The 288,358-nt window shown below is 42.5% G+C and overlaps 5 protein-coding genes and 1 long non-coding RNA gene across 28 annotated transcripts; 2 read left to right on the top strand and 4 right to left on the bottom strand.

The window, feature by feature from the left end:
- Positions 1-24,149: 24,149 nt before the first annotated feature.
- On the bottom strand, positions 24,150-72,241 carry TMEM65 (transmembrane protein 65). 2 transcript variants are annotated; one of them, XM_080381752.1, is made up of 8 exons: positions 61,284-72,241; positions 58,006-58,245; positions 39,188-39,232; positions 36,925-36,992; positions 35,565-35,619; positions 34,304-34,346; positions 33,192-33,297; positions 24,150-31,611 (listed from the first exon to the last, which is right to left on the bottom strand). In XM_080381752.1, exons 1-8 carry the CDS (start codon positions 61,609-61,611, stop codon positions 31,516-31,518), a joined length of 981 nt encoding a protein of 326 aa, XP_080237878.1. In that variant the 5' UTR covers positions 61,612-72,241; the 3' UTR covers positions 24,150-31,515. The 2 variants fall into 2 exon arrangements, with proteins under 2 accessions (XP_080237878.1, XP_080237879.1); XM_080381753.1 differs by lacking the exon at positions 58,006-58,245 and adding an exon at positions 53,375-53,455 and having other exon boundaries at positions 61,284-70,417.
- A 22,700-nt stretch (positions 72,242-94,941) lies between these two features.
- Positions 94,942-102,882, bottom strand: LOC308060109. The gene is made up of 2 exons (XR_013926610.1): positions 102,670-102,882; positions 94,942-96,883 (listed from the first exon to the last, which is right to left on the bottom strand). It is a non-coding gene; the product is annotated as an uncharacterized lncRNA (long non-coding RNA).
- A 201-nt stretch (positions 102,883-103,083) lies between these two features.
- Positions 103,084-110,498, top strand: RNF139 (ring finger protein 139). The gene is made up of 2 exons (XM_080378380.1): positions 103,084-103,435; positions 108,445-110,498. Exons 1-2 carry the CDS (start codon positions 103,255-103,257, stop codon positions 110,253-110,255), a joined length of 1,992 nt encoding a protein of 663 aa, XP_080234506.1. The 5' UTR covers positions 103,084-103,254; the 3' UTR covers positions 110,256-110,498.
- A 518-nt stretch (positions 110,499-111,016) lies between these two features.
- TATDN1 (TatD DNase domain containing 1) lies at positions 111,017-128,770 on the bottom strand. 6 transcript variants are annotated; one of them, XM_080378385.1, is made up of 12 exons: positions 128,707-128,770; positions 127,369-127,512; positions 126,816-126,865; positions 124,801-124,864; positions 123,461-123,604; positions 123,316-123,358; positions 117,793-117,878; positions 117,632-117,672; positions 116,175-116,251; positions 115,408-115,478; positions 114,364-114,490; positions 111,017-111,275 (listed from the first exon to the last, which is right to left on the bottom strand). In XM_080378385.1, exons 5-12 carry the CDS (start codon positions 123,600-123,602, stop codon positions 111,173-111,175), a joined length of 690 nt encoding a protein of 229 aa, XP_080234511.1. In that variant the 5' UTR covers positions 123,603-123,604; positions 124,801-124,864; positions 126,816-126,865; positions 127,369-127,512; positions 128,707-128,770; the 3' UTR covers positions 111,017-111,172. The 6 variants fall into 6 exon arrangements, with proteins under 6 accessions (XP_080234511.1, XP_080234514.1, XP_080234510.1 ...); XM_080378388.1 differs by having other exon boundaries at positions 127,447-127,512; positions 128,707-128,760; XM_080378384.1 differs by lacking the exon at positions 128,707-128,770 and adding an exon at positions 128,516-128,696 and having other exon boundaries at positions 111,017-112,420; positions 127,447-127,512.
- NDUFB9 (NADH:ubiquinone oxidoreductase subunit B9) lies at positions 128,760-132,775 on the top strand. The gene is made up of 4 exons (XM_080378392.1): positions 128,760-128,916; positions 129,313-129,505; positions 131,418-131,531; positions 132,518-132,775. Exons 1-4 carry the CDS (start codon positions 128,831-128,833, stop codon positions 132,647-132,649), a joined length of 525 nt encoding a protein of 174 aa, XP_080234518.1. The 5' UTR covers positions 128,760-128,830; the 3' UTR covers positions 132,650-132,775.
- Positions 132,776-135,090: 2,315 nt separating this feature from the next.
- On the bottom strand, positions 135,091-262,115 carry MTSS1 (MTSS I-BAR domain containing 1). Of its 17 annotated transcripts, none has more exons than XM_080378372.1 (16): positions 261,347-262,115; positions 245,174-245,235; positions 242,337-242,410; positions 237,866-237,931; positions 170,294-170,378; positions 168,931-169,022; positions 167,109-167,183; positions 155,958-156,115; positions 154,601-154,708; positions 153,562-153,659; positions 151,336-151,546; positions 143,532-143,651; positions 142,331-142,525; positions 139,838-140,002; positions 139,318-139,477; positions 135,091-138,051 (listed from the first exon to the last, which is right to left on the bottom strand). In XM_080378372.1, exons 1-16 carry the CDS (start codon positions 261,416-261,418, stop codon positions 137,357-137,359), a joined length of 2,436 nt encoding a protein of 811 aa, XP_080234498.1. In that variant the 5' UTR covers positions 261,419-262,115; the 3' UTR covers positions 135,091-137,356. The 17 variants fall into 17 exon arrangements, with proteins under 17 accessions (XP_080234498.1, XP_080234499.1, XP_080234502.1 ...); XM_080378373.1 differs by having other exon boundaries at positions 139,318-139,480; positions 151,336-151,543; positions 261,347-262,114; XM_080378376.1 differs by having other exon boundaries at positions 139,318-139,480; positions 151,336-151,462; positions 261,347-262,114.
- Between the last annotated feature and the right edge of the window lie 26,243 nt (positions 262,116-288,358).

Below are 288,358 nucleotides of genomic sequence, written 5' to 3'. Positions count from 1 at the left end.
ACACTGAAGATGGTGGGTTTGTAAAGAAAATTTTCTTTGTACTCCTTCCTCACACACTAAACACACTAAAGACAACACAGTAGAACAACCTATTATTTTCTACTCATTTTTTTCAGCAATATCTTGGCTGCTGCACAAACAACAATTATTTTTATTACTTCTAGGTAAGCTAATAATTTTTCTGTTCTGTTGTTTGCTGCTGGAGACTATGTGCTGTTCTACTATTCACCGCTTTTATTTGTATTTCCAGTCAATCCTGAACATTGTTCCATTTATGGAGGTAACAATTTTTGTGTGGAACTGAGCATTTAATCTGTGGGATTTGCTGTTTCGGTCTAAATTCTTCATGGTGCTTTTGCAATGTAACACGTTTAGAAGCTGAAGTCAATACAGGAAGGCTGAAAACCTGATATGTATGGGGAAAGCAGAGGGGGATTTCAGTGAAAGCATCTATAAACTTAAGTTTTTCAGGCAGGCTGTTCCTTACAGACAGCACCAATGTGCCTGAGCTTATGTTGTCTCTCATACAAACCCAAAGGAGAAGTTGCATATTGTTCAAGTGCTCTTAAACTGCAACTGCAGATTTATTTCTAATAACAGGTTCTAGGCTTCCCAGCATTGCACACGTGTTGCACACACCCTCATCCAGCAACAGCCTCCCCAGATCCCCACGGGACTCTGTGAGCTGAAGAGTTTCACCCCTTAATCTCTGCCTGTAACTTCTCAGCTGCAGCATGTCCCGTGGAAAAGCTTTCGGTCCTGACTGGCAGATTTCTAGTGATGTGGAAATTATTTTTTAAAATAAAAAATTCACAAAGCAAAAATAAAGGTGGATCAGGGGTGTCAGCTGCTATACTCATAATCCACTGCTTCACTTTGCTACTGTAATCAAGATTTGTTTACTGTAATTTTCTGCAGCTCTTTACTCATGAGTAACCACAGTGGGGGGCGGGGGACGGGACAACACCACTACTTTTGGATGGAATAATGTGGGGCAATTAAAAAAGGATAAAAAGAGGACTTCCCCTGCTGTTGGAGCAAGCCAGAGGCAGTAAGTCGAGAGGCAGGACCCACAGGAGACACTGGTCTGGGGTGCTTAGGGGTAGAAGCCGAGCACTTCCATGGTACTGTCTTCCTGTATGACTTTAAGCAAAACAATTTTATCCCTCTTCACCTCTCATCTGTAGCCTGTTGATATCAGCAGTTTCCCATCCTTCCTCCTATCCCATTTATTCGTACTATGAACTCTTCAGAGCCACACCTTGATTCTGGTATGTATTTATATAGTGCCAACACCAGCTTGGCCACACGCACAGAGCTGCATCAGTACCAAATCCCTGATGCAAACCAGGGAGGAAAAATCATTCCTGAGAGCTGCCAGCAAGCCTTCTCGCCCCACACCTGTGTCTCCCTGCCTCTGCAACGCAGGCAGCATGTAATAAAATGCTCTTGGACTTGAGTATGCATCCCTGAGCAAGTGTGAGCTATCTCCTCCTGCAAAAACTGCAGGGGACTGGAGGTTTTCCCAGGCATTTAATTCACTTCGGATTTTAACTGAACATCTCAAAATAAAGGCGAGAAGGAAAAAGTACTTATAATTAGATATGCCCAAAATAACCTCACCTTTTTTCTGCTTAAATTAGTATTCACCGGGCATAAACCAATGTGAATAAGCTAATGAAATGATTCATTTGTTCATTTGCCTATGCGTGCTGATAACTATAAGCCAAGAATCCAAAGAGTTGTTAACAGCATCATTTATTTTAAAGAAGATGCTCTCATTCATAAAGCATTGGCCACCTGCCACGCGTCCCTTCACCCTTCCCTGCTGCCTTCATAAATCTCTGATTAACCTCTCGAGCATCTTAGGCGTTTTTGTGAGGAAAACAGCAGCATCTGCTTAGAGGCAACTGCTGCTCATCTGCTCACCTTGCAAAGGTTTCTTGGCCCCTGCCCCTTCCCCTGTCTGTTGCATCCTGCTGATGCAGCTCATCACTTCCAGCCTGCACAGACATTTCTCATAGTCATCTGGCACTTTGCCGTTGCTCCGTATAGGAGGAGAGGAAGCCATAGCTCTCCTCCTCTCTTAACCAAGCAGCTAAGGTTAGTCATAAACCAGATCATTTGCTCTCAGCATGATTTTGAATGAAGCTGTTAAAAGTTACCATTATTCTCCATTATGCACAAGGCGCACACAAGAGCTCCTCTGCTCCTGAATTTGTCGGGGAGGCCACCAGAAACCAGTGACTGGCAGCTTTCCCATCCACAAGAACTGTCGGTGCTTATCCAGCCTCTCCGGATATTTCTGAGCATCCACGTGAGACAAGTGAGTCGGTGCCATGATCTCATTTTATAAATGGGCACTTGAGGCATGGAGCTGAAATAACAATTCAAGGTCACACATAAAGCCTGACCAAGAAATGGAACACGTGTTTTCCCCTCCCCTAGATTAGATCACATCCCTCCATTTTGGGGGGAAAGTGAGTATCCTGGCCCACCCTGCCCCTGAAGTTGCAGGAGGGTTCAGCAGGATCAACAGAGATGGGTCTGTCTTGGGAAAACCTCCCCTGCTTCCAAAGCAAGTACCTCGAGTTTTCTTTGTGCAGAACAGTGCTGGGGTCACTAGGTCATGCTATTTTGGGTTCAAAGGAGGTAACCACACAGCCCCAGTACATGCAGAGAAGCAGCACTTCTACACCAGCTGAGTAGGCAAGTCCTCTTTTTTCCCTATCATATAGGTCCTCTCACAGCCAACCTGCAACAGGACGGTGTTGATGAAAACAGTAGGCTCCATTTCTGCCACCACTGAGTGACACTGTCACCATCTGCCAAACAGTGTCACACAGTTACTCATCTTATTTTGCACTGCAGTAGTTTTCCAACTATGGCCCACGTATCCTTGAGGTCTGGTTAGCAGCCTGTAGCTGGCAGATTTTACGTATTAAACCCTCACACTGACAAACTCATCAATTAGAAGTTGGATGCTATGGCCACCTGGCAGCCCACCAAAGCCTGCAAAGGTAATAAATGGGTCAGCTCCCAAGTGGTTTGGGATTGTCTGGATCCTTATTACTAACAGGAAAAATATCTGCATCCCAGTTCGTGTTCCAGGTCCATATGGCATGTTTTACGGAAATATTAATAAAGTACAAGAAAGACACTGGACTACCAAGAGGAGTTGAATGCATTACAAGGAATAGGAAATATAGAGCAAGGGTAGAAAGGAACCATAATGGTGGAAACCCACGAGACACTTGTGGGGTGCAGCTTTGACATCAGGTGAAGTGTTGGTTAAATCCTATATTAGTATTTATAGGAAGGAAGATTATCCTGGGCCTGGGTGTCCTCAGAAACATCCCTTGGTCTGGATGACTTCAGGAAGTCACTCTATTCTTCAGGTCTCCAGAGTGAGCTCCAGGGCTTCTGGCCTTTTCCTTGCAGTGCCTTGGTGCTGCAGACAATCCATGCTTACGGTGGCTGCTGTGAGCCCCAGCATGGGAGGGCTTAGCAATGAGAAGCACCCTTCATAACCAAATTCATAACCAAATTGCAACACCCTGGGACCAGTTATAGCTTTTCCTGCTGTTTTCCAGTTTCCTACCTAAATTGAAGCAACACGTGTTCGATTACACCAGTGCATTAAATGGGTGATGACTCCAGTCTCACTAGTTTGCAAACGCAAGACTGATAGATAGCACTGAGATGATCTTTACCCTGCACACCTCTCCTTCACATGGTGCTATCCCCCATGTGGGATGCATCACCAGGACATGTTTGGAATGAGAATCAGCAACTCGCACAATGCTTTCGCTGTTTGTATACCCAGGATGGGGTATACAGACATTTGTTTCTTCTTCTGCCACCTTCCAACTAACCGATGTATGAGGCTTCAGAGGGAAAAATTGCTTCTGATTTAATTAATTATGTGTTAACCTGGTCTGTGAAGCAACAAAAGGAAAATTGAGTTGTCTGGCCCTTAGCATGTAACACGACGGAAGCAGATAATATTTGTGCTGCTTGGTCTTCTATCAAATAATACTGAAATCACTCCTGCACAGGAGCAGCAGCAATGTATTTAGTCCTTGATTCCCCTTACACTGCTCAAGCAGAGTTGCTCTGGCACATCCTCATATGGGCAATCAAAGGCTGTGGGCAGAATTTCTCTTATTGGCATCTTACAGCAGCAACTGTGTCCTAAGTGTAGTGCCAATTCTGCAGAAAAGTCTTATCAACATAATATGTAGATGGATCCCAAGAACAAATTCTGCGCTTTCACATATCCACATCCAGGCCCATGTCACCTAAGGCTGTCACTTACAGAGTCACAGACTAGCTCAGGGTGGAAGGGATCTCGAGAGGCAATCCTTTGTGGAAAGCAGGGCCCAGGTAAGATCATCTACCACCCTGTCCAATCCCCTCTTGAAAACCTGCAGTGATAGGGACTGCCACATCCCTGAGGAGGTTGTTCCAGTGATTCATTGTTCTCACTGTAAAAAATTTGTTTCTTATATAAAGACAAAACATTGCACCATGACACTTGGTGACTGCCCCATCAGAAACCCACCACTCTATTTATTTTTCCAGGGTGCTGTTCCTTCCGACTGACTTCCACCTCAGCACCTCAGAATCCTTGGCAGGCATTTGGGATGCTGAAAGATGCTGGTACCTGCTACTCCTGCAGCAAAGCACTGGCTTCCTTCTCCCACTGCTCCTACAGCAGCCAGTTTCAGGACGTGTGATGAAAACAACTTGCCAGTGCCATACCCTAGCATGAAATCTCTACAGTGACTTTAGCACAGCTTTTTGTTATTTAATTTTCAGATATAAATGCTTTTGTTGATGGAAGGACTTGGACTGTCACTAACTGCACTTCATCTGCTCAGGGACAAAAACTCACCTGTACTCACCACACCTCGCCTCAGCTGCTTTCTAAACCTCTTCCCACTGTGATGCTTCACCTCCTGCATCAGTGTTAATGCTTTGCACAAGGAGTGAAGGGGAAAGCTCTTCTGGCAAGGGCAACAGCAGAGGTGCCAGATGCTTGTTCACATCAGTCTTGTGCCTCAGGCCACCTCATTGTGTCTTGTCCCCTCCATACAGACAATGACTCCTGCCTTCTGCTATTCCTCTTTGAAACAGGGCAGCTGTGGCTCTTCAGACATCCCTCCTCCGCCCCAGCACTGACCAGAGACTGACAAGGACCACACATTTAGGTTACAGGTATGAGTTGTAGCCATCAAGTTAATACGGCTAAATGATCTTTCATCGTGAGCGATCAGGTGAGCCATACATTAATTACATCAGTCTCCTCCACCTGTCCCACTTGTACTCGTGGTTGATTCCTGATGCTGAACGGACAAGTAACTCACTGCGCTCTGGCAGAAAGGCTGTACCTTCCACCCAGGGTAAGCATTTCTGATTTATGCAGAGGGATATAGGTTTTACATCCGTGCCTAGTAAATCCCAAGATGCCAGATGCTAAAGCAGATCATTAGAAAGTTAAGTATCAGTTTCGATATTTTTAGAGCTTCTGGAAGGATTCACTTCTAGGTGATAGATATTTCTAAGATATTTCCCAATTTCAGCAGCAGCAGCTGGACTTATGTTCTAAGCAAACTAACTTACACAGCAAAAAGAAAAGAAAGTACTGGCAAGGAGTTTCAAAGTCAATCCACTTCACTGTGGAAGTTTGACAGAAATAAAATGAAGATGTTCCTTTAGGGGGATCCATATAATTCAAGTCAAAATGTTTATACCAGCTACGTATCTGAAAGACAGAAAATAAACTTCTGCAGTTTTCTTAAATTTAATAAAATTCCAACGATAACCAAATTCATTTGAAGTGGGTATCAGTAAACTGCTTTTATATGTGATTCTAAGTGGAATCTTCTTTCACTTTGATAGCTAGATTTGCCTACAGGCAGGATTTACCTCACTGAAATCTGGCTGTTCCAAAAGACAAGCACAAGCCTGTCAGTTGTCTGGGCTCCCCTCATCAGAAGAGGAAAACGGGCTCCTCCAAAACCAGGTGCTGCCCATCTCAACACAGGGACTCATCCCTGAAGCTGTCTACCTTCCTCCACTAAATATGGGGGGCTGATGTGTCTAGACATCACAAGCCTAATTCTACCCTTAATTTAAAAAAAAAATAATGACAGAGAGCTGGGGGTGGTGGTGGGGAAGCAAACATTTTTTAGTAACAACAAAATGAGCTTGAGAAATCTTAACAAAGCATCTTCCATGAGAAAGCACAAACGAACCATTGACCAAAGGTGCACCGGCTTTTTTATTGCTTCGCCTGCCTCTGTCTGTCCTGTAGCTTTTTGTCTGACAAATTTAAAAAGTCAGTGTGGTTTCCAGTGTAAAATAGTGGAAATGGGAACTGAAGGGTGTTCTCAGGTTTTAAATTACAGGGAGTATTACTTCGCCATCTTTATTACTGATTTAATGATGATTCATAACCAAAAGAGATTCTAACTCACTACAGTTAGCTTCAACCAACCAGATGACTTTGATTTAACAGCCTACAGAATTAAAAAGTGAGCTTTAAGGAAGTAATTTATAACAGATGTAGATTGAGTGTAAAAGCAGTTGATTAGATCGCCAGTAAGAAGGATAATTTCTACTTACAGAAATTATGCAGACTGAACTACCAAGAGCACAAGGCTAAACCAAAACAAATGTGACCTCTCAGGGTGACCCTTTCCTTCCTAAAAATTCTATTTTTTAGGAATTCTATATTCCTATTATAATCCTATATAGGAATTCTATATTCCTAAAGATAACTGCCACTCTTGTGGAGTTAATAGTGAAGGAGATGCTCCATGACACTGTCACCTGGCCTGTTCAGAAGCTGCCAGCAGCAGAATAAACTATTTCAGACAGTAAAAGCCAATATTACAGATTTTTACGCATATTACATCAAGAGCTTCATTTCCACACGATGACACCAAAGTCTACTGAGTTTCTACACTGGCCATCCTACTTCAAACCCCAGGTGAAAAAGGCCAGAACAGCCAAGCTCTGACAGACAGCAGAAGAAAATAACAAAGTCCTCAAAGGATGTTAACCCCGTAACTGCCTTTAAACAGCAAGGAACGCTCTCACCGTTCACTTTATCTCACAGTCTCTCTCCCCTCAGCTCACTGCTGTTGATGAGAGCAGCCAGAGTGTCCTGTGGCCTTTGTGGGGTCCGTGGAGGAGAGCGCTGCGGTGGGGCTGGGAGGTGGGTTACGGTTAGCCTGTGGTGGATGTCCCATAGAAGAAAGCCGAATGAAAAGTGATGTGCACTGGGGAAATCACAGTACATGAAAATGAACTGCATAGACACATGGTTTGCGCGTTTAAATTGTTTATCCAGACAAAAATAAAAATATTATCAATCTCGACAAGCAAAATGCTAGAGATCCAGACTCAGACATACACATTCAAGCCGAAGCTAAGAAGTTCAAGAGGGTTTGGGGTGGGTTTTTTTCTCCAAATTTCTGCTTCCTGCCTAATAAAAATGTGTCATGACAATATGTTGTGTTAAGATAGATGAAGAACTTAGTATTTTGAGAAGCTGTCCTGGGAATCCATCAATCAAACTTTGCCTTTGAAATATTGAAGTGATTAAATCTAATATTTGATGTTTGCTCATAATTTTTAATGGCATAATAAAAAAACATGATAGAAAAAAAATTATTTAATCTGAAAGGAGTTGGAAAGAGAGATAAATCAGACTAATAAGAACTCCTATCTGTACGGGTAATCACAGGAAAGCCAGCTCAGAATGGATTAGCTATATGCATGTTTAACTTGAAAATGTCATTTCTGAGATGTGTTTAACCTGTGTTCAACCTACAGGCATAAAACCATTTTTTGCTCTGTGTTTTAACAACCAGTTTAGGGCCCACATGACAGAGCTAACCAGGGAAACTTAAAAATTAAATACAGAAAAAGATTTTGGCTGTTTGGAATAGGTTTAGGGTGTAATGCACTTACCTAAGCTCACAGTAGAAGATTTGAATCAATGCATAGAAGGGCGTTTAAGGTCACCTTCACTGGGGAGAAAATAAAATAACTGCTGTTTTTGAAAAGGTCTTCCTAAAATGGCCAAGCTCCTGCTGGCCAAGAGGCTACTGAAAAGCTGAGCAATGAGATTTTTGCTTTAGGTGGGTGCCTCAGAGCTGCCAAGTGGATCTGAGCAATATACTGAGGAGTCTTGAGTGATGGCTGTTGGCAGAGTCATTGGAAATTCAGTTAAAAAGTATAGATTTAGCATTGTGTAAACCATTCCAGAGATAACTGCAGCACCTTATCATTGTGAGGAAGGCCAATTACTGGTGCTGGCCTCAGCCATGCCGTACGCGCTACAGAAATCTCCAGGGGCTTCTGCAAGTGCAGGAATTTTCCTGTGCGACACTCACCACTGATTAGGAATATGACAGTCGGGTCTGGAAAGGTCATGAATGAAATCCCCAGTCAACTGAATTTAATCAGATTTCTGCTGTGGCTTGTTTCAGTGAGCCTCAGATGCCACCTGTTAACAACAGGGAGGGCTCTGCCCTGGGAATCACAACCAGTAGATTTAGAGGTCTGTAGTGGTATCACTGTATCACAAGGAAAGGAAAAATGGATAAGCAACAGGGCTTTTTTTTTTTTTTTTTTTTTTCTTTCTTCTGTTCAAATAAATTATTAACATGCAATGTTTTGTCTCATTCGAGAAATTGTATTTTCTCATCCAGCGGTGGTTTTCCTAGATAACATTTACCTCTGACCACCACACCAGTGCTCTTCCCACTAGCTCCATTTCCAAGTTCGATGGATTGCACACCAATGCCACTAAACACTGGGGAAGCAGTTACCTTTTACATCAACCACCAGTCCAAACAGCCAATAGCCGAACCCAAAGTTGCATATTTATGCAGTTAGAAAACATGCCAAAGCTTCTGAGAAAGCAGATAGACATTTCAACCTGCTTTCATTATTTATGTTGTCTTTTAGTCAATGCTGTGTACGTAATCAGCCAGTTATCTTCTGTCTTTACAAGGAAATTCTTACAGCTGCATAGGGAGAAACAAGAAAACCCTTTCACAATAGATTTTAGGGAATTACACAGGGAGTCGGATGTTCATCTGGCAAAGGGCCAGCATATGCTTCACATTAATTGCACAGTATTTATGCCAAATTAAGATGTGGCCCACTCTCCAAGGGAAGCTTCAAAAATTCAGTAACCCTGAAAATAACATGTAAAATCTTTCTTTTTTTCTCCCAAGGCATGGAGTTTCTCTTTAAAACTGTAAATCTCATTTGCAGGATAAGTAATTTTCAGTCTTTAACAACATATCTTACAATCTTAGGAAATGAGAGCTTCTTTACTGCCAGATAAATTAAACCTCCAGCAAGACTCATGCCACCGTCAGGACTTCCCGGTCTCCTGAGGATGGTTAGTGGCGATGCACAAACCACACGCACTATCCCCTTCTCACTGCCTGTCTGTTCACACAGACCTGAACCACGGTCCCCGCGAGCAGACACTGCTCTTCAAGTCCCCTGCTGCCAGCGATGCTCTGCAGCAACACCCACATCTGCTGGCAGCACCCACCAGGCTCACTCTTTGCCCAGGATGCAAAGAATGAGGAGAGCACCCAGTGAGGGAGCAGGGAGATGGCAGGAGCATCCAGTTTGTGAGCAGGGAGATGGCCTTGGTGTCTTAATCTTTTCAGGCAGAGAGGATTAAGAGATTTCCCCCTCCATAAACACACAGAACAGCCAGAGCAGGGTGGCCCTGCCACCCTCTCAGCTGCCAGTACCTGCCACTCAACTTCCAGGCACCCTCCCCTGAGCTGCTGGGAATGGGGAAACTCGCTGCAATACACTATCTTGCAGTCATTTATCAAGAAAAGCCATTGATGTCTCATTCTACTCCTATTTTTATGCATCAAATATTTGTTTTCCCCTACCAAGCGTGTAGAGACAGAGCTGCAACAGCTAAAGGGCCCTGGTTTTGCAGGCTGTGGCATAATGAAAAAATAAGGTAGTGTGGTGATTTGGTGGAATCAAGTTTTCCACACTTGTTCAGGAACTCCTGAATAATTCAGCGGTAGCTTTGCTTCCTGTGAGTAATGTACTCAGTCTTGAACTCGTGCCAGTAAAAACTTACATTCCGTCATTGTGAATCTTCTGCCATACAGAACACTCGCGGTGATGCTTACAGATAAACATTTAATGGGGTTTGGGTATGAATTTGCTCTGTGTGTGCTCCAGTAGAGACCCAGCCTCATGAATAACAACTGCTTACTGTTACTTAAATGCTCATGTAACACATTCAACTACAGTTTTCCATATCCCAAGTTGGTTGTTAGCTTGATTGCCTGAGATGGCTCAGGAGTCCCAGCATTTGCTGCCCCATCCTCTTCCTACTAATTCCCGGGCACCCCAATTTGCCTTTTTGACCACTGTTGAGCAACCAAGCCAATATCTTCATCACACAAGCTATCATAACCCAGGTATACTACTCCTGCATGGTAACGGATAGTTTGGAGACAAACATTTTTGTACATGAAGTTAGGATTGGTTTTTACCATGTATATCTCTGAACATTTACACGTACTGAACCTCATGTTTTTCTGCTCAGTCACCATGCCTCAAAAGTTCCTTCTGGAATCCCTCACATTTGGTCTGATTTGTTTTACTGCCCCAAAAGTTCAGTGCTATTATCATTCGTTCCCTTTTCAGTCTGTTATGAATAATAACGAAGCATTCGTTCATAAATAATGAAGCATTCAGCTGCCTTAGCCATGAAATCATTCCCTCCTTCCACAGGTTATTCGTCCCTTCCCCTCCATGCAAGTTGAAAGAACTGAATTCTGGAGATGGTCAAAAGACAGAAATTGCAAAGTCAAGGTGTAGAAAAAATATGAGCAGAAAGAAAACTACATGAAAATACATACAGGTGGGAAAGGAGACAGCTTTCCTCCCAGCCTTACATTTATCTACCTGGGTCACAAATGGGGCTGGATCAGTCCCACACGCACCCCTTCCTGTGCCATGGTGGGACAGCACAGGGCCACCTCCCTGCGACCTGGCTCTACACACACATTCATGTGTGTCTGCAAAGGGGACAGCAGCATTTCAGCGTCCCCCTAAAGAAGGGGCTCCGTTTGCCTTAGTGGCACCACAGTCAGTGCCTGCTGCAGTGCCCAGAAAGGGGATTCTCTTGCTTGCCAGCAAGTGAGTTATTTTGAATAAATAAATCGACATCTTAAACCCATCCAGAGCCTGGCTTCTTTACAAAACAACAACATTTCTTCAAAAATAATTGCTTGAGGCTGATTGCTGAACATTGCCCCTTTGGCACGTTAGGTCCCAAGCATGTAGGCCACAATTGCTTCTCAGCAGACCAGAGAAACACTGAGAGCAGCCACCAGCAATGGCGCTTCTGCACCACAGCTCCACGGCAGGGGGCCTGGGGCCCTCCTGTCATCCCCTCCACTCCATGGAAAGGAAGGTGGAGGTAGATGATGCTTTGCGACGTGTCCGAGACTCCTCCTCCGTGCCTTAGGAAAGCACCACCCTGCAGACACATCACCCTTCAAACCTCCCGCAATCATTCATATGTCCCCTCCTCCACGCCCCAGGGTTTATCTGCCATTTGTCTACCTCAATCTGTTCAAGCTCCGACACCCAAGCAATGCATCAAGTGTCAGTTTAAGGGAATAAAATACAGGGTTTAGAAGTGAATAATAAAATGAAATTCCAGGAGTCCATGAGATCAGACTATGTGATCTCACAGCTGCTCCAAATCCTTAATAATAAGGTCCCCAAATACAAATCTTAAGCTCAAATATCATCACAGCCAAAGTATTTTGTGTTCATAATAAATTCCCCTAAAAAATGTATTATTAATCAGCGCATGTATTTCTGCTAGCGTATCTGACAACAAACTTACACATTTAAACTTTTAAATGTACGATTCTTATGGAACAAACCCTGTCTCTGCTCCTTCTGGCACTTCTCATTAGCAGCTTCTCCACTCACTGCAGTTAGAACACCGTATTACACTGAAGGGATTACAACGATCTCTTTGCAGACCTAAGTCTAAATGAAACACTTTGCCACTTAAACAGAAGAAAAGAGGTCTTCCAGTTAGAGAACCTTAAAAACCAGCAGGTATCAGGTAAACATTTACATTTTGATGAAACTACACTCTTCACTGGGAAATTATTCCACCTGCAGATTAGATTTATCTTAGTTAATAGTTAGAAATATCTTTGAATTGCTCCAAAATACAGAATCGTAAAAAATGCCCAGGCGCAAGTGATGGCTGCCATTTGGTTCTGGCCGTTCACCTGTATGGGACGGCCAGCTTGCAGCACAAATGTAGGGAACACCTGGATCATACCAGTGCAACCAGTCCATCATTCCCAAAAATGTGGAAGAGGCTCTCCACACCCGATTTGCAGGAGCGTGGTGCTGCCTGTTGGATCTGCCCCAAGGGCTCGGTTGCTAAGCAGCCCTGGTGTAAATACCGTTTTACTCCAGGAGAACCTGCAAGTGAGACCCAGGAGAACGCTCTCTCTTCCAAAGATACAACTAATGGTTTACGTATTTTCATTTTACCCTCCTGTTTGCTATTTGTTTATTCAGGTTTATACCAAAAACCTCAAAAACAATGCCCGAGATTTTACAGCAGCCCTTCCAGAGGTTACAAAAAATAGGAATAAAATTTAATTGCTCACCAAGCTGCAAACTCCTGTCTGCCTCCAAATCATATTTGTCCTCAAACCCACCTTATCTAAAAGGCAACAAACACCACAGGCATCTCTGCCAGGTTAAACTCAGCAACACGTCTGTTTTTAGTGCACAGTGCACCAAGGACATCCTCTCTGCCAAAGAAGTGATGCTCTGAAAGTCTCTCTTCACCTGGCTCCTTTGCCTTCTCTAGGCTTTCAAGACCAGGCTGTAACCAAGCTACTGGCAGATGGGTGACAGCATACTTCTCTGCCACAGCTGCATGGCTCGCTAGACACCCGTCTTCTCTCTCAAACAGCAACTGAGTCTCAGCATTCTCTTTTCTAATTATCACAGCCATCTAAATACTTTTTCTTTCTTATCAGGGTCCTTACTAGAGTGAGAGGGTCTGAAGAGGTGGTTCCTGCTCATGGTTTCCCTGTGCTTAACGCTTCCAGTCTCAAGGGCTTTCGTTTCTGGTGATGGGTTTAAGCAACCCCATCCTCACCATGATTTCCTTCTGTACCAGTCACCGACCTCTGCTCATCTCTGGTCTTTGCATTTTCTCAGTCTTGACCAGCACCTGGGACAGGTACAATGACAACCTGAAAAGCCTCTGTGCAAAGGCACAGCAGATGATACCCCAAATGGGAAAGCCTTCATGAAATGGCAGGCACCAACAGCCTGAAGAACAGACTGCAACACAGTGTTGATTCTCTCTAAGCCTAATATTTACGTTTACTTTTAAAAACACAAGACATGTACCTGACCCCCTATGATCTCCTGTTTGTTTACAAATTGTCACAAACACTTGTTAAATGCTGGAAAATTGTTGCTGACAAGACCAGCCTCATTTCATGCTGAATTTTAAGTGTTCAGAGTCCAAGGCATCCTCAGAAGGCAGTAAAGGGAAGAGGCTCGCTCCAGCAGTTCAGCTCACATAAGACAGGACTGAACTTGCAAAAAGCAAATCCCAGCTCTTGCCACGGCTGCTGAAGGAGTCTCACACTGAAGCAGCTGTGTCATCGAAATAGAGATGGCCCCTGGGAGACTTTAAGGACACACACAAAAGCATTTGTTAGAAACAAAGAAAGTCTTTGTACAACTTACAACTGAGACACTTCTTGGGCAAGTCCTTGATTTCTCTGGTTCAGATACTGCCTGTATCTGTAAGTTTGCACATGAAGCACCCTTTCTCTGATAAGGTCAAATTTGCAAGCATCAATGTTCTGGAGGTAATTTGCCTGTTAGGTATAGTTCCTCCAAGTTTCAAAATTCCCAGAAATCTTCAATTTTCCTCTAAATTTCAGTTTTAAGTCATTCCAGACATCCAGACATATTCAGGATCCAACCCTGACCCACCCTAAGCGAGTCTCCTACCAGGCCAACTATTATTCGTAGCAGTCATCGACTGCCACACCATCCTCTGTTCTTCTCCTGTGTTTTTTGGACCCCGACTGTTCCCTTTTGCTATTCCCAGTCCTAGCGCTTGGTGAAAGCCTCCAGCATCCAGCCTGAGCCCAGAGACAACGGCTCTCACCAGCTCTCTGTCAGCCTGAATGTTATTTGGGTACTGAGATGGTGCCATGCGTTTGAGCATCAGTGCAGTCTGAGGAAACACAGGGAAATGAGCCCATCCAGAATAATTTTTGGCTCTGTTGGAAATGACTCTTCATCACCCATCCCTGGAGCTGCTGAGCAGGGAAATGCCAAGGGCCTGCCTTTGCCATGAGCGCTGTGAAAGTCAGGGAGGAAAAGGTAAAGGAAAAAAAAATCTACCTCTTTGTCTACACGAGGCAGCAGGATTTCTTTCTTGATGGAGTAATGCAACCCTGCATTGCCATGGGTAGGGATCAGCAAGAAGTTCCTACTGCTCGCCCGGAAAATCCTACAGAACAAGCATTTGCAATACTCCCAACATACAGGTTTACTGCAGGATCTCTGCTCGGACTCAGGTTCTAGTATAGAGAATTCACACTACTCTGAAAGGGGCCCAAAAGACTTGACTGCAAAAGAAACCCGAGATCCAGGGACCTAATGCAGACAGCTGGGAAAAAAATTTTAAATGTTTTCATCGTGTCAGTCTCATGCATTGCCCAAGGTCACTCTGGGTATGACAGTTTAACCAGAACTTGTCAGTGCAGCTGTCTGATGGCCTCCCCCGCAACGCACAGACAGTGTAAAGCAGCAAGGAATGAAAAGCAGGCCTATTCAGGAAAATCAGGGTTGATTTGCAATTAAATAACAGCCTTTATGTTTTCCAATAGTTCTATTCCAGCAGCTTTAAAATCTCATTGTGTGCAAGATGTGTCTCTTACCTAATATTTGCATAAAGCTGATGATGTGCAACAGCTTTTATTAAAAGCATCTCCCCTCCCGTTTTTTTATTTACAATGATAAATATATTTAGAAGGAAAATCTTTTCTCCAGCTGCAGTCCCACAGCCCACTCACACATTAATTACACCAGCAATGCCTGGAACCCAACACCACTATTTAGCAGATGGTATTTCAGAAGCTCCTGTTGCTAACATCTTTTTCACCTGCATTACAGCGGGTCTTTTCCTTATGCCCACCACCCATCAACTGCAGATTATATCCCATCACCAGCCACTCTTTAAACTATAAATACTGAGGATGGTTTAGAATAAAATTCTTCAGTTTTCATCCCTCCCCTACAGACAGAAAGAAATGCCCGCTCCCACTGCTGTCACCTCCAGCCCAGAGCAAGCCCTCAAAATCTGCCAAGTTATTCTCTCCCAGTGACTCTCCAGGGTCGATGAGAAAATAACAGCTTTCCAAAGGAGAACAGATCAGAGGGTAGGGCTTATATTAAGCAGTTGCAATGAGATAAACTTGGCCTGTAGGAGAAAAATTATTTCATGCCAAGCTCTGCAAGCTGCAGAAGGATTAGGCTGCATTTCTCACATGCGTTCCAAATAACTCATTCCAGAGAGATCGTGTCCTGCAGCTGTTGTACCCCCAGCCTGCTCCAAGCCAACTGACCTGGAAAGCCAACACCTTTGGGGATAACACACACACAAAGAGGAGAGAGACAGAAATATGCAACAAATCAGAGATGCATTTTAAAAAAGCAATAGAAATCCTGGTCCTGCTCTACTGCTGGTAGGGAGGCACAGAAGCGGACAAGCTCTTCTAGGATCACCACCCTCCTCCAGCTGTGGTATGTCAGACACAAAGGTAGCACCATGTATGTGGTATGCTTTTTTTTTTTTTTTGCAGGAGCTTCTCCCTACTAGGGAATTCAAAGGCCCTTCTTCCAAACCAGGTTTCAACCACCAAATCCATCCCAGCATAATTCAAAACATGCACCCTTCCTTCTCTGACAGGAACTGAGAAGCCTGTAAAAGATAAAATGTGGGCTTGACCACAGCGAAGTTTCCAAGTTCTACCTACCAATGAACTTTTACCTGTACCGTGCTTGTTTTCTCATATTTTTCACCAAAACCCTCTGCACAATTGCAGTTTCATTCCAGTGAAGATTTTTTTTTCCCACAGGATAATAAAAATATATCCTTCGTACAGAATTGCATCGTGGCTGAGGTGGGAAGGGACTCTAGAGATGGCCTAGTCCAACCCCTTGCTCGAAGTAGGCTCACCTACAGCATGTTGCTCAAGGCTGTGTCCAGTCAGGTTTTCAGTATCTCCAAGAATAGAAACTCTGCAACCTCTCTGGGCAATCTGCCCCAGTGTTTCAGCACCCTCACAATAAAATGTTGGGGTGTTTTTACAGTTAAATGGAATTTCCTGTCTTGACACTGGGAACCACTGAGAACCACCTGGCTCTGTCTTCTTCACACACCCCCAGTCAAGTATTCACACATGTGTAAGGTCCCCCTGAGCCTTCCCTTCTCCAGAATAAATAATCTCAGCTCCCTCAAGGCTTTTCTCATACAACAGACGCTCCAATTCCACCTTTGTTGTCTTACTGGAATTGCTTCAGCATCTCCATGTCTCTCCTGTACCGAGGAGCCCAAGTCGGGACACAGCACCTACAGGTGTCTCACCAGGGCTGAGCAGTGGAAGGATCACCTCCCTTCACCTGCTGGCAACGCTCTGCCTACTATAGCCCAGGGAGGCTGGTGGTTCACCATTGCCACAGGGGCACGTTGCTGGCTCACGGCCATCTTGGTGTCCACCAGGACCCCCAAGGGCCTTTTCTGGGGTCAGTTCCAGCCTGTAGCTGTGCACCGGAGCTACTCCTGCCCAGGGGCAGCATAGCATATCCCTATGCTGGACTCCACGAGGCTCCTGTCAGCACATTCCTCAGGCCTGCCCAGATCCCTCTGGACAGCAGCACACTTCTCTGGTGTATTAGCCACTCCTCCCAGCTTCTTATCATCTGCAAACATGCTGACAGAGCACTCTGCCCAATCATCCAGGTTCATTAATGATGTCCCAGTATCGACCCCTGGGTCACCACCAGTGACTGGGCTCCAGCTGGACACGGCTCTGGGCCCAGCCATTCAAGCAGTTTTCAATCCACCTCATTGTCCACTTGGTAAAGGCAGGATAAACAACATCCATCTCCCTCCACTTGCCCACCGAGCCTATCTGACCTGTAGAATGCTATCCACACTCTCAGTAGCGGATTCGCTACTGAGAAATGGCATACGTGTAGCACACGATAAACTAAATATTTTAAAGTTCAAATAAAGATGATCCTTGAATTGTGATCCACTTTACGTGCTCATCCAAAACAACACACGCTTGTGCTCTGCTTGTGAACATCAGTGTGAGGTCTGTATTATGAACAGTCAGGTGAGTAGCTATTCCTGCCCATATCTGCCCTCGGAAAGTACATTTGCTGGAGCTCCAACAGAGAGATCAAGATAAATGTGCTCTTTGGTGAAAGGAATACGCCACAGCCATTCATATGCTGACTTAACCTCATAGCCTCTTAAGTTAAATCCATCATCTATGTTAAGATTAATGAAGATTAAGTATGTGTTCCACAATACTCATGTTAATGAAGGTGGCTTTGTTTGAAGCCAGCTGAAAGGGAAATTTTGTGACTTCTCTCTGCTGTTGAGCTATACAGATTATGTCGTCCCCCCCACCCCCACCCCAGTTTATTCTATTTCCATTTTAAAATGCAAAAAACCTCTATCTCTCTGCTAATTCAGTCATACAACATTTGCAAATCCCCTGCCCCAAAATCGTAAGTAAAAAACATGCAGAATTCAAACGTTTCAAGCAGGTTAATCAAAGCAACAAAATACAGTCTCTCAAGCTCATCAACAAAAGCATCTCTGATTTTCACAGCAACACCCACCACCAGAGCTCAAAGAGTACTGGCTAGGTGCATCCCTGCGGTCCTGCTGCCCGCCTTCATATCCATAAAGGACCACACACCCCCACAGGCTTTTAATATAGTGGGTTCATTTGATAAGATTTTGAAGCATCTTTACTTATTTCTTGCTTTCAGTTTCTTAGAATTCTCAGTTTTTTCATTTCCCTACCCTCTATCCTGCTGACTCATCATCCCCCCTCCCCACCACCAGCCCAGTTTTTAACACCCAAATATTTTCTCTCACACTTCCCTGCTTAAAACCCCTCATCCTTTGCACTCTAAAGCTCCACAGCAGCAGGCATCTCTCACATATACGCAACATCCCTGTTCAAAAAGGCTTTTTACATCCCATTTCAACAACCATGACATTCATTGCAACCTTCCATCCCACCTCTCCTTCCCAATTAGGCTCCATTCCCTTCCCCTTTTTGCCACATGTGGCCTTCTGGCCACTTTCCAGGCCCCTCTCCCATGGCACTAAGGTTCACTATGAGTAGCTGAACTTAGTGCTGTGCTGCTATAACAGGGATTTTTGCATCCAGTGCCAAATTGATTTTTAAAAGCATCACAGGCTCCTACCGCGGATGTGAACCCAACTCTCTGCTGGTGCCAGACCTGGCGGGTATTTTGTGCCATCACTGGTGCTGTCCACCAGCCGCTCCCTCAGTCCATGAGCCTCTCCAGCAGACTCCTTCCCCTGCCTGACTGGAGGCCAAACATGAGGCCAGCCAGCGGGTCTGCAGCCCCGAGAGGATACGTGAGCGTATCAGACAGGCTGAGGACACAGCTAGACAACAGGGGTGAAAACTTTCCACAGTGTCAATATCATGCCAGAATCTGTTACATTTGTGAGAGAAAAAACAGCTGTTCGAGGTCATAAGGAGAAACCTGCATTATCATTTGATCGAAATGATTCTGCACACACAAAAGGTTCTCATCTTAGAGTCACACAATCATAGAACCACGTAGGCTGGAAAAGACCTTTGAGATCATCAAGGCCAACCATTAACCTAGCATCACCAGTTCCACCGCTAAATCACGTCCCTAAGTGCCACATCTAAACATCTTCTAAATACCTCCAGGGATGGTGACTCAGCCATTCTCTGGGAGAACAGACCGACCCCCCCTGCCTACAGCCCCCTGTCAGGGAGCTGCAGAGAGCGACAAGGTCCCCCCTCAGCCTCCTCCTCTCCAGGCTGAACACCCCCAGCTCCCTCAGCCGCTCCCCATCAGACTTGTGCCCCAGCCCCTTCCCCAGCCCCGTTGCCCGTCTCTGGACACGCTCCAGCCCCTCCGTGTCCCCCCTGCAGTGAGGGGCCCAACACTGAACACAGGGTTCCAGGTGCCGCCTCACCAGTGCCCAGTGCAGGGGGACGGTCACTGCCCTGGTCCTGCTGGTCACACACAAGCCAGGATGCTGTTGTCCTTCTGAGCCACCTGGGCACACAGCTGGCTCATGTTCAGCCGGCTGCCACCAGCACCCCCAGGTCCTTTTCCCCAGCCGCTCTGCCCCAGCCTGCAGCACTGCGTGGAGCTGTTGTGACCCAAGGGCAGGACCCGGCACTGAGCCTTGTCAAAGCTCACACAATTGGTTTCGGCCCATCGATCCAGCCTGTCCATATCCCTCTGCGGAGCCTTCCTGCACTCAAGCAGATCAACACTCCCACCCAAACTGGTGTCATCTGCTAACTTGCCCAGGGTGCACTCAGTCCCCTTGCCCAGATCATCAATACAGATACTAAACAGGACTGGCCCCAGTTCTCAGCCCCAGAGAACATCGCTTGTAACCAACCAGCTGCCAGCTGAATGTAACTCCATTCACCACCACTCTTTGTACTTCGGCATAAAGCACACCCATCGGAGCCAGGAGCAGCCAGTTTCTCCAGGAGAATGTTGTGGGAGATGGTGTCAAAGGCGTTACTAAGGTCCAAGCAGGCACCATCCACAGCCTTTCCCTCACCCACTGGGAGGGTCATCTTGTCACAGGAGGAGATCAGGTTCGTCCAGCAGGACCTGCCTTTCATAACCCCATGGTGGCTGGGCCTGATCACCTGGTTCCTCTAGGTTAAAGGAACATTCACACCTAACTCAGTGTTGGTGCTGTACCTTGCATACTATGAACTCTCTATCCAGAACATTTTCTGCAAGGAGACACTGAACAGTACTTACATATGTACTTGGATGTTAAAAGCTCAAAGTGAATTGATAAATGGTAAACGTACGGCATTGCAGAGGGCAGGAATCCACCGTTATCTATGGTGAGATGCTCTTTGTCTATGCAGAGATCTGATAGGCCCTATCAACTTTTAGTTAAAGAAATAAATTGGTGTGGCCTCAGCACAGCACAAGTTTACCCCAGGTAGACATGTCTTGTGCATGTGATGGATACTCATCCTGTGGCAGCTGCATCTTAAGTCTGAAGTTTAACCAGGGCTTATGCTCCAGGAAAAGGGGCCTTCCCAGACATCCATCCCGTACCCTATATAAATACTGACCACTTCTAATAAAACCTATGCATCTCATACGGTGGAGAACCAGTAATGGCCGAAGTCCCGTTGTCTGTTCAATGAATTTCACGTAAGTCTTTGCACACTTTCCGTTTACTAGTGTAATCTAGATACAGCCCTGCCGAATCTGCATCAAACTGCCCCAAAAGACCTGATACACCATTACCAGCACCTGTCCTGGCCCAGTTTCTCACACTGTACAGAGAACTAGAGACTATAAGAACAGCTTAGCAAAGAATCTGAGCTGCTTTTCCAAAAGTCACTTGATTTAAAACATTGAGGCAAATCTCCAGTACAGACAAGGCACTATATTTCTCTCAGGCCAAGAATATTAACAGCCTCCCTCTTTTCACAGTGAAGGACAACAGCTTTTTTGTTGCTTGCCAACAGAAATGTCAGTCTGCCAATTCCACACCACCACCAGAAATAACGCTCTTATTTTCAATTTAGCAGTGTCTAGTCCTGAAGGTGAAAGACTTTATTATAGCTTTGAGTTTGCTCCAAGTTTGGAGCCTGGTCACATTCAAATAAATTGTCTCATACACCTCTATTATTCTTCTCTTCACTTACACCAATTGCAAAAGTCACTCATCTTTCAGACCCTATTAGCCATGTATCAAAATCAGCCAAGAGTTACAAGAGTCAGGGAAATGAACGTGGGACAGCCCTAGGAGTTACTAGATCTGCAAATGCCTGTTTCACCGGGCTGGGTCCCTGCGGTGACTCAGACGTAGAGTGGTCTTTGCTGGCTTGTCTTCTCCCAGGATGCAGAGGACTAAGCAACAAACCTCCAAGCCCAGCCCCACAGCCCACCGCACGATGCACCATGAGCGCAGGATCCAGCCCTGAGGAGCCAGAAAGCTGCATGCCCTTCAAAAGCCATAAGGTGCCAACACTGCATTCACCTCACCTCCACCCCCCAAGTTTAAAGTCTAGGGCATAATTTACAGTTGGTCAGCTAAGCTTCCTCTTTGGAAGAAGAGAGACACAAGCATCCTCTGGAGATCTCTGTCTGACCCTCTGAGTGGCTCAGAGGTACGTGTAACTTCTAGAAAGCCACGCTTAAGTGAGACAAATCCTACCCCTCCAAACAGAACAACAAGCTGATGTGCCATAGGTTTCTCCCGCAACATTACTGACAGAACTACCAGTTTCTATAAATTGATTCACTGTTTCTAAGATCAGAAAGAACAGTTTCCTCTTGCGGGTTGAGCATTTAATAGTTCTTGAAAATAATGAAAAAAAAAAGTAGAAAAAAGACACGCACAAAGATTGTAAAACAGCAAAAAATATTAATGGTGTTCTTTGCACAGGCAGTCAGCAATGCCAAGAATAAGGAGTGTTTGACATAATCAGCATTTAGAAGACAGAAAGCAAAAATATTGCTGTTAATAAATAAATATATACACTTTTCCCTCAACTACTGCTCACACTTCAGCTAGCGACAGGATACTGTAAGAAGGATTCAAAAACGTTAAGAGGAAATCCAAACATTTTTAATACAAACTACAATCTAATTGCCCATGTAGAAAAAAACTGGGAACAACTATTTAGTGTTAGCAGGGCTGGAAATTCGGAGATGAAAGAAAACGAAGAACATCTCCTTTGTGCAGTAATGAAAGCTGAGACAGTTTTTTTGCAGACAGTAATATCAGGAGGAAGAAAAAGTTAACAGCCATAAAATTTTCCTATTTGTTATAGCTATCTCGTGGCAATCCCTGAAATACACCACCCTGTTTATAAGCACAGGAAAATGCAGTTTATTTACTTGCAGAGAGAATGGTGCCACATGAGATTAATAGGATATACAGAAAAGAGCACTATATCTCAACAGTGACTAAGAGTGGTTAGAAGAAGAGATATCTTTTCAACATATGAATATTTTTCAGTGTGCATATACACCAACCATGGGGAGGAATTACTTATATGACACACTGCGGAGTACTAGTTCAAAGCAGCAAACTAGATAACAGTTAAAAATGAAGGTTAGGGGAAAAAAAAAAAAGAACAAACAAAAAAAACCCCACTACTGAAATCAAAATATACCAAAGCTGTAGACCACAGTTTGCAAAAGAACTACGGTATTACCATGCCTGCAACATCACAGACACGATACTGGCAAGCATAGCCAGAACAGTCAGTCATTCATGGACAGCAGCATCAACAGCTAAGGGTGTTTTTTTGTTTTGGTTTGGTGGTTTGGTTTTTTTTCTTAATGTTTACACATCTCCATAGCATCCATGCAGAGAAAAAAGCATGTTGAAAAAATGCAGAAACTCGTCTGCCTTTCATTCTAGCCCTCTATGCCACCACCACTTCTTCCACATTTTCTTACGGTCTGGAAGAAACAAGAACAATTGCTCTGTCACCAACATATCCAAAGGAAGCTACCAGCAAACTTTACCCAGAATTAGATGAGGATGCGAGATAAAATATGCAAAACCCACAGTGCATAGAAGTCAGGGACTGTTCCAGATGTAGGCAAGATCAGAGGACACGTCATCAGAAGACACCAACATGTCACTTGTCCTGCAGCAGACCATTTCCTTCTTAAACGGGTGCCTCCTGGCAGCAGGAGCTTTCCAAGCTCCAAGACTCTGCCCTTGCCCTCTGGTCTCTGCTTTTACAGGCACAAAGCATGGGCACTGTCCCACGAGGGACCCCGCTCCCCACTGGAATTACTGTCAATGACTGAGCTGGCTGGAGCCGTCAGTGTGGCAAGGCTCAGGGCACGTGGTGGCACTGGTGCAGTGTGGTCACCATGTCTCCTGCGCTGCCGTGGCCAGGCTTACGGACTGCATGTGGGCATCAGAGTCCCAACCCATCTGCTCACAGAGCTGGATTGGACTATTTCCTAAATTCTTCCTAAAAAAAACCCTACAGGAACCGAGATTCATTTGACTAGATCAGATCACACGTGCGCGTGAATCAGAGCATATCTTGGAGACATATTTAAAGGGCTTTCATCAGAACATTTTTAACTCTACTTGCATGAATCAATGAGACAAACCAGATTATTTTGATGGTGGATTACACTGAAAAAGTCTCTTCCACAACATCCAGGGCCACCTGATCAGGATATATAAACAAGATCAATGCCATTAACAGAAAGCAACAGAAGGCTGCACGTTTAGTTCAGAGAGCAAGCAGCAAACAAAATTTTTGAAACTCATATGGTAACCACACAGTGAGCAAGTAGCTACCATTGTAGCTTCCACTGTGGCTGGAAAGGTCTTTTAAAGGAAAACAGCCAAATCATAAATAAAGTGTACTAATAATTGCCATCAGCTAATCAAAGCGAAACACAGACTACCATTAAGGGGGAAAAGAACGTGCACCCTAATAACTTTTTCCATTTTAGATTCAGAGTGAGAAAACAGACTACTTGTTTACATGTGATGTATTTATCCAGCCAGGAACTATAACAGTTTTAAAATATGCTGAGTATTATATAGGGAAAACACGCCACGCACAATTGTCCTCAATAGTAATTTATAATAACAATCACAAAACAAACAGCAACTCTTGCTCTTTCACGGCCTGACTGCACATATGGGGAGCACCCTAATATAATAAACTAGAAAATTAAAAGATTAAGAAATAGACCACGCAAAATCCATAATTTCTGTTTATTATGACTCAGTTTAAATCAGAGTCAAGTCAATACAGAACCTGAGCCAAAGTGGTTTTTTGTCAGCTGGAACTCAGAAATCTTCTAGCTTCTTTGTAACCACCTGTGGGACTGCCAGAACGAAAGATACCAGTTTAGACCAAAACAGTGCTATTGCTTTTTTTTCCAGATATTTTAATGAAATGAATAATTTGTTTGTATTTCGTTGAAGGGAAGGTTTATTTCCTTTCTGTGTCCTCTTCTTTTGCAATTATATTCTTCGGTGTTTCATTATGTGTCCCCCACGCTGGCACCAGAACCACAAGTGACTCAAGGAGACACAAGCAACCCCAGCATCGAGAGGAAGCAGCTGCACAATATGCATGAAAATCAGCATTTTTTCATAAGCCACAATTCTCTTAAAAGATTCATCAGTAACACTTTTTGCTGTATCACACCACTGGCCTACTTGTGTTATACCAACTTTCAGCAACGGCAAGCTGACAGCATTTAGCAGCACATTAGTTACAAGCATGCTATTAAATTCCTTTTTGTTGGCCAATCTGTTTATTTTAATAGATTACAGTTTTCAAGCAAAGTAATTTACAACCGAGCGCCCCACTGCTGTGCAACTTGTGACATTTGCATTGTTTGTCACAGCAGCTGAAATGCAAGCAAAAAAGCTGTAATTCGCTACCCACATGGAGCGTCCCACAGAACAGCCATCCAGAACAGAGCAGCTCTTCCCTGCTGGAAAGTTTTTAAAGAAGTAATTTGTTTCCCTGTTACCCCTCTTTGCTACCAAGCTGCTCCACTTGCAATTGAAGTAGGTTTGCTTTACAACAATAAAGTTTCCATCCAATGAACTAGTTATTTCATGTTGAAATAAACTCTTCCATTTCAAGTACAAGCTAACTAGCACATGATTTCACTGATCAAAAACAACACTGCATGGGCCAGGTCAACCAAAACCTGGGCAAACTTTGGGCAAAGAACAGGACTGAAACTCTTAATACACCCCAAATACATGGCTTATCAGCCGCCTTTTGGTTTTGGTGCAGAGGTTCCTGCCTGCAGAGCATGACCCATCCCATCCTGAACTGGACACCTACAACACATCAGACAAAATATATTCTCCGGTGGTGGTTTCGAACATACACAAGGGGGTCACGGTGTATGTAACCCAGGTGAAGTTGCCCAGCTGCAACATGGAAAGTCTACATTTAGGCAGAGAAATCCCATTTCAGGAATCCTCCAAACTTGTATGAAAACTGAGGCTTGAAGCCTGCAGGATAGCTGCAAGTGACCAAGCTCACCAGTACCCAAACCATTCCCACATCATGTGGGGGACACATAGAAACATGACATACAAACATATTTTGGCTTTCCCAGGACTTTGTGATCTGAAAAAATGTACAGCCGCAGGCCATTTATCTACTGCACAGAGAAGATGTTAAGGTTTCCAATGCAGGCTGGGAAGAGTTTCTTTATTTGGTTTGGTTTTTTTTTAATGTCTGCATGACGGATTGCCCTGCTCCCCAACATGTCAATATAACCACCCTTGGCGTAAACTAACACAATCCAACAAAATAATTTATTTTCCCATAGGAACCATCCTCCCACTGTCTGTCTGCCTTTACAAGGGAAACAAGATCCTACAAATGAAGATGAGCCTGCTCCTCACACCTAGGATGTTTTCCTACAAGCAATGGCTCTGGTCACAGCCTTTCTCCCAGTCCTGCCATCCCTTAGCGGTTTTGATGCCCTCACAAAAGCAAGCGGGTAGAAGGAAAACAATGCCCTTCAGCATTCCTACACAAAACGGAGCAAGTAACTAATCAGTGAAAACCACACAGAGAAAAAGTTACTTGCAGATTCTGCATGAAAGCCTACCTGAAACTTCACCAAAAGGGGCTTTTTTCCTTTTAAGATCCAACTGGTTTTTGATGTGATCTTTCATAACTAGGCAGTTGTACTGCAAAGCTAAATCAAGTGTAATCATTCTCCTCTTCCTATTCAAGGGCTCCTGTGTTCAAAAGGGGGTATTTCTGGGGTATTTTTTTCCTTTGACAATTACTTCTATGCATGGATTATTGGCAGCTCAATAGCCGAGGTGTGCAGAAAAGCCACCTTGGGGGAGGTAAGCCTCATCAGCTCTTTCTTCCCATCTCCCAGCATGTTAAAAGCAATCTGAGGCACAGAGGACAGCAGGAAAGTAGCATGAATGCAAATCATAGGGGTTTTTTTCTCTCTTAATGGATACTCTTATGCATCCCCATGTAGGGAAAATGACCTGGCAGAATCCCATTCTCCTCCCTTTCCTCCTCATTCCTACCTGGAAGCAACAGATAAACATTTTCAACAAAACTGCACAGCATCACCATGGTGCAAACAGATCACCCTGCCAAATCCAAGCAGCAGTGCTGCACAAAGACAAGGCAGCGCTCTGTGTTATCACACTACCATCCTGCTCAGTGGCAACCCTCTTCCCAATGGGAACGGCAGCTGTAGGTCCAACACAGCAAATCTTACCTTGTTTTCTAAGCAGTCAATGGTGCCATTCAGTATACTTCATAACCCATTGCAATATAATCTCTTTATGGATAGATAATACTGATATTTACAGGTTTGGAAAGGCTTAAACCCTCTAAGCAAAAGCATACGGCCTTTTTCACAATCAAAGACCTATAGATAAGACACTTTGATAAGCACAGCATCAAGAACAGAACACAAAATGCATTGGGTTTAAAGTCTCAAATAATTTTGGTATTTCACAGCAAGTCAAGTCTTTGCCCACACAGACAGAACAAGCAACCCATGAAACTAGAGCAGCATTCATAGCTGCACCAGTATTTAAACCAACTGCTTAGATACCTATGCACTAAGGTGAAGACTGTTAAACCAGAACCCTCTCCTGCCAGTCCTCTTCACACTGCTGCAAGAGGCTCATCTTGGCATCATCTACTTATAGAAGAGACACATTAGCACTCCACACGCCCTGTTGCTGCCCAAGGTCACGACTCTGAATTACATACCTGAGGCTCACAGACTGTCCTGCTCAAATCCTAGTGACTTGGGGGAGCAGGGCCAGCAGAGCTCACAGGTCTCTCTAGGTGGTGGTGTTTGTTTTGGTTGGGGAAGATAGTTTTCCAAAACAAACACAAAAAATAATATCCTTCTGCGTTCTACCACGGCTGGCTTTTAAATTCCAAGTTTGCCCAAATCCCTCCACTCCCAATACTATTTTGAAGCAACACTCTGGATGCCAAGGGTCCTGAACACAGAGACAAGCATTCTTAACAGAGCTTTAACAAATATCAAATACTTTTAAAAAGGAGCTTGAATTCGTGTTGAGACCATTAACTGCAACCTGGAGTAGCTCTTGCTATTTTCTTAATACTTTAGGTTAAAAAATTCCAGAGGCTTAAGAATTTCAGAGCAGGATGGTAACTCCTCAATACTTTATTAAGGTCTTCAGTTTATATACTACTGTTCTGTCAGCTTGTCACTAGACCATGTAAAACATCAGAGAAGAAGGAAACAAGTTGGTTAGAAGTGCGACAGGCTCTTGGAACAATATTAAGAGTTCTACTACACAGTGCAATTAGAATAGAGTAAAATAACAGCCAACCTATACACGTTGTCAAAATGAGATGAGACCATCCTTCCAGTACAGGTGTTTTACTCACAGCACTTCTTTATGCAGACATTCACAGAAGGGACTGAACAAGGAGTGGAAAAAATAAAACAAATTGAAGTTCAGGAAAGTTCAAAAAGGCTTAGTTTGCATACAAAACCTCAGTTAATTCCATAAATCCAAGTGCAAGTGGACTTCCGACTAACATGAATCACAAATACCACCAATTTACCATGCAAATATTTTAATTGTTTAAATCACGCTCTTCCAAGCACGAAGAGACAGAAGTACCCCATGGTGGTATCTCCAATGACAATGACAAAGGACCACCTGCTTATAACTTAAATAATAAATTCCTGTTTTGTATAACTGAGGCTGAATACCCACAGGATATTATTAAGAATACCCCTCCAGCATCTAGTCTAATAAAGAAACACAGAACAGCTTTGCTGTAGTACAAAAGTTTACAGAAAGTTCAACGACTTAAAGACAATACAAAGTACGTTGTCTGATTTCAAATAATTTATGTAAAAGTACATGCATGAGAAAATACTGGCAAGAAGATTTGCATAACCATATAATCAGATGCATGTTCTTTGTCCCTAGAGATAACATACAGTCAAAAATACATTTATATTTTAAGTTACAATAAAAGACAGCATTTTAAAATAAACACAATTTCAGGTCTACCAGCCCTTTAATGTGAAAGTTCCCTGTTAACCCAGGACAAACTGATAGAATAAAAAAAAATGGAGCCATACTGAAGTCTCTGAACCAGCCTGTAGTGTTTGGTTTTCCTTTTATCAAGGAAAGAGGAAACAACAGAAAACAGAGGAGCATTTTGTTAGTGCTCTCTTCTCAGTTAAGTGTTTTAAAAAGCATGATCAGAGCATAAGGGATTACTGTCATCCGTATACTCCAGGAAAACCCACCCTCCTCATGAGGAGACAGGGTACAGATCAGGCACAGATCTTCCCTTCCACATGAAGTAGCACCACCATCCACACAAGAGTGGATCCTGCAGGCAAAGCAAGCTACCCTTACTGTATTCAGGGTGGCAGCTTGGCCCCAACAAGCACTTTCTCTCAGCCTCTAGCAAAGCCACTATTCCTCTCAAATCACAAGTTATTTCTTCACGTTTGTCAAATATTGAAACTCCAGAAGTCACCTTCTTGATTACAGTATCAGACAACAGCCTGAAACACCCAAGATATCTTACCATGTGTCACTTGCCCTCCACGTTTTTGTGGTCAGCTAAATAGTTTAACAAGACGACACATGATTAATTTCTTCAAAGATATTTTAGTTCATTAATTTGACAAAAGCATTGGTTGCAGTACAATAGTTTGACATACAGTAACAGAACGTACTCAATTTACATGCACAAGCTATTTAACAAGAATACATGGTCTCTCCTATTGCCATTATAAAATTAACACTACTGTGACAGCTGACAGCCTTCTGATTGTTCTCATGAGCTCTTAAAAAAGTGATGAAAACAGCGTTCCAGTTGGTACGATGGCAAAGAACAGAGATTTGGCCACTGCTGGAAGATTCCAACGAAGATGCCAGTACCATAATGGGAAAGTGTTGGCATTACTGTAAAAACAGCTACAAAAAAGCTATGCAAAACTGTTCTGATACGTACTTCAAAGAACATATGGGAAATAGTTACAGCTTTGTATAGAAACATAACAGAAACAAAAAGTACATGTAGGGGAAGAAAAGTTACGAGTTTAAGGCAAAACAAATGTGTGGATGACTAAAAAAGCCTGATCACTGAGGTACTGTAAACCAGCAGCAATCTGTTGGGGAAGGAGCACATAATTCTCTAGCGGAACTGGGTTTTGTGCATATCTTTTGTGGTTGGAGGGTTTTTTTGTTTCTTTGGTTTGGGTTTTTTTTTGTGGGTTTTTTTGGTTTTGGTTGGGTTTTTTTGTTTTTTGTTTTTTTTAATAAAGCCTCCAACTTTGAAAACGTAAACCGAAACTCCTCTGCATTTGTGTTCTATGCCTGGCTGAGACTTCTTTCAGGTTTACAGTTCAGTCGAGATTCTCATGGTTTAACATACAAAGTACAGTATGTGCTACTAAGGACTGTATTTTCCAAGTCTGCTTTTCAAATAACAGATACAACACTGTCACCCTCATTAAATGTGGAGGTTAAAAGATTCAGTACTGCTGTTAAAGGGCTTCTAGAAATGAGAACAGAGAAGTCAGATTTATGACCAAGAAATAAGCAAGGAGCACTGTAAAACATACACGTTACAATAAGACTTTTCCTATAGCAAATAAAAGTCACCAGGGGACTTAACTTTTTATTATTTTTTTTTAACATTTCTTTATAGCTTTCAAAAGTGCTAACAATTCCAGCAATAAAACTTTTCAGGTGCCCTGGCTGTACCTCTTTTTTTAGTATCTTTTCCAAATAGTATTTAAACCGGTACAAAATCCTCCCCTCTAATCAACAGTTATCAATTTAAAATTATGCTGCTGCAAGTCTGATCCTGAAATATGATGAATACGCGACAGTTGTAATGAATTTATTCATGATTGTATAAAAAAAGCACAGTTACATGTGACTGCACCGTAAGACCTATAATACACCAAATAAGACTGCAAAAACAAAAGGCAAAAAAAGGAAAAAGGCCTCAGGTCTCCTTTTTTCTGTTGTTTGGGTTTTTTTACTAATTCTCACGGCAAAAAAAAATAAAGTAGCAAAGGCTTAATCTTAAATACAAAGTTATAATCTGCAAATCAGGTCCTCTAATCCAGACTGATGTTACATTTCTTTTCAACTGAACGACCCATGACAAACCTGCAATGCCTCCACTTACTTACACTCCAAAATGTTCCCCAGCCTCATCCACCCAATGAACTACCCACACTTTATTTTAAGCAGAACAATAAAAGTCGTTTGCTGTTCTGAAACAGTTGGTCTGAATTCTTTAATACCACACTCTAAACTCAGGAAGACAAATTTAAGAATCTCTCAACTCAATTCTCAAAATATCACTCACAAAGGGGAAGGAAAAAAAGAAAAAAAGAGACACAAATATGGACGTACAGGTGTTAAAACACCACTAAAAAAAAAATCAGACTTGATTAAGAGCCTATACTGGAAACACTTACCTTGTCAAAGCATTAAAATGATCACCTCGGAAGATAATTCAGAGACATTTCAGAACTGTGAAAAAAGGCAAACTAAACTGTCATAGATCACTGAAATATCTAACCTAAATGCAGTGTAAATTGATGACTGGTGAAGGGACAACCAGTCATCTTGCAAAACGAGGGACTTCAAATTACTCATCACCAACCTCCTGTAATAATCTGCATTGAAGGACCTGATGAACAGCAGTGAAATCTTTGTCATGCAATTACAACTGTTGAGCAACCAATATGCAACTCAAAGAGTGATACTGTCATCCATGATGGATTATTGAAGTAATAATCCATTAAAGAATAAGGTCAAAGGGAAAGTGGTAAACATCTTGCCATAAGTGAAAACACTTCAAAAATTTACAATTAAATAAAAAGTTAGATGATATCTTATAAAAAGAAGTACTGAACACAACAAAGCCACAATAAATTAGTGTTTCCATAAAACGACATGCTGAAGGTTTTGTTCCCAAGTCTATACATTTTTTTACTGTCTGTTAATTCCTAAATATTGACAGCATAATTGATAATTGAGGTACAGTAGTTTACATTTGTATACGTCTTGTAAAAAGGTTAATTTTTTTCTTCCAGTTTTTCTTCCTCATCTCCAAAGAACAACAAAGGAAACATTCCTAAAATGCAGCCAATGGTCACTCCAATAGCTTTACCCTAGAGAAAGGGGGGAAAAAGTTTCTCACTGATCAGTAGTTACTCATTCGCTGTGTTGCACTGGCACAACCAGGAAAACAGACCCTTTGTTCTAGTTTTCGGTTGGGAGCCATGTTTTTCTTAGCATGCAGACCAGAAACACAATCTATGAGAGACACACAGGTATGACAACGTTGGATATAGCATGTGCTGTGATAAAAGACAATTCTGAATAAAGGGGAGGGGAATGACCAATGAAGAGCTGCACAGGTGATAACAGAGGAGACTGATTCAAAGGATTAGTAGGATGGCCAGGAAAGTGGAAGGGGGGAGCAACACTACACCAAACCCCCCCCCCCCCCCCAAAATGCTACACACATTTTCGGTGCAGTTAAAAAAAACAAGCTTGTATCTGGTAATGTAAATTATCAGAGTCAGGAATGAGGAATTCCTTGCAAACATGATGGCTTGCAAAGGCACAAGGTGAAGACAAAAAAAAAAAAGTAATTGGAAAATATTTTGCAATTGGCCTAGAAGTAAAAGTCAAAAGGAAAGGAAAGACAATGGGCAACATCCGAACCACATCACCAGCAGAAGGTGGACAGTACTGAAAAATTTGAGACAGCGAGTGAAAGAAAACACTACTGTACAGGCAAAGGTGCTCAGATGTCTTTTCACAGAAAAATGCTGTGAATGAACTGCGGTGCAATGACAGGCTTTTGCCACACAAGACTCCGCTTCCACAGAGAAGACTTAATGTCGAACAGACTAAAGGGCAGCCCACAACATGCCAGTTTTTCCCTGCTCAATGCTTTGATCTAAAAAGTGCACTAAAAGCAGACTTTCCCCCCCCTCCCCCCAACTTATCCTCAGAAAGTGCTAATCCTCTCCCCTTAAATCTGCAAAGGTATTTTTCCCCAAGAAGGTTCATTCTGGCAAAGTGAAAGAAGCACCTGTTCCTTTATTCAGCTTCTTATAATCTGTTTCTTTATTCAAAATAAACTATCACTCTCATTGCTGAAGTGGGACTACTTCAAATGTTTAAAATGTTAATTAAGTAATCACCCTGCAAATGAATTTGCAAGATTAGCGTCCCGCAATTTTAAACCCAGGCAGTGAATATTACTCAAATGCTAAAAGTTTACCCAGGGGAAACTAATTTCATATCCAAGCTAATTATAGAATATTAGAAATTAATATATACTAGAACAGGTATAGGAATAGCAAGCACCTGACAAAGAATGTATAGGAGTAAACTTCTATGGGGTCATAACTTTCAAATAAACTATCCTATCACAGTAGGCAGAGCTCAGCCCAGGCACCTGCACAGCATACATGAAGTCATTGCAGAGACTTATCCATGTTACTAGACACGCATGGCTTGTTGCATGCAAAAAACACACCCAAGCTCAGAACAATCCAGTCTCATGATGCTCCCTGACACAGGCTCACAACTAAACCTTCCAGGAGATGTGCAAAATGGTGGTGGTCAGTAAGGATTTAATGGCAGAAGTGACAAAAAGGATTTATCACATACGATTCAACAGAAGTTCAAACAAAAAAAGCTCCACACAAACAGTGCCTACCTAGAGCATACTCACCAAGTGTGCACTGAGACGCGTTTGCCACATATCAGCTTGTTTGGGTGTCAGATCGGGGATAGACAGACCCAGTCGTGAAGCTAAAGCTTCTACATAACCTGCAAGACTAGAAGAACAAGAAAACAAGAACAAACAGTTTTGGATCTGACTGTATCTTCTAGTGAGGATTTTGAAATATCTGAAGCACTGAACTCAAAATGAATAGAGCTTTTCCTTCAGCATACTGATAAAGCCATTGAGAGGTAAATATGGGGAAGTGTTCAGACTTCTGATGGTCACATTTTGCAGTTAGTTAACTATCCCACCGATTTAATATGCAGTATTTCCAGAAAAAAACTTGATGCAGTAAGACATAACTGGCATGAATATTACTGTGTTTTTGCAGAGCTGGAGGAAAGGTTACACAATCACTAGTTAGTAAAAAGCCTTGTTATTCACAGAAAAAAGAAATATCAGAGGGACAGCAGGGGAAAAGAGATGCAACAGCCAGCTTTACTTTCACTAATTACACAGAAGCTTCCTTTAAAACATTAAAAAAAAAACAAACGTCAGCTGCATCTGTTGACATCAAGAAATAGGTATGCCTCGATCTGAAGATCCATAATTGTTTTATCCAGGGAGAAGCAAATGTCTTCGGATCTAGACATAACAATCTGAGGAGGTATAGTAGGTCCATTCTATCACACCAGGGTATTATATAACAGAAAAAAATTATTTTTCCACTTCGTATTTTAATGGCACACTTTTTAGAAGTTCTAATACTTCTTTAAAAGCAAGCATTACCTACAGACTACACTGAATCAGGTTAAACAACATCCCAATTCCACCACTTAAAATATATAATACCATAATAGCGAGACTGTTATTCTGTTTCAGAACTATCACATGGCAGTTTTAAACTTGACAAGAACCACCTAATATTCCAACTTTTTCTCAGCAAGGACAGAATACATTTCTACAGACATATAGTTTACAGAAGCAAAATTCAAGAGCTAGGAAAAAAACACCAAACAAATCAATTTCAACAGTTTATATGTTCTAGCTCAGCAGCACCAATAGTGTATGGAAGAGAGGGAAAAAAAAAAATATTCTTAATACAAGTTCAGACATACCCCAGTCCAGCTAAATCTGAAACAAGGTTTCCCAAAGCTGCAGCTGGAGGGAGGAAGAGGGAAGAGAAGGGGAGAAGAAAGCAAAGTAGTATTTTAATAACAAATAAAACCAACCAGCTCCCGTCCCTCACCCCCTGCAGCGACCCTTACTTTACTCAGTATATATAGCACAAAAGACTAGCAGTAAGTTTCTTTTATTTTAGAGGTTTTTTCTGACCTTATTACAGTTTGCAATAACAGCAGCGGAATAACAATAACAGGAAGTCCAACTATTTTTCTGAACTTACCTGAAGAAAACTTGACAAATACAAATAAAAACTTGACAGTGACACCTGAAAAAATTCAATGTAGTGACTTTTCAGCTCAGAATTAAAAGCAGCCATGTATGACTGCCAGCTTCACACAGCTAACGCTGGACAGCCAGCAAGGCTTTCCAGTGCCTGCAGGGGCACTGGAAATAGAAGGAGCCGTTATTCACATATGTAGCATTGATAAACACCTCAGTATACCCATGAGCTGTGTCAGTTTAGGCATAAATACTGTACTTATGACGGAATAAAGTCACACACTTAAAACACAGGATTTTACGGCAGATCTGGTTGAGATAAGACAGTCACAAGCAACAGAGGGCTGCAAATCTCCGAATTATTAACTCGTTCTGCTACATACATTTTCATTTAAGCTATCTGCATGCTTTTGAGCAATGCTGCACCTGCAGCTGGTGGACCCGTGAGCAGGGTTTTTTCCCTGGCATTGCAGAGGCACCAAAGCTGTCGAGCAGAGCTTATCAGTTTTGGCCCAGTGCAGGAGCAGGGGGGCTGCCTGGCCCTCCCGCGGTATCACACGGAGGCAGAGGAGCCACCAAGAACACCAGCCAATGCAGCAAAAGGACACCAGCACCGATCTTCACGTAACACTGCAAGCAAACAGCAACTTACAAATGCGTATACACACATACATAAATAGCAGATCCTAAGGAATTTAGAGCAGTTCTATTACAGAAATGCAAATATGCTTTAAGTGACCCAGGATTTGAACTTTTAGATTAAAACTGGCAACGAGCATTTCAAAAGCTATTTGAACTGAAATTCCATTTCTGCAAATGGAGTATGTCCCTGCTTCAACTATATGTTGTTTCTTTATTAGGAAAGGCAGCTGCAAAACCAAGGAAGCGACGTTTACAGCCCTGTGGCCTGCTTTCAGCCTAAAATATAGGCATGTGCCATGTTAAGTCTACACATACTGCATTTTTATTACTTGCCTGCCATAGTTGAAATTCCTAGGACAACTCCAATTGACAATTCTATTTGGGTTCCCTGAAAAATAAAGAGTTTTCTTATTATTTGAGGGATTTGGAATTAGAATAGATTATATTGATTCAACTGGCAAAAGTATTGCTTACTGCTTGTTTATGTTAAAATTAAAAGGATAAATAGACATTACTTCTACTAGATCTGCACCGCTCCTACCCTCCTGGAGTATATATTTCCTGCTAAGACAAGAGCCTACTTCTGATATTCTTTTAATATTTTATAGTTTCATAATGCCCGCCTAACGGAGAAAACCATAATGCCTATCTCTGCATACTATTTTCCCCACTAATTCTCAGCTGAATGTACAGCTCTGAATGCAAACTTCTACAAAGACTGAGCAAACAAATAAAACACAGTATTGTAGCTCCTTACTTTTTCAGTTGAAGAAACAAAATCACAGTGAACTGCAGGATGAAACAGCAGTGTGTAGTCCAAAGATGACAGACAACGTGCGTGAATTAAAACAAGACATGTTCCAGTTGGATATAAGAAAACGTTTTCCACTGTGAGGACAGCCAAGCATTGGAACAGGTTGCCCAGATAGGCTGTGCAGTCTCTGCCCTTGGATCTTCTCAAGTCCCATAGGATAAAATGATCAACAACTTGGTCAGGCCTTACAGCTGATCCTGCTTTGAGCTGGTAAGACCAGTGACCCTGAGGTGGTCTTGAGCAGCAGCAAGACTAGAGACCTAGTAGGTCCTGCAGTCCTTTCCCACCTGAATTATCCCATAATTAAGATCACACTATCAACAATGATTCTACAGGAAGAAGAGTTATGTTTGACCTTTTATAGACCTTCCTGTTCCACTAGCCCATTTAATCTTCCAAATAAACAGGAAAATATCTCAAGAGCATTACTCAGGAATGCCAGACTACATCAGTACAAATCAACATCAGCACTAACAGTGCCTGCATCACTCAGAACAAAAGGGACACATCAGTAAAACCCCTGAAGGCCTATTAATCACACATACTTATCACATTATAATCAGTCAGTACAAAAATATATCACCTTCATGATTATAAATGTGCCTTACAGCATAAATTAGGAGAGGGAAAAAAAACTCCCAAGCCTCTTAATTCAGTAAAATTTATTACAATACCGGCTTTCAGAAGGAACACTCCTTTGCAGAATGCAAAGGCTGAACAGAGCATGGACATTTTCTTTAAAAAAGAAAAATTAAAAGAGAATTTAGCAGGTTGATGCAGACTGAACAGAATCTTCCTGAAACTCTCATAGTCTAGTCTATTCTGGTTGAACAACATAAATCTTACTGAGTTGATCAAGGAATTAAATAATGAACTTACCGCAGCAATCATAATTGCGTTATCCAAAAATCCAAACCCTACAAAAGGTAATGCATTGTGGAAGAACACTAAAAGAAATAAGTAACAAAGAAAATAAACATTTAGAAGAGTTCACTAGTTCACACTAACAACTGAAAAGTCAGTCTAATACTGCCTTCAAGAGGAACAAAGACAACATACACAAAATCCCTTTCCTACTACTTCTACCGGTGACCTTTTTTATTTCTGGCAGGTTTGGTAAAACCCTTTGCCACATGTAAGTGTTACTAATAGCTTGCGAAGAACCAGTTAAAAGAACTTACTTTGCAAATACTCTCACAATTTTGGATAGAAGCCACTTATACCTACTAGCAGATAAGAGAAATACTTAAAACTATGCAAGTTTGGTATTATTTACAGTCCTTCCAACCAATGCTGCAGTATTACTGAAGATTGCCAAACTGTGTTACCAGACTCCCTGCATTCTTCTCTTGCTTGAAATAAAGCCTTTTTCTCTGCAAGTCCCTCTTTATTCCTGTGCAAGAGGAGCTCCATCTTCACATATTCTTAAAACTTTGTATTTTAAAAGTATTGCCTTGAGCTAGGCAATTCTTATCAAAACTCCCCCAGCTAAATCTGCAAACGCTAAGGTGGTTTTGGCCAGCGTGTCATACAGCATTAATTACCTCACTATTATAACCCAAACTTCTGTATCTTGATTTTTTTGGGGGGGCACTATGCTGGGAGCAAGTTAGACTTGAAGCTGCTCCTCAATACACTGTTCAATCAATACAACCAATCAATACAATCAAGTTTCGCTTTTTATTTCATGCGTTTTTTCTTTTGATTCCTGAAATTCCAAGTAAACTCTATTTGAAAATATTTTCTATTGCAGGAACTTGGAGCATGCTGGTCTGCATAATTTCTGACAAGAAGCACAGTAATACTGTATCATTCCCTTTCTGTCCTGCTCCATTTTCTCTCTCAAGTTTTAGCTTGTAAGCTTCTGATGGAGATGGGATTGAATTTGCACATCATTGCCTCCAGCTGAGTTTCAAGGGGCTAGCTCCATAAAACTAAATACAGTACTGAGAGCAGACTACATGACTAAAAATACAGCTTAGAAAGTTAGAACTTTTCTATTTTTTTTTTAATATTTATCATGCATCAGCTGTTTAGGGTTTCCCCCACACACACTTCACATGGGACCAATAATTCCTATATTTCATAAATTTATAGAGAGGCAAACACAGGAAGAGGGAAGAAAGAAGCATGCATGAACCTTACAGTCACATGACAAGAAACTGGTATGAGTCCCTTTTGGATTGACCTCTTGTAGACAGCACGAATCCATGACCATATAAAAAACAAAGCCACACGCAAGAGATCTTCCATGTTTAGATACTACAACATGTTTGGATTTCTGTAACTACTTTGTAAGAATACACATACCTTCTAAAATGCACAGGTAAAAGACTAAAGCACAGAATGTATGAAATTTTCCAATTATTTTTTTTTTAACCATCGCAGGACAACTCCCCCCCCCCAAAAAAAAAAAAAAACCAAAAAAACCCCACACTATAAGTAACAAAAAAGCACATAGATATGTCCAGTATTTTCAAAATGTGTGTACCAAACTCTGGAGCTACAAAGGGAGCTCAAATTCCTATCAAAACTGACAGAATTTTGGAATCCATGGAGTAAACAGAACCCCAGGGACCAAGCAACGAAAAACAAAGAAAAATAAGTGTAGATACTTAGAACATGAAGATATTCAACTAAATACATTTGCTCACTGAAGGAGTACAAAAATTACAAGAATACACTGATTTGGAAACTAAATCAGAATTTGAATGACCATGGTATTATAAAGAATACCAAATCTATTTCCAATTTCTCCTCAATTTTATCCCACTTCTCAGTCCATTTAAAATATAGGCAACTAGAAGCAAGTCAATAGTTTTAAGCTTAAATACAAAAAAACCCCACAAGGTACTGCAGCACCAACTCCACTTGGCTTAGGAAAACAATGTTTGCTGCTGCCTTTGAACAGCACGCCCTCATTTGGGTTTTCTGTCCTACTTTTCACTGAATGCTGCACATTCTCCAGCTGAGGTGTTACAAAATAAAGAAGGCAGGGTGACTGCTGGTGCTTGCTTTGGTTTTCTGTTACTCCATACAGCAGGGATGAGGACAGACCAGCACTTGTAGGAGAAAGATGAAGCAATTCAAAAGACAGACTGCACGAGTACTGAACCACATTCAACAAACATTCTTCTTTTACCATGTTTCAGTTGTCCTGGAGATGGTGGTGCAACCTCCAACTTCTCTAGAGAAGTCAAAATGAAACGAGAAAGTTAGCTAGTTCATCGCAAATTCAGTTTATTATAAAGTGTCTACCAAATTACTAGCAGGCAAAAGAGCAGTTAACATTATTTAACAGCTTTCAAATTTGAAGAAAAATGCTTCACATCTACATTTTTTAAAAAAGATATACTAAAAGCCAAAAATTCTTACAATATTACAAGATTAAAGTAGTATAAGTGATTATGCAAAGTAACAGCACACATTAGAAGCAGCCCAACAGCCATCTTTATTACTGAAAATTAGAAAAATACAGTAAAATTAGAAAAAACAGGACATCTAAGGAGAATTGTATTTTATTAGGTTTTAGAGGTCCTCTAAGCATGCAGCAGACAACCTTCTTTCCTCCAGAGACAGTCTGCAAAACACCCCCTACCATTTCAGTTCTGATAAAAATCTTTTAACAGCTAGTAGAAGAATAAAAGAAAAATACTACGATGACATTAGAGACCACTGATTTCAGCAACAGCAGATCAAGTTTAGTCATTTGGTCATGATTCAGGTATCCTGGCTTCAAACCAGTAAGACCTTGGAAGGACCAGGCCATCATTCCTGAGCCTGACAGAGTACTCTATAGGAGACTAATGCAGTCTGTTAGAGGTGACACACAGAATGCAGCAGCAGCAGCAACCCACTTCATAAGGCCAAGGGAAAGAAAACAAGCTACTTTTTTAGGCTTGTTGTGGTTTTTTTTTAGATGTGGGTATTGAGCACAAGAACTCTTTCCAAAGCAGATAAAAATGTTGCCCCAATACTTTCCAGTATTCCGAACCCCTAGCTTTTGACAAGTTGCTTCCATACTTATGATTAGGTAACTTCTACAGGCAAAGGTAAAAAATGGTAAAACATGAGAGGAGCCTACAACACTACCTCAGGTTTTCAAATTTGACTTGGGGCAGCCAAGAACATAAAAAGACAATGCTGCAAACACGGGCTGTAAATCATTTCAGCATGTCTGAACAGTGCAGACCAGAGTGATTATTCCTGCATCCAAACCACTCCATATTCAAAGCTACTGTAAAGGAGAAACTAAAATATTCACTTCAATTAAGTTTGGGGAAAAAAAAATAGTGAGACCTTAACACCAGTATTCAGCCAATCAGGACACCTACTTCCAAAATAATTTCATTAATGTAAGGTCTTAAACTGCAACAGCTTTCAAGCTTTAGCAATTATTGAAGAGATGCTTCTTCCCTCTGCCCAACAGATACTAACTACCTAAGGTCTACAAACACCAGTTGTACTCATCACGCAAGCAGTAGAACTACAGCCCAAGTATTACAGAAATAAACATCATGCTAGAGGAAGAACAAAAGACCATCCCACGGTAAACAGAGGGGAGACCTGCACGGGCTAGTCTTCCAAAGCCACGGGCGTCACTGGTGCCCGACAGCCAGGAAACATCAGACCAGAATTTTCAGCTTGTGTTCAGGAAGGACGAGACCAGGGATGGGATGCATGTTCCCCAACACAAACTTCTGCACTTGTCTGCATATGGTCTCCTTCCTCACTCACAGTTTAAGTGAAGCTTTTACTGAAGAACGGGGTAAAAAAAAAAGAGCTGTCTATATATACCAGCACTGTCCTTTCAGCAGCTTTTCTGAGACAGCAAATTCATATAACAATGGGGAAAATCAGAGACACTTTGAACCGAAGAGATTAACAAAGGCCACCACTGCCAGAAGCTCAAGATGCCTTGGGGGTGACCAGGCAACTTAAGCCAGCACCCTCACATTCCTGATGAAGCCTTCCTAGCCTCCTCTTGCTCCACCCTGCTGGATGCCAGGGAGAGAATGAAAACCCAAAATCATGAACTCAAGCTCAAGAGGTCACTGAGAAGGTGCTGCCCTCCACAGCTTTCTGCTCCAACGGGGAGCTATCACACTGACCAGCCTGGTTCCTTAGCTTCATGTGACACTGCCACTGAAACCATCCCTGCTGAAGTACCACCTGTTCTTCAGATCTAGTTCTCCATATACAAGGGTTTCATGATAAAAAGCTGTAACAGCATAAACAAACTTCCAGAAAACACTCTGTTCCCCTCTGAGGAAGACAGCTTTTCATAGTTTGCCTTGATCATGATAACCAGTTAAGGTAACTCCCAAGTGAAGTGTTTAGGGTACCAACACAGAAGACTATTCACTTTGTCACAAAATACTACAAAGCTCAAGAAAATCAGCCTTGAGGATTTAGCCACAACTGATTTCCGAGTTTGACAGCACATGACAGTCTACATAATTACACTCTATTCAGTGTAGCTAGAAAGCTATTTAAATTAAAAAAGAAAAAAAGGTAAAAACCAGGGCATAATTGATTTTAGAAAGTTATTATCCAAAGGAGGAATTGAGGGCGAACGTTTGGTAGGAGGAAAAAAGCACTTAAGTCTTTCACATCTATGAATAATGGGAGTTTAAATCACATTAACTACACAGGACATTAATCTCTTCCTTCAAACATAAGTCAAGGACTATCTTGGGATGGTTTTAAAAGGAGGGAGGGCTGGGGGGCACTACTTTGGGGTTAGAGGAAAGATGAGTTGGTGCAAGGTAGAGGGAAACAGCAAGGGATCAAACATAAGCAAAAATTACATTGACTAAACCTGTTTCAGTACCATAACATTCCTGGTAAATAGCCATTTTATGAAGCAGGACACCCAAGGTGCTTCAGCACCACTAGGGTGGTAACTAAGGACAGAGTGGTGCCACCATGCTCTGGAGGCCAGACAGCTCTTGTCCAGCCATAGGAAACTCCTGTGTAGGTAACAGCATCTTCCTGACGCAGCCATAAGAACTTTCTTTTATAAAAGAGTCTTGCTAAATTCATCTGGAAGCGTGCCTGACATAGCGCGTCCCTCATCACTGAAATAAAAACTAACCCAGGAAAAGAATCTGGGATCACATGTATTAATGAGACAGATGGAAGTCTGACAAAACTTCAGATAACTAGGTGCAGGTCAACCCTTCTCACACTCCAGAGAAGGAAGCTCCAACCCTGACACCCTCTCTGCCGAAGCCAAGACACATCTTTAGCCTGGGGAGGTTATCTAGTCCCACCCCTGCACAAAGAAGGGCCAAATCAGACCAGGTTCTCTTCAGGACCTCGTCACATGGTACCTGCAGGACCAGGCTCAAGGGAAAAGGTGTCACTCATGGAGCACCAAAACCAGCCTTTAAAAACAAAGATGACTTCGCTAACGGCTGCAGCACACTCCAAGACAGAGGTACAGAGCACTGCCCACTATGGAGAAGGGGGCTGGGCCAGTTCAGCTCCACTTGCAGAGGCCAACGCTTAGTTTAAAGCTGGGACACTGGGAGAGGCGGGAGGGAGGGGGAGTAAATAAGTGAAAAAAGAAAGCAGGAAAACTGAAATAAACAATTAAATAACCACTGTGTCATGAAAGGCAAGAACCTTTTTACAGCACCACTCCCAATATCACCTCTTTAAAGCATAATATACTTTAAAAGTCTGCAAGATACAAAGGCACCTGGGGAACATATCTCAGAGACAAGAAGAGTCTTTAAAGCAAATTTTAAAACTCCAAGTGTTTCAGGACAGTGTATTTACTCATAAGAAACTGTCCCAACTAATCAAATTTTCAGGGCTTAGCAAAAAAAAAAAAACCACACACAAAAAAAATCCCACAAAAAAATGTTCAGAGAGTACAGCAAAGGAAACATGTCCCTTGCTTGTTTTACTGGAGGGAAAACAAAAATTCAAACTGCAAACCCCCCTTTCAGTAACAGAATTCAGTCAGAATCCAACAGTTCAGAGTGTAAATGTCCAGGGAAAAAACTAAAGTACTCCAGTATTGCATTTCACAACAGCTATTCACCAGCTCGTCCTGTGCCACAGTGCTGAATAAGACTAGCATTCAATCTTATCGTAGAAGGAATAAAATGAAATGGCAGAGTAAGGAATACTGCTGTTTTCTAACAGATGTTCATTACCATAAATGAAGTTATAAACCAAAGTTCAAGTGCAATACAGGTCATGAGCCCTGAATTAGCAAAGCCTAGGAAGCAGAAAAAAAAAACAACCAAACTGCCTCTTAAATCTGTTCTTGATCTTTTTTGAATTTACAGTATCACTTTTTTGCTAACTAAACATTTACCCTTTAAAAAAAATAGAGAGAACCTGGGGAAAATCTAAAATTGTCAACATAAACATAACCATTACCCACAACTTGGCCCAAATCCAGAAAGTTAACTCTGCCAACTGCAGCCAATTTAAACCAAGACAGTATTTGCAATTTAGTTTTAATATTACTATTCTTAGCTGACAACTGTACTGACAGGTAACAGGGGTGCATTTATTCAGATAGAAAACAAACAAAAAACCCAACAAAAACCAAAACAACCAAAACCCAGAAAGCTATCATTACCAGGTTTTGAGTTAACAATTACTTTTAAGGACTGGCCTACAAGCAATCTTGCAAGCGTGAAGGCAGGTATTATTACCTTTTGTTCAAGTTGCAGCTAACACTGCCATAAAATTTTATAGCTAAATCTGTTACTGTCACCCAGGGGCAGAAAACACGTAGCAGTGGTAACAAGTACTGTGGCTAGGACTATGCTAGGAAGATACGTGGCTACAGCTGAGTACTGTTAAACCCAAGACAAAAGTATGAGCACTGTTTTATAAATAGTGACCAAATTGTTAAGATTAATGACTTAACAATTAATATCAAGAAGGTAAGGAAGAGGAATATGAAGATTATTAATAATTTAGATCCGTTCTAACCTCACTGTAGGCTGTAAGGTTAGTATCTCATCTGGAAGTTAGGGAGGGGTTTCTCTCAAATTCATGAATCTGTTTCCTTCAAAAAGCCTGTCCAGGTCATTGCAGCAAATCATTCAGATACACATAAAGACAGCAAAAGTTCTTGCACAGAACAAGAAATCAAAGCAATTGTTGTGTCTACTAAGAAGAGGTAGTCCTTTACATGGTGAGCTCATAAGAGGATCTTCAAGCCCAAAATTCTGGATTGGAGCCTAGAAATGAGGTGTGTATTATTGCTTTGTTCCATATCTAGAGGTGGATCCTTAATAGTAAATTCTGACTATGATGTACAAGTTCATTCAAGGAATAAGCTCATCAGGCTCATCCCCAACATCCTTTATTCCTATGTTTTTCTCGACATTTTAACAAAAACTGCAATAGTTTCAGTACGTACAGCAAAACACTAACTTGAAAAATCATGTCCACTGATCTTCAATTGGATTCCCTAAATATTCCAGATGGGGAAAAAACAGTCCATGAGTTGACAGCAAAAAAATATTCTGCATCATTTGTTATAACTCACAACTGGTTTCCTGTTACTACAGCAATTAAAGCATGAAAGGATGCTGACTTGTGCAGTGCTAAAAATAAACTTGGCTGTTAGCCCGTTCAGTCATATGCACACAAGAGAAAGCTGAGCAAAGCCTTGTAAGACATGAATAGACAGAGGACATGAGAGAATAATTTCTCCACCACCTCTGAGAAGGTAACTATGTTCAAACAAACATTCTAGATGCATATAAATAGGACACTGAAGGGTTTGGGGTTTTTTATACTCTGTAATACTGTAGAAAGTTACACAGTGATTATGTTCCATCTCCCTCCTTGAAACACCTTGCAGTAGCAGAACAGATGAATTATTGTCTTTATTTGAAACTACTGATATACGTACTGGAACAAGGGCTGAACAAGCTTTGCAGGAGTGCCGTTGTTCCCCTGCCATCAACCAACCAACCCCCTCAGAACAAAACCTAGGAGTGATTTCAGGCATAGTTCATTCCTGGGGTACGCTCCAAGCAGGTGAGCAGCCCGGACATACGGGCCCCAGGACAAACCCAGGGCTAAGTGCCACATACAATGGATGCAGTCAGCCTGCTCCAAAAGAAAAAACAAAACAACCTATGATTTGGAATATAACTACTCTGCACTACCTCACCTAATGGTCGTTAGTTACTCCCTAGAATGGATGCATTTAGCAACAGAAATGTACATTTCCCGTCAGATGCAGGATAGTCTAGATTTCAGTATCATAGAACTTACTTTGAACTTTATCTGCAGCGCTGGATATTCACCACCAAATATTTTTAGTATAACATACACTTATCCTATTATCCCTCCCAAAACCATGATACATCATTCGTATCCTTTTAAAGATGTTTAATGAATCACAGAGTCCTAAGGTGGAAACCCAGACTGGAGATCTAGGAGAAAGCATAAAATGCAAACAGGTATCCAGAGACTCAAATCACTGTCTTCATCGTTAAGAGGGTCTTTTTCCTGATCTAATCAAATTCTCTGTCAGTGCCTTACAAACTTAGAAGGTCAGCCTTTCATTTCCACCCAGACAGGTTCACACCAAACTAGGGTTTGCAATGGTTTGCTTAACAAGGTCTCAAACTGGAGCTGAAAAAAATTAGAAATAAGATACCTGCCTAAAGAATCAAGGGGGTTAATCTGCTAAAATAATGACAATGCAGAAAGGATTTGCAGTTTTTAAGAGATGCATGGCAAGGGTAGAAATACGGAGTTTAAGCTGTCTCCTTCAGAGAGAAATGGAAAATGTCATTAAAACAGCTGAAGTTTATATAAAAATGCCAGAAACACAGTAACATTGACAGGAGAGTGAACAGGAACAATAATGTGGTGTTCTGATCTGTGCATTCCAGAAGTGAATCATTATATATAAAGAAAAAAAAACCAAAAACACCAAACCTAGGTACTTGAGAGTTGCCAACAAATAAACTAACTGTAGCAATTCCCTAACCAGTGAGCCACTCCCGGAGTCAAAATTCCGTACCTCAAAAAAATCAAAAACTCATCAGCCCAAATGCAGGCTGGCTTTTCTTCCCCTCCTCCATTTTCAGTGCTCGGGGACTGCAAGGAGTTCTCAGGAGCTGGAGGAGGGACACCTCCCATAGCAAATTCTTCGCACTCTTCTCCCTTTGGATGAACTAACCTTCCCCTGGGATTATCAACACCCTCTCCACTAGCTATGGAAAAAGACCAGATAAGTACATCAAAGTAACATCAGACCGGAATTAATCTCATTCAAATATACTCCTCTGTTTAAGTAAGGTGAGGTGTTGGCAATTCTGTGTCAGCACTGATTTTTCTTGGGCCTCTCTGGTTCGAGGTAAGCATCTATCAACTATTTCACTGCTTCGCAGTTGAGCAGAGCAGCAGCTCAGCCACAGCGCCGAATTGGAAACAAGACCACAGTACCTATGTATCATCATGGTGCGAGATTAGGGTTTTGGCTGTCCTCCGTAGCAGGTTCACGTAAGAGGACAAGCAAAGCAATTCTGTGGGACACCACAAAAGATTTGTTAACAAGAATTATCAGAGCTCTGCACACAGCCATAGAGATCTGATCTAGCAGAAGGCTTTCATCGCCTTTAAATACAGCAGTGCTAGGCATCACTGATGCCTACATATGAGTGTTCATGAAATATCTGGGGAGTTACAGATACAATTATAATATTCTTTATTTAATCATTTTCCCTCCAGACCACGTTTGAAAAGAAATCTGAGAAGGTGGTGACAGATGAGTTTATTCCCACCCCTCCTCGCACCTGCCCAAAACCACACTTGTTTCTCCAGGAAAGAAGGGAGATAGGGGAAAGGTAATTTATGAATAACAGGGAGCAGAGTTGGCTTTCAAGCCAGGGCACATGATCTTATGCTTGCAGCCAGCAGTAGATCCCCTCGGAGGGCAAAGCTTACTTAAGACAGTCTGTGCAGCACCCAGGGGGAACCAGGACACTCCCTCCTCTGCTGCCCTAGCACAAAACTGAGTGTATGAATATGGGGAGCTTATGCCACAGAGTGGATGCAGTGGACCAGGTCCATGCTATACTCACTGGCTTTTTTCAACACGCTTGCTGTTTATATTGTCATTCCCAGGCACAGAATGTGAGATTTTGCCTTCTGCAGTACTCAAAGGTCTTAAAATGAGAAAAAAGTGGCTTGGTTACTATCAAGACAGACGCTCATTGTAAGAGCAAATCCAAGGCTGGCAACAGCAGTGCTTCCCACAGTCCCTGGTACCAGCAGCACCAGCACCTGGACTCAGTCAGACAGCAACAACCCTTCCAACAGCCACCACCACTTGCAGGCTGTTACAGCAGTGCAGTAACACACTAGGAGTGCAACTGATAAATTTGATGCGTCTGGTGAGATTTTTTTTTTTCGTTTAAGAGAACTCTGCTATGATCTTTACAGAAAGATGAAGAAAAACTGCTATTAAAGCACATACCACTAAGCACCAGCTTTTCCTTAAGCAGAAAGTTTTGTTCCCTGCCTGAAGACAACCTTGGAAGCAAGTTAAGACTGCAGAAATAAGCTTCCCTCTGAAATAATTTTAGATGCATGTAGGATTTATTGCTTTTCATCTGTCTCAGAATTAAGACAGCTACCCAGAATGAGACGGAGATGACCGATAAACTGAATGATGTTCAAACATTTTGTTACAGACTCACATTAACTGTAATTAAGCTCCTCTTCATTTTTCACTGCATTAGGGCAATAAAGACAAAACTATGAGCTTCCCTGAATTCCTTAAGAAACTATTCATACCTGTCACCAAAAAAAATACCATAAGAAATCACTGACAATTTAAGTTCCAGACATAAATTACACTGAGATAATTGGTACCTCTCTATGTAAGTGCCTAATGAGTACAGAATGCAGCAGCAAGGAAGCTATTCGTAGCTCTTAAACCTAGCGCTAGAGGCAGCACAGTGGGTTCATCACCTGGGTACCTTTCTTCTTCCCTTCCGCACATAATTTAGCAAAGCCTCTGGCTACATTTGTGGGACCAGTCAGACTTTAACTGCATAGCCAAAGCCAAGGCGCAACGTCAGCTGTCTTTAGCAAACAGCTGATGGAAAGAATGCGCTATAATGTAAAGACAGATAAAATACACTTTACATGGAACTTTAACTCAAAATGTTCTCTTTTGTCTTTTATGTTGTGAGAATATAGGATATCTGCTGGGTTATTCTGCAGCTGCATTATTTATTAATCTATTCTGCATGTGAATTTTAAGTTCTAAAAAAAAATTACTCTGTTCATGAAAATAGTCTGAAGTTACTAAGATTGTTGATTTCGTAAATAAAGTCATATAAATAAGGAAAAGCAGAAGCCAGACTACTGTGTTCTACCCTTCCTACAAGTGAACAGTTCTAAGTTCACTTTTAACTCTTTCTAGCAATTGCCCTTATTCTGCAAAACAAGAAAAGGAAAATAATTCTCCCAGTCAATGTTTCTGCCCTCTCTCAGGCGGATTAACTAGCTCAGTTTCAAGTGCATCTCCGCAGCTTCCAACCGCAGAGCTAACACAAGCTTAAGCCCACGTCACACCACTGCAAATCACAGCTGTGCACACACTCCCTCTAAAGCCACTTCAGGACCTCTGCTCTATGAAGTACTACACGCCTGGTCCGTTTATTTAATCCCAATGCTCCTTTAATCTTCTCAGGAAACTACCCAACACCAGGTTATGAAAGGCAGGGTTCTGCCACTTAGCACAGTCTTTGTTTTTCAGCTTGGCACATTTTCCCTTTTCCAGTGCTAGGGTTTTGCGTTTTTTTCTTCCCTGTTCTTCGGTCACAATTTCACTGTGAGCATGCAGCAGACTCCCATGAGTGCTAAAACTATATCCTCCAACTCCAGTTCTGATAATCAGCTTCAGAACTAGTAAATTACAAACACAAAACCACAGCTGAATCCAAGCTTTCCTGCACACATCAGCCTGTGCTGTTTTCTACACGGGAGGAAACATGGCACCTGATCTATTGAACACTTTTCCCCTTAGCAGTGAAAAATATGCTGTGGCACTAGTGTACTGCCTGCATCAATGACATACCTGTAATGCCAGTATTTTCTGGAGTCCTTAACGAAATTTGTGCTCTCCTGCAATATTTTTCATGCTCTGTGATGGGGGCTGATCTCAGCATGCCTCTGGCGTCCTTCCCTCCTGCATTCTCATCTGCTTCTCCAAAATCTGGGCAATGTTTACACCACCTCTTCTCCAGCAGCGAGAAAGGCGATGGATTCAGGCTGATGATGCCTTTTGCAGCGCTTAAAGCAAAGTGATACAGGGGAGCAGCCACTGATCCCAGGAGGAATAATCCTGGGTACAGCACCAAAAGAAGGGAGAAGAGAGACAGCTCCCGACCTAGGCAACAAGGCAAATTCAAGGTCAAAAATGCTCCCAAATATAACTGCAAGTACTTGACAATACTAAAAAAGTAACCTGGGAGATTGAAATAGTATTGCTCACTACTGATTCAATGCTTTTCCTCCCATTCCTAAACTCCCTCCTGATCATTTATTTGGGACTTTTCCTTTACTCTAGCACTTGAGCTCAGCCTGATGTACAATCAGACCCAGAGAAGAACACTAGCATGGAAAGCAGAAACGGGACTTTCACACCCAGAGGTTTTCAAGACATGGGGGAAGAACAGGACACTTCCTTTGCAACAACATGGGTAAGCCAACAGTAAATCCACACCATAAAGACAGGTCACATCCACTACACGTTAGCTTGTCCACAGCTCATCTGTGCATGCTCTTATCCCACGGCGGGGAAGCCAGGTGAATGTTTTTCCTCTGGGGTTGGGAAAGAATAATTAAAGTGAGCTTGCTTTTTTTTTTTTTTTTAACCTGAGGTTTTAACACAAGGTCAGACACAAATCACCATAGAACTCTGCCATATTAGCATCCAGCTGCAAAAACTCATCTAAGCATGGGAACAAGGCTGATACAATAGGTTCCTAACATCCAAACCAGAGAAGTAAACCAACAGTGAAAACACTACAAATCCAAAGACCTTTTTTCTTTCTGATAAACCATAACCAATAAATGAGTAAACAAGACACATGTATTTCTCACTGGAGCCATTAATCTTCAACACAGGCCATTTGTGCTGTATCAGAACCACAGACACACCTTTGTTATGTTCCTTCCGTGCAGGGAGAGGGACACTGAATCTCAAGAAGCCTGTCCGATGTTTTCAAGAGGAAAAGGCCACTGGGCTAATTATTTAATAAAAACACTGCCACTTTCGCAGCTGTTTACTCCATAAAATAAAAAGGCAAAGGGTGGGGGGTGGGCGGGGAGCTGGATTTCAGGCTACTCTCCCATCTCTTCTCTTTGGCAAAAATCTTCTATTAGGCAAGATGGCTGTGGATCTAGCCAGCAATTCTTACATCTCTTCCCCTTGAACAAAATGGTTGATTTTACATTTGTAACAACACAGCTATACTTGTGCTTTGTTAAAATCAGCCTGTTGCCAGGACTTAATGAAGCAAAGAAACAGCTGGATTGAAAGCCTACTTACAATCTGAAAATACAAGCTGATGGCACTTAAAAGAGCAGTGGGCTAAAGAAATTGGTTTATCACATGCACATTTCTCCCCAGTCTTCCATGAAACCAAATAAACCACAATTTCTACCCGTTCAGATTGCTATGAAAGATGGGGTAATATCTTAATGGAGATCAGCGATTCATACTCCTAGCGTAAGATGAGTTACAGCAAACTGGCCAGCAGTAAAGGATTGATCACTGCATGGAGTCAAAAGCTATCAAGAGCAAAAAAACTGAAAGCCACAAACAAAAAAGTTATCTTAACAGTACAATAACCAGAAACGGATGATATCTAAAAGAAAAATGCAGCAGGTCAAAATGCAACAATTGTTGGCTCACAGTAAGCATTTGGACCTGAAGAAAATACTAGAGTTTTGTGGCAATACAGCTGTATACACAACAACGCACCCCAAAGCGGACAGACCTCTGTCCATGGCATGAACAAGAATCACAGACCCCATCCTGTGTCTCCTGACTCTGCCTGAAGCTTTCACAGAAACTTTTGAAAGAACTGCTGGTGTCCAGCTGACAGGTCTCAGACTAGCCTGGGCCACTGCCAAGACTCATGTCTCTGGTTCCTCTCAGTTCAAGCTGACTTCACTGTAGAAGCCTTTTTCTCTCAAACTTCTCCATCCTTTTTGACATGAGAAAGATTTTTCAAGGCTTCATCCTTCCCCCAGGGTCATGCAGGAGCCTTTCATGAGGATCACTGCCAAACAGTAAGGCAAGTTTTAATTCTGGAAATGTCTGTGCTCCTATCTGAGACCCTAAAAGCTACGAAGTATTTAGCAAGCGTGTTGAGGAAAGGTTTTATCCTTGGGTACAAGCAGTAGGAGAGAATGAAACAAGCCACTTGCTCCTTACATCTGCTTTAAGGTGATAGGAGAGTTGATACAGAACATGCTGTGTCTCCAAACACATAATACTGCAGTCTTATGTATGTTCCTATTTGCTTTTTATTATCTAGAGAGAAACATGCAGGTTAAAAAAAAAAAAAAAAAAAAAGTCCTGTCGGGATTTGCCAAAAGCTGAAGGATCTCAGTTTGTCAAAATTAAATTTCAAAAAAACCCCTCAAGGAATACCCAAAAAGCAACGAACATGATAAGCCCATCATACATGAACAGAAACTGGCAAATGACACAGCCAAAGTATACAGAGTATCAGTATGTATTACAGCTGCTAGAGTGGATATTTTATTAATAATTAACATCTAAGAAATATCTAAGAATCCAAAGTAAATGAACACTGGAAAATAGCTATGAATTCATATCCCATAGTTCTGGATGGAATATACACTCCGCTGTGTTAAAAATGGAATTTTGTGGCCTTTGCCTTAAAATGCTCCCAGTGTTTCAGGGGAAGCAAGGGTTTTGTTTCAGGCATGGGTTAGTCACATCCCAAAAATTCCACGGGGCTCGTTCAATGTTAAAGGAAGTTCTCACACACAGCAACAAAACAGAAACAAGAACATATGCTTTCAGGTTTTTGAAATAACACAGTGCTAATTTAAGGAGAAAGAAAGAAGGAGGGGGGCACAAGACAGCCCATACACACAAGTTCAGCCCTCCCCAATATGAGCCACTTCTTGTAAAAAAACCCACCAACCACCACCAGAGAGATCAAAGAGAGCTTCCTTAAGTACTCTGTTTGCATGGTACACTTATCTCATTTTTCCATTTCCTACTAGTTTTTAGAAAAGATTTTCTCCCGGACACACCAGCTGCCTCAGTAGTTCCTTATTTGGATTGATTAAATAATAAATAAGGCTGACTAAAGCTACAAGTTTTCAGTTGAATGAGTAAGCTTTAAATAATTTCTTAGAGAAACTGGTAGACTTCATTTTAATTTTGATTACATGCTGAAACAGTACCCCTGTGTCCACAGAACATGATCCATTTCATTCATGCCTATTACAGAAGATCCAAGTGTTTCAAATTATCACACTGAAAGGTTTAAGTTGTATTGTAAGTAAAAGTTGCATTTCTAATGATCTTTCCTAAAGACCTAAATCAAAAGCACCGCTCATACCAGACAAGATAGCTAAAAGCATTATCTGTCTCCTAATAACTATAAAATGTATTATTTTACACAAGACACATACAGTTGAAGAACAATGGCTCAAGGTTTAGATATTTTTTTAATTCACGATTTAGAAGCTGTTCATGCATGACCCCTATTTTGTACATATCACATGCTTAAACACATGCAAATGATGGAAAACATTTTAACTGGAGCAATCTTCTCTCTTATGTCTAAAACATTAACTGCAGAGAAGAGCCAAGGCAGCTAACTAAATAATGATACTTTTAAACAGTAATATTACTTCTGCATTATGTTTGGACCATGTAACTTAATGCACAACACCTTTCTAGGAAAAGGCGTAAGGTAGATGACACTGAGCTTCAGTAAATGAAGCTGTTTCACAGTTTGAAGTCTCTGGTTGAGTATTATCTAGATACTATGGTATAGCTCAGGAGTTCCCACAAGACTTGAAACACTTCTTTGGTCACATTAAGAGTAAGTCCCTGGAGTGCTATGGGGATCACTTAAATTCTTCAGACAAAAGCCTTTGTATTAATAAAGAAAAACTGTACTTTTATTCCTGGTAGCAATACATGCTAACTGCATCAAAACAAGCAAGCAGAAAGTCTGTCAAACCAGCAGCCTGCTGGCCTTATGCAATGCCACATCTTAGCAAACACACTTTTTTGTAGTTTGTTTGGGTTTTTTTACTGTACCAAAAGTACTGGTCGTCTCTGGTGATACTACCTCCTTCGCTGGCTTCTCAAGTGGCACCAGTGGTTTAGGGTATCTGGACGCTACAACAAGTTTTCAAAAGCAAGACAGCAGTAAGTCATTATTTTAAAATCTTCCAATCAATACTGGAGTATCAGCCAGCAAGGAAAGAGCCTTTACAAATACTAAGACTGGATTTCTCTAAGTCTTACACCGATTCCACTTGAATACTTGCAGGCTCTCCTCCGCAAAAAACACACAGCAAAGATTCTGCATTTAAGCAGAGAACTCAGACTAGAACCTGCTTTAAGTGATACGAGCACATAAAATTTCAGAATATGAAAGAAAACCAACCACAACAACAAAACCAACATGTTTTTCAGAAAACAGTACCTTGCCGAATGTGGTTCAAAGGTTGGCAGTTACAGTAACATTTGACATTTGCAGAGAACAATTTCAGGTTAGTTTTACCACAAGCGACCAAGCACCAATTTCTTGTTTATGATATTAAACCTCAGCCCCTTCTAATACTTAAGTAATATACACATGGCCCTGTCCCAAAATACTATTTGTACTAGCACAAATAGAATAAGCCTCACAAACAGGATTTAAAGCAGAAAAAGAGAATTACCAAATTTATTCAAAGTTAAACTTTTATGAAAATTTCTATATATAGCTAACATTTCCATAAGATACCATGTGTGCAATGAGATGACATGATGAAGAATCCAACTTTTGTAAGCTACCTAAATTTGCAGTTTTACTGTTACTCAAAAAAGGAAGTCCAAAAAGATCATGCGCATCCACTTGAAATAAAGCTTACACGTGAAGGAGCACTGCAATAAAAACATGCGATGTCTGACTGACTAATGCAACACATTAAAGTGCTACAATGAACACCAGAAACAGGTTTTTCTACTACCCAAGAACACACTTAGGAGGTGAGGTTTTGTTCATGCACTATTTTTTGCTTTGAAGTTTTGAGATTCAGTTGAGGTTTCTGTTAATTGTTTTGTTGGGTTTTTTTAAAACTATACTTTCACTTCTGAAAGGTTTCTTGGGGAATGGGGCATACCTCTTAAAAGGACTTCAGGAGTATTAAATCTTTTAAATAAGGCACCCCCATGCAGCATCTAGACCTTCCCATGCACTTCATCTTTTCTGATAACGGACATCAATATTCTTGAAAAGAGGCGTAAGAAGAGAGAATCTAGAACAAATTTAACTGAATTTCATAAGTGAGAACCCAATCTATGGATAAAAAGGAGGTGGAACTCCTGCCTCTACCTGTTACCCGCCAGAGTAGCTGCAGGGTTCACTTGATCAACCAGCCTTATCCTGGGTCACAGCATCTACATAATCGCTGTCAGCAGAGCAGGAACCCAGCTTCCCCCAGCCAAGCTCCATCCCAGCTCCCCGAAGAAGGCAGAGCCCTGCTTTTCAGCATCGAGGCCCGGGAAAACCAGATCAGTTTTATGCATCAAGTATTCCAGATATAGAAGCACATGACAGCTACAGGGCTGAATACAGCTTCTGACTTCTCCCTCTCTTCACCAAGGTTTAGGAAAAATAGTGTCAGAACAACTAGAAAAAGATACAACTCATTCCTCGCTCCTCCCCCTCCAGCAAAATGGCATCAATTCAAATAAATGGCTAAGATTCAATATTAGCATTAACTGACATTTAGGGTGAGAAGTCTTTTATAAGTATATTTTATCCCATTTAATAAAATATTTTGCATTACACAGGTAACCACCATTTGAAAACAGAACAGTTCCAAATCGAGGCATTAATGAAAATGATCAGTAGAATCTGCGTAGCACTCTTCCCTCATGAGGGCTGCATGACTGGAGGGAGGTGGGGGTGTGTGCAAAAAAAAAAAGTTTCAGAAGCAAAAAGAGAAATAGCATGTGTTTCCATCTGAAAGACTATATTCCTCTCACTACTGAGCATTTTTCGCTCAGCGGTCAGATTAGCAATAGCCCTGGCGTATGCTGTGATGATCTAAGACAACAAAGGGACTGCACACAGACAGGCTAGCAAGTTTGCCATTTTAGCAGCTTGACGGGGCACTTCAAACTTGCAAATGAGATGCTTGCCAGCGGTCTGCCAGGCAGCCTTTTCCTAGAACAGCAAACACTGGAGTTTAAAAAAGTTTCTGGACCTAGGTCAACAGCAAGGGAGAGGTAGATGATCCTTCTCCATACACAGCTCAGAGTTCACGTGCGTATGTTGAGTCTGTAGAGGAGAGAGGAAGAGAACACCATCCCCACCAGGTGCCATCATAGCTGCCACAGCATGCTGCCAAGACTGCTCCCTCTACCCCCAGCTCAGCAGGCTGGGTGGTCCTTGCAAGAAGCCTCACACTTGCACTGTGAAATCGCTCTTCAAACAGGACAAGTAGTTCCATAAGGATCAAATTATGCTTTGTTGTGTTAACACAGATCAAGTTCTATTAAAAAGGGGTACTAAAATCTGAGTGGTTCTAAACCACCATGGCAGATGAACCGGTTTGTTCGTATTAGCAAGAAGCGTCTGACTCATGCAACAAAGGGAATCTTATTCATAGGCGATGGTGCTTGGAATGCCTAAAATCCACAGTGAGATCTGTGATGACATCTGCAGTCTTCTGGATTAACTTTTCTTTTTAAAGTTGTGGAAGTAGAGGCACCTAGGCTCAAACACTTCCTAAGCTATCCCTTCACAAGTTTGAACACCCAATCATAAACCATGGGTGTTTCTTCTGACACCAAAGTAAAAGCTTGCAGATTCCCACAGAGATCTTGCCCCAGCTGTCAGCCCTACTGAACACATGGAGGTGGTGACCTTTACCTGCACACTAACTTTTTAAGCAGGGATAAGATGCAGTAACTTGAAATTATGAACATTTTCTATCAGAATGCACGCTTTTGGTCAGATTATTTATAAAACCATGTATGGTTTATGACATACGTGCCTTCAGAGAGAATCTAGCTAGAGACTGAATTCTCCACGACCTGCAAATTAAACCAACAAAACTAGCTGTCAAGACTGCACTGCTACTGGGTTTCTGCATGTTTTCCAGTTAATATACAACCTCAACAGGCAGAGAAACAAGCAATTACACTTCAGAAGGCCTTTTATTAAGTGATCACATCACAAGCGCCTTCCATTTAAACTATAAAATGCAATGTGGTGCTTTCAAGGAATTGTGTTCAATGTATATACATTACATGTTAACATACATACATTTTATATATATTATATACAAAGGTATATATTTTTTAATATATTCTATGTATATGTACAAAAAGACAGGAAAACAGGATTTGTTTTCCTGTCTTTGCAACAAAAGACGGGAAAATAACAGATCCTCTCACTATTAAGACCTGAGATTTCTTATAGGCCCTAGACAGTCATCGTGTCAGTATTATTAATGGAAAGTGGTTACATCTGGGCTCAAGAATATTTTAACAGCATAGATAAGAACAGTACCCTTAGAAGAAATGAAGACGCAGCAGACATGCTAAGTTTAGTATTTCTTACCTAAGCAAGTCAAACCCTTCAGCATTTTTCCTCGTTACTGGGCTTGCTGCACTGCTTAGAACTGCTTTCATGAATCACTTCATATCATGCACTGAAAACTAAAGGCAGGAAACCTGAATATAAGCTCCTTAAGAAAGAAGTTACCTCATCTTTCTAATACCACTCTTTCACAATGGAAAATTGCTATAGAAGGTCAGAGGCATTAAATCATTCTTCACATTGCCAGTAAGACTTCTACATTTTCGTCTCCCCCATGCAAGAAAGGAGCATCTGACAGGAAGGAAGATCTGACTGACTGTTGCCAACAAAACTAAGCTTTGATTATGAAGCATCACTTTCATGAACAGGAAAGCAGAACTATCATATTTAACAGAATTGGCCTACTTGCTACTTCAGTGTTCCTGTATTTATGAGAAAGAACAATACAAAATGTTTGTATTCAAGTCCACATGCATCATCTTCACCTGGTGTGGCCAACATGCTTACAAGAAACACAAGCTGAAATTTAAAAACTTTGTTTCAAACCTTTTCCTGGGAAAATGTGAGACCTTATTCACAAGACTGGAAAAAAACCCAAAACCAAACCAAAAAACTTGAAAAAGGAAAACTAAATCCAGGTGAGAAGGTCTTGCAGCTGTCTTCAAAAAGAGCAATTTAGTGGTATTTTGACTAAACTTTAAGATAGTAAGATACAGCTTATAGTCTAAATCAGGACAGTTCTCAAAGTATCTTCCATCAAGACTCAGTTTCATAGCCATCCCCCCAGCTTCTCCTATGCAAACCCCATCTATTACTTTCAGCTCAGGCTCCCATCCTTTATCACTAGCTCACAGATAGAGCTCTGTCTTCCAACTGATGCACAGAAGAATCTCTGTGTTTATTAATAAGCTAAACTGCTCAAACTGACTGCTAGTGCTCGGCATCTGGGAGCATTAAGAGCCCAGACATAAACATCCTGGTAGGACAGGTGACAATGTGATGGCAGGAATATATTCACGGACCCGTCCTCACCTACAACTTTTGCGACTACAGTGCAAGCAGATGTGTTAAGTTTCAAAAACGCTTCAGACTCACCTAACTTACAGGTCAACAGCTACGACTCACCTACCTGAGGACCGTCCTTCAGCGTAGCAGCCGCAGCAAAAGATGGGTTTCCCTGTAGCCTCTGCCATTAGCGGAGGCCACAGATAGTGTGGCCTGTCATATTTCGCGCTAGGGCAATTAGTTGATGGAACTGCATCCTTCTGGTGGTAGGCCTGGGAATGGGCTGAGGAACAGGCCCCAGTTGGTTCTTGCTGTGCCCAGGTCTCCCCATATTGCTGCCAGCTTCCCCTAGCTGATATGGGGTCTGTTAGGGCACAGAAGAGGCAGTGAAGGAAGAAGGTCAAAACTTAACCCAGTAAGGATTGTGTTAAGAAGGGTACGGACTAAGACCTCCCTTTCCATATGGAAGTATGAAAAGATCACAGGCACAAAACAAGCTTAAGCACAGTGGCAAAACTGCATAGGCATTTTCTGATTAAGGAGAGACTGATTCTCCAGGCTCAAACAGGACACAGGAATTTGCTCAGTGAATTTGAAGGCTGCATTTGGATCACTTTCATTGGAAATGAAACACGAAAGTAGAACGAGCAACCTTATATAAGGAATAAGTTACTAGGAGCTGCAGCATGTTGCCATCAAACGAGAAGATCGAGAATAAACCCAGCATCTCTAAAACCATCTCATCTTGATTGAAAAAAATCAAAAAGCGACACTAGTAGACTGAAGGAAGTACTTGGAAAGCAGGGCACAAATACCTCTAACTACCCATCTGCTACTCACAATCACAACCTGTCTACCTGTTGGACCATTCCTACACAGTCAGCATTTCAACAGCAGGAAAGAGCAAACGTACAAATTATTATCTAATGACAATAAAGCACATTAAGTACAGAATATCAACATCTAGGCCAGAAATCATAATTTTCTTTCAAGTGCAGCCCTTCTATCCACTTTGCCTTCTGGTACTCCGTGGTGTTGAAAGTGATGATACACATCCAACACTCCCCAAGAGCCTGGCTCTACATTCACTGCCTTTCTTCACATAAAATCTGAATTCTGTAATTATCAACCCTCTAAAAAAAAAAAAAAAAACCAAAAAAACAACCCACCACAAACAGCTACGGGCAATCCATCCCACCCAGGGATTTCTGGCATTATCATTCCCTTCCTCAGCTCAGAGCAGCTTGCACACATGCACACCAAAGAGGATTCAGTGCTATGGTGGGTGCACCTCATGAAAGCAGAGCACTTACTTCACCAGCACTGAATGATTTTCTGGGCCACGTTTCCCTCTTATTCATGTGGTTTTAGTTCACTATAGTATCTAGGAATGTACAAAGGTCCATGCTATAGTTTTCAGATTTTTATTTCCTCTGATTTTTTATTCAACAGACTTACCAGAAGCCCTCCTTGGTTATGATTTTTCATTTTCCACAACACAGGAAAAAAATCTCATTTCTTAGAATTAAAAGAGCTGACAGCTATTACCATGCTGCAGTCTGGTAAAAAAAATATGAATGGAGCCAGCTAAAGGAAAAGGTTACTTTCAAAAAAAGTCTTATCAAGCTATAGGATGGGCTGCTCAAGAATCTGACTCCAAGGACAGAGGTCTGATGGCATCGCAACACTGCACGCAGCCCTCACCTGTAAGACTACAATGCTCACAGCTGAGATTTTGTTCAGTCAATCTCTCCAGTGGGATTAGTGCTCGGTTTCAGCACAAGTGAACTGCAATTTCCAGTAGCAGAATAAATTTGCAGTTTACTAAGAAGATCCCATGCAGTAAAGTCTCTAAACTCAAACTAATGCTTTTGTTACTCCTTCTAAATCCTGAAGCATCAGAAAGTCACAGTATTTTACAGAAACAGACTTTCATATTATAGCTAACAGTAACCGAGAAACAAAATTAAATAGGACCATCTGTTGAACTATCTCCATGTAAACTTTGAGACATTATACTGAAATGCATTTTAAAAGTCTCACTTTGATATCCACCGCACCATCCTCCAGGGCCACAGAAGCAGTGCCAGCAGTCCAGTTTCACCTGAGAAGTAACTGCCAAGATAGAAACCCACACAAAAACCTCACGGCAAGAACCCTTCAGAAGCAGAGAAGGCTTCATTTAGGAAGAGTATTAGTTGTTAGTATTCAAAAGTTAGTGTCAACTTACAGCTCAAAGCATACCTCCCACTACACTGGAAAACACACACAACTGATCCACGCTCTGCGAATCAGAAGTGCTGCTCCTAAAATGAACTGCTTAAGCGAACTACTCTCGATCTCGCTAGGAACAGTAGAGTTCATGTGGTTATTGGCAAACCCAGAGGTACCTGCAAAGGTTTTGTCTCTTCACAAAAGTAGCTCTCCTATGGCTGACCCCCTGGACCTGTTCTCTGCCCACCGTAAGATTTCTTCCAGACACGTACAGAAGAGCCACAGGGCACAGAAATGCCCTTCCCAAGGGCACAGCACTACCAAAGACACAAAGAGGCCCAGATCAAATGCACACTGATCTCCTGAGTACCCGCCACCATCTTCGTCGCAACAGGGGCTGTAAATTACGGCTGAGCGTCAGAACCAGGAGTACTGAGGTCGCAACTAAAGAGGATTTGGCTTTGTCAGGTTTGATTCGTTTAAGGAAAAGCGTCAAGTTGGCAAGAACAGTTGGATCAGTCGGAAGAAAAAAAGAAATCACCATGAATTATTTTAATTAGCGTGGCACAGCACTACCTTCAGAGACACATCTACAAGCCTCCCCAGCACAAGGCACACCTTCCCGCAGAAGAACCAACACTTGCAAGAGGTGATGCCGGCAGCTCCCTGTGCAGGGAACTGTAATTCATGAATGAGCTCTCAGAGAAGCAGCAGCAAGCAGCCGCCCCGCGCCTCCTAAGAGGTCTGAAACCAGTTTACTGCTGCGCTGGGCGTCAGGGGGATTTCAGGAGACAGGCTTTTCCACTGCCATGCCCAAGAACGGACCCCCGGCGCCGTCCCCCAATCCCTCGGGAGATGCCAATAGGACCAGGAGCGGGCACGGTGGGTCGTCTGAAGTTCTGAGGGTGCTGCAGATGCTTCTGGAAACTAAATTTCAGGTGGTGTGCCTCGTCTACAGCCGGGTACGATGCAACACGCGCTGCCCCGTCCTGCCGGAGCTGCCCCCTCGCCCCACGGAGCCGCCCGGGCCGAGCCGGGAACACCCGGCCCGGCCGAACTTGGGGGCTCAGCCCCGGCCCGGCCACCCCCGCCCCGCCCCGCCCGCCCTCGGCGCGGCCCCGGGGCGCGGGGGAGGGGGGGCGGCGGGTGCCGGCCCCGGGGCCGGGGTCTGCGGGAGCCGGCGCTCACCTTGGGCGATGGCGATGGACTCGAAGCGGTGCAGCTCCCGCAGCAGGCAGCTCCGCTCGGTGGAGTGCAGGCTGTAGATGAAGTCGCGGGCCCCCTGCGCCGTGTTCAGCGCCTCCATCGGCTCCTTCTTGGGGTGGGTGCCCAGCGCCCGCGACCCCCGCGGGAGGAGCAGCCCCTCGGCGCCCCCCCGCAGGCTACCCAGGCGGCGGCGGCAGCAGCAGCGCGGCGGGCCACGCAGCGAGCCCAGGCAGGAGGAGGGGGCGGCGGCAGCGGCGGGGCCCCCCGGCCGCCCCAGCAGCAGCGCCGCCCGGCCGAGCCACGCCGACATGGGGCAGGGGAAGGGCGCGGCGCTCGGGCCGCCAGAAACACCCGCCGCCGAGTCCCCGGAGCCGCGCTCCCGCAGCTTCCTTCCACCGGGCCGGGGAGTCCGCGCCCAGTCACCGCCCCGCGGCCGCTCCCGCCAGCAGCGGCGGCGGCGCCGCGCCCCGCCCCGCGCTCCCCCGCTCCGCTCCGCTCCCCGCCGCGCCGCACCGCTCCGGGCCGCCTCAGCCGCTGGCGCCCATGGCCCCGCGCCGGCCGCAGGGCGGGGCGGAGGGCGGCCAGCAGGGGGCGGCGCCGCGCAGGCGCGGGGCGTGGCGGGCGCCGCGCGGCCTGTGTTGCCCTCTCAGGGCGGCGCGCGCGGCGGTTCCCCCTGCGCTGAGGGGAGCGCGGCCGGCCGGGGGGCGCGGGGCAGCGCGGGTTAAGCACCGGCCCCGGCCTTTGGCAGGGCTCCCCCCCCAGACTCTCGAGTGCTGCATCTATTGTTAAGGTACCCGTAAGCGCACAGGACGCCTTACAGCGACGAAAGGTGTGGCCCCGGCCCGCGACACTCCGGCATCGTACCGGAGTAACAAGGTTTTCCTGGTCCTTGCCGTTTCCCAGGCCCTTTGCTTTGGAGGACTGCGGTGTTGCAATACCCGCTGTCTGGTTCAGTCCGCTTTAGCTGCGTGTAACGTTTGTATTCTTTAATTGGTTGGCAGGCATTCTGTTTGAGCCACCCAAAACGGTTGCATTTTTTTACATACACCTTTAGGATGCAGATTATATCTTTCAGGAACAGAGTATGTTCAAAAACCAGATTTAAAGTGTTCTGCCACTTGGTCTGAACACCTCCCCACTACCTACACCATCCTAGGGAATAATCCAGGTCCTGTTTTTTCAAAGTACTATTCAAGAAGTATTAGATTTTGTAATGAGACTACACAGAACCTAAATAACCACAACCACAATCAGCTCATATACCTAGCTCATTTAATACTAAGATAAGTGATTTCTGGAGGCACTCAACATTTATTGCTATGTGTCTTGCTCTTTTTAATACCACAGGTAGCAGACTTCTGGAGTGGGGATGTTTGTCCAGGGAGTTTCTTTGGCAGGGGAGTCTGCTGCTGCCTTGGAGGGAGGCAAGCAGAAAGTTTTAACTTCTCCTTGCTGCCTTCTCTGCAGGGAGAAACTAAGACTTTACGTGCAAAAGCAGTGTTTTCGCTCCAGTTCCACTGCTGCAGAGTTACTGCATGGTATAAAAAGACAAAGATCTTATGATAAGCAGAGGTTTCTTACCTAGAGTGTGAATTCAATACGCATATTTTTATATGGTATTGGTACTGTAGAGAGGGAGAAGAAAGTGAGCACAGAAATACAGAAAATATGTCATAAAGGCCTCATATACAATGTTTCAATTTTTACCTTGTTAGAGAAATAGTGGAGATAGATGGATGTTGGCTATTTCCTGTTAAATGTGTTTTTGCCACGCCTCTAATAGATCCTGCCGCTGAGACGACATTTTTTACAGTTCTGTAACTCTTCCAGTGCTTACTTCTGATCCTGAGCCACTAAGCCTTTGATGATGCTCAGAACTGTACTTATCTTCCCAGGCATTTTATTGAAAAATGGTATCTTCTGCTCTTCAGGGGCAATGTGGCAGTCACTAATAGTTTTCACTTCCAGAGAACTGTAGCGACAGAGTTCATAAAAGTGTTCAAAGATGCCGTTAACATTTTCTTAATCAGCTAGCTTTTAAAATAACAACAGATGCTTCTACGCAGAAATGCAGGACATGTAATGGGATTTCCAAACACCTGAAAAAACACCACCTGAAAAATAAGGAAAAAGCAGGCTTTCCTGATGCCAAAATTCTAATACTTCAGTTTGATGTATTTCTGATTACCTATGTTCTATTTTATTTTCTATTCACACAGCTTGATTACACTAGACTACAAAGACAGGTCAGAGAAGGAACACTGATACCTGGCAAGAAAAGAGACTTCCTGCCTTTCCCACCAACGCTGCCCATGCCATTCACGCTGTACATCTATTGGAAATGATGATTGCATTTGCATTATTCTTGGGGTGTTTTGACAGTACTTGAAACATCACAGGTGTTTCCAGACACTAAAGGGGAGAGCTCCTTTGTCTGGAGGGGCTGGCAGTCTTATCATGCCAGTCTTTAAAGGATTTCCTTACAGGCAGGACCCTGTGCCAGTGTGGATCTCTGATGAAATTAATATGAAATTAATGACAGCAAATGGGGAGATTGTAACATAGCCTTTAGGTATTTGTTGTATAAGAATATCAACCATATGGAGAGGTGCAAGGGCATTATTCAAGTAGACATGCTGCAATACTACTACAAAAATAAACGTATTACTTATATGCCAAGACAGAGATCAGGGTTTAGCAGACTAAATTCTTCTGTGGGCAGCAAGTGTGGCTTATGCCTTTCCAAGCCTTTAAAACGCCATTGAACAAACTGGAATAAAAATGTCTTTGGTGGGTCTGTTCTGCAATGATGGGAAATTAACTAGGCAACCTAAGAATTTTTTTCCATAATTCTTTGTTGGAACCTTTATTTTGTGAAAAAATGAAATTGAAGCCATTGGCTAAACTGACACTTTAATTAATCAGACTGACTAACTCAATTCAGCAGGTGGTGTAGAGTGACTTGCGTTAGTCCCTGACACTCCAGCAGAGCTTGTGAAGCTGCTGAAGTGCCTATTCCTCACAGCGTTCTGAAAAATGCAGTTCCCCTTTATTTTCTTGTTTTCTTGCTGATAGGTTAATTTTCTTCTAACATGATTTCATGAGTGACCAAACTAATAAGAAGCAGGAGGACATCGTTTAAAATGCTACACAGAAAATTCAGCGATATTTAGCCCTAAAAGCTTGAAAAATACTTATGTAGAAATCAGCTGAAAAGTGCCAGCCACCTCAAACAGAATTTCTGCAAGGGCTTCTAAGGACTGCAGAGCTGAGAAACAAGTCTGTTCATGGAGATTGGCAGGAAATACTAGGCAGCCCTCATCCTATATAAATTTTGGGTGCACATTTGATAATTACATTTTTATGTGGTGAAGTAAGAGAATATTATTCATGAAGGAACTTTCTATTAAGGACATAACATGATTCCTCTGCCCAGTGTAAAGGTAAGTATTAGCTAAAGCAAGACCAAGGTTTAAAGGTTGGTAAATGTTTGATACCATGAATTGCAACTATGTACAGTTTGTGTTTTACCAGTTAAATACTATATTTAGTCAGGTAAAATTTTCCAGAAAACTTGCAGATAAATAGCTCCAGAGAGGCATGGACAAGCTACTTTTCTTTTGCCTTGCGTATCTGGAAAAGATGTGGCTTTTCTGGTCCTGCTAGCCCAGCTAGGGTCTGGTCCTACAGCTGTTTGTGTGCTGGCAGCTGGAGGAATCCACAGAGAACGCCACATAATGCTCACTTAAAAAAGGAGCCCTGAAGCATATTGACCACTTGCTAAGATTCAGATTCTTATCTACAGTCTAAAATATGAATGTAGGGCAAGACTAGGAGCTTAAAATATCATTACTTATTTAAATAGTGCAAAAAAATCAGTAAGAACTTGTCATTTTGCAATAAAAGAAGTTACGGTAATCTTGAGAAGTTGTAGGAGATCAAGTGCAATCAGAGGATCTTTCTGACCATCACAGTTTCTGTCCTTGTACAGCTTTGTACAGTCATATCCAGTATTATATTGATAAACATGAATTATTTCAAGGCAATCTTTGCCGTAGGATCCTGTACTGGCTTTGGCTGGGATAGAGTTAAGATTCTTTGTAGTAGCTGGTGTGGGACTGTGTTTTGGGTTTGTGCTGGAAACAGTGCTGATGATAACACTGATGTTTTAGTTATTGCTGAGCAGTGCTTACACAGTGTCAAGGCTTTTTCTGGTCCTCATCTTGTTCATGTAAATTATTCCATGTTTTTAGCATTCAGGAAGCAGACAGGCACATTTTAGAAAAATGTAGTTTAAACAAAGCTGAGAATCATGGCAGATGATCACTGAAGTATGCTCGCTCTGGAACACTATGCCTGAAAGGGATAGTATGTTTTTTGGATATATAGACATGGAGTTATTGAATACAAGATGAGAAGGTACACTTTTTCTGTCTTTCAGGGTAAATGCTTTTCAAATATTATATTCAGCTACAGTTTCCTCAGTCTAAATTGCACATAGCTGAAAAATCTGTTAGGAGAATTATTAAAGGTTTGGGAAAACGCTTCTTAGGAAGAGACTGCAAAGATCAATTTGTTCACTTTATTAACTGGAAGTCTGTGGGTTTAACGTAAACATAGTCTTTAACTTGCTTTATAAAAAACCATCTTCAGTACCTAAGAAAATTATACGTAACAGGCACACTCATCAGTGTATATTGATGCACGCAAGTCTTGAAGCTGAAACTAGGCAGAATCAGACTACTGCACAGAATTTTAGCAGAAAAATAAATAACAACTGGAAAAACTTTCTAAAGGTTAACTTTCTAAAAGGTGGGATCTGTTTCATACAATAAACAAGCCCTTAGCTCTTCTTTTAACTTAGAAGAGCTAAAAGCAGGTGTTTACTATCATTCCTCCCACATTTATAACATACGGATACACAGCATTTCATCAAATGAGTCCTGAATTTTTCCACAATAAATATGATGGAAAACTTTTCTCTTTGTCCCCCAGTATTTGTGTTCCACTTCAAAAAAAGTTTCTGACCTCACATCCTTTGAGATCAGAAAAAAGATTTTGTTAATAAATCAGGTAAGATGAGAGGGCTGAACTATTCCAGTTAGTGAACTGCATTAAAATGTATCAAGGGAAAGGTATGAAAAAAGTTATATATTCCAAAAGAGAATAGGGAATGTCAAAGAAAAGCAGGATATAGAGCTTACATTTATTGGGCCCACTTAGCCATTTTCTGTTGTATGTTTCTCAGGAAAAGGACTAGGTGGTCCAAAATTATCTTTAGGCATTTCCACTGTACAGAGGGTATCCCGCATCAGTGTAAAGTGTCATCAGGGGGTACCTGAACACACTTTCAGGTCTGTAACATTCATTTTTGGGTATATAAAAATGGTAAGCATGAACTAGAGTGGCTGGCCTGTTGTGAGAGCCGACAGCTCCTGTACAGCTCTGAAGTCAGGTGAATGCACAGGTGCTGCAAAGCACCTTTGCCCGGAACCTTCATCCCTTCATTCGACCCCAAAGTGCCAGGGTAGTGAAACACGCAAAGCATATTGAACCATTATCTTTCCTTTGAAGCACGGAAAAAAAAGATAAAGTTCTCAAAGCATTACAGAGCAGCTGGACTAGGACCTTGGAGACATTCACCATTTTGCAGTGTAAAACGGGCAAGGTGACCTGTAGCGACACCATCCTGATAATGTTTTGATGTGCCTGAAGGAGCCGTTCCCTTATGCTATACAAAAAATTTCCATCAGCATTAACTGTTGCCCCTTGATCCTGTTTACCTCTACTGAACAAAGCTAATTAGTGATGGAAGATAAGAGTTAAATACCACTGAAAGGGCAACCCAAGCGGTTGTTAGGTCTATTTACAGAAAGAAAAGATGAACAAGAGTTTTGTTATCTCTCAGCAGAGGTTTTCGGTCAGTTTTACATCACAGATTTCTCAGCCTTCCTGGTTTTTCCTGTTCATTAAGTTACTTGATTTCTCTTACTTTCTCACTTTCTACCCTATGAGCCTTCCACCCATGTTGTCCTGTTAATACTAATACTCAGCCTGGCTGTTCCCCATCTGTAGAAGAATGAAGGCAGTGGGTTGATCAGCATTGATAACATGCAGATGTGGCCTGGCCTCAAGGCGGTGGGTTGATCGACATGGATGATGTGCAGCTGTAGCTCGTTCCTGCTAAGTAGTTAAATAGCCTTGAGGATTATGAGAGAGGGGGTTGGATAGAGGAGGAGTAGTGTGGTCTGGCCTCTGGAGGAAGGTGAAACAGCATGGACAGTAGGCTCTGGCTGACAGTAAAAACATTGTTGCAGCCTACTAGTTTGTTTGTACTGCAACAATTGGTGCCCTGTGTGAGGCTGAGTTGGGCTCTCACTAGAACAACTGGTGCCCAATGTAGCTGAGACAAGCAGGAGAACCTGTGACCCATAACAGATGCTGAGAGGCGAGCCATTGACAACTAATTGATATGGGTGTACTGCAATCTTTGTTGTCCATCTTAACTCAAATTGCAACTTTTGGTACCCAACATAGATGGGGACTAATTGGTATGGGTACAGAAGATGAAATTCTACATTAACAATGCTTATAGATATATTTGAAAAAAGAAGCATAAAGTATAATAAGGCAATAAGAAGTTTGCTAGGATGGTGCAAAGTACATGATGTGCTAGTTAGGCTGAAAAATGTCTCCAGTGTTCAGACATGGCAAAATGCTAGAAAATTACTTTCTGAGGCTGTGTTGAGGGGGGATGAAGTTGCATCAATATTGTTAACAACATGGAGCTTAATCTTAAACTTACTAGAACAATTAAATATGGACAGGGAGACAAATTCTCTATTTGCAATGCTTATGGATATATTTGAAAGAAGAAGTGTAAAGTATAAGATGACAATAAGAATTCTTCTGCAGTGGTGTAAAAAGAATGATTTGCCAGTTACAGTGAAAAATTCTCCAGCATTCAGATATGGCAAAGTGCTGGAATGTTACTTTTTGGAACTGCCATGAGAGGGGACAAAATTGCTACGGTGTCATTGACAACATAGAGATTGATCTTAAATTTGCTAGAACAATCAGAAGCTGACAGGGAGACGGGCTGCAGCTGAAATAGCCACATCCCTGTTTGCAGAGATGATGCCCAATAAGGTACCTTTGGCACCATCAGATTTTCTGCTATCGGCTGATTCATGCAGTCGGGGTCAGGTAGAGGAGGAGTGTGGCCTGACCTCTGGAGGAAGGAAACAGCATGGACAGTAGAATTTGACCGACAGTGAAAGCCTTGTTGCAGCCTACTAGTTTTTGTGCTGCAACACCCATCTATTACTTTAAATGGGCCTGCAGCCTATTTAATTTGGAGGCTTTCACCAGTCCATTGTTGCTCCCTGCTGGTCCCCTCTTTTCCCAGTGTAAGTCATTCATGCCAACCCTGCTGAAGTCCTCCAGCTCCAAGATTCAGCCCTTTCTCCTCTCCAAGAACTACACTTATCCTTAAGCAACCTGTTTTCCAATCTAACATGCAAATCATTTTCTCAGTCCTACCTTCCTTCTCTTCAACCTATGTATGTTTTAGGTTTAGGCCTCTGGGAAGTCTACATGTAGGTCTGAAGCTCATACCTTGTATACGAGTCCACAACCAGGCAGTATCCAAATGGCTTCCCCAGGATTTCAGCAGTGGTCGGTCCCTCTTTAGATAATGCTTCTTTTCAGGCTAATAGTACTAATACTTCTTCTCGACAGGAATGAAGACAGACAAGTTCCTTTAAGCCATGCCACAAAGTCCCATATTGTGGTGTGTTTTCCTTAGAGGAACAGTGGCTTTTCTGTACTTTGTGGAATTGCTATTTGGGTGTGATAGCAGCAATTGCAGAAAATGCAGAGCAAAAGAAAGACTAAAATAAAATGTTGTCCAGGTCTCAAGCAGAAGTTCTTCTACCCAATGCCTAGCATAGATTCTTGTAGAAGCTGGTACACCTCCTTGGCTCCTTGAAGTGCAACAGTGTAACACAACAGCTTTCTCTACAGTAAATATTTAGGAAAAAAATTGCCAGTCCATTTTCCTGTAATTTCTGTTTACCACTTTTCACCGTTGAAATAATAGTAGATACAATCATTTTCTGAGTGTGATGGGTATGTATTTGAAAATCCTTCTCGCCCGTTCCTTGTGGTTTGTCAGGAAAGTACGCTGTGGCTTCGTCTTCCCATAGTTTCCTTCAGTTACCATGGTGGGTTAAATACCTTGTTCCCCAGTACAAGATTTTCAATCTCTGTTTACTTATTGATAAGTAGGGTGCTATTTGAAGCTTCCTTGTTGTACAAAAGCAGATGCAATTACATTCCATGATAATGTGGTGAGCCCTCTCTATAATTGTAAAATTTCATAGCTTCAGCTAAATTTTAAAATTCCATTTTTAAAATCACATGATATATTAAGTTCTCTAAATAGAGATTAGGATGCCAATCAATACTGGTTCTATCACACAGATAGTTTTCAAGTAGGAAAAAAGGTGTGAACTGCCAAAAAAAATCAGTATCTTAGTGTAAAATTATCTGTATCCTTCTTGTCTGAAAGCTTGAAGTTCTTCTAAACCAGTGAACAAACTTTTTTCTTAGAAGGGTAACACGCATGTGTCCACTTAAATTTAAAAAAAAAACCAAATCAATGATCAGAATAGATTATAATGCACATTTAGAACTTTTCCGATGAGTAGCTGTTGTGCAGATTTAATGCTGAATTAATTCATTAGGAGAGTGGCAATGAATTTTTAATTGCTATCTATTTACATTTCAGAATACTTGCACTGTTCAGGTGAGGTCTCCAAAAGTTCTATTGCATACAAGATGCTAGGTTTATTTAGTTGTTTATAGAGGATCTCTATTTTAAATAAAGACAGGTACAATAAGAAAGGTGAAAAGGAAAGAGCAGTAGAAACAGATGGTGTGTAAGATTCTGATGGTAGCTTACACTAATATTTCATTTGTTGACGGAAACAAAAAGCTGCAGGTGGTTCATAGTAACTGCAGACATACAGCCGTCTCCCAAGCATGCAAGTGACTGTCAAATGCCAAGCACACCATCACACCGAACTGCTTTTAACACTTGTCTTTATGGTGGTTTTGTTTCTAATTAACCACTTAATTTCTATACAGATGAATAAATATAAAAAAATTTAGTCTTGTTTCCTCTTTCCCTTAGCAATAAGAGAATGAACTAACTTCCTAAGAATAAGGGTTACAAGGTAGAGAACTTTTTGTAGTAAATTGGCCACTTGCAGAAAAGAATTTGAATATGCATGTTATGCCTGCATGACTGTCTCCTATGCAGATAAAATAATGATGAGTAACTCCAGACGACTGTTTTTAGTACTGCATTCAACCTAATACTGAACTGGACTGTGAGAGGAGGCAACTAGAGATTGTTGATAAAGAGAAACTCCTTCACTTCTAGAAAAGCAGGTGCACATGCAAAATATATCGGTAATGACCAAAAGTCGCTGCTTTGCAATGGCTGGACCAAGTATTACAGCCTGAACTCATTCCTGGATGACATAATTTTATAAAAAAAGAAATGGTCTTAATTGTCAGATGTCTGGATACAGAGACTGATGTGCAACCTCACTGTTAATGAGGGTTTGCTGCTGGCGATCCCTGCGGGTGTGCCTGCTGCACCAGTGTGCACAGAAAGCAGTATTAGCAGCGGCAAGGTGTGAAGTCTGGACTTGGCACTAAATTCAAAATGAGCCGGTGAAGCTGGCATCTGGCTGTTACAGCAAAGTTACGACTATTGAACTTCCTTTATAATACTGGCATGTGTTCTGCCAAAGTTAATATCTGTTATGTTTTAGTACTTTAGGTGATAATTGTAATAATTATTAATATATTCTCTAAATAAACAAAAGAAAACCTGGTTTCCTTCCCAAATTTGGATACACCAGCCTTATACAGGAGACCTGGTTGAGTAGCCAAGAGGTGGAATTTGCTTCCTCATCTCACAGGCAGGGCCAGAAAACTGGCTGTATTCATTGTAGCAAAGTATGAGGGTTTGGGTAGTATATCTTGCTCCGTTCCCTGTGTTCTCTCAAGGTCCATCCTCACCCTTTTTTTATTTTTTTAATTTTTTTTTCCCCCTGTGCTGTTGCTGAGAGTGCTGCTATAACAGAAGATACAGGGTATGAAATCTGTCTTCTGCAAGCTCTTTAAGAAAATGCTCTGAGCTAAAGAAGAGTCAGAAACAAGGCAAGATGCTTAGCAGAACAGTTATCAAAAATAAATGTGAAAAAGTTGGAAAGGAAAATGAACACTGAGTCAGGACTGAAGCCAAACTTTAGTCACAAGTGGCTTTATACAGAGAGCAGGTTATTCCATACCCACCTCTTGTGGGGTTTCAAAGGTCAGATTCCAATCACTGTCAAAGATGAGATTTGTGAACTAGAGGGGCAATAGGCTACACAATGTCAAAACCAATGTTTCTGTCCCTCTCGCATCCTAGGCTATTTGTTTGGAAGATGTTACAGAGGATACACAAGCAAATAGTCCTCTGTAATAAAGGAAAATGCTCACTGCCAGTCATCTCTTTCTCACTTCACAGCCAATTGAACACGAGCCAGCAGTGTGCCCAGGTGGCCCAGAAGGCCAGCAGCATCCTGGCTTGTATCAGATACGGCATGGCCAGCAGGACAAGGGCAGTGACTGTCCCCCTGTACTGGGCACTGGTGAGGCGGCACCTGGAACCCTGTGTTCAGTGTTGGGCCCCTCACTGCAGGGGGGACACGGAGGGGCTGGAGCGTGTCCAGAGACGGGCAACGGGGCTGGGGAAGGGGCTGGGGCACAAGTCTGATGGGGAGCGGCTGAGGGAGCTGGGGGTGTTCAGCCTGGAGAAAAGGAGGCTGAGGGGGGACCTTCTCGCTCTCTGCAACTCCCTGACAGGGGGCTGTAAGCAGAGGCAGGGGGGGTGGGGCGATCTCTTTTTTCCCAGGGAACAAGTGACAGGACAAGAGGAAACAGCCCCAGGTTGTGCCAGGGGAAGTTTAGACTGGGTATTGGGATGAATTTCTTCCCTGCAAGGGTTGTCAAGCATTGAAACGGCTGCCAGGGGAGGTGGTGATATCACCATCCCTGGAACTGTTCAGAACACACGTAGATGTGCTGTGTAGAAGCATGGTTGAGTGGTGGACTTGGCAGTCCTGGGTAAACAGTTGGACTTGATGATCTTAAAGATCTTTTCCAACATGAATGATTCTATGATTCACTTGTGAAATCTGAGGATTTACCTTGCTTTTGAATGGTTTATATTTCTTTTGAAATTTTCAGCACTTTGATAACATGTGGAAGAATGTGGTGCTGAATAAAGTGACCTATGACAGATCATTGCCCCTGTTGAGGGTGGCTGAATTGTTCATTGCTTGAATTTTTTAAAGAAAAAAGACAGCTCAGCCTTGAGTCTATTTGTTACCAATGAAGTAGCCCATTACTGTACATTTTCTCTTTTGCTCTCAGTGTACAGCAATGACTCTTTGAATTCATTTCTTTTCAAATATGGGTTGAATAAATGTACAGAATATGCATGTGGGCATAAAACCTGCTACAGCATCTGCAAATGTTTATTGATTTATTGACCTGTTTTTCTCAGGTACTTCAATGCCATACAGGAACTCTTTTCAAGAAGTTTTCTCTGTTAAATAACAGATGGGGAGGGAGTGAATTGCTGTTATGGGGATTTATGTGTTACATAGATAGTTGTGTCTGGTAAACAAACAGGGTTTGAGCCAAACTTTTAGGTGCCTGAAGATAAATGGGCTCAGTGGAGCTATGACACTTCTGTCACCCAATGTAATACCCTATAACAATTTGGTTTACAGTGTTGCTTTAACAGGAAAATGAACTGCGAGTTTACATTTCTATTTTTGTTTTTGTTTTATTCCAATGTCTTTTTATATGCTTGCACAACTAAAAGAGGTAAAGAACTTGTGTTAAAAAAAACCAAACCCTTGTCCCAACAATGCTTCTCAGCATTTAAGACTGCTTGTCCATAGCAAAGACAGCCAGAGTCTGTCCTGTCTGATTTCTTTATGACTATGTAATCCAAGAAGCTATCCATTTTGTTTTATTACTCTGCTTCAGTATTGCCCAGACCTCAATGATCTCTGCCCAGCATGTTTCTTGCTTTTCAGCTTTGTGCTGAAGTTTACCTCTTACTCCCTGAAGCCTACATGATCTGGATCAGCAACATAACACTTTTACAGTTTTGACTCTGGTACATTTTCTATCAGTCTCCTTAGTCTGGCTGATCTGTGGTTTCCCTTCTGGGCTTTACTGCCTGAACTTCAGATTTCCATGGACTATGAAGAGAGACTAGAGCAATCAGTTCAGATCTAGACATCTAGCTTTTTAGATGGATATGGTGGCATCTACAGAGTAGGTGTCTGTGTGTAGGTGTCTGGGCTCCCAATATAGACAGGAAGGGATGCAGGCATCTCCAGAAGACAATTCACTTATCTTAGAGGTACCCTCTGATGATGAGCTTAACCACACTCTACTCATGCCTGGCTATCAGCATGGACTGTAAAGGGAACTGGGAGTGACTATGACTTAAAAGCTTAACTTGCAGATGTATAAGCTTTAGCAGATGAGTCTTACTCAAAATGACCTTTAAAGCACAGATACACTACCTTGTCTTCAGATGCTACTTTACTTTTATTTATGCTGCTTTTTCTACTGCAATCCCTGGGTAGGATTTAAAACACAGTCACAGTGTGCTTGCTCTCCAGCATGAAATGAACCCACAGGACAACAGGATGTGGGCTCAGTACATATGGAATTTCAGCTGGTCTATCAAGTTGTGTGGAATAAGGGTTCCTGCGTCTTGTATCAGGCATGTGGCAGAAGGTAAATCCCACAGACTAGACTAGTTTCATCCATATTTATCCTGTTCTTTTATACTCTTTACTCTCAAATTAATCAAGAATATAAACTTGTCAGTACAAATTATTTTCTGAAGTACAACTGATATTTTTCTCAAACTCTAATACCTTTTTCCTGGCCAAAATAATGGGCCTTTGTGCATGCAGCTGAGGGAGAAAAAAAACCCTGCTTTTCTAGAAGTTACTAGTCAAGATGCACCATAGGAACTATTTGTCAATACCAAGCATCGTTATTTTCTGCTCTATTGCCACTAATAAACACGATTAAGTGGTTTACAAAATTATCCCTGTGGAGGGTTTGAAAACACGTTGTGCTTGACAAGAACAGGTGATAATTTGGACACAATGTTAAGGACCCAAGGCGAATGTTCATCTGTAGACTTGGTAGGGACAGGGTGTTCTCCAGAGAAGTAGCTTCCAAACAGGAGACTGCAATGCCACTTAGAAATACAAGTGGAATCATGAGCGGTTTTGCTCTTGGTGTTGCTACAAGCAAAATAAATGATCAGTAACATAGCAACTGGTCTTACCACTGCTGCAACACAATTTTTCCAGATTTGTCTCCCATATGCAAACTAATTCTGTGATTATATAAGGAGAAAGAATGAACTCTTCAATATCTGTGTCAAAAAAAGGCACTGATGTTCACTTGTGTTCACTGCATATATCGCCTCTTCCTTTTTGCAATTATATTAGCTTACTATGCTCTGTTTAAAAAAAAATACTTCACAAGGCACAGATACAAATGAACTTGAAATTTAAGACTTTGTTATTTAACATGGCACATAACCCATAAAACTAGGATATGAGATTTTTTTAAATATGCAATCTGAAGTCTAGTAATGAACAAGGACTTTTTTTAGTAAATTGGCAGTGTAAATCAGGCATTGCAAAATGTATGTGAAGAGTTCCAGAACAGGAGAATATTGGATTCCCAACAGTAGAAATTGCCTTTGGTTTTCCACAGCACAGAAGGCTGCAGTTGTTGCTTCCATGGCTGGGTAATTTCATTACCAAAGTCTGGCTGGCCAAAGATCGATAAACACACATACAGGATTTTGCAAGTAGATTACAAGAAGAACAATTTGTCAACTCATCTATAGCCTGGGAATAGTTTTAGAGAATTAGCATCAAAATACTTCTATGGCTTTTTTTTTTTATTCTGATCCAGTCTGTCAGTGATTTCCCACTTACCTACAGCTCTTGCTATATGGAAGACTCTGGACACTTAAATGAGCCTACAGCCTGCACCTACATCCGAGATTTACTTGGTTGTACTGCTTCTCCTTTACAAAGCACCTTCTAGGCTATGTTCCTTTTTTTATTATTCTTTGGGAGTTTGGGGCTTGTAAAGTACATTCTATTAATATTTTCAAGGTTTTTATCATAATCACAATGACTAGAAACTTCCATAAAAAGACACAGTCTGTTGTGTAAACTTCAGACGTGAGCTCTCAAAACCCCCACTCGATTGTATCATGAGAATCATTAAAGCTGTTAGTAACACTCCAGTCTGGGCAATCGCTATATGGTAGGGAGACCTTGAAACTGCTAGCACACAACTTTTAGGTTTGCTTAGTGTTACGGTCCTCATCAAATGACATTGAGGGGGATCCTCAGCACATCTGGAGATCCGGTGGCAACTGAGACACCAGAAATTTAGGTGTATATATACTCTAATTTGAAGGTCAGAAGTACTTAGAGTAACCTGGTAGTCATGTGCCAATTTTGACTTTACAATGCTATTTGTAAATATTGTTTATAATCAAATCAATAAATTAAGGTTTCCAGAAGTGTTTTGAACAAAGTATACCAAATTTCCAAACTGTCTAGATAATTAAACTTTCCATCTTAACACATTTCTGAATGCATTTGATCTTAAATACAGATCCAAGATTTAAACACTGAAATTAACCTTTTACCACACACACTGCTAGTGTTTGGGAAAAACGAGGTCAAAGGCTTAATTTTTTATTGTGATAAGGCCCCTTTAAACCACCTTGACAATGTAAAACATGTACAATTTGGGGAAATGAGGTCTATACCCTTCAAAATCCCTATTACTCTGCTATTGTGCAATAAAAGCATCTTATTGTGAAAGAAAACTTAAGGGCCAAGAATCTAATTGAGAAAAAAATAAAATCTTGATGAGCTCTTAAGAGATCTCTCTGTAACTGTAACACAATCAGCCAGGAACATTTAGAAATGTGCATTTCTCGTATAGAATATGAAATTATGTATAAAATGTTGCAGAACTTGCTTTGAATCCTTCTTACATATGCACTTTACCTCTGGGCGTGTTCTCTCTTGTTTCGGAATATCTGACAAACTTTTTTTTTTCCATCACATTCTCAGCAAAACATCAGGAAGTGAAATGCTCAATAGCAGATTTAAAAGTCAAAAATAACAGGCTGTGTAGCTTTCCTTTGTAATCATAAAACGAAAGAAAAAAACTTTGCTCTGTATATAGAAAGATATTCTATAAGGATATACCAAACAGGTGAAATTCTGTGGGTAGAAATATGGGAGAACATATGTATTCATGAGAATGTAATACATAATAATCTGTAAGGATTAAATTACAAGCACTATTTTATAACTTGTTTTACTGGGTCAAAACATCCGCAGCAGTATGATTGCTGCAGATGTTGAGGCAATAAGGCCCTGACTCAAAGAGCTTTGTGCTAGAGAAGTCTGGCATTGACTATCCCATCAATAACCTCGATACTGAAACCATTATGAAATGCTAGTGATAAGAATGCACAGCAAACAAGAATTCACAGGTAAATTTTTCTCTTGCTGTTCTGATAACACATTTATATAGCACTTTATACTTCTAAAGAAGTAGAAAACATCAGCGAATTAATTCTCACTAGAAGGAGATGCTTCCACTTTTACAAGCAGCGAAAACATTTTCATAGTGAATCACTGATTTAAGACCTGCCCAGTCTCATGCACTGCATGTGTGACTTACTCATTTGATTCCTTTTTCATCATCCTCTCCTGTGGCACTTCTAGTTCAGGTGCTTGCTGTACAGCTCCATCGACTCCTGCTTTCTGATCCCACACACTGGGTGCTGCAGTCTGTTTTCCAGCTGCATCTTAGATCTCTACCAGCTGCAGCTTGTGCATAGGGGCAGGTGAGGTGCTCTGCTCTGCAGCTGTGGCTGATGCCAGGGAGCCCTTCCAGACACCAAAGCCCTCAGCTGTAGATTTGCATCGTGATTAATCATACAGGCTTACCTTCTCGTGGGATCTGGCACACAGGTTTACAGCCCAGACTCAGACCCACTGGACAGATGGATAGCCCTGCCACGGGCATGCAGTCCCATGTTGTATTAAATGAGCAAACACAGGGGACTTCCATACAGGATTGCAAGAAATGCTAGACCTTACTTGGAAAATCTAGCGCAATATGAAAAATTCAAGGCAGGTTTGAAAGTATTTCAGCTAATCCTGCCTTTAAAGTTGAAGTCCCACTCACTGTAGGTCATGTCCCAAGCAGCCTGAACTGGCTTTAAAGCCTTCTAAAAATGGCTTTTCAAAACTCAGGAAAAAAAAAAAGGCCAAGGCACCTGAAGTTTTGTCTGCACTATAGTTCCAGCCGAGTTTAAAACTGAGAAAGCATCTCCCCAGTGCGCAGTAAGTTTTTAAAAACTGAGAGCAGCAATTACCCTACCCTGAGGTCTCAGCTTTGTCAGTCATACAGAGCCCGCTAGAGGGCACCACCTCTCCGTAGGAACAGAGAGGTGTCGCGAACAAACATACAGCATCGTGTGTTAGGTAGATTTCAAAATATTCCCGTTTATTTAAGTATGCTTGAAATTCTGTATCAAAACTATTTAGGTTAGTAATGAAGTAATGAAAATGGATACACTATGCACATCATCTTTTATCTTTTTGTATGTTTACCAATTAAAAAAACTTCCCAAGACAATGATCAAGTAACAAAGTCTCCTTCCCCATCCTTAGAGAGATTTGTTCCAGCCATGCAGAAGTTCTCTGTGTCTGCAAAATATGGTTTCGTTAGCAATGTGAACTCTACCTCTTTGCTGAAATAGTCCCTCTCAGCTGGTTACTCTGAATCCTGTAGCAAATTTAGATCTAAAGCCCATCTCCAGGCAGCTATCCAGCTGAACTCGGTAGGGCTTTCTTAAAACTGTGGCAAGGTTGAAGCACAGCTCCTTCCGGAGGCGGTTAAGGGTAGCTCTCCCTAGCAGAGCCTAGCAAGAAAAAGCAGAGCCTTGGGAGAAAGGGTGACAAAGGAATGCATTTCAATAATTTAATTCATTTTTAGGCTTGTTATGGTTCCATTGTGGGGTATACAAAATCAATGCCATATGAGCTTGGGACAGATACAGGCAAAAGAGGAGCAGCTTCCATTAGTGTTCTTCAATACAGAAAAATCACGATCTTAAAAACTGTCAGCCACCTCCAAAGAAAATACTTATTTACAAACACAAATTAAAAGGGTACAGCATGCCATACAGTAACACTCAGAGCCAGGCCTTTTGCTGAAAGTTTGGAAATTCCTCTCTTTTTTTTTCCTGATTTACTTTAAAAATCTCTTCCTTATCTGATGTTTGCTATGCCTATAATAAAATGAGGGAGATTTTGGAGAGAAAGCACATGTGCTCTTAACTGTTAATAGAGATTTTCCACTGGGTTATTTTTGTACAGTCATGTGATGATGATTTGTAGACCATAAAGCTCGATCATTTCCTCCACAGATGTTAGAGAAATCTACATTATTTTACAGGGAGCACATGCTTCTGCATATTGATAGTGGCATTTCAGTACAGCTACAGAATCGCAAGCTCAGATACAATGAACTGTCTGTAAAATTTCATTTCCAAACTGGCTGCTCTCTGTGTTCCTGTTTAATTTCAAATTAAAGTTACATTTGACCACTGGACACCTAGCTCTTCATGCAATCATTCAAAATAGCAAACTTGAAAGTTTGCATTACTTGATAAACTTGCAAAAATAAATCATTTAAATGAAAAATCAGTTACATTAATTTAAAAACTTGTTTCTAGATCCCCAGAGAATTTTCATACTAAATTAGGCTATACCAGTTAGATACTTGATTATCTTGTCCAGTGTCTGATTGTCATCTGTGAGAAAGATATTAGGCAAACACATGAAAAAGATAAATGTCGTCTTAACCATGTACCATTGATGGTTTCCTCATCTCCTGAAACATAAAGCTTCATATCAGTTTTCCATATTCATATCCATGTCCAAATCCTCATTCACATAAATAACTCTTTTCAGCTGAGCTGTTTCATTCAGTGTCATCTAGCAGCAAAAATATATTAAGATAATGCAATATGAGATGATAATTATATAATTATAATGGGAGGAAATTTAACAAGTCCAAAGGCCAGATTCTGCACCTACGGTGGAGTAATGCCAGGCACAAGTACAGATTGTGAGAGGAGCGGCCCAGCAGGAAGGGACCAGGGGGTGCCGGGTGACAGCAGGCTCAGCGTGACCCAGCAGTGTGCCTGGGTGGCCAGGAGGGCCACCCGCATCCTTGGGGACATCAAACACGGCATAGCCGCCGTCAAAAGGGGTGGCTATCCCGCTGTATTCAGTGTTGGTGCGGCCTCACCTCGAGTGCCGTGGGCAGTTCTGGGCCCCACCGTTTAAGAAGTGTGTGAGGGTCCTTGAACATGTTCAGAGAAGGGCAACAAAGCTGATGAAAGTGCTGGAAGGAATGTCCCATGAGCAGCAGCTAAGGACTCTGGGCTTGTGTAGTTTGAGGAAAAGGAGGCTGAGGGGCGACCTTATCGCTCTCCAGTTTCCTGAGGAGGGGACGTGAAGAGGGAGGTGCTGATCTCTTCTCCCAGGGATCCAGTGATAGGACACATAGGAATGGTTCAAAGCAGCACCAAGGGAGGTTCAGACTGGACATTAGGAAGCGTTTCTGTACCGAGAGGGTGGCCAAACGCTGGAACAGGCTTCCTAGAGAGGTGGGGTCAGTGTTTAAGAGGCATTTGGACAATGCCCTTAACATTGTGCTTTAAGTAAGCCCTGAATTGGTCAGACAGTTCAACTAGATGATCATTGTAGATCCCTTCCAACTGAAACAGCTTATTCTATTCTACTCTATTCTATAATATATAACATAACGCAATATTTACTGAGACTTGCTTTTCTTTGACCTTATCACAAATTCATCTGTTCCTGCTGTATATAACTCTATTGTGCATGTATAAAAACTAGGGAAAGTTCTTTTCAAAGCCCCTGAAGTCCATAAATGCAGACAATTTTCTTTCCTTGACATATAAATGAGATTCTTGCAGTGACTGCCTTTATGCAACTGCTTAGACGCAATGCAGTAGTGATTGAACTCAGCATCTTTCTTAACATACCTGTCCCCTCACTTCTTTTAGATGTGACTAATGGTGTCACTGTTCTTCCTGCCACCCACAATTTCTAAACCGGGTGTCATTTGTTTATTCCTTTTTTGGAGCACTTCCTTTTCACCATCATCTTCATTAATACAAAATTTCTCATCCTCAGCTTCACAGCCCTGCAGGATGCCCCATTAAGCTTCCTTTCCCCCTTCTTCCTACATTAAGCATCCCAATTCTTTTGTGTCTTTTCATTCTCACAGTCCAAGACTCAGTATTGAATCTTAAAGAAGAAACTCTGCCATCACACCAGGGCCTTTCTCTGATGACCCGCTTCTGGCCCGCAGCATTAAAGGAACAGCTAAATTTAGAAATATCTTTTGGCTTGCATGCATCATCAGCCAGACACATGTGCGGGCAATAATATGTAAATTGATGTTTTATGTGGCTACAAATATTTTAAGAACAGCAGTTCACCCTTGAATTATTTTGATGTTGTGCTTGACGTGTCGTTATTTGTGCTAGTTCTGGAGGAGGGAAGATGGTGAGGGGGAGTGAAACCTACTGTCAATATTTTTCCTGTGAATGTTTGTGGCATCTTTACCATTAACTGTCTTAAAACACTTTTAATTTTGAGTAATCACTTTACTGTGCATAGTGGGCTGCAAGGAATAGTATACCTTCATGCAGATTTGATTAATTATTATGAAACTCAGAAGCTTATTTTTGTAGTGTAGTGGATTCAAACTCACTGTTCTATGAATTTCCTTGCCCTGGCCTATATTCTAACATTGGACTTTCACTGCCAGGTTTTTTTGTGGACTCTTATCAAAATCAGAAAGATCCCATTAATGTGCCATTGTTCAGACTTAAGTTTTTGATGTCATGGAAGGATTCATTAGCACCTCAAATGAATTCAAACGCAGAAGAGGAATGTTGTTTATGTGTGAAAATGAGGCTGTTAAACAAACAGGAACTAAGGTAAAACTTTTAGGACACCTCTGTGGGGAAAGAAAGCAATTTTCTCAGCCTTTGCTGTGGAAGTTCAGTTTTACAGATTCTAAATTTGTGGAACATGCTCCTACTTGTTTACTGTCAGAAATACCCCATAAATTAGTTCACTTGAAATCTCTTCTTCCATTAACTGCCATGAATCTCCAGTGTCCAAGTCAGTGATACCGTATTAGCAGCTGAAATGGCTTAAAAGCAATCTGAAAATGTGGTATTTTATACAAATTTAGTCTTTCTACTTCAAGTGGTTTTCTACCTATTTCTGGGAAAGCAAAAGAGGAACTTGAATATTTTACATTACAGTATCTGTGGCACAGGTGAAGCTGCCAGGTGATACTCCGCAATAATTTTATGCACAGTAAGTTAAGGTTAGCCTCATGTTACAATGGAGAAAGACCAGCCTTCTCCATTCAGTCACCTCAGGCTGAGGCTGTTCCATACAATTCTGTTCAGGTCCTGGGTGAGTGGTGGAGATACAGGAGCAAGGAGGATTACAGCCTGAGGTCTTTCAGACCCCAGTACAAGCCTGCAGCAGACGAGACACAGAAGAGGCTGGACAAGGACTTAAAAAGATGCAGAAGCTTGTGTGGGGCATATCTAAAGGTGTCCAGTGCAGACAGGTTACTCCACTCTTACGAAACCAGGTAACAAGCCAGTGTGGACACAGCTACCACCACACCCCTCAGATGTGTTTCTATCCCCAGCCTGCAAAGCCCAAACAGTCCGTGCCACTGCAGAGCGCTGCGCCGGTACCTGCATCCATCAGCCATCCACCAGTGGCTGGAGACACCATCTTGAGGCCTCGGAGCCCGGCCGCTTGGGAGCCACCGTGCATGTTCCTCTGCCTTTGTTTTATTTTAAAAGCAAGTACAGCCTTAGTACAAGTTTAGTTTTCTCTCATGTCAACAATCCACAGACGTCACAGTTTCTGCAACACCTGGTAAGTTAACAAAGAAAATGGGTGAGAGGCACTATTCAGATCTCTGTGCAGCCATTGCGCCGGCCTGGAGACATCTGTCTCTATCAAGGGCATCTGTCAAGGAACCACACCACACCAGGAGGTATCAAAGCTGCAGCTGCAACCCTCACATCCTTCCCCCAGGAAAACCGCCTTGCCAGGAAACACATGCCAGCCTGGAACTGGCTCCAGCAGACAAAGCAAGTGCTAGGAATGGAAGAAGACATTAACACAAAATCCTGCCCTGGTGAATTCAGTTGCAAAATTCTCATTACTTGAGGGGACCAAGGTGTTACACCTTGCACGCAGCTATGGGAGTGTTCTTCTTAAAATGACAAGGAGAGGAAAGAAATCACTTTCCATAGCCCATTATGAGATAAATTAATCCTAAAAATCTTCTGGCTCCTACCTCTTGATGTAACTGCTTGCTTAAGCTAATCTTCCTGCTTCACGTAAGTGAAGATTAAAGAGGATGGTAAAAAGCAGCTAATAGCTAAGGAAGGAGGTTTTCTTTCTCCTCCTGGTTTCAGTTCAGCTTATTTCATTACTTTTTTATGATCTTTAATGATGTCTGAACACACATGGAAGTGGGGGTCACTTAGGAAACAGCGAGTTGTTACTTGCCGTGACCAACCACCTCTCTGCATACGCAGCAGCAGAGGTGATAATGTGTCCCAGAATGGGAACTATATGGACTTACCTGGTGGAATATTACTTTTCAGGGACAGAGAATTGAGAACATGAGGTTTCACAGGGCTAACTGCCTAAATAATGTGAAAACTAGATGAGTGTGAAAACAGCCTGAATGAGAAATTGTGCAGAGGCAAGGAGAATAACTGGCTGCTTCTCTAACATTAACAGTGAAAAGCTGCCAGGTATTTGGTGCTAGAAAGCAACAGTTAGGGTATTAAACTTCGTAGCAGTAGTTGGTTAGAGGCAAAACCAGCTCTGTGAAACACAGCATTTACTGTTGTATTCTGAATGTTTGGCGGAATGGAGAACAATTTCATACTTATCATGTGCAGCTACTTAGTGTACAGTTACCATGTAAAGCAGACATCTTTCTGGGAAATGAAGGGTGAAATCTCTCTCCACGTAAATCACTGGGAATTTTTCTTTCAACTTCAATGAAGCAATCCAAAGACATCAAGAGATGAAAAAAAATTAGCATAATCAGCTCATGTTGTTTAATCCCCCTAGTCCGGCCCAGGAACATTCTCTGTGTGTTATTGGTTAACACTTTTATCCCAGACAGGTTTATATTGACCTTTAATTTCCCTATTCCACCGACTGTTGTAACTGTCAGACAGCTGACAATGTGTATCTTGGATTTTATAGAAAGGTGCACTGCACACAATATATTTTAGAAGTATAGTTATATTAAGTATAATAGAGAAAGGAGAGCACAGAGAAATATGGGCGCTACAAAAGAAAATGCTTTTAAATCTGCTTATTTTATACAGGTATAATACACACATATTTTTTTATTCCTTCCTTTACAAAAAAAGCTGCTAAGATCTGATAGTGACTGAAGCGATGGCCAGGATGGAGATCAGTGATGGATGACAGACCGAAGAACACAACAGGAGAAGGAGGGCTTGTAGTAGGAGATCTATCAGAAAACTAAGGAATCTGTCAAAAGCTGTGATGTTTCCAACAGACAGCATGAGCACTGAAGCTCAGGACTACCGCAGGTAAGAAAATCACCTTCTCTTCAGCAAGTATTTATGTCTCGCTTAAGTAATGCTTGGCATCGTCACTATAGTGTTTATGTCTGAGACGTAAAGTCCTCTCGGACTTGATTTCAAATAAAAGAGCTGCAAATTCTATCCCGCAGTTCACTGTTTCCACTGAGTAAGGTGAAATCACCCACAGAGAGCTTCCATCTGAAATGAACTGTATATGTAGTTTGCAGGCTCTGCAGTGCGTGCCACAGCATTACTAGAACAGAAATTTGGTACAGATTACTGATATTAATTAAATGTTTGCCGTTACAGTAGAAGAAAGCAAGTTAAATGGCAGTTACTCCTATAATTTTTTCTTTAGAGCTGAAAAAAAACCATTTGGATTTAGATACCTCTGCTTGATTTTGTGTCATCGAACAGAAATAATGCCAATTCTGTAGAAACTTTCCCTGTTTGTCATGGACTCAGCTGGTTTCCTTAATTCCACTGTGCTCAACAATATGACAGCAGCTGATAATTTGGCCTTATGACCAAATGTTATTGCATTATATAAAATCTGGATGTTACTCCAATACACAAAATCTGAAAGAGGAAAAGGTAAAACAGTGTATTATGCCAATTGCTGAGACAAAAATCCTAACAGAAATGGAATATTGATTAAATTGGGCAACATAACTTGGTGGAAACAGGAACGGGTGGCTCAAAATGGCTCTAGGAAGGCTAAACAAAGATGAAACAACACCAACACTATAGGTGGTCCCTGTATAACAGACTCTGGGCAATGGCTACAATTATCTTGTATTTGCTAGAGATTATTTTGGCTTTGGAATATGCAAAGTTCTCACACACATGCACATACCTAGAAATCATTTTTCACTGGCACATTTATAATTCTTACAGATGTTCTCTTCCAACACAGAAAGAAAAACATTCCAGTTATTACATTTTCTATTTTTGAACTGGCTTCTGGAGGAAAAACAACAAAAAAAAGCAAACAAAGTGCTGCAAAAATCTGCAGCAGAGAGACAGAATGATAATGGGCTGGGCCACTCAGCCCTTGATAGTCAGATGCGTTACTCTGAGGTCTAATATATCCAAGCTCTTTCCATGGTTTTCTTCCCCTTCTCCCACAATCACCAACAGCATGCATGGTTAAGAGTATGAGCCAGCCAGATCGTATGACACTTTTTTTTTTTTCCCTGGGAAGAGCGTCATCAAAAGGATTACAGGGGTTTTTCAGGGTCGAAGTTTTTTTATTCCTCTATTTTGCTTTTGTTGAAAAGTCCAATTCTGACTCCAAGAAGCATTCCTTCCAGGTGAAAAAGATAATGCGAAAGTTACTGAGGCTCTTAGCTTCTATAGTTACAATCTTTACTCTGTGAACTGCAAGTTTGGGGACATATATAGTGAAAAGCTGTGTAATCAAGTTTTCAAAGGATGTTCAGCACTGTTCAGTAAGGGGCATCTGGCTTTACCCTTGCTTCTTGTTGCATGATCCCATCCTCTTCCTTAGGCCAGCAGTTGCAATTGTGTGTCCAAGTTACAATCTAAATCAGGGAACTAATCTAGGGGATAAAAAACAAAAAAGGGGTGCTTAGTCCATAGCGTGGTTCATTGTATAGCCACATGAACTCCATGCTGGGATAAAGGGAGGCCACTGAGCTGTGCTGCCAGGAGATCAAACAAGGGGCCACCCATTTCACCAGCAGCACAACAGTCAATCAGTTCAAACAGATCAAGAAAGTTTACCCAGATGGCCTGATCCAAATCCTGCTAAAGCCAGTACAAACTCCACATCATCTCCTACTTGGAAGGATTTCAGACATAGTTGACCAGAGAGAGCATGACTCATACAGCAGCACTAGACACCCTGGCCAAAACACCTGGGAGGAGTAGGAGGGAGCATCCAGGAGGCAGAGCTGCTCCTGGAATCATCCATTGCAACTCTGAAAAGGTTTCTCACAGATCTGAGCAGTAGGGAGTGAATCCAGTTTAATAAGATTCCGGGTAGGGACCAAGAATTTGGCTCTCAGAAAGGAAAATATGGCATATTTTTTGCTAAAAATGCAAATAAAGATCCTTTTGTAAGAATTGTCATGCCAGACAAATATATATTTTTGTAGCAGATATCTGAAGACTTTCTTATACGGGGAAAACTGAGGGTGCAATTCCAGGAACATTTCTTCAAAAGCAGTACTGGCACATGGCTTGTGTGGAAACACTGAGCTGGACTGAGGAGCTGCCCATCCAGTAGAAGGGAAACATTTTTTGCCTTCCACATCTTTTTTCCAGCAGGATGCCTTTTCCAATTCAGTGCATCATGAAATGATGCTGGGTAGCAAAACAGAAGGGAAGGGACGGGACAGGACCACATCATGGTAGCATAATACAAATGTTAGAAACACTCCATTTTCTATGTAGATATTATTTATGAATGCTTGGTTAATACACTGATGCAAGTTATTAAAATTAGTAATTTGAGTCAGTTTACCATCTGCTATTATCAGAAACATCAATATGCGAAGTTATTTGAAATTTATAACAACTATCCTTACTCTTGCTATACTAAGGTAAAAAGCATCAAAAGCGTTTCTTTTAGCTATTTCTCTACCCTGCTCTTACAAAAACCATCAGCGGTAGAATTCCCACAACTCACTAGGAAGCTCGTCTCTGTACTGAGCTGCCTTTGTAGATGGAAAGCTTTCTGTAATACCTAATCAAATAATCCTTTATTGCATATTATGTCATCCCTTTTTTTTTTTTTCCTGCCCTCGAAGGTAATACAGGAAACGTGATCACCACTGGCCATTTTTTCCTCCGAAAAATCAACTTTTATATGGGTATTTTTTGGTTTGAAGGCTGCAGCGCTTTTAACAAAAAGAAATCTTATCTTACATGAAGTAATGGGGATGAGGGGGTTATGCCTTCCTCCTCAGCCTCATGTATAACACAATCCTTTGCAGGAATATTTGAAACTTCTTGCAAGACTGCAATATCTTCAAATAAGCAGAAGAAATCTATCATCCCTGTACCCTCTCATATACTTCTGAGTACTGACACGTCTAAAGCTTCTGTTTCATTATCACTGTTCATGACATTCCCAGTTGCTCAGAATATGCATGTGGAAATCAGGTTAACAAAGTTTTAGCCATAACCAAAATGCATGGGGAAAACCCCTTTCCCCTCTTTGTGGTATCTTATATTCCGTTTGTGTCAGCCTCCCTTCCTAAAAATCCTTTTCCACTCTTAAGCTCCACTGCAAGCAAAGTGATTGCATAGATCCGAGTTTTTAGACAGCATTAGTGTTTCAGCCCACCCTGAGCAATGACAGAAAGCTGAACTTGCTACAGCAGATCCATTCTCTCCCTGGTCTGTAAGTGAACGCAGCCCCTGGGTGACCTGGTCCGATGATTCCAGTTCAAGCGTTAGCAGTACTCAAACAGCACACTGCTGCGCTGTCACGTACAGTCACGGTGGTGGCTTAGCGTGTGTGGGTCACAACGGACATGTAGACCGAAGCCCACGTACTGTCCACAAACAAGGTCGCGGCAACGGAAAACATTTTGAGCCTTTGAAGCGCCTGTTAAAAATGCACATCCACAATTAATTGGATTCTTAAAACTCTTAGATTCCTCACTAGTAGCAATTTCTCACGTAGCTACATCAGCATTACTGTCACCACATCCACTGTCACAGAAGGCTCATTCTGTCCTGGAGAACAATGACTTGGTTTCAGTTATTCAAAATCTATAACATGTCAGCCAAATTACAGTGCTATAACACGTCTGGTCCTAAAACTTTTGACAAGTGTCTGTGTAATATTACTCCATCTCTTCACAATCCTGTCCTTTGCTCCCTATGCCAGCTTCCATTACAAAGTGTAATTACATTGAAGACCTCTGTCCTGACCTTTTGGGGAGCCAGTGACCTGTCCCCGGGATATCTGAAAGATCAGCTAAAGCCTACAGATGAAAACCACTGCCAGCAGCTCAGCTCTCTATTGGAGCGGAGTAACTTACAGTTACAAAGCTCCCTGGTCTAGAAAGTCACACTTGTGGTCCTGGTCCAAAACTATGAAAATGATCTCCCGTAAATTCAGAGATGTGAGCATCATGACATTTTGCTCTAAGTGGTAGGTGTATTTCTTCAGCTTGGTCTTCTCTGTGAACACAAGAATATTTCCACACCAGGGAATGCCGGGTCAGTGGACAGGAGCTTTGTAGAACCTGAACATTCAGCACCTACTGGGAAGCAAGTACTTTGCTTTCCTAAATTTGCACTTCTAGACAGCTCAAAAATGAGTTGATAAACTGAAAGAGCTTTACCCAGTTCCCGAGGGCAGGAACATGAGGCAGAATTTTTCTACTTCTAAGAAAGTGAAAGGACTGCTTGCACTTCTGGAAAGGATTCAGAAATTGCCAGTCTTCGATAGCTGAGAGGGAAAAGTGTCAGACTGTAAAGCAGTATCTAAGTTCATTGCATGCTAATCCTCACCCCTCCCCGTGCCAAAGTTATGGAAGGAAAGAAGGAACCAGCAGCAGAGCAATGCAAAGAATTAAAAGCAAATTATCATTCACTGTCATTTCATAAGGCAAGAAAAGACATCTCCTGCCAGCTGCGAGAGTGGATGCTGGATCAGAAAGCCCAGAGCGGGGAGGATAGTTGTAACCTAATTACGTGGAATTCTTCCATGGGTTTTCCAGAGCCGTGCGATTACAGAGCCAGACATACGGGCAGGGCAGCCCAGGTGCAGAACTAGCACCGTGTTCCATCTCGCAGGAGCAGGACCCGCAGCAGCAATGCCAGCGGGGCCGGAGGGCCTTGCCTCCCCTGGACCTATGGAGCTGCAGATTATTGCAGGTTGTGTTTTGTTATCTTACAGTTCAACCATGACAAGGACAATGAAAATAATGTTAACGTTTCTAGTCTTGACTGTGAATTACTTGATTCTTACAACCAGAACAGCTGTTTGGCAATGTTCCTTCCTTCCACAAAACACGCCTGCCATCTCCTGGCCAGGCCACCAAGCATCGGGGCCGGCTGGAAACGCACCTTCAGGTGTCGGTACTGAATGGGCTTCTCCAGTTGTTAACACAACCAAACAAGCGGGTCGAAAATAAATTTTGCTTTGGGATGTGATGTTCCCCTATCCCAGAAGAATTTAGTTTTCAAGCTGTGCAAAAACTTATTTCTCTTGATTCATAAGGATATGCATGAGTTTTTCCTTTTAACTTCTTACCTGCAAATATCCTGAGAGTTTAATTTGTTCCAAGTCTAAAGGAGACATTCAGCCAAAAAAGTCATTATTACACTGCTTTTACATTTAAATCACAATTTTTGGTGGCTTTTACAGGAAACCAGCATCGCTTAAAACTGGAATTATGGTTTTCATGAATATTTATTAAACACCAACATTGCAGTGGAACACGAGGCTGAGCAAAGTTCATGTGGTGTCGGGTTCCAATGCAAATATTTGATGTGGCTCTAATCAAAGCCAATGCTAGAGTTTCCTATCACCTTAGGAAGCTTCAAGGAATTTGCTAACTGGGAGTAAAACTTTGTTTAGAAGCCAAGCATTAAGTTGTGAAAACAATTCTTTGGTCCTTGCGATATTCAAAACAAAGCTGAATCTCTTTCTGAAGAATCTGAGTTATTTTAGGTGTAACAACTACTGGATGATATTTCACAACCTGTTATGCAGCACTTCAGATTGCATGCTCATAAGTACACCCTTTAAAGTCTATGACTAACCCACAAGAGCAGAATCCTGAGGGGTTTTTTTTCCAGGTTAAAGCCATTCTGTAAGGAAAAGAAATCCTATCAAAATCAAAACACTTCATGAACTGCATTGCATTAATGAACTTGAGAGAAAAGGGGAAAAAGGTTATGACAATGTTTTCAAAACAGGACACTGATCTGTGGTTTCTTTTAAAGATCAAATGTAGGACAAAGCATATCTTTATAATATATGCATACAACCTACATCTTACATGTATATTATACACATACATGCTATACTTATCAATGCAAATGTTATTGAGTCTTAAAACTAAATACTTTAATTGCTCAGAATTTTTATATTTTCAGTGCCTCAATATTAAAATATAAAACTGGATCATAAACCAGAAATTCTGTGCTCCACATCACTGGCAGTTAGGAGGGATAGGTTGGGAGCTGGAGCCACCTATACGAGCATGTAAAACTTCCATCAGGCTAGTTTCAGCGCCTTCCCCAAATTTACAAGATTTCTTGTGTCATTGATGGAGATTACGCTGTTCAGCCCTTAGTGGTATACATCCCCCACCCAGCTGAAGGGAAATGAAGGGCTGGGAACCACCCGGCTTCCCTGTACAGGCAACGAGAAGATGTCATCTCTGGAGAAGGATTCCACCTCTCCAAGGACAAGTGTCTAAAACAGTGGATGTGTGGTGGGTTGACCCTGGCTGGACATCAAGTGCCACCCAGCTGCTCCATCACTCCTCTCCTCAGCAGGACAGGCTGGGGAGAAAATATGATGGAAAAGAACTTGTGGCTCAAGATAAAGGCAGTTTAATAAAGCAAAAGCGAAGGCTGTGTGCAGAAGCAAAGGAAAACAAAAGATTTATTCCCTACATCCCATCAACAGGCAACGTCCAGCCACTTCCCAGAAAGCAGGGCTTCAGTACATATAGCAGTTGCTCTGGAAGACAAATGTAACAAAAAAATGCCCACCCCTCCCTTTAGCCTTTATTGCTGAGCACACACCATAGGGTATGGACTATCCCTTTGGTCACTCTGGGTCAGCTCTCCTGGCTGTGTCCCCTCCCAAGCTCTTGTCCACCCCCAGCCTGCTGGTGAGGGGGGTGAGGTGGGAGAGACAGCCCTGATGCTGCAGGAGCAGGGCTCAGCAGCAGGCAAACACTGCTGTGTTCTCACCGTCTTCCTAGCTGCAAAGCACAGCACCATAAGGGCTGCTGGGGGAGAGTTACCTCCGTCCCAGCCAGACCACGTACAGGGTGTCTGTCCCACTTCATTTACTTCTCAGGAAGCCTGGAGTGTTAGAGCAAGCTTTTAGACAGCAGTCACCTGGCAGGAATCCTACCCACGGAGTCTCGAGATGGTGATAAAACCAAAGAGATGAAATGTCTTTGAATGAACCCATTTGTCTCCATTCACAGAGGAAGTGAGGCTGACTCCATGCCCAGCTCCAATTCAACATCAGGCAAAACTCTGCTAGACGTTAGTCCATCAACGCTGTCACAGCACTCTCCAAACCATCAAGCTGCAACAAGGTCTTTTACCATCACATACCAGCACACTCTTCATGCCAGTCCCTCTGCTGCCTTCTCCTAGTCTCACCTCATCCAGGGCATGTGTTTTCTCTCTGCTTCTTCCTCCTCTCTCCTCCTTGGCTGCTCTCACTTCACTGGCTGCCCAACATGTTAACTTAACCAGCCACAGCTGCACCTTGTCTACATCAGCCACACACACGGCCCCTGAAGCCAGCCCATGGTTGTATATTATCAATGATAATTAACCCAGCTTCATTCCTCTACAATCCCCCCCCCCCCTTTTTTTTTTTCTTTTTTCTTTTCCTTTTTAACATTTCATACCTTAGGTATTTAACAATCATCGTAACCTTTTAACAAATAAACTTTTCATACAGTCTGGACAACTTGTCCCTGAACTCTTTTTTTTCTTCTTAACATTTCATACCTCATGTTTTTACCAACCATCACAAACTTCTTACAAATAAGCTTTTCATACAGTCCAGACAGCTTGTCCCTGAATTTCTTCTTCACTTTTATCTTGGGCTTTTCAGCTTCTACAGGTTGATCTCCTTTATTCTTATCTGCTTTCTTAGCATCTGGGATTTTGTTTTCTTCAGAGGGATGTTCTGATGTACTTATAGTGCCTTGTCCTTTCACCTCTTTGGTTACGCTGGACAGTAACCTGAGTAAGCTTTCAGCAGCAGCAGATCTAGAATATAGCGCTAACACATCATTCTGTGTCCTGAAAAACTTCTTAACATCCTTGTTGTTACCCATTTCTTCTGCAAGTGGAGACACCTTCAAGAAGCACATAAGCGCTAGCAAGAATACCACCAGGCCGAGGAGCAGCAGCAACGGCAGGAGCCACCCGCAGCACTGTGCTGCTCCCGCACCTTCCCTCGGCACAGCTATCACCGCTGTCTAGCTGTACCCCTTCTGGACCAGCCACCGCTGCAGGCTGCTGCCATGCCTGGCCATATACTCTGCCACTATTGCCCGTTACCCTCAGTCTCTTAACTCCACGGCAGTCAGGCTTCCTTCTCTTTGATCCCAACAGCTCACCTTTACCGGTGTCTGATCCGGATCCTCAGGCTCTCCCGCCTATCCCAACATGATCTGGATCACAGGCTATCCCTGCCTGTTTCTGCTACATTGGGCACCACCGTCACTGTTCAAAACTTCAAACATCCCCCAGCACAGCCATCGCTACTATCACCGCTCATTAAACTCAGCCTCATAATCTGAAGGGCCTCACATGGGGCACCAATTGTCACAGCACTCTCAAAACCATCAAGCTGCAACAAGGCCTTTCACCACCTCATACCAGCATACTCTTCATGCCAGTCCCTCTGCCACCTTCTCCTAGTCTCACCTCATCCCAGGCACGCGTTCTTTCTTTTCTCTCTGCTTCTTCCTCCTCTCTCTTCCTTGGCTGCTCTCCCTCCATTGGCTGCCCAACCCCTTAACAGAACAGCCACAGCTGCACCTTGTCTACATCAGCAACCCCACCCCCTGAAGCCAGCCCACAGCTGTATGTTATCAATGATAATTAACCCAGCTTCATTCCTCTACACGACACCATGAAGTTTATCAGCATCTGGGTTGCCCTAGGACAAAAAAGGCAAGACTGGGCATCATCCTGAACCCTACAAATCACTTACGCTCAACTTCACATGAAACAAAGCTGTGCTTCCCTCTTCTTCCCACCCCCCCCACAATGGCAGCTAGGTGCAGTCTGAATTACACCAGCCCCCCTAGCCCAGCCTCGTGCATGGTTAATACTCCGACCTGTCTTTTTGCTGACTACATTCAATGATGTACATACATGTTGCTGAAGGCTTTTCATGGGAGCAATGTTGGGGTCCTCCTCTCCCAGGGAGGATCTTCTAAGAAGACCATGTTTTCTGCTGTGGCAGGTCTGATTTCCAGTATCATTTCACATTCTCTCTACTTTTGTCTCTCACATGTTGCCTGTGAACAAATATCTCCCAGATCAGCTCTTCTGAAGACTGAAATCATCATGAGATTTGTCAAGACACATCAAGAGATGTGTCAAAACTAAAAAAATATTCTTTCCAGTATGCTTCATTAATAATAATAAAACAAAAGCTGCACCACAGAGCAGCTGACAATTGTTCTTAACTAGTTTAGCTAACTGGTGTCTCACTGGTGACCAGAGTACACTTCAGGCCTGCGAGCCCTTTTCAGTTATCAGGAACTAGGTAAATTTAGTAGCCCACAGACTAGCAAACAGCTCCTGTTTGGGACTGTGTATGCAAAGGGCAGCGGAACTAGGGGCAGGGTTGTTCTGCGTGTGACTTCAGAAAACTGCGCTTTTCCACCAAGATTTTTTTCTGCTGAGGCTTTGTACTGGTAGTGGAGCTCAGTGAGACTGGCAATTGCAGTGTGAACCTCCAGATCGGTGACGCTGAACACAGCCCTGCTGAGAAGCGGAGGAAAGCGCTGGCAGACAAGGCTCAGCCCAGTCACAACAGGGAGATTAATGTGTCCACTGCTGGCATTTCCTCTGCAAGGCAGGATTTTTCAGGAAGAACACGTTTTCTGCTGTGCTGTGTCTAGTTTCCAGTGTAATTCTGATTCTCTCCACTTTTGTCTTTCACAAAACAAGTTGCACAAATGGTAAAATGAATGTTGAGCCCCAGGTTGAGGGAACCTGCCTTGCTCTTATTTCACTTGGTAACTCGGGGGTTTCCACATCTCTATTCCATATGTTGATAAATATCTGAGAGAAAGTCTACAAGGCCTTTGTTTTACATATGTTTCATTAGAATAGCCAGAGCTTGCCTTTCAGCTGTACAGCTCCCCGCATGCAGCCATGCATCACCTCGTAAGGGGAAAAATAGTTGACTGTAACATGTAATTACTTTTGTTAGCTGAAAAAAACAACATACAGAGCAAAGTTCTGTATGTACAGCTGCTATTAAATTTGTGGTTTCAAAGGGAAAATTTCATTAATGAGGTTAAAAACTAACACTGGATCGGCATTTTATTTGCTCCATTTACAGCTGTATAACACAAAGCATAGCTGAGGTCAGAGAAACTGCTGTGATGGTACCGTTTGCTCTTCCATATGCTCCACAGAAAACATCACCATAATTTTTATTTCTCCCTCTCAAGCAGGCACACCATTTCCGAACCATTGTCTGCCATTTGAAAAAAAATGACCTGCACTGGCTGTTAGGATTTTCCAGCATCCCACCTTTAGCAAAGACACATTTTTCTTTGAACAAACAGATACTGAGCTCACAAGAAGCAATAGCCAAGAACAGCTATAGTACAGAAACTAGTATTAAAATCCAGGTAAATGGTGTTTGTTACAAGATTTAAGGAAAGTAAACTATGTAATGGAGGGAATGGGAGCCCTGCAATCAGGCATGCCTTCCCTGATGATGATCCCATGAAACTGGGACATTTTTGTAATTGATTTAAAAGATTGTTTTTTTCAGTATTCCTTTACGTGAAGCTGATAAATGTAAATTTGCTTTTTCAATACCTAGCAGAAACAATATGACTCCTTGTAAGCGATACCAATGGACAGTGTTGCCGCAGGGTATGAAAAACAGTCCTACTATATGTCGATGGTATGTAGCAAAGGCATTGTCACCTGTACAGGAACAATTTCCACAAATGTATTGTTATCATTATATGGATGATATTCTCGTATCAACTGCAAATAAGGCTGAACTTCAGCAAGTGTATCCAGTTTCGCAGCAGTCATTGGCCACCTTTGGGCTATGTATAGCACCAGAAAAGATTCAACAAGCCCTGTGGAAATACTTGGGAGTTAAAGCGCCAGATCAAATGCTTGAGCTACAGTCTATCCAGCTCCGAGTAAATGTCAGAACCCTAACTGATTTGCAAAAATTATTAGGGACCACAAATTGGGTAAGGCCATACTTGGGCCTTACAACAGAACAATTGAAACCACTCTTTGATGTATTGAAGGGTGACACTGATTTAACGTCTCCCCGATCACTAAGGAAGCCAGCTTAGCCCTAGAGAGGGTGGCCAATGGTCTGCAACAAAAAAGGGTACACCATGTAGACTTAGAAACTCTGATAAGTTTATATATTGTCATTACTAACTATCATCCCATGGGATTGTTGGGCCAATGGAATGAGTGCTGGCAAGATCCGATACATATCTTAGAGTGGTTATTTTTATCTGTACAACCACGGAAGACAGTAAGCACTCAGATTGAACTAGTATCAAAAATCATCAACGAAGGATGTACACGGTGCGTTCAGCCCATGGGCCAAGATCCCAATTACTTGATAATTCCCATTGAACGTGATTATGTAAGCTGGTGTTTGGCAAACAGTTTACCATTTCAGTTGGCTCTGGAAAGATTCAAGGGACAAATATCCTATCATCTTCCCAGTCCTAAATTATTACAAACTTATTCGGACATACAAATACTTCAAAAGCCGCTGGCAGCAGACAGCCCAGTGCAAGGCCCTACGGTCTTTACAGATGGTTCTGGGAAATCGGGAAAGGCAGTGGTCACTTGATATGATGGGAAGCAATGGCAAGAATTGATACACTTGACACAGGGATCACCTCAATTGGTTGAACTTAGTGCTGTCGTTGTTGCCTTTAAATCATTTTCTCATGTGCTGTAAACATTGTTACAGACTCTGCTTATGTTGCAGATGTTGCGCGACTCATTGACTGTGCATTGCTTAAGGAAGTAAATTCAGAATGACTATTTTTATTTAAAACATTATGGGTAGTAGTGAGTCAATGCACACATAGATATTACATCCTGCATGTCCGCAGTCACACTGGATTGCCAGGATTCATCTGTGAAGGAAATGCCCGTGCTGATGCTCTTGCAGCTCCTGCTTGGACTCCTCCAGTGCTGGATCTGATATGACAGGCCCTCATGTCTCATGATTTTTTTCACCAGGGGGCTCGGGCATTGGTTCATCAATTTAAAATATCTTTTGCAGATGCAAAATCCATCATTGCCGCTTGTCCAGAGTGTCAGCGATTGGGTCCTGGACTAACGTTTCCACGAGGGGTCAATTCACATGGCTATCAGTCCTTGGATCTGTAGCAAATGGATATCACACATGTCTTTTTTTTGGTCGTTCACAGTATGTTCATGTCTCCATTGATACCTTCTCAAAAGTTCTATGGGCATTGGCCCATACTGGGGAGAAGGCTCTGGATGCCATTTCACATCTTCGACAGGCTTGGGCTGCTCTGGGGGTTCCTAAGCGTCTCAAGACAGACAGTGCACCAGCATATATTCATCTGCACGCATGGCCAAGTTCTTGCCTCTTGAGGGGTAGAACATGTTACTGGCATCCCGCATTCCCTGACTGGCCAAGCCATTGTGGAACATGTTCATCATACTTTAAAACTACTTCCTGAAAAACAAAAAAGGGGAAGGGGTTCTGAGACTCCGCATGCTCGTCTATGGAAAGCTGTGTATACATTGAATTATTTGACTGTGCCGGCTGGAAAAGAATGTCCTGTGATTATCTCACATTTCTTGTCTTTGCAGGAAGATCCTACTATCTGAGCAAAGGTTTTAATGAGAGATCTACAAACGGAAAAATGGACAGGCCTGTGGGATTTAATTACCTGGGGATGAGGGTATGCTTGTGTCTCCACAGATGCAGGGCCGCGGTGGCTTCCCGCTAGGAGTGTTAAGCCTGGTTTAGATCCTAGAATTGACAAGAGGACATCAGATACCGGCTGTTCCACAGAACTCTTGAGAGGGGAGTCAGAATATCTGGGTGACCCTGATGCAGAGGCTGAATCAGACGTAGCTTTGTGCCTTCTTAACTCAACCTAAACAGCCTTTCCACATATCCTGCCAAGGGCCCTATAATAGATGATAGACACAGCCTTTCCGGTTAAAAAAAAAAAGGGGGGGGGGGGGGGGCGGGGAATTGTAGAGGAATGAAAGCAGTGGGTTGATTGGCATTGGTGGTATGCAGCTGTGGCCTTGCCTCAGAGGCAGTGGGTTGATGGACATGGAAGACATGCATGTACTGTACTGCTAAGTGGTTAAATAGCCCTGAGGATTGTGGGAGAGGGGGTTGGGTGGAGGAAGGAGGTACAGCACAGACAGTAGAATCTGACCGATGGTAAAGCCTTGTTGCAGCCTAGTAGTTTGTTTGTACTGCAACAGTGACTTGTGAAAGACAGACATTTCTCAGTGTGGTGCTTGGAAAATGAAACAACAACAACAAAACCAGTGTAGGTGAAGGATCAGGGAGCAGCAATCTGAAGTGGTGCATTTCCCAAAGGCCCCAGTGTGGAGGAAAAGCAGAGCCAAGAGAGCCAGAAGTGAGTGCTGCCCTGAGCATGGCGCCTCAGGCAGGAGCTTCACAGCAGAGCTGTGGCTGGCAACCCAATGGTGGTGCCCATGTCTGTCATCCTCACAGATGGTCCATCTGTCCTGTAGCCAGAGAGACACCAGGAAGGGCGCTGCAGCCCTCAGACACACTGCACGATCCCTTTTCTTGTCTCCTTGCTAAGTATGCTAGTCATAGTTAGCATAGGAGAGAAACATGCCTGTGAGCAACTGTTAGTATAATTCCCTCTCTTACCACCCTTTTTTCACAGAAGGCAAACCCCGAAGGCTCTTTCTCTGCTGTTCTATAGAAAATTGTAAAGCCATAAGCAGCAAGGCCTAACGCATTTCTTTGCAATCATCTTTTTACTTTAAAGAGAATGAGAAAGTTTGTCATTAAAGGAATATGGGGGAAATTATAGAACTAAGAGATTTGCCTCATGCAGATGATGCACTTGTATGTAAGTCTTGTCTCCTGTCAGAGATGACCCAAGACTCATCGCTGTGTTTTGCCTCTCTGATGTGTGCCTTGCTTTGTCAAGACAGAAAACCCTTTTTGAACTTCCCCAGTGAGCATTCTCTTCAAATAACAAGCATAAAACCAGTATCCTCTGTCGAGGGAAACAGAATGAGTGCTCATGTTATGGACACTGTCGCTTCACACAGATGTGAAATCAGAATCAGTCTTCCACACAACAGATTATCATCATTCATTTTGTCAAATGTTTACTATGAGTAAATTTCTTTCTGCTTTCTTAGCTTCTTTTAAGAAATGCTATCTAAGCCCATGGCATGTAGCTGTAGAGAAGGAATAAAACCCAAATGTAATACAATAACTAATCTTAAACACATTAATTTTTACAGGGAAAATCTTAATATATTGAAAAGGTCCCTATGTCAGTAACAATATTTACAGGTTTTACCTTAGCTTTTCAAATGTTATCTTAATTTGCTCTTTTTCTCTTCAGAAGAAGAAACAGATATAAATATTCTTGGATGAAGACTACCGGTGTCTTTAATGATAACGTTAATAATCGTCACATGAATGTAAATAGTTTCCATTGAACTTTAAGCAGTAATACGTGAGTCTTTAAATATTTTGTAAATACCACACTGGCAGTGCCACAGATGAAAGTCTGTCTATATTGAGCTGCAGAACAAAAGCTAGCCATAGGAAAGCCTGTGCACCTATCTGCATTAGCTAGCAATTTGTTCTCATTAGCAGCATGCAGACTGCCAAAGCCCCGGCCCCTGCGTGCAGGCAGGCAGGACTGATGACACAAGCTGTCCTCCGCACGACAGAATGAGCAGCTTCACCCAGGCACAGCTGGGTGCCACCCACATGCCAAAGCCACCAAAGCCTCCGTTAATGAAACATTGATATCTGGCTTTTCAAAAAATGCAGATCGGTCTCTTTTATGCTAGAATATCGTCTTAGGAGAAGAAAAGCCACTTTAGGGCCCTTTCATGTCTCTTGGTTTTTGTTTCAGTCCACAATATAGATGTCCTTACTGATCGCAATGAAAAAGCTGTTATAACAAAATGAAAGATGTACTGTACAGAGCTTTACCCTTATGTAAGGAATGCAAAATGGTATTGGGTAATTCACAGCAGAAGTTATCTGGGGAGGAGAAATGAAATTTGGAAATAGTTAATGGATTGCTACATTCATTGCAAACTGAAATGAATTTTTGACGTGCACAGTGTGTACTGTTTTTCTTAGCAAGCCAACTGTTTTCATTCTTACAAAATTTATGTTATATTTCAAGGTAAATGTATTGTGTGTATTTAAAGCTTTTCAGGATCTTGTCATGAGAAAAAAAACTGTACTCGAAAACCCTCCCTACATTTTAATTTTTTTTACTTATAAAAATGTGATTTTTGCAAGATCATGTGATTTTATGGTATCTGTAACAAGCACTGGCATTAATCCAATAAAGCCTTTGGCTTGAAGGGCTCATGACAGCACTTATGCAAAAGGAGTAGTTTTACAAACTCAGGGGTTGTTTTGCCAAAGAGTAGTTTTAGACGTGGCCATCATGTATGGGCACGGACCCTAAACATGGCCTTGGCAGACTGGTATAGAAAATACGTGGTTCTACCATTCTGTGTGTGTTCTACCATTGTGTTATGTCCAGTTATTTCAGTGCATGCTACTTAGTTGTAGTTGAAAGAAACCATCAGAAGCTGCACTTGATAATTTGTATTAAAGTAGTTCCTCTTGTTCTAAAAAATCTCAAGTTGAAAAATATTAATAGCTTTTGAAAAAATATATGAAATTTGACCACTCTGAGCTGTCAAAAAAACAAATCATTTTTACATGACTGAAACTAAAACCCCAACCTTCTGCTGCATGGCTCTGTAAGACATCAAAGAATTCCAGTGACCTATAGTTGTTATCAAAGTAAACTGATCTGTGACTTCCTGACTCATAGCGTGATAGAGGAGGTGTATTCCATTATTTGGAAAGCATTTTCAAGTGTTAAGTTCTTATTTATTATGAAACAGCTCCCCCAGCTTTGTGCTGCCTTGCTGTGGGGTGTAGGCTTGACATTTGACACATTTTATCAAGTCAGGTACACACAGCCACAATAATGCATGGAACCACCTTCACCTTGGAGTTCAGGACTATTTGTCCTTAACAATTAATCTAGATGGACAGATAAAGGCTCTTTATGCTTAATTTGTATGTCAGTTTATACACAAGAAATTGCAAAAGTCCCCAACTAAGAAAACTTTTTTTTTTTTATAGGAGTAATAACATGAATATACTTGGAACAGGATTTGACCCCCACATTTACAAAGACGTTGAGACTGCATTTAACCCTACAATTAATATATACCAATTTCCTGAATTGGTATATATAACAAGTGAATTCAGTAGCAATATACTCATGGAACAAAGTCGAATTCGGTTTATTATTCCATATTTTAAACTATGCAGTGCAAATTGCAAAATTAAAAATATCCAGTAGGTGTCATCTTCCTACATATTGTATGGATGATAATAAAGTTTAAATATTTTTTTTTTAATTGAACTTAAAAGTAGGAGTCTCAAACACTGCAACAGGTTTTCTGAACATGCGTAAAAAATGCATTAATTTGATCTGATAAGCTTTACTAACACTAGGATTTCTGGAATGTTTGACACCCGGGACTGTTTATGCACAAAGTAATTTGCAGATATCCATGACTGTACTTACATGCCTGAATAACAGCTGTAAAATATGCCTGTAAATGCCCACATTTAAACCTGAAAATCTATTTAATGGATTCCAGTTAATCCACATCCTTAAAGCAATATAAATATGTACTACAGCATTGCCTCTGATCCTGAAGCCTGCACGGCAAAAATAGGTTTATGATCCTCTTTACTGATGAGGATATTAAATGAAGTTTGAAGGGCTTGGAGAGGGCAGGGAATTCCATTTCCATAAGTGGTGTTTTAAGTTATTTCTTGAAACTACACCTCATATAAATAAATATTTTCATGTGGATTATTGAGAATTAGCAAGTACCTGGATCTGCTTGATTTACATTGCCATTCATTTTAAATCAAATACTTTTATTTATATTCAGCAGCTTTATACATAGTTGAGAAGTAAAATTACCCAGGCAAATTTGAATCACTGTGATTCAGCCATCTTCCAACGTAAGTAAAATAAACACTTTTCACATTTTAAACCCTAACCTCTATTATTTGGTGTGGAGATACTTACTAGGTCAGAGTTATGCCTTTCAGCATGTGATTAAAACATGCACTTTGTCCATGTCCATGGATTTTGTAACACAATCCTTTAGCAATCTGGCAACATTTCTGGCTTTGTTAGTGCAGGGTATTGCTTAGGAAAGTTCCTACACAATACTGGTTTTGTCTGATCCAACATCCTTTGAAAATAATAGAAAGCCTTCCAAGGGCTTAAGTCATGAACTAGTCAGGCTCATGAAAAGGCTGAGCGACGGCAGGTGAAGCTGGAGGGCTGACACCGGCAGGAAATCGCAGTGTGGCAGATGCCAACGCGCACACAAGCAGATTTCAGCCGTGGCCTGAAACCTGCTTTTAATTTGCATTGGGTGGGAAATGCCCCTAGTTCAGACGGACTAACAACGATTACACAGTCGTATTTAAATTTTATTTTATTTTTTAATTAAGTCACCTTGACGTTTCCAATAGTCCCAGTACGTGTAGTTTCTGTGAAGATGCACGAGGAAGTAAACAGGATTTCAAAGGAAAACGCCTTTTTTCCATACGATCCCGGTCTACGGTTATGCATCGAGTAAGGTGCTTTTGCATCACACACGAAGGAACAGGAAATTCTGCATAACCCTCCCCTAATTAAAAGCTCGTTAGTTCTTTATGGTGAAGTACTCAACCGCCAGGAAACGATTACCTTAGCGCTCCCGCCACCCGCACGCAGCCAGGCGGTGACAGCGCCGGCGTGGGGGGCAGGTTCCGACTGGGAGAGCAGGAGGCGGCTGGCGGCGCGGGGGGGGCTCGTCCTCCGCCGCGCCCAGCTCGGCCGGACCGGCACGGCACCGCGCCGGCGGGCGGGTGGGGAAGGGGGGCCCACAAAGCGCGTACGCTTTCCTGTAATTAGAAAAGGGTTGTTTGTGGTGGTGTTTGTAGGGATACGAGGAACGAATCCACGCTTATCTTTGGTGTAGTAGCAGATGGAGCTTTTTTTTTTTTTTTTTTTCTTCTTTTTTTCCGCTTCGCTACCGCAGGCTTGCCAGAGGGGAACGACGAAGCCTCGCAGGAGCAAAGCGGGGCAGGGTGAGCTCCCGTGCCGGCTCGGGACCACCACCCGAGCCGCCTGCCGCTCCCACAGCCCGCTCCTACGCGCCGCGTACCTTCCTCCGGGGCGGGGCAGGGCCGCGCCGGGCCGCGCCGCCCGCAGGGAAACCGGCCCCGCCGCCGCCGCCGCCGCCCTCGCCTCATCTGTCGCCTCCGAAGCTCGGCTCGCTCACAGGGCGCAGTAGATGCTCAGGGGCACTGGCAGCGGCCGGGCTCCCCGGGGCCGGGCCCGGCGCGCAGCGAGCCCCCGCCGCCTGAGGGAGCGCGCGCGGCGCTCGTTCCCGCCTCCCAGCCCGCGGCCGTTGGGCGCGAGGCGTTGAGGGGAGGGGGGCGCGGTCGCTCGCGCCTGCCTGCCCGCCCGCCCCCTCCCGCGTGGGAGCCGGCGGGCGGGGCCGCGCATGCGACGCCCGCGCGGCCCGGCCCCGCCCCCGCGGCCCGGCTGCGGCCGGCGCTGCCGAGGGAGCGCAGAGCAACATGGAGGCGGCGGCGGCGCGGCGGGGAGCGCGGCTCGGACGGGCGGCGGGTGCGGGGCGGTAGCGAGCTTGCCGGCCGCCTTCCCCTCTTCCCCCTCACACCCGCTCCCCCTCCCCTCCGCTCTTTAAGAGGCGAGAGAGGCGGGCTGCCTGCCCCCCTCGCAGGGGATGGCGGCCCCGGGCCCTCCGCAGCTCCCGTGGCTGCGGCTGGGCCCGCGGCTGCGGGCCGGGCTGGAGGTCGCGCTGCGGGTACCCAGCCTGTTCCTCATCGACGCCATCTTCAACTCGTCCCCCCTGCCGGGGGGCTCCCTGTGCGCCGCGCTCCTGGGCGTGCTGCTGCGGCTGCTGGGTGAGAGCTTCCCCCCGCCGCGGGACGGGGCCCCGCCGCGCAGCCCCGGCCTCCCTCGCCGGCCGGGCGCTGCGGGGGGCCGGCACCCCCACCGGGCCGGGGCCGGGGCCCGGGCCGCTCCTCGCTGCCGCCTGCCCTCGCTGACCTTGCTCCTAGGCGGGGCGGGGTGGCCGCTCCTCTCCCCCGGCCCCTCAGCCCCCCGCCGCCCTGCTGCCGCGGCCTGTTTCCCCCGGCCCCTTCCCGCCGCCTCCCCGAGTCCCTGCGCGGCCGCTGGGGGTACATGACCGTCCCGTGTCCCCCCCGCCTGCCCCGCTCGGTGCCCGCTTCCTCGCTCCGCCTTCATGCCCCCAGCCCCCGGCGGGGCCCCCCGCGGCGGTGAGGCCCTGGGGGGGGGCGCGGGGCCCGGGCGTGGCGGCGGACGGGCCGGTGCTGCGCGCCATGTGCGCGGGGGCCGGGGCTGCGGGCCCCGCCGCGGCGGGAAGCGTGTGGCGCCCTGCCTGCAGCTGCTTGCTTTATTCTTACTTAAAGCCCTTTGCATAGAATGATTCTTCCTGCAACACGCCGTTAAATCCTTATTTTAGGGACAGCAGTTCAGAAATGCCGGGAATTCGGTTCCCGAAAATAAGCCTCTTGAAACTTGCCGGTGGTTGGGTTTAAGCGTTTTTAATTTATTTTTTTCTTGCTTGGGATGAAGGTTGAAAATCGCTGGTGTGACTAGGGGATGGGATTTCCAGTGTTGTCTTGTGTTCCTAACATAGCCTAGGCCAGGTTGGAGCCCCGCTCTGCAAAGCGCTGTACTGGCGATGCTGCGTCGTGTATCGCATCTTGGCGCTGGGAATCCTGAGGCAGGAAGGAAAGGAGAATCCAAAGTACAGCAAGAGTTGTTTTGCAGGCCTGCAACATGTTGATTTTGTGTTTTGTTTGATGTTCATAGTGGAAAAAAAAAGGGGGGAGGGAAGGAAATAAGTGGTAGGGTTGTTGGGGTGAGAAGCTGAGACGAGAGGTTAGAAGGGAAGGTACACAGAAGCGTAGTGGTGACGCACCGCGGAAATTGAGGAGCGGAGGGTAAAAACAAAGGATAAACTATAGCAAGGCAGTAGCTGAGAGGAGAGCGAAGGGAGAAAGTAAACAAAACAAAGTAGGTGTTTTATTATTTGTGCTGTGCCTCCTTTCTTAAAGGGTGCCTGGGGGAGTCGCCACTCCTGTGACAAGGTCCTGCCTGCCTCCTCTGCCTGGCCCTGCAGCTGGTACCGACAGCTCGGGGATGGGGATGGGGAGGATGGGGTCTTCCTTCCTACTTCCCGTTTTCTTGACCCTTTGTTCCATGCTTCTGGAATTGCTAAGGGCACTTCTCACTGGTAATTCCAGTAAAAAAAAACAAAACAAACACATTGCAGTGCCTCACCAACTTAATTTTAGGAGTCCTTCCTCGTCTGATACAGACGCTGTAGGAAGTGCCATGAAATTAATCCCACGTAATGTGAAAATGGTGCATGTGTTAATCAATGATAACTTTTAAGTGTGTGATATTGGGATTAACAGATTAAGGCACTTTGCAGGATTGCATTTATATGATCGCTTTTCTGGAAGAGTTTGGGGAACCAGAGGGTAATCCCTGCCTCCCGCAAAAGAGCGTTGGGAACAGTTTATGCCAAGAGATTTATCTTGTACTTTGAGGCAAGTGGTCTGTGGTTTTTGGCTTTCCAAAATTACAAGAAAAATAAAAATGTAACTACTTAATGTCAGAGACCTTCCATGTGGTTCAGACAACAGAGTGCTTTTGCATCTATTTTTTCCTTGTATGAATTCAAGGATTACAGGGCTGGATTTCTGCTGCTGTTAGGATAAAGCAAAATACTTACTTTGGATCGTACTGTATTTAAATAGTGGGGAAGTTGCCTTTTTAGTTACCGTTTTCAGGCTTTGACAGACTGATCCAAATTTTTCCTGTAGCACAATACTATTTAGCATAGGATAAACACAGAACTTGTATTCTGGATACAAGGATTGTAGCTTTGGGGAGATGGATAGCTTTTGGGGGTGATGTAGAACAGTTCTGAAATCTATTGGAAGTACAGTTCTTCAAGAATATTAATAGAGTTCTGTATGATTTTTTTAAGAAGTTTTACTGCAGTACTACTTGGTCTGATTCTTCCATCGCTTATTTTCTACACAAGTACATAGCTGTACGCGGCACAGAACCAAATTCTGCAACTGGAGTGCAATTTGTCTTTAATCTTTTTGATTAGCCTTGCATCGTCTCCAACAGTGTTTGCTGTTCATAGCTGCGTGTTTTTTTCAAGTGTGTCGATGCCAGCAGAACCACCACCCCCAGGAGTGTGAAACTTCAGACAGCAGTCCCTCCTGAGCCAGGACACTGGTTTTTGAGAGGGTTACTATAAATACTGTAGTCTGTAGAAAGATGTGGAAGCAAGTAGAATGGCTGGGGCTAGGGAAAAAGTAATTTGCCAGTTCCGTATGATTAAAATACTTGACTGAAGATAGCCGAACCCTGCAACTGACTGCAAGTCAGATCCTAGGTAGTGTGCGATTATAAAGAAACTGACAAATTGCAGGAGGTAAAAGAAGAAATGAGAGGGAGGGATTCATTGTAATGCAGGAAATTAACTTTTAAAAGTAAATGCTGTGCTTGGAGGCTGTATCGGAGACAGCTGGTGATAGGATGGCCTAAGTAGGAACAGTAAAGATGAGCAGCAGTATCTACAGAAACATGAGAGACAAATCAAAGGACAAACTGCAGCATTTCCTATCAACAGGAAAAATGGGAAAAGATTTACTGTTTGGTGAACACCTTGCAGGGCAGAGCTAAGTCTGCTGTGGCAAGATGGACTGAGTGACAAAAATACAAATGGGGAGAGGAGTGCTCAGCTCACCTCCCCTTCCGAGATCTGAGTTACCTCCTGTGGCCTTTGGAGGTTCCTGTGAGGGGTCCTGACTTTTCCACACAAGTGTTGACAAAGAAATACTTCACCTTTTGTTAGTCCTTCTTTAGAGGAACCAGTAAGTCTAGCTTCTCTATTGACTCTCTGTAGTGCTGTTTTTAGGGATGTGTCCTGCGTGTGAAATGCCAGTGTTTTAAGATGACCTATAGTATCTAAATACAGTCCTGTTACTGCAGCTGCAAGGCAGAAAAATAGCTTTTGTTAGCAGGCGTGTTTCAGGGCAGCCTGCTTAGTGCAAAATGCATCTCGTCTGGCTCCAGTGAGCAGAATTATGTAAATAATGAGCTTGTCACACGCATGCGAGCCTTTTCTGTGACTTCTGAGAAAAGACAAAGGGTACAAACTTGTCGGCAGCATTAGCTTTCCCAGAGGTGTTTATGGTGGTACGCATGAAAAGGCAATGAAACTGTCAAGCTGATTTTTACAAATAAGTGCTGTACATAACAAATACTCAGCTTTTCATGGAAGAACTGAGCTATGGTACAAGGCACTTCCTGAAAACTGGTTGAGGCTTTTCCTCAGTCCGCTTGACAAGGTTACTAGGTTAATGATTAGTTAAAGATAATGTTTTTATATCAGCCAATGCTGCTTGCAAAAAGTACTGTTAAGATGCATTTATAAACTTTTTTTTTTGTAGTCTGCCTTGTGCTGTTGATTCATGTTGACCCTCCCCCTTCCTTTTCAGTCCTCCAGGCTGGGTGGGGGGGTTGGTTTGGGTTTTTTTGTAATACAAGCAGCTGGCAACAATACTGGTGGAATCAAATGCTGGTTTTTAGCAAAGTTTTTTTTTTTTTTTATTCCCATGATCAGGATACCACAGCTGAAAATATTTTTTTAAACACTTGATTATGGAGGATTTAGAACAATCTGAAATACAGTCGTCAGAAAAGACTGATGCTGTCCTCCAGTAGAAAGAGGATTACTTGTGATGTCATTAATTGTAGTACTGAGATTGAAAGCAACTTTCAATCAAATGTAAGTTGTAGAGATCGAAGTATCTCTACACTGGTTTGGATGAGAAAGCAGTTAGGTAGACTGGAAGCTGATTGAGAAGCCCCAAAACAAAGGCAGTGTGTTTCCTGAAAAAAAAAATGTATAAGGAAGTGAATCTAGTGGGAAGTGCTATTTAATTTAACACCTGTTAGGGCACAGCCCTTACCTATGTAGTACATAGTTATGAAATTTGTAAGCATCACTACAGAAGGAGGTTACTGCAAGGACATAAATGTATACCAAAGTACTATTGATGCTGTGATAGCATTTCTTACAGGAAGGTGCAGACTTTTCCAGTCGTGGTCAGTATGAGGGAAAGGTTAGAGAATAGGATTGTCAAGATTAAATCTGACTTCTAACAAGGTGCAAGTTTGCACTGGCATTGGAGAGGCAATTGGTGCAGGTTTGGATTTGTGTACAAAAGCTTTATATTGCAGAAGGTCTTCTCCAAAGAGGCTTGTTTCAGGATGCCTTATCAGAAATGAAAGCAAACTGGAGGGAATTGGAAGAAGAGTGCCACCCTCCCTGTTTTTAGTAGTCAACTACAGTAATTTTTCACTATTTTCCCATTAAAGGGTTTAGCTAAACTGTTTTGATGACTGTTATCTGTAGTACTCCAGCTTGGACATCCTTGCTCAAGTGAATTAGAGGACTTAATAAATTTTGCTCATTTAGACCTTACTAACTTTGCCTGTAAAGGTTTATTTGGTAATTCTTTTTTGCTTTTACAACTTGTCAGCCCTTAAGATTTCCAGACTAAGGCTGGAAGGCTTAGAGTTGTCACTGTTGTAGTCTGAAACTGCAGGTGAACTTAATAGAAATTGTGACTTAATGCTTGCATTGGCTTTGCATCTCGGCTACAGTGCACAGATGTATTCGATGCAGAGATTAAGTCGTCCTTACCTGTTCTCTGAAAAGTGCACCATTGGTAATGCAAAGTTAAGAGTGACTAATTGGAAAGCGAGACATTAAATAAATGTAGCTCCAAAGCTAAGGGTTAAAATCTGTTGTTGAGTTTCTGCTGAGAACTAAACCATTTCCATCTGTTTTCAGGTGTCTTTGTGTCCAGTGTTGTTCTGGTCTTACAACAGCGAGCACTTTTCAAGTTTTATATGATCGCCTCAGCATTTCTGCTGGCTGCAACTTCAGTGTTGGTGAATTACTATGCTTCTTTGCACATAAACTTCTACAGTGCCTACTACACAGCTGCGTTTGGAATTCAGATCTTCCCTCATAAAGGACCTTCGCTATGGATGGCCCTTTCCATCCTTCAGCTTACCTTCGGAATTGGATATGTTACACTGCTGAATGTGCAGTCCATATACTCTCAACTCATCATCCTGGATATACTGATTCCTGTAATTGGCTTGGTTGTTGAATTACCTTTAAACGTCCGGCAGATACTAGTTTTTATTTCAGGCCTAGTTCTGACACTAAATACCACAGCCATTTTAGTTACGAAAATTAAATGGTTCTATTATTCGGTGCGGTATGTTTATCTGCTGGTGAGGCACATGTATCGCATTTATGGATTACAGCTATTGATGGAAGATACATGGAAAAGGATTCGATTTCCAGCTGTACTGCGCGTCTTCTGGCTATCGAGACTTACAGCACAAGCTGTGGTATTAACGTATGTTGTCAAGATGGCTGAAACTAATACAGAAGAAAAATTCTTCTTGATATCGTGGGATAACTGTTGGGAACTGATTTGCAGTCTGATCATAAGTGGGTGTGACTCTACTTTAACTGTCTTAGGCATGAGTGCCGTCATTTCCTCAATAGCGCATTATTTGGGACTTGGTATCTTGGCCTTCATCGGATCAACCGATGAGGACGACAAAAGGCTTGGCTTTGTAGCACCCGTCTTGTTTTTCATCTTGGCCCTGCAGACTGGTTTAAGTGGACTGAAACCAGAAGAACGATTAGTTCGCCTGAGTCGAAACATGTGCCTTTTGTTGACCGCAGTCCTGCATTTTATCCATGGAATGACAGACCCTGTGCTGATGTCTCTCAGTGCCTCCCACGTGTCGTCGTTTCGCAGACACTTCCCTGTACTGTTTGTTTCTGCTTGCCTTTTCATCCTTCCGGTTCTGCTCAGTTACATCCTCTGGCACCACTATGCACTAAATACTTGGCTTTTTGCAGTTACAGCATTCTGTGTAGAGCTCTGCCTAAAAGTAATAGTTTCTATCACTGTTTATATATTGTTTATGATTGATGGCTACTATAATGTGCTATGGGAAAAACTTGATGATTATGTCTATTATGTTCGTTCAACTGGCAATATTATTGAGTTTATATTTGGAGTAATCATGTTTGGAAATGGAGCTTACACAATGGTCTTTGAATCGGGAAGCAAGATTCGTGCGTGCATGATGTGTCTGCACGCGTACTTCAACATCTATTTGCAAGCAAAGAATGGCTGGAAAACTTTTATAAATCGCCGGACTGCTGTTAAGAAAATAAACTCGCTTCCAGAAGTAAAAGGAAGTCGGTTACGTGAAATAGATGACGTCTGTGCAATCTGCTACCATGAGTTCACCACCTCTGCTCGCATTACTCCATGCAACCATTACTTTCATGCACTTTGTCTTCGGAAGTGGCTGTACATTCAGGACACTTGCCCGATGTGCCATCAGAAAGTGTATATTGAGGACAAAGAAAACACCAGTATCTCTAACAACAATGGCTTTGTGGCACCAAATGAAAATCCTGTACAAGCTGCAGAAGAAGCTGCTGATGCTGAAAATGAATTAAATGAAGATAATGACAGTTCTGACAGCGATGAGGAAGACAGTGACTGTGTGGCACAGCACTTGAACGAGACTCTTAATGTTGACTCCAACTCTCTTGGTGATTAAGATGTCCTTTAAGCCGTGAGTTATTTGTTCGAGATTGACTTCAACAGAATAAAAGTATCACTTTGTAGTTATTGTACTTAAGCACAACAGCAGTATCTCAATGTTGAGTCTGTGAATGGTGGTTGTTTACTGTGGTGTGTGCTACTGTAAATATACCTCTAATTTTTGCTGGTCTCTTTAATGGCCACCTTAAAATTATGTACATTATTGTACATGGAATAAAATGTTTTCACATGTTTTTAAGATGGTTGGAAAAACACTCTTTAATTGATGTAGTGATAATGCTGTGCCAAAGACTGTAGACCAGTAATTCCCGATCAATGAGTTCTGGATGCAAATGAAAAATACTGGTGAAAACAGACTGTTCAGCAGGTCAAATCAGAAATGAAAAGCCTGAGCCAAAGCAGCTTTACTTACAAATTCAGTATTAGCAAAGCTTTATCGCTGAAAACTAGTGAGTTGTGTTTTTAAAAAATAAATAAATACTTAGGTTGGTAGACTTAATGTTATAGCATTTGCGTATGTGGAACAAAAGATGAAACTGCTAAGCTTTCTGGTAAAGTAGTAAAGCATGCCATTGATGTGTTAAACATTCTGAATTGCCAGTAGTAGCTTCAAGTGCTCTACATGTGAACTCGGCAGCCTGGTGTTAGCCTTGTAACGCATACAGGTATTAACAAGAATGGCTAGCTTGGGCTATCCTGGAAATCGATCCTGAATCTTTATGAAAGGGAAACTGAAAAACTGCACAAATGCAGAACACCTTTTTCAAAAGCAGCTTTAATCTTTTACCATTTAAAAAAAAAAAAATCACTACATATTGGCTTCCATTGATAAGAACTTGCAGATATGTTAATTTTTAAGTTTTTGCAATATATTTACTAAAGTTATGCTGAATAAATGTAAGAAAACCAACTTTATATATTTGGAAAGAAGACTTTAATAGTGTTGTTATATAGAGTATTGGCCAACTCAAGCGGGTCATCTTCTCTTACTGCTGCCATTATTTCCAGTATTTGACTAAAAAAGAAAGATCAATATTAGAAAACTCTGAAACTCAGTACTGAATATACTTCAGACTGCTGCATGTGTATGTACAAGTCACTTAAGATTAACCATAAAAACCTACGCTGAGAGCAACAGGGCAGGGTGCTCAGATATGCAAGTAGCTTCACTTTTAAGTCACTAACTGCCATTCCCTTTACACTGAACACTGGTTGCTCACTGGTACAGATTCATCTTTGGTCTTTTGACTCTTGTTTGGAGGTAATTAAACAGCTTTCTGTTTCAAAGAAAGTGTCATTTTGTGGGTGTCTTTATCAATGGTCTTCATTTTTCAGACTGAAATTTGTTAGCCTTTCAAGGCTAAAGCTGCAGGATGAATACAGTGAAAAAAATCTGGTCTATGGCAAACTCTAAATTCCAGATACAGCCTTACCTGACAGTATAGCTGCCATAGTAACTTACTCCTACTTCCCCCTTCTCTAGCTTAATTGTGATTAATGCATTCAGATCTTTGCAGTAAATGTTAAATGAGAAATCCTGGAATGCCCATAGCCTTGATACAAACCAGGAAAAAGAGGCAAAAGAAATAGGATGAACAGCATTAACACTAAGGAACAGAAAAACAAGCCGCTATCTTTCGTCTAGTTACTTTCTTGATGTTATATCTGTCTTTCTGGAAAAAAAACCCCACCAGTATTCCACATAGTTCCTAAGATGCATCACGCTTTCATATTTTTTTTTCCTAGTAGTAGAAAAAAAAAATTTCTCGTTGAAGAGCAAGCACCTCAAGCTTGGTGGTAGGATTTAGTGGTTTTGGTTTTTGGATCTTGCCTCTTAACTTACGCAATGGCAAAACTGTCTTTAAGGAAGACAGAGTAGAAAAAGTTGCTCTTAACGGTTACTGGAATGCAAGTATTTTCGTAGATTCAGACTTAGCCCATTTCATAACCACTGTTGTGCTTTGCAGCTTTGTAGCCAAACAGCTTCTTGATTTAAGGGGATGTTCCAGATGAGATGGCCTGAGATCTCATCTTACAGAAACAAGTAACAAATACCAAAGAATTTCACCCTTGAAGAGTCTTGGTAGGTCTTACATATCCATCCCCACTTGGATGCAGTTGCATGCTCCATGTTACTCTAACACTCTGTATATGAAATTGCTGAAGGAGGAAAGAAAAAAAAAAAAGCCTCTTGTAGCTAAATTTTTTTTTTAAAATAGCTTCTAAGGTAAGCAGTGGAGTTCTAAAAATATATATAAAGCAGAAACATACCCATCAAAATTGAAAGGTGTTCAGTACCATCAAAAAGATAGGTGGAAAATTCTTCCTGCCAACTGAGCTACATTAAACAGTATAAATACCCTAAACATGGCACACGCTTTGTGGCCTGAGTCTTTTAACTTTCCCCTCACACAGATCTTGCTACTTGAAAAGTCACAAAATGTCAATTCTCAGTTACCATACTTAGATTTTTCTGAAGTTTAAGAGGTTCTCAAGTTAGTAATCTACAATTAGTATGGGGTAATGTTAAAGGGACAGTAATTTTGAAATAAGGCTGAACTAAACCAAGATTTTGTTTTATAAAAGGAAGCAGAAGCTGAAGTATAGCATTTGTGTACTGCTCTAGGACAGACTCTGTGCATTTACAGTTCAGGGGTTTCTGAAACGCTTCTGTAAGCTACAACTAGGGCAGCAGACAAAGACACGGGTGGTTTTAACACCTGCACGCTTGCTGAAATAGCCTTGTTCAGTGACATACAGGTCCTCCACTTGTGATCAGGGAACTGTTCTCAGTTAATCTCTTCCCCTACTCCAAAATCATGGACTGACCTTAGAAAGTCTTAAAATACTGATCGAGCCCTTCCACGCTGATGTCTGCACTTCATGTTTAAAATGCAAATAAAAGCAATTTCAAAGGAGTACTACAGTTGACATACTGCATGAAATATACCTGAATGCTAGGAGGTGTCACCATGTCAGCTTAAACTATGCTTCTAGTGTGATCAGTGGTCTTCCAGTTTTTTTCAGGTCTCCCAAAAAAGCAGCAGAATTCCCTTCAGTTCTCAAACTTTTGTTAACGATACCTTGCTGAATACATAGATTCTTTAGTACTATCTCGAGCACTATTTCATAAGCTAGTTCCAAACAGGTAGTTTACACAGATTTTCACAGAAATAGATATTTCAATGAAAAAAAAAAAGAAAAATCCCACTTCCGATCAAGTAAACAGGCTGTGCACCTGGATAGGTACAGCTGTGAGCTTTATTTGCTGAAAATTCATTCATGTACTACACAGCAAGAAGAAACCTGCCCAAATTGCTTTTTCTTTTCAGAGGGCTGATGACGAGAAGATGACCGAGAAGACTGGCATAACTTACTAACCAGACTTCAATAACCGTTGTGAAAATTCAGGCATTTCATCTATCAGTGCTATTTAATGGAGAGAACATTTTCACTAGAACAATGATAACTATTCCTGCTTATCATACCTCTGTGAGGAAGTGTGTAAAAAGGTGGCAGAAAAGCTGCTTCTGTACTTTCTAACTGCCCATAAGCCCCTGGAGCTTGCTTTTGCTGTTCTGTATGTTGAATGCTGTTCCTCGTATCTAAACATCACCAGATCTGGTGTTTTTAAGCCCATTAGTAGAATGAAGAAATGACCCCAGCCAGACTGACGTGGCAGTTCATGTCACAGGCAGTGTGATAAGAGGCACAGGGACTACTCGGTGTCTCAGTACTGCTGCTTCTGCAGAGGGCTGTACAGCTCCAGTGCTGTATCAGTTGTAAAAATAACTAAGCAACAACTGAGTGAAAGTTACTCAAGTCAGGTTACTTTACAGGGTTTAACCCCTTCTCCCAGGTATCAAGTGAAAAGACAAAACCAGTACTGGTTTCATTTTCAGGGAGCTTTTTATATCCAGAATTGCAAGTGGGAAAATTAGCCTTTTTAAATTTTTCCACAGCCTATAAAGCAAAACCTTCCACAAGTGTCAATATATTTAGAATTCATTTCTATTTACTACATTTCCAGTGAACTGATTTTTTCCATTTTTTCCCCTGTGAGTTTTTAAGTGTTTTAAATAATAGTACAGTAGTACACTTACATTATGTGGCAGGGTTCATTTCTGTCCTTCAAGCAGTGCCCTATTTCCCATTTCTTTTTTGTAGGAAATGTAGTTTTAACGTATTTTGATCCAGCGTGAGTATTTTTCACTCCACACCAAGGTGCATCTAGTTTCATTTGGAAAACACAAAAAAGAATTAGAAGTATGCGATCATTTGAGAATAGGATGAGATAGTTTAACCAACCACTTCCACAGACCAAAGTTCTTGCAATCTCTTTCTAACGGTGACTTCCAATTCAAAATGGAATCCACGAGATCTGGGCAATTTAATATCTTATAATCTTTGGATTTCCACACCATTACCTTCAGGATTTTACATTTTTAAAATATCAGCAACAATAGTACATAACACTAATTTCCTCTGATAAAGACAGCTAGATAGACTGCACGTGTTCCACAGAAAATTCCTGTATAACAGGCCTATACTTCGTGTGCAAATAAATTCAAGGATTTAGGCACTTGGTGGTTTTCCCAGACTTGTAAGTACAGTCCTTACTGCTAGTTATTGAAAACTGAAATGAACATGCCAAAAAAAAAAAAAAAAAAGAATGCATACCTAGTCCATTAAAATCACTGCTTATTAGGCCAAGAGGGGAATTCAAGCCGCCTTCTTCCTTACTCCACTTAAAGAGCAGTTGTTTCCAAATGCCACTACTGCTACCAGTGGTAAGCTCATAGTCACTGCCCTGTGTCTGGCACATCTCCAGCAAGCTAGATTTTAAAAGATATTCAAGCAGGATTCTGGCACCTAGGTACATTTAAAAATGTGGCTTTGTCAATTTGTCCTTTTCATCTTCCCCTGCAATGTCAGGAACTGACACAGCAGCTTAGTTCTTCCAGCAGAAAGCTAGAAAGGAGTATTTCTGGAACCTGTACACTGCTTTCCCAAGTGGAGAAACAGCCAGTCCTTTTTCTACTCTGAACTCCTTAGATCTTGATTCTGCCTTATCATTGTTACACAAGCGTATCTCGTTGCCCAACAGTGTTTTAAGTCACAAACTGACCACGATAAAAAAATCTTACCAGTCTCTATCATTAATCGTTCGCTAGGAATTGATTTCAGTGTTTCCAAGTTGGCTTCTGTTTTCAACGAGCTAGAAAAATCAGTTTGGTTAAAAAAAAATTAAAAAGCATCCAAAAATAATTACTTTGCCTGTTAGAAATGTTTTGCAGCAAAGGCAGCTTTCTAAATAATTTCGTTTGTGAATAAAATTTGCTTCCCTTTTCAGAAGTACTGCCTGTACATTCAAACTTTGCAGAAAACAGCAGATTTGGATAATTAAGTCAATGAAGCCATCCTACCCCAGTAAGCATGCAGAACCCCTGCCTGCACTGCCCATGCTCGCCTGGCCTCGGCAATCCATGCAGCTTATAAAGCAGTGCTGGCTGGCTTTTGGCCAGGTAGCTGCTGAAAATTCAGACTGCATAACCAGCAGATGAGAGGCTGCTCAGGTTACATTTGCATTACTCCTGAATTTCACATGGCAGCTTAAAATTACACCATTTTTTAAACAGTTCTCAGGACTGGTTCTACGTTCAACAACCTTATTTATTTACAAGCAAGGATTGACCTGAGGGTAGTAGAATGGACCTAAGACTAGATTAACTTGCTGAGCTGTAATTTAAGAACTTTTTATGGCTTACAGACTAATGAGTGCAACTCTAAATCTGTCAGATGATTAAGAGTCGTGAGCTTTGCAAACTTGACCTCATTGTTTAAAATAAAGCAATGAGGTCACTACACTACAGCTGACATTTTACAATAGTTTTATTTCTTGTAAGGAACTTACCAGCCATTTATTCCAATATAAAGATCCAAATCTATCATAGCTGCTGCTTCTTCCTTTGTGCCATCAAAAGAATGTACCTAGAACATATATAAATACAGATGCACACATACATACAAATATATGTACTTCATTTAAAACTCCGATCATTTAAAGGTACGTATTAGGCTTTATTTGTGACACAAATACCTTTGATAGCATGCATTACACATCAATATGAACATATATATGGACATGGCTCAGTTGATTCTGAATTTGGGCACAGTTCAGGCTGAAGCCCCTTGAATACTGCAAAAGAAGTAGTTATCGTGTCTTTATTAGTGATAAATGTGTAGAAAAAGCCTATCCAGTGGTACCGCTTTTGCCCCAGGAACTTCCTGTAGCTGATAGCTGTGATACCACACACAAGAAATAATCTTGTGCACACTGAATTTTGACATTCTTTCCTCAGAATTCCCTGCAGAGCACTCTCAGGGCCATAGTAACAGCAGCGTTACATTCTCCAGAGATTTTAGTCCGCTGAGCTAGAGAGACAGTCTATTTGGTCATGTCAGGGACTAAAGAGGCAAGTGGCAGGTCTACAAAGAGCGTAATGCATCTGGGAACCACAGCTTCTCAGCCTGAGTGGTGTAAAGAGACTGCCTGCTTCCCCATGCTGTGAGGGGGACAGTCAGCTGCAGAGGGTGCTTGTCAGTTCTCCACTAGTCACCAGTTTTGCAGAAAAAAGAAAGGAAGGAAGGAGAGACTATAAGGTATTATGTAAGAGCACAACATGCAAAGTACTGAGCTAGAAGGTTTTTGTGGTAACGAAGGGGAAACCTGGGGACTGAGGTATTATTGTAGGAAGTATGATCTGATGTGAGTATGACAGAATAACCCAAGCATTTATTACTTTTGGAAACCCCCCGCCCCACCATAACGGAAACCTGAAAGAGCATTGCTGGATTTTCCTAACCATTTCATCCAAATTTTTCCAGTTACGCTTTCAAATTAAAATACATGGTCTGAATATCTAAAGACATAAAGTAATCAAAAGTTACACCTGGATCTAATTTGAAAATTATGTCCAATATCAGAAGCAAATGCTTGAGGTTACAGCTTCCACTGGGAACACACATCTTAAGTTATCTGTGGTCTGAAAGGACTGCAGTTACAGACACTGAAGAACTGGGAAGAGGCCAATGTCAATTATAAGGTGCTTAAACTGCCCTTCTGGCAGGCCAAGAAAAACTGCTCATGTCAGCTGCAGAGATTTTTCTCAGCCTATCTTCTTACCTTGCAAAAAAACTGCTGAATAAGCAACAAAAATAAAAATACTAGAAGGCTCTGGAAAACATTAATTAATAACTTAAACAGGAAGAATACCCAGATTCTTGACAAACAAGAAGTTGCGTATTAAGCAACAATATTCACACATGTGCAAATGTAAAAATGAATGCTACACTGAAGCCCATACTTACCACACCTCCTACAAATCTATCTCTGTTTCTTCTCACTACGTCTATGAAACAAAACAAATAAAAATGTTAAACAGCTTTATAAAAAAGGTGAAAGATTCAGGCTTCCAGATTTTTCATACTCAGAATTTGCTCTGAATATGAAATTCTCAAACAAAACCCACCTAAAAATTCAGCATGTGAGTTTCTACAGTGGAGAAACATGGGCAGCTGCGTCTGCTCTGACAGGTCAAATTGTTTTTCAAAATACCTGTAAAATAAAAATCACCTTTAAACAGCAACTCAGTGTAAGAGCAAATAGACAGCAGAAGAGTTTTTTCCAGCTTTTGTCCTCCAGAACTAAAGACTGAATTAATGGATTTGCCACGCAAAAGCTGTTATTTGTGCAAGGATTTAAAAGGAACTCTTTCCCATGGTATATTCGCATAGTAGTGATCTATGCTGGAAGACAGGTAAGTGGCCAAGAGCATCACTACTGAAGAATGCACACATATATATGCTAAGCATGTACTCTTGTGTAGTGTGGGCGGTGGAGTTCATTTTTATCTATTTATTTTTAATGAAAGAGGAACGGACTGTTCTTCCCACAAAGTTTTGAAACGTCAGGAATTGGAGTGCAGATCACACAGAGACCACTATTTCAAGAAGCACTAGTAAACGGGGGGAGGGGGCAAGTGAGGGAGCACTATGCATGCTTCTATAGCCTCAAAGGGCCAAACTGCATCACAGCTGGCTGACCTCTACAGTAAGAATCCAGAGGTTTTGTTTGCCTTTCCATGAAGGTCAGTCTTTCCTCTCCTGGGGTGGAACAAATACCAATATTAGGTATCTTACTTCTGCCCCATTCTGCCTCCTGTCTTCACGCTTTCAAAGTCTTCCACTGTTCCCTCTCCTCTCCTTAGTGTGCCTGCAACCTCTCCTTTTTACTCCTTTTTCTCTCTCTCCTACTTCCTACTCCTAGTATTCCCTTTGAAAGGGCAGCTAACAGCGAGGCTGCTATCCTATGAAGAGACATTAAATGTGGGCAGAGGGAAGGTTAACTGGATAGCCAGTCTCCCCAGTGCAGTTTCCAATGGAAACTAATCAGCACTGAACTAACCCATCACTTGCCATTTGTGGCTAGTTCTGCTCCAAAAGCATTATCATTTACCATTTCTGTCTGCCACGCTACACCCAAGCATGTAAATTACCAATGCTCTGGAAACACAGTAGAGGAATGTATGCATGGCAGAAGGCCAAAAGTGCATAGGTGACTCAGTATCCATATACGATTTGAAATATGACATTATTTGGACAAGGCAGGAAAACAGCATTGCCTGTCCCAACAGGCTGGGGCTATATGCACGTATCTGATTTCTTTATGTGTTGCTGTTAAAAACAGTCCAGGGCACTGGGGCATTTCCATCATCAAATATCAGTCACATTTCAAAGGCAAATCAAGCGCCCACATACTGCTGCGTATGATTCACATAACAATCAGGAAAAAGGAACATCAAGCCTTTAGTTTGATGCACATTCCCCACCCCACCCCCCAAAATAAAAAGCCAATACAACTGGTCATTTCATTTTGTGTAATTTTCACTATCTTCTGTACATTACAGTTTGATACCTCTCAATAAATTTGCTGTTTATCAGTGCAGATCTTTGAGATAAAACAGGTGGAACAGAAATCAACCAACATTAAAAACTGACACAAAAATTCAGGAGAATGAATTACACATACTTTGAATCTTCTTTGTCTAGATACTGTGCTTAGTTTAGCTTGTTTGACTAAATATGAATTTACTTGCAACTCATGATTGCTCTTGTAGCTAAACAGCTAGAGGTGCTTGATTATTGGTGTGGGCTGTTTAAACAGAAGACTTGTTTCATACGGGAATGAGGTTTTAGAGACCGAGCTGCAAATAATTTCCTAAGTAACCTACTGGCCAATTTCAATCTGATTTGGAGAAGGGCTGTGGTCTTGAAAGTACAAAGTTGAGTGCGCCTACAGACGGAAAAGCAACTCAAGCTTCTTCTAATCCTAGCAACAATAAAGCCTAAGACATGCTGCTACTACCCCATTCACCTCCCCTCTTTGACAAGGCAAGTTCCTGAAGGGTGGGGTGCAGAGAAAGAGCATAAGAAACCCTGGAAAAGCATGAAGAAACCAGACATACAGTGATCAGAATGGTAACAAAGTAAGTCATTAGGAAACTAAACCTTACTAGTTCCAGTGCTTAAGGAACAAGCTTTCTCTTTGGGCAACTAGACTGTCGTTCAATATATGCTGGTTCTGTGTTGGTTCTTGATAAGGAAGTTTGGAAATACTTCTGCATGGTTGTTTGCAGGTTTAGTTTTGATCATCAAGGTCAAACGCTGTGGGATTTTTCAGATTTGGGATCAAGACACTAAAGGAGCTGAAGCAAACCCTTGCTGAGGTAGATCTCCAGACAAACAATTATGGAATGACGTAAGAGTTACAGTGCATGTGATGTTGTTCGCCCCCTCCAATTTGTTTAAGAAAACACCTGTTACTGTGTCACTACGCCCCACAAATCCCTCCCAGTAGTACAGCAGAAGTGAAGCTTCCATATTAGTCCATTTATAGCGTGACCTTCATCATAATATAAAGGCGGTACCTTCACCTAACCACCATTCAAATCACCATTTTCTGTTGGAAAAGTTATGTGAATGAAGAAAAATTCCGAGGGAAAAAGAAGTCCTCAGGTATGCTACAACAAAGGAATTTCATCTTTATCAGCTTTTAAATCCCAGAAAAAAGGATAAAAAACCATGTTCATTTTTACAGGTGAAAATTATCTGGAAGAAAACACGGCATAACTAACTAGAAAATAATGATTAAACATTAAACAAAACAAAGGTCACGCTCAGATACCCACTGGGAAACTGCCATACTGCTCTTCCACCGGGTAACTGTGCAGCTGCTTGCTAGCTATCCCAGTGACTGCTGCAGCACCTCAACTACAGATCAGCTGAAACCCAAGGAACTGCCTCCATACATTTCACACTATGCCCTCCTTTTTTTAGTTCATTTATCAAGCATACATGGAATATTGATTTAAAAACTCACTACCTAGTCTGCTAAAGGTCAGGAAAGCCAGACTGACTCCAACTCTGTAGGTTTCAATTAGTAGAAATAAAAACAACCCCAAACCTTGACCATGTTTCACAAACATGGAGGACGAAAAGCAGAGAATGCTGTCCTTTTACAAAACACGGAATTTACAAACACAGTGTTTGGAGGCATCTGTCCTGGAGGCTTTCAGTATTTCTTCACTCCCGCATATTTCTTGCTTTCTGTTTTTTTCAATCAGTCCTGCCAACTGCAATTTCCGGCAAGGGCTCTCAACAGATCTCTTAGACATTAGATTTATGTATTTCATATAATTTACTGAAATAGCTCATATAATGATAGAAAGCCTTTATCAGCCTTAATTAGAAAGGACTCACCTACCACTTTAAAACTGACTTCTCTTCTACCCTGTCACCTCTTTCCTTACAACCCAATTTCAGTGCACCCAATTAGAAGTTCTTCACTACAGGTCTTCAGCTTCAGTCCACTGGATAAAGGAAATCAGGTGGGGTTTATTTCCTCCCAATAATATCAAGGCTGTATGTATCTTAAAATACGATATTCCATCAGTGGTTTAGTTTGCCACAGCAAAGAAACAGGTTGCGCTTCAAGATGTGCTTTGCTGAAATTTGTGTACACTGAATTCTACCAGGAAAAATTCTGCCCACTTTGCTGAATGTTTTACTGTATGACTGTAGCATTATGAAGAAATTAACTCTACCTACTGCTAACCTGTAGCAATTAGAAAAAAACGCACAACTAACCACTGCCCCCCAGTGACTAATTTACTCAGAACAATAACCTGCAAGTGTAGTCCATTAATCACTCCTCTTAAATGAATTTATCACTTGTATCTTTCAGGCAGTTCCCTCTGTGGACAGAAGTTCTCAATACAAGAACGCCAGCTCATTTTAGGGGCTGTGCTAGCTTCTTTCCATTCAGCAGCTATGCTGCTCTTGTGCTGCACTTCACCTCCTCCCCTGGGCTGCTCTAGGATCTCACGAATCTTCATCAGGCCTTGACCTTTGAGTCACGAGTTGGGCAGTTAAGCACCCCTTGACTGTACCAGCAACTCTTGCATGGCTGAGGTGGAGAATGGCACTGATTGTACCAGGAACTCCTGGTAGGGAACAAGAGTGGAGATAATCAGTCATTTCCCGATAGCCCTGGAACATTCCTGACACAAATCGCTGCCCAAGTGGGATGGTACCATTGACACTGGAATTTTGAAAAACCTACCAGCTCAGGTTATGGCCAGGATGGAAATTTATGCATGACTGAAGCCAATCATCTCTAACCCTATGAACAGTGGTCCTAAGTGAGACCCTTTGAGCTCTTCTGGACTGCAGCGGGCTACAACCAGCATGTGGGACACCTCTCAGAGCTCATGAACTCGCAGGTTTGTGAAGTTTGGAGAACCATCGCCGAAAGCTGATGGGGCCTGGACTGAAACCCCCACTCGCTGAGGCTCAACCCTTCACTGGTTGAGAAATGCCAAGGTATTCAAAGTCAGTATTTCACTGAACTAGAGGGGAAATTTTAATCGGTATACCTTTGTAAACATAAGAGATCTCTACACATTTTCCTCTTTATGTCTGTGTGCATTTGAACTGATTTAGATACCCTATCTATAATTAAGTTACTGTTGTGATTGCAGTAAATCCTATTGATTCGCTTTGTAAATGTTAAATTCATCAATGATTAAGTGCTGCTAAAATCTTGAGATCCACCTTAAGCTCTGAATAAACCTTAAACATCCTTTAGACACAAACCATTGACCAAGTCTGAGACTAAGATTCGACCTAGCTGCACCTAAGCCCTGTCACGAGTTTACAAAGCAAGGGGGTCTACTCTGAACCTCATGACTAAACGCGAGGGTCTCCCTTACCATTTTGTGTCTCCAGTCTGTATCTAAATCATTCTAGCTCAATTCTCCTTTGTATGTTTCATCCATGCAATAAGTAATAGTGTGAACTTTGCCACTGAATCTCTGAAGTCACACTCCCACAAATTCATATTAAAACTATCTTCACTAGTAACATTGATGGTGATTCTTTAAACAACCTAAACCACTCATCCTCAACAGCTGCATATATTACTTCAAAACACAGATCTCTGCAGCTCCTAAGACTACCTTTATTGTCAGCTCTCAATTACCTGCTCCCAGCTAACACCTGCCTTACTAAAAGCCCATTTTTTCCCCACTGCTGACTACCCTTTTTGACAGTTCTCTTCCCTTCCCCATGCATGTCACTGAACAACCCAATTCTTCTCTCGTTGAAGTGTTACAGTTATTTTCCCCATGAGTCTCTAAGAGTTCTCACTATTAGCAAGAATGAACATCTGTCACACCCAGAAATCCACAAATTCTGATCACTTTTACAGAAGAAGACATGTTAAATCAACACCAGGCAGGTAGCAAAATTTAGCACATAGCACTACTTGAATGTAGGCATTTTTCTTTAAAGTCCCATTTTTACCAAAAAAACCCCAACATAACCCTGCAAATTGCATGTCTATACTTGACAAAATGCTACATGGTAGAACACAAGATAGAAAACACTCCTGTAAACTGCTACAAGTCAACTTATATTCATTACAAGTTTCTTACTTGAGTTGGATGTCCTTTGGGCAAAATTCTAATCTATCAAAATCTACAAACAGAAAGAACAAAAAAACCCACTTAGTATTGCAGGAGTTTTTTTAATATATGTCTAGAAAAAAAAAAAAAAAAGAAGTACTAAGACAACACTTACCCAGGCCACATTCTCCAACTGCTATTACCTTTGTCTTATTTTTTTCAACCAGATTTTTTAATTCAGATAAATACTGTTCAGGGCTACTCTGCTCAAATTCTCCACAGCGGGTAGGATGACAGCCAACTGTACTGTAAAACATATCTAAAGCAAGACAGTATTAGAAGGTTTTAAGAAAAAAAAACAACAAACAAACCACACACACAACAAATTATGTAAGTACAGATCGTATCTGTATATGGACTTTTTTTTATTGCTCATAATTTTAAAAGAAAATTCCCTTTGACCATCTTTATCTTGGTAGCAATTTTATTAGAGAGGTATTTTCGGCTTTAAAAATGTCAGACAGTATCTCTAGTGGGGGTGTTTCTTTTTAGCAGACATTTAGTGTACTCCAAAACTGCAACTCAAAGCTGAATTATATTCTGGTGGAGCAGCCCTCAATAAATCATACAGTTGTTGAGGCTGGAAAAGACACTTTGTTCAAAATGCATCAGGTTATCCTCAGCTGTACAATTTGCAGACAGCATGCTATTTCCCTCATGTGCCTCTACATTAGCTGTTACAGAATATCCCAAGCAACATCTAGCCTGATTTAACAAAGTATCTAATCTAGATCACTTTAGTGCCAAAACTAACATTTCTCCTAAGTGCCTTTATGGAGAACCTAAAAGCGTGGGGGGAAGGAAAGACTATGTAAGGCCCTGAGCAACTTCACCTAATATTAAAGCTAGTCCTGCTTTGATGAAAGTAGAGGTAGATTGGGTTGGACCAAATTACCTCCTCAGGTTCAAATTATTCTATGGTTCCGTTCACAGATTACACTTCAAATACATATTTGAACTAAACCACGTTAAGTAATTAGTGGAGTGATATCTGCCTAAGGAAAAAAGAAGAGACATTCCTTTCCACAGGAAGAAAGGGAAAACTTGGAGAACCAGGAAGAGAAAGATACCTCTCTTGTCCAAGCTGGTCATGACAGACTGGTAAATAAAAAACAAACAAAAACACACCAAAAAACATATATTCCACACCATATTAGCATCCTATCTTATTTATAGAACAGACCCTCATAAAAAAAATTTTATTGCAGAAATTTCCTGTAATTTCTATTTTATTTAGAAGTAGAAACTGCAGGAAAGACCAGTTCCTTCCAAGACACATGGATCTCAAGAGCAACACACAGAAACTCATACACAATGCATTCATCCCATTCTGAAACATAATTTCTCATTTTAATCTGAGATTCTGTAAAACCCCTCCAAGGGCAGGGTCCTTCTGAACTGTGAGTGGAGAAGGTTATATTTTTGACTGACAGTATAAGTTCAAAATGAAAATACCATTTGTCTGTGCCAGCTGCAATGCATCTTTACTATCTTGTAGACTCCCACCTGTAATCAAAAACTTGAAAGAAGAAAAGTACTGTCAGGAAGTATGTTCTTCTTTGAACATCAAACAGAATGTTTAAGAAAACACTAAGATATAAGTAAGAATCTAGACAGAGAACATCAGAATACAATTACTATTACATATATAACAAAATTTCATAAATCAGTAACAAACCTCAATGGTCTTCAGTAGCTAGTAAATATACTATGTACCAAAACCTGATGTTTTTTTTCTTTATCAAGTATCTTCTATGCTAAGTATTTAAACCATTAAATGAGTAAAATACTTCTATTTGCAGCAATGTTACCTTCATTAGACAATGACCCAAAAAGCTTTATTTGTATTCAAGAAATAATATTCAGAAACATTCTCCCTGCCTTACAGGTGGAAAAACTAAGAACTCCCAAACAACCAAAACAAGACATGAGTAAGCAAGCAGATAAACCAACTAAGGAGTCTGTATCAAGACTAAGTATTACAGATTTAGGAATTTCTGGCTCTGATCTTTTATTTTTACCTTAAGATCAAAGGTTATCACACCAGAATTGTTGCTTCCAGTGCTTTTTGAACCACCACTTGCAGAATCTTGCACCCTAGGTCCTAATAAATCATGACCACACTGTTCTTGGACAACTCTTATCCCTACACATAAAATACACCAGCCTCAGTCAGTGCCAGGCCAGACATTTCTGCAGTATGCTTAGTTACACATGAATGCATCCCAACAGCATCACCGAAAAAATAAACTAAGCTGAAACTGGCTCAGTGTACATACAGCACAGGGCAAAACTTCACAGAAAATTACCATAAATCAGAAGCTATACGGAAAAATAAAGTATTTTCAAGTAAACAGATTAAGTTTCTAGGCAAGTAGAAACAGTCTGGGATGGAACAAACTTCTGACACCATACAGGCCAGTAGCAAGACTGAAAACAGGTAAGGACAGGCAATTTCTGAATTCCATTTCTGTATCCACCATGCATCTTTGAAAAGTTATGCGGCTAATCTATTTTTGATGATAAAATAGAAAATTGCCACTTACTTTCAGAGGGTGCTATAAATATTAAACTGTTCTTATACAACACATATAAACACAGTAAATGTGACAATGATTCTGTATATGCTGCAGTGTGGTAGCTTCTCCATCACTGGAGTTTGTTCTTTTTGTCTCTATTTCCCACTCCTCAGATGACAGTCTTTCAGGAAACTTGTCAGATGTCTGTTCCTCTTCTAGAGGAGGATTTATTTCTAATCCACCAGCCTTATTAGTACAGTAGAACAGTATGTGACAGTATGCACTGTATTCTATTTTAATTCATGTTTTTGCCTTGCCAATTTAAGAAGTTGAGAGAGATATATAGGCAGGCTGTACTAAAGGAGTGTGGCACACAGCTCAAAATACCAATTTCAAGCTAAGAATTACAAACCTGCACATAATGATGAAGTTTTAATACACGTAAGCCGGTATTTACTAGCAGACATTCTGATGTCTCAACTGTATAAGAGTTTATGGGCACTCCCAGCTCTTCTGCAATTACCAGTTTCCTTTACAAATAGAAATATCTGAAGTATCTCGATCAGAAGAATTTTTGAGCTTTGATCTGTAGCAATTAACTGTCAGGTATCACACAGGATACAAGGAGGAGTGGTACCCATAATACAACACGGAAAATCATGTACTAGTTGATTGCAATAGGTCAGAGGAGAACATCTTTCTGTTGAAACTGTACAAAAGAAACTCTACATACACATCACATAGCTCTGAACTTCAATAATCAGCATTTAGTGATCTGTGCAAATCAAAGACAACACTATGCACAGAACACTAGCTTTATGCTATCGAAGGAAGTTACTGCATTTTCCATTGCAAGTTCCAGAAACATTTTTTTTAATAGGAGAGCACTAAAAAACAAAAGTATTATAAAGCAGTTTAAAATATAAAATTAATTTTATTATAAGAAATTACCTTTTTAACACCAACTTTGACTGCTCTCTCTACCACATCCAAAAAGTCATCTGCAAAAGCACATAAAGATGTCATAAATTGAACTTGAGGTTTCACAGCATAATTTAAGTACTTTTCAAGTAAAAATCTCTTTCATGCAGTCAAAATGCCTATCAAGCAATCTTTAAACCACACTTGACTGATCTTTTGAAGACAATAACTGAAGACCCAATTTGAATCCCAAGTAAGGGGATGTCCTGGTTTTACATCTATATCTAAAGGCCATGAGAGCAAAAAAAGCATGCTATAATTAGTAACTATGATTCAGCAATGCAATACTTTGATAGTTTATTGTTCATATTTTCAGATCAATTTTTCCATGCAATCCTAAAATAAACAGATCAGCCACTGTTCATTTTGCTCTAGAAGCAGAGGTACCTGTATAGCAGCTTAATTACAATTAAAAGAATGTATTTTGATTAGAACATCTAACTTATTTTATCACACTTTCTTCTTCAAGCACTAGTAAATAACAGGCATCCAGTTTTTGAAGAGAAAAAAGAAAAACTCTAACCTCATGTTCTGACATGCAAGAGGTTTCTATCTTAATGAAGGTGATCCTGTCTTTCAGCAGATGCAAAGAAACATTCACCTTGATGTTTTTGTGTTCCCCTGTAGATTCCTCTGAACATAGGATCTGTCAGGTTAATACCAATATCTATGAAAAAACAAAGACAGAAATTAGATGTTACAGTCGCTCTACATTTTATTCTGAGCATTAACCAACTAGCGTATCTTAATAGCCCCCAACTAACACACTGACAGCCCACAAAAAGCTTAAGCATGAGTCTACTTGCATAACTTGAGTTTACTGCTTCCTAGAAGTAACAGAAAAATAAAATTTGGCCCTCTGCACAACTCCAGACTTCTACGAGTGTCTAAGATGCCCTCAGAATCACCAAAGCAAACACACATATACTGTTTTTCGCAAATAAATCTGCTTTCCATGTGAGAATACAGGTTTACTCCAACAAGCAGTAACAGGGAAGGAGAAACACAGCATCTGACACACAACCTTTACATGGGGGAAGCAGCAGACCACCTCATACAAGGTGCCTGTTTTCCCTCCCTACTGCCCAGGACCATCCAGCCTGGAAGCTGCACAAGCCAGACAGCCTGCAATGCAGTCACGGACCGAGGCCGCTCCAGCCTTTGCCCGGCTCCCCGGGCTCTCCCTGCGCTGCAGCCTGGCGGAGCAGGACTGAAGCCCGGGGTTCAGGAACAGCCACCTCCGCAGCTGCCAGAGCCCTCGTTTCTAGCGAGGTTTCTAGTGAGAAGGGAAATTTTCCACGTAGCGTTAGGCTGCTCAGTCACACGGAAACTTCAACCTGAACCGACCTTCTGAAGTTATTCACATACTTCCCGCCGAATTCGCTAGAAATAGCAACATTTTCAACGAAGCCAACGCCATACAATTAGAAACCGACCACGACTAAGGTACCAATGCCAAAAAGGGGATGAGGGGCGGCCAGAAAACCCAGAGTTTCGGGGTAAGTTTGCGGAGCCACGCAGCAGCCCCTCAGCGCCCTGAGTGGAGCCCCCAGCGACGGCAGAACCCTTTCCAAACACTTCTTGCAGGCTGAAAGGCAGCCTGCATCTCCCCGAAGCCACCGAGAGGGACCACAGAAGGCGACCAGCCTTGGCTGAGGGGCAGGACCTACCCAAGAGCGGGCCGCCCCCCGGCCGCCGCGCTCGGCCCCTCACTGAGCGGGCGGCGAGCACAGGCGGCGGCGTCTGCCTCAGCCTGGCAGCGGGCGGGGTACGGAAGGCCCTGGAGGGGAGCAGCCAGTCAGCCAGGCCGGCCGGCCGAGACACACACATCCCCCCTCCCCGCCTCTGCCTCTCCCCTCACCGATGAACTTGGCGCGGCTCATGGCGGCGGCGGCTGCAGCGCGAGCGACGCGCCTGCGCGCGGCCACGCCCTCCGCCTTCCCGCCGGCCCCCGCGCGCGAAGGTGAGGCGTAGGGCAGCCCGAAATGGCGGCCTACCTGACGCACCAGCAGAAGGTGCTGCGGCTCTACAAGAAGTCCCTGCGGCACCTGGAGTCCTGGTGCATCCACCGGTGAGAAGGACGAGGGGAGCGGGCCTGGGGAGAGGGAGGCCTGGCCTTCCTGGGAGCGGGGCCTCCCAGCTGCCCGCGTACCCGGGGGCGGGCTGGTGGCCGGCCTTCCCCGCGGAGACGGGGTGTTGAGCTTGGCAGGGGCTTTGTCCTCGTCCCTTCCTTCCCTTTCTTCCCTTCCCTTGCCCTAGGCGTGGTTGAATGGGTGAGAGAAAAGCGTTGAGGGTCATTTGCCTGTGCCTGTCGTAGAAAAAGGACGGTGCACCAACAGGAGCTCCTCAGAGGCTGTTTTTTGCGGTAGGGGTGACTGGTGATGTTGCCAAGTTTTTGGTTTTTTTTTCCGTATGTGATTAGTGTTTTCCTCCAACTTACATCGCTGTGTGTAACCTCTGTCTGTAGACACAAGTACCGCTACTTTGCCTGCCTCCTGAGAGAACGATTTGATAAGAACAAGGATGTGAAGGATATGGTGAAAGCTACAGAGCTGCTGAAGGCAGGTGAGGTGGAGTTCTGGGCAAACCAGCATCCTCAGCCGTACATCTTCCCTGACTCCCCTGGGGGCACTTCCTATGAGAGATACGAGTGCTACAAGGTAAGGTGGCCTATAAAGTTGTGTGTTACTGTCTTACCTCATTCTTTTAGTGAATGTAGAATGCATTAAGTGGACTTTCATAGGGCTGCAGCTTCACTCAGCAGTATCATTTCTCTAGTACAGCACTGCTAAACATAGTGCTGCTTGCATGGGAGAAGCTGTCCTGCTTGTCTCATCCTTGAAAATGGAGTTTATTGGTCTGTCTGAACACAGCTAGCTTCTTTTTACTGGGATAATCATCAGCTCTTTTGCCAAATGGAAGCAGCTCCACGGCGGGTCAGGCAGGCATAGTGGAAGAGTTGGAGCTGAGCTATGAGAGTAAACAGTGCGGAGGAAGCTGTGCTGCCCGTCGTGTTGCCATCTGGTCACAGCCTTGGTTTTAATCTGGTCTTGTCAGATGATGGCTTGGCTGTTGGGGGACTTCACTCAGTCCCATCATTCTTCCAGCATCTTGAGTAATTGAACAATTTATCATTTCCCTTCATGTGCTGTAGTGCCAGATACATATTTTTTGTATTTGTTGTGTTGCTGTGTGATATGCGGTATGCCTGAAAATAGAAGCCATGTTTTTAGAATCTAAGGCACTTCTAGAGGCCTTTTTTCCCCTGAGATTCTTCTCTTTGGGAGTAAAGAAACAGGTTTCGTAGAAGAACACAGGGTTTTCACTTCCTTGCATTGGCTCCCTTAATGTATTACAAGAAGTTGATACTAAGCTAGAGAGTGTACGCACCCATTTTCTCCTGAATTTGAAGAAAGTGCTGACACAGGAATAGATCCGATGAGATCTTTATGCATCAGAAGCCATGTGAAAGGAAGACTGTAGATTTATCTGAGGCAAAAAAAACCCACATGTGAGTGAAAAAGGGGAGAGGAGGACTTAAGCTTATGCCAAAGTTGCAGGTCTTAGCAGTAGTAGAGGTAATAGTGAGAGAATCTGGGCAGAAAAACGGCCATTTGAGCAATAAATGGTCAAGATTAGTCTTTATATAAAAACAGAAACTCATGTATGTTCTCTGTTCTTTGCCTTGTTTGATATGCTAAAACTGTCCTTTAACAAAATGGCTGTCACAGGAGTTTGATGTGTTGATATATCAGTAACCGTCTGTTGTGGGTGCTGCTACAAAATGTAATTTTTAGATCTCGGGCTGTTTGATAATTTTAATTCTTTGGGGTGTGTGGATTTTTTTTTTTAAATATTATTATCAGGCCTGCTATTTCTGTTCAGTCAAAGGTTTACTCGGTGATGGAAATCACAGCAGGAAACCGGAAGTGTAAATGTTACTGGATGAATGATGGTATTGGAGCAACTTCTGAATTCTCTTTTTTTAAGAATTGTGGTTTTTGGTGGGGTTTGGTTTTGTTCATAATTGTTCCTATCTTTAAAATGTTAATATTTAGTGATACACTGTTGCAGAATTTTAAATTTCACTTTTTTCTTGATTGGACATGTTAGAGGTCAGGCTAATACAAAGATCCTAAAGACCACAAATTTTTCATTATAAATTAATAGTTGGAGGAAAGGGTCTCTAATCTGCTGTCTTTGGGAGAAGGAGAGGAAGAAATGAGATCTTCTCTTCCACATGATGGAATTAATTTGAGAACTTTAGAATAAACTGATGTGACCTGGGACTTGTCTGTGCTATCATTTAAGCCAATCACTATGTTGTCTTCCTATGACTTGGGATAATGTGTGAAACAAAGACTAGAAGTACTGACCTCTGCCATGCAGTGCCTTGAGGTTGTTAACAGCCAAGTAGCTATTTAATGGTGTTTTATATAGTACTTTATTTCCTGGTTTATTTATCCATTTTAATAGTGGCTTCAGTGATTGCGTTTAGTTCTTTTCTATTTGTATACTATATATAATTCCATATATAAACCTGATTATATAACTTAAATTTTTCTTGAACAGCTTCCTGAATGGTGCTTGGATTACTGGCATCCATCTGAGAAGGCAATGTATCCTGATTACTTTGCCAAACGAGAGCAATGGAAGAAGCTGCAGCAGGAAAGCTGGGATAAAGAGGTCAGTGCTCGCTCGATGCACAGTAAAGCCTCTTTAGCACACAAGTACTTTGTGTGGCATTTTGATGGGTTCTTGGAAAAATTATCGAATGCTTACTGTGGGCTCATTTAGAATCTGCTTTATTAGAATGCTTGCCAGTGTGAAACACTGACTTGACCTAAAATGCCTCCAGAGAGACCACAGTTCGAGCTTCTTGAAGGCTTTGAAGGGAATGGGAAGTTAAAGCTGAACCTGCAACCATGTTTCAGGTAGTACAGGGCTGTTGTAGCAGTTTTGCTAAAAGAAATTCCAGAGTGGGATGAGAGGAGATTAGTCACCAGAGAATTTCGCTTCTGCTGCTGTGAAACTGTGACACTTGGTTGCACCTTTGCCAACTGACAGAACACTGTGGCAAGTCACTTTCAATCAAGTCTAATTTCTGGCCATCCTAAACTGAGATTCAGTTGGGAAAAGCTGATGTTCTTAGAATAGTTCTTTAATTCAGTTGTAGAGAAATAGTCGTATGTAGTATGGCTGGTACTCATTAGAATTAACACAGTGGCAGCCAGCACTTGCGCTGCTTCAAGAAAATTGTATTGAAAAGATCTGAAGGGCTGTTGGTGGCATGCAGAAATAGATGTCTCCTATGGACTGGACTGGAAGTTGTTCCAGAATTGTATTATGTGGCAGCTTTCCAAGCAGCAAGAGAATTCAGTCTGTTTAATGTAGCAATGGTGGAAATAATGACCTCTTTATGTATAATTTCTCTTGTAAATCGCTTTTTACTCCTAAAAATTCCTTCTCAATTAGGTAATACGAGCCTGCAATGATTACTGAGTTTAAGTGAATACTGGGAAACATGAAACCTGTCTCAACTGAAGGCATTAGTGTGGTTACCCCCTTCTGAAATGGGGGCCAGTTTAGCTTACTGCCTGGGCACGGAATGAAAACTACATTTTGGAAATGTGCATTTATGTACTAAAGCGATTTTATGTCTCGTCTTCTAGATTAAGCAGTTAGAAGAAGAAACTCCAGCTGATGGTCCAAAAACTGAAGCTTTGCCTCCAGCACGTAAGGAAGGGCATCTGCCACCCCTGTGGTGGCACTATGTTACAAGACCTCGTGAAATGCCGATGTAAAAGCATTATTTCATGTGAGAATTGAAGCAGTTTATCTTCTGTAGGCAGTTGACGTGCCAGTGATCACATGCTACTCTAAATAATACAAAATAAACGCAAATAAAGCAAGAGAAGGCATTATTCTGACATACTCTTCTTCTATAGCATGCGCACGCTTCACTTCCAGTTTGTGCAATGTAAAATAGATGGCTGTTAACATATACCATATCTACACTATATACCTAAAATGTCAGAACAGTCAGCAGCCTGTGAAGAAGTCTTACTGACCCCAGAGCAAGTTTTGTTGCAGCTTTCGCAATAGGAGTTGGAAAAGTCAACTATGAGACTGAAAAAATTGGCCACATAAAACCTCATGTTCCCAGGGAAGAGATACGAAAGTAAAGGGGTGGGAGAAGTGGATTTACTGGGGGGCTGGATGGAATGGTAAGCATCTAAACTGGGAATAACTGTGGCAAGAGCTGGTCTCCCACTGTGGAGACAGTGGGTAAAACCCAATAATTTCAGCCCCGTAACTTGGAATTTGACACTACAGGTGAGGTGTTAAAGCAGGAGTTTCACGATACTGACAGCAGCAGCTGTGGGCTTTGGTTGCTCCTGCAATGAGCCTATTTCTAGCCTTGCAAAAGAATAAAGACTTCTTGCCCTCCTTCCCCGCTGTGTTGGACTCTGCACTGCATTTTTCACTTAGGTATCAAATCTCAGAAGACGTAAGCCTTCCTTACAATGTTGTGCATTCTTGCTGGTGTGGATAACATTGCTGTAAAGCACCAGAAGAAAGTTCATCCCCATATAAATGGAATCCTAGATAACTAGAGAGCTGTATCAGAACAAGTGGCCTGCTGAGCAATGTGGCTCCTGCATGCTCATTGACTGGTCACAAGCAACGTGGTACAAGGGAGTAGGTATAAAAAGCTGTTTGCTTGTGGCTGCAATCCCAAAACGTGGATATAAGGCACAGGAAATTTTACTAATGCTTTGACTAACTGCCCTGTAAGAGAACAAATGGGATATAGCCGCCTAATAAAAGCTCGTAGGAAAACCTTTCTGGCTCTTCTGCTGTTCTTCCATTTTTAGGGCTGAAAGGGAGGAGATTTGGGTTACCTTATCTGGCTTCCAGATAGTTATTAATTACATAAGTTATTTGTACTGTGTTTAACCCTAGGGCCTAATTTTTCCCATGAACTCCAACTTAAGGCTTAAAGATAACAAGAGATGGCAAAGGCACTGACTTCTGTTTTGAGGACTAAACATATTTAGCTTGGGTATTAGAAAATGCTTTAAGGTGGCTGGTTTTTTAGAAATCGTACATGGCTCTCTCCAGTAAGCCTATGTGCTAAAATACACCTGAATTTTGAAAAAAAAAACCGCAAAAAAACAAACCCCCAAAACCTCCAGGAAAACAGCATCACATCTTCCACTGCTGAAACACTCTTGCCAGGAAGTGGGATCTGTTCTCTGCACTCTGTTAGCCCAGAGGCAGCAGCAGAATTGTGGCATGCCCTTCTCCAGTGCAGCTGTTGAGCGCATCCCTCACCTCCGGGCTGGTACCAGCTCCGCTCTGAGCTGTGCCTTCTCTCCATGTGGGTATTGGCGCTTTCCTCTGCTGTTTTGCCACACTTAAGACACTCGTTTGTAGGAAGAATTCCAACCTGTGTTCCTTTTTCTAACTTGTTAACGGTTTCCAGTACAGGGTCTGCGCTACCAGCATGGTGTGTCCCTAAAATAAAAACATTGATTTGCTTTAGCGCCTACTTGCATTAGCCTGACTGTGAAAGGCCAGGACCAGCCCTGGGCAAAATTCAAAGGGAAATACACCACCACAGGGCAAGCCCAGCCCCCCTGCCCTGCCCCCCCCCCAGCCCACTCTGCCATCTCCCAGCCTGGCACAAGCAGCCCTCGGCTCAGAGGGACAGTTGCAGTGGCAAGGAAATAAATTGGGCCACTGCGTAGTAGCTGCAAGTGGGAGCAACATCCTCCCTTTCTACCTTTGCTCCTGAGAAAGCTGAACAGAAGAAACGCCTAAGTCACGCCGGGGCGTGTGGGAGACAGCACTGGTGTTGAGCCTGATAAACTGGCTTTAAGCGTGGGCAGTGTTGGCAGCAGCAATTCTCTGAGAAAAGGAGCTGCGGTCCAGCACTGAAGCAGATGCGCAAACGTGTCCGGTTATTTGTGCTTCCTGGCTAGATAACAACAGTGAGGGACAGGGAAATGTCATCAGTTGTTACCTGATGGGAATTTCCATCATTAGCGCTGCATCTTTGTTCTGCCACTACCCTTCCAGTGCACATCAGTCAAACACAGCTATATGTGATTTTATTTACTTGTTTGTTCATTCTCTCTTGCTTCTGTTAAGATACAGATTCCACGTGATCTTCAGAAGTCTGAATGACACCACTGATACCCAAAGCTCTGGAAGCAGAAAGTCTTTTTAAGAACCAAAATACAGAAGTTTTCCAGCAGTTCTTTATTTATAATGTAGGCTTAAGCAATCATTACAATGTAGAAGGGAGACACACTTACAGCAATTATTTATACCAGTTTAGAACAAAAAACTGCACAGGGAGAGGTCAACTCTCAGTACAAACTAGCAACTAAACCACAATAATTTACCATTAGAAACATTTTATTTTTTAGCTGTGACACTGCTTTTACAATATGCAAAAACACAAACAATAGAACTATCCAAAGTGTTTTGTCACATTCTTTCTACATTGAATTTGGCAACATTTTATATTAAATTTTACCGATTATACTAACGTTTAAGAACTAAACAAGTGAAAAGCTGTACTCGGGTACAGTTACATCCATTTATTTCAAAGGTTTAAATAACACTTTTTAACTATTGAGATTATCTCCTAGCAGTTTTTGTTTATGCAAAAACCATCTCAAAGCCTCATTTGCACAATGCATCAGCTACTGTATCAAGATTGGTGGGCTACACCACAGGCACTACTGTTTATTATATTCTGTAATAAGGAGCTTGTTTTTCAAAGAAAGGAAGGTTTAATATTTTCTAAGAATCATGCCTTTTTTTTTTTCTTTTTGCTTTTAAGCCATAACAAAAAAAAAAAAAAAGGTTAGCAACCACAGCAGTGTAAAATGTTATATAGAACACAGTGACTACACAGTTACTAGAAGTTTCACATCCAATGCAGTTATGTATTAAAGCATAAGAGGTTATGTAGGCAAGTCTAGAGCCAACAGAAATCTGCAGAGCGTGTGGTGGAACCTAGCCCCTTGTATGTATTATTTGGTGCATTTTAAACAATCTTGGACACGCAGGTCTGGTGTCCACCCACGCGTGGGTCTGCTGTGGGTGGGCAGACGGCATCCTTCTGGACTGTCTGCTCGGGAACACGCATCCTGGCCCTGGGTCTGCATATTTCTATCAGCTTTAGGAGACGGGTATTGCAGCAATAACTTACTTTTACTTTAAGGAAAAAATCCAACTCTTAATAATTCTATCAATAGCGTTCCAAAAAACATGACTTAAAGTACAAAAAAAGAGAATATAGTGGTCAGACTCACAGTATTATCAAAAAAAACGTATCTCCCCACCCCCCACCCTTCGCCCCTTTCTTTTTGGTATTTAAGAAAAGCCAATCAACTGCCATTTAAAAGAAGTTAAGAAAAACAAGCCCCTGTATTGGAAAGAAACATTCTCAGTTTATTAGATCACAAGCTGGTTACACCTGTCAAATTTTTAAGTGTTTTCTCAAAATATTTGGGCTTTCCAAGGTGCCCAGCCTGCTGGGCACAGTCAGAAAAAGGCATTTTGATAATATCTAAGAACTCCCTGCTTGCATTTTAAAAATGTTTTCACATTTGTAACTGCCTTAAGCCTGTCGTCTTCAGTGAAAGGATGAGTGGAACAAAAAGTCAAGGTCGAAGAACCAAGCCTACACAGTTAAGGCTGCATGCACGTGACTGAGAGTTGTTGCTGTGCAGTCAAAAAAGAGATGTGGAAAAACCCCAGTCTTTAAAACACCCTACAGAAACAAAACACTGCAATCCAATATGGCTTATTCTGATGCATTTACCATGAAGCTACTAGTAATTAATCCTACTAGGCTACTTTTGTGCAACAGCATCTGCTATTCTGATGGCATCTCCCTCCCCCCACTACCCCCCCAAATACTCTATCAACTGCAGGTTTCTTCCTTGCATTATGTATTGCTTTTATTGTCAATTTTTATTCCTGCTTTTCAAACTTTTTTTTTTAATACTTAAACGAGCATCTGTGCCTTACAGCTTGACTTAAACTTTAAAATAAGTCCCATTGTTTTGTTCTGTTTTTTAACCTCACTATTACAAGGCGCTCTACAAAAGCTTGCAAAAAAGCCAGATTTTCATTAAATCCCTTTGCTGAAGTTACCTACTCAACATTTTTTTCTCCTATGATTTAAAACTTTACAAACAGAGTTATAAAAAAGGTAAATGAGATTTGGCACCTTCAGAAAAAATCAAAAGTGTAACTTAGATCAAAAAAATGCAGAAACAAAATCATTGATATTTACAAATTAAAACACCAGTGAAAATTATGTCTTACTACGCTCTTTCACCTTGATTTCTCTTTTAGAGTACTTTCAGACTGTCTGTTACCGAGTATCTTAAAAAATTCATTGATTACAGATTGGAATGGATAGAGACAAATTATTTTCTCACAGTTCCTCCTCGGTGGCTAGTACTCTGGCAGCTTCTCCACTCCTAGGAAATACGAGGTGCTGAGCGATCATTCGTGGTCGTCTTCTTCAGTTTGACACCACGCCGAATGGCGTTCAGCATATCTTCACCTTGCGGGACGTCCCCGGGACTCAGCTCTCCAGGGTCAAGCTCTGGCTGCCCTGCGGGTGTGAGGGTGCCGACACCATCCCGGTCGCTTTCCTCCCCCTCGCTCTCGGGAACTGCTTGTCTCTGCTCGTCGGCAGCACTCAGTTTCTGGCTTGACGGCGGAGGGTTGACAGACGCTTGTCCGCTCCACGACGAGGGCATGCTGGTGACACCTTGACCACCATCTCCTGCTGCTGGAGATTCGGGACTTTGCTCAGGACATTCTTCTGTCCCAGCGAGGGTGCCGGGCAGTCCCCCTGGGATATCAGGGACAGTTGGTGTTTTGACAGGAATCACTGGCGTCTTGATCGGAATGGGACCTCCCCCTATGGTACCGCGCCTGACTGAAGGCTTGGTGGAAGGGGTCCGTCTGATGGTGGCAACGCCGGGGGTGACGATGACTGGTCCAAGCGTGGTTGGCAGACCTGCGGTGGAAGCAGGACGCTTGGTTTGAAACATTCTGCGATAAGACTGGCTAATGTCGCTGTTTCTTGGGATGGTGGAAGATTTGTCAAACTCTTGTTGCTCTGCCTCCTGGTCACCACTCACAGAGAAATAATCATAATCTGAAACTGATGCCAAAAGACGGAGTTAGGAACAAGCTGGAGAAGGCAGCTGAGTCATGTCAGTAAGTCTAAAATATGTATAACTAAAGAAAGTATATATAACGCAAAAGGCCCAGAGTTCAATAGCAATTAAGAGAGGCTTCATCTTTAGGAGGAAGGAAGCCTGAGTGACCAAGATTCTCAGACTGTGCAGCTGTAGGCAGGCACTACATCAGACCGACCCTAAAGCTGCAGGATGCCCACATCTCTTGTGAAAGAGAAGAACGGCACACACTCAGTACCTTCTCTGAAACCAACTAATTAAGGAACTAAGACTCAGTATTTGTCACCAACATGAAGATACCAACACCAGCATCCTGCAAGCCATATGCTACCACTTGCAGATACAAATACTTAAAACCGTCAGTGACTAAAACCTGTTTTTTAGACTAGGCAATGCAGGGCTCAGGGGACTGTGTACCGCTGATTTTAGCAGCATTTGTTTATTTTGCAAACAAAGTAAATCCCAGCTGTCAGCTCCAAAAACTCAGCCTCAGCTTTAATAATTGCGTCGGGTTCCTTCCTTTCCATGTAACTGCTGAGCCAAGCTAGGCCCTCCGCAAGCCTCTTGTGATTGCACAGCACAACCAACCTCAGCTGAGCAAACAAGGCAGTTGCTGAGCTGCAAACACCAAACTTGGTCCCTCTTTTCTTGCTGCTGGTTCTGAAAAAGGGTACAAACCCCAACACCTTATTGCAGCTTCCCAGGTATGCCCAAGTTAAGGTCTCCAGTGGATGCTTTTTCCAATTAAAAAATTTCTGCTTAGGTAGGAAATAAAAGGTCACAAAGGGAAACCAAGAACAGATTCAGAGTACTGATGGAACAAGAAAACAAAGTTCATGGGTGTTTATCTGCTAAGACAACAGCTCATAAAGGACGCTACTGCCACAGTAAGTGCAATATGATGCAATAGCAATACCAGCATCATTCCACTTAATCCATGAAGAATAATTCCAGCACCTTCTTTAAAATGGTAGCACCCTTCAGCTAAAGCTCATTCTAGTAACGCACAAGAAAATACTATTTTTCAGTACACTATGCAGCAATACAGGTTTCTATTTAGTTAACAAATCGAGGCTGCATTCCAAGCTGCAAAAAACTTCGCAACAGCAACATCTACCCCTTTCTCCCCAGCTGACTAGCTGCTGGAACACAGCTGCTTGGCACCGTGTGGTGAGTGTATGATGACCAGGCTGGGAATGCTCTGAAAAAGAGCATCTCTTGGATCGTACCTTGAGATGGGATTGTGTCCTCTGAACAGCACGGAGTTGTTGTCTGGGTGCTGTAGCCACTGGAGCACTGCAAGGAATCCCGACTGCTCCTCTGGGTGTCCAGCTGCAGCCCCCTCGACAGAGCGAGCGCCAGTTCCTCGCAGGCCTCCATCTCCTCACCCTGCTGGTTACACACAGCAAGAGACTCATTACGCCTAGAAGGGTTAGTCAATCTTCACCGACTTTTAGCTGTCTCTCCTCCCAGGCAGAGCTTGCCACCATCATAACCCAACAGGATTTGTCCAACCATTTACCAGGTCTTAGAAACAGACCCTTCTTTGGATGCAGCTGCTCTGCGAATGCCAATACCCAATGGCACATTCTCTCCTGCCCACGCAATTTCCACTGACCGCACCACCACCACACCGGTACTGCTCGCCAGATAAACACGTGCCAACATAAAGCACGTCCACAAATACCGGCAGGAGCTAGCACATCCACCTCCTTTGCACCAAATAGTGTATTTGAAATCGAGCTTCACCCTTGTGGCAGCTGACACCGTCATGCTCCGAGGTCTCTGGGCCTCCTCGGGGGGCACGGCTGGTCCACTCTGAGCTCCTCCATTGAGATCTGGTTCGCGCTTTTCTTTGCGACGCTGCAATGTGTTCACCATTGGCTGATCATATGGACCTGGTTTGGCCCAGTCCTAAGGAAAAGTGCTTGTTAGTGACAGCTTTCATCAGTGCTTGTGCTCTAGTTACACATAAAACTAAGCAAAAGGGCAATTTCAATGCAAACAATTATGTATCAAACTGGATATGCCTTTCAGAATAAGGCCAGAAATAAATTAATTTTAGGGATATTAAAAAACTTCACTTAAAAACTCTTATCTCTTTTATTTAAGGGAATCTAAATTTCCTATTCTACCTACGCATTCTTACATGAAGACATTTAACAGATTCATACTACAGTTATCTCCAAATTAAATTCCATTGTGTTAGAGCCTATATTTTCAGAAATTCAAACGCAAACATCACTGGCACACAGCAGAAAATATACATACATGTCCAATCAATGATGTAACTGTTCTAGATGTACATAAGTTCTAGTATTAAGGGCTGTTATGTGTGTCTTCAATTCTGAAAAATCAGGCTTGAATGGATTTTTGATATACGTTAGAGGAGCAAGTTACTCTGAGCGATCTCATAAGTTTATTTACTAGCTGAAATCTCATTTATAAGAAGGATCTGTATTGAAGACTACTAACTTCACCCAGAACTACTGGTGCCAAATTAGAAACAGAAATTCCTCAGGCCACGAGGGCTACATTCACTCAGGGCTCTATTAAGCAAAGTCCTGAGGGTGCCCAGAAACCACACGTTGCACACAAGGAGCAGGACTGGCCAGTGACCTGTGCTGGGACACAGAACCACCGCTAAGCAGCAGCGACCCACACACGAGCTGCTGCAGGGGCAAGCCCAATCCCAAGAGAGTTCTCCTTCACCAAGACAGGTGTGCTTTAAAAATAAAAATAAAAGAAACAACTTGTGCATGAGAACGGGCCACATACCCCACCACTGGCAGCAGCTGGCTGCTGGGCAGCCTCCGCACAGCCTTCCAGTAAGTAATTAATGACAGGCTAAGACCACACCATAGGTTATTACTGACATGTGTCTCAGCCCAAGGTATGGCAAGTGCAAGGTAGCTGTACTGACAGAAGCCCCTTGTGCAAACAGGTATTTTGGTTCTATTAAAGCACATGAAACTCTGCCTTGCCTTCACAGCTCTGTCTCTGCTCTTAAGTGTTTTGCTGTGGAATATACTGGCGAAGTACTTCCAGCATAGCCACAACTAATATGACCCTGAAGCCCCAGGACCACTGTGGTCACCCTGTGTGTATCTCAACAGCCTCTAGCTGCTGGAGAGAGAGATTAGGGTGATCTGTAACAAGGTATTTCAATTTGCATGTACAAAGAGATCCCGTGGTGCATATACAGTATCATATAACAATCCACAGGCATCTAAGACCGGTGCAGCTACTGTCAACTGCACATCAGCCTTGTGAAGATTCAGGGCAACAGACAAGAGACCTTCTCCTCTTCCTCCGGGGCAGAGTCTCCAAGGGGAATCACCTGGCAGTGATGACGGTCAAGGCTCTGGCAGAGCAGAGATGTTTTGATGCTAAGGAACATCCCTGCAGATCCAGCTGGAGCAACTGAAAGAAGTTACTGCGCTCGTCGCTTTTTCGATGGTCTCACCCAAGAGAGCAAAACAAGTTGGGTGAGCAGTTTCCCGCAGTGGCAGTAAAGCTAGGATAGCTTCAGTCATCGCTTAGGTTCACCCGGTGACAAGCACCTTCTTAAACCACTCCAGCTAGATCTACAAGAGCACGTCTGCCTATGGCCAAGGTGGGGGGGCGAGCAGAGCCGCCACAGTGAGAACGTGATGTCATTCAATATACGGTGTCACTAAGCCGCCTGGATGCCAAGCCTGCACTTCCCTGCCCAAGTGAGCACTCTGACAGTGCTGAACAGCTCTTTCTCGCTGAATAGAGCCCAGAGTGCTTTCACCAGTGTTCCAGAGGGAGAGGTTGTCCAAATGTTGCTGGGTTCGGATAACGAGCTAGTAGGTTTGTATGTCTTTGAGATGAAGTTTTCACCTTATCTGTGGAGGCCCAAGCCCCCATGGTGGAGCCTGAGCTGACTGAGGTGGGGGAACTGCACTCGCTCACTGACTGGCAGGTTTCAGAGGCTTCTGAAGAGGCAAGAGCTGGATGAATTCTGCAGCATAAAACTATCCTTTCCTACCTAGGCCTTGTCAGCTTTAATGCATTTTAGGCAGTGCCAGAATAGACAAGGTCATTCAGAAATATTCACGATTTTAGCTCTCTTATTATCACCATGCAGTGCCCGTTCAGAGTATTACACAGAGTAAATCAACGAGTAATTACATGGACTGAAAGGTAGCAACAACTGCCGTGCGCACACTGTTGGTATGAGGAGGTGAGGACTGCCACAACAAAAGGAACACAAACCTTCCAGCTAGGGATCTTAGATGATGGTAACATGCCTGGCCCAATGGTGTAATAATGAACGTAGTCTGGAAGGAGGGCCGAGGGAGCCCGAGTCCACGCGCGGGAGACAGGCGGGAAATGAGGGAAAGGACCTGCACCAACTGAAGCTACGGATGGGTCACTTGATAAACTACAGTGATAAAACCCATTAGACAACTGGAAACGAAACAAATAAAAAAAAACAAAACAGAGAAATTAATATAAACAGAATGAATATGAAAATATACTGCGACTGATGTTCTAGGGAGAAAAGTTCTGTATCTTAAAACAAAAGAAAGAAAAAGCTTAGCTTTGCGGCAAATAAACAACAGAAAATTGATACAACACTTGGTTCAGAAGTGAGATTGCTTGAAAATTGTTATTTTGTATAACAAATTTCAGACATCAATCTAGTAGTCATTGTCTCCAGGCTGAGCAGCTCTGCCTTCTGTCCATGAAAGCAGTACACTGTGAAAAAGCCTTTGCAATTTAGGTACCCTGCAGACTGCGGACATAGAAACAAAACATTTCCAAAACTGGAGGCATTTGCATTGGTGGCATTTATTCTGTGTAGCTGGACAGAGAGGAAAAGCATACAGCCCTCAAACATGACGTGTTCTGACTGTACGATGACATGGAAGAAAAAAACCAGAACAAACCAACAGCAAGGATTTACCAGATGAGAATGGAGACTGCTGTCACTTCCCTGATTCGGAGTGTATCCCACTTAATTTATTCCAACCATGTGTGTTTTGTTTTCCTTTTTGTTTTGGTCAAAACCAAACCCCAATTGCTCAGTGGAAATGTGTGGTACCTAATGGGAGACAGGGGAGAAGCCACAAACAGTACCACCTGGGCAAGATGCTCTTTGTTAGGCAACCAAGCTGGGTCTGGGCAGCGTGCCACAATCTCTTTGAGTAGAAAAGGCAGACAATGAGCTTTTCTTACAAAATTACCTCTGTAAAATGCCCAGTTTGTAGCTCCCCCCTAGCAGCTAGTTTAAAGGCAAGTGTTGTCATGGTTAGATTAATTTCTAAGGGAGCGTGCAACAGTTCCTATTCTCATCTTCACAGAGAGCTATCCTGGCTGCATCCCATGCACAGGGTGGGAGAGGTTGTCCAAATGTTGCTGGGTTCGGATAACGAGCTAGTAGGTTTGTATGTCTTTGAGATGAAGTTTTCACCTTATCTGTGGAGGCCCAAGCCCCCATGGTGGAGCCTGAGCTGACTGAGGTGGGGGAACTGCACTCGCTCACTGACTGGCAGGTTTCAGAGGCTTCTGAAGAGGCAGAGCTGGACGAATTCTGCAGCATAAAACAGCACCGCAACGCAGGGAAAGGATACACAAGCCACCAAAAAAGAAAAAAAAAAAAGACACACACACAAAAAAAAAGACAAAAAGCACATACACAGAGACACACACAGGAGAGGGGGAAGGATGAGAGAAGCAAAGGGTTAGGGTTTTAAAAACCAATTAGAAACTGCTCAAAACCATTGCTAATGTTCAGGAAATCTGAGAAACAAAATAAGCCATTTGCTTAATGTGAGAACTTGCCACGCTGCTTGAGAATGAGGGAATTGAGGGAGCGATCTCAACTCCTCATTGCAATTTCAGCGTCTCAATTCTGTTAGCTGTCTCAGAGCAAGAAGCTGAGGGAGCTGAGGGCACCTACAGTCCAAACATGCAATATACTGAGACAACTGATTTATACAGAAAAGCAGATCATCAGTACTTCAAAGACACAAAGTTTAGATTTAAAACATGGAGCAGCAAACATCACTTACATTCACAAGTTCTCGGATATTTTGATCTGCAAAAGTGCTTGTGAAAAGCTCATCTGAGTTCAAATAATATGGAACAGAGAAAGAAGTGATACTTACCAAAACTGGAGGTTTCCAAAGTGCACTATTTGTATGCACGTGCCTCTGCAGGTAGTATGCATACACCAGAAAGCACTCTGACTCAAACTTTTCTGCCCAGCAGCCCGTATGAAGGCACATGCGCTCTGCTGAGTGTGTAAGTGGTGGCATGTGCTTGCCACCTGCCTTCCCTTAACAGCAGGGAGGGAAAATAATGGGGGCTTGGATGGAGAGCCAAGGAAAATGCAAGACCATAAAGTGTCCATCAAACACCTAAAAAAAATCTTGCTCCTAGTTAGGAACTTCTCTTCCAGTTTCCACTGCATGCCTTTATGCACATTTGCTGCTGCAAGACCTCTACAACAGCAGCTAATTCACCTACAGGCAGGCCAAGGTGAATAACCACGTGGACCATTTCACCAACTACAATGCTCTGATTCACCTCCCCCCCACAAGCGGTTTCCCCCTCAGTGGGGGTGTGTGTGCAGGTCCGACCAAGTGCTTGGAAATGGTTAAGAATACTGCCAAAGCTGTCAGGGCAGTACTGAGCTGTATTCACTGTCAGGAAATTCAACACTAGCAACACTTAATTTATCCTTTCATAGTTCAAGACCAGTGAAGCAAGTCTATCTAAGGATATCCCCGACATTTTACTTCATGACAGCAGAGAGAATGAGCTCTTTGTATCAAGTTTGTGGAGCAAAGCCTCAGATTTCAAGGAAAGACATTTTGAAGAGGAAGGGAAATCTCATCTGAAATAAAACTTCATCGGTTAACCTTAGATAAGATCTTGGGATGAGTTTGCAATAAAAAGCTGGAGAAGAGGCACTGCAGAGAAGTAATTACTGCTAACATCCAGAAGTTGTCTCACTGCTCACCAGAAGCTATATATAAGGAATGTATAGCTAATTGCCTATGTAAAAGGAGATGTTGGTCTCCTCACACAGAACACCATCACCACAAGGATTTTGGTGAGGACTACTGGGGCTGTTAACAAGTCAATACTGTATCAGCATCTTGAGCTTATTAGAAAACTGTGGATTTAACTGAAACTTTGCAAAGGCTGTTGAAAAAATTTTAAAAGCATGTAATGTGGTGGATTATTTTATGGAAATAACGCGTATCCCATCTTATGCTGACATGAGATCAGATCTGTGGGTGACCCCTGTCAAATTTGTTGAGGGTACAGGTAAGCTCAATTAACAAGGCTCAAACTCAAAGTGCAGTAAGAGTTGAGGTGAATGTAAGATCAGAAGAAACTATAACAAATGACATGTAGCTGTTAAAGAGAGAAGTGAAAAGCACGCAGCGGGGTACTTGGTGGTGCAGTAGCTTGATGTTTTGTGGAACTTGTCACATTCTTGATTTAATGCAACTCCTTTCGCAGGAGAAAAACCTCTAAAAATAAGAATACTGACAAACATGAATTGCAGTTGACTCTGCCATCAGATGTAACTACAGTACACTAAACGGAGATGAGTTTATTTCTTCTATGCTTAAAGAAAAATACATTATAGAAAATTAGCTTTTACAGTAAAACACCAGAGTTCTGCCTGACATTCCAGGTAGCCCAGCAAAAGGAACTGTTGGAGAAGGCCCATGAGAACACTCACATCACTGTTACACTTTATCCATGACAAAAAGAAAAAAAAGAGAGAAAAATGGCATCACAGAAGATGTTTTCTGAAACCTCAGGCTTATGGCCTGGAAGACCCTCCTGGGTCTGCATACCCTGCATGTGGCAGGGCAGACACTGAAAGGTCTCAGTTCCAAATACAGATTCATGCCACCTTGGTTTCTGCAGATGCCCCAATGACGACAACTGAGAATTTGGAGTTTACATCTGAAAAGACTATTACTGTTTAGAAGCCAGAAAGTTCACAAGATTATGTCAAGTAATGGTAGAAATTGGTCATAAATGAGAGTTATTAGCAACAAAGCTGCATACAGCAAATAGGTAGAAAAAAGCCCAAAATGCAAATTCTGAAGGTGCAAAGAATTTTTCAATTTACTTGGCATACGGGGAAAAAAGACTGGAAGTGGTGAGCTTACTTTTGCAATAATGTGACTCCAAGGTGAAGAAAAAGATGAAAAAAAGCACTCTCCCACTAACTAACTCTCCCACTAACTCGGCACGGCTGTTTTCAGCAGGCAAAGCTAGACAAAGGATGAACCAAGACCGGGGCAAACACCTTGGCAGCTGAAGGAAATGCCAGAAGTGACGGTAGGGAAACAATCTCCCCATCTTGAGAAACTTGCATGGCACAGGGAAGGGCAGCCTCTGGTCTTGCTAAAAACGGATTACAACAGTGAGAAAATGATGGAGAGGGAGGCAGAAGAATACTGAGCTCCTGAAGGAAAAGTGTAAAGAAAACATGAGTGGCAGCACGTCAAAGGCCGCCTGGATCAGACCGCAGGCACAGTCCTGAATGGTTGGACCTGGGTGTGGGAAGCACAGACCACCCTTCATTTTTTTAGCAGAATAGACACAAGTGGCTGAACACAGAAACTGCACAGTTACTGCTTGGGCAAAAAGTCTCCAAACTTTTGAGTGCTTGTTCTAGATGCACACCCACTGCATACGCACTCCTGGGAGCACACACACAGGCAAACACCAGGCAGAGCAATTTCTACTCCACATCCCATGGAGTGAGAAATTTAGCTATTGGATTTTTTTCAATTTATTTTAGTCGACCCCTTTTTAAAATGATTGTTTAGTCTGAATCATTTTAAAATTAGCTCTTTCATTTTAGCTATTTTAACCTTCGGAGATTTATTTTTTTTTTCCACCACAGCTGTGATAATGGTGGTTCTGCTCCACTCTCAAACCATCTCTTCCGAGAAAAAGTTTAAAGTTAACAGAATCAGCAGAAAGCTAGAACTGTGCTCTGCATAGTAACGACCAGTTCCTCAAATGTACTCGATACATATACAGCTTGGTATCTCCACGTTGTGCCATGGCTTGTTCTTAGATAGTGTCCCGCTGCTTGGTGTGGTATGTATGAATTCCAGCAAGGATATGAAAAAAAAAAGCAAGCTGTATTTTTGGCTACTGGACTGTGTGATCATATTTTCCATCTGTTGTCTTACTAACCTATAAAAGAACCGCGGTTATCTTGGACCGCTTGCATCCTCTGCTACGTTTTCCATTCAAATATAGTATTGCTTTCTTAACCTCTTCCCTTCCTCAACTACTAGACAGAGCTTCCTGGGCAAGGGTTTCCCAGGAGACCAAATCCTAATGAAGAGCTTGGTCCAATGTCCTTTTCCAGTCACTGGAAAACATCTCAGTTACCTTTCAAAAAGCTTTGGATAGTGACTCAAGGTCACCTCCTCAATTTGTCTCGCTTCCAGGAACATGGCTCTACTCACCCCTCTTTTCTGTCAGGGACAAACTGTTGGCGAACTTAACCTAAACAAGCAAGTTTAGGAGAAACAAATACAGGTGCATTTCAGTTTGGGTTTTTTTTAGGTCTGATTTGGGAGCACTTCTTAATTTACACAGAAAACTGAACAGTTGTAACAATGTATTTCCCATTTCTAACTTCAAGCTACTTCAAGCAATGGAGTCTCCTCAAAAGCAGAATCTTTCCACCTTGCTAATCTGCATGTGCAGAAGCAAGTTCACACCAAGTTTCCCTCTTCTTCACTGGTTAAGTAAAGTGATTTCCAGAACAGTCTAACAAGAAAGACTTAGTGCTCTGCTGTTTGCAGCACATCAGCAGTTTTTTTTTTCTCTTAATCTGCTCCTTTCTCTCCCCTTGCTTTGATCCCCACAAAGTCACAAGCAGCCTCTAAAATCCAACTGTTCAATTGCTTCCCCACATGTGTTAACTCCAATTCCAGTGGATCCTTCTATTATTATCCCACTAACTCAGATGTAACTGTACTATTAGCACATGCAAGATACTCCCAGACGTCTCCCAGTTTGTCTACTACATAGGGCAACATGTGAGTTCAGCAGCACCAGCCACGTTCAATGTTCATTGAAGAGCTGCTCTGTGCTCCCAGCAGCAGGTCTGTCAGAAGGGCTTTACATGGTGTCAGTGCATGCCACGGGCAATGCTGACCACAGCTGACCTCAAATCTGGCATTTAGAGAACCTGTTCTGCTCCAGAAAGAGACCTGTGATGCTTTTTCAGCTGTACTTGCTTAATGAATATTAAAGCATTTTACAGTGACCTTTCCACATGTACAGCTACCTGTTAGAGGCTAACGCTTTTACTTCCAGTGATGTTAACAGCAATGCTGCAGAAAAGTGATTGTACTAAACCAGTGTAGAGCAGAGGCTGGTGTTATAATTGCTTTTTCCTATCTTCTATGCAGAGCATAATAACTGTGAAGACTTACTACTCAGCAAATGCAGGCTGAAAAGCAGCCTCCATTTTGGCAGTCACCTCGCCTCTGGTATAGTCTGTACCCTGTTGAAATCTTTACTTATTCCTCATTTGAGATTTCCCCCCACCCCTTCTGTGATTTTGAATAAATGCAGTTTAATTTTCAGTGACGCTCGTTTAAAATGTAGGTGAGAGCATAAAGGCTTCACATAGCTCACATAATCATGTATTCTCATTCCCATAATATGGGAATTTTATGTAGCCCCTTTCTACTTTTTTAAAAAAATCCAGTATTAAAAGCCCCAGCAGATGCCACAGCATGTAGCCAGCAAACCTCAGCGAAGTGTCCACCTGTGCAAGACATATAGCTTTCAATTGCCTTTTGTTGACTCCAGAGCTTGCTTTTCTGCTTTCTCAGTGTCACTACCAGAAACAATGACATCAGTGTTTTAGAAACAGCAGCTGATACCGCTGCTCCTCCCCACCCACCACCGAGCCTCCAAAGCACGACACCAACAAGGAAGATCTGTCAGTTGGTTAGAGACACACAACATGAAATAACGCTGTAAATTGAACAGCTTCTTGGTAAGCTCACGATCACAATTATCTGTCAGCACAACACACACCACTTACTTAGTGCTGAACATACAAAGCAAGACACTTAAGCAAAGATGAAGTGGCCAGGCAATGATCTGTTACCTTTTCCTCTGCGTAAAGGTATACAGAACTAGAGACACACAGAGCACATACCTATTTGTTATACCAACACACTACACTTGTCAAATCAACGCCACACTGCTGCAGCCTTCTACAGCTCATGGATAGCTCAAGTGATGCTTGGATCGGTTTGCAACTTTATGGACAGTTTCTAAAGTGAAGTGAAAGCATAGAACTTAGCTGGTGTAAATCAGCATGACTCCCATTAACCTGCAGGATGTTCTGCCAGCTGATACCGGCCTAAGTTCTCTCCCCTTCTTAACAGGGGAACTTGCAAAGAGAGGTGTTGGTTTTTTTCCATGCTAAGGGCAATTGCAAAGTTACATCCTCATCTGCAAACACAGCATCATCACGCAGGTTACCGCCCTTTTATTCAGGTGCAGTGAATAGTATGAAAACCAAAGATGATGCTAGCATGTATAACTGATGCATGTATCTTAGAAGTCAACTTCCTTACCTTGTTACTATTCCAGTTTACTTTATTATTGCTCATTTACTTTTTTGCATTTCAGTTAGGTTAGCCATAGCCAATCAAAACAAAACATTCATTTTAGTAGTGTGCACAAAGTTCTTCAGGATGTCATCTATAAAAAAATGCTGATGTGTCCAGACTGGGGACAGTGCAGAAGATGTATTCATTTGAAAAGAAACCATTTCTATTAAAACGAAAGAGGTAAATACATTAAAAAAATGTTGAGCTTCCCTTGAGAACATGTTCCAAGCCTAAATGAACCAGTGTTGTTTTGGATGATACTCCAAAAATTTCACTGAGGGTGCTACTTACTAAATGTTCTGCATGAAGTAACAGTCTGTGGGCTGTCGAAGGTGGTCTAGGAGTAGCTTAAGTGTGCAGGTGATACTTGGTAACTGCCAACACTGAAATTATTGGCTGCTTGCTGACTGTAAGGATTAAAACCATCTACCCCCCAAGCCACGCCTACAAAACCATATACTCCCCAACCATGAAAAGGGGTGCAACTACATTTATTAAACTAGAAGACAGTCTTCTCCAGTGACCTCAGGGTGTATTAAGAGTGAGTGATACTCAAAACAGGATATAAGGTCAACTTTTTGTAACTAAGATTTATGACGGGATTTACAATGTGAGATGGCAGTTCACAGCCTTGTTTAAAAAATATTGCAGGTGCCATGTGATTTGTTAAAAAAACCCCAAACAAATCAGGAAAGAGAATGCAGGTCGTAGAAGATACACGCCATGGAGGCATGCAGACCTCTGACTGCGGGTGGCCAGTTAGTTTTTACAGGAATGATGCCATGAACAAACAGAGCAGCACCTTCCTTCTGCAGACCAAAAAATGCTTTGGAATAGGTCTTCTTATATTTATAGTGAAATCCTCTTAGCTTGACTGGTTTCAGGACATTATCATATACGACTACACAGACACTTATAAAGTGTTCCATAAAGAATAAAAAATACCTCTCATTTTCATGCAGATAACTTATTTCTGCAAGGTACTCAACTGACAGTCAAAAAGAGCAAGCCTACCCACAGAAAGGGATGTCATAAAAAATGGCAAAACCAATTTCATATGATACCGATAATGGCACGTTGAGCATTCCAGGGTCTTGGCAGGGGAATAAAAGCAAGCTCTCTGATGCCAAAGCCACCAGTATCAATACTAAGGCTGTCAGAAGGCTGTTCCGGCACAGATATTTGTCTATTAAACAGTAAACAGCCACCAGTTTATTAACAACTTGCCTCAGCGGGTAACGTGAATGTTATTCCCCCCTGTAAAGTGGGACTTCTCGCTCTTTCTCATCTGTATATATCTGAAAGTTAGGCATCTAGGGTCCCTCCAGGGCTAGAGTGAAAACCAAATCCCTCAAGAGTGACTCATCCCTTTCTGCAGTGTGAACTGCAAAAGCAGCATAAATCACTCCAGCTAGAGGCCCAACTTTTAGATGGATGAAGTGCGGTGAGATAAACCTTACCCTCAGTGTTTAACCTGACTCCAAGGTACCCCAAAACCACACCAGATCCTTTTTGTGAAAGGTGAGCCGAGTTAAAGAGTCCAGCTCACACTCGTGTTTTTGTTCTCATGCTTGCACGTACCTGGTTAGGTGCTTCTGGTGGCATGGGGGATGGCGATTTGGACTGGAAAGCATCCTGGGACATGAATCCAGAATCATGGGAGGACACACTGGACAGCCTCATGGGTGCCTGCTGAGGCAGATTGGAGCTGCGATAGCGATAGTGTGAACTAGGTGAGTGCGAGTGCGAGCCACTGGACCGGGAATCACTACTGTTAACGCTGTTCAGACTGCTGTGAGAGACAAAAGGAACAAAGAAAGGAAAGGGGAGAGGAAAAGACACAAGGGCGGGGTGGGGAGAGACCCATATACAGTACAATTAACATTCCACATGTCTCTAGCCACAGGCAGCATAAACCGGAAAAGAAAAAATGTTGACAAATTAAATTTGAATATATATATATGCACATATATATCAGTAAAGAACCATAAGCAGCTGCAGTATCCCTTGTGATCACAGAGAAAATGGCATTTTACCTTGAATTTCACTCAAATGATCAAACCCTGTAACCACTTAAGAGTTCAAAGTCAGGTTAGGGACGAAGGGATTGCTACACACCCTCTCTAGCATTTGCACAGCACTTGCACAAAAAATTGTCTGCTGCCCGCTCTCTCCTATTCCTGACTTACACCTTGTTGCTCTTGCACCATGTCCCACATTTTCAGTGGGCTATCTCTAGCAGGAGGTCCAAAGGCACTGCAGTTCACCTAAAGGTCTGCCTCTAGGCACACCACTGCAGTCAGTCAGCAGGCTAACATGAGACTTTTGAAAGCATCACAAACCCCCCTGCTTCAGCGTACTTGGGACAAGTTTGGCTCACATGAAGGCTTTCTACCAGAAAAAAAAGCTTGTGAGGGCATAATGAGTGAAGCCAAGCCTCTGGGTACGTAGCTTTAGTTAGTAAAAAGGTGATCAGAGAATTAAAGCCCCGAATTAATTTCCATGAAAAAAAAGATACATTTTTTCCAACAAAGAAATTGCATTTTAAATCTCCAGTATCCATGAATGAGAGCAATGACATGCCAGCCGCAATGTGGAAGCCTTTGAAGCTTCCTGCTGGGGTGGCTGAACAGGACTAGCAGGATGCACCAATGGGAAAGCAGCTTCCTACCTCTGCTGGCAGAAGCCCACTGACTAGCTGAAGGGTGGGCTCTAAAGGATACCTGGGTGAGGGCTGCACCTCCTGTTCACAAATGCTGTGTACACAGAAGATGCACAAGTCTGCCTGGAGCAGGGGAAGCTTATTTTACCCATACACAACAGTTTGTTGCCATACAGGATTTACTACACAAGAAGATGAGGTTGATTAGGCACAGATGGTGGATTTTTTGGTTCTTTTTGCCATTTTCTTTTACAGCTTCAGGATATTGCATCTTTAAGCCTGTGCTCATTGCTCTAAATATGCATGTTTTCACATATATATATAAAAGCACTGAAGGTTTTTTTATATATATCTGCATGCAGAGACAAGTAGGTACATAGAAGAAGTCATGTTCACTTGTTCTGACATGCTATAGGTAACTTTGCTCATACACAGGGAACCTGTAGTACGTTACTCAGGAAGCAAACTAAAAGGTAATCATTTGAGAGCAGCTAGAAAGGTGTTGAGCAGAATACACAACAGGATATCTTCCTTTTCAGTAAAAAGAAAGAGTAAATGTAGACACCAGGGTATAGGGGTAACATGCTAAGAAACTGTTTCATGAGAGAAAACAGTTTTTACGGAGAAAGCGTAGACAGAATCCAGTGTTTCAACATATTTCAGGACAGCATTAGACAGCATTAAACAGTCAAAAAAACTTGTATCAAAAAAAAGCATTTCCATCTACCAGACTGATAGGGCAATTGCCAAGGATGTTACTCCTTTTCAAACAGTTTAACTTACTGATTAGTAACAGCTACTTAGAGTAATCTAAAAAGTCATCAATATGAAAAACAGAAAAGGAAATTATGAATGAACAATCTCAGAGCTTAGATCAGTACAGTCTGCTCTTTGATCTGAAATGGATTCAAGAGAACTGAATCAAAAGCATCTTCAAGTTGTCTTGAGTTCAACAGTTGTTCAGTCATGCCCATCCTTTTCAATATTCCCAGTCACACACTTAAACGGATAAAGACCACAAGGGATTTATTTCACTAAGAGTTGTTATTTAAGATTTATGTATGCATACAAATCCATACCACAGTCTGAACCTGCCTCCCTTTGCCCCCAGACAGGTTAAAATTATGTATTACCAGTCTACTTACCTGCAAACACTAGATTTTCTGGACATGGTAGTACTGGGAGAGGATGGAGGAGTCTGATAAGACCAGCTGTAATCAGAACCTTTCAAATCTAAAATTACCTGATGAAAGATAATCAATAGCATCAAGGACGTGGAAAATTTTTTCCCCCTATTAACAGAAAGCATCTGCTTGACATACAACATTTGTCACCACTACAAACTTTCAGAACCAATTGACCCAGTCTCAGTTCTCTTCCAGATTTACACTGTGTATATTGCACACGAGAGTCAGCTTCAGTCTTGGCTTTCCAGGAACTACCATACTTCAACACTAGGGCTGTTATTACAGAAGGAAAGTTCAGATTTGAACAGAATAATCTTTAAAAAGTAAACTGGAGATTTCTTTATGCATGTTGTAAGCTGCTTTGGGTCTTCCTTCCCCTTAAAAAAACCTATTACAGCCTTAGAGTTTAAGAACTGTTGCGCATTTTAAAAAAATAATCGAAGATCCAATATTCAACCCCAGCAGAGCTTCCCTTTTTTTACACTTCTAGGTCAATGACAAGGTGATTAAGGTATGACAAGAAAACTGAGTTCACACAGCAGGGCTGTAGAAATAGGTCCTACTTGGAGTCATTCAATGATACGCATTTTCCTATGCATTTTAAGGACAGCATGGAAAAGTGCTTGAATGTTAGACTCCATCAAGCCATCTAATCCCAGCAATCTTGCGACCACATAAAGACAGGGATGCTCAAATGTAGGGTGAGAAGATGACACTCATTCCTCATGAACTCTCAGCAGAAAGTGGGCACCTTCATATACTTCAAAGTGTTACTGCGACAGCTTCACGCTGGTCTCATCAAATACTTCACGAGCACTGGGTTGGTACTTCCATTTTTTTTTAAATTGCTTATGTTAAAAATGACCTTGCTGCAGTGAAGCATATACCAAACATAAAATTTAGCCACTAAATGCTAGCAGTCAATATTCCTCACAACACAGAAGGAAAACCGGTACAAGCCACAAATGAAAATGTTTTTCAGGTCACAAGAGCTAACCTGTTCACTTGAAGATGGCAATTTGTGTGGATCCATGGTGAGACTTTTCAGATCATCTGATATGGTTTGTAAATGGGTTATTTCCCCTAGCATTGATATTTCTTCTTCCTGAAGAGACAAAAGAGCAAGGTTAATCACAGCCTTGGTTTTAAAAATCGGGCCCATAAGACATTACATGACCTTTTTATTTTTGCTGATGACTGTGGGAATGCTCAATGGAGGCAGTTTTTCTTTGCCCATTAAGCAATCACTTCTTATGAAAAAGGGTTGAAAATATTGAGTTCTATAACTACTTTAAGACTGCTGTAAGTTCTGAGGTCCAGAAATCTTTTCTCTCATCAATGAGACAAATGTCTTGGCCTTCTTTTTGAGACATCTTCAGAAAAAGAATGTAATTCTTGCCACATTTCAAAAAGATTTAACTTTTCTACGTATAGTCACTGATGTGCCCAAAGGATTTTAAAATTGAATGTAAACAGGGGTTAAACTCATGCTTTTTGCTACTTTTTGAGCAACTTTGAGATAAAGGCACTACGCAGGTACAGAGCGTTAATCCATCTATGATTCATTCTGGCTCAAGTTACATCAACAGCTAACTGAGATGATTCCTGCACCGTAAGTTACCATAGTAATTCCTTAACTACCATGGTAATTTCATACAGGTCCTCAGAGTCTGGAATTCACCTCCTCCTGCTCAGCCATAACCTCCCTACTTCTCTAGTCATGGTTTTCTGCTGAGACTGATGCTCTTTGTAAACCTGCATTAGGTACATTTTCCCAGTACACTGGAGACCCTTCAGAAATGCATCATGCTTGCACAAAGCCACAAGCAGTTCATCACCAGGCTTCAGACAACCTGAGGTGATGAAAATATACTCAAACCTTTTCAATGAACTGAAAAAGCTGTCAGATACACGGGAAAGAGCTGCCAGAAAACTGCATGGAAGCAGCCTGCAATCTGTCAAATTCTACACACAGGAGAGGTCTTGAAACATTTATCAGTCCTATCACTGGAGTAGGAGTACAAAAGATTTATAATAAAATGTGATAAGAAAAAAAGCAGTGGAAAAAACTGCTCAGGTCAGTATGCATAGGGAAATCAAGCCCGCTTAAAGTCTTTGCGCCCACTGTCACCCCGTTAGCCATCTTGAAAGTATTCAGTGTCTTCGGTGGCTGAATTACTCCAAATGCCTCTGCAAGAAAGGTCCCAACTCTCACCACTTCCCAGGCAGAGAGACAGGCTGAACACTGGCTCTAGAAATTCATTCCTAAGACATAACGAGCTACTATTTTTAGAGGCTTTTGGCCACTTAATCTAACATGTGAATTGCACCAACTTAAAATCGAGAGCTCTTACTATCACAGGCCGCAGCATCGAGATGAAAGTACAGAATCGACCACGCTCCTCAATCAGAGCTTTTCTGACAGCTTGCTTCTCGGTTTCTTCAAGCAGCAGGTACTTATCATTGACATCTTGTAAAGCACTATCCAACTGGGGCTGAATGTCACCCCGTCCTGTATGCAGGAAACAATCAAAAGTACATTTTGTCAAAACTGTGTATCTCCGTTAGAGGAAGACCTTATTTTAAGCCAGCACTGCTGCTGGATTGTACTTTTGCAATTCCAAGTCTCAACCAGCATCGTCCCTTAATTCAAATTAGTAAGGTGATTTGGTGATTTTCTTTTTTCCCAATTAAGTCAAGCACTTCATGGCGTTTATTTTTTTTTTCCTCCTTTTGCACAGAATAGAAAGGCAGCTCAATTCAAAAGGTTTCAAAGAGCATTTCACATAAGGACTTTCTCAAAGTGTTAGCTGTAGAAACCCTTCACATCATCCTTGCACATCAACATCTTACTGAAAGAGCATTAATCCCTAACCCCTAGTGCATTGCCCTTCCTTCCTTTTGTGCTTAGCAAGGTCCTAATGGCAATTTTGTGGAGTAACTAAATGAGTGAATGAATCTCCTATGTAAGACAGTACTAAGGACATGTTACGGATCATTGGACCACTGGATTCAAGTACTCTGCATCAGCAACTGCTAAGACAGTTTTCTTCATTCCAAAGTCCAAAACAAAACCAAAATATCAACATATCAAATACATATTAACGTCCAGTATTTGTCTATGGAAATAATAATAAAAAAATCAATCAAAAAGCTTCACTGCGTTAACTATAGTCATTTCATAATAAAACCTTCTGTGACATTTAAGTACCTTATTCTGCTCCACCTGTTTACTGTGCATTGTGCCAAAAATTTATTCCTCTAGGAATGAAGAGCTGCTGCTTAGCCATAGTATTACTGAGCCAAGAATGCTGCAGCTGCAAGGTGCTTTCATGCAGCTTACGCCCCTGAATATTTTAAAGAATGCCAGTTGTCTAAATTTGTCTCAAATCTCCCAGAAACACCGTTGCATGCAAATTAAGTATCCAGGTATATATTCATGCCGCTGTTGCTACATACCAGGAAGATAACATTGAAAAATGTTGGGTGAGTTACAAGCAACTACCCAAAATCAGTTTTTATGGATAATAACCTTTCTGCATGGAGGACTTAAAGCTACAAGGAAGAGGAAGAAAAAAGTCTCTTGATGCATGCAGTTCACAATAAGGATGACTCAAGGTCAGGGTTCCAAAGGAAAACCTTTGCCTTTTTGTTGTATATATTTCTTCAATACTCCAGAGCGAGGTGAAGTCATCAGCTCCCCTGCACTGATACACAGCCAGAGCTGCAGGAAAGAAAGCAGCAATGGAATCAAAGCGAATCACGCTGGCTTAGCAGCATTACAGACTGGATGTAGCCAAATGTCCTCTGTACAAAGTCAGACATAGTCCAGATACCTACAAGCAGAGCTCTGCAATGGATCCTCAAAAGAATCATGTGCAACACAGGCACGGCCACCGCCAAAGCCACCTGGGTACCAAACTACCAGCAGGGACACCCCAGTGTTTGATCCTGTATATCAGCCTGACAGGTGTAATGTGGTCATAAAACTGTTTTGGAAGTAAATAACTTTAACAATAACAGACTCTGAAGTTGCAGTTACCTGCTTCATCTCTCAAAATTAGCATCTGCCAGAAACAAGTTACAGAAGAGGTTTGGATAACTCCCTGAAGGTTCTGTGCCGCCTTCTGCCGTCACCCTTAGGAGACAAACTGCACCTTTCTGCCTGAAGACTGTTCTGTACATTTCAGGCCCTTCCCCATACTCTTTTTTTACTATCATATAAAGTGATTAAACATTTTGTACTTCTCTGGAGTTGTCCTTTAAAATTCCTTATGAAACTAAAGATCTGCATTATTGCTCAGACCCCTTATTCTGAGAGCTGACTGGAAATTACACCCAGTGAAATAATCTCCTGTTGTTCAAACCTAGATACTGGCTCACTACCATGGATGTACCAAATGTAAGATACATTAGTTGCAAACTAAATGACACACTCATTAGTTCAGCTCTGGAGAACGGCTGTAAATGTTCAGCTGCTCCACCATATGATCATGCACGTAAGGGCAGTAAATCCTTTTTAAATGCATTTGCCTACACAATGAGAAGATGCACTCTTAGAAAGCAACTGGACTCCACTGATAAAGCAGGTTCAATTATAGTGAATTTTGGTAATTTATGTGGCCTTCACAGAGTACCACATCGTGGGCCAGAGCAACAAGAGCACCCAAAACACGGGGCAAAAATAAACCTCATTTACCCCTGTGTAACTCACTCAATTCAACAAAGTTACCAGGATAACCTTCAGGCTGTGTATTTTAATCCTTAGGCGCGTGTAAAGAAACTGCATTGCTCTCCAACATCCCCTGTACCTCTACGATGCTTCCATCTTATTCTTTTAAGTGAGTCAGGACATTAACAGACATACCAGCTCCTCACTGCTACTTTCACAGACCTGTTTGACACAAGCTATCTGAGATAAAATTCAGAGTGGGAAACAAGCTTAGGTGAATCATTTAGATGAGGCTCTGAAGCCAGATGTTTACATGGTATGGATACAGCTCTCTCCTGACATCTTGCAACTCATCTTTCAGGAGCAGGAAAGCTTTATTAACATCCTGTGAAAGCTCCACAATGCAGACATCAATCTAGCAAGTCTTTTGAAATCAGGCGTAGCTCTTCCCACTCCCTGCATCGCCAGCTGCCTCCCATGGCACTCAGACAGCTCAGGAACCTGAGGGATGAGATCTCTGCCCAGTTTAATCAGTCTTCTTTGTTAAGCACAGCAGAGAACATCCTCTCAACAGCACTCTGCACCCAAAGGGTGCCAAGGATGTGAGGGCCAACTGCTGGTCACCTCTGCTCCTCATCCACTGTGGTCTCCACTAGTTTGAATCCACTGCTTATCTCAGAAGGGAACATCAACCAATGGAGAGCAATGCAGTTCTTTTCCCCTTTGAATTACGAGGACGTCATTTGTCTATGGCATTCCGGACAACTCATTGCACTATTTTTGCTGTGGACATGAGGCACACTTTGATAAGGAACGTCAGCAATTGATTATTCTCTCTAGCCCACATTCTCTAGCCTTCAGGTTACCCATTCGGAAATATTTCCAAACCTACACACCTATTGTAGTGACAGAAAACTGTTCCAGAACAGTCTCATCACAAAGCAGCTGTAAAAGTCCACCTGGAAGGACACTCCTACCCCAGCTGCAGACAGGTTTGAATGACCCACCAAAGCGATCAGCATCAGCACTGGTCAAAAGCATCAAATGCAGTTCACAGGTCTCTGGTCTGCAACCAGCCAGACATGAATGTGATGCAGGGATAGTTCTGCAGAGCACACCTGCTTGTACTTGGAAGAACAAGTCAACAATCTGAAAACTAAGGAGAAATTCAAATCCAGCCTTTCTCAAGGTGGAGCTTTGGTGCTGTTGAGACAAGCAGAGATGCAAGACCAGAAGTTGTGGGCAGACTTCTCCAACAGCACCACGCTCCAACAACCCAGGGCCTTGTGGCTGGGCACTGGCAAGTAACAACTAATGAACTGCAGAGAGCTCAACTGCTTCTCATCAATATTGACAACAATCCACCACTACTCCAAGGACAGTCTTAATATGTCACCTTCAGAGCAGGTGCTTCACATCATGACATGCAAGAGCTTTAAATGACCAACATGCATTAAAACCTCAGTTTTACAGTGTTCTGTGTGAATCCTGGCTGACAGCCTCATGCAGCTTCTTAAATAACCATTGTTCAAAAAGAACTTTAGTAAAGGAAACATATTAGGGAGAAGGAAAAAGGTCAATCTTAATTTTCAACCCAATTCATGCCTACATTTTATAAGACAACTTAAACTAGCAAAGCTGTCAGCAACAGCAAAGGAGAACAATGATTTTTAAACGCTCTCAGTGCAATCTGACTGCTAAAGTTACTGCTGTTATTGACAAAGTAATGCAGCAAATATTGGTGACATTATTATTTTCCACATTCTTACTTAAAAGACTGCTCCCTTGCACTTTTTAAGGGGGTCTGCACAGAACCTGAATATTCAATATTGGATACTTTACAGCAGAGTGGCTGAATTTACACTGTATGAGACAATGCAGAGCACACCTCTGCTCATACAAACCAAAGCAGGTTCCAAGGCATTCACTCCCAACCACCTTCTTACAAGAGCATACCTGCTTCAGCTGCCGGGACGAACAACCTCTCTCAGTCCTGCCACAGTAAAGCAAACAAACTAATATTGGTCTAGGCTGAGAATTCTGCCACTTTCTGCCATCACAGAAAGGTGGAAAACCTCATTGCTGGGGTTAACTTCAGACACCTTCAGCAACCAAATCTGAGTCTTTCTGGTGGCCACTGGAGATCTGAATCAGCTGCTAATGCTCAAAAGTGCTAAGATGTTCCTTAAAAGTTCCAAGTTACCAAAGGAAACTTCCAGATTGAACCACGAACCAGGAAAAACACACAGTGTGGTTTCAAAAAAGGGGAAAAGCAGCAGGCACCACAATGCCCAGCTCCAGGAGCCCTGCTGAGGCACCTCAGTTGAGTCTCCCAATCTAATCAATCCAGGCTCCTGCAAAGGGCAACACCTACATCATTATACTGCAAGTGGAGGTATGATTATTTCTCTCAAATTCAGAAACACTTTGTTTCATTCACAAGAAGATCTCAAGGCAGGCACTTTAAATTTGCAATACAACTGAAACAGCACTCCAATTTAAACAGATTTGAGATGTGATCAGGCAGCAGAAGAGGAGACAATTGTGATGCTGATTTCCACCCCTTTCCCAGCATGAAGTTAAATATAGTGGTTTCTTATCTATCAGTTAAGAAAGGTGCATGCGATTTTCAGAAAAAAGGGGAACTCGGATCACAGGTTTACAGAGAACAACACTAAGGACTTGAAGCTCTAGACTTTAAAAGTCATATTGACAATAAGATTCAATTATCACCTTGATGCCGTGTCTGTTCCATTTAACTTCTCTCCCCACCGTGACACGATTTATCAGTCCACGTTAACCCCTTTCTAAAATAAACCAGAGGTTTATCTACAATACTGATTTTCTTCTTTTCAGTGTTCCAATTAGATGCCAAAAGAAAATAAATCAAAAGATGGTTTGTTCGTTAAGATTAGGCAATATTTTAATTTCATTAGAAATTAAAGTCTAGGCAGTTAGTGGAGACCAGACACCATAAAGAGGCCACAGCAAGGGCTACAATAAACCAGCCACCAGGGTTACAGCATGGCACAGACTTACCCAGAGCCTCAGCTGTCAGGCAGGTGCGCATGGTGAGAAATTGCAGGACACAAAATTGACACAGAAAGGAAAATAAAAAAAGTCAAACTGGTATTCCGGCATTCCTAGAGTTTAGACATTATCATCAGCGCCAAGACAAGACAGCGAGCAGTTTGGACTAGACTATTTTGACTTCCCGTTGCTGATAAAGACAAACCCATTAGCTTTGCTTCCTGATGAGCTGTTGCAAATTAAACTCCTGCTTATTTACCATACGGTTTTATTTTAAAGACTTCAACCAGTTTAGGAACTTTGTTTAGCTTGCAGATTCCTAGGCGAGAACATGTTAACCTGTGCTTCAGAGAAAGTGCACAACACAAGGCAACTGTCAAACTCTGGTCAAGCTGACGAAGTGGCACGAACCTCATCCCTTCACAGGGAAGAGGGAACTCAAACTTGCAAAACTCTAGGTGGGTGCTGCATCAGTAACCACAGTGCTTTTTGATGTTCTCTACTGCAATTACATTAATAGATTGTTAATTAAATTAAAAGCTAATTGCTGATGCAATGTGGAAGAACATCAAAAAGATTAACCATGATATGTGTATTTTAATTAAAAAACTTTATAAATAAAGTTTTGCAATAAACCTGGCTTGCTGTCAGAATGAGGGGAACTATCAAAACTCAAGGAATGAAAATAAGTCAAAGAACTACCTCTGGCCACTGATTTTGCAACATGTCTTCACTGAATTTTTATAAAGGGAAGCTTACATTATAAGCTGGGGGGGACACAATGACGATACACCAAAAACATCCTGCAGGCACCACGGCCTCATCCACAAAGGATTTTTTCCTGGCAACTGGTAAGTATACTCTGCTCATCAGCTTCCCTCCTCCTGAGCTGTATCATACCGACTCCACAGTGACTCCTGGCTCTCACTTCAGTCATCGTGCCACACAATTTAAAGGAGTAAGACTACCTCCTGGCGGAGAAAGAGTCTGGCTGGGTGTCCTCCCTCCCCAGCCTGGCATTCCAGACAATGCAAGCACCAAGTATAGAAAGAGCGCAAAATACTTGAATAAGGTCAGCACTTGCTTTAAGAACTGAGATGTTCTGCAGTGATAATTACGTTGAAGAGGTTTCTGTTTTTCAGTTGAGTCACTGGGTTTGTGCAATCATCCTTGAGAGGAGTGTAACAATATTACAGTTTCAAAGACCAGAGAGTAACACAAAACAGCTGCAAAGGCTCTAAAACACAAACAGGTCATCTTTGCTAACCAGGAGGAGGGGAAGAAAAAGCGCTTTTTGGCAGTATTACAGTAAATAATCATGTTCTACTCTCTCAACTTCATTAAAAGTAAGAATACTTTCCAAAACTGCTGCATACTCAGAAGTAGAGGTTGTGAGTTTGGATACTCAACGTTGATGGGACACAAGAAGAAATGCTGTACTGAATGTTAAGGGCATTCTGCAGAAACTTCTATGAACAGCTTAGAGTTAAAACTCAGTTTTCACATTAACATGTGTCATATTATTGGGAGTGTTACATACAACTCCTTTTCACAAATCTGCTTGGATTTAAACATTTTTCTCAAAGCTCAAGAGCGTCTCACAAAGAACCTGAAAATGAAACCTACCAGTCAAGTTATAGGCAGAAGGGAAACCTGTCTAGTTAAATCATTAATACCCAAGCTGAATACAGAAAATGAAGCCAACATGCACTCCAGATTTTACATATACACGCATTCAGTTATATGTTAAGTTAGTCACTTGATGCTTTTTTTAAAAAAAAACCCTAAGAATCATGCATTTTGTTAACCTTCCGAAACGGTTTACATGCAGAGCCATAGCTGCTGTCTCTCCTCTGAATTCAATACAGGATCAACAGCTTCTAGCAGCTATGGATCCATGTATGGAGCCTTGACTCAGCAGAAACCTAAACATGGCATTTATTTTAAATTTATGCATAATTATTCTGCTGACTCAGGTTGGCTGGGCTGACTTCTGTTGTCCAATGTTTGTCTGAAAACAAAGAGCAATTTAAAGATGTACGCAGTTCCATGCACTACATAGCTTCATCTGTTCAGACAAGAGCTAAGTTTCAATGCTGGGGTGGGCAATACGCCCTGCAGGCCTGTTCCCCTTGGAAGAACAAGGGTGTAAAGAACAGGATGCACCTTGAAGATCACCATGACACCCAGAGGGACTGCATGGATCTGGGAGGTGCACCAGGATCCTATTTAGACTACATAGATTTAGATTTCATTTGGATTATTTTTTTTTTTTTTTAGGGTCAAAGACAACAAAAAGAATGAAAATTATCCCTGTAAGGTCCTTTGAAATGCAAGACCTTCATTTACACAGACTTGTCTTTTTACCAGATACATTCTATCAAACTTCCAAAAAGGACCCCTAATACCTTTTTGTTTAGTTTGGAAAGCTTAATGTTTTCTCCGTCACTTCAAGCTTTGGAAACACCTTTACAGCAATTAACACACCTACTCTGCAAACGTAATTTCTAATAAATGATCTTAAATGCCCAGCCTGAACTTTCAACTTGGCCGCATGGAACCAGAACAAACAGACCACGCAGAAGCCAGAGAACAGGCAAACCCCAATGTATTCAGCCCCTCAGCGCTAAGGTGGGGTGCCCAACCTGTAGTGCTCCTGCCAGGACAAGCCACACAGCCCATGGCCCTCACTCCCAAATGTCCTTGGGATGCAGGCAAGGAGCAAGGAGCTACACATGCTGCAGCCTTTGGCTACGAGAGGGAGCCTCTGCAGCCCAGCGCGGCAGGGAGAGAGGACACCACTGCCATGATGTGAATGAGAAAAGTAGAGGGTTATATTTGAGTTCCTAGATCTGAAGCTGCCCAAAGCAGAAGAAAACCACTTTCCCATCCAGTCACGGCAGAAAAAGCTTGAAGGATGTTTTTAGTAGCATGCACAGTATTTGAGCAAATCCAGAATTCCGCAAACATCTCACTTGCCCACAAATGATCATAAGGTTAATTCAAAAATATTCTTACAAGTGCTAGGAAGGGAATGAATTGGTTGTTTTACAGTTCCCATAGGTGAGTCAGTAACTTTACAGAAAAATCAAAAGGGACAGGTCCTGCTTGACAAAGAACAGAACAAAAAAAGTAAGTCTGAGCAACAGGGAAACAGGAGAGTTGGAAGATACAGTAAGACATTCATGCACTCAGCCACATGCCTGCCAGGAGGGTTTGACCCAAAAGTTTCCCTGCCCATAGTTCAAACTTCATTTGTAACCTAAAGCAGGTTCACTTCTGCAGCTTTATCATTTTATAAATAAACCCCTTCTTGATTTTTTTTTTTAAATCCCTCAGTGACAGCGAGAGCAACACGCTTCACCACGTAGCACATTAAACAGATCTGTCAAGGGAGGTACACACACAAAAAATTTAACAACATTTGACACTGCACTCATACCAATGCTTTATTTCTTCAGGATAGGGATCAAAAAGGCAAAGAGGGGAAAAAGCATCTACTACTTTTTTTTCTTCTATATTTAAGCACTGTAGATAACTTGCAAGAAGACAGGGAGAACTTCCTCCCACCTCCCACCCACTCGTGCTGGGAACCCACAGGGTCAGCAGCTTTGGGCGCTCACTCTTGCAGCCAGATGAGCCCCAACACCTCACTGCATTTCTCCCTCCCCAGGGGCCATAAGAACAACTCTCAGCTCCTCAAAAATACTGCCCCTCCTCCTTTCCCCTGTACTGGCTACGTGGGAATCTTCATCGCTTTCACCTTCCCCGTACACATCCCTCTGCGACCAGCTTTAACCCCACCTGAGTCCCATTGGGTTTGTCCTCTGGACCCAAACACCATGTGTGTGACAGCAGTTCCAAGGGGGACAGCACAGAAATACAGCAAGATCATTAACAACTCCAAAAGCATGTTGTAACAGCAAAATTAAGCAAGGGAATGATATTAAAAAAAAAAAAAAAAAAAGGGGGGGGTTCAATCATAGCATGGCTGCTATAAAAGACAACAAAACGAGGCCTGTTCCACTCCTGGCTCAAAGATGTCTAATTGTGAAGTCCTTACAAGACACCAGTGTGCTGACCCTTGTCACTAGACACGGCACACATTTGAGGAGGAAGACAGGAACCCACAATATCCAAGAAGAAAGTCCACTTGCTTTAACCACTGCTGACAGACACCTACGGTGACATCTGCAGTATGAGAACAGTGGGTTGTTTTTTTCCAGAAGGCTTTTAAGTGCTTCTCTCCCCTCTTCCCACCTTACAGAAAATGCTGTCTCCTCCTCCAAGATTGCAGATTGATTTATTCAGTACTCAGAAGAAGGATAAAAGGGAGATGGAGCCAGTTAGCTGTCAATTCACAGAAACAGGTTCAAAAAATGGTTCCTTCTTCCCAGATCATGGCACGTGTTTTTCTCAGCTCTCACCTACCATGCATTGAGGGGCTGTCTTGTATCACACAGGGACAAGAAGCGATGAGATTATGGAAGGTGGGTGAGAAAGGAAAAGAAATGGAGGGAATATCACAGACTCTTTAATGCTGTTGGGTCTGAAGTCAGACAATTTGTCACAGAAAACGAGAAACAAGTTTACACATCATCCAAAATTAAAATCTTATCACAAAAAATCATGTCACCCTAAAGATGACCACTGCAATTTAAAACACTAAACTTTTCCACAGACAGTCACACAGCGCCTACTGAGCAAAACTCCCTCTTGCTGGCTTCCATCTCTCACTCCCTCTCTCACCTAAAGTCAGCTAAAATTCAAGAGCAGTTTTCCAGTCATGTGGCTTTCTATCAGCATAATTATTGATTCACCTATTAGGAAGGACAGTTAAGAGACAGCTCACCTGTTCTGGATAACACACAATTTAAAAAGTTAAGAAACTCCCTGCTCCAGCATTTTTTTGCTTGTCCCTGGGCTCACAGTTTTTAAGGAGAAGGAAAGGACAAGCTGCAACGTGCAGGCTGAGAGCTGTTCAAAGCACACTTCCCACCTGGCTGGGATGAGCCCAGTGCAGGAAAGGGAACCAGAAAGTCTGCTTCTGTACAATCTCTGTATCATTTTTCCAAAGCCTGATGGGGTTTGCACTTGGCCAAGTAAAACCCTTAGTGATGGCGACGCTGCAGCTATCAATGATGCATGCTTCCATTAATGTGACGATGAAACTCCTGTGACACGATGGTGGTGGGAGAGCAACAGGAGCAGGAGATTCAGCTGCTAAAAAGGACAGATTGCCTTTGTGCAGAACTCCCTTTTTTTCTTACTCATCTTTAGTTTTCTATGGTTGTCAAGCGCCCTCCCCCTGACAACAAACCATGCCACCTTCTCACACTCTGAGGAATAATGTAAAGGTTTATGAGATTACAGGCTGTTAAAAAAAAAAAAAAAAGGTGGTAGAAAGGGAGAACAGTGAGAAACGTTATTAGTTACAGAACATTTACATGATGACGTTTTTTATATTATTCCAAAAGATCCTAGAAAATTTTGCAGGTATCTGCAGAAGTCATGTTACAGTGTCAACATTCCTAACAGGAGTAAGTTAGCAGCAAGCAGTTTATTTTAAAACATGATTAACTTTGTACCAACAGTTTTAAGGCTTTTGTATAAGAACATTAGACACTAGCTTCAGAATATGATGTAAGTGACACATAATAATTGTACCCAGGTGTTCAAGTATGTACCAGGAATACATTACAGGGGACTGAATTATTACGATAGAAAGTCCTATCGCTGTTCAATCTTTGTCAGTGAGGAAAGCACAAAAGGTTTTTAACAGTACAAGTATGAAGCAAGTTACCTTTCTTTGCTTTCTTCTGTAGCTTCAGTGTGTCAGACGATTTCTTTTTTATCTCTTGGCGGGCTTTTTTATATTCTAAAAAAACACAGTCTCTATTATCAACATACTTGATGTCAAAATGAATGTTTTTCACAGAAAAGGCTATGTTTAAAGACATTAGACTACAAATTTTAAGAGGACAGCTACTGTTAATCAAAGCAACTTAGAACTCACATTTTGTAGTGCCTATATGTTTGGCTTAATATAACATTCCAGGGTGTGAGCACATTCACATACCAAAATCTTTCCCAAATAAACAAAGCCTTTACAGAAATAACAACTGAGAACACAGTACAAAATTAGAGTGCTTTTCATTTCAGAGACTCATCCACTCTCAGGAATGGAAAACAGAGATGACAGGTTTCTCGAAACATCTGTGTTCAAAAACAAGTATCCAGAAACGGCAAGGCACAGAATATCCTGTGATCCCTCTCCAGCATGAGAGTCGGGCAGAGGAAGAGGGTGTTAAAAGTTTGCCCAAGGAAGGGTCACATTGCCAGCTCTTTCTGATGAAGTGCAGCACACTGCAGTTGTCCTCATTTTCAGATGAGCTGCAAATCCCGGGAGAATTAAAACCCCAGAACAAAATATTCTACCTCTAGTCCAGGCACACTAAAGGTACCAGATATCAAAACTGATACGTAAAAAAAAAAAAAAAGATAAAAGGCATGTATATACATATACACATACACTTTAACAAAGGAAGTCAATGTTATTACTCTTCTATAGATGGGAAAACAGAAGCAGGCTGGTGGCAGGCACAGAAACTGTACCAGGGCCACCTGCATCCCCAACACCCAGGTCTACCCACTAAACCCTAAATCTCACTGCCACTTTGGCTGGGGTCACCCCTACCTGCAAGAACCCAGGTGATTCCTTTCTCCAGCTCACCACCTACTTAACACTCTCCACAGTACAAGGTAGAATTTTTTTTCAAGAGCTGCTGATTTAGCTGCTTCTACTTGAGCACAGTAATAGTGGGGCAAGAAGCAAATCCTCTTTCGGAGGCCAAGCATACTCATTCCCATCAGTTCTCCCCCTCCCCAAAATAAATTATGGTGATAATGCTTCATTCAGACATAGCAAGCGTCTTCAATTTTCAAGGGTCTGTGGTTAACTGCAACCTGCTTTCAGCACCCGTGCTAGAGGGCCATCATCCCCAGTCCAAGTTTTGCAAAGCCAAACACATCTGCCAACATGCTCCTGCTGTGCAAGAAGACTTTGCTGCCTCCTGCTCATTCCCCCAGGAAAGCCACTGGAGCTGTCATCAGCACTGCAGCTCTGAGCATCCCATGTCCAACGACACAGCTTTCCTGTTCCCCAGGTGCACATTTCTGTATCACATCAGATATAAAATAACGATGGTAAATGTTTTACAGGGCTGTGCGTTCTCTGGAGGATGCTATGTCTGAGACATAACATGATCTTACAGTTAGCTTTTAACTACACCCCAGGGCTTTTCAGGGGTAGATGCAGCATCCCCTATCACTAAGCACTATTGGAGATGATACAGTGAGAGTAGGCTAACAGAGTTAAAATTAGTCACTGCTTACTAGCCTAGAAAAACAACCCATCCCTTGGGGTTCTGCAAACTAAACCTTCACAATGTAGACGGAAGGGTTAAAAATCTGTTAGGCACTTTGGGAGTGGAGTGGTTTAGAAGAGAAAAGTTGCTTTACATTTTTAAGCATGTTATTCAGTTCCCCAGTACAAACATGAAAAGAGGAAGAAAAGCTGATATTACAATCTTACTCCTATTAAAGAATTCTTCCTCTGTAACTACCTTTTGCATGGTCTTTATCCAGTTGATTGGCCACTTTCTTCCACTCTTCCATCTGTTCTTGAAGTGGGTTTATCAGACAGTCAATTAAAGCACTAATTTTGTTGAAAAAACACAAAGAGCAATCAAATCCTGCAGATGCCCCTATTCTTATATAGAGAGCCAAGGTCAATATTGGAGTATTTTTACTTTTTGCTGTGACAGCTACCAGTGTCACAATGTAAATATCAGAACATAAAAATGTTTATGCTGGAGAAAGCAAAAGAAAGGACTGGATCACAAAAAAAAATAAAAATCCACATCACAAGATAACCAGAATTATTGCACAGAAGTTCAGGACAGTGAGGAACAAAGTGTAAACTAGAGGAGTGACCTGAAACAGGGCCAATGTAAACAGTTAGATGCTACTCATCTGCCACACAAAGAGCAATTTAAATGGATACTCTGGATACTGGAAAGGTTCATGCAGCCATGAAGATTATGAACTTAAATAACACATGTATACGCACAGGAAGACAGAGCAGTTTTACAAGCGAACAACATCCTGTCCACTGATGTGCCTCACCTCTCACCAGTGGAGTCCATGATACAGCAGTAGTAATGCTCCACCAATTAATGAGGTTGGGATCAAATCATTTAAATAGTTAACTCTGGGCTAACTAAAGACTAAAGTTGTCTCCTCACAGCCAATTTCACAAATATCTTTATTTCAAAAGGGGAAAAAAAAACATACCAGGTCATTCAGGCAAATGGTGAAGCATCATTTTGGTTCACCTCAGGTCAAGTATAACTTTTAAGTCTGGTTAAAAAAAGCACACGTGCAAACTACTACTTACTACAGAAGTAGGTTGTTTACGTATAGCCCAGCTTACACAAGTTAATCCTCTCCCATTACCTCTACAGTCTAACTTTAACTGTAAAAAGGGGATGAGAGGATTTGCCTTTTCCATACTTGTTTACTGAAAGTTCTTCTCTTGGCTGCAAGCTATTTGGGCTCTCCAGTAAGTTGAGGAAGCAGCACAACACTTGCTGCTGCTTTAGAACTTAGGGACAAAGCTTGACGTCCTGAAGCAAAGACAGGTCGGTCACATCAGCAGCCACCAGCTCAGCACTGAGCAACTGGAACTAATAGTGGAAATTTGCAGCATTCACAGTGCTTTCAGGTGACAAGCCCAGTCCTGAGAACATGCAGTGAAGTCCTGCATGTTCACAACACCTAGTGTGCTGTTGGGGAGAAACCTGCTGTTCTCAATGATATGGTCAGAGATCAGCTGAAAAGCCAATGCTGGTGAAACAGCTTTAGGTTCTCCCCAGTAGCTAATGGAAGATGAACCTCGAGCTCCGGGCCAGGTACAAAGCCACTCACCTTGAGAACTGCCGGAGTTTGGACTCTATACTTCTGTGCCTCATACACATCCTGGTGAGAGCAGACCCAATCTCTCTGGTACCACCTGAAAAACAAAACACGAGGCAGGTGAGATCCCTGATGAGATTCCTGCCTGTAGTGCAGAGGCATGTCAACCAGAGGGCAGGTGCCAAGTCTTCCAGAGCAACTGCGGAACAAATTCATAGTAACTAGAGACCAGGCTATTAACCTGGCAGACCTCAGGGGTATCTACCACCTTGGAAAGAGATTAATTCTTGTTCATCCAGAGACCACAACTGCACAATTAAACAGGATTAAAACACAGTTCTTCCCAGCAGCTTTATGCGCCATGAGGCCCAACTCCGTGGCAGACGATTTAAAAGGGCTTGAGATGTCAAAAGACAAGAAGCAAAGCTGGCAAGTGAGTGGGCATCTACGGACAGTTTATTTCCCCATTTTGGAAATAAACCTAAGGGGTTCAATCCAATTTTCCCACCTCTAGATGCTTTAGACCCAATGCCTCAAAAGGATTTTGCTCCTCCAGAACAGGTAACTAATTCTACATATTGCTTCCTATACCGCAGACACATACCGTCAGTGTCCCGCAGGTACCGCCACCTCAGCTCACGCACGTGTTTTGGGGACACCGCCAGCAGGTGGCGCTATTTACTCTAGACCCTCGCTCATCTCGGGGCCTGACGACGGCGTGACAGCAAGAAATTTTTTTTCTAAAGGTTCCTCCTCTGAAGTGTTCCCTTTTAAAAGCACACGTTCCTCCATTTCCCACTTTAAGCAGCATTATCAACTTTTATTAGCCCATTACATGCCAACATAATTTTGTTTTGCTTAGTGTTAGTTTTGATAATTGCGCAGTTCCTACTTGCAAGCCAAATCGACTATTCTCAGGGTACACACATCACCCTTTGTACAAAGCTTTTCCAAACTGTGGTATTCTCCAGAACGGCGAAGGTATCAGCTTCTAATTAGAAGTCTCACTTGATGATCAAAATAACCTTAAACTTGTAATATACAGTAAAATATCTTCCTTAGGCTTTAACAATGGTATTGCATAAGTAACAAATACTTTCCCAGTAAAGAAACTTGAAAATTTTAAGTCATTTTATTTATTTTTTAAGCACAAAAGCAAGTCACCACCTTCCTGCATTCTTGTAGAATTAAATCCTGTGCCCACGAAATGGCTCTGGAACAAAGACACTAAATAACTGGAACAAATTGTGGCTATTTGGTATTTTCCATTGTTCAAAAAGATAAACAGAAAGTCCTTTGTCACTTGCCCAATTACTCATGTTTTTATAAGGAGCTTTTGAAATAATATTTGGTAACACTGAAGAGCTATAGCCTTGCTGCGTATGGGTGGCTGAGAAAAGCATACGGACTCCAGCCTGGCTCTAGACCCATCTCTTCCAGCAATGCCACGCTTGCACAAGCTGCAATAGATATAGAAGACGGGGAAAGGTGTAACGGAGAGAAAGCAACTGGAGGAAGAGGACAATGCCCACAACAGTAAGTGGATCTCTGTCACAAAACATGGGCATTTTTCCCTGAAGCCGCTATCAAATAGAAGTAACTCAAGAGCCTAATGCAACACGACCATTTACGACAAAATGGTAAAGATGGAGAAATGAACCAAAAACTTGGCAGAGCAATTCCCAATAGCGTTTAAGCAAAAGGCAGGGGTTTTTTTAGGTTGAAAACTCACTGAAATATTGGAATATTAAGGACTGTCAATGGTTAAGTGATACTGCTTTCCTAAGCCCATTACATGAAAAAAGAACAATAAATAGGAAACAAGGCACCATGTGTTCTGGAGACTAGGAAACAAGGGTCAGTTACTATTAATATTAAATTGCAAGGTAGCAAAATTTTAACTAAAACCCCAATAACCAAAGTATAAATATATCCCCTCAACATATAGTGAAGATGGATGGGCAAGGTCAGCAAAACAGCTATACAAAGTTACGTCTATACATCAGTAGTTGTGCTTGTTTAAAAAAGAACACAACAAAATAAATGAAGCCTGGAATAAAAAGATTATGCCATGGAAAAAAAACCAAACTCAACTGGCTGGGGATGAGGGGGTTACAGCCAGTGAGGTGACCTGAACTCCCACAGCAGCAGCTCTTACCAGCTGTTCACTGGGGAAGGTGGTGCTCAGCTTTCCCTAGAGAGCGCAAATCCCTCCCAAACAGCGCCCACATTATGAACTCAACCTGCCTAAAAATGAAGCTTTTAGGGAGGACTGGGAACACTGTTGCTCCAAATGGCTATGAGAAGAAAGGATGCCTGTTTCTTTGCAAAATCGTAACTCGCTACAATCAATAAACTGAGTTTATTGATGAGTAAACTCAGTTTACAATAAACTGAATTCAGAATAAACCAAGTTTAACTACCTTGGACATGAGATTTCTGCAGTACTGCAAAATATCAATATTAACACTTGCAGTGAACACGCATCCCCTATACAGTCTTTACAGCTGTCCTCTCTGCTCCTCTTGCCATAGGACCATTTAAAGAGGTCTAGAGCCTCCTCCTGCTAGGCTTACAATGCTGTTGGACGCAGACAGGACCGAGCTTGTTTTTATTCCTCAAAGCCAACTCATTTGTAGCCCGCTGCCATCTCACAGCATGCCGGGCAGCTAATGGACACACAGTGCATCCAGCACGGAGGGGGGCAGGTGGCAGGCGCCCACTGAAAAGCTGTTGTGTGCCAGCAGCTTCCCCAGCCAAGGGGAACAGGTCTCTGTTCAACGTGTGCTGCTACAATAAAGTCACTGTGCATACACATTTCCAATTCCCGTTTAAAAGCTAATGTTACTGGTGTCTAATCAAGCGTAGGAGAGAGAACCCTTGCAAAAGGACAAGGGGCTTTTTAATTTTGGCCCTTCATCAATTAGCAGAAGCAGGAATGGTGTCCGAGTGTTCCTACATACCTACCCAGGTGAGACAGCCCACAGAGGTACAGATATACACCCCCAGCAGAGTTTCTAGATGCTGAAACAGCAGCAACAGCATTTCGGAAAGGATGATCTCCTTAGATATAACTAAATAATCTGCATTTTGGGGATGCCTCAGGAATTCATTGTTAAAAACCAGTCAGCAGACTGAATGAAGGGCAGGACCAGCCCACCTCCTCCTACACCTCAGTCCCACTCAATGTATTAAGTACTCCAACAGCACCAGAGTTAAATGCATCTTTACCTCCCTATCCCCAACTATATTATCTGTGCTTCCTGAGAAGGCAAAAAACTTAAATACAGGCCACTCACCACCCCTTGATTTATTGAGTTGGAGCATCACGGCCATTTCTGATGCCTTCAACAGTCCTTCCAGTCCAAGTCTCCAGTGGAAAGGGTTTACCTCAACTGCCAGCAGGTTTCTGCGAAGGCTGGTTCCCACCAGAACTGCATTGATGCTCCTGTTTCCAAAGGGCTGGGATCAGCTGGCTACACAAACTGGCAGAAGGGATCTACTTTACCACTTTACTACTACCACTGTAGTGGTTTGAAAATGTCCACCACTACCAAGAGACAGTAGTTTGGATTCATTTCTTTTACCCAGTCTCTGTCAGACAATCTTAGTGAAGAGGAGTAACACATGCTTTATATGAATTATCATTTGACGTTACAGTAGTAGTTTACTCACAGAAGGAGCGGGTGCCAACAGGCATACTCTGCACACAGAGGTGAACCTCACACGCAACGTTAATGCATGTGCAATTCCTGGCATTGGCTGTGCAGCTGAGTATTCAAAATCTGGTAAGAAGTTTATTGCACTGGGCTATGCCACAGTCAGACAGAACTTGCTTCAGCCTCAAAATTAATTTAGGGTTTATCTTTCCAAAAAGACTGGCTCCATAAGTGACCGATTGCATCCTTACTCAAGGACAGAGCCATGAGCCAGGTAGGCAGAAGACCAAGTGGAGGTAACTCCTTTTTCAGTGCTATTAACCTGCAGACGTGGCAAGAAGAGCATCTGAAACAGAAGCACGTCAAGAACATGCTGAAAGCACTGCCTGTCTCCACTTCACTTACAAGCAGGTCCCTGGCAAAAATGACATTCTCCAGTAGCTATAAACTCCTGAAGAGAAATACTGAAGCCACATTAGCAAACTTTTCATCAAACCAACAGTACATTAGGTGGGTGACCTGGCCTCCATTCACTGCCCTGCAGCTATGCAAGTTAAACTACTGTGCCTTGGGCTCTCAGTGTATAAAATCAGGCTGTGAATTATCTGTTTCTCTGACATACTACAATAATTCACCCATTAAGGCAAACAATGCTTAGGAACGGTGTAAAGTAATACTTGGAAACTGGAGACGGAAGCCATATTCATCAGAATTCCCACTCAGAGAAAGCAGTTTAACAAAACACTCCTGTCAAATTTGATAAGAAGGCGGGTGATAACATCAGCCTTATTTCTCATAAGTAAAAGGCAACTCTGCAAGCCAAAATGTGCTTTCACTCTCACCTTCCCTGCTTCTCCCTATTCCTGCCTAAGCCTGTAAAAGACCAAAAACCTTTTTAATGTGAGATAATTAAATGAAAGCCTGTGGATCATGACACTACAATGAGACCACTGTAAAGGCTTAAATGATTTTCTTTCGATGCCTGCTTGTCACTCAACATTGCAGAGAGACAACAGGGAGCGACTGTAGGAAACAGACTCAATTGTTTTATTGGAGTCATTATGTTTGTATTTAATAATGGCCGTATATCAAGGAAATTATTATTTGATGAAACATGCAGTTGTACAACTGCACGGCCTCCATATACTCCAAACAACCCACTACAATCAACCTCTTATCTTCCTCCTCTTGCTTTGCTGTTGAGCAACCCCAGAAAGCTCACAAGATGACTGCCTTTCAGGAAGTGTCTTTAAGGCTCCAACTTATTAACGAGCTCATCTTTATCTTCAAGGGCAGAGTCCAAACGAGCCAGCTACTTTCCACTTTCCCAAAAGAGAGAGAATGATGACAAATGGGTGTAATGCTTTTGTAATTTCAGTTATCAGAAGGGGCTTCCATTTTTGAGCAAAGATTAAAGCAGGAGTGGAACAGAGGCTAGATTATTAAATACAACTCTGAACAGGGAGGCTATGACAGGATGACTAACAGTAGGACATTTTAAGTTAATGGTCATTACTCAACCCTTATCCAAACTCACACTGTTAGAAGAGCAAGCAGTTTCCATCACTGATTACATGGGGCATGGACCTTAATCTTGCAAAACTGTTTATGCAGATGCCTCTGTGAAACTCAAGAATGATGGGGTCAGTGCCAGGGTGCTACAGCAGACAGAGAAAAAAGGAGGGATTTTCCCTAAAAGTGACCAGCACAAGGGTTGTAAGCATTACCACTAGGACAGAAACCTGAAAGCAGAGCTATGGTTGCACTTCATGTTTCAGGGTGTCAATGGCCTGCAGGTAAGGCTTGTAAGTTGGAAAAACACATGAAGAACTGCAGACAACAGAGGGACGTTGCTCAGTATCTAGCAGCCAGGAAAAGAGAACGGGACACCCTTATTCCTACAGCTATCATGAGCCTTTTTGAGCAGTTCTCGGCAAAGTCTATGAAAGTTGCCGCTCAGAACCAGCAAAAAACTATTTCCTGAAATATTAAAAAAAAAAAAAAGAAAAGTTGTAATTTAGACATCTTCCAGAGAAGACTGGACCAACAAATACAGATTCCAGGTCAAACTCATCTAAGGAGTTTAGATTAACCAAATTTAATAAAACAACTCTGGCAGCCCATTGTCATGTACCGCATCTCTGTGGTTGTCCTTGCAAATGAACAGCTTGCTTGCAATGTTCAGCCGAGCACCCTTTTGGGCAAATTACTTGGAAAACATATTTATAGAGGCCTGATACGAAGCTGTCACATTTGCTAGAGCCCCATGCAGTTCTGATGAACCTGAGAAGAAAATGTGGTTGGTGGTTTATTTTCTCTTTTGCAGAAGAAACTAGTATTTGTTCATGGATGGGACTAGCAGGATCTCAAATTGCATTTACATTGATTTTAAAGGAGGAAGAACACTTAAGAAGTGGCAATAGCAGCTAGTTAAAACAGTAAAGAAGCAAAAAGAACAGGAAACCTGAGCCACCCCTAGCCCACAGCCTGCCCTGGCAACCGCCAGCTTTAGGAAGTCCTTAAAACAGACTATGATGATGTTCCAGTCAGTATACTAAAGAACATGCAAGAAAGCTCTTATGACTTCTTCTGAGCTAGCTTAATCCTCTGGTAAGCAGCATTTTTGCTTACCCTAGCTGTTCTCCTAGCACAGCACTGGGCAAAATCCTTACCCCACAGGAGTCACCGCATTAAGCAAGCTGGGACAGAATTTCACTCATGCACAGAGAGGTCACCACACAGTCCATCTGACATATTAAATACGGTCATGAACCAGCCCTGCTGTGATCTTTGGACAATTTGGGTTTAGTCAGCCCTCAGGGCATTCTGAAAAGCTCATCTGTGGCCCCCGGCTTTTAATGAGGATGCCACACACACAGGTGGCTGAAGATGCTTTGGGAAAGTTTAAGCTAAGTAATCGTAAGATGCATTGATTCAATTTCTGAGAAACTAAGAAGTCCGTCTCGGTTCACAAACTTGTAGGAGACACAAAATACATCACTGAACCGTGACATCTTGTTAGAGAGCAGTAAAAGTCCAGGCAGAAGTGTTTCCCAGTAACAAAAGCCTCAAGTTCGAGCATGTTTGTATCAGGAGTGTAACCTGCTTCCTTTCCCTTTCCTAGACTGTGCTGCCAGGACAGAGAGCAGCGTTTTGTTTCTGGTGATTTCTTTCAAGAGTTAATATCCATCCCCCCTCGCAGGTGCTTGTTGCTCATTTTTACAAACCCAGAGTTCTGCATCAAGGGTTTCATGCCACAAAAATAAAGCATCATTAGAAAAAGATTTGCTTAGAAGAGCAAATACACACACTTGTGTTTTCCAAAGCCCATTATTTACATTTTATTCTTTGGAATACAAATAATTTCATTACTAAAAACATACAGAGTTTACTAAACATCTATACCCAAAATGAAGCTGTGCCCACTACTATTGTCCATACCTTTTCCCCATTTCTTTTCAACTTTATAGTTGAATGTATTTCCAAAATCATTCTATGAATAGCTACGTAAACCTAACGGTCTTATTCTGATCAGACCCAACTGCATTGCTTCAAATGCTACACCCACTAATGGCTTAAGAAAGGCAGGCAACGTGAGTCATCAAGCTCACTCTCAAAAAAAACCCCCAAAAACCCGCATGCTATTAAAAAGGACTCTCTAACGAAAAGGGAATTCCTGAAGCTGCTGAAGAACATGAGGCCAAGCCGATGCAGTATTTCAGAGAAACCTCCCACCTGTGCAGCATCCCAGAGCTCAGCTGCCAGCCGATGGGTATCTAAAGGCCAGCTCCATCACCCAGGGATACTTGCAGCACCGAGGAACACGCTCCACTACATGCTGCAGATGGTGAAAAGACTGAGATCTGGTTCAGACCTATTTGATAGCCAGACTCATTGATCTCCGTGCCTTCATGAATATGGCTCTACATGAGCACTTGTTGTCAGCCTGATGTGTGAAGAAGGCAGTAACTCAAGATCCTTATGTTCTTCGAGTACAGCTCTTTATGTCATCTGGGCGCAGCTATGAACTGCGATGTAATCTGATTAGACATCAGCAATATTCAGCGATGGGAAGGGCTAATACACTTAGAGCAAACGGCTTGGAACACAAAGTGCAATCCCACCGCATGCACAGCAGAACACGCATGGCTTATTTTGAACTAGCAACTTCCAGAGGCTGTGAAAAGCCTACAGGTACCTCTCCTATTTGTGTTTAGCTGTCGGCATTGCAAACATCTCCGGCCCCCAAAATCAAAAGCTCCTTAACTCAGGTCTCCCACCCACCTGTGCTGCTGCTCCCAATCCAGCATGGATTTCAGCTACGGCCAAATGGCTGCTGCCTCTGAAGCACAAAATCAAGCACCACCAAGACAAACAGGTGCAAAAAGCAGAAGAAAAAATTATTTTTAAATCCAAGTCAGCTGATCTAACTGAAACCCCACAGCAAGCAGATCTGCAGAATAAAGCAGTGCTATTTTTACATGCTGTCACTTCTTCCAACAGAGCACGCTTCCTTAGTGAATGAAGGGGAAGATCATGGGCGGGGGCAAAGGGAGGTAAAAATCATTCAAATCACCTTAAGAAATTATCAGTTCAAGAAATTTTAGATAAAGTCCATTATGTTTCAGTTAGTTATACAGAGATACAGCATCATCAACACATCAAAAGACTCAAGGCACACCTAAGCATTGAGCACAGCCACTTAGTCCCTGGGCACAAGGGGAAGCTCTGCCCCTGCCCCAGGTGTTCAGGGATGTGGCTCCCTCTCCCTGAGGCAGCCTCATGGCTTTACTCAGTGTTCAAGAACTCTAACTGCAACTGGCATTACTGAGGGAGATGCTGGTGGTGATCCTTCAAAAGGCAATATGACCTCTTTCCAGTACTTTCTCAAGGCAGCTGCTCTGTGTGCTCCAAAGGCCATTTAAAAATCATCTCAAATATGTACTGAAATACCCATGGCTCAACTTCATCCCCCCTGATTTATTTAGTGTGTCTCCAAACTAATTTCAATGTGGCCTGGTAGAAACCTAGAGTTTAAAATCACATTGACTTTGCAGACTTCTCCAAAACTCAGGAGGCTCGTTAGCAGACACACAGAGAACCTGCACACCTCTTCAATGGAATGGCAGATAACAAAAGGGTAGCAAGAATCCAGGGCACTAGTGCTTACAGTTATCCAGATCCCTCCAAAGCTCACTTTGCCCAGTGCTATATATATAGTTGTGCTGTTCACCAGGTCAGCTCTCAAACAGTTAACCAGTTTTATCCTCACTGATAGGCTTTTTTTTTTTTTCTTATTTTCAACTCGTTCCTCAGCCTTACTACAAAATAATGAATTTTCACAAAAGCGAAGGAGAATGTCACCGCATGGGTTTGACACCAGCTGACTCCTTAAGCCCCCAGTACGAAGGAATTTGATACACAACACTGAACTCTGCTTAAAAAAACCCACATAATATTCCACCTGTTATAGAAAGCGAAATGAGGACAGTCACCTCCGAGCAGAGAAACCAGAGGTCTTTGTGCTTTTGGCCACAAACTCAAACACACACTCTGAAAGACACAGCAACCTCTGTGTTCACACTTTTGAATCTGGAAAAGGTACAGGAATTTTCTCCTTTACTTGTAAGCAGCAAGTGTAGCAAGCTTCGCACAAGAACAAGGTTGCATGCAGATCAGGTGAGACAGCTTACAAGCACAGGACTGCGCTCCCCAGATCTTTGGCTGCTTTGAATGCACAGATTCACATGCTCCGCAGGCAAACTCCTGTTTATCCCACAAATCCTTCCAAACAATCTATGCTGTCAGGCTGCATTTAAAGTGTGCCTGCTTAAACCACGAAGAGTGCAGCAGGAGAAAAGCTTCACAAGTTCCTTTGATTCACAAAAAGAAAAAAAGCACACCTTGTAGAAAAGATCAAATGAAGCTGCAGAGGTGCATGACATTACAAACATGGCATACAGCAAGACACTTCGCAGCGCTGACTGGCATGCAAACACCAAGGGCATGCTTATCTCTTTCTACGAGAACAGAGCAACTGGATTTCTTCTTCCAAACAAGTTTTGTTGGACTGTAGTGAAAACATATTGAACACTGAACAGATGAATGTAGTTCTGCTGCATTTGCTCTCTGCGATGCACACACATGCAATGCACACCAGATTTGTAAGATCTGTGCAAGTAGACTAAATTTTAAAATATCACTCAATCACCCTTCGTAAGAACAACTGTAAGAAGCTTCAGGAAAACGGGATTTCAATCAATGAAAAAGACTAGAAACCGAAAGACAGAAGGAAAACAAAGATGAATTAAGAGCAAGACATTGCAAATTCTGACATTTAAGCCTTGAAAGGGGAGCAGAAGCTATCATATGCCCACAGAAGCTGCTTTACAGCACTGCTTCTCCATCATTTTAGCTGTCCCTTCACTGCACTACAGAACACTTTCTGTACCTCCCTTCATTGAACAGCCCCTAGGAGAGGAGCAGGAAGGAATTTGCACTCACACTCCACGCAGGACAAACCTTCAGAGCACTATGACCATTCTAGCCAAGTCCTGCTCATCTTAGAGTCCTTAATCACGAAACCAGCTGGGGCTAGGCAGTTTTAAATAAGGCTGTGATCCATATACAGTGTGCTGCTAAGGCTTTTGTAGCAATAGCATGAAAAACTATGTCAATACCCTGCTTAGGGGATGCCCCTCTTTCCATGGTAGGGAAGTCCATGTGCCTGTACTGCTCCGCTCCAACTGCTAGTGTAATATGTTTCGTTACTGGTTTTTTCCTTTCAGCATTTCATGCATAAACCAGGGAGACAAAACTGGAAGTGACCTCAGGAGGCCATGGGGTCCAACTTTGATGAGGTTCCTAGGAGTCTGTCCAGTGCAGATTTGAGTGTCTCTAGGGGTGCAGATTCCTGGGCTCCTCTTCCAGTTGCCAACTAGTGGCCCTGTGAAAATTGTTTTCCTTACCCAAAAATCCAGAGTCCATTGTCCCAGCAGTTCAAACCCACAGGCTGTACTCCCCTGACATTGCTTCGTCAACATAACAACAGTAAATATATGTAGAAAGTGTTTATTGGTTTTACCAAGTAAAAGCTTTGATGCCAAAGGAGTTCAAACACCCACTTTATGCACACAAAACAGCATTATCACAACCCAATCTGGGAAAAAATTACATCGGTGGTATTTTCAAAATGACACCAAACCAATTAAAGTTCCCCTACAAAAAGCAGCCAGCCTAAACACTAACTTGTTCAAATGCATCCATGAACATTTGCTGCAGTTCTTAGCATTTCTCAAAAAATGAATTCACAGTACTTCATGATTAAGCTGATTGTAGTACAGAAACATTCATCTGGTTATTTGACATCTCTGGTAATGCAGGAAATCCATCTAAACCTCACAGCTCCTCACACGCTCTGATGCTCCCTTGTTCTTCTAAGAGACCTCATCAACCTGTACCTACAACGCACAGTTGGCTGTGACCTATTGCTATTAATTTGTCTATTAAAGACAAAAGGAGGTCAAAGTTGGATGGAGGACTTCTGACCTAGGCTTTAAGCACTGTAATGCACAGGACTAGCATATAAATTACAAGTTTAGAGGAAAGTGCTCAGAGAGGGTCACCTATTTAGAATTTATTAACTACTCCCCCCAGAGACCACCCTGATTTAGTACCATGTAACCCACATTCTCACATTTCACAGTGATATTGTTACACAAAAGGTTTCTCTTCCTTCCATCCTACTCAGCCATGTGAAGCAGGAACGATCAACTCACCCAGCTCTTTTCCCAAAGATGATCAACTTGAGGGACAGGTCACTCAAATTACAAACACACAAACATGCACACTGTACAGAGAGTTTGAGGAAACCCACATTTGTAACACTGTGCTGGACATGCTGGGGAAGAAAAGCCTTGGATCACTCAACAGAAAGTCATCTTGCCATGTGGTTTCAAAACCAGTTTGTAACACACAGGGCCAACAGAGATGACGAGATTTTATTTTGCTAACCAAAGTGAGAGCCACCGGGTTTTGGAAGCTTTACGACTTGGGCTCTGGTCCCAAATCCCCAAGCGTAAGCTTGACTCAAATCCATCTGCTGCTCACCAGCATGTTCAGCTCTGTCGTAGACTGAATGGCAGAAATCTTGCAAGACAGTGAAAAATATAGTCTGCAGAATAAGGATGCAGCCGCTCTAAAAAGGTGTGCAGGAAAGATGCATTTACTGAATTGCCCACCTTCCCCAATGGGTAAGTAATGCTTTAAGGCACTGATTGATGAAGTATGTTTTTTGAGATGATGGCACGTACCCTACTGCAAGTCCACAGGCAGTGCAAACCCCAGGCTGCCATACAACAGGGTTGAGATCATGGCAACCAAACACCGTACAGAGCAAAGCATCTTCTCACCATGCACCCAACAACGAGCGACCCCCACGTGAGCTGCTCAACAACACTTGCGTGCCTATATTTAACATCTGCACTGAGAAGTAATTTATGGTTTTATTTAACAGGAGCTTCTCAAAAGGGGGCAAAGGTGCCTCAAAGTGTTTTCCCCAGAGTAAAGTGCGTCTGCAGACAGTCCTTGAGGAGCAGCTAACACACGGAGTTTAATAACACGATATTGTTCTCATTCCTTGACATTCTCCTGGGCATTGCAGTGTCAATGGAAACCAAAACTTTTCTGTATTTAAAGTCACAGTTAAGAAGAAAAACACACACACACTTTTCACATCATTTATAGATCAGGCACAACTTGTTCCAGAAAGAATCAATCCGTTTCTCCCACTTATATAGATATCCACCAACCAACTTAACCACACTGAACAGCCAAACACGTGTACTGGTAACTGGTTTTGTTAACACAACACACCAAAGTGAAAAGGAACCTTAATAATGTGATACAAGCAATATTTTAATATATATATATTTTTAATGTGCTCATTTTTAATGTGGTCAACTTCAGCAGTTACGCTCCAGTAAGCATGATGTATCATCATTCTTAATAGACTTCCAATGCAACAGCAGTTTCTGATTTATTTCCCCCCATCTCACATCCTCTTCAAAGTCCATTTCTATTTCAAGCATCAGTACCCAATGCCTGCAACATCTGCAGGTTGCCAAGCCAGTTTATCTATGGAAAAATGGATATGAACTACTTGCCAACAGAAGAAAATACACCCTGCGCTGAAAACCGACTAGCTTGTGCTTTTCCCATCTATCTATAAATATGGCAATGCCAACTGCTAATTAAAGCAGACAGGTTCAAATGGTGTAAAAGCTGTAATCACAATATGACACGTCTAAGTCTCTAAATATATCTATTAAAAAATGAGGCTAAAAAGCCCTCCAACCAAAACCCTTTAAAGGGATAAGCACTCCCAGCTTTTTACACTGTGTTAAGGAGAACGGAGCGCTGCTGATAAAGGCATCCCTGTGCAGGAAGCACAAGATATGCAGCGAGAAGCACAGCAAACACAGCCCATGAGATCTGTTGTTACATGGTACTGAAGCCACACTCTCCTCAGGCTCCCGAGGAGCCCTTCAGCTGCCGAAGTATCTGCTCGTGACGTAAGCTGACAGTAACTGCAATGCAGCACTCGCACAGGCACTGAGTATCTCTGAATTTGTCTTCCAAGGCAGCAGCACTGTCACTCATCGTGAGCAAACTCAAGGGCATGCCTTCAACAGAAATAATTGCCATGTTTAATCTGTCCAGCTGCAATCAATTTCAGATACAACTGCTTGCAATAGGCTTTAGCCTAGATTTTTGTAACAGTTTGTTTAAAGTAGGTAAAATAAATGATTCAATTAAAAAGATTGCCCCCAAAGAACTGTTTTTTGGTACAGGACTAAGGACGGTATAATTGGGTCTTGATGTAAGCAGTATTTCTCTGGTTAAGAAAAAAAATCTGCCCAAATAAAGTAGTTTGTGTCATTAAGCTGCCATTCCCAACAGGATCAAAAGGCCACGAAAGGCACGGCTTGTAGGCCAGACTACGATAAAAGAAAAGAACAAGGTACCTCAGTTGGCAACCCAAGGAATACACAGTTATAGGTGGCAAACCAGTAATACATGTGGGACAGAATATGTTGGCCTTGTTTTCCTACCTGGGAGATGTGGCAAGACCCTATGGCAGCAAAGGTGGGAAGCACTAAAAAAATCCTGCGGAGACTGATGCATTGTGAACATTATAAGAACATAATCACATTCAAGGAGCTCCGGTTTTATTGGCTAACAAACCTTTACACCAGGTTTGCTGCAATGTAGGCAAGCTGGGGCAAATAGACATAAAATAATTTAAAAAACGTATTGAGCTCCAAAGAGAGACAGGGTGAGTTATCTGCTTTGAAAGCAAAACCAAACCTAACACTATTCTAAAGCACTTATGAAGATGACTGAAGACAAAATAGGTACAAATCAGCATCAGCAATTACCCATCCGATGACTCCCCTCCCCTTACTAGAGTCAGCTCTTGGAAGTCCAGTCAGCAGTCCTGATGGGCAGGAGGAGGGAGAGGATCCCCAGGGACTTTTTTTCTAGCATGAACCAAACGCGAGAAGACTCTGCTTTAAACCTGAAATGCATACAGAAGGTGGTACAATACTGCTTTCCTTTGAAGTCTGACTGCCTTTTGCAAAAGGAAGAAAAAATAGCATCAAAGGAAATGAGCTTGCAAAATGAAGGTGAAGAGATCTTTTTAGCACACACTTTTCCAAGAGGGTATCACCTCCCTTCAGCCTGACCCCTGGGTGGAGCAGCCTCCAGGGAGTCACAGGGACAGGTTGCCCCTCATCTGAATGTAGCTGCTGGCTACTAAAAATGCATCTTTGCTTTTAACAGAGTTGCACTGGACACATTTCAAACAACTGTGATGCTGTCGGGCTTTGCCAGGCAATAGTGTGAAACACCAACCTACCTCTAACCTGGAGAAGTCAAACTGGGGTGAACTACAAATGCTTGGGGCAAGACAAGCACTGACCTTAGCCATCTCTCTGCCAAGGCGCACTCCAAGCAAAAATGCTCTGACAAGTAGAGACCAAAAGTAAAAGTCCTGTACAGTTTGCTCATTTCAAAATATATCTCTCATCAACTTATTAGCGAGGTCAAAGGTCAATCCAAAATCTAGGCAAGCCACCAGCCCTCATGAGTGAGGCGTCCTACTTTCTGCAGCCAGCAGCGCTCAAGCATTTGATAGACTTAACATCTCAGCCAGCTTCCTTCAGCTCTCCAGACAAAGCGATGCGGTGGATTTGGAGCAGGGCTGATCAGGGACAGTCTTTGGCGCAGTGCAAACCCAGGGACCAAAATGTGGATCTCTGAATCTGCAGCAGGACACTGTTATCCACCCTACTCATTTAGAAGTTTTGGCCCCTTCTGTCTCTATGTGATTGGCATCAACATCTCCCATAAACAGTTCTGTAGCCCTGGAAATGGCCACTAGTGCATCCAAGGATCCCTCCTAAAAATAAGAACCACCACTAGAGACGAGAACACCTACCAGCAAGATGGGCATAAAGACAGAAATCAACACAGAGCATCTCCCAGCACCTCACTGGATGCCAGACCAAAGTCCCCCCTCTCTCAGATCACAAAACAGCTGTCTCTAGCCCAGAACTCTTCTCTAAATACAGTGTTGCTCAGCTTCGTATGCTTGTTGGCCACCAAGGTACAAGAACTTGGCAGCCAATAGGAAACACGTTCTTCCGTCACTGTGCTCTCTCCCACCCATTCCAAAAGTAAGGAAACGGTCAAGCTCAAAACATGCCAGTGGTCTACTGATTTAGTACAGCAAACACTTCCAAAAGGAAAAACTTCCAGGCTTAAGGCACATACAGCCTTTAACCCAGGCTCTCAAACAGGCTAATTCATTTATAGCAGGATATGCTTCCTGCCATAAAACATCCATATGCAGAAAATACTACAAACTTCCTTCAAAATCTATATTTAAATTGGAGCGATAACACACTGCTGCCATCACTGCTGATGCTGCTCATCACTGACTTTTGAAGCAAGCTAGAGGTTTAAATGCCTGTTAGCACAGCTTCCTGTTATTTAATCCGCAAGTCTTCCTCCATCACCACCCAAACGCTCCTCCAGAAGAGCCGCCAAGACAGACACCACCTGTCCTGGTGACTCACGACAGTGAATTGGATGCGACCTAAGGAGCATGAATCATTGAGAAGAGCTATTTAAACCATGTCCAGCATTTTGATAAGAAAAGCGTATCACCTTTATCACCTGGAAGGCTCTTTTACAGCAGAGAGCATGGGAGGTTCCACCAGGCAAAGAGCCAAGTCCTCTCTCTACAAAACCATCCCAACAATTGCTTTGGTGACCGCAGGGACAGGAATCATACTCCTGTCGAAGTGACACAGTTCCCCCACTCACCTGCATGGACATGTTAACTCCAGAAAGAAACAGCCTGCCCTTTTCTCAGCCAACAGACTAAAACTAGAGAGATCTACAGTCTCTTTTGGCAGAATGAGGAAAATCCTGTTTCCTGTAAGACACTTTTGGCCCCGTGAACAATAAAGCGCTATTAAATAGAAAATACTGAACCTGCCTGGTTGTGGGAATAGGAGCTCCGGTTTTACTCCTGGAAGTCCCTGTAACGAACAAGAACGAACCCCCCAAATACCTGTGATTCAAATTTTAGGATAATTTGATTCTCCACAGAACACAAGTGCCATAGTAGTGGTGTTTTGGGGAAATTTGTGCAGTCAATGCAACGTTTTTCAGCATGGCCTCTCTCACAAATGAATGCATCAAAGTCCACAGTGTGAGCCTGAAAGATAAGCGTGCTGAGCCTCATCTTCAGAATACAGATCTCCAAAGAGCATCTTCTCGATTTCCCCTAGTAACTTCAGACATAATACTCAGAAGGGGGGGGGGGGGGGGGGGGAAGGCAACACTATTACAATTTCTATGACTATGACCTTTAAATGTTTAACTAGCAATCTATTCTTCGCAGTCAAGATAAAACAGCAGGTGATTAGCTTCACTATGAGTCACTATGCCCCTGTAGTGCAATAATTCAATTAGACACTTTAACAGCCTTCAATTTTGTTCAGGGCTGCTTACTAGAGCCATAGTCCCCTAGCTACAATTTTGTTTTGCCTCGCAAGCTAAGCAGGGTCAGTCCAGGTCAGTGCTAGACTGAAGCAGAGGTCTCACAGAAATTCCCAGATGCTCCAAGAAATGGGGCTGATATTTCCGGAGGACGCACTGCGAACAAGAGCTCTGGGAGAAGGTCTGGAGCTTGTGCCTGTATACAAGCTGTGAACTTTCAGTGAGCTACGACAGAGACCCTGGCCTCTCTTACTCGCTGATACAAGTACTTCACTTGCTCAGGCTATTCGCTATCCTCTAGCTACTATTCTTCATCTTCTATTGTAGCTGCTGCAAATATACTCTTAGGGGGCAGTCTCACATCTCCAGAAAAGGCTTCAATGCGGTGGTGTGTGAACACCTATCCATCTTCACGTTCTGCCTGATCCATTCCTCAGCTCGTGTTACAGTATCAAGAAATTACTGGATCAGCCAAATAAAGTTTTTCCTGTAATATGTAACACGCAACTTCACTGTCATTCAACCACACCTGCATTTTATAAGGTATACAGGAAAGTACATGCAAGCTTGAACTGTGTTCTTGACAGCCAAGGCCCTTCCCTCTCCACCATAGTAATTTCTTTTTCCCCAACAGCTTGATAAGCAATTCTGAAAAGGAAAAACATATTTCCCTCCTCCCCATAGCTGAGTCAGCAACAGCAACAGCAAACTCCCAGAGCGTGCATGTACCCTGCTGACCTCTGGACCTGAAAATTGTTTCGTTTTCCCTCAGCACTTGAGTTCTCCAAGTCCAGGCACAGGCACAATGCACTCAAGTTCCACTCGTGCTCGCAGGACCAGCCCCTGATTTTTGTTCATAGCCCAGAGGGTTACCAAAATACAAAGAAAAATTAGCAAGAAGAGCAGATGTTCTTTCCATCAGCCCATGGCCAAATAGACTTACCAAGAATCAAACTACACACACTACCTCCTGTTCTAAGCCTGCACCATGGGGCACACAGGTTAAGTTTAAAAATTTACTTTTGTAAGTTTTAGCTTAAAAATTACCTTTGGTCACCCTTTACTGACCATTTCATAAAGCTTAGGGACCTGTTACTGGCTGCAAGGCAATAATAGATAAGCGCTTTACCTCAGACAACATCTGCTCATGGGTTTTGATCCAGAGATCCTGGGTTCAAACTCCACTCCTGTGTTCTGTTCCTTAGGGTTGTTCAGTTGTAATAATTGAGAATAAACAAATTACAAGCTTTCACAGAGAACGATTAAACCTTTTTGTTCTACAGCAGGTAGTTTGATCAAAGTATTTTATTAAATATTCTTCCACTTCTTAAACCAAGCCTTCTGCACTGTGGAAAGGGTTATTTTTAGCTGCCTACCCTAGTTGTATTTATAAGGCCATGTCTAGTATGATATATTTTTTTTAAAATCCAGGATTAGACTCACCAAGACCCTTACCAAGACATCAGTTGGGGGTTTGCAAGGAAAATATTTGTACCATAAGCTCCAGCATGTATGCACATAGCTTCATTAACATAAACACATCCACGCCAGTAAAAACTGCATTTTCATCAGGCGTTGCACTGCTGTTCACAGAAGTGTTAAAGCAGTGTTACTGCTTAAAGGGTCTGGTATTACCATGACACAGGAAAGCCCTAACAAGACTCCTGCAACACTATTGCAAAAGGGCTCCAGGCCCATACAGCAAGAAGATTTACATCAAAGACATCTGTACCTCTATGAACAGCAGACATTTAGTTTTACAGGGGTAAAAAACTAAAACCGTGGCCTCGTAATAGAAAGTGGATCAAGACAAAAGAAATTCATCTCACACAGCAAGAAGATAAGCTGGCAAAAAAAAAAAAAAAAAGCAGGCAAAAAGTAAAGTCATGTATCAACCTTGTGACTAGAAAGCAAGAAAGATTCAATCTATTTGGCCTACACTTAAGTCCAAAATCTCATATTTCTTTCTAAGAAGGCTTAAACTGAGACGTTTATCTGTCACTATAATCTTGTACTTCGGTTTGCACAATAACAGTAAAGGCACAGCATGTAGGCACCATGATCTCCTTCTGTTTCCAACTCTTCTAAAATCACTTTCAATGCTTCAACCTCTCAGCACTCCTACAAGAAAAATCTGATGAGTTACCACAAGCAACCAAAACCCCCAAATACCTGCAACCGGTGCAGAGCTGAGAAGCTCTTCTACCTACAAGATTTCACCTTCCCAACGGACACTAGCTGGTTTTGAGATGTCATTAATGCCTTCAAAACTTGAACTGGTGATTTCTGCCAGAACGAGGTATGCCACAGGTGTCACAAGTAGAGGTTTACTGGGGGCAAAAGTCAGAATAAAGCGTATATTTAACAGCTGCGCTAGGAGAGGCCGTAAACCTTTCCTTTTTAAAAGCAATGCAAGAAGCACCACCACCACAATGCAAGGAGCGTGGAAGCAGATATGTATGTTCCTGGCATGGCAGTCTGGGCTTGGTATGCTGTAACTTGAGCAGCTCCTGCCTGTGATGGGTAAAACGTAAAAAACGCCACCAGCCTAAGAAAAGACACGGGTTGTACTCTTGTACACTCAGCACATGGGAGATGGTCCTTTCTTTCAAGGAGCTCAAGTGACTGACGTTTGGTCAGTTAGTTCTCTATTAACATGCAGCCTTGGGACCTGGTAATGAGAACATTTTTTTCTTGATTTGATAGAAGAGATATTGAAACATGTTTTAATCTTCAACACAGACTGATAAAACCAGCTGCCCAAAAGACAGTCTCTTCCACGAAGGCTTAATTCTCCTCAGAGAGCTCAAGAGCAGCTTTACTGCCTGTCAGATAAGTCATGTTTACAGCAGATCCTCAGAGCTGCTCAGCCTCCTGGATGAGTTTACAAATCAGACCAGAGGGTAGATTTGCAGAGCAGTAATTACCACAGGAGACGATGGAGAAGCAATGGAGAAGAATAATTTAGTCTGTGTCAACATAAGGCCAAGGTCCGGGGGGCCTGTCCAAACTTCTGGGCAGCTCACGGGGAGAAAGGCAGGGAAGGATGAAACGAGTAGTATCTGCACTCTGCAAACCCAACTGCTCCCCACAGACTAGCTTGAGCAGCCTTAACTAGCTTTGCAGCTCCTCTTCCTTCCCATTTCAGGTTGGTGGGTCTGTGTGTAAAAAAAAAAAAAAAAAAAAAGGCAGGTAGTAGGCACCTCTGACAGGCAGTACTGCCATGTTGCCACAGCCTGTAACAGCACATGATCTGCTAGCAGGCAGAGTATTTCCCCATTTTTGCCTTTCTGCTAATGAGTCAGCAAATGCCTTAACCTAAATAACAGGCCACCAGCTCGATCAGGCTTGTTACTGTGCAATTGCACCCCAGAGCAGAGCAGATGGGAGAGCTCCTGTTGTACCAGCTGGATTCAACCCCGCTACCCTCTAAAGCCACTTCCAGAAAAAGCCAACATAGGTAACTCCAGCCACCATTTGCGCAGAGCTCAGCATCATCGTTTCCGTCTCAGATGGACTGTATCAGCATTGAAACAAAACAGAGAAATCATTAGACAAAGTAAAAGAGATATAAATATGAGATAGAGATATAGGCAGACTTGCTTAAAACAAAACTCAGGTCAGAGGATGGCCAGGAACCATTAGGCCGTGCAGCTCCTTCTGGGTTCTCTGGATCCACAACACCAAAGCTCAAACATTGTCTCCCATGTGCAAAGAGACTACAGAATTTGTCAAACAAGTTTCTGTAGGGCTGGTTTATTTGTGCCTCTCTCCATTCCCAGGAATTAAGCATAATTATTTTTTTTTAAGTCAGTCAGAACCTATTACTGGCATTCTGGCTACCAACAAAAAGCAGTACCAACAGTGTCAATACCAACACATACTCCTCCAATTACTCCTAATACGTTTCTACTCCTGGAATTAAATTTGTGAACACAAGTCCTCAAGTACACACAATAATTGCACATGCAACAGCACAGAAACGAGCAAAAATATTCATTTACTTTATGTAAACAAGACTGTTCAAATCTCCTTCTTAGACTCCAGTATGTTAAACAACACATGTGGTTTCCCAGAAAAGCTAAATACAGAGTCATGGACAGATCAACTAAGAGGTGGACAGGTCTTCTTGCCATGAGTATTTATGCAATTTATGAAAATTGCAAACATGCATTAATTCAGGAAGTAAAAAGTGGTTCAAAAGAAATAACAACACAAGCAAAAGGAGGCCAGATCCAGCCCTCTCCAACTTCCAACTGCCCCTGCCCTCTCTCCTGTTTTCTAAGGCATTTCCCAGCCCTTCCTGCACCTGATTGAGACAAGCTACTGCAAATCAGACCCAAGAGACAGTCTGCGTACTGCTTCCATTTAACGGAGGTACAGTAATTCCTGAAAAAAAAAAAGCAGAGCTAAGAATAAATCCCAGTGGCCAAAGTACACGAACTAAGTACAAGGCACATGTAAGAAGATTTATTATGTCTCATGCTGTAACAGCACCATGAATCATAACGATGCCCTATTTGTTATCCACATGTGCCTTTAAGTCAACGACAAAAGTTCACTTGGCACAGAAACATACCATGCAGGGTTTCACGTGCAGTGTTTTACTTCTAGCCCTTCCCAATTCACTTGTGTTAATCCAAAAACCGGCTACTTTTGTGGAAAAAGGTGAAGAAGTCCTGTAGTGCCTCCAAAGTGGTGAGCACATAGGGTTGACAAAGCAATTTGCCAGGCTGGGACTGCCCCACTAAGCCCAGTAAATTCAGGATACACATTAGACACACGAGTGAGCTGGAGATCATGGGAATGCTAACAGCAGGTAATCTTATCTCCATGAACTCCTTCTCATTGGGAAACCGTGATCCAAACCCTTAAAAAATCAAGGCAAGCGTTACAGGAATTGACACTGGTCTTGCCGTTCGCCAGTCTGCAAGTGCTGCTGGATGAGGTGCACTGGAGGAGAAGATGGGCTGTTCCTGCGAGTCCTGTTTGCAAGTGTCCCAAAAGGGCCAGCAAAGGATGCCATAGAGATCATGCCATGAAGGGCAGGACCGTTACTACCAGCGGTAAACGGTCAAAGTAAACTACAAGGAGCAACAGGAGGAAGTAAGAGGGGAAGGAAGAGCACAAAGCCACTGATGGTAGGTCTGGTTTTGCCTCCTGTTTTCCACACAAAATGACTACACATCTGCCATCACAACCAGACTCCTTTGCATGGCAGGTTTGCCATCTCTCCTTTTGAAGCTATAGAAGATCTAGCAATAGAGTTTCTTACCTTACACCACAGAGCACATACGAGCCCTCTGGTGCTAAGTATATTCAGTACTGGTGGCAGTGACCTTCTAGGAAGTCCCGCCCCACCGCCCCACACCCTTTTGTACAACTTGGCTTTCAAGCCTAAATACAGGCAGTAGCACAAGCTTGTTTGCTGCGCTCCACAGGTCTCTGTCTTACTCTTGGAAGCACCACCACCACCACCACATTTTATCTAAAGGGATATCCATGCCTTCAGTTCACAAGCAGATGCTTGCAGTTAATGGCAACTTTGGTGCAGGCTTCTCTGCTGGGAACATGTATCCAGCGCAAAAAAAAGACGGTAACCAGATTTATTTGCACAAGCCTTTGGAGAGCCTTGAAGGTGAAGCAATATTCAGTCACCACCAGTGTGCTCCCAGTTAAACTACAAAGTACAGCCAAGTATCCTGCAGCCACGCTTCATCTCCTAAATCACTAATTTCCTGACAAAACATTAATTTGCGTAAAACAAAAGACAGTGAATCCGTAATTGTCCTTCCCGTCCAAACACACCTTGCTGGTCTTGCATCCCAGTTGTAAGAACTCGATCATTGGGGAAACAAGTGATCCCAGTTGTAAGAACTCATCTAGGATCATTGGGGAAACAAATGGGAATGTTAGTTCTGAGTCTACATATTTTTTCCATGGTGAAAACAGTCCCTCCAGGGCTGGTTCAGACACAAAGTACAGGAGGTGAGGAACATCCTGGCTAATGCCCAGGGACCTGTTCACATTCACTGCATGTTCCTTAGTACATTTGCCTAGAGTATCTCTTATTTCACAACAGGTCCTCCTACTTACTTGTACAAACCTCATCTAACTTTCACTTGCCAAGGACAAACAAAACCAAACAGAATACCACAGTGCTCCCAACCAGCTAAGGCACAGCTTTGCCTTTGTTTCTCTTGATGTATAAGAGATGTAAAGGCAATGGGCTCACGTGAGCAGTTGGGGAAAACAGTCATCTCCTCTGGCACGCAGTGCAGGCTGCAGCTCTTGGAGGGACCGTTTCAGCTGGAAACCTCCAGATGCTGAATGGAGAGACAGGCCTCAGAGCAAAAGGCTGAAAGAAGGTGAGGGGGTTTTGCAACAGCCCTGTGTAGCCTGAGAGCACCGGGGCTCGCCACAGAGAGTGGCTGTGCTGTGCATTCAGGATTATTGATTATCCTCTCCTAATCCCATGACTGAGTGCCCAGGGCAAAAGAAAAAAAAAAAGTTTCATATTATATACAGATAGATAGCTATTTAAAATCATTAACAGAGATTTATATCTCCGAGCTAGTCTTCTGCTCTCTGGGGAAACCAGACAGCTGCATAGTAAGAGACTGAAAGCTACAATAAAATGAAGAAATGAGCTCCAATAAATCATTAAGATGAAGCTCATAATGTTTATCTGCAATGTCATGTTCCTGCAATCTACAAAAGCAGATGTGTAACTTTTTGTTTTTCTTTTATCAACTATTAAACTGTCATGTAGCTATTAGAGAAGATTGAAACTTCTTTTAAAAGCATTGAGCATCAGGGATTGCAGTTTCTTGTCATGGAAGGGATACTTGCATGCCAATTCATATAGTACAAGAAGAACTGGAGATAACATAAATGGAAATAAACCTTTTAAGAAGAGGCTCTTCAGCTTCTGCTGATGCTCTGGCAGCTAGAAACACCCAAAACTTCTTAACAAGGCAGCTCCGTGTGATCCTTTTTACCAGTTCTGCTCTCCCTTCCCTCATTTGTTCTTCTCCTGGTACATCCCATCCCTGCATTTGCAAGAGTATTATATATACAATGAGGCACAGGCAGCACCAGAGCTGGTCCGAGGCCCCCCAGCAATGCCGGCAAAGCCCTGTGCAGCCACGGCACTTCTGCCCAGGGAAGGCAGGAGGGGAGGGGACGTCAAGCAGAAAGGCTGGAAGAAGGCAGAGCCATTTCAATAGCAGGAGGAGGTTTCAGGCTCAGCAGTCACTTTCCTACAGCCTCCCTTGCAAGCAGCACTGCTCCTTCCCCAGCCAGCCTTGCTCATCCTGAGCCCCCATCTCCCTGATAATTCTGGAAGTGCCAGGGCTGGGGCGCTGCTCTGCAGGAGCAAGAGCGCCGAAGGGAAAGGACAGCCCTGGAGACATCCCATCAGCGCAGCCACCACAGGGCTAAGCTGATAGCAGATGCAGATAGCTGTGCCCCTGACATCATCCCCAAGAGGCTGGGGCAGGTGGCATAGAGGGGGGCAGCTGCAGCCTGACGAGACACCTTGCCATTTCCACAAGACTCAGCAGTGACCAAGAAAGGGAGCAGCCAGCGCTGTATCACGAGCAATGTGCTTGAACAACCTCTCTGTTGAAAGCTCAGAGCTCTTCCCGCTCTGGGTAGCTCTGCTGACATTCCTCAGCCTTGCACTGTAACACACTACGGACACAAACCTTTCACCTCTTTCTCTGGAGCTCTCCTACAGCCACCAGCACAGAAGAAGTAGTCAGCCTTAAAGGTATTTCAGGGACCCCAATATTTTTTTAAAACCTCATTTCCTTTTTTTTAGGAGAAGAATAGAGCAGGAATGCTCTCTGCTGCCTCAGGCTTGACATCCAAAAATTAGCATTTGTTTGTTTTACAGAACAGGACTTGCTCTATCCAATTTAGACCCAATCTGTTAATCTACAAACAAAAGCAAATAAATACTGAAATTATGACTAAGGGGGATTTCAAGAGGCCTACACCTCACTGTGTTTTTTTGAGGTATTACAAATAGAGTCTTGCATTTATTCTACTGTATTTCCTGCTGGCATGAATGCAAAACTCGAAACTGCTGTACTGCTTTTGTCTGCTGCTGCTGATGTAAAGTGTAACTACATGTTCAATCCAGCCTGGAAGGGCTGCTCTTTAAAAGCTAATTTGAAGCGTGATTGTCAAAACCCTGACCATATGAATCCACGAGAAAATCTCGTCTTATTCTGTGCAAGCCCTCACGTTACTGCTATGCTCAAGTCCGTGAAGTCTACCAAATTAACAAACTCTAGCCCACATGACTAAGGTTCACAGAAGTTCAGCCGCAGCTTATGTAACAGATAGAACTGGTGTGTTTGCCTTTAAAAAACCCCACCAAGATAAATACTGGGGTCAGCAAACATGCTGTGCAATATTTAACAAGAAAAAGCTGGGACCTTAACAGGATTTGCAGCCTAAAACTGCTCCTGAAGGCAACAAACATGACATGATCATTCTGACAGCTGTGACAAATCAGGTTTCATTTGCCTGAGAGCCAGCCATGTTCATTTAACTGCAATTACTGGCACATCATGATCCCCAGGACAGAGAACGCACCCAGCCATCCAGAGAAACAAAGCATCTTGTACAGACCAACCTGTTTAAATGGGTCTTCTGTAACAACACCAAGCCTTCAAAGAAAACAACCATTTGTTAATACATGTCAATAGCTTCTCCAGGTGTTCATTGCGGTCCCTCTGCTTTTTTCAACCAGCAGAACAAAATCTGGTTAAAATGCTTTTAACTCTGCATCCCTTCCCTGCATGCCTGGTTGCTGAATACACTGCTCACAAGAGAACATGCCATTTAGAAATGTTTACTCTGTCTGGTCTAATCCAGGAGATTTGAAAATTGTTTCATCCAGCCTGAAATACTATTTTGAAAGACTAAACATAAATTAACATTTTTTTTTTTTTTGTAGCTTGTCTTTATGCCTGAGAACACATCTGGACTTTGTGATCTTTAGAGCAAAATCCTGCACACACATCTACAATTTCGAAAGAACCTTTTCCTTATCCCCTTATACTTTAGCTTCACCAAAGAAGAAAGCTTCAGTCAATTATACATGCACCATTTCAACATATTAAGTTGGTGAGATAATTTAAGGGAAAAAGAAAACCTCTGAGATGTAGCCATCAGCTTCCTTGAAAATTCCTAGATAACACATCCACAGCGTGTCTAATCCATTTAGTCACACCACAAAACATCACTCATTTTTCTTCAAGACAAACTATTTATTCCCAAGCAGGACTTTACAAGCCTATGCGTTCTGTAGGCAGGAATGCAGGAGCCCTTGTCCATCCACCCGCCTTGTCTGTTTGCTGTTGAGGCACCAGCTGCTGGCAGTAACAGGTGTTTTCTGGTTTTCTTCTCAAGAGAAAGTCCCAGGCACTATCTCCGGTGGAATGCAAAAAACCAGTGCGGCATGTAGGGCCCGACACGGAGCCGCATTCCTCTGCGAGCAAGCAGGCAAGACTCCCTCCACCGCAGCACCACTAACTCCGATAGATGCCTTCCTGGGGAGTAAACTGCATCAGGGTATATGCACTCAAAAATTCTGCCAAATCATCACTTGAAAAGCAGTTTTCCCCACTTTTTTTTTTTTTTTTTCAAGGAAAAGCTAGTTTTCCCAACAGCTGCAGAGCACAGCACATTTGTGCAGTGCAACATTAGCTCACTCTCAGGACACTATCAGCTGAGGCTGAAGACTCTGCCCTGGCAGTAGCTAACTGCTATTCAATGTTTTTATGCAGGGAAAAATATTTAATTATTCTTTTCAATAACTTTTTTTTTTCTTTTCAAACACTGCAGTGAGCCAAAATAGCTCAAATTTCTGAGAATAAGATCTGCAGGAGAAAAAATGTAAATAGTGGGATTAAGAAAAACAAGTGGTGAAAATGAGGAAAACATGGAAATGGACTTTTGATAAAAAAACTGCAAAATAACCCATGACCAATGCAAACAGCCATGCAATGTGCCACCAACATCTTCTGAGGAATACTTGGCAGCGAGGCATCACACAGCTGAATGCAAATTTCAAAATTAAAGCAAACTTGTTTCTGATCTTCAAACGCTTATAAATGTGTTAACCTTTACTCACTCTGCGTAGCCCTGCATATTTACAGTGAATTAAGCTAAACACGGGCCTAAATAACTGTAGGATTCCAGCTTAAATCACTCCTACATGGAGCCCTCCTCATCCTGTTGTTTACTGGGCATTTTTAGATGGAGCTTTCTCATGGTGGAGATGGACAACAGCACCTAACATGCTCCAAATGGGAACGTGACCACAAGCAATAAAACACCCACTCAAAATATCATCACATTGCCCATGTTTACAATGTAAAAAGTTATGTTTATCCTGATAAACACAGCTTTTGAAAAGGTTATTTCCCTCCCCCTCTGCAAACAGAAAAGGTTAACTTCATCATCCGCTGCATACATGTCAAAGTATCATGCAAAGGCAGGCACTGCAAAGAGCAAAGTCCTCACACCAAAGGATCTGACAGAGCATCCCAGCAAAACACCCAGAAAACCGTCCTAAAGTTAGACTAACCGGTCTCAAACTCCTCTGCCACAGCCTGCTTGTTTAGTATACTTAAATTTAAAGCAAGCCTCTGAGGCATGGGTTTTATGAACAAGTCCCCAGACTGGTAAATTCAGAGGTAAAACCCAGCCAGCTTACCTTTCCATTTAGTGTAGTCATTAAAAGCGAAGCGACAGAATTCCTCCTTCTGTCTGCCTTCAGATTAACCCCACCAACACAGCTAAAACACAGAACTTAACTTACTCAGAAGCGAACACTGCACTGCTGAAAGCTGACTCCAGATAGTCTTTACTCATATTCTTTCAATAACTATTTTTTTTTTAAGATAGCACAGGATGCCAAGAGGGACATCAGTACGGTAACACTACTAACAGTAGCACTCACATGCTAAATTGCTGCCTACGAGGTGTATCAGCAAAGTTCAGAACAACCATTTCATACACAGGCAGGTGAGATGCTCGAAATGTAAGAGGTCATTTCAGCAAAGCCCAGAGATGCAGGAGCCAGACCTCCTTTGACAGCTGTCTGGCAATGCTCCGTTATCTTATATTCATTTGTATTATTTTTAATACACTTACACTTATCCCCAGGTCTCACCCAGGGTTCTTCCCAAACTGAGTTCAGCATTTTCTGTCTTTGGGGGGTGTTTGTTTGCTTTCTACAAATCTTCTGGAAACAACTGAGTTCTGCCGAAAAGAGCACAAAACTCAAGAGCTTTCCGAGAGCGTTTTTCGAACGGGCCATCCGCTCCTTCCAGCCTCAGTTTTGCATCACAACATGCATTTTGACAGGCGGTTTCCCAACAAGTACCTTTCATGGCTGCTACCTTTCATCAGCATCCAGCCAGACACTCAGTGCACTTCATAAAGAGATGGGCTGCACAAACTGAATTAGCTAAAAATATCAGTTAATGGGAAGCTACTGTAATATTAAAAGCATTTTTATGCATAAAAAGCATTCAAGTTTATTCCCTTGTCAATAAAAACAAGGCAAACTTAAGATTCAAGAGGACCTTGACTTGCCACTAGGTTTTCCACATTCAAGAAAAAAAGTTCAATTATTCATTTCTGGGGAAAGAAATCTCCCCCTATCTCACTTCCCCACTTAAAGAAAACATAATCAGTGTCCACAGAAAAAAAAAAAAAAACCAGCTTTAAGCCCTTTGGGCATGTTTTGAAGAAGCTATTTAGAGTAAGGAACATGGGCATTCTCTATCCTTGTATTTATAACGAGGCTCCTCATCCCCAGGAGCTAAAGCAGAATGAAAATGGGTCACGTATCTAATTAGCACTATTGAAGCATGAAGCCCAAACACCCCTGAAATGTAATAGATTTTTTTTAATAACTCCAGCTTCATTAGAATATCCCACAGTCACCTATGCTACATGCCAGAAACTTTAAAAAAGGGTACCATAAAGCAGACATATATCCGCCATCATGCTGCTTTATCACTGGGAAGGGAAGACATTGCTTTTGACAAAATCTAATCTGTTAGCTAAAACATGAAGCAATTAGCCAATCAGCCTAGCACAGCCTGTTCTTTAACTACTTTTTATTATAAAAAAAAAAAAAGCAAACACCACCACCATAACCCTCTTGACTACAAAACCAATATACAGATCCACAGGTGTGGATGTGGATGGATGAAGCACGTCCTACAAGGGCAGTTTCTAAAGCAGACAGCTGGACAGAACTTGGTGGGTTCCCACTCTGTCTCCCAGTAGAGATGCCCACATGCCGTCCCACACTGCTTTGCCCCCTTCACCACATTTATTGGCAACCTGGTAAGGGCTCCGCAGCAATCCCCCCACCCAGCTCTGCACTTGGCTCTGCTCCTCATCCACACCTCCCTCCCACAGGCAGGTATCACACCATCCAAGTGGCAGACACCACCAGGCACGTGGGGCTGCCATAGACAAACAAGTTTAAATTACAGGTGTGTGCACTGGCAGAGAGCACTGACGAGCTTCTCCTGCGCCTGCCAGAGAGAAGGCACAGGGAGATTGCATAGGGTGGGTGGAGGGGAAGAGAGGCGGTGGAGTACTTTTCCTCGGGTGTATTTACAGTACACAAGGCTCCAAAGAGGGTGCATGAGCACCTGCACGTCAGGCTGCTGCACTTTGCTTTCCCCTTTGCTTCCGTAGCCTGCTGCTTGTTCTCACCTCCCTGGGCTTGCTTTCATTCCAGGCAGGCTCAGACTCCTGCAGCCAGCACCCAAAATTTCATTTGCTTTGGGGGAGACGAATGCCTGTGAAGCTATGGGGAAGCACCCCAGGGAAGCAGCCAGCAGCTGAGTCCACCCACCCGAAAAAGACACCCGGTGAAGACTTCCACGCACAAAGCCGCCCTCATTGTGAACAGGACTCTGCGCTTCATTTCGATCAAAGCCAACAAGCCATAAATGCCACTCACCCGTGAGGGTTTGGAAGTCACTACAACCTTCTGGAAAAAAAATACTATGAAAAAAAAAATCAGAGGGGGGAATTAATTGAGCCTGCAGCTGTCTGCTCTACATATCAAACATCACAATGTTCATATTGCTGCACAGGATTTTTTTTGCACAAGAGATGAACAGGCAAAAGTGGCACAAAATCCAGAACAAAGCGTTTACTCTGCCCATCCATGAGCATGCCTTTACCCCGCAGGCAACTGTCTTTTGTGGGACTTGGAACGTGAGCACTTCGATGCATCTCCTGCACTGATTTTGCATTTCTGCTTATTACAGTGAGAAGATTTTGCCTTTTTAAACTTTAAGTTCTTTTGTTGCAGTGAAGAATGAGGCACACCACTGCGTGCAAGTGAAACGCATGGTATTTTATTTGGTTTAATCGAACAATACTCTTATCTGCAAAATGAAACAAAATCAGACACTCACACTTTGATTATAGAGATGTCTATTAAAATCTGCATCTTTTTTTAATGGTGTAGCATGCCAATTCACAAACCAAGCTCTCCCAAACGGCTCAGATGCAATGGAAGTTAAAGCAGAGCAAACAGCAATGGATTTTCTCATGTTAATAACTGAGACCAGCAAAGGCTGGAGACCACTGCTCCAGAATCTTCAAGGCCAGTCACACTGTCACTGCTGGGGTAACAGTCACCATTTTTACCGCTTGTATTGGTAGAATTTCAATTACATTACTAAAAACACAGCTTATACCAAAAGTTACCCTTCACAATTTCTTTGGTAACCAAAACTCATTCTCCATCATTTCATTATAATGGCAGTATTCATGATATGGCTGTAAGGAGACTCAGCCACCAGCAATCTCTCAGTGGTTCAAATTGTATAACGCTTGATGCACCTGCTTTTTTACACCCCACCCCACCCCCCAAGCAAATTGCCCAACAATTGGTTAAAGTGGTTCCAGAAGTCCTGAGACTGAGTCTCCCGAGAAGCTGTTTCCACTGTGGCGCTCTCTCACCAGCTGAGACAGCTCGTCGCTCTGCACACCGTTCTCCAAATGTGGCCTCTTGCTTAAGCACTTAGCGAGAGGATAACCCGTGATGTGCTTTGCACCACATTTGATACTGGGACCTCCAGGTTCTGAAAACTGCCTTTCAGGGGATTAAACCCGTATGTCCAAACCGTCCTCCCTGCAGTCCAAATTGCACGTTCCAAGTTTCTCACCCATAGCGATGGACACAGCCCGTGAAGAGCCAGGAACAGCGTCCAGAGCTTCTACCACCAGAAAGCCCCATTTATTATGGAACAGAAATAGCAGAGGGGAGGCTTTCAGTGGAAAATGTGATGAGAATAGAAAGCAAGAGAGTAAAAGCCCTGTCAGCACATTTCATAGACAGTCTTTTTAATGAGGAGATAAACAGATAAAGCTTTCAATCCATGTATGGAGCTTTTTCTTTTTCTTTTTTTTTAATTTGAAAAGAAGCTAACCAAGCACACGGGATTCAATAGAAAACAAAGGCTGAACAAAACATTTTCTGACAAGGCCTAAACCATCTGAAAAATGTCAATTCTAGTGCCACAGAGAAACCACAGGTTTCCTCCACTCCCTACCCACCCTATTTATTTTAATTACCTCTTCCTTTCAGGTAGCTGGCTGTGCAGTGAAGCTAACAAGTACATACAAAAAATAATCGGCAGTTCTGCAAGGGACCCCCAGCACTGGAAGTCGGAGCAAAGCCTGGGAGCAAGCTAACCTTCCCTACCAGAAACAGGTCCAAGCCACGCAGTCTGGATCCAGACCTCCCTAGATGCCAGAGAGCTCCACCGGTGCGGCAAGACTTTGTTCTTATTACACAGTTGCTGGCTATAGTATCTACCACCCTCTACAACTATTTGATGTGCAAAGCAGCTGTCCTGCCAATAACATAACTGTTTCTTAAATCTGATGCAACATATTTAAATATCAGGCGTGTAAATGGAAAATCAACATACAAAAGCCAGCCTGAAGCCATTAAGCAACAAGACAGATTTCTTCATATGAAGATGATTTTAAATACAGACTTTAAGGAACATGAGATGGGACCGAGGCTAGCAACTTAGCAAAGGAAAGCCGTCTTCAGATGCCACACAGCAACAGTGTGCTCTCCCATCAAGGTTTCTTTCATTGTAACCTGGGATGGTAACCTCAGACAGGGGGGTGCCACCTTATCTTCAGTCACCCCTTCAATGTCCCCCTGCTTCCCACTGACACTTACCCTCTGGGTGGAGCCTTCAAATGAGTTCTCTCCCATGTGAAAGGAGATTATTAAAAGCCAGCAGACTCCAATGAAAAGCGTTATACCCTCCATGCTAAGCTCTCTGGGGGAGCTTGCAATAACCTCCAATTTCACATATGGCATCTTCAACAATAAGTGATTTCGAGGAATTTTCAGCACAATCAGAATCTGCCCTGCAAGTACCACCACAGCTTTACCCCTGCTGTTGTAAGAAATGCATACATACATAACAGCTACAGATATTTCCCTAGACAAGGTGACACACATCTGCACAGTCCCCAAACTTAAAAATGGAAACAAAACCAATTTAATATAAAGAAATCCAACTAAGTGACAATCATACTCTTGAATACTCAAGAAAATAAATCTTGCTTTGGGGGTTTTGTGTTTCAAAGATTGCATCTCAGGTTACCAGGAGAAAACCATATCCTAAAGAGCCAGCCAGAGAAACCCATTACAAACACATCTACACTTAAATATGGGACATTGCTGCCAGACATTTTCAACAAACTGCAAACTTAACTGCATATTCAACCATCCTCAACAGTCCCCGGGGACCATTTTCTGTGGTAACATTCAAGATGTGCAAGTGTCACCATGTATGAAGCAGCGCAATCCTATAACCTGTTACCCAGGTTGTATACACGGTGCAATTCAAAGCACGTGGGTTTTTATTTTGAAGCAGTGACACAGGGCTAAAAACTGCCCCTGCATATAGTTACTAATACAGAAAAGTAGAAATAAATCATTGCCTACATGTCAGATGAAGTGAAGTCTAATGTGGTTTCTAATTTACAACAGCTGGGCCAAAATTACCTCTAGACATGAAGGGTCATGATCAGAGCAGCGACTACACCACCACAGACCTCCAGGGTGGTATTGCAGGTCGCCTGCGCTGCGAGGCTGGTAGACCCTGGCTCCCTGTACAGCAGAGGCTGTTTTCAGACCCGCTGGTACAATGCCCTAACTCAGACACTGTGCCTGCCTCTGCCCGCTGCCTGCAAAGGGAGCCAGCAGCCCCATTCAGCAGGAAGCCCATTTTACTCCTTGTTCTCTTGAATGAAGATGCCGTGGTACATGCCTGTATGCATCTTCATCACCGTATAATGCAGTCTGAATACAACCACCCCAACTCTCCCTTTCTTATCTGGATTCGTTCAAATAGCTAGTTGGAAGGGAATTCTTCCCAAGCGACAGTGTAAGCGGAACATTTGAGTTTGTTTTACCAGTTCTTGCTTTCTCACTTCTATTTCGCAGAAGCAAGCTGGGCTAGATTAACCAGTGTACCAAGGGAAGCAATAAATTCATCACCACTCAGACTTCCAAGCCCACTGAGATTCAAACAGCCTACCTGTACATTTTGGGCACAAGCTTTCCATTCACACCAGGGAGATCTCCTTACAGGAATTCCAAATGAAATTCTCAGTCTGAACTGAGTAAGAGATCAGATAAGATAACAAGGACAGAGGCTACTTTCAAAAACCTCCTCAAAATATGCATGCTCTCTGTATAAATGCAAAAGTTAATATATCTACCTAGGACTACAGATGGATACATCATCTGCACCAGTGATTGCCCCTGAGATCACAGAATAAAACCAGATAAATGGGAAACTGCACAATGAAGTACTCACAGCAAGGCCAACTATCTAGAGTATCCCAATTTATTTTAATAGTTGGCCAATCCAACACAAAGTATGATCTTTTTCTTGCCTCATAACCCTAACTTTTGAAACATACCCTGTACTGCCTTCATCCAACACCATTTTTTAATTTGAAAGCAGAGTCTGGCACTGAGAAACCTGAATGTGTTACTTTTTAAAAAAGAAAAAGGAATTCAACAGTTAAGCACTTTTTTTAACTGGATATTTCATCTGGTCCAGAGCATTCACCTCCCACTCCCATCAATAAAGGAATTTGTTAATGGACTTTGCTTCAGTCCCACTCACTTTCATGGCATATATCTACAGCAAAGAAGTTTTTCCACAGATGTCAGATTTCCAGCATTTTCTTTCAGGCTGCTCATCATGAAAAATACAGATATATTCCTTAAATATTACATGAATCAGAGCCAGAAATAATTACCTCCTCTGGACAACACTCAGCCACCCATTCCCTCCTTCCCCAGCCTGCCAGCTGCCTTCAGCACAAGCAGCCATGTTTCTCCTTTTAATTGTCCACCTATTAGTTTCTTGTGGTTTAGAGTTATCCCATTTTCCCTCCTCATTTTTCCCACTCCAGCTTTTTGCACCGGTTCTAGAGGGCTCCATCCTGAGATTTTTTGCTCTTTGCACTCTGTTCAGCTTCTTCCTGGAGGACCAAACTTATACTGAAATAATTTTATTGTGATCAACAGGAGTGCAGCATCCTCAACCCTTGGGGAAAAAAAATAAATCTGTATTTTCAGTATTCTAAAACTTAAACATAAAATAAACAACTTTACATGGATGACTCAGATTAGCTCTCCTTTTCAGTCTTGCCCCACGTCTTAAACATCTTGGATCACTTCCATTTTTTTTTATGAAGTTCAGGCATTACTTTAAGTGAAACACTGCCAAAAAAAAGGCAGACTCAAAGCATGTTCTAGCCCCATCTCCTGATCACTGGAGACACAGCCACCCAACTGACAGACCCAGCTATGGGGGCTGCTTTCTGTTTCTCCAAATCACTACGTCTAGGCTGTGCTTGTGGATTACTTCTGAAAAGCAACAAAGGTGTTTTTCCCATCCATCTTAGTAGCTCGTAGCTAAGTTTGGGTTTTGGTAATGCTACTGCCTCCTTTTTTGATATATGTATGCTGTTGCTTTGTTCAGACTTAGCTTTCCTTCCCCTGGTCTAGCTTTACCAATGCACTTGAAATCATTGCTTTCATTGTGGTTTTGGACTTCTTCAGTGCCTCCACCAGGCTTATGCTATTCCAACCCTCACACTACACTGTACTACTGGAGCGTCAGCTCCTGTCTCAGGTCGGCCATCCCATCTTGATGTCATTGATCATCTGGTAAGCTCTCAACATACACCATCATGATTTTTTTTCTAATGAACTAACCATTCATCCTGTCACCTACTACATACATCTGTCTGTCCTCACAGCTTTTGCTGTGCTCAATCAGTAATTTTTCGTTGTTGCCTATCATCTTGATACTGTTGTCATGGTTATACACTGTATAAGTACAAGGTAGAAAAAAGCTTTCACTGGGTTCAGCGCTGTGCAATCTTGACTCAGTACAAGCCAAAGTAACCCTGCCTTTATTAAAAACTGGTCACAAAATAGCTCAAAATATTCCCAAATATTATTATAACTGAAAATACTCCCAACTATTTCATAAAAAACATTCCTTGCCCAATTGCTGCTTTTTCCTTTGGAAGTCAGTCACACTAAACGCAGCACTGATACTAGCATATGGAACAGAGTGCAGCATTTTAAAGTTGCCAACAAGTTTAAACAAACAAATTGCAGAAATTAAAAGTTTAAGCAAAACTTTCTTCCCAGAAACAAATACTGACACTGGATACAAAATATGAAAATGCCAAGCCAATACAAACAATGCAGGAGACAAAACAAAACCAGGCAGGAATTCCATGTTGGCAGAAGTAACAACAGTTTTCTATCTGGATCAAAAAAGCAGCATTTTCACTTCTGAAAAATGAAGTGTCTGTACCCCCAGGTAGGTAGTGAAGCGCTCGGCAAGACTGGGGAGGATGACGCAGAGCGCTGCACTCCTCTGCCCAGTGACTCACCAGGTAGACACTTGCCAGATCTTTTCTGGTGGTGGTTTAATTGTTTCACACAGGGCAGACTGGCAGTTCCCGGGGGGTAGCTCTTCCTAGTAAGGACTACACTGGCAGATTACAGACTCCACCAGTGGACAAACCTTGGAGGCAAAAACCTGGGTGTGCAACTTCAATGACAGAGACTGGTTTTGGTGTGACCTACAGGATTAACTGTAATCCAGGTGTGACTAAGTATGTTATTTGCGATCTTTATTGCCCATGAAGGAAAATTTAATGACACCCCTACTTCTTTTCACTCTTCCAGGCTAGCAAAAGACTGGCAGAAGAGAATATGCAATATACTTAGACCCTATTTCACAGTAGCTTGTTACTTCTTCCCCTTGTTTGGATGGATGCTGAAGCAAAACTTAAAAACTATCAAGCCATTAATAAAAGAGCAATCCAACTATCAAGAAATTAATAAAAAAAGCAATCCAGGCATCCTTGTTAGTATTTCCTCTGAACAAAAGGCGTTCTATCATTCTCAGCTCCATGTGAACTGCTACCATGCACTAAAAAAGCAGCTCTGTTTGCCTAGGCAGATACTGTGTGGACAGAATGGAGCCCTCTTCTGCATGGAGCCCTTTTAATTTGAATGGCTTATGTTAGGTAACTCAAACATGCATAACAAAAGCAACACAATCTTGAAGCGCTGTCATTACAATTCCAAACCAAAATGCAAAAAGCTATGCATTTGAACAGTGAACTCTGGCTGAAGTAACCTATTGCCCAAAAATGCTGCTTTACAAGCGTACTGAATGTAGCATCAAATTTTGTGAAGTTTATTTTGCTACAGGACACAATCACTTCAGACTAACATTAAATTTGGCCTCTGCAAAAGAAACAGCAAGCAATAAAGCAGATTACAAATAACGAAATCTTATCGCATGACCTTTTCAATCAAATGCTAAATAGCAACTTATCTGCGTGGCAGATCATTGGTATCATCACGGTTGCTCCATCAAATTCTTCCTACAGTCCAGTCTAATATTACATCAGCAAGTCAACTGAGGACACAGCCACTTAACCTTCTCCTTTAATTGAGACTTTGCAAAGGAGGAGCAACTTCTCAGGGCTTTTTTTCTCTCCTCAGAAGCGGCTATCATATTCACACTTAACTAGCTGTAGCACTTACAGATCTAAGTGGTCCAGGACCAGGTTCTCTCAAAGACATTCCCTATGTGTGGTTCTATGCCATTGCCCATGCTGAGTAGGGTCTGGGTACTCCACGTGGGGCTAACAGTATCTCATCCAGATGGTTTCATTTTAACATCAGCATGCAAATGACTCCGGCTTCTTTAAGTCCTTTCTGGCCATACTTTCTAGAATTAACTTCCAGAATTTGAGGCAGAGCATCCTATCTATACTTACCCTGGCTGTGCCTCTGCCTGAATGCTGTGAGCCGAGAAGTTTTGGTTGCACACACTTAAGCAGTGGATGTGAAACCAATCACTTCAGACAGCACTGCACCATTGTTCAAAAGCTATCCAGATAGCAGCAAAAACCAGGACCGTAAGAACACACAGGCTCCTGAGCCCTGGCAGATACTTTTCAACTTAATTGCTTTTCCTGTTCTACAGATTACCCCAAAGTAATTTGTCCCAGTCTGCATTCCTTCAACTGCTTGCTCATGGTAAGTACCTGCTTACTTAGCTGTCCTTGGTCACGTACACAGCTCGCACAGCTCCCTGCCTACGCTCTGCCTCGCCTGGAAATTAAGCAGCTCCTTCCCAAGCTGATTTTGAGTAACACAACTCTACTTCACGGCTGAAAGCAAAGTCGTACAGAAGGTCTGACAGGTCACAAGACCGTTTAGTGGAGGGAAAAACAGCAACAACCAGGGTAAAAAGGCTAAACTGCCCTATAAAAACATTTTGCAAACTCCTAGGAGGAAACCTCTGTTAAGTATTAGAATGGCTTTAAGCAAAGAGAGATCACATGCCTAAATAGCCCTGTGGAGTTGAACCCTCATGCCAAGGCTTGAAGGTTTTAGCCTTACATTGCAGCATAACTGCCTTGTGCAACGGCAGACTGATCCCGGGAAGAAAAATCAGTTGTGCCCTACCTATATCTGAAAACAGGAGGTGCTCTCTTTAATGGCTCAGGTTCAAACAGCCTCACAGAAGTCTACCTCAGTAGCTCCTATGAGAAGCTATAGGATTTCCTCAGTATATATTAGTCTATTATCCATTACAGTCAATAATGTGAAATTCAGCACTGTGTTTACAGGAAGGGCGCTGACTATGCAGCAGGCTGCTCTCTGGTGTTCCCAGCAGTCTGAGCGAGGTATAAAATACCAACTGCTACCCACTTCCGTCCCTAGTAAAACCCTCGAGATCGGAAAACTCAGAATCCATACCTTTGCACTTGATGAAAGTCGAAGGATGATTCATTCATATGCATGAAAAAAATCTACCTTTTTTTTTTTTTAACCATCAGCCTCACATGGCCATTTTTGCCACACAGCCCTGAATAACCTAGACACAGGAACTAAATTCAGTTTCGCTTCGCACTTGCTGTTACTCAAGTCCTGCTATTAGTCTGATGTCGAAACTTCATTTTTCATACAAGTGCCTGGATCCTCATTCCCATTCATAGCACCCCAGTGGCCACAGCAGCTACATAAGGACCACCAAGGCAGAGAGGACAGAAAACTTTGGTACTGCTAACACACAGCCCATCAGGCATTTTATCTAGACTAAACCACAACAGCTACAGCAAAACCCAATATTATGCCCATTTATCACTGCCTGCATTTAAGTCTGTTGCAGCCTGTCAAGTATCTGGAAGCTCTTCCTGCCATCTGTTTCCTTCCTCCAAGGGCGCTGCAGTTTTCCATCACTGCTCTCTCACAAAAAAAAAAAAAGTCTTTATTTCTGCAAAGCTTAAGAATTATTTTTTTAAATGGGCTATGTATTTTGAATCTGCCTATGCAGACTGTAACAACTGCTATTTGATTGGACTGATAAAATTCACCCCGTTACCTGTCTCCATCCTCATCGAGTCACACCAAAATCTATTTTCCCCACCCTTGCTTTGTGAACTGGTAATATTAAACCCAGCCAGTTTACATACCAAGCTGTTTCCAGAATGCAGTGGCTTGCTGCTGCCACAAAAAGCTGTCACACCAATTACCAAACCAATTAACAGCAACTAAGCAAGGAGACAGATTTGCAGAAAGACTTGCTTGAGCTTTAGTGCTGACTGGTACTTTTATTGTTGCCCTTTGAACACCAAAGTTTACAACAGATTGTTAATGGTACCTCTTCTTCAGCACTGAGGTTCACCAGATGAACGCCTGTCTCCTCTCTCTATGTAAATATTGCCCTTTTCCTCACTTCCTACAGAAAACACCTAAGGATTTTACCATCTCAGGAAACAGGCTGCCCTAAATATTTCAGGATCCTTTTGGAGTTTTAAAGCAAATAGCCCTAAATGTACATAAACATCTAATTGTAGTTATAAAAAAATCTGGTTTTTTCCATAATGCAGGAGGTATATTACATAGCAAACTGTCCTTAGAACAACAAAAAATAACCCAGCACCTTAAATTACAAGCAATACCCTTGAAAAAACAGTGAATTAAAAATGCAGATCATTTAAATTATTTACTTTCTGCAGCTACTAGCTTTGATAACCAAAACCCAGGGATGGGCTGGCTACATAGCATTCATTTTCCATTTTGCTTTATACCACAGCCCTCTCGCAGAAAGAGAAGTATGGGATTTCTCACAGGAAAACATTTTCATTTTAAACTTGAGGTTAAATGACTTGTAAGGGAACATTTACATTAAGGATACCATTGCAAAAGAGTCAGCAGAAACACTGTGGTGTTAATATCACATTTGGAAGTAAAGACTAAAAATCTGTTTAGAGTATAGCTTGCGATAGGACCTCAGAAAGCAAGGGGGGGTGGGAGCAGTCCTGCACCAGGTGCATCTACTGTATTTGAGAGTTTTATAATAATGTCTTTAGATAATCTCAGTGGAAGACACCAGGCCAATCTGACCTACATGTTTTAAATAACCTGCTGCTTCTGCTTTATGGAGAAGCTGGTATTAAACCATTAAGCTAATAGTCAGAGCTGGCTACTGTTTGGGTTTTAATAAGATCTGGCCCCAGCTGATAAAGTACAGCGAGAAAGAGCTTTGCAAATGGAAGCTTCACATGAAAACCTGGTCATGGTAACACCAACTCAATTTCCCCTCTTTAAAAAAGCCATAAAGCTAGCACACTAAGCTGATTTGCTCCATCTATTAAAATATAATAATATCCACCCATATTCCAGCAGGTTGTGGAAGCAAAGGCATTTAGGGCATACGGATGTTTCCCAGGAGTGCGTACTCCTTGCTGTTCACATACAGAGAGCTGAGCCTTACCCATATTCCCCATGTTTTGAATACTGAGGAGCTACTAAGCATGAAGGACCATGTGCCATGCTATCTGCTGAAGCAAAAAAGGCAACAAAATTCAGCACTTCTGTCTCCAGAAACTGCAGAAGTGGTTGTTAAAGCCTGAGCTGAAATATCTGTAATTGTGAAATTGTGCAAGAAAATTGGGAGGAGGCTATGTTGACATTAAAGAAAAAAAAATACCCAACACCCAAGCATTCTTCACATTAACTCCAAACTGCCAGGCACTTCTTGCCTCCCTTTTTCCACCCTCACAAGCTCTCCACTGTGAAAGAGCAGCTTCAGCGCAGCCACCCCTCTGTGCCTCCCCATGCATCAGTACCAAGGGTGTTTGTATCCTCCAGGTCGCCACTCCAGCATCACTTCTTTCCCATGAACAGAAAACAGCAGTAATTCACTGCATCACTAAATAGCATACTGGGGTATGTTGGACAAATGAGGGCTGTTAGACTGGGAATGCTGCAGAGTGCAAGATGACCCCCGCAATTTGGTATGTGACCATGGATGGGTCTGGCTGAAGCTGCTGCCTCTACTTATTAGATGAAAAGGCTCTGTCTGTTTTGTCCTCAAATTTCCTTCCATCTTCTACCTGGTCTTTATCCAAAGCCAACATGATTCTGGACAGCAATGCCTTAGATGTTTCTCAAGGGTTTTGTTACACGACAGCTCCCAAGTGCTGCATCTGAACAGGCCCGAAAAGGGAACACTGAGCTGAAGGCTCAACCTTGCTCAATTCCATCATTTTTACAGCAAAAGCTTATCTCAACTGCAGCACAGCCAACATCAGTGGTAAAAAGGTACAACTTACGAAATTGAGCTGTCTTCTAGTTTTCTAGTGTTTACAGCACATTCAGTTCATGTTTTCAGGTTCTCCTGTACTGAAGAAGCTGGAATTCTTTTTAATCAAATATTTCGTAAGAGCCACAAAAAATTTTGAAAAATGTGGAATACATGATTTGAACACAAGCCCAGTAACATGCTGCATTTATAGCATCCCACAAAGAAGATCTCAAAAAAAGTAGTCCTCTCCAAAACAGCAAGTAAGTAGCATAACACTTTTAACTCCTTAAAGGTAGATCTGCTATGGGTTCAGACGTCTGGGGCAAACTATGCTGTCTGTACAACCCTAACCATTGCTTGCTGTCTAGACTTCCCTTGAGGAACATAATTAACATCAACTTAAAACCCACCTCCAGCATCAGGGAGATAATTGAAATCCAGGCAGTCCCAAGACTCTTCTCAAATTGAGGAGTTGCTAAACCAAAATGTAAAGCTGTAGTCAGATGTTTATATTAATTATACTAACCAATCATCAAGGGGCTCCTATCTGAGGGCACTTTTCCATGGATAATTCATGGCAGCTTTTGAATGATGGTCCATAATACACTGTGCATTCCTCGGAACACAAACAAGCTGTTACAGCTACTTCAGGCTTCCAGTACGAAAGTGCAGTGACTGCTTAACTCCCCAAAGGAACTAATTTCTCAAACATTATCTTGCAGTGACTCCTTTGTCGAAATGGAGGGGCATTTCATGGTTTAGTTTCCAGCAAAGCACTGCCTTGTAACACCCTTGAATTATCACCATCCAGTGAAGATACCTACGACCTAACAGTTTGAAATTTAAGGCAAAACCATCATTTAAAAACAGAGGTTTTTAAAAATACCTCAGAGTTCAACTGCTTTTTGCAATGCATTCCCTGTAGGTTCTGGCCGCTTTGGGTTTTCCCCATGAGGCTCTGCACAGCAAAGCTTTTTGAGATTTCTCTATATAAAACTACACACATAATAATACTGTGGGTAAATATGTCCCCCTTGTAGAAGTAAATCCATTTAATTGACTAGCTACAAAGTTAATCAATTAGATTAACGGTTGACCTACTTAAAGATAGGGAAAAGTATCTGATACTTATTTTCTAGAAAATAACACGCAATACAGCATCACCGCATAAATAGGCAGTCCAAATAAAGCAGGCTGAAGGCTAAGGGCATGCACAGCAGTGGAAGAACATTGGGCTCAATGGGACACAAAAGACTGCATTTTACATTGATGTATTTACATGAAGTTCACAGTCTTGGGGGGGGGGGAAGCAGCAGGACAAAGGCTCTCTGTGAAATACAGAAAGCTATCTGCTCAGCACACTGAGCTTTTCCCAACAGGAGCAACTCAAATGATCAAAATTTCCTCTGGATTTTCTCAGACCTCTTCAGAGTTTGGAGTTGAACGAGCAGAGGGGAAAGGAAGCAAATGCTACAATTCCCTGTTCCATGGTCAAGTTTGCTTTGAAAACCTCCCTCAAAAAGACAACCACATGAACTCTTGTGAACCCACATTTCACACTGTTGCATCTATGTCCTTGTAAGACATCTATTATGCAGCGAACTACAGGAGAAGAGGTTTGTCTGCATTCACCCTCAACTGCAGTCAGCAGTTACCTCATTGTACGTGAGGCTAAGAGCCCCTACCTCTGTCTAGAGATCAATTTATTGGACATCTGATTTTGCAACCCACTTTTTCCTATTCCGCTGAGGATTTTAGAGACATACTGTATTAACAGCTGATTCTCCCTGTTATTCCAAACTGTTTGTTACGTTGAGGTAAAGGTGTGGGGCACTTGTTGCCTTTTTGATTTTAGAATACACAGCTTCACCGGGAGAAATGGTGCTTCAAAGGTTATGGGTTCATGCTCCACAACAGGGCAAGCAACAGCAGCTTAGCGAAATCAGTCTCCGCCCAGCACTACAGCTTCTCACTCTGCAGGGTGGTATCATACTTGCATCACTGGATTAAGGCAGTGACTACAGAGTGGAAAGCCCATTCGAGTCGTTTGATGAAAGGCTCCCGTGACAGTGCCATGCTACTCCAAAAGACCTATTTGTACTGGAAGCTGGAGCTAGTGCAATCCTGGTAAGTCATTCCTTCAGCTACTCGTCAATCAACAGACAGGTACCCTGACAGAGGCTGCACTGTCTACTAGTGAAACATGCTTTCTTCCCGGGCAGTCAATCTGAATGTCGTAATTCTAGTTCGTATCAGACTACGTGTAACATCACTTATAATTAAAAAACCTGAAAAGCAGCAAAGAATTCTGAGAGACAACTGAACAAATGATGTCAGGTTTTATGACAAGGTAGTTGCGCCAGAGGCAATGCATCAAACAGCTACATGACATTGAACTTTCTTCTCAAGAAACATTCACTTGCTCTCTTAATTTATTTGGTATTTAAGGACTGACAGCGCTGAAAAATGTGTCATTCCATTAGACAGACAGCTGTCCTGCCTCCGGTGGCAACACCATCAGTGTAATGGAAAGATATAAGGCTCATGTGCCGTCAGCCTGGGTCTGACCCCACCAGCTGTTCACAAACCCCACACCACCATTCCTCAGGAAACCACAGACTCAACGGCACAGCCAGAAATTTCCAAAAAAATGAAAAGAATCTGTCATCCCTCAAGAGAACGTGGGTAAACAGAGAGAAGAACAAACACGGAGGGGAAGCAGAGGGAACAGCTGGGAGTCAAGGCCAGCTTCTGCTGAACATCTCTTTGCATGAGGCAATTCAAGGCAGGAGGACATAATGAGAATGACTGCTTTGCAAAGTAAATCAGGACAATTCACTCATGGTTTTTGCAAATATGTACTTTGAAGGGAGTCCAGCACTTTTCATTTAAACATCTAATATACACAGAAAAAATATTATTTGTATTCTTATTTGCTCCCAAGAGTCTCCTTTCCTTCCAGTTATGCAATAACAAAGAAAAACTGTCATTTTGGCTGACGATTCTTTTTTTCCCCAACTTTTCTCCCTACTTTCCCCAGAGACACTCAGTCTTAGATAGCTTCAGTTGCATACTTTGCCCTCAGTAAGTTTTAGGGCCTCTTCCTGCGATGTTGTCACACAATTTAGTTTCCCAGTCATCTAAACAGCAGCACTGTATAAGGACAGCAGCAACCCTTGAGATGGATTAATTTCACCCTCCAACAACAGCAATTTTAACACCCTCAATGCAAGATGAAAGCTAAGAAGCAGAAAAACAAATGCTCAGGGGAACCTGATTACAGGGGAGTCCAGCTACTAATGCTGTAAGAGGAGCCGCCTCCTGCCATTTCATTTTGTTGATATATTCGGTGATGGCATATCTTCTCCCCGTCCACAGAGAGGGCACTGCTACTCCCTGCTGAATGGGAAGTATGCGAGATAAGAGATTCCAACTATTGGGTTGCAGATTTTACATTATTTCCTAATCCTTTCAGACAAACTGACCAGGTTGTTACTTTTCTGATGCCTGGATTTGTTTCCTGGCACATACCTATTCCCTAGCTTAGAGGTGTGAAGAAAGCTGGGTTTGATATCTTGAAAGCAGCATGCCAGTACTTCTCAGCCCTTCCCCGACCCCTCTATCTCAGAAGCAGGAGTGTTGCTGGTTGAGTGCCATCCCGACCAGCTGGCCCTCTCAGCACTGTTCACAACTGTCTAATATCTTTGTGTGACCTTCACGGCACTAACCAAGCACAGAGAGGACCCGGCAAACAACTCAAGAAAGGATAAACTTGCATTAGTCACAGGACTACAGCCCTGCCGAGAGCACAAGTCACCGCTCACGTTGTCTCACAGCCCTGCTTTTCCAGCTCAAAGGGATCTGCACATCAAGAAAGCTCCAAACCTTTTGTTTAGGTTATTTTAAAATGGCAGCGAAGAAATACACACAGATCTCCACCGCTGGGTTTTGTCCCATGACTGAATCAGAGCATTAGGAGGCAGCTCACTGATCCCAACCAGTAGTGGCATAATTCAACATTCGATAGCTTTCTTGCGCCTGTGCACCACCACATCAAAGCTCTGCCATGGTGAGTAAATCTCCCGTGATTTACCAAAACCAGGCTTCCTTTCCACAGTTTGTCAGAAGACTCAGTGGATGAAAGTACTTGCTCAGCCCTTACCTCAGAAAGATACTCACGCAGACATGGAAACGAAGCCCTAGAACCTCAATACTGAGCTAGGGAATACCAGGAGCTACTGGGAACAGCCCAAGTGGATTCAGTTACTTAATTCCCATCTGGTTAAAATAAAATGCAACATTAAGGATAGATGGGAGCTAAAAGGAAGTAAAAGAAAATAAATTATAAGTTCCCAGGCCAGAGAGGGTTCCAGGGATTAAAGGGTGAGCAAAACATCTAAGACGGGAAGAAACTGATAAATGGATATGAAACACAGCGTGAAAACCAACTTATCCACTAATGTGAATGCTCGCCTGCAATGAAACCCTTTCACCACTCACAGAAAAGCTGGTTATAATAGAAAAAACATTTGTATTTTCCCCTCAGTTTTAAAGCATCCACTCACAGAAATGCCTGTGCCTTTCACCAGCACACCAAACTTCAGCTCTCTTTTATTAACCTCAAGCCTTGCAGCCAGCCAGTGACCCACAGGCAGGCAGCCTGGAGGAACAGGACTGTGTGGGTGCACAAAGGATGAAAACCCCCTTTCCCCCTGGGTTTCCCAGCAGCTGGTGCTGTGGAAGGGAGGGCCAAGGGCAGCTGCTGTAGGACATAAATAGGCAACAGCTGTTTAGCCATATGCTCAATGGGCTCCAAAGGGTTAAACTGTCACCACCTGAAATCCCTGCACATGGGCCCAAGGCAATACCCTTGCCTCTGCCTGCAGCATCACCGCTTCCACCCTTTAGGGTACTGGGGTGCAGATAAGAAGGAAAAATGTTGTGTCTTCATTTCTCAAGATTTTTATTTTGGAGACCAGGGCAAGGAAAACTTCTAAGGGAAGTGAAAGTTCATTAGAAAGTGTACTGAAAGTCATTGCTCCATCTCATTTGTCACATGAAGGCACTAATGCAATGCTGCACTTGTCAGTATTATTTCAGACCAACAAATTCAAGTGCATTTTGGTGCACCGTGATAGTCGTCTTCAAATACAGAGCACACTTTCCCCTGCTATCACTGCACAGCTGGAAGCAGCTCTGAACCCCAGAGTGCCTCGCTGCTCCAGTGCACGTTCACAGCACACAACTTAGCCTTGCAGGCACAGCTGCCAGTTCCCCACTGAAGTCTGGAGTTTTCCTTGGCACCCTCCTCTCTTCAGGGGGCTGATCGTGACCTTCCCTCCGCCTGCCACCACCATCCTCAACACTCCAGTTTCTGTGGAAACAGTCTCCTGACTAAGGAACACAAAGGCAGCGGCTCTTTATGGAAACAAACTCCTCGAGAGGAGTTGAGAGCAACCACAAACAGCAGTTTCACAACAAAATGTATCACACAGCCTCAGACTGGCCTTCCCGTCAGCCACGAGCACAAGAAAAGGAGCATTTTGGGGGGGGATCCTCTCAGACTGGGGCGAGACAGACTGACCTGCCGGTACACAAATTTAGCAGTGTATGGAGTGTTACGGGGGCAGAACAGAGCCTAAAGTGGTTTTTAAATTGTGAACTTTAGTCCTTCTCAAATCCTTCCACTTCTGCTGCAAGAACAGCTTATTTGGTGTTGTCTAAGTAAGCAACACAGCCCTTTCCCCCCAGCTTCGTCCTTCCCATGGGGCTGGGATAGGGCAGACAGAGCTGCTGCCACAGCACCCCACATCCAGCCATGTCACTTACTATCCCAAATAGTTTGCATTCTGCGTCTAAGGCCAGGAATGCATTCCTCTCATCGCGCAGCCGTCATGCAAGATTCAACAAAGACACACACCACACCTGAAAAAAAGTGACTGAAAAAGGGATGAATTATTTAAACTAGCAGTGTATCTCTTATGCCCATTGAGAGCAATCCCATGAATGCCCTCCTCTGATACAAACCCGTATCAGATAAGCAAGCACCAGCTTTCTGGCACAGAGACTGAGAGTGAACTCTAGTTTTTCCCCAAACTAGTTCTGATACAAACATTAAAAAAATGCAGCCTCCCAGCCATCACAAAGCAAGCAACACAAGCAGCCTCCTCCCAGAGCAGTGAGAAGGAAGAAGCATGGACAAACCGCTGTACATTAACTAGAGATGCTATTTCTGGTAGAAGCCTGGGCCCCTTGTTTCCTTTGACCAATAAGGATAATAGTATTTGGCAACAAATCAGGGCTAGAACAAAAACAAGACCTAAGTGTTTATATAGGGAATTTACAGCACATTTTGGAACCTCTGCAGATACTGATTTCACCAAGCCAGTAACATCCCCACTGCCACTGATAAACACAGATCACAGAAGAGACACAGTGAAGCAGAGTTAGGGGCTTGCAGGACAAATTGGGCATCACACTACAGGTTTACACCCAAGTAAAGCAACTCCATCCCACCATTTCCTTACATGTTAAGTTCAGTCGCAGTGAAAACTTCAAGGACAAAATGCTGTGCAAAGAACCACCATGAATTACCAAGAGGAAAGGGAGATTTCCCCATATCACCCCATCTTAACATGAACTGTGGGACATGGGCCAAAGCTTCAGTTAAACTAGGTGAGGATAAATAGTACTGCAATGTTCCCGTAAAAGAGGCCAGAAGAAAATGGCAAAGTGCAATGGATAGGATTTGGCTATGATTTTTCCATTTACTCCAATGATGTCACCTCCACGAAGAGACCCCATTTGTCTCATCGGGCTATATTTGGAACATTGTATCTTATGGCAATCCATAATCATAACTTAGAAAACCACAGAAGCCAAAACAGTGATTCTACAGGAAGAAGGTAAGCAAGCTCCTATTTTCCAGGTACATAAGGGAGATTTTAAAGTCATCGGTGCAGCGAAACATCTCCATTTGCTAAATCTGGCCAAGATAATCTACATCATTCTTAAGTGTGGCTACACAGAACTGTCAGTCCCAAAGTTAACGCCTAGATGCAATAAATAAATAAAATCACGTGCTATTGCCTAAGGTGGGATTCCCATGCAGCAAGTGCAATAGCTGCAGAAGAACAATGACAGTACTGTAGAAGTCACCAAATTACATACTCACTCCCTTGTCGCTACTATTTCACACTAGTTGCTATGTTAGCCCACGAACCAGAGCATACAGTTCTGCAATAAACACCAGTGCTGTTTATTTTGGTGCTTTTTCTATTTTGGGTGTAAACATACCCATAAGAACCTGATCACACAAGAACTGTCCAGCTTTGTAAGTTTTTTTTCCTTGTCCCTCTGAAGGTACCTGGTGCAAATGACTTTGCCAAACCTGGATTTGCAGTAAAACCACAGCACCAAATCTGTTTATCTCTAATCAGGCAGTCCACAGGTATTTATCTTTCCCAAAGCCATGTCCTTAATCGAGTGCAACTCCTTTTTAATATATTTTTAAAAGTTAATTAAAAGTAATGGGATTCACTGCTCTAAGTGCATGGACCAGGCATACTCGCTATCCCTTATGGAGAAGACAGCCATCTTCAGAAAGTAAGTTAAGCAACGCAATAAAGAATATCGGGATACATTAAACTATATAAATCAAGTTCTGCTAGTCTATAGGAAGAAAACAAGATAGTTAGATACCAAAGCTTTACTCTTGCTAAAATATACATTTATACAGTTTCACTGTTCATTGTGTTGCTATATTTAAAGGCACTGGGAACAGTTTAACCAGCTAACAACCTCCCAGGAGGTTACAAGTCAGACCACAGACAGCTGGTACCAGCCATTTGGCAACAGCACACACATGCATTTGGAGGAACCAAAGCTGAGCTGCTTGGAGATAGGCAAGGATTTTCCCTGGGTTCTTCTCGAAGTGATCAGTCTCAGCAAGCCAAGGACAATACACTTTCATGGAAGCCATACAGCCTATTTTAATCCATTTGAAGTAGAAGCCAGCAGTATTTCCTTACAGTTCGTCGACAACAGGATGCAGCTTTCTGCCAGCAAGCACAAGTTACCTTTGTCTGAGGGATATCTTCCAGAACACGTTTCATGCCATTTAAGCATACATTTAGATTGATGTATTCTGTATGTCCCATTGTTGAATTATTTCTCCATAGCTTCCTTCCCACGAGTTCATTTTCTTCTTGAAAACAGTCACAAGAAAATAAAATGCCCCCACAGAACTAAAGAGATATTCAGTAATTAATCCACAAAAACAGAGACTATTTGAACCCCCCTTTTCAGCGTCTGAAAATAGATCTTTTCCTTTTATGAATTAACTAAATGGGCAGTAAAAAAATGTTTTTTTAAAAAAATACTACTGGAACACTTACAAACTGTAGTAATGGTTATCAAGTGTACCTTTTTATGGTAGTGAAAAAAAAAGCATTCCAAACTACAGAATTAATGCTGCTATTAGACACTTGTTTGGCTTGAGAATTGAATAAAAACCCCGTAAGCTTCCAAGTGGCTTTCTGTTTGAGGCTTGGGTGACTAATTATGTATTCAGATGCTGCTTGATTTAATATCTACTCAATTCCCATTCTGTTTCTGTGGGAGACTCAAAACACTTTGCAAGAAAGTTTTCCTGACCATGAACTAGAACTTTATGATGCAGTTATTTTAGAAGGAAAATTAGATTTCAGAACTGGAGCAACATCAACTAATCTGCTTCTTGGCAGAGGAAGCAGAAACGTTTCTGCTAAGCAACATGTGAAAATGGATAATGATAGCAAAAGCTGAACTACACCCTAATCCCCCCGCTCCTGCTTAATATTAATTGTGCCACTGTGCAACTTCAGTGTTATTTTAGTAAATGTATATGAAGAACAGTAACTCAAAGCCAGCTACCTCAAAAAAAACAGTTTCTCTTTATTCTACTGAAATATCAAGGATTTCAGATCTAATAGAATGAGGGAAATGTGGGGAAGAGCCCAGGTCCTACAGGACCTTGAAAATTAACTTGAGTTTACATCAGACTACAAGGATTGAACATTCCTTTTACATGCCTGGAAAGCCTCCAAAGCAATCCCCTGAATTTTGTTTCTTTGTCACACAGTTTGATAACAAATACACTCTGTCCTGCATGACTGATGTGAATCTCAGCCTCCCATTCAAGCTTTGGTTTTCAAGACACCCCAGAAACCCATTTTTGGTTGTTCAACAAGTATCCAAAGCTAAAAGCAGGCGCCTATTATACCTACGTGGGTGTGCAAATACAGCAAATACACTTTTCTGCACGGACTTGCCCCTGGAAAAAATGTAACCTAAACACGTCTGTTACTGGCTACTTCACTGCAAATATTAAGTTTAATACACTACTATAATTAAATGAGTAAGGGCAGAACAAACCAACCCTTTAAATCTTTAAAAAAACCCTATTACCGCGATGTTCACATATCTGTTTAACCCTTCTTCTACCATCACACAAGGTTATATGAAACTTCTTAATCTCCCTTTCTGTCTCCCTGTTTAAGATGTTGATAGGTTTGAACTTTTACTCTTGGGTGGACATAGGGAACGAGAAGTCAAAACAATCTGTATAGTCTTAATTATACAGTAACAGATTTACATTCTGCTTCCACAAAGCCTGAATTACAGCATTTCCCCCAAAACTAAGTAAGATACAGGATGTCAGATTCAGTGCTTCTTTATGGACTGTCATTTATCTCTAAAAATGGCACCAGCAAACAAAGGTGTGGCACCAAGGCAAAACTCTGAAAGGGTGACTTATTAAGGCCACATCTCACTTGCACACACCACATCCACTGGCAACAGCTGGTGCTTCATCCAAGAAAAGACAGGTTTAGTCTTGAATTTTAAACCTTTACTCCTACTTACTAATTTTTTAAAAAACACACGCAAACCAATTGAGCCAGACTTGCTTTTAAAGCCACGTGAACTTCAATGAATTTAAAACTTAGGAATTTACTGTTGAACTCTCCTGTTTTCAGTGCAGATTGGACTGTGTGATGTAAAACACACCCCAAACAGTTTAAGTCATTGCCTATTCCAGTATTTCCTCTCTGGCAATTAAAAAAAAAAAAAAAAGTCATGGCATAAAACATGCCAACCCAACTAGAATTTTTTTTATTCTCTCAGGCACTCCAAGGAGAAAGTTCATTCTCAAGGCAAGTTAAAGCCAACGCCTGCAATGAGTCTGCTGCCACCCAGAAGCCTTCAGCCTCTCATCCAAAGGTTTGTTTGAATCTTGTTTCTTACTGTGTTCAAACACTGGAAGTCCTGAGGTCCTCCTCCCAGCTTCGCCCTACCTCCTCAGACACTGCAAAGACCACAGCAACAGTCGCTTGAATCCGAGACGCTCATGTCATCTCTTGGCATGTGTTCCCAGGTCAGCTGCGCGATGCTGCTTCCTCTTCTAAGAATGAGGAAATCTTGCCAATCTCTTTTCCTCCTCATTTTAGTTGCTATTTCACAATTAAGCACAACCCTCATGACATTTAAAAATAAAAGTGTCCAACCATCAATTTTCTCTTCCTCCCACCCGTTATATGTTTGATATGTTTACTCAAATATTTAAATTATGAGGCTTTCTTGTGCCTGAAGTAGTGATATTTGAGCATTACTGGTATTTTTACAGGATGCAGATGTACTCAAAGCAATTAGCAGTTAAACACAGATTCACCTTTTACCAGTTATTAGGAAACAATAAGCAATGCTATTTAAATAGGTAACATCCTGGTACCAAGAAAATATGATTAAAAATGTATGCTAGTGAAAAGGGTCTGATATGTTATTGTAAAACTGAAATAATGGAAACAATAAGCTCTGCAAAATGTCCTTTTTTAAATAGAGACCATGTTGAATGTAATGCAGATTATCTGTGAGAATATGCAGATATCAGAAAAGAAAGATGAGATAGGAATTTTAACTGTGACAAAGAAGATTTAGCAAGAATTTAAAAAATAGATTCTTTGTCAATTGAGAGAAAACTGAACAATTCTGGCATCTGATACCCGTTCAAGGCGATTTGGATGCTATGGGATTCTCCTTTTTGTCTTAATTCTGTGTTAGAGACCACACAAATATTCTTGTACTAAAAGCATTTGTTTTTTAAAGTTATTATTAGCTATGAAGATCTAAAGCAGATCTGTTCTCAGCTACATTCATAGCCCAGATGTGGATATTGTGAAGACTGCATGAAGAATCAAAGCCAAGATTCCAGAGTCCCATACAAGAGGACCCACAGGAGATGAAAAGAAGGCTGTCTTCAGCATTTCCATCCTACAAGCTATTTAGGGCACTATGACTTCATAGTTGTTTGTTCTCAAGTAGCACAGATGTGCTCTATCAATTCATAGAGTTGAAAAAAAGATGTGTAGGAGCATAAAGGAAAAAAAAAAAAAAATCACTTTTGCACCCAAAGCTGCAGCAGTAAAAACATGGAACTGATAGGATTTACTGTATTATCATTGGGGCAGAATATTTATTTACATAAATACTTTCATTATATCTTGTCTGACCATCATGTCTGAAGAGATTCTCAAGCCAACAACAACAAAAATCTATAGCTGGAAAAAGTTATTTCATCCATGTTCTCAGCTCATTTAAACTGCAGGAACAAATCCTGTCTGCATTAGCAGCAAGCCTTTCTTGCTATGTATGCTAGCTGCAAGATACCCATTTTTGTTGAGGGTTTTATTTATGAATCAAGTATTGTCACTTTTAAACAATGCATCCTGTCATCAGAAGTTGGAGAGATAAAAATTTAAACAAAACCCAAGCATCCTCTTTAAGAGCTAAAGATACTAGCAGGTCCAGAAAATTGACATGCTGTTCTATAACACAACTTCCAAGTGTGCCAGAAATGGTGTAGTAAAATTTCTTTTTATGTTGCTGGAAGTTTGCAATACTTTCTGCCAATAATGTTTATGGGAAAATACTTCATAAAGCAACCAATAAATTTCCCCTTCCTTATGATTTTTCCTTTACCTACCACATTTCCACCTTCCTTGCACACATGAAAGTTACATTTGCCACCAACTAGAAAACATAAAAAATGCAAGCACAAAGATCAAAATGTGTGATAAATTCAAGAATTTCCATTGGGATGTCCCTGAAGACCAGGATGCTGCCCCCGAAGACATCCTGATTTCATTTGAGTCTTCTACAGAATGTCACACAGCATCATGTAATCATAAACAGAACTGCCAAAATTTAAGGGATAAATTCTCAGTGCACTGCCCGTATTCCAGCCAGTGGTACAAATTAACAAGGGAGGTTCCTTAACTACAAAGTGCTAAATTTAGACATGCAACTTATTATCAAAGGGTCACAGACATGTTTATTCCAGCAGCTACAAAAATCCACCTCATACTTTAATGCTGTGTGTGTTACAGTGTACGATTTACAGCAGGTAACGTTTAGTTAAAAAAAAAAAAAAAAAAATTGCCTCCACAAATGTGAACACTCCCTCCCATTTCTTTTTCCTCCCCCACTCTCCCACTTCCATTTAAATGAGGTTAACTAAGAAAAACCCTATTCATCAGAATTAAGAGCTAAATATCCAGTCCACTCTTGCAGTGAACAAGTAGCCTCAGTCAGTGTCCACACCATAAACCTGCTCTGGATGTTTATAAACAGGTCCCTGTATTTTTTAATTTGCATGAAACATGTCTGAGCTATTAGAGATACCTGTACTGGTAAGATCTACTCAAAAACTGCAAGACTGGCATTTTATATTACCTTAACCTAAATAAAACTGTTGCTTTTAGAAAGAAATTAAGTCTCAAGAATAAAAGAAATTGTGCTCCAAGACTAAATCCCTACATTTTCAGTTACTTCTGTGGTACGTGTGGCAGGAATTAGAAGAGCTAGGGGTTCTCAAGCTGTTACTCTGATGGTACCATGAAGAAAGTATCACCTGCTGATGCTCTTGTTCTAAGGCAAGCCCAGCCACCTACACAGTGCTGAGCATGCAGGCGCTGTTTCAAAAGGTCTTGAAACCAGAAAGTTCATTAAAAACACTGTTAACTATTAACCTCTGTAAATCTGTGCAACTCCATCTTCAGCCAACCAGCAGGTAGAAAAAGCTCCTCTAACCACTGGTATGATCACCGCTTACTGCCAAAAGGGTCCAGCATGCCAAAAGAAGCAAATTCTGCAGGAAGGCCATACTTTCTATTTGTCACCACAAACCTTGCTCATGGAGAAAGGTGATGGTCCAGCTGGGTTACAGGTATGCTGGGATTCTCCATGTTTTACATACCGTCTCAGTGCCCATTTTCTTCCTGCCTTTCACAGTAATTAATCCAGCATATCCATTAAGGCAACCCACCAGTCATTTCCATCAGCTAACTTGCAGGAGCAATACATCCTTTCAAAGAACCCTTAGAATAGCTCATTTCCAGTCCCTTTACAGCAGGTGATGGCAGGTCATACCACCTGCAGTTTTACAACCCATTGTGAATGTACAATGTAAGACACATGAAGGTCACAGGCTGTTGTACAGACTAATGGTACAGGTCACAGGAACTGGATACAGACCAGAGATGTAGCAGTTGAAGTTATTACTGCTTTAGCATCAAAAATATGATGCCACTGTAAGACAGGCTCTAAAGAGCTTAACCGAGAATACTAAATGTGCAGCACAAGAAAGTAGCCTTAAGATACTATTTCAAATGTGATATAATAAAAATATTCCTTGCCAGTCTGGCAGCTGCATAAAAGCACAAGCAAAATCTGTGAGGTCTAAGGCTTTTTTCTCCAGATAGAGTGGACACATCCAATTGAAGTGGTCTGGAGTGCAAATCAAAATTGCATGTTACAAGCTGCAGGACATCTGTTGCCAAATGATCTGTTAATTCTTTTGAGTCTTCTTAAACAGAAAATCTCTCACCCTCTATAAAAAGACAAACCATCTAGCAGCAGTTGACATAATTCAATTTAATTCAATTAAAAAAATGCCCAAACTCTAAGACCACCCCATAAATATGTAAATTTTGTCATTATGAAAAGGCTAGTCAATCAACTCCACGAACAGATACTGAGATAGTAACTTGTTTATATTGTAAGTGCCCATCGCTTTTATGCAGATAGTTGAAATTTCAATTTGCACATACACAAAGCGGTATTTCCTCTCCCCTGACCCCTCCTCCCCCGGGCTGAATAGAGACCACCATCTCATTTCTCTCAATTTAGAAAAAGAAATTGCTGAACCATAATAAGCACACTTTCTCTCTAGATGAGAATGACACATACAGTCAGTAATGCACTATGCTGTATTACTGGTCTTAAAGCTGCTTAAAGCCTCTACTTCCAAAAGGAAGCATCTCAAAAGTAGACACCAGTGAACGTAATTTGCCCTATGCAAATCTCTCCAACTTGAAAAGAAAGCTAGTTCCCTCGGTGCCTAGATCCTTCTTGTAGTGCAAATAAGGAGGAAAAAAAGAGAGGAAAGACAGCATGCTCAGACTCCCCCTCTCTGTTATTTCAGGACGCCTTTTGGGAAAATAGCTGCTCAGGCTCTGGGTTTTGGAGTAGCCTGCATTACCCCAGCCGCCAGAAAAGGGCTTCCCTTCAGCCAAAGATCCTGCTGCATCCACATACTCTTCAAAGTTCTTTCTACTGATCCTCATGACCGTTCCTGGAAACTATTATTTGTGCAGTCCAAAGCGTGGCTCCAAGTACATCTCTCTGCTCAGAACAACACATGCCTAACAGTGTTACAAACCACTCTGCACACAGTATGAGGGAATCCACGCAGCTCTAAGGCATTTTGTAAACAAGCAGGCATGCTGCATACCAGACAGAAAAATTTAACAGCATACAAGAACTAGGAATTTAAAATGTTTACAGGACATCACTGACTTAATTATGGCAACCATCATACTTTTAAAAAAAAAAATGCTTGAGGTTACTTACCCTACTTATTTAAAGTGTCAGCACATAGGCACAACAATGTGTACTAACAACATAAATAAGCAAAGCAATATGATGCCACTTTTCTCCTCTTTGTACAATTTTAAGCGAATAACACCTGCAACCCTTCTTCTTTTTCTCCCCATCTTCTAGACAGCAGAGGATAGACATGCTTAAAGCAACACAGGAAAAAGTACCCGAAAGATTGAACAGACTACTGAACAGACTATGTTCATCCTTTAAGCCTGATGCCATTTCAACTCTTACATTTTCACAGACTTCTGGCTAAACAGCAAGGCAGTAGAAACTGGAAGAAAGCTATCTTCAGTTACTGTTATTTTATATTCCTGCTCTCATTTCTAGGCAAGTGGACTGCAAAATAACATATCACAAAGCATCACCACAGATGGCAGTTTGGCATCCTGCAGCCAACCTCACACCTGCAACTTCCATGACCCCTGCTGCAGCTGTGCTTTTTGTCTCCTCTCATCCCAGCACAGACAAAAGCTGCAAAATACGCAAGTGTTAAGTGACCCGCTGCCACCATCTATTTCATTACGGAAGTCAGTCCATAGGAAATCAAGATGCAAGTCTCCACTCTTGGCTCTGCTCCCACCCATGTAGCCCTGCTTTTACCACAGAAAGAGGTCATCTTCAGGCAGTTCGGTCAAGATCATTTGCTGTAGGAGTGGGAAGGGGTGAGTTATTTTTGAATCTCAGTCCGACGGGGGGGGGGGGGGGGGGAAGAAAGCATATAAAATTGACAATTCTGAAAAGAACCTGATGGTCACCTACACCAGCGCAAACACAGGAGCTCTGGGCTAAACAGGGTGTCACGAGCCCTACAAGGACAAAAGCAGACCTCTTCACTGCAGCTTTATTTAGACTCTTGCAGCTAACCACAGCAAAATGGGAATTACCAGCTCTCTCCATGACACGTTACTTATTCCTGGCCATGACATTTCATTCCAGGCCATGGCTTGGCACAGCTGTTGTCATGAACACCATGAGATTCACATATTATAGAAGGCAGTATGTTTTCCTGCCCTCTCTGAGATGCAGCAAGATCTCTCCCATCTGTAAATTTTATGCAAAATCCACAGATGATAGACAACACCAAACCCAATGTCTTTATTTCTTTCAGGACTCAAGTCAAGGAAGGTAATCCAAGCAAGGCTTCTTGCAGGTACTAGTTCAGTTAAAAGTTTTTTACATGTATTTTTATACAGAAAAGATGCAGCCAGAGCATTTTCCAGGGCATCTGCAAGTCCCAAGAAACTGCTCATTCTCACGCCTCTCTCTGCTGGAGGGCTGCAGCCATGGCTGCATCCAGCTGTGCTAGACTAAGCCTGGACCAGTCTTCCAGAGATAATCAGGTTAGATGATCTAATGGTCCTTCTGGTCCCTAAAAAGAAAATGAGCTGTGAATCACTTCAGTGCTTTGAAAATTTGGTAGTTTCTTCAGCAGACTAAGACCAGCCACTGCAAGATGAATCTCAAATCAAAGCTGAGTTTTACTTTTGTGGTCAACATCACATTGTTGCAGCCATACATATTTCAAAACCAAGGCGAAGCAGATGACCAGGGAAAAGAGGTGAAGCCAGACTGGCTGCTTTGTCTGCAGACAGGGAGGCATTCAGTTGGCTAAGAAACAAAAAGGTAGGGAGACAAGGAGCCTGAGGGACTTCCTGGCCTGATGCTTTCCATATGTGAACCCAAAAATGGCAGTCATGGGTCTGCCACCATTCATTCACTCACCCCTAATTATCAAAGCACAGTTTGCTCATCAACTGGCCAGAACTTGCCATAAATGGAGTGAATAACTTACCCTCTAATCATGTTTCACCCTTAATGCTTAAAAAAAAAATATCTCAGTTATAAATCTAGATATCTATTAATAAGGATAACCCAAGAGGCACTTTTTTTTTTAAACTTGGAAACTACTTTTTGTCCAAGATCTACCTGTCCAGTTGACCATTCGGAGGTGGCTCAACGATATTTAAATCTTACAAGGCCATCACTGGTTAGCGCTCCCACAGAAACCTCCCCAAACAGATTTAATTAACTGATGCTATATTAGGAACATATCTATCCAACCTAGGGATGCTGCTCCTCACGTTTCTGCCAAAGCAACTCTACTCCTACTCTTCCTCCAGCATAACTGAGTCTAAAAATAGCCTTATAAAAATATTAAAATGGTTTTCATCATAGCTTAAACTAGTGAGATGGCTTTGACAACTCCTCCCACAAAGCAAACTCCCTGTAGACCTTTTTTAAATATCCTGAAAAGAGTTGCAGCTCTACCTACAGAATTGAAATCTACAGTACATGAGCAGAAAACAAAAGAGGAGGTAAATTACTACAAGTGAAGTGTTCATTGCTGCATGGAAAGGTCTTTGTCCAAATATACTGCATTTAAGAAATTTTAATATAGTGTAATTAAAACCTGAATGAATACGGCCAGGGAAGTGGAGCCTTCAAAACAAGGCTTTCAGGATTGTCTAGTCTGACACCTGCTTTACGTGGCAGAAACAAGTTTGTCTGCCTCAATCCTTCCTATACAACCACTGAGAAAGGTCTGTAAGTGTTGTAAGAAGAGTACTTGAGGTTTTTAGGGAGCAAGAAAGATTAACAAAACTGCAGCTATGCCTAACTCCATTAAAAAAATAATCAAAAATACTGCATCTTGTTCATGTCTACCAGTCCTCTTGCAAAACCAAGCTGTTCTTCAAGTTACATAATTCTGTGTCATCCAACTTAATGCAAATATGCTGAAAATGCTGCAGGCAACATTTAGTGCCACAGAAAGAAAGGGAAAAGCATGGAAACCCACAGAAGTCGAAAACAAAAAACCACAGGTAAGTCTCTTTCCAGTAAAAACAAGCACTTCCGTCTGCAAGGCAGAACTAACTTAACCAGACAGAGAAATCTAGACAGACCCACAAATCACTGGAAAATGTTACCTCAGACTTCTTGCAGACAAAAAAATAAAAATTTTAAAAAAAGTGTGTGTGTGTAAAAAACTAGTTGTTGCCCCCCAAGATTCTGTGAAGAGGTATCCACCTGTTCAGCCTCAGTAACACTTTGGGGTAGTTCCAGGCACACAAAGCAGCATATCTAGGATCCTAAACATTACTGAGGAAATTAGACTGTAGGAATTCCAAACTTTACATTTCTAATGTAGCCACTTTGCACGAGTTACTTGTTTTGGAGATCTAGTGTGAGATGCCATGTAAATCAATAACTTGCACAAACTTTGTTGCTATTAAGACCAGAAGAAATTCTCATTGCTATAAATAGGTCATAAAAACCAGATGCGCCTGGCAATGTTTGACATTCAAGTCCTGTGGTTAAACTACCACTTCACACCTCCATCCCAGGGGACATTCAAATCTCTACAATCTGGGACTATTCTTGGAAGTCTTTATTTTATTCTCTCTTTAACTACAACTAAATCTCCCTTCAACAAGAAATCATTGGAATTATGTAAATTGCTGTTATTGCATTGCTTGCTTTAAAAAAAAAGCAACACATCAAAAATTCAAGTTATACTTGGAAATTATAAATTCTGTGCATCTACATACTGAACCTATTGTTTGGGATAAAATATGTCATTACAAGAAGGAGCTAAAGGAAAAGACACATCTTTGCCTTGTGTCCTTTCAACCTTTCCTCTTTATAACTGTTGGAAGCAGTGAATCAAAGGTAAAATGAACTGACTTGCCCCAGTTTGTTTCCATGCAACTTAAAGCTGCATCATTAATGTTTAATGTTTACTCCCATTGCTCATGACAAGCTTTTTACATGCTGAATGTGTTTCACCTAACAGAACTTTTCTTTTAAAGAAAAAAAGAGAAGAAAGCTATTCATGCATCCTTCAGCTTCTGGGGAGATTTAAAGGGCACAGATTTTGAGTCCAACTTCTTTCTTTTGACAAATTAAAAAAAAAAAAAAAAAAAATCACACATGAAAATAACTTCAAGCCAAACTGGAACTAACTTGAAGGAAACAAAAGTTAAGCATTAATGCGAAAACATACGTTGCTTTATCCATGACGATCATGACCTCAAAACCCAAAATCTAGAGAGGTGGAAATTCTGATCATTTTCAACTGAATAGGCAAAAGTAAAAATAGTACATTAGATATAGGGAGCTTTGGAAAGGACACTGAATAGTTGTACTTTTTAACCTGACCACACTTTAGCCTTCATTAACCAACCTCTTCACAAACCACAGGACAAACTTCTTGCCACTCCGGTTCAAAAATCCCTTGGCAATATTCATGATGGGCAGATGCACACACTTTTGAAGGCATCAGCTTTTTTCCTGTGAGAGAACCCATTAACTAACACAAAGCCTTCACAAGAAAGCTTTATTTGTCATGTACATTTGTTTTAAAATATTTTATTTTAGAATACTCTGAACATTAAGCTCAGTTGTGCAGTGCATAAAATCACCCTACAATAACATCAGCACTTCCACCCTAGTTGGGAGCATGCACCAGGCTTTTTCTCCCACTCTATTTTGGAAGCTATGTTAAATTAAACAAATAAAATACATTGTGAAGAACAGTCTCTGAAAACAGCGGCTTCAGAGAGACTAGCTAAAAACCCCTTGTTAAAATGCAGCTGAGAAACATGGAGTTTATAACTCCTACTAAGGTCAGCCTCAAGTTTACGATGAAAGATTAAAATCCGTTAGTCTAAATCAATTATCCACCCTGAATGCACATGGTGCATTTGAAGTGTGCAGTCTGGAGAGGGCTTTGCATCCACAGTACATACCCAGTGACAGCACTCATTTCCCCAGCAGCGAGCTAAATTTCAGCTTAATAGCTCATTCCCTTGACTATATTCATAACCAAGGCTCCTGCCTCTACAGTTGCTACACGTGAACTCTTTACCTTTGAGCCAAAGTGACTAACGCTCACACTGAGCTGCTATTCTCCACGCAAGATAACCTAGATTTAAAATGAATACACATTCACAACAGCATCAAAAGGAAATGTGCTCTACTGGACTCCGTGATTTTGCAAACTAGCAGAAAATGAACAAGCATTAAAACCAGGGATAATCCATCACAATATGCATTTATGTATTTACTAAATGTACTCTGGATTTCATTTATTTGTAACAACTCAGTGTTCCAGACCTGCATTGCTATATTGTGTAAATATAAAAAATTCTTATTCTAAGACGTTATTTCAGCATTCACACAGTACCTGCCTGCAAGAAAGGGAGATTTTTTACTTCTACACAAGTATGCAGGTGAAGATGTTTTCTCCACAATATCAATAATTATATTCTTGAATGGTAGTTTCCAATCCTGCATCTCAAACTGTTAATCTGGTCATCTCAGTATCAAATTATTTTAAGATTATTCAAATGCATCATTACTGTCTTGATGCAACTGGCTTGATAATGAAAAACATTGTTTTTCATCACTGCAATACTTTTTACTATGGACTTGCGTATGTAAACAGTGAATATAAAAGATTACCTGCCTGAACAATGTATTTTTTTTAAATAAAGCCTCGTTTCTTTATGAACATGTACCTGATGTCGCCCAACTATCCTCAGCACAACACATGCAGCTCCTCTTCATCCTCCATCCACTTCTTCCTCAGCCCCCTCCAGCATCCCCAAATACCAAACGAATACGAGGCTGCTCTTGGGGTGGCCACGTCAAGGCTCCCCTTGAGCTGGCTGAGCCAACAGCACTTCTCACTTAACCAGGCATGTGCATGCACACATGTGTGCGTGTCTATAGATGCAGAAGACATACAACAACCCCCTCTCCTCGAAGATGCTTCACTTTTTGGGGGAGAGGAGTGCAGAGAACACATGCTCATACACACCTCCATTTCTAGCACAGCCACAAAAACTGACCTTCAATCATACACAAAGACATCTTCACACTTCAGACTGTTTCATCAACGCTATAAGCTTACTTTACAGTTTAAGCTTGGCTTCAATACTGGTCTGGGGAACTACTCAGGGCAGGTGGGGAGACCGCAACTATTGCTGCCTGACTAGGTCCAATTTCTGTACTTAGAAGAGGTCTCTGGACTCTGGTTCTGCATTCCTTCCCCATCTCCATCACTCAATGCAAGTTTTAGTCTGAAAGTGATCCTAAATGAAGATTTAAGTCTCATTTTCATGCACCTGACCCCACTATGCCTTTCTAGACTACCTGCAAACCAGGCTTTCCATATTGCCTGGCACCCTGAAAGCCCAAAATCTACAAGCCAAGCTTCAACTCTCTCCATCCCCTTCCCTGTTCAACCCCACAAAATAAATACATTTAGTAGGTGTACCTGGGCCTAAGTAAGGGTAAAAGCTGGTCCTGCAGATGAAACTGCATTAACAGTGCTATTTATTATGCTCTGCAGAACGAACACCAGCTCTGCTTCAAAACAGAATAGTGGCGACAGCAATGCCTGTTACTCTGGGGAGAAAATGGACCCAGTTCCTAGGTTTATGTTTCACTCTGGGGTAGCCTGAAGTGACTCCAGAACAAATGGTCTGTGGCATATTCTTCACTACTTCAATTCAGCAGCTCTCCCTTAGGGGGGCGTGGAAAGAGAGAGAAAAAAAGACAGCCACCACACCTCACCTCCAATTCCATTTTGCAAAATACCTATTTTTAGACCTCAGTGTACATGCAGAGGTGCACAGCACTACTACTGTAGCAGTGGCAGCCACAACCTCCAACTTCTTGTTTGTCATCAATCAAATACTCATACAGGATTGCATCGAACTGCGAAATACAGCTCCGAAGTGAAGTCCCAGCCAGCTCCTTGATATTAGTTACTATAGAAACCAGTCCCTTGGCACAGGCGCTCACAGCAGGAAATCATGCAGATTTCAATTTTACATAGTAATAAGTGCTGCAGGAGAGGAGAATCTCACAACAATTGCAGGGGTTGATTGTACAAACCCAGACCTCTCTACCCCATGACACCACCACGCACGCTGCAGATGAACGTGCGCTCCTCCCCTCCCACACACACAATTGCCATTGCTATTAATCCTGAAGTGGTTTCCACACAGCCTGTGTTGGGATAGCTGCTGCAAAGGTTGCAGCACTTTTCAATGCCTTCATTAGATTAGAAAACATACACATTTTTACATGCAAGAAAACCCAGGTGAAAACAATAACAAAAGCAAAAATTGCAAAGCAGTAGAAAGATCTAAGCATATATAAATTTAAGTACACCACGTCCCAACATTTTAAAGGAAGTACTGTCAGGTCACAACCCAGAGCTCCTTTGGAAACAGCCCATCTTCCTTTCCTTCTCCACCCTGTCCAAAAAAGCAACACAAATGGAGGGCAGGTCACGGATTAGTTTGTAGGAAAAACCGCTGTAGAAAGCACAAAGCCAAGAGGAGGGCTCTGAGCCCTGAAGTGAAACAGTGTCGTAATTATATTATTTTAACTTTTCAGAAGTAGTTCTACAGGTTGGACTTCATCAGGTGTGGGAGCGGAAGAGGAAGACATGCAGCACAATGAACTTCTTGTCCTAGACAGATGCTAATTTTCCAGCGAAATGCAAGAACCGGCAGGGACTCTTCCCCACCTCTCTAAATGAGCCCGTAGTGTCCAAACAGTGTAAGTTTTGCTACCTCAACCAGGGAAGATCAGGGAACTGCTACACCAACGAAAAGTAACACGTAGGGGAGGAGGGAAGGGGTGAACAGCTTGCACAGCAACAGGGACAAACATTTGTGCTGGCAACACCTGACAAATCATCGAGCAAACAGAAGGACAAGAAAATGAAGGAAGCCGGTCTATTTATAAGCAAGACCTCATTATTACCATGACCATGCACTGCTTCCCTGGAAGCAGCAAGTATGCAAACATCAGATGAATCGTATCACCAAATAAATCACCTGGCAGTGGGAACGCTAGTTTGCATGGACACACGCAGAACAAACATATACAATCTACTGTCCTGACACCTCCAAAAGCACATGGAGGAGCATCCTTCTGGGAGGCAGACTGCATTATGGAAAGCAAAAAAACCCCCCTGTTAGTCAATGCAAATGCCACTGATGCTTCTGTTAATGACTTTTGTTAATGCTTTTGTTAATGATTAGACAGAGCTCCATTGTTCTGGACGCTCCACTCAATATTAAGTCTACTGGAGCTTGTTATTTCACTTTTTGTATACCTCTTACATAATTAGAAACAAAAATAATTTCTGTCCAGCCAGGGCTGGAATAGACTCAGGGAGTTGGAGAAGACATCCCAAGTCAAAGTACATTTTTTTTATACCACAGACTTCACACAAATTGCCTTGCTGATATAAAGAAATGCCACAAGCGGCTCATGGGATCTAGGGTGCAGTGAGGCTGAGGTAACTGCCTTGACTCTGGCGAGGTCCATGCTTGTCTCCCTAGAGGTCTGGTGAGTTTGCATGAAGCCAGCGGACATCACCAACCTGATCCTTCACCAACACATTATCTCTTCTTGGAAGCTTCCTCTGAGGTGACCAACAAGAGGACAACCGCCGAACCTGCACTTCCAGACAGCTCTAAGGCACAAGGAATGAGGCGGCAGAAGCAAAGCAAGTGCTCTGCTGCTTCCACAGTATGTTACGGCAAGGTCCACAAGGCAAGAAGCATTACCCTACTTTACAGAAACCTAGCTTAGTCTGAACTCCTTTTTTAATTCTCCTCCCACAAAACACACTAGCTCCCTTTTGGTTTACATGGCAAACATACTAAATAAAGCGCAATGGAAACAGATCTTCTGCTACCTTTACTATCCGACTGACGACATTAAAAAAAAAATAAAATAAAAGCTGCAACAGCTCTCTTGTTGTGGTTACTATAGAATTGTTGCTATGTGCCAACTAGCAATTTATCACATCAAAAGGCTGACTGAATTAGCCTGAAAGGGGATCTCCCACCACAGGAACATGTGCTACACTGGGAAAACCAACCGCCAGCCAAAACCTCAGCCTCCATTTTCAAATCCACATCCCATTATCCAAAGGATACTTTTGCATCTTTGCTTCTAACCTAATAAATTATCTGAAGGAAATTCTCAGAGCTATTTATGGTTTATCCTCTATTTCCCCAACTGGACATTTAAGACATCGCAAGTTTGGTTCCATAGCTAAGGCTGAGAAAACTCTTTGGAGCTACAAAACCAGTATCTAGTCATAGAAGTGTAGGTGCTCTGCATGAAGATGCCCACAGAGATAAAGTCATCAGGCAGTCAGGAACAACCATCAATCCATCCATCCCAAGCCTGCAGAAAAAATGAGGCCTTGATATTCTACCCTACTGAAAGCAACACAGCTGTGTAAGGAAGGGGAGAGGAAGAACTTCAACTAAGACCGAGTATACGAAAAGTTAACCCTGTGCTCTTCCCCCTCCCCACACTCCCAAAGACTTCTGATTCAGATGATACTGAGTGGATTTACATTCAGTCATGGAGGGGAAAACAAAACCAAAAAAAATAAAAAGCAGCCTGCCCACTCCTTGGATGAAGTATTAAAGCAGCTTATTTGTTTCCTCCCCCCTCATCCTTTTATTTTTCTCCTTCACAGACTTTAGCATTGCATTCAAATTTTCTCTTTGTTAGCATACACAATCACCTGGCAGTTCTACCCCTTTTCTAACCACACTTCAGTCCCTTAGCAAAACACCTCAAGCTCAAAAAAAATACTAGGTTGTAGGGCAAATTACAAACTCTGCTTATGCATCACACTGTGCACTGTATCAAGCGGTAGCTGACTACATAAGTTATTATAGCAATTATTTTTATCTACTGCCCTGAAAATTTCTCCTTAGGTAGAAAAATCAAAGGAGCACAAATGTTGCCAACGACCCTGAGCTGAATTTCGTCTTGACCACAAGGAACAAAAAGCCCAAAACAAATAAAATTTCTTTATGCTGCAATGAACGCTCTCACCCAAAGAAAAGGCAATGGAATGTTTTACCTGCAGAGCAGCCCTTTTAATCCCCTAAATATAAAATCTAGCCATTAATAACCAAACCACTTTCCCTGTGTTAGGGCATATAAGATGTTCGTCCTATTCTGACTCTCCAGCCAAACGGGCTGACAATCAGCAGCAGTTCTCAGTGTGCCACACCTTTTGAAAGGCATGGACTGACATTTGCTACTTGTCTAGAGAAAGAGGGGAACACGAAAACAGAGAATAACATAGTGCTGCCCATTATATATGTGTTTTGTAGTTTTAGCACTTGTAAGCAGCATTTCCAAGTCTCACTTCTCAAAATGCAACAGATGTGTAATATGCATCCAGCTTCAAAATTATGTGCCAATGATTCTGAATTGGTCCTGTGTTTTGCATCATCTTCATGCAAGTATAATGGAAGACTGAATGGCTCATTTAAATAATTTTCTTCCTGATTATTTTATATTTGAAAATCCACAAAGAAAAAGCCTGGACTGTATTATTTTACTTCAAAGACTCCATGGGAGGAATAAGTGTTTATTACAAAGTCTTATCTTAACTGACAGGAAGCTCAAACAAAGGTTTTGTTATTTGAGTAGAGCATCTGAAGTTAAAGAGGAGTCAGAAAGACAAAAGAATTGGACAATGAGAACTCCTTTCCTCTTGTGCCCTGCTTTGTTTTCACTCTGAAATTATGCATAGATCATCACTACAGCTCCCCAGTCCACAGCCAGGAGCATAGGAATTTATTTCCAAAACATTACACAGAGTTTAGGTCTACTGCTATAGACTGTGGTGTCCTTCCCTACCTCAGGCTCCCCTTCCCCCAGCCCATGACAATAAATAAATAAAAAAACACCTTTCAGTGCTCTCCACAGCATTTTCCTGTGGCACCAAGGATTTATCCCTGGGGTCACACTGTACCTTATTTGCGGTGAGCAAGACACTGGTTCAGAACGCCTAAGCACACTTACTTGGGAGATAACTGATGCTAATTCCAGCACTGCAACACTTCATGCAGCTTGTCACCTTGGAAAAAACACTTCAATACATACCATTTATATCCTGGCTAAGATGACAATGAAACACCCAGAGTAACGACTACATGAAGGTATACACTACACAATATCTGGAGCAACACGGATGCAGAGTCTGCCCAGGAACACAAATATGCAGCAAAGGTACTATTTTTAAGCAGTTTTATTAAGTGTAAGAGCAGTCACTGAATACTGCAGTACAAGAGCTACCAGAGGCAGACACTCACAAATATCAATCAGATTTAATTTTGTAACTAGAAGCATTAAACTATATTTACATTTCTGCATGTTGATAAGTTTAATGGGGCCTGAAAAAAGTAAGATACCTTAATGCAGCACCTGTTCCAGGCTGATACACCCTGCTCTGCCCCTCAAAAGGCTAACATTAGGACAGCTATGCTGGTTTTGGTACCCTGTCACTGCTGCATGCCATACAGGCTCAGGCTGAGTTTTGCTTCCAGGTGTGATTAGTGTTCCCTTGTAGCTGGCTGACCATCCACAGCTCTTCCCTCCCCGACCTCAGATCCTCTCTGCCCAACAGGCACCCTCAACCAGTATTGCCTGCAACTCTTATCAGTAGCTCTGCATTGCCTTAAAGTCCTCTCAGACATCTGTAAAATGAAAGAGATGGAAAAAGTAAATAGCACCAACCAGCATGACAAAAGTCAAAATTGCCAAACTCAGGGAAAACATACCTTTAATAGCACTTGCCAAGTTGAAATGAGGCAGCTTCAAAGAGCATAACAATCCATGGAATCCAACTGGCCAGAGAAAGCCATGTGATAAATCACTTCAAGATACGTTTCGGTGTAAGTAATTTGCTAATATCAAACACAACTATGTATATGTAAAACCTTCAATATGAATAAAACCAAAAAAACCACAGACTGAATATCAGCTGCCTCATTAAACAATCTCACTTTGAAAATCAATTTTAAGCTTCAGGGTGAATCAAAGCTTTTAGATCATCTTTCCATAAATTGTAATTTATATCTGTGAAGATGCAGGTAGGTAAGATTGGGGCAGAGATTTTTTTTTCTACCGAAGCTGCTGATGGTGCATTAGTAGATACAGAAGAAGTATGCATCTCTTCACATTAATCTCCCTCATAACACAAGGATAGTTACTCTTCTCACCTACTTTTTTCAAGTTCCTGAATTCTAGCACTTATCTACAAAAGACATTCAAATGCAAAAGAGACAGATGAATACTAGCATACAAAGAGAAAAAGCAATTTATAAACAACCTTTTAAATATTGTTCAAACCCAACATACAATATGTTTATATGTTATATATGTTATATGTGGGATGCACAGTTCTTGCTTTCGTAAGAGAATATTTTTTTAATGCACAAAATCAGGTAAACAGCTGTTCAAGGAAATCAGGCTTAAATATCTTTCAGGCTTCAGTTAAGAACTAATGCAGATAAAGACATTCAAAATTTCAGATATTGAAAGACTTAAGCCATATGAGAAAAATTCAAACTAAAAGTCACAAGCACACCCTCCCCAAAAGAACCTTTAAATCCCAGTGAAGTTATCCTGAAGTACCTATTTAATATTTTTTGAGCATTCTGTTTAACAATCATAGTGAGAAATACCACCAGATTCCACTGCAGACTATCAAGTTCTGCCAAGCTGTATGCTGAACAGATGTAGCTTGAATAATATACACATCTATCTAGCAGTTTGTATCTTGTCAGAGCTCAACAGTCAAAACATCTGAAGGAATTTTGGTTTTTAAAAATCTCTGGTACCAGCAAAAACCAGCACATACTGCTATATACCTAGCATTATTAGAGAATTAGAAATACAACTTGACAGTCTCCCATCCAAATGATGTTTTTCAGATTATCAGAGCCACGGAAATAAAACCAATAAAATCTTTGGTGACAGATGCATCAGAACTACTTTCCCCATCTTCTTCCTTGTCAGGCTGCAATCAAAAAGCATTGAACTGAGGAAACTGAACTGAACTGGGGGAAAAAAGAGACACTAAACTTTGGGTTGATACATATGTAAATGGAGAGGGAGCAAAGATGAGAAGCAAAAGCTGAAATGAGCTGGCTGGGAAATTAATTTGTCTACTGAATCACCACAAAACACCAGGTACTTCACATTCAGGGTTTTTTCCTACTTCAGAAGCTACAAATTGAAGAAAATACAAAGTACAGGTTTTCCGACTCATCCAACCATCATAGGTTTTACCTCAGGCAGAGCTCCCTCTATCTGAGCTCCGAGTAGTAATGTGAAGATAAACATCATTACCGTCACAGAATCGGAAGCAAGTAAATGACATAGAAAGACAGACGCATCAGAAGGGAAAAAGCCAATGTTTGGGAACAGCAGTAATGGCACACAAAGTAGAGAGAGATATCAGCTGGAATAATGACTGGAGTTCATGGAAATAAGCTCTCATATTTGAGCACTTGGTGTCTGCAAAGATAATTAGCTCCTCGCGTGTGTGTGGACATGTACATCCATGAAAACTCTTTTTCTTCTTTCAAAGCTAATGCTGATGCAAACAGATTAAAGAGTAGCCAGAGAGCTCTTCCGCTGACTGCCAAAATGCTTTCATCAGCTAGACCAGAGGGTCTTAAAATAAAAGGCCACTTTCTCTAAAACTGTAAGCAATTACAAACAAAATGCAGCACCCAGCTACACAACACTTCAGTCATCCTACAAGGAACTAATATTGTCCCTCCAGAACAGGCATCTGCATCAGCATTTCCACATAGTTCCCAGAAGAAGCATTTGGCTCGTGCAATGATAAACCAGTCTTACGATTTAAAATATACCAACCCTCCCTGCCTTTTATCATGGAAAGTGCTACACAAGTCTCGCATATACCCAGAAGTTGAACATGACCTCTGCTGACTCCAGTTAGATTAACTGAGAACCTTCTAAAGAATGTGAAGCACAGCCAGGTGTTTGATTAGACTATCAAATATATGATTTTATAAGCTGGATAAGTAACAGGCAAAATTTAACAAAGAATTGTTCCAAGTTAGATGACTCCTCAAAGGGAAAACTGGGAGCCCATTAAAAACCCCACATCAGAGAAGAAAAACAATGTCTGGTTTTGTTTTCTGAATATAGTTGTTTATACTAACAGCAAAATACATTTTATGAAGTTATGCCCTAGTAAGTCATAGGGAGGTTTGCCATCAACTTCAGTGAAGTCAGGCTTTTATCCCTGTCCACAGCAATCTAAAAGGATTTGTATTTGTCATAGGACCAATGTGCAACCTCAGAGATGCTTCAAGGCAATAGACTACCTAAATGTAAATACTCGAATGGGCATGAGTAGAAGTTGGGTTGGGAGGCAGATCAGAACCACCAACTAGCTTGGAATTTTGATTCTTTGCCCAGAACATCACTTTCTAAAAATAAAAACAAAATTCCCTTCTATCCTTTCAATCAGGGAAGACAGAAAGACAGAACAGAGGAGCTATACAAATTTGGCAGGCCTGGATTTACAGAGCTCCTTTTGTAAAGGATGTGTTCGAAGAGATAAGAGACAAGACTCGACGCTTGTTGGACATGATCCAAATAACACAGCAGAAAGTGCAAATACCCTTCAAAACCCACACAAGCCATTTTTGTTTCAGAGTAGGAGAGTTTCATTTGTTCTGGTATCTAAATGCAAGTTCTATAAGCCTGCCAGCACAGCCAGAAGACAAGTCCCAAGGATTTTGGTAGGGAAGAAGAGAGCATGCTCAAAGGAAAGACACATCAGAAATCCAAGGTAAGGTCTGCCTTGGGTCTTACCCTTAATTTATTCTACTTTCTGGAGCATTTATTATTTTGCGTGAGTAGATTACCCATGATTTTATACAATCATAGAACGGTTTAGGTTGGAAGGGACCTTAAAGATCATCTCATTCCAACCCCCCTGCCATGGGCAGGGACACCTTCCACTAGACCAGGTTGCTGAGAGCCCCATCCAGCCTGGCCTTGAACACTGCCAGGGACGGGGCATCCACAACTTCTCCAGGTAACCTGTGCCAGCACCTCACCACCCTCACAGTAAAGAATTTCTTCCTAATATCCCATCTAAATCTACCCTCTTTCAGCTTAAAGCCATTCCCCCTTGTCCTTGTAATGAGGAACTTATCAGAACGTAAATATTAGCTTTAAAAAAGGAAAAAATATTGCTCCTTTTTGTCATTCTATGGCTTGATACTTGCTCCAGCAGCTGCTATTACTCCTCTTAGCCAGAAATGGAGGGAAACAGAAGTCTGGCTGAGCTTGCACACTGCTAATGGAAATATGCACTCTTCACATTAGCAATATTACTTTCTTACTTTCCACGTCAAATGCCAAGGACACATTAGGACTTTCAAAAAAACGTTACAAAACCTCTAAGATTAGAGGTAACCAAAAGCCACTCACTCAGCAGTGATATATGCACTTTGGATTTACTTCTCAGCAACAGAGCCCAGGGACACAGTGACCATGGGGAATGCCCTACTGCTGCAGGGACATCTGCATGCAATGCCTTCGTCACTGGCATCCAACATCAGAGAGAAGCAGCCTTTTCTGTCCTTCCTACTCAGCGGCCAGAAAAGATTGCCAGTTGTACTATTACGGCCTCAATACTCACCAACAAGCTTAGACTGTTGCTCAGAGAAGCCCACAGCCCCGGAAAATTAATTTTGACCAGTAACGTCGGAATTAAAGAGGAAGGACAAGGCAAAGACTTTCCTCAAACATTAAGTACAGGCTACTATCATCATTATCCACAGATCTCAAAGGTCATAGCATCAGCTGGTATCGCTCTATCTTCAGCAACCCTACACTTATTTAAACCAGCTGAATATCAACCCTTTTACATTTACGTAAGGTACAGAAGCATCAGTGAATACAGATTTCAGTAAATCTTGCTTTCTAAAATATTATTCATCAACATATAATTCAAATGGTAATTAAGAAGTGTTCACATGATTGATGACACATTTAAATTACAGGTTTCCAGCATTTTTTTTCAGTAAAGAAAAGACGACTTCGTTTTTCACGTGCCGCTTTTTCAAAGTGCACGTCCATCTAACAGATGTCTCACAGATCTGCTCGTCAATGTAACAAGTTAGATTTTTTTATTATTACAACAAATGGTATAAACCACATAGCATTCTAACAGAACTCAACATTGACACATCTGCTTACCACGTGTATTAGTAGCCATGTCAGCCACTTTCTGAAAGGCATCCAAAAAGGCAGCAGCTGCTACTACTGTAGTCCTGAAACGCATACAGATAACAAAACATTAGCAGTGTCTCATTGCTGCCTATTTAATTATTGCCAAAAACATTTAAGCTTATAAAGAATACCACTGTGAACTTGCAGAGGCCACAAAAAAATATCCTCTTTTATATCTGAATTTAGCCTTTTCCCTCCTTCATTTCTTAATCCCTTCCTTGCTTTGTGTTAGCACTATGGACTTGGAGGCAGCCACGCTAATTCCATACTGCGAATTGCACAGGACAGGTGCTATTTCAAAAGAGCACAGCCATCCCCCTTCTAGCTGATTTCCCCTGATGAACTAATATTAAGCAGTCAAACATGAAAAACAAATCTAACACATTATACTGCACCCATTAGTGTATAAATTACAGACACTGCTATTGCCATGGAGCATGTATATTTTAAGAATAAGGATGCAGGACTTTTATCTAGGAACCTGACCAAACACTTCCTGAATTTCTTATCTGAGGAGCATGAGCATCCCTTGAAACAGAAAATAGCCACTTCTTGGACATCAGACTGGTTTGGAGTTCTTGGGCAAATGGAAAAGAAGAAAAAAAATCTCAGCTTTCGGGGGGGGGGGTGGTGGGGGTGGTGTGTGGGGTGTGGAGGTGTGGAAACACCAAACACACACAAAAATCCCAAGCCCCCAAAACGAACAAAACCCCTTTCTGATTCACTGGTCCTCCAAGCAGGCCTCTTCCCAAGAGATACACCAGCAATTTCAGAGATTCCACAATCCAGTGTCAACCCCATTAGTCCCATCTCCCTCCATGTTTGGAAAGCACATACAGGCCACACAGCTGTTCCAGTGGGCAGCAAACGTGAGTTACAATTTTCTGAACACGTCTGTTCTATATAAGCAGGCCCTAGAGCCCTAAACACCTCAGGTCGGTACCAGATTTCTGATGGTTTATGGTCTGGCTGACCCAATTTAAGTGAAAGTAGGCCAGGGCTCTACAGGTAAACTGCAACTGTGACCTCCCCACAGTTACCTGTTTCTGCACATCTTTTGCAACAGTAACTCTGGTTCCCTCTCCTGATGGGAAGTCAATCTCCCTAAGCAAAATCCCGATGGAAGACCATCAACTTCACTTTGTTTCAAGAGCTCCTTGCTACCCTCACAAAAATCCAGGAGACCTGCAGGAAAGCTGATCCTCGGCCAGAAAGATGACAAAACTGCTTAATTAGGTCAGATTTTATGCAAGTCTCACTCCAAATATGCTCAAGATATAGAGGACATAACTGGCAGCATAGTAAATGGACTACTGACAACACAAGAGATTTGAACACAACAAAACAGGCTTGAGAGGACTGACCAAATGCAAAAGGACTCTCCACATGCCCCAGAGATTAAGGGGAGAAAAAAAAACCAAAACCAAAACCAAACCAAAAAAACTCAAACCCTCACAGCTAGCTAGCAATATTGCACCCTGGAACAAGTTAACCTTTTTAGGTATTTTCCTTCACTGTGTTTGTGTTCTTCATCTTCCAAACTTGTGGGTTATGCTGTTATTCGTGTACCAACTTGTTAATTATTAATTAAATTGCTAATAACAAAGTTCCAGTTCTCCGGTAACAAGATCCAGGAGGACCTGGCTCCAGCTCAGATGACATCTGCTCTCCTTTATCATAGAGCACACAGAAATGAACCAGAGGCAAAAGGCTCACATTTGCTAGAAATGAACTGCAAATCCTCGAACACAGCCTTTCAAGCTGCCTGCCTGCACGCTCCTGTAGCTAGAAAAGCACTACATTGATTGAATGCAATACCACAGGACTGGGAAACAAACAAAACTATCCCTCATGCCTTCCCAGAAGGCCTGTGTTTAAAGAGTACAAAGGGCTAGGAAAGTTCTCCATTTCTCTTCTTTCTCTATTTCCTGTGCTTCTTCCACACTCACTCAATGTGACATGATTGCTGGAAAAGGAAAAACCACATGCAAGTGTGGTATTTTAAGCACAGCGCAGCAGAACAGCACATGCCAGCTGTTTAGGGTAAATGAGCGTAAACCCCAGCTTCTTCAGGAATGGTTCACAACACAATGCAGAACTTCAAAATAGACTGCCAATAGCCATACCTGTTACCAATGCCACTGCTGTGAAAAAAACACCAAAGCTCTGGAGAGCGCAGCAGAGATTGTGGTTTGGAGAGAGTTGTGAAGAAGTGGAGTTTGGATTCACATTAGCAGAAACAAGTTTTACAAGTGAATGCATTCTGGAGATAGCAGAATTGGCCTGAGTGTGACACTTATGGCACTTATTAAGTAATCCAGAATGCCACTTGCAAAGTATACCTCAATAACGTAAGTTTTAATAATCACCAAGAAATGATCAGCACAGAAATGCCCCTCATTTTTAAAGGCAAAAGAAAGTGCTGTTAGGATTATCAAGGACTCTAATATTAATTTTGAGCCATCTTCTAATATAAACCTGCTGTATTCTACTCTAATAAAAAGGACAACTTGGGCTAACTCCAGTTGTGTGTTATAAAATATCTCTCCAGTTTTCCACCAGAAGATATGAACTCTATCTCATGTTTATTATGTACAACTGATGGTATATTACTTATTTTCCTAAATACACTAAACCAGCAGTAGTATCATGTGAAAACTTACATGCATGAGTGTTGACTATGAAATATGTCCAATTTTACTAGGACATCTTAGCAAGTTATCCTGGCAGAAGCTGCATTTAATCTTAACGTTTGTACATACAAGGAATTTTAAGGGGGTCCTGACTGTGTAACAGAAACTTACCGAAGCTGAGACTGCAATTTTCCAGCTTTATTTATAAAATCTTCCCACACTGGATAACTTCCCTGCAAGAAAAACAAAACACAATAATGAGTATTTAGTTGGGGCATTCTATAATGAATACTTAATTTGAGCATTCTGCTTTTGATACTCCAGATCAAATGAAACCAGAAGTAAAACAATAACTAAGACTTTACTAAATCCTAATCCATTAACACCAAAACATGTTTTTTTCCAGCAAGTTCTCTCTTGCACCCTTAGCCACCAGTCCCAAGCAGATGGGATGTCAAGTGGTTCTCAATCCAGATGAAGCAGTAGGCCCTCTGAGGAGGCTTTACAGATTTTCTGAATAGAAACACTGGGTGAGAAGAAGATTTTCAACTGAAGCAGAGAAAAGAAACACCTTACTTTAGATGGATACAGCAAAACCAGACCTATTAGAAGTGGGTTGCCAGGACATTGCAACAACATGTACAGAGAAGCTCCCAAAAACACAGGCTGGAGGATCCCAGTTGTTGTTCTTTACAAATGGATTATTTGTGTTCTTACCAGGTTCCTATCCCCTTTTTTAAAAAAATAAATAAGTAAAATAGAATTATTTTAAAAGTCTATATTATAAAGATCTGAGTTGTCCACAAGACCACTTCAAACACTGTCTCAAGGTCACTGAGCAATCGGGTACAGAAAAGGCAACAAACTTTCCCCAACAGTTGCCCTATAACTGCAAGACCTTCTTCTAATACAGTCCCCGAAGACCCTGGAGATGATTTCCGATTTGAAGCTGATAAAGCAGTGTGGCATTGAGATTAGTTTTTAAGAAGGTTTAATTCTTCTTGACTCCAAATTTCCTATAAACTTTTTTTCCATTTTTCACAAATGTGTTAAAAGCCCAGGTTTCCATTTAGAACACAGACACCAAGTGTTCTTGCAAGTTCTGATCTTTATTTTCCAAAGTTAAAAAATAAAGTCCTAATTTTTATGGTTAAAAAAAATAAAAATCATCCTTTTTAGACCAAAGAAAGGTTAACTAGCTACTCTGCAGAGCAAGTGCAAATTTTTCTGTTAACAGCAAAAACCATGGTTGAAAGAAACCTCAACATTTCCCTTTGATTGGAGTCTAGAGAGTAAAATAAAATATCCCTGCTGCCTTTAATAAAGGTATAAGACTTGCTGTTACCAGAGCAACAACACAATAAAACCCAGATAAGGCAGATCCTCAAGGCTAACATTACCCCAGCTCTGGAAAAGGTTGCAAGCAAGTGCAGTTGCTTGTAGCAAACTCAATCCACCCTGATAAACTGGTCTGTTTTTTCTAAGTAAAACAAAATCCATTGCCCATGCTGCCACGAGAGGCCATGCCTTGTTCAGGGCAAGGACAGTCCCTTCCCCAAAAGCTCCTCGGTACACCCCGGCAGTGCAGCTCCCAGACATTCACTGGGAAGCCTACTGGTACTCTACATATTTTTCAGCAAGGCTTGCAGGTTTTTTATAAAAGAAAAAAAAAACAACAAAACAAACCACAAGAATACCCAATGTAAAAGAGTTGTTCATAAAACATCATCATACCTACACACAACAGAGACAGTGGGGAATGCAGAAGGGGAAAGAGAAAACAGCAGTTATCTACACAGTGAGACTTAGAACGTAAAGTGCTTTGTGCTAAGCAAAAAGTGTCAGACATTTTAAAAATGAAAGAATCCCACCAATTATTTGAAAGGGAGGGGAAGCTATTTCCTTAAACCTATTAGTCTTACTGAAATCCCTTACTCGGAACCCCATCTCTCAATGTTTGTCTGCACGCCACATATGCATTATGCATGTGTATGCCAGGAGCCCTGAAAGCCCTGACAATTAACAGCAGGGCCTAAGGCTTTACTGGATTCTCCAGCAAAACACAAGCCGGCAAGCAGAGGATAGATACCAAAGCAGCCTGATTATGTTTCCATCTCGGTGGTGTATTATCCAGCTAAACGTGCTTGATGGCATGCAGGAGACTGACACCAGCCTTACGTTTAGCTGCTTCACAGGGAAGCTTAAGCCACTCCTATCAGAACACAGCTCAGGAAGAACACACTTTTTTTTTTTCTTGTGGCCAGCTTGGCCCAAAGCAAGCAAAAATTGGAATAGTCATCATGCATTTCCACAACTATTTATTCTTTGTCTTTAAAAATGTTGTTCTCTTCAAGCCAAGCCTATTTAAATAAGCTGTAACAGCTCATTTAAATAGTTTGCTGTGTTTGGTTGGTTGAAATCAACCCAATCTCTTCACATGGGCACTCCACAAAGAGCACCTGATCTCATTTTGAGCAGCAGAAAAATGCAGCTTTTTTTTTTTTGTCAAATGTCACTGCATGAATAACTTGAGTGGTGGGTTTTGTTGGGTAGTTTGGGTTTTTTGTTTGTTTTGTGGTTGAGGTTTTTTTCAATTGTTGAAGAAAACCTTTCAGCAGTTTTGCACCAGTGACATGAATTCCTGCATTATCTGCTCAGCTTGCACTATCTTGATCTTTTTTCTGCAATTCTGAATTCTCAGCTGAAAATTCAGAGGAGTTTACCAGTAGAATTTGCTTTCACTTTTCCCTGATGAAGCCAAGTTTATCTGTCTCCCTCAGTAATATACAAGTCTTGCACACTAATTCTGTCCTGTTTGAGCCTTTCCAAAAACACTCTTCCACCACCACCACATCCCTGCTGAAACCAAAGCTCTCTTGATTCCTACCTACAGCAGAAGTGCACAATTCCTATCACTTCACAGTGATACCTAGTAAGTAGGGGTTTACCCCATCTCCAGCACCTAGGATGCAAGGACACCATTTAGCGATGCTTGTGGAGACAAACCATGGCGACAACACAGGAGTCAAGCTAGTGCTCTAAATACTGCAAGGCTCCAGTACCCTGGCAAGCAGCTCCTCCTCAGAGACCTCTTTGCGTGCCACCTCAAGCACAGCAGCCCCGCTGTCCCTCTATGTCTCACCTTCACATCAACAACAATAGCTCTTGCTGTTGTCAAAGCGACCGTCAAGAGAAACGTTAACAGTGGCGGAAACCACACACTAAAAGACTCATAAAACTTCATCCTTGATTCAATATGTATTACTCTCCCAATTTAAACACAAAGAAACAGCAGGTGGAATTCTATGTCTTTGTCCAAGAAGCGCTTTTTCAACATAAAGCCACTTTCAAAGAGTAATAACACAGTATTTTCAAACGCTGTCTCTCTCAGAGCTGCCTCTGCTCCTTTCGTAATTTCCAATTTCAACCAGCTGATAAAGAAAATCAATTTTCCCCCCTTTAAATGTCAGGGTTACGCAAGCCCTGGAGTTATCTGTGAAAACAGCAGGCCTCCTCCACCTCCAGCCTGCCTGGAGAAGAGCGACTACAGGAACGTCCATCACAAATCCTCTTTTTAGCTCCTCAGGGGTTAAAACAGAAATCAGTTACATTGCAACTTTGTTCAAACAAAAAAACTTTTTTTCTTGAAAATTGTTACTGGTTTAATCCAGGAACTCTTTTCCTCAAAATAACTTTGCGCCTAATTATTTCTTCACCATTCCATGAAGAAATTTGATGTGTTTTCCATGAAATGGGTGCTCCACCATTACTGGGCAGTACTCCATGGTGCCAAGTCCCCTCAAGCTGCTCAGCAGGGCCCAGCCCTCAGCGGCTCACCCACCTGCCCATCGAGGCATGTCACCAGTAAGCCATAACATGCCATTATCCTACCCTATTTCTTAATTAGTCAGTTTATAGGTGATTAGTCACCTGGTCACAGGGCCCAGCTCCAGCTAATCTGCACTGAACACAGGCAGGGAGCCACCTTTCCACCTCAGGGCTAAAAAACAAAATGGTGCCTTGTGCCTGTCACCAATGCAGCCAGTCCGCAATTAGGGACACGAAACAACTTTCCCTCAGGGACACGCACCACAACCAGTGTTTGAAAGGCACCAGGCTGAGTTGGCAAAGCACTTGCAAGTGCCAGACACCAACACCCAGACCTGCCAGCATCCAGCCAGACGGCGTCCTCCATAGCCGCAGCTCCTGGGCACAGCTCCCTGCCTGCTGCTGGGGTGGGGAGCACAGGGGGACCATCTTTAGCCAGGGAAATCCCATCCAACATGCAGACCCACAGACAGGGGCAGATGTTTTAATTTTTGTCTGTCTTCCTCACCATTCAAATTACTTTTAAGCGGCAATAAATATCACCTTCCCCAGTGAAGCCTGGTTTGTTCATGACAGTAACTGGTAAGTCATCTCCTTGTCTTTGTCTCAACCCATGAGCTTTTCCAATTCATGAGCTTTTTCATCGTATTTTCTCCCTCATCTTGTTGGGGAGGAGGAGGAATGAGATGACAGCCGGGTGGATGCCTGGCAGCTCAGCCCACCACACCAGGGAAGAGCAGGCAACGATCACTAACGGGCAGATTTGGAAGGAACACTTAAACCCTGGAACGCTGGGTAGATAAAGAACTGAAGATTTTTTTTTTTTTTTATTTTTTTGGTGAACAAGTACAGCCACCCTACACAAACTCAGCTCTGTACAAGATTTATTGAAGTTTGGTTTTCCCTTCCTTTCAGGCCAGCAGTCCTGCTAGTAGGAGTAAGAAGAGACCCAGATGAGAAACTCTGTGATTTCTCAATAAAGGAAGGGTAGACTTGCAGCAAAGGATCATATTTACTTAAATTGTTATTGATTATATCTAATAGCAAGATTAGGAACCCAGACTGTTGTATTTATCTAAGATTACAACTTTAGTATCAGCAGTCTTGACAGTTTAAAACCGTTCTGTCACTCCTTCTGCTGAGAAGTTATGATTCTTCTTTTTCCATTAACAGAAAAGACACCACCTTTAATGATATATTTCCATGCATCCCAGCTCCCACAGACAAGAGGCATCACATCTCCTAAAAACCCTCAACAGTGTTCTTTTAAGTGCTTTCACGTATCAAAGCTTTTCAGCCCTATTGTCAGCTTTTGCTGGGACACTTGAGTACAAAGGCAGCAAAAACAGTTTGGTATTTTATTCACTGCAACAGCCCATCTAAGCCTTGGGACAGGGGAAGAGAGACAGAGAGCTGCTCTGCACTAAAACAAATACAGAATCTTAATTTTGGCTGGTCCAGCTAAAATGGTAGAAGAGAAAGGGACCAGGTGAACAGTGCCTTAGTTTTATCTCACCGGTTATCAAAGCAAGAACTGCATGCTTTCCACAAGAGTACTGAACAATGACTACCTGCAGACTTCAGTAAAATGGGAAAAAAAACCAATACACAAGCTACAGGAGTTAGGACTTCTCCACCTCACTGTAAATCACTCAGCTATGGCCACGTAAAAAGACGAGTCTCAAATACACGTCACTGTTACAGAACTTCACACCCTAGTAACACATCCAAATACATCTATTTTTGGAACAAAAATTGTAACTTTGCTCCAGCACGTGTCCCCCTACCCCTCCAAAGTAAATTATGCTGAAAACAGAAGATTTTTTGAAATATAGTTTTATCAGATATCAGAATCACAAGGATTATTATGAATATCTCACTTCTATGGCATTCACTACACTACCTCCAAGTAGCAAACAGACTTTATCATGCTGGACACCACACCAAGTCATAGATGTTACGCACCAAGGATGGCCTGGATAAGCATGTATGGTTTGCACACAGAGACTATCACTTTTCCAGGGGGGCGCTCAACAGGCAAAAACAGGAAAAAGTGGAGGGGACAAGAAAACAATGACAGCCTGAAAAAAGAAGAAAGGGTTCTGGTCACAGATGTCTCAACACATGGGAAGATGCAATGGCTGACAATCAGTTTCCCTTTCCAGCTTACATCTGGCACTGGAAGTTTTTCCTCTTTTCTAAAAGAATTAGTAGTGTACTGGGGAAAAAGGTACTTGGCTAGCCACAACTGCAGGAGTTACAAAGCGCTACCAAACACTAAGATGTTCCTCTGGGCAACTCACAGATATAGCCAAGTTCATGACTCATGAACAGGATTGCCTAGCCTTTTAACAAACCACAAAACTCCTGTAACACACAGGTGAGCAGAGAATGAACATCATCTTACACAAAGTTCATAATTGCTCTTCTCCATCAAAAAAATTCTGCTTGCTGGCTCTGCCTCTTTCTAGCTTGAAAAATAAACAATTCAAGAGCCTACCTCATGAAGCTTTCTAAGCTGCATCTGTTTCCCAATCATTTACCGGGATAGTCTCAACCTTTCAACAGACTGAAACATAAATTTTGCTGGCAACAGAGACTTCAGTCTTCATGAAGATGCAGAGACATCTATGGCACCTATGCCATGACTTCTTTGGTTTAATCTACCTCATTTCAAATATACAGAATTACAAAATGGTTTGAATTAGAAGGGACCTTTAAAGACCATCTAGTCTAACATGTCCTGTCCACAGCCCAGTTTTATGGTTTGTAAGATGAAGAAACTCAGCTCCAAAGCAGCCACTTCATGGTTTAAATTCAAGATTGGGTAATTAGCAATTTTCATTAGATCAAGTTGTTCCAAGTCCCGTCCAAATTGAACATGAACACTTCCAATGATGGATCATCCACAGCTTCTCTGGGCAACCTGCTTCACTGCCTCGCTACGCTCATAATTAAAAAAAAGTATCTCTCTCGTATCCAGTCTAAATCTACCCTCTATATCTACCCCCCATTTCTTAAATTCAAAACCAGAACTGAATCATCAAAGTCCCGATACTGATTTCAAGAGCATCCCATAGACTGATGTTGTCCATCAGCTGTTTTCTAGTGGTGCAGGACAAGAAACAATCAGTTTTGCTTGCAGCAGAGAAGTTTCAGGTCAGACAATCCATCCAACTATAAGACCAGTTAACAGACAACTCTGAAAGGTCAGGGAGCTTCCTTTCACTGGAACTCCTTAAGGAAGAGTAACACACTTATACAGAGGTCTTCTAGGAAAGCTTCATACTCCCACAAGGCATGGAAAGGGACAACCTGGCTGCAAAGCCCCTTCTGTCTTTCTAAGTCAAAGGTCTTGCCATGCACAGGGGAAGTTTGAGCTTAGCTCCAGAGCAAAAGAGACTCTCAACTTGTGCAGAATGTTTGCTGGGCCGGGAATGAAAAGTCATCAACAGCAAAAGACAAGACATGAACTTCACAGGATTTCACAGCAAGAGCTGAACGCACACATTGCTGAATGGAGGAGGAGACAGGTACAAACTGAGGGTTTGAGAGATTATAGTGCATGCAAGTGAAAGTAAAAGCTTGTCAAAGATCAGATTAAGATGTCATTTAGCCTGCAACTACCCTTCAGGAAAGAAAGCAGGGGCAATTAAAATCAAAGTCTTGTATCCATAAAAACCTATTCCATGATTTCTGCCACTTTAGTGAACGGCAGGGTTAGAAATGTGTTTCCCTCAGCATGCACAGTATAAATAGGCACGCCAAGCTTTGCTTTCACAAGGTGAAACATTATCACAACATTGCAAATTATGCAACAAAACACTACCAAAGACATCTCATATGCTATTAAGAAAACTGTCAACTGAATATTTCCTCTATGCATTGCAGAACTACTCATTTAGTATTTTCAAAACTGGGTTTCAGCCTCAACAGAGTATTAGGCCACTGAGAAAAACAGATAATAGCATGATACCTTGAGAAAGTCAAGACTGAAATCCAATTGGGAAAGTCCAGAAAAAGGTCATCACCCCACTGGGGAAGATACACATAGGTATCAGTTATTTCTACACTCCTAAACCACCTGATGAGCTCTAAAGAATGCCCAGATCCCTGAGCACTGAAATGCATCACTTCTTAGAAAGAACACAGGTGTTTCTTAGACCTCACCAACCATCTAAAGAGGGAGGGAGCCTAAGTCTGGTATCATTCTGTTGTTAGAGCTCTAGAGTCTTTAATTTGTATTATAATAAAGCCTGCACTGCACCATCCCATATTAAAACATTCCCAGTGGAGGACACCAGTTGCCTCATGGTTGTGACTTCAATTTGTAGTACAGCAAGGACCCATAAAAACTCATCCCCTTTGGTTGCTGTATGGCATCCTGGCTTACAACCCAGCTCGTGGGCCCCCTTGCTACATCAATAGGGACCACGTCAAATCTGTCCTGTCCACAGCCCAGTTTCATGGTTTGTAAGATGAAGGAACTCTGCTCCAAAACAGCCACTTCGTGGTTTAAATTCAAGGTTGGGTAATTAGCAAACAAAAGTTATACACATACTGTGAGAAATCATGTATAAACCTACAGTCTCTCCATCTCTATAAACATAGGAAGTTATTCATGGGGCAGGGAGAACAACGAGCCACAGCTTCTAGAGACCTTTTATCCTATGCTACATTAAAAAAAGATGGACATTAAGTAGTCTTCCAGAGGAAGTGTTTAGTTCCACGTTCTTCCCTGCAGGTCTAAACATGTTTGCAAGTCTGAATAGCAGATTTCTCCTCAGAGACTCATCAATACCGCCTTTCATCCACTCAATCATTAAGTGGCCACTGTGCATACTCGGCAGCTATTTTCTAAACCCACAATATTTCAGTTGGATCAAAACAAAGATAATTAAAATATCAGGAGGCAGTCATTGAAGTGAATGCCTACACAGGACAGCCTCGAGCCAACAGCTCTGTGTTGGTAATGCCACCGACACCACCACCACCTCATCAGTTCTTCCCAAGCAAGGAGAAACCCTAATTTCCGAGCATTCACTAAACACAATCTCCATCACACAAACAGTCAAAATAATCTCAAGGACCCAAGAAGTGGCAGTATCTATTGCCAAAGTACTGACAAGCATCTGAGTTGACCACAGAAGTATCTCACTGGGGAGAAGGCAGCAGCCAGGTACCAAAGTTTTTAGGGCTTGATGAACTTTGGCCAGACAGTAAAGCGCAACTACACTTGTCACAGGCTACTTTCCATTTCACTTATAAGAGAAATAATCACTTTCAAGCTCAGAGTTAGATATTTGGTTTGCTCATGGACAATAAGCATTCATGAGGTTTGCTCATGGATGATTTTGTTAGGAGGCATCTCATCACAAATAAACCTTTATTAACAAAACATCCCAAATTAAGCCACTACACAAAGGGCTTCTGAGACATAAAGCACACACGTGACTTACGTGGCAAAAAAAAAATAATCCCATGCTTGGGTGAGAAGCATGGTGGTAGTTTGTGTGGAAGACAAAAATGGGAACAAGTCTGAGCCTTTTTGTACCATGAGCCAAATGTCTAGTTAACACACTCATCACTAGTACTGCGCACACCAACACAAGTTCATTCCTGCAAGTGTTCTTTTTAAAAATATCCAAAGTAATTTGTTAAACAGTGTTTATACTCCAGCTAGCATCCTAGAATAAAAATGAACTACACAACACCTATGGTTGTTGACCATGCAGAGCTCACTCACCAGCCTCACAAGCCAAACGGCCAAATTCTTCATGATTGACCTATGGTTAAGATGCACCAGTCAGGCTTCTCCACTAAGAAACTGCGATGTCCCATAATTTCAGTTACAGAGGAGGAGTTCAAGACACTTGTGTTGAGATCTGACCAGTCATTTCTAAATGTCATCTCTTCTGCCTGCAAACACTAGGTTATCACAAGGGGGGAAGAGCAATATGTCTTAAGCAGTAACAACAAAGTGGTATGTATGTGCAGACAGAAACATGTATTGTACTGGGAGCTTAAAAACCATCCCCTCATTAACTCCATGCTCTAGATGCACTCAATTCCTTCTTGTCCTAGGGGAAAGGAGTAGAAGCCACTGAACCTGAAGCCATAGCTTGCCCTTCTGTAAAATGGGAGCCATTCTTTGGATCTAAGTCACACACAGAGCACTTTGAAGATGAAAGCTGCTATAGTCTTAACCACAAAGCTACCAGACATTTTGTCTCCAATCCTTCGAAACATCTCAGCATTCAAGCTATCTCACAGCCCAGCAGGAAGAAGTCAATCAACGTCCTTAAAGGTCTGTACAGATGTCAGTGAACAGGGCAGTGTTTGGCACCTTCCAGTATCAAGGCAATTTTGAAACTCAAAACATACACTTGAAGGGGGAAGTGCATTTCTATATGTAGTCTTTAGAGTAGCCTCTTTACAGCACTAACTCAAACCTCTCTGTACCCATCTTTGCATGCTCTGAATGAGACCAAAAAGCTTTTTTTAGATACAGTTCCTTTTCTGCTCTCTCATGTAATGCTTTCTGCTTATCTTCCAGACCACACTGTCTCTGGGTAGACCATGAACCTTAAAAATGTTTTTCAGAAGCTGAAAACACACAGGCCGTTAAGCAGAAGATGCTATTTACAGGAACACTCCATCAACTGTTGCAGCTTTTGTACTTTGAATAAAACATAGCAAAAAAATTTGGGTTTTTAGGTATTTTGTATCAAAGATTTTGGTGCAGCTTATGCATACTCAGAACTGAGGAAGGAAGCAGCAAACTTCCCTGAATATCACCCTCTGTTAGGTATTAACCCGCACTGAGCTGGTAATCCACAGACTTCTTGTCCTCCAACATTTGTTCAGTCAATTGTGAATCATGCAGTGCTGTACAACTCCTTCCACACTTAAAACCTTGCAAACCCTATTATGCAGGTCTTGGCATCCTGCCAGATCCAAAAGGAGTACTCTTAACAGACATTAAAAATCCTTGCCCCAGGTATGCCACCAAATAAGCCAGCCTCGCACACACTTAGGTAGTAAATGCTCGGCAGTTGTATAAATTGTTTACACTCACACAGGAATATTTGGATCAAGAAAGAATGTGTCCCTAAAAAATAAATTACTTGTATGTATGTTCCCAGCTATGCCTGTTGCTTGAACTCCAGCATGTAAGCAGGCATGCAGTGGCTCTCTTCCTGCACTATCATTTAGCCTTTGCTGCATGTCACTCCCTTGCCTTCCAAGATTCCAAGATGCAGAACGATACTGCAGCTGCTTGGAAAAGGCAAGGAATTTCAGTGTATGCAAACCATTTGGGCAAGCAGGTTGTTGGGAGGCAGCGGGAGTAAGAAATCAGTGCAGGCAGCTAAGCCTGAAATACCTCGGTGGGAAAATCTTTAAGGAAATTAAAAAAAAAAAACCAACCACAAGGGGGAAGAAAAGCTGCATAGAGAGGAAATGAACTCATTTCACACTTTTTGGCGAAGGGAAAGAAACATCAATTTGCTAGGTTTGGAACTGATCAGTTGTCCTCAAGACTGTCATGCAAGGGACATGGTAGTGCAACACAGCACACATGGGAAAGGGAGAACAGAGATGTCCTTTCCTCTCCAAGTGTACCTGTCTGTTGCATGTGAAACATTTGTTTTCTTTTACAATAGTTATCATCCTTCACAGCTGGATTGAGCCTAGACCTTAAAATCATTGAACTGAACATTCCTAATCTCCACAGAGATCCCAAGTTTCAAACAAAGCACAGCTGCAGAAGACCTGTTGTATTATGGCATGTCAAGGTAAAACAAATTTGCCCAGATTCTCTGATAAGTATGGGCTGTCCCTTGGATTAACACAAATGCAGAGGACCTGCAGCTGTACTTCCCATAGTAACTGTCTCAGCATTTGCTCCAACAAATATTTTTTCCACTCAATTTATATTATTCATGTGAATAGTGCAAGGCCATCCCTCGCAAGCAAATCGGGCCAACTTAACAAATGGCTCTTAAACCTTGAAGTGGGCACCTTCCAGCAGCATCTTCCACAAAAAGCAAGATTAAAACACTGCTTCTCCCAGGTCTCTTCCTAAGAGGAGATAAGGGGCTGCAAAACCACAAATGTTTCTCATGCCCATATGCTCTCTTCTGTTTTGACCAAAAGCTTTGCATGGCTGAAAGCAACGGTGCACCACCGCCTCATCCAAGAGTCCCAGCAGCAGCAATGGAGTGAATGGAAGGGTTCACCTCCTTTATAGTATTAAAGTAGAGGTTATTGCCAAAAGCAAAAGGTTGATTTTATTGAGTTTTCAGCTAAACAACTATAAATGAGGCACATACACTTAAAATAATTTTAAAATTTTCTAAAATTTCACTCCTCCTTTAGGAACCTTGGGTTTATTCACCAACAGGATGACGTTCGCAGTCCTCCTTACACCTGCATGTCCCTCACATGCAGGGAGATGAGCGAAACCAATTGGTAAATCTGCACCAGACCCATAAAAATTTAGTAAATTCTCCTGCTTCGTTTAAATGAAGTCCCAGACGACCTGAGATCGCCCAGCTGCTCATTATTCATCCTCCCCTCCATGCCCACCCCGAGGATGTCGTGCTGTAGAGAAACAACAAGCCCCTGCCCTGCCAAAACACATGCTGGCAGAAGAGGCGAGACAAATAAAGAACATGCAAAAAGCAAAAGAACCAGCATCAAGCAAGTGATGAACTACAAGCACTGCCAATCTCAGTGTTTTCAGAGGTGTTTTCTTGTTTTCCTTTTGCCTTCAAGATAGCAGAGAACAATGTGATTAAAACGAATGGAACAATCTAGGCTCAGAAGGAAAAGCAGCATTAAAGAGAATCTGATCTGCATGAGAAGACAAGACCTTTTGAAAAAGATCCACAACAGGCCCTCCCCAAAACTATGTGCACTGATTTGCTTTGCACTACAAGAAATACTGAAGTTAACAGCACGTTGCAGCATCTCATTTCTCAATTGCCAGAAATGAGTTACAAACCATTCAGATCAAATGCTCCCTTCCCACAGGGAGCTACAGAAAGTATGCTGTGTTCAAAGAGAAACGCGCAGTGCTTGCATGCAGCACACAAAACTACTCCTCTGAAGGGACATACACATTTTATTTTTGCTTTTATAAACTTTGATTGCTTTGAAAAAGATCTTGCATAAGAATGTTACAAATTGTAACTGCCACGTACTCAGTGATGTATCATAGGAAACACCAGGGCTGTGACAATGGACCAAAACGTAAGGATGGGATGGGCTGAGTTTTTCTCACCTTTATGATTCTTTAATCTGATCCTGAAATCTCAAAGCATTGAGCCCAATTCTGGAGCACAATGGCCAAGTACAATTCCCACTGTGGACTTCCCACAAACAAGCCCGTCACCATGTACACCACACACCACTCAACAGGCGTGAGCCTTGCCTTGCACGGAAGACATGGGTTTCCCTTGTCAGGGAACTGAAGTTCCAGATATAAAGTGCCATATAAATGGGATGTTTAGTAACCATTCTTATATTTAACTCAGTAACATCATTCCTCTAAATCACTTAGCTTTACGCTGAATTATTCTGGAGCTCGTTCTGTTGCATATTAGCCACATTATTTTTAGTAGAAGATGGAGAGAAATTTGGGGTTTCTGGAGAAAATATTAAGGGCAGGTCAAGAGACCTCTGCATGCAAGAGAGAATCTTGCTATCAAAAAACGTGACGTGTCGTCACACTGGCATATATTGCCCCCATTAAGTTTTAAAGTTAACACAGTATGGAGACAAGCGGAGACAATCACATTACTCAGGATTATAATTCCAGTTTCTGTAACCTTGTCGAGATCAAGGAGAGCTCAAAATAAACAACAGGTACACCTGAGCTAGTTCTCTGTTACTGCGAACAAAGAGAAAAATCAGTCCATGCATACTGTATCTTCATCACCTTGGCTGCAGCACCCATCTGCATCCACTGGCAAGACTTCAGAGTAATTTTAATACGCTGTTGATTAACCCTGCCATCCTTACAACTAAGTTTAAGGCAGAGCAATGCATATGATAAAGCAAACCTGCAAATTATTTAGTTAAAAAAAAAAGGCAGATGCTGCAGCAATTCCCTCAGCACTGCAGGGCATGTGGGGCCTTGATCACAGCCTGTGATGAGAAAGAAGCACAGATAGTGCGCTTGGGTATGTGTGGGCAGACCCCTAAGCAACATCTCCAAGATTCTGCCAGAAGCCTACCCACACAGACCTGACTACGTGAAACAGCACTTAAAATGCTAATTTTCACTTTACTACTAAAGGTATGATTACTTGAAAGGTTCTGGTTAGCTGTCAAAAATAGCTACTTTTTCTTAGAAATTGTCATGATCCTTTGTGCACTATTCACAAAGAATCCCAATGCATCTCATCAGCAGTATGGCATTAGCTGCATCAAACTGAATAACAGGTAAAAATTATTTGTTCTACTCATGGTAAATAACGATTTTTTTAAACAGCAACAACCACCATGCTGCTAAAGATCTGCCATGATTCCCTCCACACCTCTTCCCACTCCCTCCCTCCCCCCCCCCCCATCGCTGTAATTGCCAGTTCACAAAACAGGTTCCACTACTATGGAGGATTAAGAAAAAAATATTCACACCTGTGCCCATCTCCATAAGCCCATGTCAACGTGTTTCTGATGAGCAGCATTCCCATGCAAGTAACAATGCGTAAGGGAAAAAACAAACCCAACAACCAACCCACACAGCAAAGGCCCATTTGCTTAAGAACAAGAAAAAAATATCTAATACATCACTTATGGAAAGAAGCAGAGAACAAACACACTCAGTGTCCCTCTGTGCTGAAACCCAAACCCATACTTTAGCTGGAACAGAACATCTCCTGCATGCTCCCTGCACAGCCCACTAAAATGATTCCAGGATTTCTGATCATTTCCTGCTTTTGGTGTGTGTGTTTTATTTTAAAGTGCAGCATTATTAAAAATACAAGGGGGCTGAGAGCCTGAGGAACACCACCACCAGGATTGCAGCATTGTCTTGACAGCTACACACACACACTCCCCCTCCTCTCGGCAACCTGCCTGCTCTTTGACAAGCCATGCTTTTAATTAAATGTCTCCTAAGATCTGTTGAGAGGAAAGTGCATATGAATCCTTGCCAAAAAATAACTTCTAGTGCAAACAGCTTCTCCATCCCCCCCAAAAATACAGTACAAGCCATTCACCTCTGCCAGGCTCCCTCCTGGAGCAGACCCCATCCTCCTCCACCACTACTTCGTGGCTTTTTCTCCCGCAGCCCTCCCTGCTCATCAGCCCCGCAGATTAAAACACCCAAAGAAATTCCATGCCCCTGGCTGGGAGAAGCACAGCACGCACAGTCGCTGCCTTTAAATTACAGAGGTCCCCCCATTATCTGCTACATCCCTCAGCATCTCCCAACAACCGCATCCTTCCCAGCCAGCCCTGGGAGGAAGACAAGCTGCCCTTGTCCAGGGGAACACTGCAGTATTCTGCAGTACAGCCGCATGCCGGAGGCAGGGCACCTCAAGCCCCGGGTTTTGGGGAGGCATGACTGGCAGAACACAGGAACGCTGTTACACTATTTATTTCCACGAGCGAAGGGCAGGAGGCATCTGCTCATCCAAAGAAAACCCTGCAGAAGTGCCCTTGGCTGCCAAGGATAGATTGGGAGCACCTCTCTCAAAGGGACCCTTTGGCAGAAGGGGTCGGCGCAGTCCAAGATTTCTGATGGCTGGTAGAGAGGAGCGCCCTGGCAATTTGAGACCTTTGCATTCACGTACAGAAAGCAGCAAATACCACCTCCATGAGAACACACAGCATGAAAATAATACCATGTAACTGACTGAAAAGCAATTTTAATCTAGGCACAAATCAACTTTTGAGCATCTCCAGGCTGAGATTATTTAATTTTTTTGCTTCCATCGCACCCATCAGCATGGCACAGCAATCCCTACGTTGCCCTTTCCAGCCCCACCCCACGGCTGACACGCACCGTGCCCATCTCCTCCACACATCGTTCCCGCCTCACTGCATTTATTCTGCTAGTGATCTGACAGCCCAAAATAGGGGATGGGGGGGGGAGAAGAGGGAAAAAAAGAAAATATTAATAGAAATAAAAAAAAAAAAAGATGGGTTTGGAAAATGCTGACCCTGGTGCAAGACAACAGCTTGCATGTTTGAACAGGATAGAGAAAAGAGGGAAGGAAGGAGAGGTGGTGTCCTGCAAGCAACTCACAAGCCCCAAACCACAGCAGGGTTGTGTGTGAAGCATTTCCAAGGGACTTGCTTTCACCGGGCTGCTTCCAGGGTCGTGGGACACGCACCCAGCATTTGGGGCAGGGTCCCCTGCAGCAGCAGCCCAGGGCCGCGGTGGGGGGTGAGGCCACCACCCCCTGCGATGTGGCTGCATCCCACAGTGCGAAGTTTCACGGAGCCAGGTGGGGAGAGGTCTCCTCTCACCTGCCCCCCCCCCAAGACCCTTCAGTCTCTTACCTTCATGTCGCTTATGATGGTCTGGAAGAGCCCTCCAAGCGCACTACATTCCTTCTCTATCACAGCCTCCATTTTCCTCACTCGAGCGCACTGGAGGCGGCAGAAACTGCTGCGATTTCACTACTAAGCTAAAGAAAAATTAAGACACCCCAGTTTCCCACCTCACGAAAAAAAAAAGGGGGGGGGCGGCAAACAAGCCAATCTAGGCAAAAGGGGAACAAAACACCCCACCAACACACCTGAACCCCTATCTATCTACACCTCTAAAAATACACAGATTGGAGGGGGTGGGGGGGAGGATAAATGGAAATCCAGTGCTACGGTCGCCTCTCCTACACACACCTCCCCGCCCCGCTGAGGAGCACCCGGGGACTCAGAGCCGAGCGGGCACTATCCTCCCACGCACGGGCAGCCACGGAATCCATCTCTGCGCATAACGGCCCGAGCCCCGGCGGTGGCGGCGGCCCCGACCGGCCCCCCGGCGCGCTCAGGGCAGCGGCAGCCCGCAGCCCGCCAGCTCCGCACACCCCCAAAAAACAACGTAAAAAACCCAAATGTAGCTATATAAAAACGGCCGAGACCGCGCGCTCAGCCGGTCCCCGAGAGGCAGCCGAGGAGGTGGTAGTGCCGGGGGTAGTGGTGGTGGTGGTGGTGGTGCCTGTACCGGCCCCAGCGGAGCACCCTACAGCTACCGCACCCGACCCGCCGCCTGCCCTCTCCAGAGCAGCGCGGCCCGCCCGCCCGCCGCTCCTCCGGCGGCGCCACCGCCCGCCCCCGCCCCGCCCCGCCCCGCCCCTGCGCGTCACCAGCGCGGCCGCTGATTGGGTGCCGGCGCGGCCGGGGCGCGAGCGGCCCCCCCCGGGGCGCGCGCAGCCCGTGAGGCGATGTTCCCGCCGCGGGGCCGTGCCCCCGTTCCCCCCTCAGCGCAAAGCGCCGTCCGGGCTGCCTAACGCTAGGTTGAAGGGTGTGTTTCTCCCGAAACTGTCAAAATGCGGCTGTTTCTGCTGAAGAACATCTGCCTCAGCCTAGCGCTTTAGGACACCTGAGCTCAAACTGCCCAAGCGAAGTTACAGGCAACGGAAGATAAAACCCCTGGCGTGGTACAGCCGAGAGGGGCTGTTCATTTGCTCTGGCCCACGAATGCAAGGCGGTATTGTGGTGAAAATTTATTAAATTGATCACTTATGGAAAGGTCTTTTGTTTTTAATTAGGAATCGTTTAACTTGGAGAGGGAGCTCAGGGAGCTCCAGGACAGCTTTAATGAGCAGGTGGTGTTTGCCCTGAGCCCCCTGAACAAGCAAGACACGAGCAGGCACATCAGGCAATAAATACTGTGCACAGCTATGTCACAACGGTAACCCACACGCGGGCATCTGACCAACATCCCTAGCATCTGTGAACCTTACAAACCACGGGCATGCCTGCACTTAGCCTAAATGTAAAAGTTCACGTACACTAGGTGGTAAACTATTTTTATTTTTCACAGAGTATAAAGGTGGGCGGGATCCAGGACTGGGCCGGAAGCCTCACCTATGGGGTGAACACACCGCATAGGAAATTTCCCAGTTACTGAGAGACTCCTGGCGCAGGCTGCAATGGGGTTTCCCAGCCGAAGTGTGCGCCTGGATGATACTAAGGTGGTAATCAGTGATGTGTCTTTTTCTTAGCCTCTGTAACACTTTGCAGCAGTGATTCGATGCTTTGCTCCTGTTGCACTTTTATCATATTGTGCATAATAACTTGTACTGTTTCCTTTTTTCATATTGCATGCTACTTCCCATTATTATATTGTAATATAATAAACTGCATTTATTCATCTATTTGATTTGAAATTAATTTTTGCTTGGTATCCAGTCAATCAGCAAAACAGGTATGTAAGGATGTTAAAAGTAAGTTGTATAAAACATGGGGTTTTTAACAGTAACTTAGTTTTCATATTCACCATGCCAAATTTTGCAAAACATCGTGGTCAAAATTACATACTCATGGGCTATGGCTCACATCCTGCAAACACCAATGTGGGTGCTTAACATGAGGACAGCAGCAGCACATGATAAATGAACTGGGGGTCCCCAAGACTCTCCTTGCACTGATATTAAAGGGCTCATCTATTTTGGGGAGTGGAAGTCTAAAGATCCTGTTGCTGCTAAACCCAGGAGAGCCACGGTCCTGGGGAAACAGGCTGCGTTGCTGCTCGATTTACTGAGAACCAGATGTAGAACCAGGAAAATCCAAGTATGGAAGAATAAGCCTTAGAGTTTGAAGTGAAGGAGAGGGTGTCTGTCTGCATATATACTTACACACACAGGTACATGCACCACTGTGACTGAGAGGGAAGTTTAGAAATCTGAGTTGTTAACATTAAAATTTATCCTACAAACTCTGCCTGAGAAGAGCCAATGTGTGCAGCATCCTGTTTTGCTTCATTTCAGCCAGTGTCTAGGTACCTGCACGTGATGTATTACGTTCTCCATGTTAATTCAGCACTGAAGGAAAAGGCTGGACAGGTGCCCTGCCTCCAGCAGGGCCGTGGCAGCACAGGCTGCTGCAGCAATTTCCCCTCTGCTTTTCCCCACTTCACTGCGGGGAGGAAACACCTGACCTAGGTCTGACCAAGTGATTCATTTTGTGGCTCTGTGTGACCCTCACTCTCAAAGATGAGCCCAGCAAATGTCCCCAGCGGCTTGTGATAATGACACCTGCTCATCACATGCAGAGCTTCAGGTGCCATCACATAGCCAGTGTGACAGCATTCCCCTGGGACAAAGTCACATCCAGCAATTCGACAGGGAAAGTTGGTGGCCTACTTTGCTTGCTTCAGCCGCCCTGTTTCTGGAATGATCCTTGTTTTAGCACAAGCGATATTTTGGCTAACCTCCTTTCTGGGAATGAGAATTTCCAATGTAAAAGGTTGCAGAGTGCAGAATACACATGGGACAGGAGGGACAAAAATCTCCTTCTGTAGAGAAAAAGGCTGTTGTTTAAGGACCGTGTTAATGCTTTAGTTAATAAGCGAGGGCTGCCTGCTCGGCAGCAAGCAACAAGTCTTCATACAGTGATGAAACATCATGCAGATACACAATAGAAAAACAAAGTAAGCATTTCAAGCCTCAATAAATTGTAACGAGTAAATTCAGCATACAATGTAAGAGAATGGGGTTTTACCTTGCAAATTTGAAAAGGAGAAACTGTGCGCGCATCACTGGTTATGATGAGTAACTTGCTAAACCACCGTAACTCAAGTGTACCCAGTCACAACCTAGAGAGACCTTATCAAAATTGGTCAGGCGGAATATTTGTCTCTTAGAAGGTGCTAGGTCGTGAAAAATGGAGACGTGATGATTTCAACAAACTTTATATTCATAGGAGAAAAAAATAAAAATGCAAACAAAAAATGATTTGTTCTTTCCATTTTTTTTTTTTAATTTCAAAATCTATTTTGTTAGATTTTCATTGTATGTATCACTTGGAATAATTATTGTCTTAATTCTATATCTTAATTTTTTTATTTGTTCATAGCATAACACAGCTAAAAATAAAGCAAGGGCATATAAACTAAAGGCATCAACACAGGCTCTTGATAACTGATTGGGGTTTGGTTTTTTTTGCATTGAAGGAAATTTCAGATTTTTAATTTTATTTTGCCTTTTAGTGAATTTTAATGATAGAATTTTCTGCAGAATGACAGTTCAGCTTCAACCAGCTGTAGAGTGAGAGTTAACATTTTTCTTTGAAGACCTGAGTCCAAATGGTTGTTTAAAGTGCGAGTAAAAATTAGTTCAGTGATGTTGCGGTAACATTGGGTTACCATCTGTCACATTATTTCTGGGATCTGCTTGATTGATTCCTAGCAAATCACTTCCTGCAAGCATTATTTGCAAAACTTTGTTCTGGGCAAAGGCTATTTCTGTGTTCATGAGCCATCGTTACCCGGGAACATTTCATTACCAAGTGATGACATTCTGTAAAATATCCTGGTGCATGGGCAAATGCCAGCACCGCTTCTTGACAGTGGTTGGCTGAGTGCATCTTACTCCACAACCCCCAACAGATGTCAACCTTAAAATTTGTCAACGGCACAATAGTAGCCCATGTTCTGTTGTCCTTCAACACATCGGGTGCTCTGCTGATGAAAAGCCTGTTCCCCTGAAACCACAAGAAGGCTGATGGTTAAGAAAGAATTTCTCCAGAGGTAAGTGGGCAGGTTGAGCAATAACTCAGTTGCTTTGCCTGGTCTGGCTTGATCCTGCTTCTCCTCCCGTGCTGAGCGCCAAGGCACGAAGTACAGTGGCCAGAGTGAACCAGGGCACAAATCCATGAGGGTCAGGAGGCCGCAGCATGTTCCCAGGTCTGCCAACGGACTCGCCTTAGGACTAGGATGTATCCATTCCCATTCCTGTGCCTTGCTTTCTCCTATAAAATGAAAATCCCAGTTCTTAAAAGCATTCTGAGTGTTTTTGCACCCAGCATGACTGTGAAACGTCACTGCAATCAGAACAAATACATACGCTGCCAATGTGCCATAAAACGTTTAACTGTGGTGCTTATTTAGGTCCAGATCTTCAAAGATTTAAGCCCGCTTATGAATGTGATAGCCCCATGGAAGACTAGATTACACATGCACTTAAGTGTTATCAGATTGAAGTCATAGAACAACAATCACAAAAGGTACTTAATCGCCTTTAAATTACAGTGTTCCTAATTTAGCTAATGTTATTCCCCAAGGAAAAATTGCCTCATCTAGCATACAATCAAGAAAGAATCAAGGGCTGTTCCTTCAAGTGGTTGACAGTTGAAAAAGAGATATGGTTTAAAAAAATAGGTTGCTAAAGGCTGAACTATTTAATTGAATTATCTCTTTAAGAAATTGATGCAAATTAATATTATAATGCTCCATTATATTGGCACAGAATCTTTCATCCCCAAGCCTTCATAAAATATATTAATAAACTTGAAAAACAAATGTGTACTTTCTTCTTTATGAAACCAGTATTCTGACCCTGATTGAGGTTTTCTAATAATGATTTATATTTTGAAGGATGATGGTGGTTTCCTCATTATAGATTGAGGAAAAAAAAGAGCCTAAGAGCTTCCAGGAGACAGAGTCCCTGACGTGATTTCCTTCGGTCCTCGAGGTGCTCGCCAGGTACAATCCTGCTCTGTCCATAAGAGCAGATAGGCTCCCTTTACAATGTCTAATTGGATGGAGAGGTAAGATAGCAGGCAGCATGGCCAGAAAGGTGACAAAAGGAATTGAAAAATAGAGCAAACCCAACAATATCCATGTCAGCTAGCCCTCCCAATAGCATTACAAACATTAAATAGTGACCCCCTCCTTGTCACTAGTGAAAAATCTGGATTATATCTAAAGAGCTTTAATTATTCACTGGTCATACATGGAGGTTGGGGAGCTGGCAGGGAAGAATTCCCTTTTCTTTGGGAGCAGGTGTTTACAGTTACTGGTTTCAGAACAATTCAGAAATAACAATGTTGTGGTTCTCTGGCTTTATTCAGGTTATTTTTGTGTCCCAAATTGTTTTTAAATTACCAAGCAGCATTGCTGTAGCGGGGCCACCTCTGAAATCGTTTCTGCTTGCTGCTTGCTGGCAAAATAACAGCTGCTGTTGCTTTTCCAGGATTGATTTCCATAGAACAGCTCCATCTAAAGCCTACCTACAGGCAACAACTCTGCAGCAAAATATCAATGCGGTCTTATTTTCAGCTGTAAGCTTTTCTCAGAAGAAAAGAAAAAAACATTTTCAGCAAAGTCCAACATGGCATGTCATTCATTCAGAGCACACAGAGGATGACATGCTTATTTTTAAGGGAGTAAATTAGTCCTCCACTTCCCCACTCCCCGAAAAATAGGAAAAAAAAGTCCTTCCCCCAGCTATCTCTGTGCAAAAAGCACAGAAGCTGAGAATCAGGGTTGGCATGTTGTATTAAGGGTTTTACAGACAGGCCACATTTTTCAGGAGTCGGGGTGTGGAATGTTCTTGCTCACGTTTGCCATCTCAGGCTGGTGGATTCAGAAAAGGTTCTCAGGTCTATTACCTTCTTCCAAGCAGTGCTCCTGCCTTTGCTCTTAAAACTCTTGCATGATGAACGTCAGTAAATGGCCAGCGGAGTTCCCATGGCCGAGGTTACGTGGGGGCTTTCATCCTCGGCGAGCCCATCATAGCACCAACAGCTACATTTCCATGCTTGCCTCTCAGCTGTGGCCTCTTTCCTATGCCATCCCATGCCACCAGCATCAGAGGCTAGGCAACTGTATGATGGGTCATGCAGGGACCTTATTTGGCTGAAAACCAAGCCTACAAAGAAAGATTAGATTAGTGCAGAGGAGAACCCTGCCTTTTTGTGTTTCACAAAGAAGGGGCAGCCTGTATAACCGTTCCCGTGCTCATTTCCCAGGAGATACCTTCTTGTTTCTGATCTACAGCCAACACAGGTTTAAATGTTCAGAACTCTTGATCTGAACCCTCTTTCAAACTGGCTTCATTACCCGATATCAGGTTCTGGCATGGACACATTCACTCCACAAAAACAGGCCTTGCTTTCTACATTTTAAAACTGTTTAGCTGGTGCATCTTAAAGTCATGCAAAATCCACCTGTGTAGACAAGCAGTAAGTGGGGAAAAAAGAAAATCAGGTTATACTCGCAGTTACATACATGCTTAAACGCTCTGAGGAAATAAAGCCTATAATAGGTGTCACTTAGTACAAATATCTCGTGTTCCCTTCTGCAAAGCAACATCAACTTTGACTTCAGTGTAATTACACAAATATATCAAAGTTGCCTGTTGGGCTCTATCTCCAGCACGTATGTTAGTCCAAGCCTTTGTCGGCCATTTCTCCCTTTAGGTGTAATATAAAATGAATCCGAGTTCTTCTGTACTTCCCATCAAGCAAAAATTTTTAGTAGGTCACTATTCCTGAAATCTCTGAGATCCGTATTTGTCACTACGCGCAGAACTCAGTGTGTTGAACCACCTCAGGACATGGTCATGTGAAACATAATGCAACACTTTCTCCTATAAAAGAAAACATTATTTTTTGCCAGTCCATAAATCCAGCTTTTAAAACAAGCATTACATTCACAAAGAAATGGTTTAGAAAAAAAATAAAACAGATTTCAATGGGCAGACTTCCAACTCTGTGTATTTGTGGAATAGTCGGGCTTTTTTTCCCCCCCTTTCCCTTAAATTATGTCTAGTTTTTGAAATTCTGACAAAACCAACTTGAATGCTAATCCTCTTTTCCAGACACCTGGGATGTTGGTACAGAGAAATTGTTAGGTAGATGTTTCTGCTGTGAGTCCAAGTTAAAGTTCTGCTGCAAACTTTGCGGCCAGAAAGTGTTTTGGGGAGATCAGATCATGCTGAGACCCTGATAGTGTACAGTTTCTTCAAAAAAAAGAAACAGAAGAATTAGAAACAAGAGGAACCCTTCTGATGAAGCAAAGAAGATGGACAAAAAGAAAAATCTAGTCTACTGATCCAAATAATAGAGGCAGACTAGCACGTACTGGAATTTGGGACAAAAACCAAAGAGAGCTGACATGAGGACATACTGCAGGGAGGGACAAGCACAGCAATGAATGGTGCCATTGTGTGACTATTTTAATTAATTTTTGTAATGAAGCCAAAGCTCTAATTTACCACATCCCAAAAGTAAATAGAAAAGGTTATGACCTTAATTTCAGAGGTGGGGAAGGAAAACCTAATTGTTAAGTAGTCAGCTGTCACTCGTTATTGCAATTGGATAGATACACTTGGTGTGTTACTATGAATAGTCCAGATACAACAGTCAAAATAGTGGGTAATGACAGTTTCATTCCCCCTCCCCTTCATCTACTTTGCAAGTCTTTGATTAGTAACATTTTGTACCAGTTTTACCACGTGGACTGCAATACTCCTGACTCCGCCAGACTCTGAGTAGACCTGTCTGGGCCACATAATAGCCTTTTTTTTTTTTTTGCTTTTTGTAGGAGGCAGATGTGTGCAACTTCAGCCGGATGCAAAATATACAGACATTACAGGCGGTTCTTCCCGTCTCCTTACCTTCTGGTAGCCCCGACTGAGTATATTCCTGTATGGGAGCTTGTAATGGAAAGACAGTTTTTCGATGTAACATCTCTACAATCTGAGAAAGTGCAAAAGTCACATCTGGTTCTAACCACGGCCACTAAATAAATACAATGAAATGTGCATTATATGCTGTTCAGAACATGCATCTGTTTGCATCACTCAGGCTGTGCTAAACCATCCCTGCGCTTAAGTTATGGGGGCATTTCTATGGGCTGAGGGGAAAGATGCGCGGTCAGATCTGAGTGTGGTGTGAACTCCTCATGTCTTATCAAATGCCATACCTCTATAGTACCCCCACAAAAAGAGTACAATACTGTGCACTAGGTAAATTAAGTGCTTTCTACTCCGGATCTTTTTGTTCTTTGCCCTATAAAGCCAGTTTGAAGAGGAAGTTATCCAGCATCAGAACATGGAGGATTTAAGCAGAAATGTTCGTACAAAAAAATGCTGTTCTAGCAAGTTCTGCTGTGGCAGAAACAAAGGAGTCATCTGCATTAGGCTGACTAGTTCAGCCAAAGCATACCAGTATAAGGGTGAATATTATTATTTACACCTATAATGTGGTAGCTATCATAAAAAAATTACAAATAACAGATAGTTCCTGACCCCAAATCCTTGTGTTAATAGCCACCCTCCTTTCTCAACAGCTGCCTTTATTCTAGAAACATGAACATGTCTTCTGGTGCTGTCCTCTTCTCAATATTCCTACTCAAAATCCCAAATTACAGGGCACTTCATTTATAGTATGTCTTTAAATCTTCAATGGCAAGGCAGGTCATTTAGCTAGTTGACCTCACAGTTTAGCAGTTTAGGTCCTGAGCACAAAATTTGATGCATTCTTTTGTCAGGAATCGAGATCATCAGGAAAATTCACCTGGTGCTTTCAACAACTGGGAATAACCCTCATGAATGACTTTCTAAACTTCTGTCAGTACTGGGAAATGAGAGATCTTCCCTCTTCCGTGGCTGTCAAATCAAGAGTGGACTGTTTTTTGAAGGACATGTTTTAACAAATCACAAATTAGCACAAGTCCTGATGGCTGGTGCTACCCGACAGGATGATCTAATGGTGTCTTTTGACTTTGAAGGCTATGGCTGTGTGAATCAACTTCTAAAGAAGACCCAGGGTTTAGCACAAATCTTGAGAGACAGCTGCCAGTCTTACTGATGCTCAGGGATGATATATAGGGAAGGCACTGATCCTTTGACGCTCTTGTCACAGTGGATTGAGGTATAGCAGCAGGAGGGAGAAAGATCCTGTGATATATGATCTGTGCATGCCCAGTGGACAGCGTGCTGATCTCCAAAGCTGTATCTCTTCTGAGGACACTAAGATTGTCAGCAGAGGTAGTATCTTTCATAAGGCCACGTAGGATATTTGGAAATGGTAGACAAGTGTCTGGGTGCATGAGCTTTTCCTAAAACCCGTGTGAAATGCAAAAAAACTTCAAAGCTAAGTGAGGACATTTAAAATATGAAAATTATTTCTGAGTAGCATTTGACATTACTCTTGTGTGAGAAAGCAATGGCAGTTTTGAGAGAGGAGCTCCCACATCAGTTTTGGTTTTAGGGCTGAAAACATCCTCTGTGGATATCTAAGGACTTGGTTGACAGCCACATCTTTTGGCCTTTTGTGTCCAAATCCCATGGCAATATTGATTTCCCAGCCTGTGCTCTGGTGTGGGTGAGCCGAGCCGATGGGCGCTGGTTCCAGCTGATGGAGGCTGCAGCACAGGGTCTCCTCCTGCTGATGCCGCTTGCAAGGGAGAGCATATTCTGTGCCCTTCAGTTGCAAAAGGAGCACTTGGCTCTACCGTCAAGGCTGGCCTTCAGCTCTGTAGATCTCGGTCATCTGCAAAGAATTGCTGCACGCTGACCTAGATACTCCATCAGCTCTGTTGCAGCGCTGGCTCGGTGACGAGGCTGCCATTTCCCTGGTCTCTGCTCTGCCCTATATCCTGCCGTGGAGATAAAAAAAAAAAAAAAAAAAAAAGAGGGACTAATTAACATTAATCAGAATAGCATTTTCCTCTAATGATTTTTCTAGAAAACGGAGTTTCCCAGGGAAATCTGTTGCCTTAATCTTCCCCTACCGCTTCCCTTCCCTGCTGTCTCGTTATGTTGCTCTATCTCAGAAATCCTTCCATATTTCAAACATGCTGTCCTCAAGAGAAGAGGAACGTGCCACCTCCATTCCCTCCTTTCCTTGCACCTCCACCATGTGATCCATCATATGTCAACAGAGAGTGAGGAGGGCAGTTTATTAGATAAAAACGGGGGCCTGTAGGCAAGCCTGGACCTCTAGCCATGGTCATCTGAGATGTCCACATTCCACTCGGTGCTGTTAATGGAGCACTCGGTCCAGCTGGAGAAGTACAGCTGGTAACGTGAAAGTGTCTTCGTAGCGGCTGATCTGTGCTAGATAGGAAATGAAAAAAGCCAAAATCAAATGCTTAACTGCCTCTAAATTTTCACTAAAATCAAATTAGATTGGCAAGTCTAATATTTCCTCTAAAAAAATTAACAACTGTAAAGATACATCTGGGAATATCAGTAAGGGGGAATGCTCATCTTTGCAGTCTTGCTATAGAGGGCTGCAGGGGCAACACCAGCAGAGGGTCCCAAAGGCCAACTTTCCCCTCCTTGTTTGCTTCATGTGACAGCGTTAGGCCTTGAGCAGACACAGCACCTTTCGGCATGATGAAGCTTGATACTGCACTGCCTGGCCTCCCTCGGTAGCTCATGGAGAAAAGCTGCCTAGACCGGAGACCCCTTGGTTGAACCTGGTGTGCTACGGATTGCCCTCCTCGCCACTCTGGACCATGCGGAGACACAGGCTTTGTTCTCTGCTCTTCCACACCGCTTTGGTGTATCCTCAAGTGAATCACTCAGACTAAAATGCTCAAACTCTGTCCCTTGGTTTCCCATCTTCATTACAAGGCTACTGTGGCGTCAGACGGACCAGCCACCCCTGTGCACTGCACCAGAGCTATGGTGGCATCTACCTGGTAGGACAGAGGATGTGGTTTTGGCTTGGCATTTGGTGGGATGGGGAGAAGAGTCCCACCAGTCATTCAGCCACATATGACAGGAGGAGGGGCCATTACCACAGATTATCTTGCAGATTGTTCAGATAAGTGGGAAGAAAATCCTGCAAGGCAGAGCAATAAACATCGTAATACACTCAGCAGGATTTGCAGGGCAAGGTGAATAATGCAGAAGCAAGGAGAAACAGTGAGGCTTTATTCCAAGATATATAAAAATACAACACTGGAGCCTGATAATGTCTTAGAATTAAAACCAAAAATCCTGTAAAAACCAGTGTCTTGAGGAAACCGAGGGGTGCCTTGAACCCTCAAGACAACTTTTCCTAAAGAAGGGGAAGGCAAAAAAAGGAGGTGAGGTCTGGCAGCCCTGCCCTGTGCTCTTGGGTCAATGCTTTTCTTCTTGAGGTAGTAAAAATAACAGTGTTTTCAGAAATGCTCCTGCTAAAGGAGTAACTGTGACAAGGGCTGCTCTGGGGAGATGTCAGCCCCATTTTCACCTGATGAAACTTCTTTTCCCTCCCTTGCTAACCTCTGATTAAAAGGGATCTTTCTTTTACATCCAGGGTCTTGCCAGGGCAAAATCCTCAACCCCATGGTGAGGTCTGAGTGACAAAGCTTGGTAGAAAAAGGGAGCGATGGGGAAGCTGGGTGGCAGCAGGACAGGGTTTTGAGAAGAGCTGCCCAAGGAACAAGGGTGTACAAGATGTTTCTCCACTCCATGAATTCTTCAGAGCATTTCTGTGGTTAGGGACAGGGGCTGGACTTCATCAGAAGAAGACCAGCAGCCTTGAAAGCCAATGCCCGGCTGATTTTTGCTAAGATTGTCAAGTGACAGAGGACACAACGCCCTAAAAGTTCGGTGCTCCGCTACTCTGGGGAAGGCTTCGTCCTGCCCTGTATCACATGGCTGCATTTCAACTGAGCAGAAACAAACTAAGCTGGAGCTGAAGCTTGCCCCAGGACAAACCAGTCAGATCTTTTGTTTCTGTCTTTCCCACAAAGGGCTCCTGAAGCTGAGAACTGACTTGCTTTCCCCACTTCTCAGTGCATGCTGCAAAGCCCGTCTTCTCCAGGCTACAAAGGTGGACACCATGATGTGATTGGAGATACAGGTCTGGAGGCTGTGGGATGTTTTAAGCAGGCACATGTGATTTGACAGTATAGACCAGGGGTCCTCAAACTATGGCCCGCGGGCCGGATACGGCCCCCCAGGGACTCAATACAGCCCCCGGTATTTACAGACCCCCCCGCCGGGGGTTGGGGGGGGAAACCAAGCAGCCGCAGATGACTGCCTGCCACTGCATCCGCGCGCCGGCCCCCTTGTTAAAAAGTTTGAGGACCCCTGGTATAGACTCTATCTGGGAAATTTTTTTGAGGGAGAGCCTGTTATTAGAAGCTTTTGTATTCAAATTGTTGAATTAGAATATCTCACTGAAAAATGTAGCTGTGTTACTTTTGTATGAAAAAAAAATACAAAACACACTGCAGAGCACTGCGGTGGCACCTGTGGATTAAAAATCAGGTAATATGAGAAGCTAGTGAGCCTGTTTGTCTGTCATCTGCCAATAGTTTTAACTTTCAGTTGAATTCAGCAACTTTGCTCTTGAAGGTACTGAGCTTTCCAAGTAATAAAGTAAATGCAAAGATGGCAAGCAGCGCATTTAAAATGTTTATCTGGGCTAGTGCAATAAATATAGTCCATTCCCCCATTTCTGTTCATGAATTTACTTAAATGCAGCTAGATGAAGTAATTTTACGAGAAGCATAGTATTATCCCTTTGCATTAATCACGCATTGATTGCCAATGCAATCTGAGATAGTGGTACTGAAGAACAAATAGGAAATAGGCTTCCAGATTCTGTTACTTCTCTCCCACTGTGATCACTCGTTGGGCTTGCTTTCCTTCTCCGTCCCACCCCTCCGTTGCAGGCAAGAAGCTGAGCGTGCCAAGGGGGAGCGGTGGTTTGCAATGCATCTGTGCCACACTGTTGTATGGAAGCTGGTCCTCCTGCTCCCACGTGGACCATACACAGAGGGCACATTACATGCATGGCTGCTGCAGCGTAAGCTCTTTGAAACACTATGTCAGCTTGTCTCTCTGGTGTCCCAATAAAACAGAGCTTTTGGAGCATTAATTTTTCAAGATGTGGCTGGTTATTTATACCATTGCAGTCTATGTAATGGCTGAGCCTTGTTCTGCTAGGTTGCTATTTTATTTCTTCAGGATTCAGTGCCCTTTCTATTGATGCTAGCGGCAAGACTCCCACTTAGGACGCTGAGAGGAGGAATTGTCTATTGTGATAACAGCATATTGTATGAGAAATCTGAGAATGAGGATTTTGTAGATATGGCACTACATTCATTTAATGTCTTTTCTGTGCCTTCAATTTGGAGCAAGACCCTCTCAGCTAAACTTAGTCCTGGAAGCCAAAGCAGACTTTTATCAAATTATTTTCTGCAATGGTTGAAATAGAGAAGGAAAGAAAAAAGAGAGATGGTTTATATGCTGGGGGCTCCTGCATTTCCCAACTGACAGGAAAATTTCTGCCTTGAGAGTCGCTGAGGCTTTTATGTCCAGGTGGGAGCTGGGAGGCAGGAGCAGGTGTCTCTCACATTGGCAAGCCCTGCGAAAGCCTGTATCCCCCTCTGAGTGGAAAGCTCAGCAGGCGTTCCTGCAGTCCACAAATTGTTGCCAGCTGTCAAAGTGAAATGGTTCAGCAGTGACTCTCCTGGGCTGTGTTCTGGCCAAAATTCAATTGGATTACAAACCAATTGCTCCAGCCTATCCCAGAAGCAGGAAACTACCACCATCAGCTGGCTGGTGGGGTCTGGTCTCAGTGACAGACAGTGCTGCTCCTCACCTGCTGCAATGTGTTTGCAGTAGCTTGTTGGGAGCAGTGGCTTTTCTTGCAGGTCTTACAAATGCTGCTCTCCCTCCTTCCCCAGGCAGTGGGAATGATGATTTCCTGAAAAAAATTAAAAACTAAAAAAAAAAAGAAAAGGGGGAAGAGAGGACTGAAAGGTGTACTTCTGCAATCAGCTTTTTTCCAAGCAGTGATTTCTTGGCAAAACAACTTCTGAAACTCCAGGCATCACATCCTCCCAAAGCACTACTACTCACGTATAACTGAAATAACAAATAATTTCACCAAAATTAGAAATTTGCTTTTATTTCACATACAGCCTGGCTGTAGATTGTCATTGATATGAAATCAAAGAGACCTGGCCAATTCTGTAGGTAGCAGAACTACGTAATGATAGTTTGTAATCGAAAACATTTGGGAAAACAGAAAGAAGTTTCCTGTTTGGGGACTAAGTTAGGCTCCGATTATTTGTGATTAAAGACAAGACATTCATAAGAAACAGATTGTCATACATACACCTTGTCATATTTCTTCCCTCTCCCTCTTGAGCTCTGTCTGCCTATGACATGCCGAAGGACTTGGTGATGGATCTTAGTAGGATTCCTCAGCTAAAGCCCCGCTTCAGCCCATTTGTAAGCTGGACCTTTAGCAGGACTCACTTGGAAGAAGTTGTCATCGTCTTTGCTTCACTTGTGAGTGCAAAGCACTGAAGCCATCACATGTCAGTCTCACCAACATTTTAAGACTATGTATAAATGTGATAAGAAACCAGGATGCTGTTGAGGCACTTGGCTGATCCCCCCAAGCAAGAAGCAGCGGGGCATTACCAGGCTGAGGCACTGGGCTCCTTTGCTCTGAAGGGACGAGACCTGTAAAAGCAAAAGGCAGAGAAGGACCTGGAGCTGTGGACACCTGAGGTTATAATCAGGAGCTTCTTCCCATGAAAGGGATGGGGGAGGGAGGCTTTGATTCCTCTCTCTCCCACATGCCTTCACTTCCCTTTCTTTTCCGCTCTATTTCTAGTCCCATGGGGAAAACATTGCTATTAAAGCAAAGCTCTAGGGGGCTAAAATACACATAGAGATTCTTTGGAGGAAAACTTGGCTCTGGTGAAGTCAACAGGAGTTTTGGAATCAACTTCAATGAATCCTGAATTTCACCTTGCTGTAATACTGTCCTGAAATGTTTCCAGGACCGTACAATACGTTGCCTGCTCGACGCTGATCTTTCTATCACAGCTGTATGGAGCCTGATATGGTCCTGTGAAATTCACCATTCTTTTGTGATAAATCACATCCTTCTCTTAAGGGGTAATGACAAACAAATACCCCTTAATCATCCTGAGAATGTGATCAACAATTTCATGTATCACTGGGCACCATGACCAGACCTTTGTGGCTTCAGTAGGAAACGGCTGAAAATCAAATGTTTCTGCACAGGTTGTTTATTTGAGACACAACTGGAATATTCCAGTGATCCAGATTTAGTTATTTTTGGTGTCCTTTTACATAGGGAGCTGGCAACCTATTTAAATCCAGGGGACCATGACTAGCGATTCAAGTTTTGCTCTGCTGGATTTGTGCTGTGTATATTTTGGAAACAATGTCTGCTCTGAGCAGCAGATAGAGCGATGCCACAGCCCACATCAGTGGAAAGCTCATGTGATTATTTATTTTTCTCTCTTCCATTTTCAGTGAAGGCTGTGCTCTGTTCTCCCTCTTTCTAAATTTTATTGCCAATGTGGAATGCTTTAAAAATGCCTTTAAGGAATGTGTTACCCAGCAGGATCTACTCTTCATTTCTCTATGCTCTTTCCAACAAGCAGTGAAGCACTGAATCTAGGCATCATTCTGATGATTGGAAAAGCACAAGTATTTTCTGTTTGGTAAGTGTAAGTCCGGGGCCATTGACAACAGGCTTCTAATGCAATGTCCAGAGCCCACGTCTCCTTAAGTGCACAGTGATTTTGACACGATTCGCCTGATTTTCCGAGGTACTCAAACATCTGAGGATCCCAAGCTGATGACAGTCTTCGACTTCTCAGCAAATGAGACCAGACACTGGAGATTCAAAAGTTAGATCCAAAGAAAGAGCCACCCAAATTTGTGAAGTCCTATAACACTGGCTTTTTCCTTATCCCACTTTCCCATTCCTGTGAGAATTCAGCCTGATTTCTTCACTTGCAGTTTACCCTTTCCAAGGCACTTCTGGCACCATTGTTTTGCCATCCTCGAAGGGGCCTGGGATCAGGGAGTGCATCAGCAGCGGGAGGTGACTCAGCAGTGAGAAGCGGTTTTCTGTTACAAACCGGCCTCCCACGGCGACTGGGAGCAGGGAGCGATCAGCTTATGTGTGCAAACACGTTGGCTCGGCACGATGCAATGGCAGCCAGCCCTCGTGCAACATCTGCCTCTGCTGTCTGTCTCTCACGTATGCCCACGTAGCACCATCCTCTCAGCAGCCAGGCACCCAGAGTGGGTCCCCCCCTGTGATTCCTTCCCAGCTGGCAGCAAAGGATCCCTTGCCTGCCTCTTCCCCATCCCACCGCTTGCCTGGCTCTGGTCTATGCCCCCCTGAAGACCTCTGCTGCTAGTAGAGGGGGTCAACACTCTGGGAGGGCCCTGGCAGAAGATGGGACTGTAGTCTTTTATACATTGGATACTTTTATACACTAAGATGACGTAATGATGCGAGGTTTCCCTCTACACTGCTTTGTCACCGAACCCTGCCTAGGCTGGTTTGGCTGCATCTTTTGGGACAAGACGGCAGCATGACTGGGAGGACTGAGGGCTGAGCAGGATGCTCAGAGACATTCCCACTGCTGTCACGGACTTGCCGTGTGAGGCTATAAGATCAGGTAACTTCTCTGTTCTCTGTATTTAAAGGTTAAAAAAGCAACTCTGACCTACTGAGATTAAAATAACTTAAGAGCCTGGGCAGTGTCTTATTAAATGATCATTGCCAGAAAAGGAAGAGAAAAAATAAACTGGAAAAAACCTCTTTCACTTGCTTTATTCTGCTGCTATCTAATTCCCATAACGTCTGCCTGCCTTCCTGGGCCCTTGTATTGCACTTAGCACAAGCAAAAATCTTGCTTTTCCCACCAAGAGACAGAATCCTGGTCACGGGAAACCCTATCAAGTAGCTGTTGTTAAGAGAAAATTTCATTAGAAATATTGGTGAAAGATGGAGGAGGTGGATGATAAACAAAGGGCTAGCACGGAGCGTGTCCTGCAGGAATCACTAGAGCTGCTTTGGTGTCTTCAGCAGGAGCCAGACTGGGCAAAGAGTCTGGGCCATTTTGTAGACCTCAATCTTCTGCTGTTGTCAGCATTGCTGAGGATGGCTTTAATGTCTCTTTCAGATGGTTTTTGGCCAGCGCAATGTTTGCATCTGAGATGCTACAGATGATTAGTATTATTTTTGCTAGCACAGTTTATTAAGAAACATCCTTTGTGATACAGTTGCTCGGTGCTCTGCAAATAGAGAAAGGCTGGTTAGTCTCTACTAAATTCCCAATGAATAGCACCGAAGATGTGGCCTCAAGAAGCTACAAAGGTTTTGTCAAATGGGGCTAAAGGGGTCTAAAACCTAAAGACTGGCCTCCTCTTCTGGAAGAAGCACCAGTGGGATGTTGTATGCTTTAGCACTCTGCTGCGTTCCTTCCAGGTGCTCTCTTGCTCCAAGCAGGTGATGTCCTTAGTTCAGCACCTGGAGTCTGTACAGGTGACAAGGTAAGAAAAGCATTTCCAGACTGCTGGGGAGGGAAGAGATCCTAACTCAGCAGGTCCTGCTTCACCTCAGCACCACTCTGCGATCTCCCGGAGTTTGCTGATGGCAGCCCAAAGGAGGGTAAAGAACCAGAACTGTGCCCTGCCTTGTTTCCAGCTCATGTCATGGCTTTTACTATAGACTTGCTGATCTCCATCACAGCTACTCACTTCTCACGTGCCACAGCTGCTTGGCCATGCTGGCCCTTTATTGCAAAGATGGTGACTAGTGGTGTAACATTTTCTGCTGTGAGAAACACAGGCCCTTGCCACTTGCATAAAGAAATTCCAACAGCATAAGTCTATTTGCTTGTCTTTTTCCTCTGTGTACATAACCTATAACTATTTTTGTGTAGCTAGGCACAGACCTTTTATAGTTATCTCTGCTTATTTTCAAAAACCTTAACATTTGGCACGTATCGTATTGGTTCCACTGGTGTGTTGCTTTTCTTCCCCGTTCCCTTTGTTCCTTGCTTCCTTTCCTCGGTGGATCCCAGCCCATGGTCTCCACCCAAACAGGCACAGGCTGATTTCGGTGTGTCTGCCCCACTCTGATTTAACCTAGACGCTTCCCCCAACCCCAAATTAATAAAACCTTCTCATAATAGTCAGGCACAGTGCTGGTGGCTTATTTCCAGCTTTTAAACTTAGAAACCTATTTATAGCTTGAAAGGCTTGAAAAGGGATCATTAAGAGAATACATTTGCAAATGTAGAACAAAGATCTGATTCTGGGATTTTCTTTATGCAATTACTTAGTGTAAATAATAACGTTTGACACCTGCTTTCCTCTCCCATAGAAATCTCAAAGCAGTTTACATCTGTGAATTCACTAAGCCACTCAGCCCAAGCGTGGCAGAGAAAGGAGCCATCCTTGAGGGTCTTAGACTCATGTTCAGATCTACTAATGTTATTTTTCTTTTAAATTCACTGACTTGCTCTTTGTCTGTGACCCCACTCACGCTCCTCCTCACTTCAGAGGCTGAAGCATGAGTGAATTAGACCTTCACAGATTTGAATTATATAAAAAATACAGCACTACAGTGCTCAATGGTGACATTCAATGGAGACCCCGAGCTCTTCGCTTTATTCTGAAGCCATTAAGCATTATCGTTCATCTATAAAATATAGCACAGTTACACATTGATGCTGAGAGAGATTTTTTCCCTCTTTTTCTTCATTTTCCTTCACTGCTAATGTGATGTGAACATCAGAGTGCGGGGCTCAGGAGCTCCATCCTAGTTCAGCTCTACAGTGACAGCCCAAATATCTTTTTTATGCAAATTATGTTTTGTTGTTTACCTTTGGTTCTGATGAAAAACTACAAACTTGCAGTTAGTGTCCAAAAACCAGTGCTAACATGGAAAGTTCATGCATTACTCATGGAAATACACTTCAAAAGCAGAATTTCTCTTCTGGATTGCGTCTCTGCCTAGAGAAATTGTGATTCAGTTAAAAATGGCAAACCTCAAACAGGACTGAAGCTGAGAATGCAGCCACGTGAGCTTATCAGGACTTTTTTATCCCCAGATTCAGATTTCTTCCATTTCCCTGTTACTCTTCTGTTCTGAGTGCCACTTTGCTGCTGGTGTGTGATGTGTGCCGGTTTGCAGGTTCTTTCCATGGAGTCAGGCCAGTGTTACAAGGATGATCACGTTGACTTAACCAAGCAAAGCCACCCACCTGCACCTGATTCAGCCCAACAGTTGGTGAAAGCACAGCAAGGCAAGATATTTCAAACACTAGGTACGTCCTTCTGTGACCATTTCTCACAACATATTTTCTTTAGACTTTAAGCCCACATTCTCCTCAAAAGTGTCTTTTGGGGAAGGGTTGATTTGCTCTGAAAAGTTTCTTCTTGCCATGAATCATGCTTTTCATTGAATCTTTACAGTGGCCCTTCACAAAGGTTTCAAAGTCCATTTTGTTTTCCCTGAGGAGTCATCAATATGCAGATCAGAAGCGTAATTTTGAAGAGTGATGGCCACGCTTGGACAGCACTGTTGGGTTTGGGACTCCTCTATTACATAGATGCACTCCCCTTGTACCTGGATAAAGCCTAAAAGACATAGCTCAGTGAGATTTCCCCTAGAAACTAAGGCAAAAATAGCTTTATTTATGAAGCATGTCTTAATCCAAGTCAAAATATTAAGCCTCAACTCTGAGGATTCAAGTCCACGTTTTTGTCTTGGGTACCTTCTGGGTGAGTAAGTACCATGTGATAAAATGGGGACACAGGAATTTTAGATAGTAAGTGGGGTAAAGGGTGAGGAGAGGAGCTAGAATCACAGTTATTTAGGGCACCATGAGGTACAACTTGGCGTGAGACCAGAAATGTCTCTCTAGACACCAAAGTGCATGTCTAAACCTTGTCAGGTCCCACAAAGGTTTTCTTCTACTCATGTACAGAGCTTGATCTGGTTGGTCTTCTCATGGGTCGTGTAATCATCTGGATTAAAAACCCTCTTATACTTCTACTCCTTCAGTCTATTTGTGCAGGGCACAGTCACTTTGAAACCATGATGAAGTTGGCAGAAAGGCTCACTGATATTCTTTAAATTAATAGATGCTTCCTTGTTGTGTTCACTGGGCTGTCTTTACATGTCTTTGTCCACAGTATGTGCATCACCCCTTTTTTCTTCACCTGAAATATGCCTACACTTCGAGTATTCAGAGGTTCGTGATATCCTTCTGCGCCTCACCCTCCACCTTTGGCCCAGATACACCTCCTTTATACCTGAACAGAGACCTGTTGGCTCTGTGGAGGTGCCACATACTCTTTAAGGCATAAAAACGGTATGTCCCAGAATGGGGCCAAGTTGCTGATGAATAGCAGCTGCGGGTGCCAAGTTGCTGATGACTCTGGGGCCTGTTGGTGACTTCCCTGGCTACACCTGTACTAGTGAACTGGTGCCAGTGCCCGCCCTTTGGTCCTGAGGCCAGCTGGCATAGTCTGGCCACATCATTACTTTTAGCTTTTCTTAGCTTCCAAAACAAGTTTGCAAACTTCCTACTGCTAGTATTCTCTGGTTCAGGCTAAGTCCCGAACCTTTGTTTAGGAGAGTGCTGCTTACCCTGGACCGTAATCATCATACCCAAGACCACTCTAATATCTTCACAGTGTTGATGTTCCAGTGTCTGAGCCTGGCCTCCAGTACCGTTCATGTCGAATGAATGATGACTTACTTTTTCATTTAGCAGTATCTTATTTCCAAACATGAAGAAATCTTTCCCCTGCTCGGTTGGTGCTAATTTCTGTGCATCCCCTCATTGTCTCAGTGTTCAATGCACATGTCCCTTTAGCAGATCCACAGTGACATTATGTGTGTGTCTTCACTACGATTAAAAAGTGGCACCAGTCTTGTAGAGAGATAACAGAAATCTCTGGTTTAAAGGAATCATAAATCATAGTTCAGCGCTTACCTGGCATATTTGCAGCAAGATAAACCAACCCCTGCTGAATCCCAGGCTCCACATGCAGCTGGTAGACACATCCTATGCCTCAGGCTTCCCAAGGTTTGAAGAGCCTGGAGGAACAGGTCTAGCTCACTAGGGGTCACGAGGAAAGCCTGAACACGATGCGGAAACAGCTATTCCAAGTCACAAGCTAGCACGGCAGCCCCTGGAGCACATTTTCCTCCAATTTAATAGGTGTTGGAGCCTTTATATCCTTTAAATACTCTTCCCTCTGTAATAACACACAGGATCAAACTTAGTTCATATAGACCAAGGTCATAACTCCAATAACTCATATAAGCCAGGGCCATAGCTCTGACAGTAGTCAGAGAGCAGTTCTCAAGGGAAAAGAAGGAGCCCCGTAGGGCAGAGGAATGCTAGTTCAATGGTCCAAAAGCCTTAATTGCATGTGTGTCCATACATTACAATTCAAAGGTGAGTAAAACAACTTCCATGACAGTGACATACCTGAGAAAGCTGAAAAAAAATTAACCCTGGGAAAGAGAAAAGGTGAATAAAACACAGAGGAGTAGGAGAAAATGGGAATTTGTCTGTTGTCCACGGCAAGCTCAAAGTAGGGCTTGTTAAGGAAGGGCTGATAGGGAAAAGGAGGCTGCTGGCCCTGGGCAAGGGGCGGGAGGACTTTCAGAGGTTTCTTGCTCAAGAGAGTGCTGGAAGGGCAGTGCTCTGGCAGCATGGGGGGAGCAATGGAAAAGAGCAAGGAAGGCCAGAATGCACCGTGTTGTCTGCGGAGCGCTGCTGCAAAGGAAAGTCCATGTGATCTTTGCTAACTTTGTCTTGGTAGGTGCTCCACGTGAGGATGAGAAGTAGCACACGTAGCTCTGGGCTCTGCACAGACTGTAGATGGCTCTCCAGCATCCATGGGAACAGACATGCTCAAGGGCAAAGCAGGTCTCAGTAGGGACAGCTCTGGTGAGTCCTGGAGCTGACCCTAGCAGGTGCTTATCGTATTCAGGAAGTGATTGTTCAAACTGTCTTTATTAACACTTGGCAAAAATTAAGATAAGGCAATCACCCTCTTAATAACACAGGATTCACTAATCTACCCCCTTACTAAAACTGCAATATTGTAAAACAACCTTTTTATTTTCTGCCCTGCTTGGATCCTGGGGTCTTATTTTAGCTGTCACATCCAGTCTGCTAAGAGAGGCAGGTTCTGTATCTTAGTCTGTGCTATGATTTTCTGTTTGTTCTTTTCAATGACTTTGCCCAAAGGGGTGATAATTAAAAAAAAAAAAGTGAAAGCTGGTGTCAGAATAATTTCTGTGAGCCTGGAACATACATATTTTTCATTATTCTTGACATTCTCTTTTATTCGTGTCTTTTCCCCTCTCCACTTACACTCAGTATTAGAGAGAAGTAAAACACATAGTACAGAAAATTCTGCTTTCAGATTTCTCTGCTAGCATTGACCCACTCTCATGTAGATATGTGGGAGCTCTGCACACCACATATGGTCTTTGTATTCCTGTGATTTATGAAGACACATAATTTTCCATTTACAAGTGCACAAGTGCATGGTCATGTGGAAGATCCTTTGACTCCTGCTATTGGGAGTTCTCCTGCTATTTAGCCAGAGCCAAACGCTACAGAAGCATGCCAGAAGCAATCTCATTCAGCAGCAAATTAAAAAAGATACAAAGGGAAATGTTCCATGTTGTCGTACACATTATCCAAAATAGATCTTATTAGGTCCTTCCATTTTGCTGGCCAAGTGGGCTGATGCTTCCAAGAGGAGGGGAGCTAATACAGTGCTTCATGCTTGTTATTCATTTGGGTGGGAAGCTAGGATCTGGAAGGGCTTTTAGGAAAGACACTCCCTCTGTGATATTTAGAAGGATGTCAGGGATGTCTAGTGTTTGCTTGTTATGTGCTGCAGTGAAGAACTGAAAGCAAGAGGGCCCACGTAGCTGAAAGGCTGCTTAGATGTGCTGTTGGGCATGAGTTGTCCCTGCCAATGAGGTCTGTAATGAGGCACCAGGGTCAGTGCTCCTGGTCAGTCTGCATGGCTCTCGGAGACCCTTATCGTGTAGGGAGTGGGAGCCAAATGGCAGCTAAGTGGGGCTGGAAAGGATCAAGAGCAGATGACATTGTTTCACTGCTAATCCCCAAATAAGGCTGTTTTCAGGAGAGAGCTCGTCTCATGGTGATGCCATATTAACACATAATTGCTGGAACAGCTGGTAGGGTGGTTTCTCCCCCTCTCAGACCTCCTTACCTCTTTCTAAATTGTTTCCACCCTACACAAGATTTTCTGGTTTAAAGCCCACTGTAAAAGACCTGTAAAACACATTCACGGGTGTTGCATACTTTTAGCAAAAGCAGTGGCTGATTTTTGAACAAGTGCCACCATTCTGACATTTGTGTATGGGAGACAGCATCTCTGAACCTGTATGTCAAGGGTGACATCCCAGGATCAGACATGATTTGGCTGGCACCGTGGCTTTGTTCCTGGGCATGGCCGCTCCTCCCGAAGGCAGTGCTTATCCTGGTAAGCATTTGTGCTCTCAGTCTAGATAAAACATAAGCTGACATGCTTTCACTCTTTGTATCGACATTACAGCAACTCTTTAAACAACATATTAGACGATGTACTGACATGGAGGACACAGCAGTCCAGCTCCCACATCAAGGACGATGAAAAAGCTGGGGAAATGACACATGTGCCGTGTGGGGTTATTTCAATCCATCTATGTCTTTAATATCCAGAGCTGAAAAATGGTTAAAATGAAAACTATTGCTCACTCTGGGGTCCTTGGCAAACCATAGTGCCGCAAAGCTTGTAAAGATAAATTGGATGCTACAATCAATTGGTCTTAGTGAGCTACTGAAGTCACTGCAAAAATAGGATTTGCCTCAGAGCTGAAACAAGGGACTGGGAATCTCCTGGCATTCGTTACAGTCTCCACCACGGATTTGAAATGGTGGCTTACAGCAGGGCTTTGTTTTTCTGCCTTGCTGTTCTGCCTGAACTAAACAGTATTTCCCGCCTTGCAGAAATGCTCGTGCTGGGAGATTAGCAAGGTTACCCAGAGCCCAGCATGGTATGGCTGCAGCTGGAAATTCCAGGAACTGTTCGCTGCAAGGGCATGTGTTAAATAATTGTGCTTTTTTTTTTTTTTTTTTTTTTTCATTGTGGCTGTTGCTGTCTGTCAGCAGCAGTGGGAACACAATGGTGAATGCATCATCGCTGCCCTCTGATAATGGAGGAGTGGGCTGAGGGTTGAGTATGGGAGATTTATGAAGGTAGGGTGCTCAAATGGTTTTTACATGGAGATTTACACGTTTTCCTGGCACGAGTGATGTGCACAATGTGAACAGTTCAGAGAATTGCTTTGAGCAGACACACTTCGCAAATAACGTTTGTTTTGTTTCAAAACAAACAGGGAGTGGTTGAAATGCACAAAGGTATTGGCAGTGCCACAGTAAGGAAATTATAAAGGCACTCACACGTGACAAGTTGACTGAGTTCACATACCAGGACACCTTTGAAGCTTGGATTTGTGAAAGAATAGAACTGGGTTTTCAGATCCTACAGATATTCAGTGGGTTTTGAGTGCCCAGCTCCTTTCAGCATTTAAAATAACAAAAACTTGACACGAATTTAATATAAAAGTGGTCATTAAAGCACTTTACTCAGTTCAGGCCACTGATTCTTGGCTTGGGCTGGAGAGTCTAGGAGATGTTATCACAGAAAGTCAGAGGTTGGTTAGTAGATGCGGTGTGGCAGTGGCCAAAGGCCTGGCTCCAGGCTGGCTCCCGTGCCGGTGGGGCTGGCAGGAGTGGCCAGGAATAGATTACACCGGAGCAAAGGATCAGGTGTGCTCCAGAGGAGGATAAATCACCAACCTGTAATTACCCACAGGCAATCAGGCAAGGAGGGAAACTGTTTCCCAACTGCACAGCAAATCATTTGATTTTTACATATTTTGGTTTGATTAGTTCCTTTCTCAAGATACAGCATTTCCTTCTTATTTGCTCCCAAATTCAGCCCTGTAGTTCACCAGACCATTACTCTCAGCAGGTAATTCTGATTAACAGCAAGTGCTGTGAGGTCTCTTCAGGACACAAGGATGACTAATGCTGCAGCAAGTATCTCCAGCATAGATCAAGCAGTGAGGTTCAACCAAAGCACCTAGAAGCAGATTCTGACCTCCTTTACACCAGCTGAAGTCTCACGTAACTCCAGTAGCTTCAAAATATTTGTCTGCCTTGTTTTAGTATAAATAGTCCAAAATCTGAACTGACCTTCCTGCTGTATGCAGCAGCAATTATTTTATATGGGCAAGGGTGGATCCTACCACAGCTGGTTTTAGAATGATCGCTATTTTTTACATCGCCCTGGCAAATGAGGTCCAATTTGGGGTAACTTGGCCCAGTTTGAGTTGTGCCTTACTATAAGATCAGCTTCTTACACATTCAAAGTATGAGATTCTCCTAGGTGGGCTGCCATCCCACCTTGCTCTCAGTATGGTGATTCATAAATAGAACCTGATCCATCCCTTGCTGGCACACAGGTGGAGGGACCAGTACCCGAGGTCATTGGATTGAATGGCCTAAATTCTGCCCTTCATCACCACTTAAACCAAAATGATGACTTGGATGAAGGAGAAAGAACAGGAGAGCAACACGGGAAGACAATGAGTAAATTCAGGTAATTTCAGTATATAAGTTAGGGTTTACTATTGTTATTATATATTGGACTGGACACACACTACTCAGATCCCTCACTACTGCAGTCTATAAATGTCATGAGCTATCTTGGCACATTAGAGGGGGACACCACACAGGATATTGCTGCATTATTTTTTAGAACTAAACTGATCTTTTCTCTTTTCGTCTCATATTGTCTGCAGAAAGACTTTGGCCATCCCTGGCTTTCATATTATCTGCAGAATGAGCCTCATTTTTCCACCTCATGCTTTACATAGCAGGATGTGATTGTCAGACACTGCTCTGCTTCCTCTGTGCACCCTGACAGTGCTGACATGTTTATTATGATTAATAAACATTATTATTCATAGCACAGAGACAGCTAGAGAGTCTAATGATACAGCAGGGCCCTGTTCCTCTAGGCCTGGTACAAACTCATAGGAAGAAGCAGTAATTTAAATAGACAAAGAATGTTATTACTGTTTCACAGGTGAGACCCAGAGAGGTTTGAGAATACGTCCCGTGCCTCACAGGAAGCTTTGCAGAATCAGAAGTTGAACTCGCATCCCCCGAGCTCCAACCTCTAATTTTAGTGAGATTGAAATCCAGGAGGAAACCCACTTGCATATCGCCAAGTGCATCACAGGATATACACTCGTTCTCTCAGCCCCACAGAGCTGAAGCACTTCTGTTTTTTTGGTTTTGTGTTTCCTTTCCATGGTGATTATTTCTGCCTTTCTTCTTTGACTCAAAGCTTGTGAGTTTTGTATGGAGAAAATACTTATCCAAAAAAACCCAGACCCCATTTTGAATCAAGAAATCAAACACTATTTCTTTTTCTTCCTTTTTTCCTTTCTTTTTTTTTTTTTTTTTTCCTATCAAAGCAGTACCAGATTGGGTCCTACATGAAGAAACCCAAGTTCCATTTGGACTAACAATTGATTGCCTTTACTGCACCTGATACCAGTTCACTTTCACAAAGGCTGGTGTGGAGCTTTTTAACACCTCTTTATTGCCAGATTTCCTTGTCCTACTGGCAGCAGTTCTGTACAGGATATTTGGTGTGATCCCATAAAAATAGCTCTAGTTCACTGAAACATGAAGTGATGTCT

The sequence above is a fragment of the Falco punctatus genome (genome assembly GCF_963210335.1).
Source record: "Falco punctatus genome assembly, chromosome: 3".
Classification (NCBI taxonomy): Eukaryota; Metazoa; Chordata; class Aves; order Falconiformes; family Falconidae; genus Falco; species Falco punctatus.
The sequence above is the reverse complement of the archived record's forward strand: the minus strand, read 5'-3'. Positions and strand labels throughout refer to the sequence as shown.

Excerpts from the sequence above, each read along its gene's own strand:
- NDUFB9 (XM_080378392.1), top strand. The coding sequence starts at position 128,831 with ATGGCGGCCTACCTGACGCACCAGCAGAAGGTGCTGCGGCTCTACAAG. Across the intron at positions 128,917-129,312 it reads GAGTCCTGGTGCATCCACCG|ACACAAGTACCGCTACTTTG; the intron begins GTGAGAAGGACG and ends CTCTGTCTGTAG. Across the intron at positions 129,506-131,417 it reads AGAGATACGAGTGCTACAAG|CTTCCTGAATGGTGCTTGGA; the intron begins GTAAGGTGGCCT and ends TTTCTTGAACAG.
- RNF139 (XM_080378380.1), top strand. The coding sequence starts at position 103,255 with ATGGCGGCCCCGGGCCCTCCGCAGCTCCCGTGGCTGCGGCTGGGCCCG. Across the intron at positions 103,436-108,444 it reads CGTGCTGCTGCGGCTGCTGG|GTGTCTTTGTGTCCAGTGTT; the intron begins GTGAGAGCTTCC and ends ATCTGTTTTCAG.
- TATDN1 (XM_080378383.1), bottom strand. The coding sequence starts at position 128,675 with ATGTGTGTGTCTCGGCCGGCCGGCCTGGCTGACTGGCTGCTCCCCTCC. Across the intron at positions 123,605-124,800 it reads GCAGCTGGCACAGACAAATG|ATATGTTTTACAGTACAGTT; the intron begins GTATTTTCATTT and ends GTCTTGCTTTAG. Across the intron at positions 111,276-114,363 it reads AATGAACCCTGCCACATAAT|TCAAATACTGGAAATAATGG; the intron begins GTAAGTGTACTA and ends TTTCTTTTTTAG.
- TMEM65 (XM_080381752.1), bottom strand. The coding sequence starts at position 61,611 with ATGTCGGCGTGGCTCGGCCGGGCGGCGCTGCTGCTGGGGCGGCCGGGG. Across the intron at positions 36,993-39,187 it reads TCCAGGACAACTGAAACATG|TGTTCTTCCACAATGCATTA; the intron begins GTAAAAGAAGAA and ends TATTTCTTTTAG. Across the intron at positions 35,620-36,924 it reads ACGCAATTATGATTGCTGCG|GGAACCCAAATAGAATTGTC; the intron begins GTAAGTTCATTA and ends TTTATTTTTCAG.
- MTSS1 (XM_080378363.1), bottom strand. The coding sequence starts at position 261,418 with ATGGAGGCTGTGATAGAGAAGGAATGTAGTGCGCTTGGAGGGCTCTTC. Across the intron at positions 169,023-170,293 it reads AAACTCCGGCAGTTCTCAAG|TGCTTTAATTGACTGTCTGA; the intron begins GTGAGTGGCTTT and ends CAACAAAATTAG. Across the intron at positions 142,526-143,531 it reads CTTGGGCCTCCACAGATAAG|TTGTCTAATGGGTTTTATCA; the intron begins GTGAAAACTTCA and ends TTTCGTTTCCAG.